General features: G+C 36.3%; 1 protein-coding gene across 2 annotated transcripts; it reads right to left on the bottom strand.

Annotated features, from left to right (window-relative positions):
* Positions 1–76,278: 76,278 nt before the first annotated feature.
* On the bottom strand, positions 76,279–219,952 carry SPOCK3 (SPARC (osteonectin), cwcv and kazal like domains proteoglycan 3). 2 transcript variants are annotated; one of them, XM_083862503.1, is made up of 10 exons: positions 219,880–219,952; positions 169,448–169,493; positions 157,478–157,592; positions 133,427–133,553; positions 117,296–117,410; positions 91,619–91,738; positions 85,589–85,810; positions 80,235–80,297; positions 78,961–79,098; positions 76,279–77,942 (listed from the first exon to the last, which is right to left on the bottom strand). In XM_083862503.1, the coding sequence occupies exons 3-10, from the start codon at positions 157,558–157,560 to the stop codon at positions 77,770–77,772; spliced, it is 1,041 nt and encodes a 346-aa protein (XP_083718629.1). In that variant the 5' UTR covers positions 157,561–157,592; positions 169,448–169,493; positions 219,880–219,952; the 3' UTR covers positions 76,279–77,769. The 2 variants fall into 2 exon arrangements, with proteins under 2 accessions (XP_083718629.1, XP_083718628.1); XM_083862502.1 differs by lacking the exon at positions 169,448–169,493 and having other exon boundaries at positions 219,880–219,926.
* Positions 219,953–288,358: the final 68,406 nt, after the last annotated feature.

The raw sequence follows: 288,358 nt of genomic DNA, 5'->3' as shown, positions 1-288,358 counted from the left end.
TGGAATTTTAGCAAGTACTTTGGCTTGGGAGCCTAAGAATGGATAGTGGAAATCACAATCAGTTTGTTTTTCAGGAAATAGCCAGTCTGATTCACAGGATGAAGCCACCAGCAGACCATGCTTGAATTCATGCAAGAATGCATAAAGATGCAGAGAATCTGTGAAACAAGGAAGTTTTAGGAATTGGGGGGAAATTTCTCCTGAGCTAAAGAAGCCTTACAAATTTGTTTCAGAAAAAAAAAAAAAAAAAAAAAAAAAAACAAAAACAAAAAAAAAAAAAAAAACACCTGCTGAGAGATACACTGAATAAGAATCTAAATTTACTAAACAAATCACCCAAAGGCACTTATGTGGCAACATCTGGTGCAGTTCTGAAGGAAGGGAAAGGCTCCTTAGCTATGTGTTCACTTTGTATTAAATACAGCTGGCATAGGGCAAGGTGGATTGTGATTCATAATAAGAGCCTTTAGTTCTAAAATAAGGATTCTGACCGCTGAAAAAATAATTTAATCCATAATCTTACTGTCTTCACAAACCTGATGCCTTTGAAGCTTGTAAAACCTTTGTCCTTGTAGTTTAAAAATATAGTCAACAAATAGAAATCACATGGAACTAACACAGTCAATAGAATAAATAACTTTTAAGAAGGAAGAAAGTATATCCAGCTGTTATGAAACCAGAAACTAACACAATTAAATAGTCAAAACTGAGGAAATAAAGCACCTTTGACTACCTCTGTAATTCCATTTGCCTTATCACCTTTCATTTATTATAACATATAAATACACACAGATCTTTTACATCATTGGTGTAAGTCACTATTATACTTCTTATATATAATTTTCACCAGAAGGCAGAAAATATTAGTTCATTATCTCAATAGTTATTCCACATTAATCCCATAATGAGTAACTCCAAATTTGAAGCCTATATTACTTTAAAGAGTTTCTTGTACATGCCTCACTGAGGAAAAATGTGTATATTTATCACTTCAAAATAAAAGTATTTGAGATATATTTCGCTAGAATTAGAAGAATATATAAAATTTGAAATGCTGGAAGCTTGCTGCAGATGTTGCAGCAATGCTGCTCCATTTCAATGTTGGCACAGCATGGGCTGCAGCCTGGCCAAGCTGCACGACAAAAAGCAACCATTTCTTTTCAGATGTTTAGAAGCCAGGCTCTTTTTCAAGCTCCTTTTCCTTTCTGAACATTAATTCACTGCCTTGTTTCTAAACAGGCATCCACCAGCTTATACATTCAGATACAGAGTCACAGATGGTTTGGAGACCAATATGCAATTTACCATAAGAAAGTTGAGCTGATTTAATAATGAGCATGATGAAATGTAAGTACAACCCACACTGAGTGGATTAAGGAATGGCCAACTGACAGTCCTCAAAAGCATCTGTCAGTGAGGAAACTCACAGAACAAGGATTTTTTTTTTTCTCATAGCAATACACAGGCTCTTCAATCCAACCCTTGCAAAAAATTGACTCCTTGAACTTTTTGTGAATATTTCAAAACTGAAACCTGCACCTGAAGAAGGTCTAAGGTATAATTTAAATGTGAAACCTAAATTATGATACAAACCCCTAATCTTGCTATGATTTAAGAAAATCTCATCCTAGAGCTTTCCAAGCCACATTTTAACTTCAAAGTTTCCAAGATATGAAAGATCTACCCTTTTTCAGAATGGACCTTTTCTAACCACTCTGATATCTATTTTTTACTTCAACTGCTCAAGCTCTAGAAGTCAGCACAGCTAAGACACATCACAGCAGCTACAAAAAGACACTCACAAAATGTAGTTTCTGTGACCCACCTATGCAGAACTGATGAAAAATTGTTTAATGTTCATGCTAGAGTCACTCAATATCACATGTAAATGGAAAATTTGAACTTTAGTAATTTGGTATAATAAATTCCTGAGAGGTTTTTCTGATATAAGTCTATCTCAATGATTAATTACAGCTTGGCTATTTTACAGGTTTACTTTAAGTAAAGTGACATGTTAGCAGAAGATAATGGGTTTTATTTTTGATATCTGTGCAATTCTATTTCACTTGCTATCCTAATTGGAATTAAACAAATATGACTTCTCATTTCTTTGGGGGATTTTTGGTTTGGTTTTAGTTTTTTTTTTAATTTTCAAAAGCTTTTCACACCTACATTGGAAAAAGCTTGCAAACCATGGAATTACTCCTTAATTCCATGGTAGCAAAGCCTCAGATGTATCTAATTTGTTTTCAGAGAAAGTTTGCTCTACTCCTCTCCTTCATAAAGGACAAATGGCACATCACACACAATCTAATTCTGGGCACATTTTGCTATTTATTATACCCATGACCTTCAGATATGGATATTTGATTTCAATAATTAATATAATTACTACAGAGAGTTTTTTTTCCTTCTGATTATACTGAAATTTTATCTGAAACATCTGAATGTAAGCCATTGCAGAATACATTCTTCATAATGATATATTCTTTTTCAATAAACCTATATCTTCCCATTTTTTTGTGTCTGTTATCTCTCTTAAATAAGTAAAGGCTGACCAGTTATTGATATATCTTTTTGTGTTTCATAGGAAAAAAAAACAAATGCATAAATAATTTTTATTTTTATCACTAAAGCTCTAGGTTCTTCATCCAGGATGCAATAGGGACTTCAAAAGTATGATTTACTGTCTTTCATTAATCTAAGGATGACAAGGACTTGTGATTTTCCTTAGATATTCTGAAAATGTAGTTAATAAATATTTTAAGAACAGTTTTGTCATGATGAATTAAAATTAAATAAAGCTTAGAAGCAGAAATTAGAGGCAGTATTACTACTTACACCATTCAGGGAGGAAAAAAAATGCCAACTATACAGTGAAGAAATCAGAGAAAAGAATTCATAGGATCTTAGAATGGTTAGGGCTGGAAGACAACCTGTTCCAGTGCCTCACACCACTCTGAGTAAAGAATGACTTGCTAATAGCAAATCTAATCTAAACCTGCCCTCTTTCAGTTTAAAACTATTGCCCCTTGTGCTGTGTAAAAACTGCTTGTGTAAAAACTCCCTCATACTCTGTTTGATAAATCCCCTTTAGATACTGGAAGGTTGCAATGAGGTCTCCTTGGAGCCTTCTCTTCTCCAGGCTGAACAACTCCAACCCTCTGTTGCAGGAGAGTTGGAGCTTCAGATAAAATTTATTACAGAAGCTGCCCCTTTGAATCAGGAGGTATAGAAAGGACCCCCTTGTAAACTTCTCAGAAATGGGGCAAATGAAGCCAGTCTTAGCCTCTGACTGTCAATGGCTTAAGTCTAAGAAATTATAGATGTTCGATTGAATCTTTGCACAACTTCTTCCTGCAGGATTACTGATAATGATAGCAAACCAGGAATATTTAATTAAAAATGAATCATTTGATATTTTAAATGACTAGACAAAAAATCTTAATCAGAATTATTTACTGACCTTTATAAAACCTAAAAATACTAGTATAGTATAGTATAGTATAGTATAGTATAGTATAGTATAGTATAGTGTAGTATAGTATAGTGTAGTATAGTATAGTATAGTATAAGACAATGCACTATAAAGCAATAATATTAAAGCAATGACATTAAAGCCAGTAAAAAGAAACAATAACTGAAATAGAGATTGATGTGACTCACCCCTACCACTGACCATGGGCAAAATCTCTTTCATCAGCCTGTCTTCATAGGAGAGAGACTTCCAGCTCTGATCATCTTTGCAGCCCTTCTCTGAACTTCTTTTAACAGGTCAATGTCTTGTATTGGGGACCCCAAATCTGGATGCAGTGCTCCAGGTAGGGTCACAAGAGGACAGAGTAGAGAAAAGAATCACTTCCCTCGACCTGGTGGCCACCTCTCTTTTGATGCAGCCCCAGATGCAATGGCCTTCTGGGCTGTGAATCCACACTGATGTCCAGCTTTTCATCCAGAACCCCAACTCCTTCTCTGTAGGGCTGTTGTTAGGACTTCTACTCCCAGTCACAGTACTCCCTGTACACCCTGGGTTGAATACCTCAGCCCCTTGCACTTGGTCTTGTTGAACTTCATGAGTCTCTCTTGGGCCCACTTTTCAAATTTTTCCAGGGCCTCCTGAGTGGAATCCCATCCTTGTGTTGTGTCACCTGCACCATCAGTTTCATGTCATCTGCAACCCTGTCAAGGGTGTACTTGGTCCCACTGTCTGTGTCATTGATAGAGATGTTGAAGAGCACTAGGCCAGAGACAGATCCTTGAGGGACATGTCTCATCACCAGCCTCTGCCTGGACATAGGTGAGGCTCACTGATTTTCCTGTCTCCTTCTTCTAAAAATAGAAGTGATATTTTCCTGAAGAATACAATGTTAACTGAGCATTTCATAAAAGTTTCCCTTACAGCTGTTCCATTCCTCCAATGAAAACAGCTGCATGCAGCTTTTACTGAATGGGTTAATGACTGTAATGTCTGTCTTCAGATTTCATGTAACTATAGAACAAAAATAACAGAACAAAAGTCCATAACAAAGACAAGTGAGAAATACTTCATAATTCACTCTATTGAAAGCAGCACAGACAGCAATACTTTGAGCAAGTTCTTACTGTGTCCAGGATCTTGCAAGTAGGTCACAGTTGGATACAACGAAAGTAATCTCTGTTCTGTGCCTGAGGCTGGACTCTGATTGTTGATTTAATGTCTTGTTCAAACTGGATGCTTAATATTTTGAAACTGGAAGCACAAGATAGGACCAGAGCTGAAAGACTTTTGGCATCTTCTACTAGTTTCTTCAGAATTCAGTGGAGAAATCTACTTTCTGATCAGATTGCTGCTAATTTGAAATGGTAAAGTTTGTAATCTGTAATTTGTAAATTTGTAGTCTCTAATTATTGCCAGGAATAACATTGATTAGGTTCAAAATTTTGACAGATATTTTTCAAGATTTCTTAACTTGTAGCAAATTGAAGAGGAGACAAAGAAAGCAATAAAATAGATGCTTTTTTTGCACCTGGTTCACTATGTGGTGAGATTGTTTCACAGTTCCCCCACTCTTATGAGCAGTGTTTTGTTTTGGTGGCTGATCAGTGGTATTTGTGCAAAAGAGCTCTACTGCTTATGATGTTACTGTTCTTGCTGGCAAGGTTTAGAAAGCAGTCTAATCCTGTAAACCACATTTGTCATTGTCCTGGGTTGAAGTGTAGGATGCACACAAAGTATTTATTCTATCACCACCTTCCTGAACTGTTGAAACCAGGTGGGGCAGTGTCTTCCCAGGCCCCTCCTTCGGGTTCTTCTGCTCATGGCCCATCAATGCCTTGCCCGTGACTCACAGGTAACTCCCTCCAGGAGTTATCTCTGTTTAATGGGCCATCAGGGACCCGCTTCACACTCATCATCCCATTGTGAGATGCTCTGCCCAGGGGGAGGAGCCAAGCATTCTCACCTGGATATAATCTGGGATTTGGGACAGCACAAGCAGCCCTGACCCACTGGATTCCCAGAGGAGCAGAGCTCCCAGACCTTTCTACAGGATCACTGCTTCAGGAAGAGCACCTCACCTGGACTGCTTCCACCATCCTGCTCAGGTTGTATTCTGACTCTGTCAGTGGTCCTTTGTGTTATTGCATTTATTTTATTTTACCTTTTTTCCTTTCTTCTTATTAAATTGTATTTCTGACTTGGAGCCTCTCACTTGTTTTGCTTTCAAACCAGGACAGTCATTTTAAGTGGTAGGATTATTCTGACCATAGGTCAGACTTGCAATTTTTCTCCAAATTCTAGTTCTCTTTTGGCCCTGTTTTTGGGAATAGGATGTCTCTAGCCACTAACAACAACGAACTACAGATGACTATAATTATTTCTAGCTCACAGGTATTTCAGTGATGCATTTGGAAACATTCGTCTATGACAGCCAGGGTAAGGCTAGAGATGAGAGGCTCAGCTTCAGAGCAGGGAGTCACAAAGCTCTGCAACACTCTCAATATTAAAACCTACCCTTTAATCACATAAGCTGTGATTATGGCTCTCCAAGCTCTACTTCAGGGAAGTACAGCCAAGTTCCAGTCAAGGAATGGTGCATACTTGTCACACTGAAATATTTTTGCCAAGCATTTTTGTTTGTTTGCTTCACAACAGCATCTAAGAAAAAGGGGTTAGAGTTCATTTCACAGAGAGTGATGAATAAACACAGATGACCCATGAGTCTAATGTCTAAACTCCAGTTGCAATGAAGACCTGCTCAGCACATCACTAGTGAATAAACCTCCACTATTTATTTCAGGGTTGATTGAGCTATTCTCTTGGCTCTCTTGCCTAGGTATCCTTCTCACACCAAGAGAGGGTAGACACTTGGAAACAGATAGCTAAACTCAGATGTTTTAATCCTCTCCCTCCCAGAGTGACCTCATGAAATGGAGGGGAAACAGCTATAAAGAAACATCCATGGCACAAAACTACCACAAAGCAGTTGGATGTATCTGAGACAAGCTGTGTCAACAGCAATAAAACTGCAGCCCCCACTGCTGCCCAGTCAGCAGGCATCATCCATAGCCTAACCTCAAAGGGACTGACTCTGAGGAAGCAGTTTTGTTTTCCTTCCTCTGTTCCATTGAGGCTGCCAAACCCAGCGCAACTGTGAAGATGCCTTTATGATTCAGACAATTTTCATCAAAAAAGAACCAGATTTATTATGCTCATTTGGTTATCGCAACCATAAAAAACGGGAGAAACAATGAATCACATCCAGGCATGGCATAAAAACAGACTGCCCCAAAATAACTACTTGGCTTCCCTCTGCAATTCAGTATGCATCCATTCATCAGTAAGCTTTGTCTGGTAGCCAGTTTGGAGTTCATGGGCTAAGCGTTACAGGCCAAACCAATTTTGATTATTTACTTTTTTTCAAATCAATTGCTGTGAGACAATACAAAGTAATTTACTAAAGTCAGAGTGTTCTACAAATACTCCAGATATACCCTGGTCACTGATCCTACAATGTTAGTAAAAGTTATAATAGAAAAGAAAAACAAACAAAATCAGATTGCCTAGAAAGCAGCTTTTTAAAATCAAACACTACTGCTAACTCAGTGTTCAAGTTTTATTTATAATACTTTTCTATTCTTTGAAACTGAGAAGAATGAAGACCTATAAAATATGAGATCCAGGAGCATTCTTTCTTGTCTATATAAGGAGAAATAACTTTCTTGCTTTTGTATGTGTGTGTGTGAATTTGCAGTGTTTTGTGAATTTCCAAAAAGAAGCTCCATTAGTTCAGTAATATCTCTCCTGTTAGTATAAAACCTGGAAATAAACATTCTGGAAATATTAGATGAATTAGAATGAGATCAAAGTAAGGTAAAAAGTGAAATGTTTGTTCTCTGACTTCACAGTGTTCATACATATCTATCCTTTATTTTTTTCAGAAACTACAGCTTTTTAGCCAAACCATCTTTTCAGCTTGAATCTAAAATTATTGTTTCTTCTCACTCAAAAACATTTGGCAGTAACCACTGCTGCTTGGTGTCCTTGATTTCCCTAAGATCTAGCACCCTTAGATGTATCTAAATATATATGTTTGGTCAGATATATCACTGTTTCAAGTTACAAACAGGTGCTAGAAACAAGACTAGAATTTTCATATCTTTCCCTTCATTATTGAATTGTCCCTTTCTGATTTACCTTCTATATTTACAAAACTTTTATGTGCACATTGCTCTCCTCTCTAAAACACACAGTTCATTGTTGGCATAAGCATGTATTCCCCCACAACTTCACACATTAAGTTGACGTACACACACTACCTTGGAGAGCAGCAAAACCAGCACAGATCTATGCCTTGATCCTCCTCTGGTCAAAGATAAACTGCACTCATCAATCAAACAGTTGACTTACAGGATGATTGGGTAGGTAAGACATTAGCAGCCTTTACACTTGTTCTGTTGACAGGCTGTTTCCAGGTACATCGTGAAGGTTAAGGGGTAGTAAGGAAAGTCTTCTCTGTGGTAGGAAAAACTTTCCAGGAAGACAGGATTTCCCACCATTCTATAGATTAAAGGACAGCAACTCTGGGCAGTAATAATGCTGTCAGTAATTACTGGCAAAAGACAGCTTGCTGTCTCCTTTTAACAGAAGAATGTTAAATTTATATTTTGGACAAGTACTGTTTCAGTAATTAATAAAATAAATAAATAAAAACAAAAAAAAAGGCAAACCATTAAATTCTCCCCAGTTTCAATTTGCATCTCTCTGTCCAGAAATGGTTCAAGAACAAATTCAGTAATGAAATCAGAGTTTTAAAAATGTTATAATGGTTTATGTGATAAATTTCATTTTCCTTTGCCTTCACAGAACCCATAGAGGTGTCTGAGAGATCCAGATTCAGAGAGTGGATTAAGAGCAATGATCTGGAGCTGGCTAGTAGCAAATTCTGAGGGTAGGGGAGGCCACATAAAAACTCCTGCCTTTTTTTTTTTTTTTTTTTTCTGTAGCTACATGGCTAAGGATCCATTAACTCTGTCTAAAAGCAGTTTTTCAAGTGTCCAAAGGGAAAAACAGTTTTACATATCTCGTTTGATTAGATGAATCTTATGCCCTGTACATATACTCAAATTGCACATATATCAAAACATAAATACAAAACCACAGCTATATGTTAAATACAGGTTCTAAATAGAGCTGATGTCTCCTGGAAAATAAAATAATTAGAACAGTGCACCACAATACTAGCCTTGGCAACGATTGGACTTTCAAGCATGTCTTTCCTTCAGATTATATGCTGAAGGATTCTAATAATTCTGTTTATCTTGGGTTTTTTTTAATGTCTCTGAAAATATAATCTGGAAAAATCAGGCTTTTAACAGTGTGGAATCCCAGAGACACATACAGAAGCCATTAACAGTGCACTTTTTTGTTACCACAGATCTCAATCACTCCTTTGTGGAACATGGATTGGGTCCACGTTATTTATTCCACACAAATAATTGCCACACCAAGGATCAATGTATTTCATGACTCAGTAATGATTAAATGCAGTCCCTGAATTCTGAAGATTAAAAATGCACATTTCATTAATTTTTTTTAATAAATTTATATTTTGGAAATGGTTTTGCTACACAGCATTGCATATAGGTGAATGAATGTCAAATATTAGGTGATATAAAAAAATCTATGTAATTTAAACTCTATTGATAACTGAGTAATGTTGAAAACAAATCTATGCACAATAATCATCTTGCATTCATCTATTAGTCTGTCCATGGATCTGTGTGGCACTCAGACTGCCTTTGATTTTGCTGCACAGAACATTTTTCATTCATGAAGTAGTACAATCTTATTAAAAATTAATTTAGAAGCATGTTTAAAAATTAAACATATTTATGAATTAGAGCTGCAGTGATACAGATCTTAGAGAATAAGTTTTGCTAAGTTGGAAAAAATGAATGTGAAGATCTCTGCTTCTACCTGTTCAGCTGTAAATATTTCTGGTGACACTGTCAGCAGACCAGCGGATCTCTTGAACCGAACAAATTACTACTTTGCTCTTTTTCCTGCTGTGTTTGCCACAAACCACCTGTGCAGCAACAAAATTACTTTTTGTCACTTTATCCTCAAGACTTTGGGATTAGCTGGTATTCTAAAAGTTATTTCTTTGGTAGTTGCATAAATAGGTAAGTTTAAAAAAGAAAAAACAAACAAATCAAAAAAACCCCTAACCTCGTTTCTTCTCCCAACGGGCCCTTACCTTTTTCTACCAGAAACCAGAAGGCTGAACAGAAGCCAGAACAACATCAAACTAACCTGAGAAACCTCCAGCTCTTTGTCATCCTGTAAATGGATGATTTTCAAGTTTAGTTTGAATTGGTAAGAACGGTCCACAACAACAGAAAGGGTTGCTTGTGCCAAGTTATGTAATTTACAATTAGCTTGAAATGAGCTGCCTAGACAAAACCAGGCTTTGTTTTTGATTTTGTATTACTCGATATGTAGGACTTTACTTAGGGTGACTTGCACAGAGTACCATGGGGAATAAAGAAGGTGCAGATTTTTATGACTTACAACAAAGGCCAAAATTTTAATTATCACTGAGGTATATAAATTTAACTGAGATATATACAGAACACAATAGCTTCAGGAATATGGGTCATATGTGAATTTTAGTATTGTTTACACCAGCAGCATAACACAGAGGAGTGAGGAGCAAGATATCTTCATGATGACTATACAAAATAAAGGGTTCTTTGTAAGGAAAGAACATAAAGGCCTTTTCAAACTGGAGATTTGGGGCTGGATTTTGTCATTCTGTGCATATTGAGAATTACAATAACTTTATACTATATTTACACTTTACATTACATTAATTATGTTAACTTACAAGATTAATTCCATGCATCTAACTGTTCTTAACAAGACATGTTCAAAAGTATTCAAGTAAAATTATTATATAAAATATGCATGACAATTGTGTAAATGCAGATTTGTGAGATTTTTGTTGCTTTCTGTCAGGCTAGAATACAGGCAGAATTATCTAATGGGGACTTTTTAAAAGTAATTTTAACACCAATCCCATCCAGAAGTTGTGAGGTTAAAGATGATTTGGGAAGGGTGGGAAAATGAGAACAAAACTGTCATAACATTCTTATACTGTAATATTCAATTTAGAACTATCTGAAAGAAGAAATAATATCTCATGAGATACAAGAATAAAATCCCAATTTTAATTCCTTACAAGAATGTTGAGAAAGAGACACTAGTGTCTTCCCTCTGGGCAACATATTCTAGTGACTAGAACAAAATCTTTTCTGGTTTAATAAAGATCTTTTCTCTAAAATGTGTAATGGTTCTTAATGCAGGGTGGACCTTACACCACTGTGGTACATACTGGCTTAATTTAACCATAACATGATTTGAAATGCCCTTGTGTTTCCAAAATGAGAAATACCAAAACCTGAGGTTTTTCTCCCCAGTGCCTTCCTAGGACTGTGTTTTTTTTTTTTTTTCTCCCCTAAGCTAGAGAGAGTAAGTCCTGACCATAATGATCTCAGGTGACACCATGCCAAATCCTTTCCCAAAGTATCTGAGGTGACATGACAGTACATTACACATGAAGTAGAAGTTACCACCATTGTGACCTGATGAAACCTAAAAAGAATGCTTTAGTTTTTATATTATAGATGATTCTGACTTTTAGCTAGATAAAAGTAGAATACTTTGATCCAGCATTTTAATTTGCTGTTATACAGAGAATGATAGGATGACAAAATTACTCCCTAGAATTTTTGCATAAGCCCAATAGACAAAGGGATAAAAATATACTCTGTGGGGATTTTGATATACAAGAAATCTATAAAAGGATTCAAATGCATTGTAAAATAGAAGCATTTATATTTCAAGTTTTGCATAAACTGATATTACGTAGGAAGAAAAGCAACTTTGTTTTAAATAAAAAAAAGCAGTATTTCAATCTAATGTGGTCCTTTTTCAAAACCAACTCATATTAGTTGAAGGTTGAGCCCTTCAGACATTATCCACTTCAGTAAAACTCACAGGCTTTAATGGGATTATTTGAATATAATGATTATTTCAAGGTGAACAGGGGTGAAAGGAACATGTTTCAGATACATGCAATAAAGTGGACACAAACAGAACAAATACTCTAGAATAATTTTGTTTTCCCAATATAAAACATTTTTATATTACCTGAAAATTTTGATTTAATCAATACAGTTGAACCAGGAAATATATTTAGAACCCTCTATTTCTGACCTTATCCACACTGATTTCACACAAACGTGATTTCATATACTTTAATTGTATTATTTTTATTTTTCCTTATTGCAGACAGTCAGATCTAAACCCTTATTATCCCTTCAAATAAATTACTCATTATTTTAACAGCTTCCTGCAGTCAGAGTTTCTCAGCATGTATCACAGTTCTATTTCTTAAGATAGAAATGTAAAGCAGCTGGGGGTCTGCCTGATTTAACGTCCAGATTTGCTTAGAGGAAGCAAAGATGATTTTATGTTTCTCTGTTCACTGATGATATGTGGTCTTTTAGCTTCTTCGACTATATTTAGAAAGACTTATCAGGCAGCATTGCTGAGAAGAGAAACACAAACTGAGGCCAAGGTAATCAAAGTTACTCATGTCCTGCTGGGGAACTTCAGCCACTGCAGAAATTTTTCTGTGGATGGCAGGGACAAGGAACTTTGCAGACCTGAGATGCTCTAGAAACACGTGGCTTTATTATTACAAGGGTCGTAGGTAAAGAGGCCCTGCTTCCAGCCACCAGCCTGGACTGGGGCAAAGCCCTAAAGAGAGAATGGGGAGAGAGAGATAGAAGAGAGCTGAGGGGTAAAAACGGGGCAGGAGCAGGGAAAAACGTGGGGAGAAAACAGGAGCAAGTGAGGTGAGAGAGAGGAGAGGGGATGGGCCAAGAGAGGTAAGGGAAGAAGGGTGAGAGGGCCAGAGGAGAGAGGTGAGGGCAAAAGGGAGGAGAGCCAGGACAAGAGAGGAGAAGAGAGGAGAAAAGCAGAGAAGAGCAGAGAGTGATCCTCTTGTTCCAATCCATTCTATCTCTTTTTGTGTTGAATATTCTAATTTACAGTGACCAAGCGGTGTGAGATACAAAACCTACAAACTTTGCATGCAGCCTATGAGAACTACTACATTACCATGTCATTTTATATTCTAAACTCTATAGATTTCTTTCTTATGCCCTTGTTCCCGGATGTCTTTGCCAAGGTGGAAAGGCAACATTCTTGTCTTTTGTTTTCCTGTCTTCAGCTCATCACTGTCTTCCTGCCTGCCAGGCTTACATCTCGAAACTGGCTTTCATTCCTATTTCGCTCAGGTTTTACACCTACAGTATTTCTTACCATGCAGTCATATTCATAAGTCCTTCCTGTCCCATCTTTCCCAACAAACCACCCCAAAATCTGCTGGAAAAGAAGCAGAGTGAACAGTAGGCAATTCAGGACTCTCCTGGAATGCATGGAGGATAACTCCTTGAGCCAGCCAACAGAGAGCTCTGCCAGAGGGAATTCAGTACTGGATCTGACCAACATAAAGCAGGTAAATGGGGACATCAAGACCAGAAGGCAGCCTGGGCTGTGACGATGGTGGAGTTTGCAGTCCTGAGGGATATGGCTCAGAAAGGTGTGAAGTTAGACCTCTGTACTTTTGGGAAGCAAACTTCCAGCTTTTTAAGGGTATAGTCAATAGGATCCACTGGGAGGCTTCCCTCAGGGGCAAGGGAGTGGAAACAGCAGATTTTTGAGGAAGCCTTCCACAGAGTGTACAAACTGGCAATTCCCACTAGCAAAAACATCGAGTGAGAGACCAGCATGGCTGAATAGGGAACTTCTGGTCAAAGTAAAAGGAAAGAAGCAAATGCACAGGCAGTGGATGCGAGGAAAGGTACCCTGGAAGAATATAGAGAAGTTTGGTTGTATAGGGGTGAGGAAGACCAAGGAGAAGCTGGAACTGAACTTGGCAAGGGATTCAAAGAATAACAAGAAGGGCCTCTATAGCTGTGTTAACCATGAAAGAAAGGTGAAAGAAGGTGCAACCGCCTGAAAAACAATAGTAACAAACTGGGAACAGTGGATTAGGAGAAGGCTGAGGTAATCAACAACTTTTTTGCCTCAGTCTTCAATGGCAACCTCTCTTCCCACATCCCTTGAGGAGATGAACAGCAGGATGGAGACTGGGAGAGCAAAGTGCTTCTCACTGTAAGTGAAGATCAGGTTCATGGCAACCTGAGGAACCTGAATGCACATAAATCTGTGTACACAGAGCTATGAGATCCAATCCAGAATCCTGAGGAAAATGGTCCATGTTGCCAAGCCACTCTTCGTGATATTCAAAAAGTCATGACAGTCAGGTGAAGTCCCAAGCAACTGAAAAAAGGGAAACATTGTACCCATCTTTAAAAAGGCTTGGATTTTAAAGGTGTGAGTTGTCAATCTAACCCCTGAAAAGAGATACGTGCATACTTAATTTCAGCACAAGTAATCCTGCGGAATAATTGGGTGTTTGAAAAGATGATGAAACATTTTAACATCTTAGAAGGTTGAAGGCTGGATGATGAACCACTCAAAAATTTAGTACTTTATCCCCTATTTACAAGATTGTAGCAGTATCTTATTTCAAGTCTGAATACTGAATTATAAATTAAAAAACACAGATGAAAAGGCAGGCCAGAACATTTGGGGGAAGTTGCAAAAACTGAAAATGTCTGTTTCTAACTATGTGACTTGGAAAACTAAAAATAAAAAGCAAATATCAGTCTATATTACTTGAAAATAAAAATTAAACTTTTGCATATTTTTGGCATAACACAACAATTTAACTTATTAAATATGGTACCTGACTTACACAAAATGCTGAGAAAGACAAGGCTGTATTTTTTGACTTGTAAGTTGCCTATTTCCTAATGCTACAGCTATGTCTAGAAAAAGAAGCAATACTTTTGAATTTCTTAATAAGTTTCCATGTGAACAATTTGTCTAAAATAACCTTCACCTAAACCAAATAATTTCTGGATTAAATGAAATTGAAACACATCCTTTCTACAATTAACATAGGACCTTCTCTTTTTTGTTCCCCATGCAGAATCTCTACTAGAAGAATCAGTACACACTATGGAACAGAATCTATTAAGTCCAACAAAGAAACAAGATTATTATGTCTTAACTGGTTTAAAGGGATTTTAAGGGCTCTTGCTGAGCACTTAATACTTTGGACTTAGTCTCCTACTGAGGTATTTTTGTCAGCCAAAGATAGAATGGGAAATGCATCAATGTTTAATTCTATTTTGGCCTCTTTGTTCCATCTCTGAGTGGGTTAAGTGCAGCATTTCTTGTACCAGATACTTTGGTGATACAGTGTATTAATACACTGATGCTATAGTGGATATGGCTATATGTGTCCCTGAGAGATACATCCAGAGCAAAGGAAGATCAGGGAATGATCCTGCCTGCAAGAACCAAAATCTACCCTATTGTTGGTTTGCTCTCTGGCTTCTGCTTGGACTCTGCACCTGGCTCTCTCCAGAGCAGTTCATTTAAAGACACGCTGCAAAAGGTTATAGGAATGTCAGAGCACGAGTTTTAGATCCCTCTATAGTGCACAACAATTATCACAGTTCTACCTCATATAGCAGAACACCTTGGAGTCTAAAAACCACCTTCAAAAAACAACATGGGCAAAGGTGTGATTCAAAGTCACTCAAATCAGTGTAAAATTTTAAGATTCTAATAAGCTTGGAAAACAGAAGCCAATCTGGTGTCATACCTAAATCTTCTCTGGCTTCTGAAATGGACCTGTGTGAGTAGTACACACTAAAGGATAAATCATACACTAGTGCAGACTAGGGGAGGGTACCATAATAAAGTGGGAAACTTGTGGCTTTCCCAGCAGTCCTGTCTATCTGCTCCAGTACCATTTCAGTGAGAAGTACATGATTCCAGCACTGGGTAGAAAGCCATTCTGAAGACAAAATGAACCAGGCAGATAGTCCCAGAGGCATGATTTTAAACAAAGATAGGTTTTGCCAGCCAAACCAAGTGAAGCAAACAAATGAACTCAAACTGACAGTCCCTCATGACAGTAACTTCTAAGTTTTGAGAGTTAATCATGCTGCATTTTGACAGATCACTGATGAAATCTTTCAGATTTGCCTTGTCAGTCATTTATTAGCAGACATCTAATGAATAGCATATAAAGTAGGCTTGTTAAGTATAGTGCCTGCTGACAGCTCAATTTAAAAGTGAAGGGTATAGAAAATTCACTCCAGAGCAATTGTCAGTGTTTCCACAGGAAAAGTCTACTTTGTATTAACAGTCTGTGCAGGTCTATGGATGTTCTCCATCTGCATGACCCTGGCTGCCACAGGGATACAACAATTTCTTTAGCAAATATTACTGGAATTATGACATTACCATATTCAATACTTTGCTTATGGAAGATAATTAGAAGATACACCCTGAGGTGTATCAGTTATATTTAAAACTGATTTTATTGCCATTTTTTATTTTACTTCCTTTACAATATGATTTATGAAAGGAATTATTAATGTCATTAATTTAAGTGATCTCTTTTCCCAGCATAATACAGCATGTATATAATAACATCTAGCATTAAACTTACAAAATAAAATGCATTTTTATGAGATGTCTCCTATTGACTTTGGAAACAAAGTAGAACAAAACAAAAAAATCCTTGCTGAATGTTCAAACTTTTAAGGAAAGAGATCAAAGCAGATGCAAAGAAGACTACATTGATACTTTTTATATTGAAATATATATCTTCTCACATACAAATACATAGGCCCATAAAAATACAGCTTTTCAAAAAAGCACAATAAGACAAAATGACTGAAATGCAAATAGAAGAGCTTATTATGAGAAATGGATAAAACACTTTTTCTTTTTTTTTTTAATATATTCTGAAGGACTATGTTTTTTGTGAAGGAACCTTACAGGTGGTTTTCATTTGCAGTCTCCCATTTTTTTGATCTATGTTGGTTTAAAAAATTGAAACTCAACTAGTTTTACAATTCTATCTCTCAAACAGGATAGGGACAAGTGATGCAAGAGCAGATCAAGTGTTTGCTGATGGGCAGGCCAGGCTAACACTAAAGAGCTTTCACCTCTTCACAAGATGCTTTTCAATTTATTTTTTTTTTAACCTGTTACTTGATAAACTTATTATGATTAAGAACTCAGATATATTGCTGCCCTTCATATCATGACCTATGAACATGGCATGGGACCAGACTGGTGATAGAAGACTGGAAGTAGAATAAAGGAACACAGGTGAAAGTGGGCAAATGAAAAATACAGAAGGCATTTCAGCACAACTTAAAATAGGCAGAAATATACCAGGGCATAAGGAGAAGTTATCATTGTAAAAGCACAATGATGGTTCCTCCATGTTGTGATTTTTAATAATCAGCTAAATGAAAATATAGTCTACAGTGGCTTTCTAAAAGGAAGAGCTGCATGGTTTTTAGACAGTGATAGGAAGATGTGAAGAATACTAATTTCCTGGAGAGCATGAATCTTCAAAAGGTATCTCTTTATATGAGACAGGAATGAAAAAGGGAGAAAATTTTAAAAGCCTGTAAGGATTTGAAACTACCATTTCTAGTGTCATGTTGAAAGGTTCAACACATGCAAAGAGTCCTTAATTCTAACAGCGATTCTAGTGGTGTTCAGAAATTGATTAAAGATTTTAATCATGTTAATATTAATCCTGATTAGTAAAATAAAAATATATAATAGACATAAAAGATTTCATGGGCTGATGCTGTTTATATATAGATGTACTCAGGAAATTCTAAATCCAAGACTTTATGTAACTTTAGACAGAAAGTTATATCTGAAGTTTTAATAGAGATTTTTTCCCTGCAGACACAGGGATATGTTGCATGAAAAACAGATGCTGAACAGTAAGGCGATAAATACTGTCATATAGAGAATCCAAAGAAGTTTCAAGTGTTTCAATGCCCATAGGAGACTAAAGAGGGGTCCTCTGAAAAATTACAGATATGAATACTCCATGTCTTTGCAACCTCTACAACCAATTTGGCAGTGTGTACACTGCTGCCAAATTAAACTTCCATGTTTAAATGAGGGGTGGCATTTTATATTCATTGGGAAGGATATGACTGAAATGTGGCAATTCAACATCATGGAAGCTACAATCTCTTTAGATTTAAATATCTCTCATATATTAAGCAGAATAAAACCCTTGGAGAAGAGGGCCTCCAGCTATTTATTTGTAACAGACTTACTATGCTTCTGAGAATTAGCATCTAGTAAATCAGATCCTGAAGCTAATTATTCTTCCCCCACCCAATCTTTACTCACATAGAGAGAAAAATGGTCTTTCTTCATTGCTCTACAAGAACTAAATATGGATGAAGTCATAGCTGTGTTAAGACTTCAATATGTGTACCAATGAAAGATGAATTATTTTTAAGAGGTCGCTTAGCACAGAAGCGCCTCAATTTGATAAGAAATCCTACAAAAAAATCCTCCTTCATAAGGAAGGAAGATGCTGGCTCTGACTCTACCTTCAATTAAAATTAAATCCATCAACACACAGCTGCTGCACCAAGAGTCAATGAATGCTGACCAGAGCAAGATTTCCTGAGAAAAAGTCAAAAAACTGTTCAGGAATATCTATCTGATGGCTGAACTCATCTGTTGTCTTCTGCAGGGCTACCTCTGCCTACTGTCAAAAAAGGAAACAAGTGAAGCCCTGTAACAATCAGTTATTCCCTTAGACTCAGAGCTGTTTGTTAAAATACTGCTTCTTAATCTAAGAAAAAATAAAGTAAATTCTCCACCATTTCAACAGCAACATCTGTGCTCTCTCCTATACATATTAGAAGTTCATAGAAGTAATTGCCTGTATCATTTGCAAACCTATAAGTTAAAAATGACAAGTTAAGAGAGATGTCTACTCAAGGGGAAAAAGCAACCTTTTAAAATGTTGTTTTAAAAGGAATACACATTTTTAAAATAAAGAAGGAATCATACAAATTTAATTGTACATGGAATTATTTTAAACACTTTGGAAGTTTTAATAATTATTCACTGATTTCAAACATTTCCAGAAAGTCATCTGCAGAGTTGCTGATCTTGGAGAGGACCAGAAAAGTAACTGTCTAAATTCCTCAAAAAAAATATGAAAACAACCCAGTAAAAATTACTGTGCTCACAGAAAGATGAAAAGCAAATTGAATGGACATCAGCAGCCAATCTTGTAAGTATCCAAACAGTAATTTAAAAATCTAACAACTTCACTGCCTGAGGAGGCTGCCAAAGCACAAAGTCATTTGTTAAAACAAATACTTTAGACAGTTGGATAGCCAGATCTGTGACAGCTGTGACAGTCCGATGGCTTTAAAAAAAGGAACAAGAGAGATATGGCACCTAATCAAACTTATCAAGAGTAAAACACACTTCCCCAACTATGCTACTTTAAAAGGCCTAAAGAGCCCCCCTTAGTTTTTAAAGCAAATGTATTTTTCATCCTGAATTTTGTCATTCTGAGGGACAGATTTTCAGTCTAGTCTTTCCTTCTACAAATAATTATTGCACCAGAAAGATCAAACTAAAATTATTGATTGCTGATGCATTTCAGAATATCAAATAAACTGATGCATTTGGGGTGGGGGTGGCTGTATCCCATCCCTTCTGAATCAATAACAGCAGGTCTGAAAATTCTCAAAAGCCCAGACTGGTGGGACAGATAAACTCTTTACTAGTCATTGAGAGACTTGCATGTTCTTAGACACTTGGCTACTGTGACTTGATCACAATATTGAGGATGAAAATAAATGACAGATTTGGGATCAGGGAGTTTATTATGGTTTTGACCCACTTCAGACAGGTAGACACCATGAAACTCACATAAGGATGAAAGAGATCTCCCTCTTGACCTGTCTTTCCAGGGATCTGGCACTGACAGCAGTGCAGTCTTCTGTGCTGAGCCTGCAGCACTGCACAGCTCAGCCTTCTGCAGACTGAAATGGTTTACATCAGCTTAAAACCTTCAGTTCTGTAGAGCAGCACAAGGCATATCCCACAGGTGGAGACTGAACAGAGTGATCCATATGAACACAGCCTGGGATGCCCCAGCCCAGGTCTTTGGGGTACCTGGAATTGCCAGGGTCGGCTGGTGAGGAAAAGGAGCATGGGACACACATATAAACTACTACAAACTTAAGAAACATTACTCAGAGCATTTCCATTATTACTTCTGGCTCTTTTATGCACATTTCAATTTCCAGTTATTGATGGCAAATAATTACTGACACTTATGAGAAATTTGTGCAGAGCAAAGCTCTTGAAAAAGACTCATTCAGGTCCTTTGGTTCATTGTGGAAGACTTTAATCATTGCTATCACCACTGTGTGGGCTATAAACAGTAAATCCAGTTAACAGTATCATAGAAAAGGTCAGAACATTGAAAAAATGTTTTCCTTTCGTACTTACCTTCAAACTCGGACCAAGCAGTAACTTCTGGTTCATCAACTTGCAATGGCTATCATAAAAAAAAGACCCATCATACTTCAAATCATTCAACCACACATCAAAATACAGATGTAGTGGACTAGCAGAGCAAATTACTTTTTTGTTATTCTCAGTCTGTGATCCCCTAGTTGTCAATAATGATAGTTACAGGATGTTTTTCTAGACTTTGTCCCAAACGTCTAAAATTCATATATGTATGGCACTAAAAACACCATGTCCCTTTCAGCCTTCATATTCTGCAAATCTTCATGTCTCCAATCTAGTCACATTATGGTCAAAACACCTCTGCCAGATAGCTCAATTAGTTTAAGGAAAGCCATGCCAGTGTGTCTACTTTTGTTCAGATTTGTAATCCAGATTTACTTATTTTTTTAGATAAAATATACAAGCACCTAATTTCCCATTCAGCAGCTTCACACATTTGCAGAAAACTGATTTACTTGTGGATTATACCAAACCACTCAAACAAACAGGACTTTATAGTTTAAATGACTTCATGTGGCTATTGCCAAGTGGATAAATACGACACATTGTTTGTTTCTGGTTTTAGACCTGTTCCTGTTGTTTTTCTAGTTATATGTTTTCCTTTCAACAATGAAGTTCAGCTACTTTCACCATGTTGGCTGTTATTTATATCTGGTTACCCACAATTACAAATACTCCTCAACTGTGGCTCCATAAAGTTCTCCATATGGGTTTTGTAACAAAAGCAAAAAAGGTTCAGAGATAAATGCTTTAGTGTCTACAGCTCTTGGAAGTTGGTTAGCCTTTGAGTGCTGCAAGATTAAAGGAAAAGCATCTTGCTCTGAGCAATGAGTGAGGAGGAAAGAATCTATTTCTTAAAAGTAAAATGTTACCTAAACTATGGATCAGCTCGAATAGGGGTTTCAAGATGCAGCTTTGTAGGAATTTGATAGATTTCACATCATTGGCTGACCAATTTATTTTCTGCCAGCCAAAACAATGTTTGTAAACTGCACTGCCTGGTGACTGATGATGCCGAGGGCAAACAATGAACAGAGAATAAGAGAAGAGATGAAAAGAAGCTCTTCTGGCATAATGAGAAGAAATGGTCCTTCATCATCCTATCAGGCCTATGGCTCTGCAAGTTATAAATCACTGTCCTCTGCCTCACAGCCTGGGATAAGCACAGCAAAATAAATTCATTAAACTAAAGTGTTCAGAGTACTGCATGTATTTTTATGTGGTAACAGGTTTGTTTTCCTGACAGCTTTATAGAAATGCCTCTTTTGTTGGACTTAATCCATGCAGATATAAACTGAGCTGAATTCATGATATGCATTAATATCTATGCAACAAGAAATGTGAAGCACACTTCATTTGATAGTGTAAATCAGTTTCAATACCAGTTTGAACTAAACAGTGCTTTTTCATTGCCTCCACGCCAGATTCAGAAGACAGAAGCACTCTACTAGGTCTCATTTCCTTTTGAATAATTCAAACCAAATGAAGATTGCTTTATGATTTGCTGCAGTTTGAAACTCTCAAAGTTTAATAGAGAGTTACTGACTTCAATTGTCTGTTTTGCAATCAGGACATTATTAAAAGTGACTGTATAGAGGGCTCTGGACCTTTGATTTTTTGTGTTAGGGAAGAATTGCTCTTTGATGTGATTCATACAACACCATTGTATATATATACACCCATTAATGAAAGAAATTCTTTAATTACTGATGATAATGAATGTCTCCTCACTAAATGGTGTGTATCAAACACTTACCCCTCTATGAACAGACCTTTTTTGTATTATTTCTCATCATTTCTATGCATTCAGAATTGCAGTCTGTAAGTGAAAAGCAGTTTCAAGGTAAATTGTTTTGACATTAACTCTTACTCATAATGCAATATGATTTGTATATACATCCATCAACTAAACATAAAAGTAACTGCTTGTGCAAAATTTCTCAAGAAACTACCCTCATTATGATATAATATATCTATCATACTTATCATTCCTCATTTCATATGTCAGGAAAGAATTAAACACTGCTGTAAGGACATTTAGTTTTCTTGTGAAATAGCTTTCTTGTGTAAAGATTTGATTTAATCTGAAACTAAAGACACAAGAAATTCAGTGTACAGTGTCATAAATTTTTAATACTGATTAATGAAACTCCTTTGTCATTAAACACTCATAGTAATATTTAAATAAATATTTATTTATTATTTAAATACTTATAGTAATATTTAAATAAATATTTAAATTCAAATAAAAAGGTCTGAAATTTCAGTTAGCATTTGCATAAGAAAATAGATAACTAAATTGCTTATAATACAGGAGTTGAGAGAAAGTTTAGAATAGGTTGTAAAAAATCTCCTAAAACCACAAAACAAATGGAAAAAACATTCTTATTTGTTGGTTTGGAATATATCGTACAAGCATTTTTTACTATGGGTATCCCTATAATCTCTGCTGACCCACACTGAAACTTACAGTAATGAGGCTTCAGGAGCACCCGTAAAAAATACTAATCTTTCAGAAAAACTGTGCCAAATCACCCAAAGTTTTAGGAGGATTAGACAGAAAAGATTCAATCTCTTACAAGCAATCAATTTTTCACTGCATTCATGTCCTTTGGGTAGCTACTTCTTTTTTTAGTTACTTCAATTTTGTTTTGCTCTAATTGTTTTAATTGAAATGAAAATAACGTTGCTAATAAACTACTAGTTCTGGGCTTCAAATTACCTGTTCCCATAGGACTTCTAAAGTTCAAATACGGGCACTTGTTCTGAAAATCTCTAAATATGGTGCACCAGAGGCTGCAAGGTCTGACACAGAGCTTTTTACACAAAGACTACATTACATTATACAATGCAAGTACCTGAGTAAAATGTTATTTCTTAAGGGAGGGTGTAAATCCAAAGTGTACTTACCTACTAAACAATTCTCCCCACTCTGATGAGCTCTCCTCTGAATAAATGGGGGTGACAAACACAAGATTTAGTCTGTAAGTGCAATTAGGTTAACTGAGTAAGATCATAAGCAGAGATTTGTTGTACACAGAGCATAGAAGTGTGCCCTGTAGTCTAGCACAACACTGAAGCATTAACTCAACCCCTTCCAAAGAATGAAGTAATTTCAGAAAACAAACTGGTTATATGACTTTGTAATGAGTCACTACCTTGAGCAGTACTAAAAATTCCCCTTGGTACAATGATGCCCCATGAAGTCCATAGGCCTAGCTAAAGTCATTATGGTGGCTAAAATCACTGGATGGAGAGTGGGAAAAAGGGGTGGACACCTCTGTGCTTCAGGGAAAAGGGAAGAGAGAGAAGGACATCAGTTGTCTGCAGGTTCTAAGAAATCAAAATTGCTTAATTGCAATCTCTTAACATACCTGACCAGAGTGATCAGCAGGAGGAAAACTGGCATGGCCGGGTCTCTTTGAATTAACAGATTCACACTAGAGAGAAACACTTAACTCAAAGGCACACAAAACCTGGGAAAAGTTTCAAATGTGGGGAGACTTATAAGACTTTAGTAGGCATCTCACAGAAGCCAAAGTAAAACACTGTTAGAGTTCCTATGAGATATAATGTCCAACAGCATGGGATATTTCTATACCACTCCCCTTCTAATTCGAGAGTAAATGTTTGTCAGGATACCAGCAATCTGGAATTAATTGTAATCCAGAGAAAATCAACACTTTCATATAGTTTTATAAAAACATTTTCTTCCTCAAGGCTAGGAAAGATTGGAAGCAACATGAATGGGAAAATGTAAATAGAAAAAAATATATGTGGATCTCAATACAAGTTACTTGCTTTTGGATATTTGGAGGCCTGATCTAATCAATCACAGTTCCCCCACCACAAAGGGATTAAGTGTAGCCTAAGCTCCTCTGGTTCAGTAAAATGTAGTGAACAGCTGTTAGAAATGAAATAAGCATTCATCATTAATTGAAAAGAAGAAAAATATTAAAATTAAGAGCAATTAAATATTCTAAAGCAAATTGAGAAGGGTGGAAAAAAATGAAAGGAAACCTTATAAAAGCACAGAGAACCAAAGAAATATTGGCAGTGAGTTAGGATCTTTAGCAGGTGGCAGCAAGATGTTAATAATGACAGTTCATGATGAATAGTACCAAGTGTTTAAAGTTCAAGTATGATAGCTGAAAAACCATATTAAATTTGTCAATCACGCAAGTCTTGTACAGCAAAATACTCAAGGATATCCCCGAGCTGGGAGTGGTGCACCTCCTCACTCCTCCCTGCAGTACAGGAGGTGCAAACCAGTGCCCAGGCAGAGCTCCTCCCATCACACAGAATCCATAGGGCATGCATAGGCTGTGAGCATAGCTGGGTGTAGTTTTCTCCCTCCATGACCCTCTTTCCATGACTGGAAACTAAGGAAGAGGTGGTATGATGGATAGGGAACTAGGGGTTGCTCTGTGGTAAATAATTTTGGGGGTTTTGTTGTGTTTCTGGTGTAAATTTGTAACAGGGAAAGACCTTTAGGAACTATTCCCATTTTATTAGGGTGTTTACATAAATATTGAAATATCTCACTAAAAACAAGGATTATAACTGCTGTGAGCAGGAAACCATATTAATAGCATGGAGGCATCTGCTTATAGAGGTGACATTAGGATATTATATATTCCTAAAACAATACATGAGATTAGAGAGCATAGTTGAAAAACCTTCAGATTAGATAGACTGTTTTCTGCCTATGTGAGTGGAATCTAAATTACTGAACAATCTAGATGGCCTTTAAGTTATTGTAAACATCAAGACAGAGCAATTCTCCTGCTCTTCAGTAAAAAAATAATAGCCTGGCAGTCTAGGACTTCATCACCTTTCCTGCACTGATTAAGAACTTACCTCTGAATGGTATTGTTACTCTTCTCAGCAGGGAAAAATGTAAAGGGAATAAAACATGATGTCTCATTATTCTGCCAAGTTTGATACTCTGGATCATCCAAGCATGTTTTCATAAATAATTATTCACATGCTTCTTTATTTTCTGAACAAAAATCTGTACAAAGGGTTGTTTTCTTATTCTTCTCACCATGGATGGGTTCATCCAGAAAAAAATTAGATGTAATTTCCTGTCTAATGGCTTGCTTCCCAATTATATTTCTGATCCTTCAGAGAAAAGAAGTTTCATTTTTCCAGAAAGAAAAAGAAGCTAGAAGGAAGCATGGAAGGAAGGACAGAAGGAAAATGTTTTGGAACTGAGGTGACCTCTCTATCATACAGGGAACACAGAATTACTGTAATGTAAATACCTTTGTGCCATACACACATCAGTCACCTCTCCCCACACTGTCAGCTGTCCCAGACCTAAATTCCACCTACTTACATGCTTTAGGTCTATTCCATGATCCATAGCTCTCATTTCATTATGAAATCAGAGGGAAAAAATGAAATTTGTAGTCCTAGTAGGAATCAGAAAGAATACATTCATGAGTGCAAGGAACACTCATTTAACACATTTGGAAGAAATACATCAAGAAATCTGGCTTTAGAGGACCCACAGCACATTCTTTCCTACATTTTATTCCAACTTCCACAATCTTTTAAATGTGTTTTATGAACATTTCTAACCGCACAAAGAAGGTAATCATCAAATAACACCATAAAAACATTTTCACTACCTTTCCTTGAGTAACAAACGAAATACTAAAACAATACAAATGTGTTTTTCCCCAGTGTTTTACCTATTTTAAAGTATTTCTTGTTGGGTTCTGTCTGTGTAAAAAGTGATATAAAAGCAGCATTTAGAGGGTTTCTAATTCCATCAGACAGAAAACACTAAGGGTCAGGTCAAAATCTGATATTTTCAGGTTTTTCTCATAATTTATGTATGTTTAGATATAGGAATGAAGTTAATGGCACAGCATTATGAATCAATAATAACTGATATGAAAATTAAACAACTATCAACTAACATTTGGCCAGCTGTATGACATAAATTGGAAGGTAAATTTTATGCAACATAAAAAGAAAGAAAATTACTTTTTAAAAGGACTTCAAATATATTTTTGAAATAAATTAATACAATTTTAAATCCCATCAAACTGTAGGGATTATTTTAAATTAATCTTTTAAAATCCACTTTTAAAAATCCATCTAGATGTAATCTATGGTTGAGATAAAAACCCAATTCCACTTTATTTTTTTTAGTTGTTTATTTTCCTGGCAAAACAGACTATTCTATTTTTAGATCACATGAGCTGCTATTAGAGTCAATGAATAATGATATTTTTTATGCAGCAGGGGCTTATTCAGTCCACATCATCTGTGGTTTATCCAAGGGGATTAACCATTTATAATCAAATCCAGGTGGATTAATCATGCCCTGGATAGGAAGACTCAGAGCTGAGCCTGTGCAGAGCCAGTCCAGGTCATCTGGTTTCTTAGGGCAGGTGCAGTGCAAAGGTACCACTCTGGTTCCAGGCCACATCACATACAGAAAAATGTTAACCTCTTCTTCATTGTGCAGAATTTATTAAGCCACACCCGAAGGCCCAAGCTAGTCATATTCACTGCAAATTTGTTATCTTGAGCCCATGAAAGTATTGAAAAATATGATACAGAGACATGGGTGGTTGCATGAGGTCAGCCTGAGTGTTGTAGGATTTACCAGTCCCCCCTCAGATGCTTCTGCAGCTCAGAGCAGCTGCACATAAGGGACAGAAACAAACCTGGGCTCCCTATAAATGGGACACTGGCTTTGTCGTGGATCACACAACTTGGAAATTCAGTGTTTGTTTTGGTACTGCCCTCTCTGATTAAGTGACATGTTCAAATCCATGAAGTACCACACTCAGGTATAACCCTGATGCTACAGGAGCAGAGCTCTGGGGGCTTTACAGGCCGGTGCCTCTGAGACAGCACCGTGTTCCAGCTGTAAACAGAGCAAACCTGAGCTCTGTGTGCTGGAGAGAAAGACACAAGTCTTCCTGAGTATATTCCTTTCCTCATATCCACAAGGCCTATCTACAAAATCAGTCATGATCTTTAACTCTGCTCTCATTTTCTGCACTGGCTTTTGTAGGATGATTTAGAAGGGAAGAAAAAAAGCCAAAAAACAGGTAAGAAATAAGAGTTAAGAGGAAAAGCTCATTTACCTAGTTGTTTCATGTAGAACAAGTCAATTTTCTTCTTGGCTTACAGCAAATATTTTTCATCATCTTCCTTATGTGCAAAACATTTCTTTTGGCTACAAAATCTAAGAAACAGCTGAAGGTGAAACATGAGTTCAAAGACTAATAGACACATAAAGCCATTTGAATACCACACAACAAAGACATGGTTTGCTAACAGATCACAGACACAGGAAATATTTTTGTTTTGCTTATCAAAAGCAAGTCAACTACATGGCTGCATGGAGCATGAGTAAATTGTTCTTATAATTTCAATATTGCTACCATATCACACATTGGGGAAAAAAGCCTATGTCATACATATGACAGAGAAAATTTTGTGGTTTTATTGCTTCTCAGAAATTACTAATTATTTTTAAAAGCCTAAAACAGAAACAAAATCACCACCTGTATTGTCCAGGTCTTTGTAATAAGAAAACCTTTATAGAATGTACTTGAAAACATTCTTGATTGTGAAAAAAATAAACACATAAACAGATTTTGGAGACCAGCTAATTCCATTACAAAGTTTCATCAATAATCCTGAAATCATTTATGTGTTCAGACATAAAAGGGATCTTAGTAGCTATAATTGCATATTTTACAACAGTCTAATTAAAGCCCACATTTATTATATGTGCTGTCTTGTTTACAGTAAACAGACATAAATCAACCTAGGGAAAAGCAGGCAGTCTATTTCCTCCCCCCACCTGCTGACTGTACCACCAACAGCTTGAGGAGGGGGCAGTTTGACAAGACAGGAGAATAATAAATTATCTGAATTTCTACTTCTGCACCTTTGGACTAGACTGGCTTTTCTCACACATCCGTGCAGTTCTACAAATAATAGCAGTACCTGTAGGAGTAAGGGTGGCACTGATGCCATGCATGGGTAGATGTGCCTGATCACTGTGACCCCCCAGACTGTGCCCAGCAGATTCTACTGGGAATGAATGGTTTAGTTCTATGGGAAAGACCAACTCTTGGTTACTCTCAGCTCTGGGAAGAGGGACACCCTACCTAAGGAGAGCAGACTCCTGCCTGTGCTTTGGAATTCCACACACCTGCTCTGCTGAGGGACAGTGGTGCTGTGGCTGCTCACAGACAGACAGACAGACAGACAGACAGACAGACAGACAGACAGCTGTGCTGTGCACACCAGTGGACCTGGGTAGCTGCAAGTCAGCTCTGGCTCTGAAACAGAGAGAGAATTTGGTGTACCCGTGGTTGTGTTAATGAGACCTGACAAATCATGGGGTGTATGAAGTGGGGCACTGACTTACTTCCAGAGTAGAGCAGGGCTGGCTCCAGACACCCAGGAGTCCAGGCAAAGACAGTTATTCTGCCTCTTTACACCATGTGGAAAGATGCATTCACCTCTACCTACTTTGCACTCAGTTACTGCAGAGTGAAAGGAAACAGAGTAGTCCTGCATATTAACAAAAAGCAATCTCAATGCTAGAAAATAAAATTTTTAGGGCAGCATGATTCTGCCCTGAAAATCACAGCCAGATACATTGCACAGAATGAAATAATTGTTTCTTATGGTACACATGGACCACTAGATGCTCCCAAGGAATTCTGTGGGGCTATCAGTTGCCAACAGGGGTTGGACTCAGGGTGGCATTTCTTGCATCAGCTTAGTTGCTCTGATTTGATAGATAGTGTGAGAAAATGAAGTATGTCTAGAAGGAATCTGCAGAAAACAACTGACTGAAAAGGAATTAAGTGCAGAAATGACCCAATTAACAGATGTTCCCAACAAAATTTCTGCTCTAGTTATTTAACTAATAATAACTTTGTTAATGTAGGGTCGAGAAATGAAGAAACTGACTTTAAGCACATTGTGGACTTTTCATTCCATCGATATGGAATCTCTCCTTTAACTTGGAAGGAACATTAACTTGAATTTGGATTCCCCATACTCTGGTTATGGGCTCTGAATGTTAGTGCAAGATTCATATAATAGTTTAGGTTGGTGGGGAAACCCTCAGGGTCATCTAGTCCAAGCTTCTGCTTAGTAAGGTTGTTCAGGACTTGAGGCAGTGAAAAGCTGTAGTGTGCAGATTGTACAATGTCTTTGAGTGTTTAACCACTCTCCTTGTGAAGTATTTTTTCTCATGTCCAATCTCAATTTTCTTTGTTAAAACACACAAAAATTGCATCTTTAAAACTATTGCATCTTTATTCTTTCAATGTTCACCTCCAAGATATATTAAAAACCCCACCCTTTCCATTCAGTTAACCATGAATCTGGGCTCCCCACATTCAAGATCAGCCCAACCATTAAACTAAAGCCAATCTCAACCTCTTTATTCCTCCCTGACTAATTTTTTTTAAAATTTCATTTTAAATGGCAAATTATTAATTTCAATGCAAATTACCTACTGCATATATATGATGAACTTTGTTATTTTTTAAAATACATTGCTTGTAATATTGCATGATTGGAAGATTTAGACACCAGGTCAGTGTCAGATCATTCCTCTATTCATCAGAAATTGTGCTTGTTACTGAATGAAAAACCTGCCTAAAAATTTAAAGTTTTTCTGTTGTATCATCATCCTGATACAGCTAAACTGTCACTGTATATGGAAAAAAGAAAATAAAAAGAATACCATACACCTCTGCTGAAAACAAGTCAAGGGCAATAAACCTTGCAGGTGATTACAAATTCTAAGTGCTCATACAAAGAGTATGCCAACACTTTATAAAAAGTACAAGTAAGGAAGTGAATTTTTAAGCTATGGACAACAAAATGCCATTCTCTTTTCTTCCATTTAAAAGCAAGATTATTCTTGACCTTTGGAGAAACCCGAAGTTCATTGTAAAGAAAACAGTAGCTGCAGGTTGTACAAAACTAAACAAGAACAAAGCCATTCTAGTACAACAAGTCCAATTTAATGTATATATTCCTCAAGGACTTTTGGTGTCACTTGCCACATATTTAGAGGTGTCTTACACTAGAAAAGCTATAAATAAGATATTATTTTCTTAATTTTAAAAAGTCCTTTTACAGTGCAAAGAAAAAATAAATTATCTCATTGCAATTCAAATTTAAAATTCATGGATAAGCTAAAAATTGCCTTTCTCTCCTTGAAAAATTACAAGATCAGGTTCTGATACAGACAATTCAAATGGTGGTGTTTTTCAGTGGTGACTCAGAAGTAATTGAGTAAGATAAGCAAAGGTGGGCATTATACAGTAAATTTTTCAAAGCATATTTTTACTTAACTGAATAAATGAGAAATTGGCTTATACCCCTATCTACCCTTGGTTCTATTTTCATGAATTTTGAAAGGCAAAATCACTAACATCCAGTGATACAATGATCTACAACTCTGCAGGTAGGAAATATCTTTCCAAACTCAAGCAGAAATGAATGGTGTTTTTGGAGGGTTTGGAGGGAAGCATGTCTGGTATTTTGTTTTCTTTTTGTAGTTAAGGTATAGACAAGCACCCCAAAAGCCCTGTGATGTTTATGTAATAATGCCTACTTTTGAAGGGCTTCTGGAAAAGGAAGAACTCCCACCTTTCTTCCTCTTTCCTTGTAGCCTTCGGTCCTTTCTGTAGATTGTTTTAGGGGAATACATAGTGATGACATCAATATTCTTTATTTATGATTGTGGAAGAATGTCTTTTCCTGACCATTTTCACTATGTTCCTGAATCTGAAAATAAATTGATAGCAGTAACATTAACTTGGACCTACACACAGAAAGGATTGGATAAAATCAAGACACTGATACTCCTAAGTTAAATGAATATTGAAATATCAGCACTCGCTCCTGAAATATCAATTCTTGTTGGAGAACTGCTCCCCTCCCCTCAAAAAAGTCATAGAATTTCACAAAATAGCTGAAGAAATCAGAAATGCATTCCTAGTACACAGTGCATGACTGACAGACAATTAAGATGTATTTGAGTGACAATGGCAAGATAGAAAATGAGATGAAGAGAACAAAAGATGTGTTAAATAAGTTAAAAAATAGAAAACAAAATAGAAATACATGAAAGCAATAAATAAAGACTGGAACAGTGAATTAAATTAAAGAGCAGGAAGAATTATGAAAAGCAGAGTAAAAAGATAAAGATTAAACAGCATGAAGAATATGAAGCAGTAATAAGATAAGATGTGTAATGGAATCTGCCACATAGAGTAATAGAGAAAAGAAAAAGAAGGATATAATTTGGAAAAAGATCAAGTGTTTAACTTTGTAAATATTACTTGCTTACAAGGAAAATGGTAATTTATGCCTCATATTAAGAGAAGATTTGACTATATCTACAGTTAAAATATAATGTTAGAATCTTAATTTTTCATGTAAGAAATTATTTAACTAAAAATATAATAAATAAATAAACAACTCCCCCCTCCCCAACAACCAAAACAGAAGATGGTGCTCTGAGGTGGTCCAAAAATGTTACTTGTGCTTTTGTGGTACTTCAGCACTGATGTTCCTAAATGTTGAGGCTTATCAAATTCAACAGGAACATTAACCAGTCAATAAGGGAAGGAAACAAAATACATTGAAGCTGCTCTTAACTTTTTGACCAAGCCTAATACAGTCCTAAACTTCCATGACGTGTTTTGCAATGTGGAAGGAACTGTAAAAGTGAGATGTTTACACCAAGGGCATTGATTCAGAAAGTGGAGTTAATTTGTACATGATAAATCTGAGATTAACAGAAAAATATTGCAGTTTTTGTGCCTTTGAAACCTACAGAAAAAACATCTGACAAAAAATCAGCACCCATGGCTTATTCAGTGAAATGGTGCAGGATCTGGAGCAGGATGGCATGAACTCAAGTTTAGAAGAGACCAGGCATGAAAGGCATCTCGGAAACAATGTATTTGCAAATAAAAAGTAATATTAAATCAATCAACAAAATTTGGATATTTCTTCTTAATTCTTATACTAGTGTAGGATTATCTAGGCTGAATAGGTTTTTTTAAAATTTTATATTCACCATTTAAATTAAATACATAAAGTGCCTATATGTGTACAGCTGTCTACAGCAATTCTTTTGGTGAGCTCACATAAAGGAACGCATGGACATATATTTATTTGGATTTTGAAAATTAATTTATATTAATTCATTCAGCTATACGTATTCTAATCCGGAGGTTTAACCTTGAAGTTACCTTGATTGCCCTCAGCTGTTAGACAAAAAATAAACTATTGCTAATTGTGTTGTGCAAAGAGAAGGAAGTCAGGCTGCTGCTGTATGCCTAACACAGAGCACAGAATAAAGGCAGAAGACCTAAGTCTGCTGGAGTGAAATGGAAATGTCTTGGACAGAGGTGAAAAACTGTCAGGGACAAAGAAACCTGGAGAAGAAAGGGAACTCAATGAACTGGCTAATTTGGTGTCCTTACAATCATCCTTGATCTGATCTTTGCATCTTAAAAATTATTTGGAGCAGTTGTCTGGCCCCATTTATTATCATTATTGTATGTTTTGTAATAGCAACAAACATGAATCAACCATATATAGTAGCTTATCCTGCATAAATGAGGAGAGGAAAATTTCTTCTGTTGTGAAATGTGAGTCAAAATAATCTGTGCAAACAGAGATCAGCAGGGAGAAAAAAATGCACAGCCTTAAAATAACCAACCTTGAAGCCATTACAGATTAGCAAAGGAGATCAGGTAGATACAGTTTTAAACTATTTCATCCTGGCTTTAAGAGCTTTTAATGCAATAAACACTATGTGATTGTTATTGACTCACCCATTTTATTTTTTAATTCCTGATGGTAAAATGGCTTCCAAATTCTAAATAGAAATTGTAGCCTCTTTTATAGCACCAATGTAATCAGTGCTATAGGTACCAGGGCAGCAGGCAAGCTAGGAAGGAAAGGACAGGAAGGCAAGGAGAAATAAAGGTAATAGCAAATGTCTTCTGTGAACAAAAACATGAAATACCACTGCAGCCACTATAGGCATATTGACCTTTGAAATAAAGAAACTGCAAGGTAATTATTTTTTTGTATTCCACCCCATCTATGGCAATATGAATGTCTATATTTATGGAGACAAATCTCACTGTATATTAATCTCTTTTTACCATTATCTGTATCCTGTAACCTCTGCCTATTTGTCCTTAGATTCTGAATATCTTCTTCCAGTTCCAATCATTTATTGAACTTTTAGCAGGTGTCATAGATAATGACAGAGGTTGTAATTGTTTATCCAGTTAATGATTGCTTAAATACTGGAGTTTATAAAACAGCAGCATTGTGCTGGTTCAGAATATTTGGCATTTAAGAGACATGATCTTCTAGTATTATAAGACCCTCATAAAGCTCAGGTGAACATTATGTTCAGTGGATATGATCTAGATCTATAAGTTTGAGGTGCAAGTGAAATACACAGTGCACAATATATAGTACACAGTGTACTGCAATATAATCCTTCAGTGTAGCCCATGAAAAGATCCTTAAAAGATGAAGAAAAGAGGCCAGTGTCCTATTTGTTACATAAGACAAGTGTAATTGAGAACTATTGCCATCTATAGTTTCATGACATCTACTGATGAAGTGTCAGAGATTAAACTATTGAAGAAGGAAAGAGAACTCTGAATAATGAAATTCTATTTATAAGCATGGTCTCTTTTTGTAAGGAAGATGTGTGGAAAAGACAAATAGTTTAGCTGTGACTCATAGTCAAAGAGATCATGACTGGAATTACAGGTAATTATCATTTCTGAGAAATTCACCCCTGAGTTTGGACAAAGTGTCAAGGACTCTTGATTAGCAATCTACCACCTTTATAATGCTGTAGAAGGCACAGGAAGCAAAGAGGGCAGTCAAATCAACCTTCATTAATCTTGTATGCTTAAGCTTACAGCTCTTGTATAAATAGAAAATTAGGATAAATTACCAGGAGCCAGTGTTCTGCCAGAAAAAAAAAACAGTCTCAACCACAGTTTTTGGCATAAAATGTTGACATTGTTTTAATCCATATTAACTATCTGTGCTATATTGTAAGTTTATGTCCCTCAAGCAGATGGCACTCCAATTACTCATAGTTGTAATAGACTTTTTCTCCACTTCAGAGAAAACTATGTGAGCTAAATTTTAAGCAACAGCAAAATTTTAAAATTGCCTTTAGTTGGTGAGCTAACTGTGGAGGACTTCTTAATCCTTCTACCTGTATTCTTGTGGAAATCCTTTAGGTCTCTTCTTATGGCATATTGTTTCCTCCTCATATCATCTAATGTGTTTTCATTAAGCTTGAGGCAGATACATCAAGCTGCACAAATTACAGCGTCCCTCAGATGCAATTAGATTTAGAATAAAAAAAGAAGGAAGATACTGTAATTCAAAATGTCTTTCTTAACTAGGATATGTGTCTTTGAATATATCCAGTCATCAGACTTGAAAGCTGTTTTAAACTTTTTTTCTTTAGCATCCTAAATGCTCATAGGTCTTAAGGAACAGTAGCAGGAAACATTTTAGAGCCACCAAATTAAAATATGAATTTGCACCTGCAAATCTTCAGGGAGGTGATATTCACTTCTGATGGCAATGTTCAGTCCATCCTGTTAATATTCTATGTGTTGGTTTCTTATGGGCACCAAAACCCAGGTTTTGAGAACTCTCATAGTTGTATTTTTGGGTTGCAAAATTAGTTTTGAGATATGATGATACGTGTAAATCTCATTGCTAAAGTAATAAGGCAGAAAACTTTAATGCAGGATTGGGGTTGAAACAGGTCAACTGAATCAAAATAAATAAGATCTGGTTCCAGTGACATTTTCCGTTAGAGCTTAGAAGTGATGATGAATAAAGAAATATTTAAACATTATGATTTTCACTGATGAAAGTTTCTATAAGGTATAAAGGACTGAGCAGTCTGAGCCATACTGGAATAACATTTAGTTATAAGTCATTCTCATGCAGAATCTCCTTTTTCTAGGAGCTGATTTATAAGGGATAGGAGATTCTTTAAGGACAGAGAATATTAATAAAAAGTCTTATTTTGGAATTCTTAAATCAATGCATTAAAAAGAAAACCTTAAAAAATGCATTTGAAAATGCCTTTGATTGAGAAGAAAATTATCCCAACTAATGTGTCAGCTTATGCAAGTGCACCACAGAGACATCCTACAGAGGAAAGGAGGTCTTTGAGTTGGTCTAAACTACTGTGATAACCTGTTCACAGAGCAAAACTCTGCCCATACAAACAAGCTTCTCAGTTTGCAAGTCTTGGTAAAAAATCCATGAAGCTGATTATGTAAAGCTTAACATTAACCCACAGCTACTGATCAGAGTAAATGCCATTAATTCACATCCTCTAATAACAGAGAGGAAGGATGTGTATGGCACATTGATCTCCCCCATGTTAACTTCTGCCACTTCTGTGCTAAACCACAAAGAACTTCCATAACCCTTTCTGATTTATGACACAGAAAGCTCTAATTCAGACTTATTCACTAGAAAATGGGCTAATTAACTTCCTCGTAGCCTTGAAGCACACAGCTATTCCATTTAGGAAAAAAATGTATGCTTCTGCCCTTAAAACTGTGTGACCATTTATACGATGTCACACTCTCCTATCAGACCATTGAAGTGTCTACAATTAATAATCTAGTTTCAGACAAGTCTGAATTGCTTTGCAAAAGTAACTAATCCCAAATTCAAAATGTATTTGATCAAATTTGAAGTCAAAGCATTACACTTAAAGGCCAGATTCTCAGCCAGCATAAATGAAGGCATAAAAACTTACATAAGATGACCACTGGGCTCCTAAGCACAGGCACCTGATACTAAAAATGCTTGATATGTTTTCACTTTTACCACACCACAATTATTTTAAGCAGGGTCAACTTATCATTGAATTTATTGCTGCAGTATTATACTTAATAAAAATACCAAGAACAATCACTCACCTTGTTAATCTCATTTCTTGCTAACATTGTAAGTAGATATATTTACAATATGTTTAAGCACAGAAAAAGTAATTGAATCAACTCTGAATTTTACTCACTGAATGGTAGTGGATCTGCCAGTCTTATCATGTGTGTTTTTAATTGTCTTTTCCCTATTTACTTTAATTTACCAGTTCTTCTAATCTGCGCACTAGAGAGATACCAAGTTTACCTGGTACTCTTAACACCAGTAGTCATGCCATGTGCTATCTGGAAGGTAATTTTTTCCCCAAGTCTTGCAAGAATATCCCGATTTTTTTTTCCTCTGGTGCGACCAAATTCTGGAAATCAATATTATAGCAAGTATAATCACTGTGCAATAACTGGGAATTCTTGCATGCTGCTTTTTCTCTAAGTCATTTACAGGACTTACATACTCCCAGCAGGTTAACATTTTACCTTTTTTGTAATTTTGAAGGCCACTTCAAGGAAGTTTGCCTTTTCCTTTCAAATTCACTTTGGTTGATCAAACATACCCTGGGAAAGGTAGAATTTTATTTTTTTTTAACTGTCCTATTTTTTACCGCAACTGTCAAAGTTTATACTTTTGAGATTTCAAACACTGTGAAATGATCACTCATGATAGACACTCTGAACATCATTAAAAGTAGGGACAGTGTATTTTCTTTAGTTGGGTAGATTTTTCTAAGCAGCAGGCATGCTGTGTTGTTTCAGATACAAAGCTCTCTTCTGCTACTCACACCAGTAAAATTACAGCTGTGTATTCCTATATGATTCCAGGAGGCTCAAATTCACTATATTTTTCAGAACATACTCTTCAGAAGCTTTTCTCATTCTGTTTGCCATTACAGTTTTCAAAATAAAATTCTCCAGCTTGACAGATAAGTTTTCATTGCACTTTGAGGTTTTGGTGTTTCTTTCCAAATTATGTACGCACTTGGTGGTCAGATTTATTGTAACTGCAGAGATTCAAAACATTTTGAAAGTATTTTCTCCAACCAGGGCATAGTACAGGATATAATTAAAATAAGTTATGGAACTATGTAATGGTGCATTTTATCTAATGGCAGAGAATAATTAAGCTATAAATACATGTTTAGATTATATTAAGTGGCATATTTTCCAGTTGATGCACAGGAAATTAGCCTTAAAAGTCCTATTAGTGTTAAGTGGAGACTGTATTGCTAAATCTGTTTGCATCATTTTAAAGGTTTATCATTTATGTTAGAAGTAGTCATGAAATTCAGTGAGAGGAAAACTGTACTTTTCTCACCATATAGATGTCAGAGTCGAAAAAAATCATTATCTGGTAATATTCATCACACTAAAGTATAATTTGTAACTTCTGCTACAATAATTCATATATATTTCTCTGTCAGGTGCAATGTAATTCATACTCTGAATTTGACATAGATGGTAGATTGGAACAACATACGATCAACCACAGAACAAAACACTAGAGCCAGCAGCTTCAGAATCAAATCTGCTTCTTATTCCCACTTCTTTTGTAAGATAGATGGATGATACAAGGGTGGAAAAGTCACTTTCTGTTTGCCTATTGGCCTGTCAAAAATGGCCACAATTTTTGCAAAAATACTACCTGTGTAAAAGAGAGATTGTCTGCCCAGAGCAGAGGCAAAGTCACAAGCCTCCGCCAGGGAGCTTGCACAAGTCTGAGAATGCAACTGCCCCTTTTGTTTTACCCCATGGTAAAAATCTTCATAGAGAATAATCTCAGGTCATCCAGTTATATGGAGTTTTTGTATGTACAGGCATGAGATACAAGCATGAGATTTCAAAATCAATGGAAAATGGGAAAAGAAGTAAATATATATTATACTAAAGCAGGTAAAAAATATGCAAGAAAATGCACATGTTTTATTATTCATGCCCTGAACAGTTCCTTTCTCTTGAAGAGGGTCATCAGGAGATACAGGTTCCAAATACGACAAGCCAAATGCAATTATCTCTTTCTTACCACAATAGTCATGCAAATGAAGTGCCTATGCCTATGATGAAAATAATTTAAATTAAAAGTCTGGTTTCAAAAACTAACTTTTACAAAATAGTATTTAAAATGCATAAATCAAAAACTTAAAATATACAACACTGAATTCATTAATAAACAGTCACAGCCCCCATTATCTATTGGAAAACAAATAAAACCACATAAACTCAAAACCAAATAAAATATATGTAGCAGTGTCTTTAAAGTTCAGATTTTTCTTTTTAAAAAGGCTGAACAGGAGGTCTATGATAAAATACCAGCCTATTTTTAGATCACATTGGGGCTTTCAATGGTATGGATGAAACTCAACAGAAACACTAGTTTTTATAATTATTGTCTTCAAAAAATACTGTAAGTTTTAAGGAAAAGATGTAAAAAGATTATTTCAAGAAATATTAATATTTCATTTTGGTCATTACAGTTTCTAGCTAGAAAAATGCAACTTGAAGTTTTTACCACTTCGCAATTCTATGGAGTCTGCACAAGTCATTAATCTGACTGTCCCTGTGCTAACTTCCTGCTGTGCCCAGGAATAATGATATCGAGTTTCCAACCACTACACCCTTCGCTATTCAAATACCTTGATATGTTTTTCTGCAATCTAAAAATTGCAGTAATGAAAAAAAACCCTGGAACTGACTCCCATTCACCAGCACAGACAGTTTAAAAAAAAAAAAAAAAAAAAAAAAAGAAAATATCACAATGCTCTGAAAGCCAGTTTGTGCAGATCTCATATTCTTTGTCCCTGGATGTATTCATTCAGCTCCAAAGGCAACCTCAAGCATCTCCCACACCTCCCATGACACAGCTACTACTCCAAGCTTCATACCAAAACCATTACCAAGGTCTCTCTGATATGCATTGTTAGTGGTGCTTGTCAGCACCTTTGGTGCAAATACCCTTGGAGAGAAAAGCAAACATATGGCAAAAGCAGAGACAGAGACAGGAAGCGTCTGCAACTCAGCACAGCCCAGCACTGCTTGGTTACCAACTGCTGCACTAGACCACTGAAAAACCTACCCTGACACAGAAACTCAAAACAGTGCACCCAGAGATGCTATTTTGCATTCCTTTCAAAATAAACAATCCTCATGTATATTAAAGTATCAATTAAAAAAAACAAAATATTGCGGACTATCTTCCAGCAAAGCAGGCAGGGCTAATTTTAGCCCTGTATAGACAAGAATATATCTTAGTACATAAATACAGTAGACTTAAACCAGCTGATAAATATTGATGTTAACTTATGAAAATTCATAGTTTACACAGTGCATAGATAAAATTCATGAACTTCTCTGCTTGTTATCTCACCATAAATTTCATCCTTTCCAAGCTGTGGAACACAGAGGAATTTCAAGCTTCAGGATCTGGTGTACATGTACCCCGTAGATATTCCATCTTCTGAATGGAATCTCCTTCTGGAAAAGTATGTCCTGTGATAAACTGCACACAGTAAGATTTCCATTTCTTAGGACAGCCTCTATAAATGTAGATAGAGTTTGTCTCCCTTTCAAGTAGAACGTTAGCACATAAAAAATATTTTGCCATTTCCATTGTAACATTCCCTGGCTTTTCTACAACCCAAGCTCTTAAAAGCAGAATTTAGTTCCACATTTCCATTAAAAAGTTGCTTAAGAGACTGAAAAAATACTTATTCTTGAATAAATATTCTACTTACAAACTTGCCATGCAATTTTTTTTGTGAAGAATTATTCAGACAAGCCAGGTATGCAAACTGCCAGATTAAAATATCATATATTTCTTTTAAAAACAAGTTGAACTGCACACACACTTCCTTCTTTTTAAAGCTAAGGGGAATCTTACATGTGACAAGTAAATATGAAGCTTATGAAGCTTCAGATTTGAAAAAATGATGAAGAATGTATATTTCTGGACCCTAATCTGGGAATTTAAAATTATGTACATTATCAAAAATGGTGCTGCATGCACTAATATGAATAATATTTTTATTTCCATAGCACACATATTGTGTGACCAATCCCATAAATAAAGTCACATTGCTGGTGATTTCTCATTCAAGAAAGCCTTCCCCATGTGAGATTTACTGAGAAAGATAGACTTTAAAATTGATGGCATGCTGTGAAAATGTTGGTTTGTATATCGTACATAGTACTATGCCAGCTGTGAATTTTGATTTTTTGTGTGATTTTGGCAGTTGAGAAATGTTCTAGCTCAACAACACTAAAGACACAAAAGCCTGCATTTATCTACATCATGAAGGAGGCAGTTCACAAACCTTTACATTCTGCTCTGCTTCATATATGCTTCATCCACCTTCAGTGAAATGAGTCTCAGTGGTGGGAGAACAACCCTCTAAGATGTGGCAGAAGATGACCTCATCTCCAGGATCTAATGCTAAAAAACAACAGAAAATATAGAAAAGGTAGGCAAAAATATTTGTATGTTGAAAGCAACCATTCAGAAAGGTTTGTGGACTGAAGGAAATCCTTCTGCTCACAGCAAAGGACCACTCTGCTGGAGGAGATATTGTCAGAATTCAGGCGTGACTTCATTACATGAGCAATAGTGCACTCAGCTTGAAGGATTTAAGCACTCAGATTTTCAGAAACTTTGAAATACCTACTATTTCTGAGTTCTCAATATGTTTTAAAATTTCCACTCTAGAAAAATTGGTTTGAGAATTGCTTCCAGCAAAAGAAAATCTTAAAAATGTAATAATCTTTAAAGTAAAATATATTTTGTTTAGTAAATTCAATATAAATAAATGTTTTTTTCATTTAAGAAACTAATGCTTTAAACTTGTATCTATTTTACCTTTAATGAAGGTTTACATCTGACACTTTCTCCATGAGTTTATTGGGATCTAGGACAGTACCATTTTCTTAAGAATCTCACCCTTCACATTTCCTGAACAGCCTACATCAAAGCTCTTTTAAATTTAATTTGAATTAAGTTCCTCTGTTTGCATGCTCTCAAAATATTCCAAAGAGCTCTTTATTCCATATATATTAATTTTATGCCAAATTAAAAGAGGAGCATATCAAACTTGCCTATATCTGATCTCATTTCCATCTCCACTGTGCATATCCCAGCTGTTTCTACATTTAATATTGGAGTGAAAAAATTAGCCATACAACCTGCCTCCCTAGATACTTCTTCCCATGATGAACAAGACCAATCTTGTATCCCTGAAAAAAGATATGATGTGCTCAACACAGTGTTGCATATGCAGGATTCCTATGTTATTTAAGCTGTAGCAGGGAACAGAACCTCAAAATACAAAGTCCCCTAACTGAGGGGACTTCCTCATTCAGTCCTCTCTTGTCATAGGCAGCTGTATTATGTAGACTTGCCATAACAGTTTCCTCTTAATTCTAAATGCTATAAAATGATGCAGTATCTAAACACACCCCTGTAAATGCCTTGCTGTTGGGAAACTGTGGGTAATCAAATAAAAACCCAAATCCCAGCAACAAAACAACAAACACAGGAAGACATTTGCTTTCTTAATGAGGTATAACATACTTATTTCTCATACTTCTTCTATTTAAATTACTATTTAAATGATCTGTCACACCGAGGAATTTTGTAAAGTACTTGTAAGATAATGAGGAAATCGAATATTCTGCATAGAAATACTGCAAGTATAAGTGCAATAGATATTTAATTAGGGGCAAAAACCAAAATGCATTGGGAAGCATTCTTTAATTAAATGCTTTGAGTAAAAAAAGAGGTTTAAAAAGAGGTTAAAGCAGCTGTATTCTCAAGATGTCACCTTTTACATGTGTTGGCTAACTTGTTTTTCCATATCAAAAATGTTGTGAGTATTTAAGAATAAACCTTTGGTTCTCTGATCTCTGTCACATTATTGTGCTGCTTACCAAAGCAAAACAAACCAAAAAATTAAAACTCCATCACTTGAAATATGGTGACTAACAAGCTTCCTTTGAAATAGTTACAGATGTTTTTACTAAACTGCAATGACATTCTCTGACAGAGAAAGACACACAACTTCCCTTGTATATGAACTTCCCACAGTATTGTCCATACGTATTCAGCACTTGGTCTTTGCCAATTACTAATTTGTGACAGAAAAAGTCAGAGTAAAAACCAAATCAAGCTATTTTCTACATTACCTAACCAATTTACTTTCCAGAATTTTCAGCCAAAATCACTTTTAATTGAAAACATGCAGGTATTTTAACCAGCTTTATACATGAAAAGGAAGTGTCAAAACTTTTTCTGACTTCCCCTTCTCCTCATTTTTTTTCCATCTTCAGTAACAAGAGACTATTTAATTGACATCAAAGACAGATTAATTCAGAGCAGCAGTTCAAAACCACATCAATACAATGGCCAGGGTGTAGGTCTGTGATTGCCATATTATGACTCACAGGCAATACCTTGCCCACAGGTTGATCATTTCTCCCACTTTCCATAATTATGTCTTCTCCTGGACTGGAAAAGCAACACATGATGTTGCTTGCAGCATCTTATTTCAGAAAAACTGAAGATCACTGTCTGAAGCATGAGATTTCATTCAAGTTACTGAAGCAGCAAAACCCAGATAATGTTAATTCAGTATTTTTTCATCACCCAGTAAATCTTGCAGCAGCCAATTAAAGGCTGTTAGTTAAATTATTTGTCTTAATGTGTCTTGGAGAACATATTGAAGTTTTGGCTTTGTTACTATTGCAGTTAAAAACTTTTTTGCTACCAAAAATAGAAACCAAATAATCAAATCTCAGCTGGTTCCTGTACACGTCTATTTGCAACAATTAGTACTGCATTAGTAATACATTAAAATTCTCCACAACCACAATCAATTCTGAAGTTAGCTAAATACTAAGCTTTTCCTCATTATAATGCCATTAAGGATGGAAGTGTCCCTTGATGTGATTAATGGACTCATGCAGAAATTTGTGCTAAGCACTAGTCCATTTCTGGTACTTGCTTTTTTAGTGGCATTTACCTTGTATCTTTTGGGGATCTTTTCCTAAACAGTCAGGATACCTTTACCTGGCTCCAGTAACCTCTGCAGCCAGGAGAACTCGGTACTCAACTGCCTGGCACTTTATTGAAAACACTTAATTATTATCAAGCAAAGTTATCCTACCTATCCTAAATATCCCACTTATTCCTGTGGAAAGAAACTGTTTAATTAGGGGGAAGAAAGTATTTCTTTGCCTTGATTAACTGAGATGAAAATGACTGTGCTGCTGCCAAAACCTAGGCAATGGCTGTGTTGATGTATCTCAGAGCTTTACATTGAAGGTCATAGTAACACTGATTCTCTTTCAATAATCTACTTTTATTTAAAAGCACCTCTGTATTGTTGCTTTACTCATTATGCAGTGGATCTTCTGTGTTGATTTTAAGCTTGCCACTATTTCAAGACTGACTTTTGTAGCCTTTCTTTTCTTGTGATTACTATTTTTTTTCTGCACTCTCAAGAGGTCTGTTATGGCAGGAAAATAGACTCCAAAATGTGCACTTGACAGTGACAGCAAGGTATGAGTGGGGCTTCCAAAAATACTTCTCTGGTCAAGTCTCACTGGCTCTGGTAGGAGCTGCATTGACACTTTGCCCTTTAGAAAATTCTGTGTCATTTGTGACTGCCATTGCAAACTTGATTCCCTTACTGCCACAACCACAGAGATATGTCTGCAATGTTTGGAATTCCACCAAGTCTATGGGTGCTGAAAGAGGCCACCATCAGAAGCAATCCTCTAATTATCAAGACACCTTTTCCTCAGGCAGCAGAGTTTATGCACTCACAGCCTGATGCTTCCCACTCAGATACAGCTGCTTTCATTTGTTTTGCTTATGCTTATGAAGAATTCTGAGTGTTTAAAATTTCAGTAGGATTTTGAAGTGGATTTGGGAAAGGAAAAGCAAAGAAAGAATTGTGGCAATACAAGTAAATACACACATGCTAGTTCTGGTTTTCAGGAAGGGTTTTCTTTTGTCACTACACTGAAGATACACGATTGATACTCATTCTCCTTCAAAGTAGCCTTAAAAGTATTCTCAGTATTAGCATTAAGAAATGCTCATATCAGTTAGAAAAGCTAAGAACTGATTGATAACAATGGTAATCAATACTGAGGTTATTCGTATTTTGCCTCGTTGTCAAACCTGCCAAAAAAAGTGGAAATAATACAGACTAGGAATATTTTTTCTTCAATTTGTGGTATATAAAGCTTGCTAGAAATGTGGCCTCATTTTAGAAGACACACCTGACATTTCCTAAAGGCAAAATTAAATGGGTCAGAGAAAAATCATCTTGAAATATTTGATGCCGCGAGGATTTAAAATTATTGCTAAAGTCTGTGTCCTATCTGTGACAAGAACAGGAACCTGGAAGTTGGTCATTTTGGCAATATTCAGGGCCTCAACTTGTCAGGGTACTGCCTGAACATCAAAAGCAAAGAAAATCTGAAAATAACAAACCTTTCATCTTTCCCTTCATGTACCTCAGCGACTTTCCTCCCTCTTACACTCCAGGAAGCCAAGTTATGAAAACTGCTGAAATACATTTCAGGCAGCTTTTACTGTGGAATCCCCTCTAAGATCTCTCACAATACTGTGCGATCATCCAAGTTTTTTGTTACACCTTTGAATTTGTCAAGCTGGTGATTTTCTAAGAAGAAAGAAAAAATCCCCATTCTCTTGAATGATTATTTATAACAAGATGACTTCCTTTCCCCCCACCCCCAGTTTTTCAAAGTCATCTTTTCTTTTAAACCATTCTGAAAATTATTCTTCAAAAACCTTTCACATGCCTTCACTCTGAAGCGTTCTACTTACTGGAGTGTGTATTTCAGGAGCTGGATAGCTCCAATCCTCTTCTGGACTGGGTATACATGCCAACAGTGAAGAACATGCCACCTATGCTAGCACTTCAAAAGTATTCAAATATATCTTTACTCAATTGGCTGACAAAAAGAGTGCATGTTTAACAGTTTGAATCATTCAGTAAGTAAATGTTTGAATGAAGATTAATGAATCTGTATAGAGTTGAAACAATAAGTGTAAATGTTAGCACTTTCCTTCGCTTCTAGTTAAACTGAGGGTTTAATAGAACTACACAAAGTCTCAAATTAATTTCTTAGCCAAATTAATGTTTAAAATGTTTACATCTTCCTCCTCTCCTCTTTAGAACAAGCAGGCTGGATGATAATATCAGATAGTGCATGATCATTGCTGATCCAATGGCATTTCCTTGAGCAGGAAATGTACCCACACTCAGAAATTTTTGCTTTTGGAAATGAATTATTTTCATATTGAGGTACTCAGGGGTCAGCTACCACAATGTAACCTGAAAAAGAGGGAGGGAGGGAGAAAGGAAGGCAGGCAGAAGGCAGGAAGGCAGTCAGGAAGGCCACTGCTTCTTACTGACCACTGAGGGAGAAAGAAAGAGAAAAAATGATAGAAAGGTGTCTGGGGAACAACAGAAAATGAGTGGAGATTTTGTTAAGGAACCAAGCATAGGTCTTGTGGTTTGAAAGCAAAACGAGTGAGAGGCTCCAAGTTAGAGATACAATTTAATAGGAAGAAAGGTAAAAAGGTAAAAATAAAATAAATGCAATAACACAAAGGACCACTGACAGAGTCAGAATACAACCTGAGCAGGATGGTGGAAGCAGTCCAGGTGAGGTGCTCTTCCTGAAGCAGTGATCCTGTAGAAAGGTCTGGGAGCTCTGCTCCTCTGGGAATCCAGTGGGTCAGGGCTGCTTGCACTGTCCCAAATCCCAGTTTATATCCAGGCGACAATACTTGGTTCCTCCCCCTGGGTGGAGCATCTCCCAATGGGATGATGAGTTGTGAAGTGGGTCCTTGATGGCCCATTAAACAGAGATAACTCCTGGAGGGAGTTACCTGTGAGTCACGGGCCAGGCGTTGATGGGCCATTAGCAGAAGAGCCCAACACTAGAGCACTGCCCCACTTGGTTTAACAGTTCATGAAGATGGTGATAGAATAAATACTTTGTGTACATCCTACACTACAACCCAGGACAATAGGATTACAGTTGAATTAAAGTTGATTTTCCACCCTATCCTCCAAGCAAAGAGAAAGCCCTAAACATGCGGAATACCTCAGACTTGTGACAGATGTAGTACATAAATTCGCGTATAAAAATATTGTATTAAAAGTTGAAACTATTAAAGGCTACTGGGGGCATCCCCGGGATTCCAGAGCGCACTGTGCAGCTGTGAAACCACAACATTTGCAACAAAAACGACAGGGCTGGACTGGAGATGGCCCACTCATCAAAGATAGACTTCTACTTCACGGCTACTCAAAACCTGATATCAATCTTAGTGGAAGATCCGGAGGATGATAAAACCAGCACCCCAAAGGAGGAGTCCAGGAAGACTCTTGAGACTTCTTTCAGACTTACGAGAAACCCTTTCAAAACCTAACTCAGGAATAAAAAAATACAAATTCTCAATAGACTTAGCCTCCGGACAGAAAAACTATAAAAGCTGCACCCAAGACCCAGCACTTGTGGGCAAGGTTGGATGGCACCATTGCTGCTGTCACCCTGCCCACCCAGCATTCCATCCATGTTGTCTGATTTTATTGTGGCCTTTTAAATTGATCATGGAAAATTGCTAAATAAATTATTTTATTTTGGATTGGCTTCAAACCATCTATAACAGACTGAAGGAATTTTTCTATCCATGGATTAGTACCTGTGGCACTCATCCCAGTAACACCAGTAGCATTGGTACCAATAATACCAATAATTTTGAGCTTTGGCCCAATGAGAAATCTTCAGACACATGGCTTGTACACATTGTGGTCCATCAAAAGCCTGGTGGAGCCTCTTAAAGTGGAGCATCCCTTGGTTCAGTGCAGCAGAGGGAAAAAAACTATGATAACTTCCTCTCTAGCTTTAAAAATCTGCTTTAGGAAACAGTGAGAAGTTTTCTTTATCTGATTTTTTTTTTAATTACCTAGTTGACATAGTAAAAAATCCTTTGAGGAAAAATAAATTAGAACTTTTAAGCTGTGCTTGGATTTACCATTTATTTTGCTTTCAAATAGTTTGAATAAAAGTATTTATTTATCTTATTTTGTTGTTTGTTTTTTAACATACTAAGTATTTAATTATTTTTTGAGGTCAGACTAAAAGCAAATTGAGAAATAAATCAAAATTTTCTGTCTCTCAGTCAGTTATTAGTGCTACCACTTAGAAAGGATAGTGTCTCTCAGAAGGAAAGTGAATGACCAAAATACTTTTAATTTATTATTTATTTGAAAAATTGGTTCACCCAACTTATTTGTGACTAATCATATTCTATACTAAATGGCTGTGAACATACACAATATATTATCATCATGAAAAAGAATTCTTGATGTTTTCCTGCTAATATTATGATCAGTGAAGATTTATCTCTGCTTTCTAACAATGAAGTCCTGTCACAAGGCAGTCTCTTCCTCATGGAGCAGAGGTAATAAAAGATAAGTAGAAGTAAAAAAGTCTAGTAATAAAACAGGAAAAAGCAGCTTATATTATTACTTTTATACATAAAATGGTTAGTGGTTTTCATAGCTACAATAATGGGACTGAGAAAAAGATCAGCAAATTAATTTTAATTAACAAGAATTAACCTCAAGGCATTCACAAAAAGAATAGATTGATTGCTTTCTTGCATCACCTATAGTATCTCACAGTCAAAGCACATATCACGTAGAAATCTAATTCAGGGCCAGAGGAAAGGAACTCAGTATGGGCTTGTCACAACATCTAGAGAATGCAAGGAGAACAGAGAAACAGAGGTAATTACCAGTGTAATAGGTATTAAGGGTTATTACTAGTAGGGAGAGAGTTTGAGGCTATCAGCTTTTAATTGGCTCAATCCTAAATTCACTGACATCAAGGAAAATCTTTCTAGTGGAATATTTCAGTGGGATTTAGAGCAGTTTTCAGTATCTTAAAACAAAGATGCAGTTGCCAAAACAATTATTTCTTCATTTCTCCTAGAAAGAGTTTTCTGAATAGCCTTTAGTGGCAGTTACTGCTTCTTAAGTTTCAAAGTTATTACTGAGGAAACAAATACTTTCTGAATGTATTTCCTCAGAATATGGTCACTGAACAAATAACAAGAACAGAAGGACTTCTTAAAAATAACCAAGAAAGCATCCCAGACACCGTTCCGTTCTAACTACTGCAGGAATTGTCATTTCAGTATTTATAATGCATTTTTATTTATAAAATGTGTGCAAGAATGCATAATTTTAAAAGACATTCTACAGAAGAATAGCACTAGATTAGTATTAAATCCTTGCTCATGAAAAACCTCTTTTTATTACATGCTTTGTGTAGGTATTGCACAGGGAAGCCATAAAGCAAGATGTAGCAAGCACCTTTCTAGTCTCCAAACAATCTCCACATTTCAAACTATTTGTATCTGAGCATCAGTTCTCCTTTGAGGGAGATTTTCTCCATCACTGTTCTGATGGCATGTGTTGCTTAAATGTTGCAAAAGGGAAACATATGGAGAAGCAAGATGAGGAAGTACTTAGAAAAGCCTCAGTAGTAAAGAAGAGAAAATAATAGCAAAGTCTTAGCAGTAGCACTGTTGTTCTTGTTTTCATGAGGTATTTGTTCAAAAAAAAAAAAAAAATATATATATATATGCATTTATTATATCATGGTGTCTCTACCATCTGTGATTTTACACATGTAAATCATGCTCAGTTCTTGAGAAAACAGTTACCTGTAAATCTCCTTCTGTGGGGAAAATAAAACCCACACCAGTATCTATTTCAAAATAACATCTGAGTGGAGAAAGGTGAATCCTCAATAATAAATGAAACCAATTAATTTCTTTGAGCATTTTAAAGGAATGTCCCAAATTCAGGTCTTCTTGCTACTACTTGCTGATTTTTGTCCTCATATTAGAACAAAAGGAATCCTTTGCCCTCCATTAGCTAACACCTTCTTTCAAATCTCCTCTGAGCAACAAGGTTTTCCTGACATTTATTTGTAAAGTTCTTTATTGTGCAAGAGAAAGCACAGAAACTTGAGTAGAGGCCAATGTAATTTTGGCTGATGGATCTGTTATTTCAGAGCTCTTGAGCACCCACATGGTGGCACAGCCATGCTGAAGACAATAATTTAAAATTGAAAAATTTTCACATACGAAAATGAATGAGGTCTGCACCTGAAACCTAATAAAAAAGTAGAATATTTATATTATAAAATACAATGTCCTTGGGCTGGACTGGCCTATGGTAGAAGTATAAATATTTAAAGGCACAGAAGTTCCCTGGACATAAAGCAGAGAAAAAGAATGTATACAGATACACATGATGACATGTCTGGCATAAAATCTAACTAAAGGACACTTTTTCTTAAATATTCAACTTTTCTTGTATCTGTTGAGACCCTCAAAGGAAAGCCTGGATAGAAGTTCTGAATGGGAAGCAAGAAACAGGATGGTCCAAACAACATGACATTTTATAGAGTGCTTTCAAAAAATACCTCTGGTAATTCCTAGCTCTTAAATCAGAATGGCAAAAATCATTTCCCTAACTTTGAAAAGAAGACACTCAAAGATGTGGAATCTTCTTTTTTTTTGTTTTTTGTTACATTTATATATGATTCAGTGGAAATTTTTGCATTATCCCTTGGTTATGACTCTGGTAATATCTCACTGTCTCACAATATATATTAATTAAAGATTTAATTTCATAAGCTTGTTCTTTATCTCCCTCTATTCTCTGTCCTATATATGGGTAAGGATTAAGACCAACAAGGGCACCATAAATTGCTGTGCTGTGCTCCAAGCATGGGAGAACAGGCTGAGGGTGTTGCTGTGTTTTCTGACCTGAGAACATTCTTACTCAACAGGTGGATAGCTAGTGAGTTTTATGGGATGAATTGAATCCCAGGAATTGTATATATGTGTGTGCATATATATACAGTGCCTGTTTATGTCTAAGACAAGCCTTCTACTGTAAGATGGGAATGTAGCACCTCAGCAGGAGCAAATGCAGAGAGGTTGCCTCCTTGCTTTGTCAAGTTGGAAAGGCAAGAGAGGAAAGGCAGAGTAAACAAATATTGACAGAGCTAGGAGCAAGAAAGACATATATAAATGAATAACTACACAGAAGTGTATGTCAGCACCTGACTGTCAACATACAGATTTAGAAATTATTTAATTCAGTTGTCTGGCAAACAGCTACTGTGCAGAAAAAAAAAAAAATGTTCAGAATATGAACAGAGAAGAGAATTCTGGCAGTGTCTTGTACAAAGAAAAGGTTATGTTCAAGGCCTAATTTTGCTGGTTGTCTAAACTAGTAACTACTTTTCCTACATAAGAAAACTCTTCCTTTAGGAAATTCATAAAGAATTATGTAACATGTTTGAAAAAACCTGACATTATTCTTTACTGTCACTGACTTGTCACCATTTGCCCAGATCCCCAAATGCTCTATCTACTGTTAACTGATATTTTTGATTTCCTTCTAAAGTATTTGAAATGGGTATTAGCCTGCTGAGAGCCCTAGAACAGCTTCACAGAAAAGTAAGCTTTCTTCAATAAAGACACATGTTATCCAGCATTAGTCACATCAACAGGAGTATCAGATACTGTCATTCAGGATGCTCAGTTCCTGAGATTTAAACCTACTTGATCTGAAATTTTTGTCAGTGTTAGGGCAGAAAATAGCTTCCTTTGAGAAAGGTTTTATTCTGCTACCTGCAGCAGCTTGAAAAGCTTTGAACTTAGCAAACATTTCTGGGGGCAAGACCAATCTTTTTTTTCCCTTTGTTTTGAACCCTGTAGGTGATACTTCAATGTATCAACTAAGATGCTGTTCCAAGAGCATTTATGTTGGTTTTGTCACACTGAGTAATCAGGTCTTGATTTTTGAAAGCTGTCTGCTGTCTCAGGAAAAAAAAAAAAAAAATAAATCTGCAGGTTTATCTTACAGATGGTTTGGTTAACAAATGTGGCAACAACTCTGATGGTGTCACAATCCTGGCAGCAGGTATTCCAGGGCACACTACACAGCAGTGGTGACTGAGTCCATGCACAGTTACACATCCATGTATCTATAATCACCTCCCCTTCATTCTTTCTGAGCTGTTAAGGGAACAACTTGCCACAGAGCATTTCAAATGTCTGTGCTTTGTGAAGACTCCCTTGTCATAGGAAAGTTTTCTCCTCTTCAGTAACACAGAAGCAGCAGTGACTTACTGAAAAACTTGGAGGAGGAGCAGCAGGCATAAACACCTAGCTCTTGCCCTCTCTACCCTAGTACAATTATAAAGACTCTTCAGGGTCTCTTTTCCCACTCCTTGCAAATGCCTTTGTCATTTCCTCAGACATACCACTTCCTTCTCGGACATGTCCACACAATTAAGAAAGCACAGGAAGAAGATAAAAAGAAAATGGCATGAAGTGATTCCCAGGCAGTGTAGGTTTAGCAGAAAATGTTACAGTAAAAGGCTAAAGAAGACTGAGTGTGTCAAAAGATGAGTTTAGGGATAAACAGATGGCTAATTACAATGAATTAATTACCAAACATGGAGTTGAAAGACACCACATAACATATTAGAGCTATCCTTCATAATTTTCAAAACGTTCCATTTAAAATAGACTTTTCTTAATAGAAGGAAAAAGTTTCTGCACTAGAGAAAAATAGGCTTTCCAGTTTAGTTTATTAAAAGTCAAACTGGATTTTTTTTTAGAAAAGCTTTGTTCCTTCTGTCTTTTTAAAGTAGTAATAAAGGGCTCTGTATCTTGAGTGCAGTATTTCATCTTTTAAGACTCATGACTTCATAACCTTGTATTTTTTACATATAAAAAATAGGTCACACTGTGCACACAGTTCCATAGCATGAACCAGTTTCCAGGACACCACATCAATGAACAAGTGTAGGCAGTAATTCTAAAGGGAGCCTTATAAATATTTTTCCAAATATTCTAGGGACACGGTCTCTGTTCCTGTCACATTGAAAGAAAAGAAGTAAGCAAATAGAATAGGAGCTGAGCTGTGTAGCAGTACAGTACCAGAGACTAGCAGGCTTTAAATATTTAAATAGCAGTCTCTCTAAACCAACAGACCAGTTTTAAAATTGAATGCTTATTTTCTCCTTTTTCCTTCCTCTTTCCCTTTTTCTTTTTTACTGACAACTTTAATTTTTTCTTTTTAAACCATAACCTCAGTGACCAATAGGCAAAAAGACTGCAAAAGCCCTATTAAGAATAGAAATTTAGTCACCATTGCATTTCTGTTCATCTTTCCAAAGACTGCCCCATGAGTCTGGATCCCTCACTTGATAACAAGATGGAACAAGATAACAAGACACTCGGATAATGCAAAAAAAAAAACCCAAACCAAATAAGTAGCACTGTCTAAAAGCAGCTGTTTCTCTTCTACCCATTACCACTTCCAACTAGCAATTCCATTTTTGTAATCCTGTGCATTAAGTGATTGAGGCAAGGGATTTTTATTCCCTTACCATTGCTTATGGAATATGAATAAAATTACTCTGAAAAACACAATGTGTTTCTCCAGGTGCCTTCTGCCTCCACTTCCAGTGACAGTTTTCTGTAAAGTGCCCCCTTTGAGGAGTTGGACAGGGTTTTACACAAGGTGTTTACTATCACTTCTAAACCAGATGTTTCACTCCATGTATAAAAAATGGCCTATTTTATGTAATGACACATTTCTTAAGCCTTGCACAAACTTCAGCTTAGTTATCTATCAGCACTAATGAAGTAATGAAAAGAATAATTGCCCTCATTAACATTTCACATTCTTGTTATATTCATTGACTCCATATTGAGAAACTATTGCCAGGCAGGATAAAAAGATAATCACATATGGAACAGGCTGCTGTTTTATGAACAGTCACTGTCTGAAGGAAAAGTGGTCACCAACAACCATTCCTGCAGCTGAAAGAGGCTAAAGTTTAAACTTTGCATACTGCAACAATACAAGGACAAATAGTTATGTCTGTTTATTGCCTTTTGACTATGCTCCAAAATGTAAAAATCTACTAATAGTATGAAGAAAAGTTTGATACACTAAGATTCACCTGAACCTTTTGCTAAGGTTCATGTGGAATTCAAATGTACCATTGTTCATGGAAAAATACAGGGAAATATCTCAGAAACTGAGTCCATACTTAAGATGTTCAAGTGACTTACCTTTTTTTTTTTTCAAATTAGAACATGTTTGTTGTATTTAAGCCAAGAAGAGATCAGTCTAATGCTCAACACTTTGTATTTCTCCTCTAGCAAATTCACAGGGACTAAACACGTAATGCACAGGTGCCTCATCCACCTTGAACAGGTGTTTTCACCTCTATTTTCCTTTTCCAAGACCTGCTGCAAGGTCAGCTGCTTTCTTTCCCCCCTGCAAACAAGTTTGTCTTCTCTTTTGCTCTTCAGGATACAAAAATCTCTGAGCTGAAACCTGAAATACCGTTTTAAATTACAGGAAAGCATTTACAACAGATGAAATGGAGAGAGATAAGAGTTCCATCTGAAAGGATACTGGTTAACCTCATATATTTCTCAACTCAAAGACCCTGCATATCTTGGAAAAAGAAATGCCAGTAACGCTGCAATCACTTTCACACAAACATCCAAAAGAAACAGGAAATATTTTAACATATTTACAATTCATTTCTACAGGTAGGAGATCACAAGGTAAAATATGCAGGGAGGTGGTCTATATTACTTGTTGGTAAACTGGACTCAAAATGTATTTGTTAGTTTAATTCCTAAAGCTAGCTGGCCAAACATGAAATGCCTTATGGGATGCTGGTTGCCATTTTTGTCAACAATTACTAAATGACATCATAGAATGGCCAAGCTTTAAGGTCCCCTAGGAAGGGACCATAAAGGCCATCTGGTTCCAACCCCTCCTCTGTGGGCAGGACCACCTTCCACCAGGCCAGGCTGCAACTGGGACAGTCCCAACACGGCCTTGACAACTTCCAGGGACTGGTAACCTTTGTCACTGCCTTACCACCCTCACAGTAAAGCATTTCTTCCCGATATCCAGTCTAAACCTACTGTCTTTCAGTTTTAAGCCATTCTCCCTTGTCCTGTCACTCCATGCTCTAGTATATAAAAATATGCTAAATTATGCTTTGAAGTCTGTCATAATATTTTGCTTCCAATTACAGTCACTGCTGTAGGAATTCACTTAATGGTGAACAACAGAGGGGCTGGCCCAGGACATTGTCTTTGTATCCTGTCTGGATGAAAAGGTCTGCTGCTCCTCACCCCTCCTACTCCCCACAGCACTGAGTTGTAAGTGCTGAGTTGAAGCATGGAGTTGTAAACCCTGAATTTACAATGCGTTAAGATTATATTTTTTGGAGAGATTTCTCAAAAAAATGACTATAAATACCCCAACCCCAAGTCTTTAAATGTTATTATTTAATCTAGGACTATCCCCCCTCCCCCACCCCAGATTGGCTAGCTTTAACAAACCATTCACATTGGAGAGATTGTAATTTTTTTTATTTTAAAAACAAAATAAATAAGGAAGAGACTTTTGCCATTCATTTGTCATTCCATGACAAAGGGTCATGAAGCACCTCTGAAATTCTGGACTATTTCTTGCCTCAAAAATAAGTGTTTCATCCCCACAGTCTCATGGGGGTTTTTTGTTGGTTTTTTTTCACTCAGAAAAGTGAGGAACATTCTGCTTCAGAGAAAAGCTACAGTTTAAATGCAAGCAATGGCAGGTGAAGTGTGTGGGCTTCTACTTACCTGTTTGTTAGTCTTGGCAAAGAAATGAAATTACTACCTGAAAAGGATCACAGCAGTGTATTGCACCTTTCACACTCAACAGAGCCATGAAAATAGCGAGAGAAGAGAGTTGCTTTTTTCTTCATAAAACATCTGACTTACTCTTCTGACAAAGATCATGACAGATTGGTGGCTGGAACAACACTGAGAAAAACAAACCACTGCTACACATGTTATTTTTTTGTTGTTTTTTAACATTCAGCTCTAAATAATGCCTTCTTTGTGCTGTGTACAGGTAACAAAGAGTTGCTCAGAGAGGTTTTATTTGACTAAATATCTGAAATAAATAGTAAATAATGTCATACCATTATGCAAAGTCATGCAAGGCTACAATATCACATTTTAAAAACCTCCTAGAGAGTTCACTTTCATCTATACTACATGAAAACAAAATCAATTCTCCTTAAAAATAACATAAGTGATCTAGTAATTGAAGCAATCTTTTCAATACAGCTTGTGTAGTGACAGGAGAAAATGCAAAATATTTTTTATTCTCTAGAAAATGGCTCAAAGGCAAAGTGAGCACAGCCCTTTGAGACCTGCAATAACCTACAATGAGGGCAATAGCCATCAAACAGAAAATATAACAGATGGCAGCATGGTTGCTTTACTCTCAGATACAGGTTACTGAACAGATGCCTTTAGGGCTTAATATTAGATTTTTTTCCCCTTTCTTCTAGACCATGGCATAGCTTTGTGCACATGCCATTTATAAAACAAATGCAAAGCACCACAGGGAAATGAATAAAGTTTCAAATGGCAAAATGTCAGCAGAAATACAAATTTACAGAGGATAATACGATTATCAATATTACTGTTATACACTGAAACATAACCTTACCCTTTACAGTACACTATATCTATCACACATTATTTTGAGCTATCTTACACAGTGCAAAAGTATACACATAAAATCTCTTATAAACCCTCCATTTCTTTGCCAGAAAGGTCAACCACCCAATAGGCTAAAAGTCAGCTCCCTCGCTTACCAGGTTTAAACACTCAAAAGCAGCAAGACTAGAACAGAGAAAAAAAATGTCATACACAGCAAGCAGGGAGATTTCTACAAATATCTGAAAAGATAAGGCACACTGAGAGCTAGATCATACATTGGTAAAACAGGTAAGAGCAAGAAAGATTATTTCCAACTCCTCAGGCACTAGAGAATTCACAACTTAACCAAGTCAAAAAATGTATCTTCAAAACATGTTACTTTGCTTACAAAGATCATCCTCCTAACATGGATTCAGTCATGATAAATTGCTGGGATACATTATGAGACTCCTAAGGGCATACTGGGTTTTCAAGATCCTTAGTCTTTTTCTCTATGTGACAAGACAAAATAACTTTTATCTTCAATAAGATACAAATTTCATCTTACAAATGCACACAAAAATACACTTGATTTGTGGATTTGGTTGTTTGTGGGTTTTTGTTGTTGTTTTGCTTTAGTTTTGTTGTTGTTGTCTGTCTTTTGTGGGGGGTGGTGTTAATAAAATTCTTTTAGGACAAATTATTACAGTGTCAAAAAATTAAAGAAATAAAATAATCTTCTAGAGATTAGGCCAGTCTCTCTTTCACAATGGGATATTTCAAAAAATAAAAATGGTGCATTCTTAAGGGTATTTTATTAAACATTTCTTAGAATAGTATTTGTTTTACTAAAACTGTATTCCTTAACCAAGAAGTATTTAACAAATAAATTAGGCTTCCTTGTTTGAAAGAAAGGGCACATTATTTGTATTAAAGAAAACATTCAGATGCAAAGTATAGTGACAAGTGGGCATCACTGTCACTTCCATGATTTTTTGGGAAGGAAAGGAAATTGTATTTTTAATAGCCTGGAGGAAAGTTGGAGGAAATACACATGGATAGTGAAATACCTGAAAACAGACATTGTGTGACAGAGTATTTGCTGCAGCTGATAGTGCTTTGCCAGAAATGTGGTGTCAGAAACACCGCAGGGAATCTTTCCCAAATTTCACAGAAATTTTGACATGTTATATTTTCCTAGGGAAAGTAGGATAACCTTAAGCTGAGGATGAATAGACATGGTTTGCTTTCATTTTATTATGAACTTGTTATGACCTTATATATCCTCTTTTCTCTGCCTCAATTCTCCTTCAGCATTCAGGCTACTTTCCAACACTTTATAAAATTGTTGGATAGTGTGGCATTGAAGGTCAGTGAAAATCCAGTAGTAAGGCAAATTTCAAAGCCTACCCCAAAAAACTTTAAGCACTGTCAGGGAAATAAAGTAATCTAAGGTTAGGGAAATTCTATAGCCCTCTAGACTGTTTTTCATCATGCTTGAGTCACTGATACATTAGCTACTAATCAGAAAACAACTTATTTTCATGATGCCAATTATGGACATCACCATCTTTGCCATCTTATTTGAATTATTAAAACAAAATATTAGGAAAATTAATCATAAAGAACCCTCATCCAACCTACCCTACAGAAAGCAGCTACAGAGTATGCTTTCTTCTTCCTTTTCTCTTTCAACATCTTGAAGCATTCTTTCCATAGTAAACACACTCACATTAGCAGACAACTTGGTAATAAAAGGATTTCACATCAAGAAAACCTGACTGAGATTCATCCACAGGAAAACTTATTCCATGATAGACACATAGATACCTAATGCAAATGATGATAAATAACTGATAGTTGTTTTAATTTTAGTCTGAAGATGCAGAAGACCCACTCAGATTAGCCAAAAGAAACAAGGTTATGTCACTTTTAAGAGTAGCAGGAACACTGTGCTTCATTTCCAGGCACGTAGATACTGAGTAAGTCAAAAAGAATTGTAAGCTACATCATCATTAATAAGGGTGAGGAGGACAAAACTGGAAAGAAATTGGTACCCAGGTTAGCAGGTTTGCCCTTGGTAATGCTTTCAAGAGTGTATAATATGACATTGTAAATATCTGAAAGATACAAATCCCAAGGTGAGGGAATTCACGAGAGTAGGACAGACTTAATTAGCATATCTAGTCTGGTGACTGGGATGCCATGGCGAGAATAAACAGAACTTTGAGCTTATGAGAAGATGGGATTAGAAACCTGCTTAAAGAAGAAAATTCAATCAACCCCCTACAATAAAAATGTTAAAAAATGAGTAAGTTGTTTGTATGATCTTTTAACCTAATTATTGTAGTAGAAATTATTAACCTTACTAAAATAGTATATAAGTTCTTAGAAAACCTGAGTAAAATCGAATTCTGATCATGGTCAGTCTTCTGGTCTCTCCATCAACCACCGATAATTGATTGCAGCAGACATAGTGATACGAACAAACCCTTGTAAAAGGAGCTGAATTGATCATACAGCTGGATTTACTTTGAGGTAATCCCTAACTAGACTGTTCAGATTTCAGAAACTTGAAAACACAGCTTTTTCTTGTCTCCTTTTCAGTACAAAGTACTCCAAGAGATGTGAACCCTCCCAAGTTCCCTTTATTTTTATGCCTATATACAAAAGGTTAAAAATACGAAACTAACGTAGGAAACTCCTTGATCTGACATTCAGACACCATCCAGCATTGAGCCAGCAATATGAATAAAATTCAGGGTCTATTTGCAAACAAGAAGTTCCATGGCTGGCAATACAACCCATCACCAATTACATGCCTCATCTAGTTGAAGAAAGGTAGGCTGACTTTGCAAGGGAAGTGCAGCAACTTGAGCCTGCAGGGACCATTGATTCTGCATGTAAAATATGACAGCAGGCATATTATAAACTGCAACGCAAATTTAAGATGTTAACAAATTATTCTTTTCCTTCTCTCACCATCACTTCTTAGTCAAAGCATGCACTACATTGCATATTGCAAATATTTTTGGGGGTGAGAGATGAGAACAGCTGGGTAAAAGGATTGCCCTATCTATGTTATCATTTACTCATTTGTGTGTTATCAGACTGTTTTGGTGCTCTGCTTCTAAGGAGAATAGTCTAGTTGTCTTCTGAATCCATTTCAGCTTTCCAGAGCTAACTGCCTTTCCCCTACATGTTCATTATTTTGTTCTTTACAGGTTTTACTTTACTTCATTTCTCTGGATTTAGGTTGTGTTGACTTAGTTTCTTCACTCATATTAGCACAGAGGGCTAATATTATTAGTAGTCAGCCCTTTTCAGAACCAAAGTACTTGGTATATTATTTTAAAAGCCATAGGGTGAATGAAAATATTTTAGAGAAGCCACATATTAGACAGATCTTTTAAGAAGAGTAATAAAGCAAGATTCTAAGCATACAAATTTTGTTTCTCTCCCTCCTTTCTTGTCTTCTCTCTTTTATATGAATGCTTTTCATATAGCGAGGTGTATGAAAAGAGCAAGTAAGCAAAGATGCCTCATTTTTCTGTAGCAAACCCACCTTCTATATTAATCAGTAAAAAAAGCCTACTAAAAAGAAACAACAACCCTTACCAACAGAGCATAAACTAGACTAATTTATGCATCAAGAATGCATTTAAGACTACCTTTCTGTTGCATACAAGTAAAACCTTACAAAAGAAAGGCGTTGTAAGTCACGGCTCAGGCCCACTACTTCGGCTGAATTAGAGATAGAAAAACAAGTTATATAACCATTGTGAGTTCACACTGTGGTGTATGGTGGTTGGTTGAATTATGTTTGTTATGATTTAAAACTATGTAACTGATAAAGGCCTAACTGCTTTAAAAGGCCTGGCTTTTGTGAAAAAGTGGTTCTCCTTTGCACCTGCCTGGGGACTCTGTGTTGCCTTGCTGCACACAACTTTCTCTAGTAAATCAAACAGGAAGAGTTAAAGTGTTTCCCACTGAATTGGTTTAAGTAGAAGTGACGATACAGACTCCAGGAAAGCACAGGAATGATTTCTACCCAAAAAAAGGCACAGTCCCAGCAAAGTCCCTCAGAGCTGTCAGGACAGAGCACCTGAACATCTCTGACGTAGACACAATTGTATCTGACAGTTTCCGCGGTACCTGGTGTTCCCTCTATGTGATGCTGTGGTGAGCACTGTGCAGAGGTCATAGAAATCTGCCATGGGGATTACCATAAAGGATATTGCTTGGAGGCCTCTTCTCCTCCCTTCTATTTCCCTTCCTTTTAAATTAGATAGAACAGCAACATCTCCAAGAAAGCCAACCCAAGAGCCACCTGTTAATCAATAACTTCAAAGGCAACAATACCAGGATTTGTGGCTTATATTTTGTAGGAAAAACATTAAATATTATAGCATATGTATGGTTAGCTGAAATGTCATTCTGCAACTGTGATACACTAATTATTCTTCACAAGTCCTTTTCAGAAAAACTGCCTAAAACAGAATAGTTCACACTGTACATGTGTTGTGGTTTGAAAGCAAAACGAATGAGAGGCTCCAAGTCAGAGATATAATTTAATAAGAAGAAAGGTAAAAAGGTAAAAATAAAATAAATGCAATAACACAAAGGACCATTGACAGGGTCAGAACACAACCTGAGCAGGATGGTGGAAGCAGTCCAGGTGAGGGGCTCTTCCTGAAGCAGTGATCCTGTAGAAAGGTCTGGGAGCTCTGCTCCTCTGGGAATCCAGTGGGTAAGGGCTGCTTGTCCTGTCCCAAATCCCAGCTTATATCCAGGTGAGAACGCTTGGCTCCTCCCCCTGGGCAGAGCATCTCACAATAGCATGAGAAGTGTGAAGTGGGTCCTTGATGGCCCATTAAACAGAGATAACCCTGGAGGGAGTTACCTGTGAGTCATGGGCCATTAGCAGAAGACACCCCAAAGGCGTTAATGGGCCATTAGCAGAAGACACTCCAAAGGCCATTAGCAGAAAAGGCAGGGGGCTTGGGAAAACACTAGCCCACCTGGTTTCAACAGTTCATGAAGATGGTGATAGAATAAATACTTTGTGTACATCCTACACTGCAATCCAGGACAACATGACAGCCTTATTTGTTCCCCAGATACATGGCTGAACCTTTGCCTATATAAAAATTACTTCAGTGAGTTTGGGTCTAATCAACAAGGGTTCTGTGGCCTGTCTTCTTCATTGTTTATGAATCTGCCAGTCTTTGTGTCATTTGCAGAATTTCAGTTCTCTTGGAAAAAAAACAACAAATAAGAGAAAAAAACTCTCAACCCCTAAATAGTTGATATGGGTCCCCTGTAGCAAAGAATTAACGGAAGGTAAAATAATAGATGTTCAGCAGTTTGAGTCTCTACCAAATATACTTCAATAATCCCTATCAATAATTTCTAATTTCATCAGAATTTATGAATGCTTTATTAAAAGATTCACACCATTATCAGTCAACACAATTCCTGATATTTCCCTCCACAGAAATGACTATTTGAATAATCCACCTATAATCCTTCTGAAATGTTTGTTCAAAACTTCTTTCTTTTAATAAGGTGTTATTAGTTGTCTAAAGTTAACAAATGTGTTTTCTTAAACTTCTGCAAACAATTTGTTATTAATTCATATAGATATTACTGCAGTTCTTTTTGAGCAGTGAATCTTTTTTAAAATGTGTACTTATTCTATCAGGGTTCAAGGAAAACAAAATATTTGGTATCTTGTATACAAATGTCCTTCTCTGTGACTTTGTCTGTTTCCATGTGAATATATTAATACTTTCGACTTTTATGCCTGTTACATTATTTAAGAAAGGTTGTGATGAGAAGCTGAGTTGTCTGAAAGTTAGTTCAAAGTGTTATGGAAACTTCAGTAAAAAAAACTATATGCTGAATTTACACCCTGAATAACCTCATGGGTCACTTTCACTGATTTTTCTAAAGATGTACCCATGCTGTTAAGAGAAAAAAAACCCCAACAAAATAGTAATACATTCTGTGGTTTTGTAAGTTCATCACTGAGGCACACTTCAGGGCAGCAGGAGTACTAACATGACAGAGGAGAGTTTTGCTCATTAACTTCAGTGGTTTAAGTTAGAATAAGCTCTGACCCTACAGCATTATCTTCTAATCTTTAGATGAAAGCAGGAAAAGCTACTTACGGGATACCAGGAAAGAGAAACAGATGTCAGCTGCTGACCACAAAACAAATCTTTGATATGCCAAAAAAAGAGAGTGCTGTCCAGAAATTCCTATTAACTCTCACTTTTGAGCACATCTCTACTTGCATGAGCCCAAATATATAATAAGTTTTTTTTGATTCTGGGTTAAATGCAAACTCTAACCTGTTTGAATTCAGCCTTCACACAGATAAATCATTTTCTACAGTGAAGGATTTTTCAAACTGATCCTATTTAAGGAGTGTTATTGAACTTGAGAAGAAGAATGTATCTTCAGCATTGATAACTTCAACAAACACCCTATTCTGCTGTCACATCTGTCGATTCTTTATAGCTTATGTGTTTGTGCTACCAAATATTAAAAAAAAAAAGGAAGGAAGAACATGTGCCTTGTTCAGACACTCTCACATATAAGCCCCTTTTTGTGTTTTTCCTTCAGCTGAGATCTCATTTCAGGAAGATAGATGGGGAATGAATACCACAGTCCAGCAACCATTATAAATATTTCACCTGTGTTTACAGAAAAAAATAAAAATTTCCTGTGCACACAGACACTTCAGAAGCTTCTTGAAGGCATTATGTCAGACAATAGAATAACGTAAACAGTAGGTGAAGTAGATCTATGTTCTGACCTGAAGTACAGAAGAGAACATCCTGTTTGTCCTCAGTTACTGACCTGTGTCCAAAGGCAACAACTGCCCTGAGGCGCACACACAGAAATTATTTTTTTGTGAATGCACATAAAAATATGTATTTGTTTAGAAATGCCCAGCTGCCATAGTTACCAAATTCAGAGAAACAGACATTCAGCCCAGTATAGGTTTTATTTCTTGGCTAAACTAAAAACTACATGTGAAAAATCACTGATGTTCTATACTCATCTCAAAAACAAACAAAAAAAAAATTGAAAGTGGTACCTGGGCTTCCATATGAAAGTGTTTTTTTGAATTCTCAGATAAAGTCAGAAGTCTTTACCATATTAAGATACTACCAAACTAGAAACAGCAGATGAAACTCCAGTGTGTACAGACTCAGCAGAGGTAGGACTGTTGTGATTTGGCACAAGAGTGCCAAGTGTCACTACTATCGGACTTTGCCATTGCTGTTGGAGAAGGAACACGTTTTTCCCCATCCTTGATGGGATGGCATGGTTACAAGGAGGCCCATCAAGGTTGCTGAGCAAGTGCTTGTTGAGAAGAGCACCTTCTTACGTAATCACCAGCCACAGACGTAGATACAGACTGGACATTAAGGGTTCAAGCATCTTTTATGTTGGGTCTATGGTTATTGTGCCTTCCTTTAATATGTCTAGATGAGAAAATAAAGAAAAAGGTAATATGCTGGTGACAAAAAAGACAGATACTGTCAATATTTTTCTGTACTTAGTCAATAAACTGGTGAAAAAATGTTTCTAGAGGTTCTGCTTTCATCATTCACTCTTCAGCTGGCTTCAATGATAGGTCACAATGTTAATGCCAGCCTGGCTGTAACTTTGGTGTTTCATTTCTCTACAATACAGTTTTGCAGAATTTGCACCAGCAATACAGTAACCTGTAATGACAGAGACCACAAAACACTAGGGTTTAGTCTGACATACCTGTGTATTCCTCTGTGTTTTCCTTTAGGCCTCCCAGGTACTGCTCACAAAAGGTAGAGTTAAAGGCAAGGCAGAGCCCTGGAGGATCAGAACCATCAATAGTGATACTTGTAAGTAACAAATCAATGATTAAAAATATGGATTCAGGGGAAACAGCTTTTGAATACTAGGATAGAACTCACTTCACAAATTCATTTTTATCCCCATAGCTCCATTCAGAATGATGCTATCTTTCCTGCTACTAAAGGGATCCACACATTCTTATGACCACTAGCTCCAACAGCTCTTCTGAGAACTAATCTCCCAGTACATCATCATAAGTTTGCCTTTAAAATGAGTTATATCTAAGCCTGAAATACACTCGACTGGCAGTTAAGGAAGTTCAGAGGAAGAGAAAAAGATGCTAAGCCTGTCAGGCTGAGACAGCGGAATATTATGAATGTAGTTACCTAGCAAATCTGTCACAGGAGAAAGTTAAGCAAAAAGTAGCAATCTTCTTGAATTCCACAGTAAATCTGAGTGTGGAGTATTTCCACTAGAAAAAAAGTTTAGAAGCTTTTTATTGAGACCAACTGAGAAATTGAGAAATTATTACATGGTAAGCTCAAAAATCTCATGGTCAGGTAAATATTTTGAAAAAAATTTCCAGTAAAATTGTCCATCCATGTTTATAAAGGTGCCAAAATAGCACAAAATGTAAGGCTGAACAGTGAAAACTACCTAAGAACCCAAGGACTGAGGTTCACGTAAATATTCAATACCAAAGTTTGAGTCTGAATAACTGAACAAGAATGCATAAAACATCCAGGATTTTTTCCTTCAGTGCATGTATATCTGACTAAACAATCTCTTTCAGATAATACACTTTGTCTGACTGGAAACGGTGTAGGTCAGGGTAACAAATGATCATTTTTTATTGTAGGTTTAGTACCTACTTGCCCTGCTTCCAGCCAGGAGAGGGCTAATCTTAATGCAGTCACTGGGAGGGAACATGGCTAGGACAGGGATACCACCTCACTTCAATGCCAGAGTCAGGGAAATTGAGTCTCTTCCAAGGAGAAGAGAGGTTCCTTCTGGTAAAGCAAACATGGCACGGGAAGATGTCTGGCACCGTTTATTGTCACAGTCTCTATGGTGAACATTCTTGCACATCACTGTCTCTTTCGGACACTTTTGTTATCAATATTTTTGCTGTTTGTTTTCTTATCTCACTGCTATTTCCAGTAAATTGTACTTATCTCAACCTGTGGTCTTTGCCTTTTGTTCCTCCAGTTGAAGGGGGAAGGGCAACTGGGGCATGTTTTTTCAGTGGGAGTACTAAATTGGAGAATCCCATTCCTAAATCACCACATTATTAAATGTTTCATGTTAAACCAGTGTAAATAGATGATCACAAAAATCTCATTTCAATGAATCTCTTTACTGATGGCCTCAGTAAACCTTTCAAAACCTAACAACCATAGAGAATACAAAATCCTTTTCCCCAGTGGTGTTTTTCCAGATAAACACATTTGTACATGACATATATTTGGGGAAAACAAGCCTCAGACAATAGATTTAATCCCTCAGTGTCTCTGGGCTTCAAACTTCATTCACTACAAAACAATTGGAAGAACGGTCAGTCAATCTGCTAAGGGGAAATGTCCAGCTCCCCAGCAACTGAAGGATTAGTAGCTGTGAAAGAAATGTGCACATTTGGAAAAGAGAGTGGCTAAGAAGGTTTTGATTTCCTAATGGTTTTTCATCTAGAGCTAGAAGTGCACAAGCAGGAAAGCATGTCTGGTGCACTACATAACAGCAAGATGCTGGCACTTCTTTGTGGTTCTCATTTCATACACCCAGACTGTAAAATCCTACATGGCAGTACATTGCTCTCCCACCTTTCTGTAGAATTAAATGTGGTAAAATTGAGATTAGACTCTTTCAAAATTTTCATATCAAAGTGCTTTAAATGAGAGATGAATTAGACCATCTGGCTTAGGGAATTCAAATGACTTCCCACTTGCATTTGGTATTTAACTATAATTAGACCAATCTATCTGAAACTTTTCACTAGGCAAACAAAAATGCCATTACACCCTTGTCCTGCATTCCTGTCCTTGCACATCATAACACAGTCTTTAACGTACAGAGCTTTTGTTCCCTTGTCATCCATAGAATATTTTCACTAGCAGAAGTTGGGTATCTGGAACAAAAAATATATTCTAAACCTGTTATTGGTTCCACAGAGGTGGAGGATGAAACTTCTCATTCAATGCAACTTCATCTCCCTGCAGCAGAACAGCCTGGGGGATGAAAGTCCACTGAACTGTGTTAGGTGTTGACAGCTGAGAATGACTGTAGTGCTGACCTACAGCTGAAGGGACATGGGCTGCCCAGGGACTCCAGATCCATGTGGTGACAAATGTGGATCCCACAATTTAATGTCCATCTTTAATTTGATTTTATAGCACAGCTACCTTGTCACACAAGAATGAATATAAATCTGCCTGTAATAGATATTCATTGCTATTCTGTATATACATTCTAGACAGCACATAGAGTCATTCACCAGTAACTTCATTACAGGGCATTTCCAAATTAACAGAGGAAGAGTGATTTTATTTTAAGCTCTTTTTAGGCCACTTAGGTGTTGGGTTTTTTTTTTTTTTTTCAGCAATTCAAAATTATGAGGTGTACAAATGTGAGAACTTGCTAATTATTATGTGTTTAGGGGATTAGCTAGACTTCTTTTTTCTTACATTTGACAGGCAAATCAGCTTTGCAAGGCTGTGAAGTTTTCAGTTATAAAATGTTCCTCTGCATGTTGTAATTCTTCTTTTCTTTTGACGGCAAAACAAATGGAAACTTCCTACATTCATTAAGGACTTTTTTTTTTCCAGATGGTAAAAGGATTTAGAAATTTGCTTTCCTCCCTGTCCACTGTTAACTCATCAAGATACTGTGAGGGAAACTGAGATTCAAGATTAGCACTAAAAAATATCTAAGGTGAAGGAACATGAACTTAGAGGAAACACAATCTGCATCACTTAGATTACAGGGAGTTTATTAAATGCATCCTACAATATTTAGACAATAAGGCAAGACTAACTTTTACTCAGGATATTTTTCTTTTCTTTTGCAGTCAAAAGTACTATTTACCAGACAACGAAGAATTATTTTCAAATTGTGTAAAGACTTCTGTTTTGCTTCTGAATCACAAAAACTTGCAGAGAATAGGTCAAAAAAATCTGGTATCCCATCAGTCATCCTTTTCCATGGAAATAATACAAAAAGAGTTTCTCTTATCCTTAAGCTGCCACATCACATTGTAGCCACTCACTTAATCAGAGACCTCACAGCATGCTGCCAGCCCCAGTCCCTGCTGTCACTAACAAATATGTCTTTTTCTGTCATATGTGTGGAGTTACTCAAATCTTGATTCTCTTTCTGGCTTAGTCACAATAGCCTTTCTTTCCAGACAGCTAACATGCAATAAATATTTAAGCTACCTAATACAGACAGCAGAAAAAAAAAAAATAAATCATTCTCTAGTGGTTTCATTTGTACTGGCTAAAAAACTGTTATTGAGAGTCCTTGTGTGAAAGAAACGGGGAAAGATTCCTTTCTTCTGTGACTGCACTTCCTAGTGACATTTGCTTCAATATTTCTGGTTGAAATCCAAATTACTTTTGCAAGTAGTCCAACGAAACTATGGCTATCTGTTCCTGAATGGTGAAACTAAATGAAGCTTTTAATCCCAGATTTATTTTAAGGTCAGATTGGAAGTGAAATAAATCAAGCAGCAGGAGAAAGAAACTGATTACTAAAGGCATTAGCAGGCAGGATGCACAGAAACAAAACAATGACATACAATGGAAAACTTTGCAGTAACTTTTACCAATATGGAAACAGTAAAAATTCACAACTTTTTTTACTAAAAGAAGAAAAAGCTAGATCAACAAAAAAGTATCAATCAAGTAAAAACCATGAATTAGAATAAAGTTTTGTTGAACAGTAGTGATCCATGGCCTGTAGTACGCCTTGACAAGGACAAGAGTTTGCTTATATTCTTGAGTTAAAAATAAAAAATGGCATGTGTTATAGAGTACAGTCCTATTTTTGGGAGAGGGAAGTCTTGTGAGCAAACTCATACCAACTTCTGGCCTATCCATTCAAGCTTTTTTCTATAAATCTCATCTTCCCCCTGTATCCTGTCTCCACCAGAACTCCCTTCTCCCCATTAAAGTAATAAAAGAATTATTTTCTGGAATTCACCAAGGGCCAGCAGAAACTCTCATCAAATAGGAATGTGTCTGCTTTACGTATGAAACAGTTGGTTACTCTGATCTGCATCACATCAACACATGGATGGCTCAGAAAGATCTTAGCTCTATTTCAGTAAGTGCTACTTAAAAAAATGAGGGCTGTAAATAATGCACACTCTTTTCCAACACACCTTAACAGGAAACAGGTGAGGAAGAAGGGTTGACATGTACTATCACTCTCTACAACTTCCTGAAAGGTGGCCATAGTCAGGTGGGGTTGGTCTCTTTCTCCAGGCAGCAACTGACAGAACAAGAGGACACAGTCTCAAGCTGTGCCAAGGGAAATATAGGTTGGATATTAGGAATAAGTTTTTTACAGAAAAGGTGATAAAGTACTGGAATGGTCTGCCTGGGGAGATGGTGGAGTCACTACCCCTGGATGTGTTTAAGAAAGACTGGATGTGGCACTCAGTGCCATTGTTTAGATGAGGTGTTGGGGCTGGGTTGGACATCATCACTACCATGTAAAACACCTTTGCCCACTACTCTTCAAGCCAACAAGTAAATGTACAAAGGAAAGCCACAAAATGGAAAAAAGCCCAAATAAGTTTAAAGGAAATTTAAAAATATTTCATGAATAGAGTCCTGTGTCAATAGAAACAGCTTCCGAAAAATGCATATAAAAGAGCACATCTGAAGGCAGTACTAATCCTTCTTCTCTTCCATGAATCCTTCTCTTCCACATTTGGTCTTAAAAATAATTCCCCAAAGAAAATAAGGAGCCTAAAAGGGCTAAATAAAAACAATTAACTCAGAAACTATGGGGAAATATCCGTCTCCTTTCCCTGAAATGTCCCTCTGGAGACATAAATGGGATTTGACCTTAGCTGAACTTGGCCTTGTCCCTAAATACACACCGTGCACAATTAGGAAATGCACTTAATCTGAAATAAGGAAGTGCCAAAAAAGAAAATTCTGAGGATTGACTCTGAGATGAAAGAATTTTGCAGCTCTTGAAAATTTTAGGTCTGAAAAATGTATGAGAAGGTTTCCAGGTGAGATTTGCAGCGTTTCCTAGTGTTAGCAACATTAACAATAAATTCAAGTTAGTTACAACACTGCTAGCATAGTCACTCTGGCATTATACTACTTTCATTATGGGATTTGGCAGGTGGTGGTAAATGCAGTTTTAAATTAAATTAAAGTAACTATGAGATACAGGTTTTGTGTGTATATATTTTGCCCTCTAGGAAAAAAAAAAAAAAAAAAGGAAAAAAAAAGAACAAGGAGAAAGAAGAAATAATAGCTTTTAAAACTGCCTTAGTTAAAAAGGCATGAATTACTTTCTACCCAGCCACAAAAAAAAAAAAAAAAAAAAAAAAAAAAAAAAAAAAAAAAATTAGTTTGAAATAATTTGAAACTAGCATTTAACTAGGATTGACATAAAAATTTAAATTCTAACAGGAATGTAGTATTAAATAATTTCTCAGGAAAAAAATTACATTTGAATTGCTATAAACGTCTTTTTCTTCAAAACCATGTTAGAGTAAATTATCAGTGACTCCTTTATGTCAGTCAAATGCTATTAATGTCAAAAACCTCGGTGAAAGAAAGCTCACTATTTTTACATCCATTTTTTAAAAATACTGCTGGATGAGGTCCTTAGGTAGGATAAACCAAGCAATGAGACAAGAGGCAACAGGCAGAAAATGAAGCACAGGAAGTTACATCTTAACATAATCAAGAACTTTTTTACTTGTGCAGGTGAGTGAGCACTGGAACAGACTGTCCAGAGAGTTTCCCTCCCAGGAGAACCATCTGGACACAAGCTGTGCCATGTGCTCTGGGTGACCCTGCCTGAGCAGGGAGGCTGGATCAGAGGATCCACTGTGTCCCCTCCAACCTGGCCTATTCTGGGATTCTATGTAACTCTTTTACACAGAATACCAATTCCAGCCAATAGGTCACGTAATATTTTTTTCCCCTGAGGATCCAGATGTGGGTTTCCCAGTCCTGTTTGACAAGTAAGGGTAATAAGCCCTTCAGAAGCTCTTGCCTATCATCAAGTTTCCCTTTGAAGAATTTGCAATGAAAGTCACAAGGGCAAGACATAAACACAATTATTTGGACTTTTGTAATGAATCTGACAAATTTCCACTAGATAAACCTCCTTTCAAGGAGCATTCCAAAGAAACAAGTGTGACAGCAAAGAGGTAGTATAAGAGGGAAAAGAACAGTGTAAACTGTTCTGAGTCAATTGGTAATTCTCAAGGAATATGAAGTAGGCCATCTCCTGCTGCACAAATCACATCTGAAGAGTCTTCTGCTTAAAGACATCTATTGAGCATATGAAACACTGAGACCAAGAACATTTCTGGAGCCTCCTGACTGCTCCTAGAAGAGTGGAACTTAGTGACAAAAAGGATAAAATGAAGGTGGAGGTCAGATGTAGATGCATGGAAAATTGATTTGTGCAGCAGATAGCTATTAGCTGTGATAAATTTCAGTAGATGGTAGCTTAATAGAGTAGAAGAACAATGATAAAGTTCCTCACAAATAAAAAGAAGTCACCACTAAAAACACATTTAAAAATGGAAAAAAGATATTACAGTTTAGCTAAATAAGAAGATATACAACTGAAAGTCATACCTGCTCTTTCTGTAGCCAAGGCCAATTCTTCAGGGCATGTGTTGGATGCTTTGTGATCCTGCTAAGAAGATCCCATTTGAAGGCCAACTTGGAGGTCAGGAGGAATGTCTTTAAGAATTCTGGCTTGGTTCAACTTCAAAAAGGAAACTCAGGATCTATTATATGTTTTGATAGTTTGAAAGAGGATTAGAAGCCACTTTCTGGAACAATGACCCAATAAACCTGAGCAATGCCTAGAAGTGTATTTATAGAAATTAATTGTTTTCTTCTCCTGTTTAGATTTTTTTTTTAACAAGAGCTGGACCAAGAATGCTTTAGAAGAAATAAACCTCACAAGCACAATATTTATTTCTTTTTGAGATAGATAAAAAGGTAGGGAAAAACAGCTAGCTATTTTGGGCTGGTACAACCAGCACAAATGGAAAGTTGACACACCTGACAGAGAAAATATATTTTGTGAAGACAAAGTACAGACCCCAGAGGGGCCACTGTAGTAGGACTATCCAGTCTGCATAACCTCATTATGCCAAAAAGAGAAAAATCTTTCCCTTTCTTCCACCACACTTGGGCAGGCATGAGCAGCAGCAGCACCACCACAAAGCCCTTCAACAGACACATGCAGTTCCCCTTCAGCAAACACAGGCTGTGTACACCCAAATACTCTGTGACCAGGTCACAGCACAGCTGAGCCATCAGGAAGGGCAGGACACACATGAGCTATGCCAGGCAGCAGAGGTTTCCAAAATCCTGTCCTGCTCAGGAGAGCACCATTCACTCAAAGGACATGGAGGCTACACAGCAAGATTCTTGTCTGCACACAGAAAGATAAAGACCTATCTCCATACAGCAGCAAATAATAGGAATTTTGTGCAATTTATTCCTGCTATTGAAGATTATTAGGCCTTCTTTTCCCCCCACTTTTATGTAATGGTATTCAAGAAGCAGTGGAGTGGGAAACAATTTAATAGAAACTGACCTCTAATTAACAGTAACAGACATATTACAGGTTTGAAAGGGGGAAAAAAAGAGCGCTTCTTTCACTTACTTTCTCATTATAATCAAAATCTAAGTATGGCCAGACAACAGCTAACCAGGCAGGTAGTGCCTATGGTGAAAGTCAGATCTATAAATCATAGGACTGAATTGTAAATTAGGGGATCTACTCATTACCTGTTTGGCCTTAAAACATCCCTTGTGCCAACACTGACGTTTTTTATCTTTACAAAACTGATATAAGAAATTTACTCAGAAGGCAATACTTTTCCTGCTGTTATTGCTGAAAATGAATGATGAAATTACTTTCAAATGAAAGTAACTATGCAGAGAGATAAAACAGTAACACCATTTTCACTACATGAAAATCAATCTTAGTGGACAAGAGATACAACTGTCAATGGTATTCTACATATATGTCAGAATCTGAGTAAACTACCATTTATAGAAACAAAAAACTTTGGGCACTTCTTGTACTGAGTCAAACAAGCATTTGTAATGGATACACTAAACTACATCTGGACAAACACCTGCTATAAAACTCCTTCTGAGGAACAACTTAATGTGTCAGTAACGTCCTCAACTTCTGGGCTGGTTAATGATGCAATTCCTACAGATGCCACTGTGGGAACTGAACTCACCTCAGCACTTTTGTTTAATTTCTGGTGTGGAGATACACTAGAAGGCTACACAGCCTAATAAAAACATTGTGTGGTGAAATTATGAGGGGAAAGAGCAACATAAGCAATGAAATTAAAATCCTCACACTTTATAATTAAATGACAGAATCAGTCAGCTACTCAGATACATAGAAGCCATCCAGTGCTGCCACATTTGAATGTTTGTCCTGTCTTCCTTTCCTTTGAACTTTCCTTACTGTCAGCATTACTACCTCGGGTTGTTTTTTGTTTTGTTTTGTTTTTTAAATTAGGAATTGTCTTCCCATGAGCACAGATTATATTCAGGTACATTTTCAAGACATAAAGAAGAAAACTATGGGTAGGTTTTCTTTACTAAATTATTAAGAGTAATCAGTCTTACCTACATCATGCATTTGAATCTGCTGTGTCTTCAAAAGAGCCTCCTTCCTATATTCTGGCAGGATTTCTAGGGACAGATCCTAGAGTTCTTACTGCTGAAGGCAGCAGTCCTGCTCAACATTTGATTTCCATCTTTCACTGGAAACTAGTCTATGTTTCCAAACACATGGGGAAATTGAGGGAAACAAGTTCACTTGCACATGAAGTAATGCAGACTGGTACCATCATCTTGTGCTGTTGCAGTGTCATTTCACATTGTGCATACTCTGAGTTACAAAAGTTACAAAATGGTGATATCCACTGGGTCACAAGTAATCACAAGGATGACACAGAGACACTAGCTTTGCACCAATCTTCATCGTACTAAGCAAATGTGAAACCCTTCCAACATGAAATAAATACATTGACATCCAACAGATACATTTGTTTTGTTCAGGTAGCTGCCACAGATGTTACAGCTGTAAGAATTCTTAAGCCAGTTTAAACAACTTCAAACTCAGTAAAATGTATGCCTCCTACAAACTGAGCATGGTTTTTACAATTATTTTTTTTTTACTTTGGGTGAATTGGCTTGGATTTTACTCGTGGCATACATAAAACCACCTCTAAGTTTTGTTTACTTCAACAATGAATGCTTACACTAAAAAAACAAATAATCTGTTCATCAACAGATTTTGGATTAAAGCATGTTTCAGTTCCTTAACTAATGCAGCACAATGGACTTAATGTGCATTAATAAAATTTACTGCAGAAGTAACAAATTCTGAAGACCTTTTGCATAATGCACACAACCAATCAAATGTGACTTAGAGTGTACTTTCAAAGAACTGCATTATTCTTAAAAAATAAGGAAAAAGAATCATACCACCATGGCTGCAAAACTCAGTTCTTCCTATACACTGCCATTACCAGGTGTTTTTTAAAATAAGGTGAAAGCTCAGTAATCTTTGCTAGCTTTCACACAAAATCAACATATTTTAATAGCCAACACACTCTTCTTATACCCCAGACTCGAGAAATCATCTTGTGGCCCTCCAGCCCCACCAGGTATATAGAATCCATCAGAAGCATTCAATTTACAGTACAAGAGATCCAATCTCCTCTTCTTCAGGGAGACCAAAGACCAGCAGACAATCTCACAGAAACCTGGCAGTATGTAAGTCTGTGAAGTAAATAAACTACAAAAAGGGGAAGAAATTGCAGTCTTCCCCAAAATGTGTATTTGACATCAATGAAAAGACCTCTAGAGCAGATCTTCAGTGCCTTGTGCTGGCTACAGCCAGCTCTTTTAAAACTATACTTGCCTGATGAACATAATAATGACCTGAGTTGGAAGGATGTGTATTAATTTTTTTTTTTTTTTTACAGTTCAGCAGACTGCTGGATGCTCCACAATGTTCCAAAAGAGCTGTGAATGTTATGGGCAAGGAGGGTGACCTCTCTGTTCATCTTGATTTCAACTGATAAATTTCAACCTTGGTAAAAATGGTTACAGGCACGACCACCAGTTTTGTGCAAACCTCTATGAAGCTTTAATCAAATTTTTCTATGGAATTGTGTGGAAAGCTGGTGAAAAAAATGTAAAATGTCTTGCATTATTACTAACATTACCACATGGAGATTCTTTTTTAAAATAGGCACAAATATTTCTCTCATAAAACTCTCCTTCAAGGAGACACATACTGTGCAAAAGTCACTTTTTCAGGATTTGATTCAATTACCATCTGAAACAACAAAAAATTCAAGTGGAAGTGTCATCTTTTAGCCTAGATACCTCTTTCCCATTCGTGCTCTGGTTCCTTCACTTCAGAGTAATTTCTACAGCCATCTGACTGGATGAATTAACAAATTAGCAAACTACATCTGTCCTGCTCAGCAAGGACAGAGACACTGTGTTAACAGAAATCCAGTAGAGACAAAAGGTTTAATTCATCACGTCCAGCACTGTATTTCCCTTCAGGAGGTGGCAGAGTTTTTTAAAACTTGGTGTTTTATTTACTCACCCAGTGGTACCTGGTTAAGTTGTACTCTTCTTCATGTTAATACCAATCTCTCTTCACACAGGAACTTGCTGACAAACTACTTTATTGTCCACTGCACTCGCTGAAATGAAATTGCAAATGATTTGTGACCAATACACTTAAATTAGCTTAAAAAACAGTAAAAAGGATTACAGTATTTCAAATAAATTTGTGCTGCCACGACTTTATTGAAATCCAGTTTTCAAATGCTTTTAGTAATTAGAAATATGTTCACTGCTTTCACAAAGAACCTGTAAATAAAATACTTTTTAATTTCCTATGAAGCATAAAGCTCATTCACATCCTGATAAACTTTTATTATTCTACCCAGGCAGTGGAATTTTTAAAGAATAAAGGAAATCCAGTTCTTGTCCATGTGCACAAAACGGGCAAAAATTTTCCTACTATCATTATGATCCAATAATGATCCAATATGATACATCATTATGGATGATAATATGTATCATTATGATACAATAATCTAATTTTCGTATGAGCAAACTAATGACACTAATTCATTTCCTTCTAAACTAAGCACATCTGTGCCTTGACCCAAAATACTCCTTTCAAAGACTACATAATATTTTATTGCATTGAGCTTGGTATTTCTTACTTTTCAATGAAACTGAGATTTATAATTCCACACATTCTCAGAAGAGCACAAGGATTAATCACTGTGTCTGAAAATCTCCAAATTTATATCATGATCTTTGCCTATCTATAAATACATGTGCAGAACTGTAAGATCAAGAAGAAGCAACAAACGACAGCAACACTGTAAAAATAGTCAAGAGCTCCCGACTGCTTTCTGCATGACTGTAGTCATGAGGACAGACATCTGTGCAAATTCTTCCACTTCGCAGAAAGCAGGAAAAAGCTTCTCAATGGTTTTGGTATTGAGTACATTTATATTAATCCATACACAGTTACCTACCTTTAACAACACTAAAGGATGTTTTCAAAGGAAGACTTACACTGTATGAGTCCCTTCTCTGGTTTTTCCTCAGGAATATGTAACAATTCAATTTTTTGTTGTTGCTGTTTTAGTTTTTGGACCACAAAAATATTTGTCACTGTTCTTTACTTAATTTACTTGATTTACTTCTGAATTTAAGTAGCTTTAATACTCAGGGACTAAGATGCATCTATACTTCTCCTCTCTCAGTTCAGTGGGGAATTTTCAGGGAAGAAAGAATATAAACTTCTTTCAGGCTCTTCTGCATGACAGTTGTTTTCAGAAAGGTCTTCATACTGTAATCCCTTCAGACAAAACACATTATGAATTCTCTTTAATTCTCCTAATATCACAAGTTTTAATGAAGTGCATTTTCAGTTTGTCATCTAATAACCACTTGTCACATACAAAAAAATCCCCACAACAGTACTTACTGTATCAGCCAATAATGACAACACTTTTTCTTTAGCTTCTTTATTTAAAATCAGTTTATGTATCAGTGAATTTCACTCATAAGAAATTGTTCTCTGATAAAATCCCACTATCTTAACTATCTTTATTTAAGAAAATAACACAACTATGCCCCACAAATTATGACAAAGCTTGAAAAGAAGTCTTTTTCTCTTTCTTTACTATGTAATGTATGACAATGTCATAAAAGTACATAACAAAGCTATAGAAAAATCAGGGAAATTACAGAAAACCAGAAGCTCCCTATGTGTTTTGCCCTATTCGAGTACTTTTTAATGGAAATAAAACATTAATGGCTTTATTCAAATAAATACATATTTTAATAGGTAAAATGCATCTGAAACATGAATTCTTCCCAAATCTACATTTCAGACTATGTAAAAAAAGTCAAAATGATGGGCTATACTGGCCAAAGGTTGGTTACAAGAGTTTTTATTTTGCAAACTATACAGAAACAGTAAAAAAGAAAATGCTTTATACTTTTCAATATTACATAAGATAAACAGTAGATTTAGTATTTACTGTGTAAAAATTAATTCAAATAAGAATCTGATTTTCCTTTTATTAATGATGGTAAATCAGTGATTCATTTTTAAATTATACAACCTGTAGTAATACATTAAGCAGGTCATGTCAATTTTATTGTGGGCAGAAAGAAAGATAGGATAAGAATGAAGATGGTGGTCCCAAAATGTCTACACAATTAATTAACATGCTAACATAAATACAGTGATTAAAGTAATTTTCTCTACAGTCAAATCTTAAGTGCTACTCTACACAATAAGTATAATCTAGACCACATGGTAATTACATAATAATAGGAAAAAAATTAAAATAATCCATTTTCTTCATTCCAGCAGCAGTACCTATACTGGTATTAATTTGGTAATTGGGTGTGCTTAGCTATTGCCTAACATCCTATACTGGTATGCATGCTAAAACCTCCCTAGTTCTATTTTGCAAGGCACCTTTACATTACGTTCTATAAGTTTCTGCACTAGTAACAGAAAACAACATGAATTAAGATAAAGAGCAAAACTATTTCCTGAAATAAGAAAATAAAAAGCATCATTATACACTTATTAAAAACTACCTTGGGGCAAGTGACAATACTCTGAAATATAGTAATGTATAAAGATAATACAATTTTAAGCAAATCTTTTTCCCAATGTAAATATTTTGTCCTAGTCTGATTAAAGAGAAATACAGAGAAACAACAAAGGGTAAAGCAATGTTTAAGTAAATAATGATAAAGCTTATATGACATTGACATGAAACCAAAAAGAGGAAGGACAACAAAATTTTACAATTACAGAACTGGTGCTTGTCCATGCTACTGCTTTTGAAAATTCCTTTCAATACTCTAGCCACTTCCTAATAAAAACATAACTACAAATGCAAACCCAAAGGAGGACTTTGCTACAGTTTTCCCTCCTGATTTTTCTCCATACCTTTGGTTAATTAAAGGCTGGTTGAGATGCTACTTGTGCACCAAACTTCTTCTACTGCAATACATTTCTGATTCATTAAATGGACAATTGCAGGGCCTAAAACACTAAGGGAACTGAAGTTAAGTCACAGTATGCATTCTGAAGAGGACATGCACAGTTCCAAGTAAGGGCAAATATCCTTTCAGCAGAATTTTGAAGAGACTCGTTGGCTTTCTAGTGTGTTTTGCACATATATATATTTTCAGTAGCACATAACATTTTTTTCTTCAGGCTAGAATTCCAATGTGTTTTCTTCAGCGCAACGGCATTTAAAAACTCAAAAGCACATGATATAATTATTCTTATTTAAACAAAAAAAGTCTATGACTCCAGCTGCAATGTTTGAAATAATCATACAAAATATACATATTTGTTAGAACCCTTTTGATCTTGGAGAGCAAAGGGATTTTATGAAATATCATCTTGTGAAATTTAGAAAGGTACAACATATGGACCTCTTAATATTATCAAATATATCCATCATGATCATCGTCGTCATCATCATCATCATCCCCTTCATCTTCATCATCATCTTCAATTTCATCTTCATCGTTCATTATTTCATCTTCATCACCTTCATCATCTGTCCATTCATGGAAATCACCAGAGGCAAAATCACCTGAAGTCTCTAAATCGATAGCTAAAAAAGTATGACAGTTATAGAAAAGACTCACGAGATACACTACATATTTACAGTATATTTTACATAAACATACAAAAGCACACCAGAATATTTACTTTCAGAACAACTATACAGGGTTACATAAAAATAAAATATAATTAATACAAAGATTCCTTTGTCATAAAAAAATTCACCTTACTATTTAATTAATTTCTCAATACGAACAAAGGGAGACAAATTTTATGGATTGGAACAACTGAAAAAAATTAAGTCCAACTCACAGATGACAATAAGGACTGCTGATAATATAATATAATATACTATTGTTTACTTCTTATATATTGTCTTGAACTATATCAAACTATTAATTTATCTAGAAACTATCTTGGATCAGATGGACAATAGGCCTGAGCTTGTCTCTCAAATACTATATACAAGTTACTCTCTGCTTCAGGCTATGCTCTTTTGTTGAAGAAGTGAAAAGAAGTCATAAATGACTTTTTTTTTTTTTTAAAAAAAAAAAAGGAGGAAAAGAATTTTTTTTTCATCTTTTATATCTGGGACATCAAATAAAGGTGACATGGGAATTCTTGGAAGAAGCTGCACAGTGCTGTAGGGAAGGGAAAAATAAGGGAAGATTTAGTGTACTAAAAACTTTTGGCAATTCCCTCAAATATAAACTGAAAAAACGTCAAATCGAATCCACTTGCATGCTGATTACCCAAAGGCATGTCATGAAACAATCTGGGACTTATCTAATGCTGCTCTAGAAAATTAATTTTTTCTGGGTTTATATACACTATGCCAAGGACACGTAAGGGGTCTATTGAGAGTTGACACAGTGACAGGAGTTCCAAAAAATAATGATGCAAACGACAATAACACATTATGTTTTGTTGGGTTTTGTATCAAAATCCATGTAGTTGGGTCCCACACTTCTTACTGAAGAAATTTAACCTGGTTGGCAATCAAAGGGAGTAACACCTCTAAACTAAACACCACACAAGGTCACCTAACTACATTAAGGTTAACTTACCACAATCTGCTGCACCGTTTGTTCTGGACCCTGACACCTCATTGCCGTATCTGTCCACACACCAGCACTGCCCTAGGCTTCCATGGCACTGACTTGGTTTGTAAAACCCATCCTCATCACAGAAGGGGATGTACTGCCCTGCAAGATAGATTCATAGAGACAGATATGCATTGAATAAGTACACTAAAGTTCATGTCTTGGCCAATATCACAGTTATAGCAGAAAGCAACTACCTTTTCCTGTTTCATCATTTCAGACTCTACACTGACTGCTTTAGTAGTACTAAATTCAGTTGACTCAAAGTGACTGAATGTATCAAATGTGGGAGGGAAAATAACACATTTCAGTCTTGGACTGGTTTCAAGAAATAAAGTGAGTGATCTTCCTTTAAATTTTTTGTCGGCACTGTGATACATATTTCTTACTCCCTGAATATATCAGTCCAGATTTTCACTGAATTGTGGTGAAAAGGCTCAAATGTAGGACCCACTCCTGCATTGGAAGTTCTATCATCTGTGGAGTACAAATAACTCTGAATAGTAAGGGCCAGACTTCCTGAAAAACAAACTATCTGCTGCAAGGAGTTGTGTATAATGTATATCTTACAAACCGCTTATTTACACACTAATATTTAATTATTCCACCACAGAATAAAAATGCAGTAGAACACAGCACAAAAAACTGTAAAAAATTAATACTAAATTTGCGTTCATATGTACAAGAGGTGCTTGTCTACAGCTGAATAATCCACTCTATCACTTGGACCAAAAGGAGACCACAATGAAAAAAATATTCATATGAAAGCATTTGAAGTGTATAGCTCTTGTTAGAAACCATCCTTATGGGAAATACAGTTTTGACTGCTTCGGGCCAAGCCTTTTATTGCAGCTTTTACACAGTGGCTAGTGGTAAATGAAGACTTTACACTTCAGAAATATTGATGCAGTATAAACCGATTCACAACAAAGATTTCAATTACTTACAGAATATTACAGTTAAAGGATCAACAGAAATACTACTTTAAGAGTACCTTATGCTGTCCCCTCTGTAGCTGTAAAAATGTACCTTCTATCAGGGTAATAAAACAGATGTAAGAGCTTTTGGTAAGTAATGTAATAAAACCAAGTTTAATAGCTTTCGAGAATTTCATAAATTTTGTTGCTGAGATTTACTGTGGTCTATCTTCATTGGATTAATATTGATTTTGTGTTGCTGTTTAACTAGGGTTATTTATGTAAGTAATAAAACCTTCAAAAGAATGATCTATGGCTCACCTAGGAGCTTCTTTCCTCCTTGCTGCTTCTGAATGTTGCTGAGTTCTGTCTGGCAAGGTGGGTCTGAAAGGACATAAAAAATGTTAAACAGGTTACGCAGTATCTAGGACAGAAAGCACACGTCTACGTTTTCACAGTTTGCTGTTGTAAGGTCACTCTAACTACTGATCTTATGAAACACACACATCTGAAATAAAAAAATTACCACACCTTGCTACAGCTTCAGAATTATGACTCTGCACAGCACCATGGATCTGTGCAGTACGCCACTCCCAGTTAACTCATCTCCAAGTGAGCATCTAGTCACTAATCTGGAGGATCAAGGAAAGCTAGACCAAAATAGTAACTCTATCACATCCTACTTTACTGGTCTATAAAAAATCAGTGCAGCTGTGAAACTTGCCTCATGAATTAGCTAAAAAACAGGATGGCTCTTTTAATTTTCTCCCTTTAGTCCTTTTTAGAAGTCATGCTCCAATTTTGCATTTCACATATTACACTAAGAAAATAAGACCTTTTTCTTCAGTGAAGTCTGAAAGATTGTGATCTCTGGCAACAATTTAAGACTGGAACCCACGGGTATGAAGCCTCATGTGCAGCAAACTAACTTAAAAATGGAGGCCAAACTTGAGATGGCTCTAAGAAGCAGAATATGTATTAAAATTCAGTTTTTCTATCTTTGGCTACAGCTTATTCTAGTTCTGAGCAATTTAATTTTTTGCTGTCCATAAAAGAAAGTCGCAGTATACCCCATGAATGCCAAGAAAATAAGACGTGAATGTGCTTACACCATTGTTCAATAAGTGAAAAAATCAAAGACAGTAAATCACTAATTAATCTCTGTACACTGGCACTGCACACCATATTAGACCATTATTAGCACCAGGGCATTTCTCATTCTGAACCAGCAATAGAATTACTGAGTTTACTCACAGGTGTTTTTAGCTTGCACCATTCCCAGACAAAATCTTACATGCCATGAATATTAAATCCATTTTCCAGTTTAGCAGACTCTGGTCATTTGTAATGCATCTTTGCCATGTACTTAACTCAAGGATCCCTTTTTCTCCATGCAAACAGAAAAAGGTGTTCTGAGCTGGTTTAAAGATGAGTAAGACTGGCCCAATCCACTGATGCAGAACACATGTTAGACCAGAACCCAGTCACTAGGTCACTTTGGTGACAAATGCCTAGATGAAGTGGGGATCAAAAATATACTTCTGGTGACCACAGAGCCTTTTAGCTGGCACAGCCTAGTTATTCCAACATGCCTTTGATATTATCCAAGAGAGAAAATAAAAACTAGTAAACACTAATAACCCCTTGAGGGGTGTTCATTTCTCTTGGTTTTACATTTTAAATAACATTTACATATGCAATACATTTAAAGAACCTCATAAATATTTCCAGTGGCCTCAAATCTGATGGGCCTGGCTTTTCACACTAAATCTACAATGATTCTTTTCAGAGTGAAGGCCTGAAGGGTAGGCTCCACTTTCAAAATACTGGAGTCTTAACACCAGAAGAAATTTTCAATTGTCATTTTTCCAGACAATGAACCAATTTCTCTGGGTGCTCTTGAAAAATCACTGAGATTTGACATCACTGGGTGGGTATTCAATTTTAATAATTCAGTCTTTGAGTATTGGTTGAGACTACATGAAGTTTTAGTTTTTTGTTGTAAGAAGTACTTTGAGGGTGATCATGCTTACTATTTCATTATCTTTCAAAACTAAGGTTTCTGTCTTTCTCAATATCTGATAATTTAAACACTTAATGCTACAACATTCTGAGGATCGAATATTAAACTAAAGGTATTTTCTACTACCATTAATCTAATAAATGACAGTAATTTATCATACAAATATCATATGTTATAAGGATCTAGAAATGGGGTGCATTTGGCAGGGTCAGGTTAATGGTTTGGTTATATCACAGAACATTGCTCTCCTCTCCTCCTCCTCCTCCTCTCCTCCAAAAGTGATGGGAAATATGTCGATGAAGAAAAACTAGTCAAAGAGGAAGAATATATTTTTTTTTCCATGAAAAATAATCCTAAATTAGAAACATACATATGCACACATGAGCACTAACATGTGGAAATGTAAAAATTATGGATGATGCCTAAAGGAAAAAAAAAATCTTCTTTTACAGCTATAAATCTTTGGTGGCATAACTACAAAAAGGAATACCACCAATCAAGAGGAAGGTGACATGAGGTAGTTACCCAAAACACTCTTCTTCTCAGAAGTTAGGTCTTCAAGATTAACATTTAAGCTTTGCTTCTCAGGATAAAAGCAGCAAGAACTCTTAACAATACTAAATCATTCTGGTGATTAAAAATGTCAAAGAGGCTAAAAGGCTAGAAGTTCAATTAACTCCTTTTGGCTCACAGCACATTCGTTTTCCTCTCTTCCTCAAATCATAATGCCTCCCTCTTTATTTGCAGGTTAGTTCCTAAGTTTGAAAAGCTTTTTTTTTTTTAGATTTCTGAAATTATTTCAATAAAAAAGCAGACACTGGACATCTTATGGTAGCCTTGAGCCAAGGAGAAGAAAAAAAAATCCATTACAAAAATCAGGGTGATTTCTCTTGAAATAGTGATGAATCTGACATCCATCTGTCTGAAAATCTGAATACAAATAAGGTATCTAATCTGCTTTCATTGATGTGGCAGGAATTGTCCTTCTGATAATATCCATGCATGGCTAGGAGTGAATCATGAACACCAGCCATTCACACTTCATCAGGCTCAAAGTACTGGTGCACACCAGAGTATCCAATGCTATTAACACTGCCTCTTGAGACATCAGTACCCAGTCACATCAAGGCTAGCGCAATTAAGCCTTGATTTACCCAAAGAACACATTAACAGATCAACTGGAATCAAAGAACGTCTTGACAAAGAACCTCTGTGATTTTTTTTAACAGATAGGTCTCAAGGAGCTGTTGCCCGCACAGTGAGTCTCCAACTTTCAGAGACTCTCCTTTCCAAAATGCAAATTTTGGAAATACAAAATACCAAATACAAAGCAGTGATTTTTTTTCACCTATCAAGTAGATAATATTTGGCAGAGCCTCTAAGTTCTGGAATATGGTCCACTGCAGACAAGGCTGTAGTGACATCTTGCCTGTACTTGGGGTCAAGCATTATAATTGTAAGACATCAAGGTTTGTATTTTAGGGATCTGAAGCATTGGTACCACACTTCAAGAAGTCTGCCAGGGAATCTCATTTATGATCATCATTTATCTTGATAAAAGCATGTTAAATCTTCCTTTGCAACTATCTATAAATATATTTGAAGTCCTTGCAATCTTAAGACTGGCAAATACAGACCACAATAATTATCATTCTTCTGTAAGCGGGACTGTTTTTAAAGTCATGAAGATGTCTTCCAAGGATGACAGATAGAAGAGCCTCTAAGAAAACACATCTAGAGAACTGCTGGACAAATAGATCCATGCACAGGCCTGTAGTGAAGAAATACTTTGATGCCAAGCATTAATACTCTCAGCACAATTGTCTATTCTCCTACTCTGAATCAGTGATGCAACAAAACAAGGCTGCAGTAATTACTGGCAGAAAAAATTCAGCCTATAAAAAGGCCAACATTGCAAAGGCCTCAGAATTTGGGTAAGCACTTAAGTGTCACGTTAGCATTGAACAACTAAGAAAGTAAGTTCTGAAGATGGGTGCTGAAATACTTGCATGGATTGTTGAAACTAGAGGGCCATAGTGACCAAAGTGTAAAGAAAGATTTGCAAAGAACACTGGCACAGTGCAGATTTTGATGTATTGCAGAAATGCATTTTAATGCCTTGGATATACCTCAGAAATACTAAACTACATTTAAAGCAGAGTAAGGACAAGAAAAAATGCAATAAGCATCAGTGGACTGCACTTAAGTGTTTAACTACTAGTCAGTGCCCTGGTTATGCCATGCATACATTATATGAAATTGGTGGAAAAACCTTGGACCATAGTAGGCCTACTGTGTAGGCCTACATGTCATTTGCTGTATTTCCTCTGGCAACAGGAAATAATTATACTGCCCTTTCAAAGACTAAGGGTATTTATATCTTAAGCTGAAATTATTGTTGTCTTTTATATTATAGACAAACAAACAAAACATGTTATGTTCTTTAAGAGCTAGATTACTTTTGGGTTACTTCTAATTTGCTACTGTCAGTAGTAGTACATACATGCTTATGAAAAAATCACATAGAAGTTCTTGTTCTACTATAAAACAAACAAGGCTTTTTGAAAGTTTGAATGTTAACTTTTTAACAAGAAAGTTAGCAAAGAAAAAATATCTGCTATTTAGTATTTATCCACAGAAGTACAGCTTTATTTTTACTTAGATTTACAACTGGCAGATGTGGCATGATAAAAACCTTTATTTCCACAGAAATCGGAATGAAACCATAAATGTTGAATGTTAATGGGAATTTATCATGAGAGTTTCAAGGGTACAAGTGAGATTTAAAAACTGATACTAAAACTTTCAAAAAGGCTGAATTAGCTTAGCAAACTTTCCACCAAATCAGTTTTATCTCCTCTAATGGCAGTAGAAATTTGAACCCTAGTTGCTATTTATCCTTTAGAAAAACACTCTCATGTCAGTAAGAAAAACAGCAGGGACTATCCTGACCACTTTAACACGACATTTAATGAGTGAATTCCTTGATATGTTACAACTAGCTGGATTATATAATTTATGTGACATCCCACCTATGTCTAAAATTGTTATATATTCCTCAGGAAAACAATGCTTATAGGTTATGCTTGTTTGTCTAACCAAAATCACATCAGAACATTAACAAGAGATTCAACTAGGCAATAAAACCCAACCGGTTTTAGGTTTTAATGACTGGAAATAACTTCATCTCTAATGTTCATTCAGCTATTTTATTAGGCTCACTGAACATTAAGATACCCTACATTAGGAATAAAAAAGTTCATTTTATAACGTAGGCAAAGTAGACTGGGAAAGAAATAACTTAAGTAATTTTGTTCTTTATTTTCATCTCTTTCCCTCTACATACATACTAAATTTTGGCATGAGGAACAATATAGATGTAAAAGCATTAGTGGCAGTGTTGCACTTAATTTAGAATCCTTTAATTTCTAGCAAGCCTTTCCATTTAGCTTGAGCTGTTTGGCTTTTTGCTTGTTTACAGGTTTTTTACTTCATTTTAGATATTCACCATATGTCACAAACCTTAACACAAATCATTGCACAGCATTTAGGAGCTTGTAGTTCACTGTAATCTTCTTAATATATTAATAAAAAGATAAAGCCCAACAAAAAGGTCAGTCATTTACATATGCAGGTTGATCTCATCTTTTACCTTGCTGTCTTTGAAAGCAGTAGCACCACTCATTGTTAGATATCAAACTGTCTTTGTATGTATCACAAGAATTGAAGAACGCCCTGGTGCATGGCTCGTTCTTGTCAAGGTAAATGCTTCCAAGTTCTGACTGGTCCAACAACAGGTCATAGTTCGTATCCAGCCTATTAAACATCCATCCGAGGGAGTCTTTGCAAATTGGCAAAATGCTGGTATCAAATCCTAAGAGGCAAAACAAAAATAATAAAAAATTATATAGGAGAAAAGCTAGAGCAGCTGCTGATCCCAGCCACCACAAAAGAATGCTGCATCATGGAAATAGCTCTGGTGGTACAGATACCATAAATAAACAGTGTATGCTATTGAAATGCACATAGAAATTATGTCAGATTCACTTTTAAAATCACTAAACTAACCTGCTAAAAACAGCCAGCCTCAAGACATTCAGAAATATGAGTTTTCATGTCAAATGTTATACGTGTAGCCAGTATCATACTTACCTAAACAGCTTTCATCTTCCTAAATCACTGCTTGAAAAAATGGCTAAATGGAACAGACTGAGTTAATTATTCCTGTAGCCAGACCTCACACCTCCTATTTATGTTTCCTGCATTAACTTTAAAGTACATGCAGACTTGCCTATGGACATGAAATGGAAATGCAGAAACCACCAGGTCAAAGCCATGAGCTGCAGATGATACAAACACAACTCCTTTTCTGGTTCATGTGCTCTGGGTCATGCCACAGGCCAATGTGGCCAGGTAGTTGAGCACACACCCTAATACAGAGCAAGATTTAGTGCTAATAAACATCATTCTTCTCAAAACTTTATATTAAAACTGAGCACTGGAAAAAATGAGATTGGTAGATATGGCTATAGAAAAGTTGACATGAGAGGATGCAAGAAATCCCAATTTTTATTGCTGTTGAAAGTCAAGCTGCCTGCCTTTGCTGTTGTTCTGAAAACAGTAAAGAAATCTGAAAAGTGCTTCTATATTGCTATAAAGGTTTAATCCAGTAATTGTATTAAGATGTCATTAGATGTCCTTTTAGATATATATCTATATATGGAAATGCCTTCTCTGGTAGAATGACCATTTCAGAAAGGAAAAGAAAGCTGACAGCATCAAAATTCCATGTGCAAGTCAGACCAACACATAAAATCCCTTTCCCCAGAAATTCTAAATTAACTATGACTTCCCATCAGGGTGATCTCACTTTTTCTAGTTCCTTGATGATCTGTTACATTAATTATTATTGTTGTTTGATATAAGGAAGACAAAAAGAGGAAAAAAATAACCCAGCCATTTCATATTTATAAAGTTTTCATGTATTTAACACAATTTAAAAACATACCCAAGCATTCAGCCAAAGATCTCTTTCCCTTCCTCTTCAGTCCTTGATAAATCATCAGGACAAAACTTATTTTCTGTGGATTATGAAAAGCAATGAGGATACAGGACTCAACTGAATGAATAAGGATATAGAGTAAATGTCTTCTGCAACCTTATCTGTAAAAGGTATCAGAATTATTCAACAGGTGCTTCTGATTAGAAAAAATCTGGAAGGTTCTTCCATCTATCCTGCCTTTTGTGTACCTGCATGACAGGAGAAATTATTCTTGTACTTGCAACTTTTTCTCAATTTAGCACTCCGGCCAGCTCACCCGACTCTAATAGATGGGGCAGAAATAGAGAAACCATGATTTTAATTAGTAAGAGGCCAACTAGAAGGGAATTTAAGATAAAAGCCATTTAAATGGTGTATTTAAGGATAGACCTTGTGGGCCAAAATAAGTGAAGGTAATACCTCTGCATGCGGAAATTCCAGCTTAAGTTTATTGAAAGAGGCATCACTTTCATAATATTTTAAAATTTGTATTTGTGGTTCATGCTGGCAAAGCTCACACCATGAAATATTTGTATTTTAGGATACTAGAAGACAGTTTTATGTTTTTAATAAACTATACTAAGGAAAAGCAGAAATCCCCCAAACATCTGCTTATTATTAACAGAATAAGCTGAGTTGGAAGGGATCATTGAGTCCAACTCTTCAGTCAGTTTCAAATTATACTCTAAAAAGAAATAAATTTATCTGAAGAAGAGTGAAAGAGAACATTTCAAAGGTGTACACACCAGTAAATTAAGGCTGGAAGAATATTATACAACTGCATTAGATTTTATCCCTATTTTTTTTCTTGATCTCCTTAACTAGCATTAGCCTGTGACTGGAGTTCACCCTTTGCTTCCATTCCATTCCTCAATTTTTTTCTCACTTCTTTCTATATAGATTTTAGATTGTTTAAAAAGTGATGTCCCACCAGCATCTTCTCTATTACATTTTTCATAATTAAGGACAAAGCTTGAAATTAAAAAATAAAAAAAATGCACTGGAGTCAGCAATATAATTAAAGGGCAGATCATTTTATTACAGATCACTGATAGCCAGGATTGAACCAGAAAAATGTTATTATGTTCTAATATTTTCAATAAATCCAGTCAAAGTTCAACACAACTATAGCTGAATATTTAAATACAGAGTATGAAGTCTGATATTCATGACATACTCTTCCCAGAAGATAGGAATATATTATTCTGGTATATCAGAACTAATAAACCTACTTCAAACAATAATATTTTATATAAGAAAAGCTTACATTTATTAAAACTGTCATAACCTATGTGTTAAATAGCATCAGATACTGGAAGAAAAAAGCACTGTGGATCATGGATTCTAATTTTCTAGTAAATAACTGATTTAATAATTTCTAAATCTGATCATGCTTTACCTTGAAAGTAATTTATGGTTCTTTTTTCAGTGTTCAACTCTGAAGAAGTTTGTATTTTCACTTATAGCCCAGGTATATTTGTTGTAGTTTTCACTATTTTTTTATTCATCCTTTTGTTTAGTAGATAGAATTTTAGTGTTTTAAATAGATAAAAATCACATTTCTTCTCTAGTTTTCACTGGTCCTGTTTCATCAAGCCAAAGTATTTCACAACCACCAGTAACTGCAATATAGAAATGTCTTAAATCTAGGTAAAATATTAGTTTTGCTCAAATAAATAAAAATTGCTCAAGTATTACAGAGGTGAAGCAGGCAGGGGTTGACAGAGATAGAAGCAGCTTTGTTTGATATAAAATGGAGCACTCCACCTCTTCCAGAACTGCTACAGCACAAAAACATCATCACTTCAAGTCTATACACACATTACCAACTCTTTTAGAGATAATGGTGGTAAAATTCTTGGTTGATTTTAAAAGAACCTTTACTGAACTGTCCAAACTTAAAATGATCAGAAGTACTTTCTCTCAACAGTGACTTGCTTCCTCTATTATAATATTGATAAAATAATACATCTTGAAGGTGATATATTTGGGTAAAAGAGAAAAGCCTTGAAGCACATATCTAGAGTTTTCTATCTGCCAACAGGGTTTGACACATGAAGGCATCAGGCGATGCAGAACTAAGAATCAAAAAATTACCAGGTGACCTATACCTAGGAAATTATTGCCCAAATAACATACTACATATATTATCACTTGGAATACCAACTAGAATGCTACTTTTACACATTTTTCACTGTTATAATACAAAGCAATAAGCAGAAACTAAGGAATAATTAGTATAATTGAACGATAGTAATTTATTCTTAATGATTAAGTACCAGGACATCATGCTGAGGAGAGCAAAAACTGCTGCTCAGATGACTAAATTATGAAAGATGTTTTTCTCTTTCATTTTAAGAACTTACTCAAAATCTATTTGCATATACCATAATGAAGTGAGCTTTTATGCAGCTATTTCTGAACACTATCTAAAAAATATGAAGTACCAGCTCATGCTCTTTTCCTGGTCAAAACAATCCCAAGGGAAAAATCATTAAGAAATATAGCCATCCTCCACATCATGGGCATTCAAAACATTTGCTCAAAAGGAAGCAACAGAAATGCTCCTCTTTCTGGTTATTTCTCTGGGGAGAATTTCAACTCTTATCTGCTTTCCAAGGTAAAACTACTGTTTGCCTGCTTATGAAGCACATAAGTAACGTGTACATTGAGGAAGACAGCTTTTCAAACCATGTGGAAATCAGAACAGCATACATACATAGAGATCACATACTGCATTGTATAGAAATTGTTTATCTAATATGCCAAGAAGTACACAATTTTTTCCAACACCAGCATGCTGTCTGAAGCAAAAAAAGTCACTGGCAAATCACACATGTGAATAAACACACATGCACTCTTTGCCAGACTCCTGGCTCACATCTAGACCGTGGATTTTGCCTGTTGAATGTGCAAGAAGTTCTTCCTTTGTAATGGATTTCTGTAATATTCTGGTTAGCAGAAAACCTTCAGTGAACAGCATCTCACAGCTGAAGGCTACTGTGCACAAGTTGGGAATATGTTTCACTTCCTAATGCAATCAGGACAGAGCAGAGCAGGAAAGACTAAAACAAGGAGGACTAAGAAGAGGTGAATACTTTTGTACTTGATCACAGAAGTGCTGATCTTGGTGAGCCTCATCTGCCTCCACAAGAGCCAGGAGACAGATTCAGGCATAGCACTCTCTGTCCCCTGTCTGAGGCTGAAATACATTCCTGCTCACTGTGATTACACAGACACGAGCAGAGCCCAGGTTAAGGCAAGACACAAAATCACTGAACATCCTGAGCTGGAAGAGACTCATAAGAATCATCAAAGACCAACTCCTGGCCCTGGCGAGCGTGGGGAAGGTACCAAAGTTATAGCTCTACAGTTGCTTCTTTTACCACTGCCCAAATGACAAAGGAAGAATTCAGCAAGAAACGGGACCCTACATGATATTTCAGTTTACCTTCAACTGAGCAATGCCCTAACCTTCATAATGAGATACTTTTTTTTAAGTATACAATAAATTCTTACTTAGGGGCATAAAATTTTGTATTTCTATTTTTTCACTACTGCATGAGAAGCAGACCACATGCCAATTATGGGCACCTACTAGAATGTAAACTGAAATATATGGGTTTCAATGTCATTTTTTTCAATATCAATACAAAGTGGTGTTACTGTATTACCACCTTACCTCAGAATCATTTTTTATCAATGTTAAGAAAAGTATTCCCAGATAAGAGAGAACCATTTTTAATTCTTTCTGGTTTATAGAATTATTCACATTTTCTTAGCACGAAATCACACGATGAAATGGCATTCCCAACTAAGTGAAATTAATGGATTTCTCAGAAAAAAGAGAAAAAGTAATGCTACAAATTGAAACAAACAAAAGCTAAAAAAAACCCCAACTCAAATACTTAAAAAGCTAAAAATAAAATAAGTAAGGTAGAAAGCCTGTAGTGGCCAAGTTCTGCGAAACATACTCTGGAAGAATTCATCATTTGCTCTTCATATTAATGAAAGGTAGAGTTTTCTGGCTTATGAAATCCAATTTGACTCCCCTCACAGTAGGACTTCACTTTTGGAACTATTAATGCACACTTCAACTGCTCTTCTAAACAAGCCCTTTCATAATTATATTTTAAAATGTAACTACTTTCCACAACAACAACAACAAAAAAAACCCTATTTAAATATTTGAGGGGGTTAAAAAAAAGTTATGTCCCCTACTGTTTCCACTTTATTAGTACTCCTGAGTCTTTTCCAATTTCAAGTATAACCTTAAATTTCTTTTTTACTTACAAGCTTCTTTTCCATCTGTTTTTCTGTACCAGTACCTACAGTGACATCTACTAGTTAAGATGGTCACACATAATTTAAGCTTATTTCTTTTAATTTGACAGCATTTACAAATTAAGGCATTGTGAATGGTAGCTGTCCTGCCAAATGATATTGAAAGTCTAAAGTGAACATCTTGTGTTAGTACTAAGCCATAAATAGGAAATTAACTTCAGAAAAGCCCAGAGTTATAGTTTTGTACACATGACTATTTAGGGCACATGAAAATAAGGCAGGTCTTAGCAATGGAAAAACAAAAGAACAGAAAAGGATGAAAGAAAACATCAAATAAGACAAGCAAAAATCACTTACTGCTTCTTTCAGGCCTTTGAACAATCCTGGTCTTCTTATTCTGAATTCCACTTTCATGAAGTGCCTTAAACCAGTCTCTCAATCTGTTTGCAACTTCTCTGAATTCCAGGTCACTGCACACTGAAAAACAAAATGCAGAATTGTTTAGTGGTTTTTTCTCCAGGGAGCTAAATCGAACTTCTCAAATTATGCTAAAAAAAAAAAAAATCTCTGAATCCCCCACAAAAACCAAAACCCATATAATAATACAAACATATATGTTCCACAGCTTTTAAAATAAATTTAATTCAGTTGCAATGTTAACATATGCCATCAAAACCCAATGAAGGTCTTGAGAAATAAATACCTGCTGTATAAAGAAATTATAAAATTACAGGTACTAAGAAATAGGAAACTTCCTTTGCAAACTACTATAAACAGTCACAGCACAGGTATTTTCACATCTTACTGTAGATGAATCTTTTGTCTTTTCATTTCCATGTTCATAAAGGCAATACTAATCCAAGCCCTACCAGAACAGGTCAGAGGTGTAATTTAGGATATCATGAATACCATGAATACCCAACCTGCTTTCCTATGCTGAGGCACGAAAAGAGGAAACAGGATTGACAGCAAAAGTGTTTCAACAGTGTGCGGGAAGTTTATACCATGGAATGGAGTTTCACAAGCCAAACCTGCAAACAGGCACTTTGTACTTGCATCACCAAGTACAACCACTTGGTGATGGAAAGGATGGACTCTTTGACCAGAAATAGCAAAAGCAGAAAAAGCACACCAGACCAAAGAAAGCATCTGTAGTACCAAGAGCAGCAGATCAGTAGCAGACTGGCTGGAGTGCTGTACAGTACTGGCAGTTCATACAGAAGCCAGCAGCAGAAGCAGATTATCAGATGTGCAGTCAAGAGGCCTATTCACTGAGAAGACAAAGAAAGGGCATGCTTGAACCAAGTAGATATCCCTCCCAGAACTCCATCTTCCCATTTGTTTGGGAAAAGCTAAGAGAAGACAAAAGAAATAACAGTATCTGGAAGATGACAAGAGCAGAAGAGACACCAGGTATGTCCCTGTTCTGTTAACAAAATACCTTTCACTGCCATTCTCAATAGCTATGATTTCCAAACTGAGATCAATTTTCGGGTCTATCAGTAACTGAATAAGCTACAACCTGAAGAGCTCCTACCTAAGTTGGCAGAGCTTGACACTCTTGAAAATAAATCTCCAGTTTGCTTACTTGTCCTTTATTGTGTAGCAATCCAACACATAGTGACATAGCTTTTTTAGCACTTCAATAAATTGAACAACACTGTGAAACACCTATTTGTATTTTGGAATAAGAAACATGTCATTATGTCAACTATCAATGCCTGCACAACTGCATGCATCTAAGCACGGGATTATGTATTCTTTACTTAAATCACTCTTGATACTTTGATTCTATCCATGAAAGACTGAAGTACAATTCATCTATACATACATTTGCATACGTTATGGACTGACATTTTAAAAAAAAGTAAGTATTTGTGCTTCTCTATTGTGTAACAGAACTATTTCTTTTCTGATAATTTATAGGGAACTGGGAAATAAATAATGATAGATAAGCATGTGTACTCAAAAATGTATTACAACAATCAGATGAAAATGGTCTCTTGACCCAAGACTACATACTGTAATTCAAACATTTGAGATTTCTATGTTTGCTAGAACAACACCTTCCTGTACCAACTCTTCCAATCAGCTGACAAGTAAGCACAAAGAATCAGCCATTAACTTGGGACACTCTGCTCCTCTTTCATTTCTCCTTCCATTACAGCTGTATATTGGGTTTGAACAGCCAGGTTTAGGTAGCAGGAGGCTACAGCTGTGGCTTCTGTGAGAAGCTGCCAGAAGCTTCCTCCATGTCCAGCAGAGCCAATGTCAGCTGGCTCCAGGACAGACCCACTGCTGGCCAAGGCTGAGCCTCAGTGAGGAATGAGATAACATATTCATGTTCAACTTCATGTTCTGCAACAGAGATGATCAACCTAACAATCCATTGACTAGAATGCTATTTGCCATTGAAACATGCTTGCTCAAGGTTATACTGCATGATGAAAAATTAAATGAATTAGTTGATACATACTAAAAAATGTTTAGGAACTTTTCATCCCAGTGATGAGCTTGTAAAGACACAGAGTAGGGAAATTATTGTGCAAATTTGTCTGATTTAAAATAGGTCAAGATGAGGTAATTCAAATCTATTCAGACTATTATTTCACCTGATAGACTGGGAAATGAATCTTTAATGCTGAAAGACAGACAGTAAAGGTTGTAGAAGGTTAGACAGTAATCAAAAAATGCATATTAAATCACATGAATCCACTCAAGAACCTGGCAAAATGTACTTCTGTTTTTGTATAATGCCAATGGAAGGCAGTCCTGCTATTACAATCAATTTTAGTAGCCATTAAGAGAATTAGTACAAGGTAATATGAAGTCACTACCTCAAAGGTTACTGGAGTCTACTGTCATTTCAAGCAATGTTTTCTAAAATTAACAGCTATGGCTATGAAAAATAATGAAGGTATCTGAAAATTTATAGGTACTTAATATGGGTATATCTTTATGATAAATATTATTTAAATGTTAGGTGGAAACAACTGTTCTATCTGTTTTCACATAAGGCAAATGTTATGATTTGTGTTGGCATTTGAATATGCTTTACAAATGGGAAGTAAAATATTTGAAAATGCTGTGTCAGCCTGAGTTCCTTTATTGCCTTTCAACTCAAGCTAATTAATGAAGTAAAAATAATCTTACTGAAAGCTGTAAAGACATGTAGAACATGTTTTAGCACTAGCATAATGTATTGAATTCCCTAACATATTTAAACCAGTCTTAGCTTCCTGACATAAGAAAAAGTAAGTTATTTAACAGTGCTTCCTTTTTATGTAAACACAGAGACACAAAAAGTTAGCTTAGTAAGTATTGAATGGACATGGACATAATGAGCATACTGCAATACTGTTATATCAAGGAGTGGCTTTTGCCAAGTGAAGGGTCAAAAAATGATTTAGAAAAAAAAAAAAAGAAGCAAGAAACACATTGCACACTATGCAGATAATGTTCCTCAGCACACACAATCTTATCCAATCAGGCAGAACTATACTCATAAACTCATGTATACAATAAAATAACCAGGAAGTAAATATAAAGAGAGTATATAGAAAACTTGAAGAACAGGGTACACATCAACCTTGTTTTAGAGTCAACTAGTAATTACTCCATGTGGGATGGGCAACTGATCAGTCAGTATGTGCTGAAGCAAGACTTCTTGCTATTCAAACTTTTTCAACATATTAGAATCAGTGCATATGACTTACAAAAACATTGCAATCAAAAACAAATATATTGTTTGATTCACAGAATCAAACAATAATATATGTTGAAGGAGACCTCCACAAGTAGTTCAGTCTTACTCTCTGCTAAAAGTAGGTCTAATTACATCAGATTGCTCAGGGCAGTGTCCAGTCATTCATGTGAGGGTTCCTCAGTGTTTGAGAGACAACTCTTCTCTGAAAGGAACTACTAACAACTGTTTTGTATCCCTCCACTGTTCTTCCTGAAAGGTACCAGAGTATTTCCTCATGCTGTAACTTGAGGATTGCACCCATCTGTCCAGGATTGCTAGACACTCAGAAACCTGGTTAGAGCAGCAATTCTGAATCAGCTGTGAGCAGGATTATTAGACGCTGTCCACAGCTGATGCTCATGTAGCCCAATGCCTTTTCAAAGCATTACCTACCAACCATGTACTATCATATGGCTGCACAGTGAATGCTGAACATCTATTCCAGCACAGGCATTTAAACATTCTTCTGAAAATACAGTAATCCTACATCTGCCATCAGAACTCAGTGCTGCCTTTAAAGACATTATCTACTTATATCATCTACTATAGTAACCTGGAACATTATAGCACACATAACGACTCAGGGACAGTACTCTGCAAGGCTGCCATTCTGCAGAGGTTTGTGAACTTAGCCCTGAGGAACTGATTACTTGGACTGAAAATTCCTGGCTCCAGAATAAGGGCTAATACCCATGTGGCTAACTCTGAATGTCTAAGAATTGTATGCAAGTGACTTACAATTCCTGCAATACAGAGCAGCACTTCTAGCTCTGCATCATCTGTCACATATGGGAAGAGAAACATACGGCAAAAAGAAATGTGCTACCAAACCAAATAAATTTGGCAGAAGGACAAAAATCCCTCCAAACCTGTAACTAAATGATGGAACAGTCATTTCAGTTATCTTTCTACCATCCTGGACGTACAGTTAGAGCTGTTTTGGGGTTGGTTTTTTTTTTGTTTTTTTTTTTTAAAGGCTTTAAATTGAAAAAATTAGTGCATATTTTTTTATTTCTATAAGCTGATATTTATCAGCCATCTGTTACCTCTAGGGCCAGTGATTTTAGGAAGATAATACCTTGAAATTAACAAATAAAAGTATTCTAATTTCCTTACTACTTAGCTAAACATAATGAATTTTCTACTTCAGTTAGTCTATGTTATGAGATAATTAATACAAATTCTGCAGATACCGTATCAGGAAACTGCAGCTGCTTATTCTTACTGCCCCAAATTAATGTTCCATACAGACATTCTGCACATGATTAATGCTTCATAAAATTCAAAATTATTTTAATAAATTACATTTTCATAAAATAAATCCGATCTTTTTGTGTCCTAACAGTTTTTAAACACTTCATATTTAAATATAGTAATAATTTCTGAGTGCAGGAAAAATAGCAGTAACCAAAACACACAGAATTTATGTGCCAAGTTACTGTCTTCAACTTAAAATATGTGGACTTAAAACACACGGACTTACAAAGAAATCACAATGAAGTAAGACAATACTGATTCTTTAGTCTCTCAAAAGCAGCCCAGACCTATTGTGGAATTTGCTGATTTATTTCTGAAGGACAGTCAGTGTTTATGGCTTCCTTTGCTAACTGCTGCTAACCTTTAGTGTTGGCTATCATTTCTCATCATGCTGTTATTCCTAACTATTAATTTCTGTGGATGAAAATTATGTTATTAATCTGTAAATTGCATAGTTGTGAACACAAACAGTAAAAGAAGATAGCAAAGAAATGTTCCACTGAATACACTATATTTCAAGATAATTTCCAAATATTTCTGTATATTCAATTGAATCCAATATTTCATTTAATAAAAGATACAGAAAGTATCAAATAGGGACAGACCAAAAATTGTGTTAGTGGTGAAAGCTTTTAAAGAAACCATAACCCAAAGGTATGGTAGTTTTCAAAATTCAGTTTTAAGGATTCCAGAAAGCACTACACAGCTCTGGGATGAAGTCTGGACATTTTCTTCCCTTCAAGACCGTGACTGACAGAGACCTGCAAAGACTTCTTGCATTTGACACACAACCCCTTGAAACATAGTAGACAAAGGTAAAAAGATCACTGAACAATGCCCTTTATAAAGAAAATTTTAAAATACGTATATATTATTTCACCATTTCAAATTAGGTATTTTATGAAATCAGAGATGTTCTTTCCTAATAAAACACTTTAAAAGTGTATTACATCAGGTAACCATGCACAGAACCTAGAAGGGTCTCTGATGGCCTTTCTTTTTGTTGTGAGAGAAAATTACTGCTCCTCATTATGACTACTTACTGGCTTGTACCTTTTCTCTGGCACAGAAGGGCAGGAGAATTGAACAGTGGCCTGACCCTTTAACAGAAATTAACTACAATCTACTCTGCAAGTGTCTGGCATAAAGGAACCTTACATACTGGATCTCACTGAAGCCTAACAGATCCAAGGCTGCATTCAGCAATTTGCTCTTTTCATATTTCGTGATCTGATGCTTTAAACCACTTTGTATTTACTCTAACCATTTGCTTGTATGTTTTTCTTGAATGTTTAATCACTAACATTGCTGCAAATCATGTAAAACTGTTCATTAAAGAGCACAGTTGCCTGTAGACCTTTCAGAGAGGACTGAGAGGGCAGAATTACTCCAATTTAGCTAAGTATTTGTGTCTTCCCTAAAGTAAGGCCAACAGAGGTAGACAAGCTCTTTCTCTCCTGTTGAAGAAACCTATGACAGTTAATCCATTACACAGTAATGTAACAGCCATCTCCCTGGCCCAGAAATAACAGGCAGTGAGATGCAAACTCTACTACACTACCATCACCTCAGAGAAATCAGAATGCTGGTTAAGTAAATGTAATCTGCAGCTGTGTCTCCACATAAATTCACTAATCAAAAGTGTAAGGAGAAATGCAAAACTAATGAGTTTAAAAAATATGATTAGGGCACAAATACCCAAAATGTTTACAAATGCATACATGAAATACGTTACCAAAGTGTAATTATGTTTTGCTAGTCTATGCACTGAGCACTAAATGGATTGTTCATGAATGTCTGATACAGATCAGGGCATTTTTATGAGCTGTAAATGCATATTCATAGAGATAGGAATTTATTTAGCCTTGGTAATTTCTAATGAGGTTATTCCTATATGTATTTTAAATCCAAAAATCTTGCATTACCAACAGCAATCCTCATAGGTGTTATAGAGAACCTTTAACATACTGAGCATACTGTGTGTGACACAAATCAACACCACATCCAAACCAGACACCATGAGGGGTCAGTCTTGGTATCATGACAGGTTTCAGAAGGTTCTTTTCCAGCCATAGTCTTTCTGCTGGCTACCCACATGCAGTGCTGTCTGCATATCAACTTAGCAAGTACAGAAGTTTTCAAGCACCATGTGTATGTAGAACACAACAAAGCTCTCCTAAAATCCTTACCCCATTGAAATCAGTAGTAAAATCCTTGCTGACTTCAGTACAGCCAGAATTTCACCCTCATTTTGCTGCTGTCTAGACCAACTACTTGGTTCTCTGAAGAGGAAAGGAATGCTGACACTGATCAACACAGTGATGATTCTTTAAACAATTCTGTTGACATTTTTCACAATGAAAAATCACATTTAATAAATTCTGCAATCTATTAAGAGAAAAGAAAAATAGAAGCTTTTTGTTTAAAGAAATGATATATTTTGAAAAAAAAACCTATACAAGAAAATTTTAGACAAAATCCATATAATTAGAATGTACATTTTTTTCCACATGGTGATTAAGAACCTTTCAAGGCAAAAAGAGTATGGGCAATTAGAGATGCCAGGTAGTAATCTATTCAGTTATAATTTTACTTGTTAATCATAAGCTATGAAAGGCATTTATACTAACTGGATGTGCTGATTATCAGCACCATTGCCTACAGCTGAAAACAAATGCCAAGTATCATCAACTGTGAGCCTCTTCACCACTGCATCTGAGACTTCCAAACTACTGTCCCTAATAATGGCACCACTGTTTGCACTGTTTACAAAATCTGTAGAAGTCTTTAAACTGTCAGTGACATCGGAGAGTCTGAAAATAAAGCATCAGTACCTGAGACTTAAAAGTAAAAAGCAAAATCAGTACTTTAATTGTTTTATGAAACAATGAAATACCTACTGATAATGGTTTTGAAGACATCCTAGTAAGAACAGTAAGAAATATTTATAAATTATTATGTCTATTTTTCAGATAGATTCTTCTATAGAGCCAGCTGCATCACTAGGCTATTTAGGTAGTTTTAAAAGATACAGGCCCTGACAGCCACATGTGAATTCACTGTGGTCAAACTCCATGTTTTTTTACCACTGCACTGAGCTCAGAAAGTTGTTGCCTTCCTGTCTGCATGGCTCATTGCCTTGCTTTCAAGATGTTGATATTGCTCCTTGATGACTTTCAAACAGCAAATTCACATTTAGCAAGGTGAAGCTGAGGCACAGCAAATGTGTGCAGAGATTACTGGACTCAGGTACCACCACCAAAAAAAATTAACTTACAGTATAACAGGTCCAAGTTTAAGAGTTTCTCCATGGCTCTTATTTCATTAAACAAATAGGAACCTTGGTTCCATTTAGTGGAGTTTTATCAGTGACTTCAATACCAGTTTTGCATTCAACAAAGATGAAAATCCCTTACTGCTATTGCATAGAACCTCAAAACTTCTTCCTGGTTTCACAGTTGTAATTTGAAGGCTGTTGCTTGAATACCTGAACAGACTTAGGATTTTATTTGCTGCTGTCTGCATATATTCATTGATTGAAACCATCAACACATTTCTACTTTAAGAGCCAACACTGCTATTATTTCTTAATACACAATGAATTTATAGAGAAAAAACCACTAGTTTAGTCTCATACTGAATTCCTGTTTTAGAAAAGAAAGTTTCTAAGTTTCTAGAGCTGCTCACAGATTAGTAAGAGTTGGTAACTATGACAAAAAATAAATATAATATAATCCTACAATATACTGTATATGGCAGAGAGTATCTTTCTTGTAATTTATAGCAACACCTGGAAGTCTAGTAGGGCTGGATGTACTGCGTAATTTTAAAAGGTCATTAAATGTAGAATAATTATACTGTGGGGCTGATACTGTTCAACATCTTTGTCAGTGACATGAACAGTGGAATCAAGTGCATCTTCATCAAGTTTGCTGACAACACCAGCCTGTGTGCTGCACTCAACATGCTGGAGGGAAGGGATGGCATCCAGAGGGACCTGACACACCTGATAGATGGGCCCACACAAATCTCATGAAGTTCTCAAGGCCAACTGCAAGGTTTTGTGTCGCGTCAGCCCCAGACACACCTACAAGCTGAGTGGAGAAGGGACATAGAGGAAGGTGCAGAGAAGGAATTCAGAGTGGTGGTTGATGAAAAACTCAGCATGAGCCATGAGCATGCAGTCCCAGCCCAGAAAGCCAAGGGAATCTTGGGCTGCACTAATAGGGGCATAGCCAGCAAATTGAAGATTATTCTCCTTCTCTACTCTGATCTTGTGAGATTCCACCTGAGTACTGCATCCAGCTCCACTGTCTCCAATGTGAGAAGGACACAGAGCTGTTGGAGCAAGTCTAGAGGAAGGTCATGAGGTTGAAAAGAGAACTGGAGAAACTCTCCTATGACGACAGCTGACAGAGTTTGGGCTGTTCAGCCCCTGCAGAAGAGACGGTTGTATGCAGACCTCATAGGAGCCTTCCAGTATCTCAAGAGAGGCTACAGGGAAGCTGAAGAGGGACTTTGCATCAGGAACTGTAGTAATGGGAGAAGCACTAATGGGCACAAACTGAAAGAGGGGAAATTTAGGTTAGACATTATGAAGAAATTATTTTCCGTGAGGGTGATGAGATTCTGGAACTGGTTGCCCAGGGAGGTTGTGAATGCTCCAACCCTGAAAGGTTCAAGGCCAAGCTGGATAAGGCCTTGGGCATCCTGCTCTCTTCTGGTCTCCTATAGATACTGGAAGACTGCTATGAGCTCTCCTCAGAGCCTTCTCTTCCCCTGGCTGAGATTATTAAAGATGCTCTCAGCATCTTTACGGCCCTCCTCTGGACTCACTAAGGCAGATCCATGTCCTTCTTATGCTGGGGGTTCCAGAGCTGATGGCCATTACTAAGTAAATTTTTTGCAGGACATAATGCAGTATGGTCAGCAGTTGTCACTATGGTAATGTAGTTTAACGTTCTGTATGAAAAAAACTTCAGTAAAACTTCAACTAGTATTTTGAAATCAGCCAGTAACTTGAGCTGTGAAAAAAATTCTCAAAAAAAAATTTACATTGAACCCTAATGTTTCCTTTCCAAGTTGATAAGGGAAATTACAGTAAGAACAGACTTCCCACCAAACCCGAAGGCATTGAATTTGCAATTTAAAATGGTATCAAAACTGTTGCTTAAGCCTCAGAACATAGAAATAAACCAAAACCTCATTAAAGCTTCAAACTTTACAAAAAACTGACTTTCTTGTACATGCTGAGAAGAATAAATATATTAAAAACATAGAAAAGATTTTGGTTTTATTCTCTTCCAGATACTAAAAATTAAATTTGTGAATTTTGCTGTTTGTGCCTCAAGATATGTTATACTGCATTTGGGGTAAACTTATTAAACAAGCAAGTGTGCAGACTCCTAAATATAATCATAACATAGTAATCCAATTAAAATAATGCCTACTCACCTAGAATAGTATTTCACTCAGAAGAGATGTGCAATAGTCCAGTTGCCTGACCAGTTCAGGGTTGACCATAACCCAATACATGTCATTAAAGGCATTGTCCAAATGCCTCAAACACTGACAGGATCATCAATCACCTCTCTAGGAAGGTTGTTTCAGTGTTTGACCACCTTCTCAGTAACAAAATGCTACCAAATCTAACCCTTCTGCAGCACAGCTCTGAAGCATTCCCATGTGTCCTATCACTGGATACCAGGGAGAAGAGCTCAGCACCTCCCTCTCCATCTTCTCAGCTGTAGAGACCAATGAAGCCACCCTTCAGCCTCCTTCTCTCCAAACCTGACCAGCCCAAAATTCTCATCCTCTCCTCACAGTACATTGTTTCTATCACCATCACTAGTATCGTTTACCTCTTCTGGATGCAACCAAGGACTTTGACATTCTTGACATGGGGGGCCCAGAACTGCACAGAACACTCAGGATGAGGCCCCCCAAGGCTGTCCCTCTGTTGGTTGTCTGCTTGTGCTGTGATACTCCCCAGGATGGGGTTTTGCTTTCTGGGTTCTGGGGCACACCCTGCTGACCCACACTGAGCTGCTACTGACCAGCACCCCCAGATCCTTCTTGGCAGGGCTGCTCTCCAGCCACTCCTCTCCCAATTTAGACTTGTGCCCAAAATTTCTCAGTAATACTGTTTATTTCAACAGGAGTCAGCATGAGGGAGCTGTGAGCAAATAGTATCAACATACAACACCTGGTCCACTGAACTCAAAACCATTCCTGCTACCATGACAAATAGCTGAGCAAAATAAATTAAATGAATACTTGAATGTCTAGTCACTGCCTAAAGTCCAAAAATGCCCAAGTTCTGGGTAAGTCTCTTAGAAGAAATTAATAAACAAGGAAACAGAAACCATGACATTTCCAACACACTGATATCGATCACCTGTGAAGAAAGATGCAGACAACAGCTCCTCTGATTATTCAGTCACTCAACAGTGATGATAATTAGAAGAAATAATGGCCCAGAGGGAAGCAATTCACACAAAGTCTATAAAATCTCCCTGACAGGGAGTCAACTAGGTATATTAGGTATCTAAAGTTTATTTGTTTCTCATTTACTACACACACACACAAATAAGTCAGCTATTCAGTAGAAGACAGGAACATACATAAATATATGGCTGAATATAGACATAAAATATAGTGAGTTTCTCTCCCCTCTTCTTCTCTAGACAAGTCAGCCAAGCACCTGTCTGGTAGGCACAAAACTATGCTCCCAAGCCAAAGATGTAATTAAAATTATGATCTCCTTGCTATTCATATTTTCTTTTTTCGCTTTTTTCCCCTTTCTAGGCCGTTTCTTTTATTAGTCCCTCATATTTTGAAGCATCAAGAGCTAATGAATCACATATTATTCGTATTTCATTGAACAACACATAATCAAGGTGTCTCATTTTTTTTTTTTCCTGGAGAAAATAATAGGTATTATTTTCTTGAAAAACATTACAATGCAAAACTTATTTCTTTTCAGAAAGGTAAGATGCTGAACATTTTAATCTAAATTAATTGATTGATATTTATCCAATCACTACAAAGAAATGCAGATATGTGTAATTTTTGAGTCTACATACAACCCTTTTCTCTTATAGCATTGAAAGAAGTAAGGAAATTGTGTTCAGGAAAATGTTCAATTTTTTTTATGGCCTGATATTGCACAGATAAAGTAAATTCAAACCTTTAAAAAAATAAAATAATGCAGGCTAACACTGAGACAATTATAGCAAAAATAGGACCTCAGTAAAGACTGCAACAGGCAGATGTACTTTGTTTTCACAGCTCCTGTTTGGCTTCCATTGCAAAAGAAATTTCTCATCACTCAAAATAACACTAATAAGCATTTATAATGCTTGATAAGGATTTTTTATTCCATTTTGATTTAGGTAACAGAATGACCCAATGTCCATGTGATACACTGGAAAAAGTTGCCCAATCACACAGGAAGAGAGTTCTCACATTTCAGCTTTTTAGAATGTTGTTCTTTATCTACCCCAACACTCTGGAAATCAAAAGGAAATCCAGATTGTAAGAGAACAAGAGCAGAAGGTCTGACCAGACCATTTCACGTTCAGCTCTCCCAGAAGAGTGCACCATAGGAATTTTGGGCCATTAAGCTGCAAGCCTCCAGGACACACCAGATTCACAGCATTGCAGTGTGGGCAGTCTGCACATGTGGACTGGTGGTTTGCCTGGCGCTTAAACACACGCCAACACCATCAATCTCTCTGAAAATGCCTTCTTAATGGATATATGCACTTCTATTTCCATTATGTAAGTACTTAAACCACAAAGGGGCTTTCTTCCAGTCTGAAGAAATCTTGCTTCAAGGTAGAGCAACAGAAAAAAAGGAACAGTAGATTGTGCAATTACCCCATGACCTCTGTGGTAATGAAATTCAGTACAATTTTATTTTTATGCTGTATATAGTTAACTTGCTTCTACATATAAATATATACAGCTAGGAATTTAAAAATTACTTCCCAGGCTCCTTGTGTCCTTTGTCCAAATGTCAAGAATAAATCATTACCCACTAAGATGCTTATTTCAGATTGAATTGAACATTACATCACTGTGCCTGAAGCAGATGGAAAACAAAGGCTGTTTTGCAGGCTTTATGATTTGCAAACACCTTTTATGAGTTGGTGTTACGAAAAATATGTTGGGTTTCTAGACTACTGCTACCACTCCTGGTCATAGTTTTCAGTGTGCCTTGTACAAAAGTATGTTACCCTACAAAAAAGTCCACTTGGCTCCACAGAATAGTTCAATGTTCTAAATACCTCATATAGATAAAAACTGTTTATCATATATATATATAAAGTATTACAACATGTGCACCGTGTGTGCATGTAGAAAAACAGTATTTTTTTCTAAGAGATTTCTCTTAACGTAAGTTAGCATATAAATCTAGAATCACTCTAAACTATACAAAGTTAGCTAGGAAATTTAGGGATTTACAGCACCACTAAAATGACAAAGGATTTTTTGTGATACATATATTTTGAGCTGGTCCACAACACCTGGTCCACTGAACTCAAAACCACTCCTGCTACCATGACAAATAGCTGAGCAAAATAAATTAAATGAATACTGAATGTCTAGTCACTGCCTAAAGTCCAAAAACGAACACTATAGAGGTGCTGGCTGTAACAGGTGCAGGCTGCTAATCCTTACAGTCAGTGAGAGCTCTCACTAATAATTAAAAGACCATCTGAATGAACTACGAACATGGTAAATCAATGCTCACATTACAAAATCTATATTTAACCCCAGTGAATGAAATTCAAGAAACATCAAGAAATAAACATGTGTACACAATAACCTTATGAATAACTGCATTGATCTCTAGCTTTCTTTTCCTAAGCAGCAAATTGTCACAGATGCTTGTCTCTGACAACTGTCTGCATCCTTTAGCCTTGACACATTATACACTGTTGGCTATTGCCAGCTTTTGACTCAGAAGAAACACTTTTAAGCCATCAATCAGTTATCTTTAAAGCTGGTGGACAACTCTTCTAAGTTATTCCTATCTGTAGTAATTTTCTTTTAAACTTGCTTTCCTAATGTTATGTATCTGTTTTCTATGAAGTCTAGTTATGATCCAATGCTCAATTAAACGGCCAGAAACATCCCGACTGACTTGGATATACTTGTACAAACTCTCATTTTTTCCTCTTTAATAGATTTAAATAGCGTGAAACACAAAACCAAGGAGTATTACTATTTTCTTTGTTTTTCTGAACCACAGCAGCATTTTGTTCATTTTGCTAAAACTATATCCCTCTTCCCGTATTCCTTTTCCAAAGCTAAACCCTTAGAAAGAAGGTAACTATACCAGTGATTTAGTGCTCTCTATCTTCGATGTATCTTTTAATCCTCTTAAACTGTACACATAGAAATACCACAGAGGTTGATCAGCTTCAAGTACTGATCCTAAGAGAAAACTAAACCAAAAAAATCAGATTCCTATGAGACAGAGTAAACTTTCTTAAAACCTTCAACCACGCCTGAATTCAAGACAACACTGCTGAAGAGACCAAAACTGTATTAATTACTTAGTTTTCATTTAAACTGGCTTCACAACTCTCTCTTTAAATGTTTTGTGCTCTACTACTGTTCTCAGCATTCTAACAAACCTCTACTAAAAAGAGGATAAATAATGCAAAAATTATTGACAGGAATTATGACTGAAGATGAATCAATCCAAGATTTCTTATGACTTGTACTCTTTGAAATGCTAAATACAAGATTTGTTTGCTGAGGTTTTTTTCCCTACAAAAACATACTTCAGTACTAGTAAATCACAATATAAAGCCATTTAATTTTAGGGGGTAGTTATGTTTTAAAGGTGCCACCATGCTAATGAGCCAAAGCTTAACAATTTGACAAAACTGAGCAAGTGCTGATGCCTGCATGTGAGGTGGCTGTAGCACTTGATGTTGCAATATCAGCAGAACAGTTTAAACAGATGCCACAGCTAATTTCATGGGTCATGGTGCCTTCAGGAAAGAAGCTGGGTTTTTCATTTTCCACGAAGACTTTAATGTTTTACTTAGAGAATTTCTGACATATAAAGTAATCTACATCTGTGATATAAAATAAAGATATCAAGAAAAAATAAAAGTAATATTGTATTTTGTGATGCAGATAAAAAGCAACCCAGTTGGGTAATTACTATTTTGAGGCACAAAGGATTGATCTAATGATTTTATTAATACATGTTTTCATAATGCTGATTCATCAATAATACAAAAGAAATCTGTATTTGCACATACAAAACCTGCTCTCTTGGCAGCAAAAATCTTCAAGATATGAAAATGTATCACCTGAAATAGATTGAGATCATACTGACACTAGTAGAATATTCTTACCAAGACTCTGAGTAAACCTGTAGTAACCTACATAAAGACTCAAAGCTAGCAGGACGATTTTGCATACAAAATAAGGATGGGGAGTTTTTGAAAATACATCTTTCTCTTGCTTAAACACACTCAGAAGCATGTAAAAATTGTCCTGGAGAGTTATTGTTAAATAACTTTCTTCTAACAGTGTAAAACTTATTTCCAACACTGCGTCATCATTTCAAACTTTTAGAAATTATCACAGCTAGAAATGAGTGATATTAACATGGCCTAAGTGTCATCACGCCTTCAACGCACAGACGGACATTTTCAGAGTATCAATGAATACACACAACCACGTTAAAATGTTCATTAGTGCCTCTAAACTTTATACCGACCAAGAGAACAATGGTTCTCCACTGTGAAAGTGTGCTCATTTATGCGAGAATAGCAAAAGTGAAACAACAAATCAATACCGCTCTTCTGTCTGTATGCCCAGGAGAAATGAGAAACATTGTTTTAGAAAAAACTTCTACTTCTATGTGCAAGAACTGATTATATATTTACTATTGAAAGAAAGAGGATATTGTGTAATCAAGTAAGGATATACTGATACCACGTAAACTTTTTTCCTGCCATAATAAGTTATTGGAATATTTGCTTAAAATTAGCTCAAGTAGAAACTAGTTACCATGACAGAGGTCATCTTCAAGTAAATGAGATACAACATATATATTTAAAAAAAAATAAATTGAAAGGGCCACCATATATATCATATCATACCACATCATATCAGCAGGATATTAACAAGTTTCTGACAATTTCAGTGTAGCAGCTGTAGAAACATCAGCAATAGCTGTGATGGACAGACATTTCAATCCCTGTCCTCTAAAGAACATTGATACTTTTAAAAAAATACTAAAATTCTGCAGCTATTAGAACAGTCACTTCGGAAAAGTGATACTGCAACTATATAAGAGGGAGCATAGACAGCACAGCTGAAGTACTAAAGTAAATAGGATATTGAAGTACTAAAGACTTAATATTGAGAAGTGGTTGCCAAAAGGTTATCACAGGTTCTTTAAATACCACTCAGCTTACATCTTACTCGAAGAGGACTCCATGAATCTCATTGATCCACCTTCAGAACACTAGTGAACCATCATCAGTCCATTCCTGAGCTTCCTAAGGATCTCAAATAGCTAAACTGTTCATTAATAAACTGACATACTTACAGAAAAAATAATTCCGAATTAGGTTATGCAATTAGCACCACATGTTTTATCTTCAATAAATAAGGAGGAGCAAATTAAGTAATTTAAAGTAATTACCTGATTTACAAAAAACCTCTGATTTTTTCTAGCAGTTATCTTCCAGTGTTGAGTAATGAAAGACTTTTAAATATTACTGCATATTGATGGTATAAAAATAGTATCAGTAAAAAAAAATATTACCATCACATCAGTAATTGAGACACAAACATAAAGGCATCCTTAGCTTATTTGTACATTGCATGAACAGAAAGATAATGCTGATCCAGATACTTAGCATATGATCTGCATCTCTTTGGTTATTTATTCTCAATACAACTACTGTGACACACTTGTAAAGTCTTTAATGTACCATAAGATTGGCAAGGCCCCTTCATTTACATAATTAAGGCAATTATAGCCATTATAATCAAATGCAGCACCATTATAATGGTTTGGACTATATTTAAGCTTCCGCTTTATAATCCATGGAAGCTGGTTGGCAAAGTGCAAAAGAAAATAATGAATATATCCTAAAAAAGCATACTCTCATGACTACCTAAAATAGTTTAATAGAGTTTATTGTGCTACACAGACTAAACCTTCCAAATAATTTACATGTTTTGGGGACTCTAGAACTGAATTTGTTCATTAATTGTTTCAAGATCTAAGTTAAAATTAATGATTACAAAACCTAAAATGAAAACAGCATTAATTATCTTCTTTCATCGTAACAGCTTGCGCCTAACTCTTTTAAAATTGCAGGAATACACACAAAACCACAGGCTGATACACTGCAGATAACTTTTTTTACCTCTAAAGACATATTCATGACTGGGTTCACTGGGGTTTCCTCTCCTACTAAAACACAAGGGGAAAGGACGTAAAGAAATCAATCAAGCTAATCAAAATTTTCATAATAAATCATTTTAAACCAACCTCCTATAGAACAATCTTTTCTCCTATGGAAAGTATATGAATACTTTGTAGTAGTAAGAATACAATTCCAAATGACTGATTACTCATCTTGTATAGATCAAATCTTTACCTAAAAAGAACCAGTGTTATAAACCCCGAGGATTGGAACAACCCCACAGAAATCAAGGATTACAAAAAAAGCAATGCATTCTAAGCATTCACCCCATGTGTATATAAGCACACTCCCACACACTTATACTGAACCAGCTAGCTTTGTTTGAGAAGGAATTTGCGAAGTTCACCCTGAATTGCTCCCTACACACAGGATGGACAAGGGGTCCCACGCTGTGCCCAGCTCCTCAAATATGCACATCTGTTTTCTAAGCCACAACTTGCACAGGACATACATGCATACATGCATCTTTATCACAGTGTCCTGTGATAAAAAGTACTTACACAATGAGCAGAGATGCAACACTGGCATTATTTTAGAAATCAAAAACTATTACACAACTATTTTTAACACAAGGCCACATCCGCCAGTTCAACACTCACTTGCTGGTAACAAGAAATATGAGAAGCAAATTCTCCAAGTGCAGTCGACCACAGTAGGATAGAACTGCCTTCCACAGCACTGAGACCTTAAGAATTTTCCATTTAAAAGTAAATTTGTGGATGTGACACACATACACCAGGATTTGACAGAACTGTATAGATTTGAATACCCAAAAGCAGCCATAAAAAGTGGAATGACTTGGAAATAAACAGGCCAAATGAAGAGCAAAGACAAGGTGGTTCTAGAGAAGATTGTTGTTGCAAAGGTGCTTGGAACTGTGAACAAAGAGCTGTTTCCTGTAACAGGTATGTAATATTCTCATCTTCCCTTTAGTGTCATAGCTCTTTGCAATATTGATGACAAGCACTCAGCTAACAATCCTTTCTCATTATTACAATTCATCCTGGAAACAGTAAAATGTTGTTCTTCAAAGCATTCTAAAGTATGTTCTGCAGTGTTACGGGGATTATTTTTCATAAACACAGCATATACACTCTAGGCTTCTTTACATAAATAGTATTATTATAGAACAGACAATCTTCTCTTAATCCTTCACTTCCTTGTAACAGTCAAGCTCAATCGAATTTTAATTCATTCTGCAATTATGACTTAATTGCAGAGAATATCAAAAATACAGATCACTGCTGTAGCATATCCTACCTTTTCACTTTTTTTTACACTATCAGCTGCACTCTCATCTGAATTAACAGTATTCTTTTTACTAAAGTGTCTCTGCCTCATTGCTCTACCTACATTTGTGGTATCACCTATTTTCTGCACAACACATATTTCTACTGTTTGTTCCCAAGTATTATAATCCATATAAGAACAGAAAGAAAAAGCAAAACTTTTTTAGCCAAAAAAGTTAGTCATCTACCTGTATACTACGCAATTTTATTTATCCTTTTTGAACTATGAAGGTGTTTTAACAAAGTGAACACACACTATTCCACGCAGGAGAAGTTTGGTATTATAGGAGAAACAGAAGCACAAGTGAGTCACTTCTAGAGCCTAAGAGCTTACACAGCTGCATCTCCATTTCTCCAGTCCTTCAAAGGCAGCCACAGGCCCTTCATCACTTCCACATCACACATGGACAATACCTGGCAAGCAGCCTGTAAGAGGCTCCTTTCCAATCTTTCCCACCTTCCAGAAGAAGGAAGGCCAGGTATATGGGTGTGCTCTGGTGAAGCCCAGGCTAGTTGACAAGGGAACCAGGGATCGTGGGCACGCAGGTCAGCTCTCTCTCATCCCAAACACATTCTCTGTTACTCTACATCACATTAGACTGCTACTAATCACACTACATTACATTACTACTAATTATGATGGAGAAGTCTCTTTTTAGAAAGTCTTAGCATGGAGTTTGATTAATGAAAAGAAGATTTTCAATTCAGTTTTACTTGGCTTAGCGTCACTTGAGAAAAAAAAGATAGTTTAAACATTTATAATTAAAAAAAATCTTATCATTGAAAAAACAACCAATAAAATTAGCTCCACTGAGTTTGTTATTACACAAACACAGCAATGAATCCTAAATAAATACAGTATTTCACAAATACAATAACATAATATTTTTGTGCTAGCAAATCCCATTTCCATCATAGAAATGGAAATAATTTACATATTCAAATGAACTGTTGCAAAGATTAGTCTACTATCTCAGAAATAACATACCCTTTATAAAATATCTAGTAAAGCTCTAAAATCTGGTAAAACAATAGTACTTCTTATTAAAGATGAAGTAAACAATGGTCTATCATTCACCTTATATATAACAAAGAAGAAAAGGACATTCCTAATGAACTAGGCTGACCAAATATCAAAGTACAAAAATGCATAATGCTTCAATTTTCACTTTATCTTCAAATCATAAATAATGCATACTTACATTTCACCATTATTGTAAATGTGTTAAACAAAGCAAAAGAGGTGAAAAACAGCAACTTGGATGCTCAGACAAGTACAATTCTAAGATTAATAGCATTACAATTAAAAAGTAAAAACTGCATATTCTAGTAAAAAAAGCAATAAAAGCAAAATGAACATTTACTTGTAAGTCAATACCCTCTGAAGAACTACAACGTATATACAACAATACATTTTAGTTTCACAGTAGCTTTAAAATCAAAAGGTTTCAGAAACAGTAATAAAATAGTGTTTAGAAACATCAGTAGAGTAAGAAGGCTTACCTATGGATAATGTCTTTTCCTCCAACAAGGAAACTGAGTCACAACGTTATAGCCTATTTACATTTAAATCAACAGCATGATTCACACTGATGCCAGCAGTAAAGGCAAGAGCAGAAATATTAGCCCAGATTAAATTTTTGTTGTGAGCTCACAATGACACCAGGCTCAAGCAGTACAGGTAAGACAAACTCCTGGATTTCAGTGTTTCCACTGATACCACTCATCATTATGCTCTTGTATTTCAGGCATCATCTAAAGAATATACTGAGAAAAATCAGCAAAATTTTCTAATGAAAATTAAGCAACTAAAAAAGCATAGAGAATTTTTTTTATTGTGGCATTATCTAGTACTGTAGTAGGAATTACACAAAAAAAATCTTACTGAATATAAATATATGGCTAAGAAGAAGAGTAAACTAGAAAGCAATTTCACAATTACCTAGTGCACACTTAACTCATATATATATGCTGCTACCACCTATACCCCCAGACTACCGAGACCACCTCCTTCCATTTACTGTGCATATTCCTCTGAGAGAGAAAGTTAACTGAGAGCAGTTTGCCCATGATGAGAACCAGAACGTTTCCCTTTGTGCTTCTTTTTATAGGCTGGTCACTTTATTTTCTGTAACAAGCATGACAGTGTGATGTTACAACGTTACAATTAGATATTTTTAAAAAAAATTTAGACCATACTACCATATTTGTAAACAAAGCCTAAACAGCACTATAACATAACAGTAATTTTATTTGGTGGGTTATTTTTGTCATATTTCAAGTTTGAATATTAAATTCTATCCTCAACCACACAGCATGAACCTCTTCAGCTTACAGATGAGAATTTTGCTCACTGTCTCATACAAATGGCCTCTTCTGGCAACCCCATAAGTGGTCACTGATAATATCAGGCCTAACTGGCCTAGTACATGTTGGTTGAAACATGGATTTTTATTCTATTGATGTCCTGTAATTACTTTTTCAAGAGAGAAAAAGGTAATTACAAAACAGTAGCATCTATCATTGAAAGGCAGAAATACAACATAGAGATTAAGGAGTTAACAAAGTGGTATTTTTGACCCTCAATCTCTTTATTTGTGAAGTCTGGAAACCAGTCAGTGTTCTCTCTGAATGTAAACAAAACAAAAGCTCTTTTTTGGCAACTACACCTGTACTATATGAAGAGTAGTAGAGGTCATGTATTGAAAAGATGATGCTATGCAAATTAAATCAGAGGATTTGTGAGAGTGCTGCTTGGTTGTTTGTCCCTCTATTTGTTTTTCAAACGCTGATGCACACAGAATGAACCAGTATCCACAGTCTTTAATCCCTGTGTTATTTATCTCCATCTCTACAAAACAATCAACAATTCAGCACTATTCAATATAAACCCGGATGCAGTTGAAAGAGCAGCCATGCTCTGTCATTAAAGTCTTTCAGATATGCTAACTGGAAATACTTTGAGCATGCAACATTGCCTTTTCACCTCCTTCTGGCAAAAGCTTAGAGTCAAAGAGTATGACATTTGTAAGAGCTTACTTGTTACCTACATAGTCCTCCTCAGATGCTGAAAGAAAGGGAAATTGTTTTTTTTTTGTTTGTTTGTTTGTTTCCATGAATGTAAGCCTAAATCTCTAATTTTAGTGAAAATATCAAGTGAGCTCTCAGCAGAGGATTTACTAGAGATTAACTCAAAAATTACTGAGACCGAAGTCTTCTATTTCAATAGCCAATAAAAATGTGTATTCAGTATTTTACCAACAATGATACAGCTTTTGCCATTTAAACTGCAGGACCTTCAATTGGCCCTGAGCTTTTGGGTGTGGTTACATATCCCAGCTGAATCTTGACCCCGTGTCAGGGCAGAAACACAGCCTTATTTCTATGATAGATACCCGGGACATAATCGAGAAGGATGCTGTAGTACACATCAGCCAAATCTTTTGGAGATCAGGAGCCTGGGCATATCACAGCTCACACTTGTCAGAATGTTAGTGCCACTTGACAGGGAAATAAAACAAAACACTGTGTCAAGATTTTTAGTTTTAGGAGTAATTAAACTTTCCCAATGTATGTACTCTGGAGTAGAGCAAATTTAAGATAACTGAAAATAGGTGTTTTTCTTAGATACCTTTGAAGGTCTTTAACCATAGCTAAGAGCTATCAGCCATACACTCATCTGCTGACAAAATTCCTGCAGAAATGCCTGTGGTCTTCATTTACCACACTTTGCACCATGTGTGTTTGTTCTTACCCATCAGACTGAAGAGCAGGACAAGCAAGGGACGGGCTCACTACATCTCAAAGCAAAAGGACTATGAGCACAATCTGAAAGAAAAAACTGTGCCCAGACACTGCCAAGAGGACAAAAGACTCCTCTGTTTTGTAAAAATGGGCAGTGCACAGAATCCTTCCTAACTTCTGGTTCCACATAAACACTCGGAAGTGCTTAGGAAAATAAAGATCTGCAGAGTCCAGCTCGATGAAATCCTTCCGTTCATAGCTGTGCAACTCAGTATGACCTGGACACCCCAAATCCTGGCACATACTTGAAAAGGAGACTGGGACAAAAGCAGGACGTGAGGCAATGGCTCACAAGATGCACCCACATGTGTCTCTTATCTAATACATGTGTCACAAATGGTGGTGTTTCCCCTTCATTCTGCTTTACCTTCTTTTTCCATTGTGCTTATACACAATTTCCTAAGCCCTCCCTCTCCTCTGTACTCCACATATTCATTTATTTCTAACTTTGTGTTCCTCTAATACTGCCTCTAATGCTCCACAGATGTCCCCCTCCCATTTGTCACTCTGAGTTTGTTTTTTCCGTCTCTTTTTTAAAGTTACTGGAATACCTATTTTAGTTTATGATAGCCATTGCTTTATCTAAATTACATTCAAAACAAAGATGGTAAAGATTTTTATTTTATTGTGGGCTTTTTTGTTGTGAGTTTTGGGAGGGGGGGCGGTTTGCTCATAACTTTTGTTTTTCTTAACAACTTAGACATCTAGATCCAGATCAAGTTCTTAGCCCTTTCATTTATGGATTTAACCTAAGAGACCCTGCACATCAACTGGGTTCAATGTTTCTAAATGTATCATTAAAATGAGACAGCCTTCACGAAAACCTGGATCCCCTCACCAGCCTCAAGCATTCATCAGAGCTAACGATTAGACAGACTTCATAGTTCATTTGCAACTAAAAGGACCCTATGATTTCATTATTAACTTCACATACATTTTAAGAAGAAAATCTGTTTTTCTGAATAGTGGTTTAATTTTGCTCTCCAAAGGAGTATAGGGAACCACACCAAGACTATTTTGGGAAAGTTCATAGACACAGTTTGCTCTCCAGGTACATCCCCAAAAAAATCATTAATTTCAATCTGAAAAGATGAACAACTGTCCTCAACAGCCTAGGTAGGGGATGTATTTTAGGAAACACTTAATCTATCCCTGAAAAAGGAGCAGTAACCTTGCTTTGCCTGATTGGCTTCATCAAATTTGTAAGCAACTGACATATATATATATATATATATATATATGCAGCTTAGAATTACAGAACCATAGAAACATTTAATTTGGAAAAGGTCTCCAAGATCATCAAGTCCAACTACTACAACACTTCAGAGAGCTCCATTTAAAGACAAAAATTGTATTTTTATAACTTCTGTTAGAAGAATTTCTGTTGTAAGAAGTTTTGTATTCTGTCACAATAAAAGCTGAAATTTCACTAATGATACTCAGCTCACTTGCATGTTTCTCAAGTTTCCTGGCTTTTGGCCTTGTAAATAAAAAAATAATTATGATTTTTTGTTACTATATTGCAACAAAATGTAGCATTTGGAAAAGCCGTTTATTTTGCTTGCTCTGACAATCTGTCAGGACAGGATTAGTGTTAATTCCTATATCCATTATATCTTTTTTCCTTCTCCTTTACATAACTAGGCACAAGTAATCTTGAATCCTTGGCAATTTAAATCATCAAGAAGAGTTCATTCTTAATTTTGAAAATTCCAATTTCTGAAGCAAAAAATCTCTCTAGATTTTTTTCAGTGTTTTAGCATAGGAGTATGAAAAAGTAAATATGCTTGAAAGAATACACACAAGTACAAAGATAATTGCATCAGGTGAAACAGTTTCCAGCAGAGAAAATGCTGGTATTTTTTGGTAAATCTAAGGACAATGATAGCATATTAAAAGGCTAACATACTGGAGAATGGTAAGCCTGCTACTCACATAAGAGATGCTTTTCACCTCATTATCTCAATTTCGCTTCATGCCCACTGTTAAGCAAATATTCCCATATCCATCCTGGAGACACAGAAACTATTGCTACAGGATGCTGCAACCACATTATGGTTACACTCACTATATATTTTAACGGGGGGCCACATTAGCCACACGATGCTGGGTCTTCCAGTACTTTTCATTTCATTCAACAATGCAAGATGATGACATATTTATCTATTTATTTTCAAGATACTACATGGAATTGTAAATCAATGCTTTAAAAAATGTTAAGACTATCATTTTGCAGAGAGGTTACAGCACAGGGAGTATTGAATTACATATATTCAATTAATATTTAATTAGACAATCAATTATATTGCCAAAGACGAGAAAAGGTACCTAAAGAAGTGTTTCAGAGCAGTTTTTAATTTACTTGTATGCCCACACACAGTTTAATCTTTATAGTGGTCATCTTCATTGACTGTTAAAAGAACATTAATTTATTTTTTAAACTAGGAAAAAAAATATCATTTTGGCAGTAGCTATAGCTTATAATGGAAAGTAAGACTATCCTGCACAATAAATCTGGAATAGTGCTTCAAACTATAATGAAATATCAATGTTAATGCAGGAGTGCAATATTTGTTTCTTTTATTGCTATAAGGTTGCTACACACACACACACAAAAAAATCATTGTTAAAACTAATTTTGCTGTATTTTCAATGCATTTTACTCATCAAAAGTGTTACTACACAGAAAGAACCAGAAGAGGCACCTAACAGAGATCAGTCTAAATAAATTGTAAAAATGCAGACCTCCAATCATGCTTTTCTTGACAGATTCAGGGCAATGGTAGCCTAGAACCTCAAGACAGCTCTCTATTCAGAAACACCAGAGACAGTATCATGTTTTAACAACCACCTGCCATAATCACCTGGGAGCCACTGAAATACAAATATGCTTAGCCACCCTTTTTTCTCTCCAGTTTGGTCCAGTTGCACCAATGGCTAAGAAGCACTGTAATGCAACTTCGTTTTCTAACAGTGTAATCTCATTTGTGATCCAAAAAGAAGCTGATTTACTCCTATCAAGCACTTTCCAAATGAACTTGCTTACATAATATAGTCATTACTGACAGTTCTACAGCTCAACTATCTGCTCCTATGACCAGCACCAAGGACACCCTTTTTAACACACTTGATTTTCCTGAATATTCAACTAAAAAACACTGAGGAGCAAATAATTAACTTCTTCTCTAAAATAAACCTCTAAGCATCTCAAGGAGTATTAAACAGTAAATGAAAAAAAGAACAGCAGTAACTCATAATACAATAGCTCAACTGAAAAATACCATGGTATTTTATTATAGGTACAATCTCAAAACCCTTGGCAAAGAAACAACCTTGAACAAAATAAAGCTGGTTTTATTCAAGAACAATGAGTGTTTCTGCTAACAGTAATATTCCATGTGCAAAATCTCCCTTCCTTCTGGAAATTAATATTAAAAATATCACACAAATTACCATCACTCACCTCTCCTGTCATTTCTGCCTGCGCTTGTGGATTTGTCAGAAGGGCAAGGGCAACGTCCTTCACATTTCACTGAAATCTGTTTTCCTGAGACACAGGCTTGATAGTCTAATTTGCACTGTAAGGAGACAGAATAGCTGTCATTAATATAAACATATCTTATTAAAAATAATTCTAGTTCTAAGATACTTGAAGCAATCTTTCATGAAATGCTTAAATCTTTGCAGACAGGTGTGAAGAAAAGTCTTCTGCAGTATATGCTACTTTCATAATAAAAATTAGATTAAAAAAAGGTACAAAGTTTTTGGTTTCTAGCCTGGCTACAGTTTCAGACTCAATTCAAGCATGAAGGCACTTGTGGTGTGAGACTTATTTGAATATCCATGCTAAATGGAAGTACACTGCACTGGTTTTATCTGTATTCTACGAGCAAATAAACACAGCAACAACATTCATTACTGAAAGGAGCAATAAACAGTCAATTTTTATAGAATTTATACCGAATTTCTATCTTTAAGATGACAGTATCCTGGTAAAAAGGATTAACAAATAAAATGAAAAGCTGTGCCTAATGTAATTCTGCATAGTGACTATCTTTTCTGATTCAGAAACAGATTCATTTGTGAGGTTCTGATCTGTGTACTTACAGCTCCAATCCAGAAACCACATAAAAGCTTACTATATCTGAGAAACAAAATTGTTGTTTCAAGTGTATAAAAATAACGTAGTTAAAAGCCACATACAGAGAAAAAATATCATTGTAAACCATTGCATTCTTGCTGAAAAGCTGAACTTTTCTTCCAGTAAAACAGTTCTTTGCATAGAGCTCTTTCTCTGGGATGTTTTGTCAATGTATTATCAGGAAAAGCATAAAGAAAAAACCAAGGGAGGGAAGCATCTACAAAGAGTTCTTTCAAAAAGTGAAAGAAGAAAGAATGTTATGGAGAACACTTCATCCTTGAACAAAAGATGCCAAATGTCTCTTTAAATAAGTAAAGGACACAGAAGCATATGAGTCAGAAGATCAAGCAACAAATAAAAATATGAAGTGTTTTCTATGCATCACAACACTTCAGAACAATCTCACCAGAATTTGTCTTTTATTCCCTGACTCGTATTTCACTGTAATGAAGTTCCATTATAGAATGCTAAAGTCAAAGTTTCTCTCTCTCTCTCCCAAAAATATGCAAGGGGTGGGAGCACTGCAGCTATGTAAGACTCAAGAAGCCTCCTGAAAAACTGCACTTGAGGTTCCCACTAGTATGCAGATGTAAGCACTGTAAATTTACAGAAATTTATCAAATTTTTAGGCAGGCTTCTAGTCTTGTCACACGCTCACACAGTTCTATATCCTGCATAGCCTGAAGTACATCACTATCAAAACAGTACATTTTTGTACCATTGGCAGTGCTAAAAAGACAGAAATTAATATCTCAAATTTTGTGTACTTAAATAAAGTCATTATTGTACTTTCAGTTTTGCATTTGTCACCTTTTGCCAAAAAAGCATGGTTAAAGGAAAATGACACTAATAGAATCTTTTAATTCTCCCAAAAAACCCCAACATAACCATTCCAACTGAAAGCTATATAGCAATAATATCTTATAAAGGACTAGAAAATGGAAGCAAAGCAAACACCTGCCAATGCCAATTTACTGAATACTTTTTTCTATCTCAGTTATCCTGCCTGTACAGAAGAGTGCTTGCATTGCTATGATGCCCACCAGCCCCCTCTCCAGAAAGTACATGACCTAATTCATATTTTAATGCTCAAACCAATATTTGGCAAGCAGTACCATGGAAAGGAAACTGAGGGTCCTGGTTGATGGCAAGTTGAATTTGAGTCGTTCTGCCCTGGCAGCCAGGAGGGCCAAGGGTGTCCTGGGGGGCATCAGGCACAACATTGCCAGCCAGGCAAAAGAGGGGACTGTCCCGCTCTGGTCTGCACTGGGGCAGCCTCATCTTGAGTGCTGGGGGCAGTTCTGGGTGCCACAAAATAAAAAAGGTATTAAGCTATTAGAGAGCCACTGAAAGAGAGCCACAAGGATGGTGAAGGGCCATGAAGGGAAGCCATACGAGGAGTGGCTGAGGTCACTTGGTCTGTTCAGCCTGGAGGAGACTGAGGGGAGACTTAACTGCAGCATACAGCTTCCAAATGAGGGAAAAAGGACAGGACTCAAGGGAATATCTTGATGCTGAGTCAGGGGAGGTTTAGGTCAGATATGAGGACAAGGTTCTTCACCCAGAGGGTGTTTGGGCAGTGGAAGAGGCTCCCCAGGGAAGTGGTCATAGCACCAAGCCTGGCAGAGTTCAAGGCTCTCAGGCACACGGTGTGACTCTTGGGGATGTCTTGTACAGGCCAGGAGCTGGACATGAGGATTCTTGTGGTCCCTTTCAACTCACGCTGTTCTATGATTCTAGAGGGTTGGGAGATGAGCTAAAAGATATCCTAATAAAGACAGAAGAGTTTTAGAAGACAGAAATATAATAAAAATAGCTGTAATTTAAAAATAGTCTAAAATAGAATGTAATTTGATACAGAAAACTGCTGCGGTCTACTGTTACTTAGGAAAAATAATCAAGATATTAACACCGAGCTGGAGCAACTGGCTGGACATCCATTCTAAAGGAAAAATAGAAGTCTAGTGATCATTAAGACCAATGGAGTGGTGTTTAAAAACATTATACCAGGATATAAAAATGCTAGTGCAACCCACAAAACATGCAAGATAATTTCACGTAGCTCTGGAAGCAATGTACAGCTTCTGACAAGGTTTCAAACAAGACAGGAATTAATTGAAAAAGGAGTAACAGGAATAATGAGAAACTTAGAAAATAGTCACCAAAAAGAGGCTGAAGGACTGTGTCTTAAGAAAAGATGATTCACAAAACAGCTGTCAAATAGGCAAAAGACATCTGAGAGGTACCTGAAAAAGTACCACGATGACTGCTACCAGAAATAATTGTCTTGAATTGCTGCAGAGAAGTAATAAATTAGACACTAGGCAGACTTTTTAAGAAGGGTAGTGACATCTTAAAACAAATCATTGGAGAAGCTTTTTGAACCTTAGTAATTGTCTTTACAACCAGGCTTAGATAAATCCATCAGGAATTACACCTGTGCAGCTTATCTTGCTTTGAGAACATGGGTGGATCAGATGGCATCAGGCTTATTCAGCTGGGAAGGACAGTGCAGACCCGCTACAAGAAAGAACCAGTGTCAAGAGATTACTGCTTGCATAAATCTTGTTCATTTACTGAAGAGGATGAAAGGTGTGCAATGAATGAACTAGGGAGATGGCACAAAAGAAAAGAAAAGTAATGTTTGCACTGGTCTATTGATCCTAGATCATTTCAGCAAAATTCTGTTTGGTACTGAGTGTATTTGTGCTCTCCTGAGCTCTTGAAAACCTGACATATGATTTGAGAACAGAGTAAATATTTTTAGACAAACTAAAACAAAAATTAGTTGAATATATAAATGCTTTGCAATGTGAAATATGAACAAAAAAATCCTTAAATTGGATATTCACATCTCACATGTAATTTATTTGCTTTCATCTGCAGAATATAATCTATCTGTAAAAAGATATATCACACAGAGTGTGTGAGACAGCTGTAAATTAGTTGCTATTTGCAGACTCCTCAAAATATACAGGGAATAAAGACACATTAAAGTATATGAGAAATTTAGTTTAACAGTCTGGCTACCATATAATAGAAGACGTAAGAGTGCACTGACAAGAATTTCCTGATGAGATAAAAGGGAGTAATGTCCATTCCATGTGTTATGTGAGTGAAGAGCCCTCTGGAAGAAAGCAACAGAATTAGGAGCGCACTATAAGTCTACCCAAAAAGAAAGATAAAGTCCTTGTGTAGCACTGACTCTGGCATTTCCTTTAATGTAATCAATCTGCTTCTTCTCACAGACTTAATTCTGTTCATTTTTGAGAATTCTACAACCTCAGTTCAAGTCTTTCCACAACCGTACTGTCTTGACAGGAATATCTAGTGACTTTTAAACAAAACTAACTAAAACTAAGTAATGAGGATACCTGTGACTTCTCTGGCAAGTAAAGAACAGAAGCTCATGAACAGAAGCCTTGAGGTACAATCGGCAGACAACCCCCTCCAATTCCTCTTTTCCATCTGTATAAACCCTGGGCAGCTGGAAGCAGATCTGGTACACCCTATAGCATACAAGTCAGCAGAAATTAGCTGCCAAGATATTCATCTAGATGTACAGTGAATACTGTGTCCATTATGTGCTTTTCACAAAGAAAGACTGAAGTTTGGCCAGATATATAACACACCATTTTCTAAACAGAAGGATGTCTGCAATATTGGACAAAATGTGAATTCACTGTTAAGAATCTTTCAGATATTTTCATCTGCTAAAATGCTGATACTTACAGAAATGCTTTCTAGAACAACATCATATTTAATACTGAGCACTCAGTAAATTACTTTTTCGACAAACAATAATGAATATTTATGCAACTGTAGAGTGTCTCATATTTGAAAAGTAACCACCACCTTTAAGTGTACCTTATCTCAAGGACAGCTCTGTAGAAGTCCCTGGTGTTTTTGTACATTTAAAAAGCAAACATGGCATGCTATCCAATTCTAGAAAAAAATACACACATAAATAATTAAATTCAGATTTCCCCTGATAATTATCAGTTCATATGCTACAAATAGAATTTCTGGGTTTATTTGGAATATCCTTTCAAATTTATATGTTCCCACCAACATTTGCTCACAGCTCTTTCCTTCCTGTGTATTTTCTAGATGATCAACAATTTATTGTCAGATTTCTGTATGATGCAGTCAACAGGATCTCTGAGAGCTCTTTGCTAGAATACCACAAAGATACATTTTTTTTCCGTATCATTATATGTTTCACAGGTAGAAATCTTTCCCATAGAGCCCCACATTCATGCATCAATACAGATGTCTTCTCTCTCTTGTTAGAAGCTGGTATCTCTGACAGCTGAACAGATAATTTCTGATTACTCAGTACTGTGTGCTTTCAACTTATCTTCATGCTGTTTTCTTATCCACATTCCCCATTTTCAAACTTTATTCCTATTTCAGAAAGCCTACACACATTCCCCAGCACAAAATTTGCCTCCGCTGTATTTGGTGCAAATTGTTATGTGAAGTTACGGCCTCAGAGTTGAGTCAAATACGTAAAGAAAGTATCTTTTTTAACTCAGTGGTAAAAAGATGGTGGGTGGGGTGAGGGTTGATCAGGCATGTTCCAGGTCCAGTTCAACACAGACCATTACCTGATACAGAACATGGAAGAGAAGTAAAGGACTGTTTCATGCAATCACTTTAGGCTGGCTTAAAATGAAGATGAAAATAGGGCCAAAGTTAGTGATGTGGTAAACCTAATTTTTAAAATTTTTATGCAATTTTGAATTTCTTTACAAAAAGCAGCCAAGAAGGTATAGAATTTCAAGCCAAATGCAGCTAGGCATAATGCCAGGAGACCACTAATTCAAGCATAAGAAAGGAAAAATTATTGTGCAAATCTATCCATGAAGCATCACCGGGATCTACAGATGCCTTTTTTAGCATGTGTATTACTCACCTCAAAAATAAGAGTTTGGATAAAAAAACTTTACAGCAAAAAAGTACTACTTAAAATGAAAACAACTGTTGAATATATTAACCATAGAGACATGCAACTAACACTTTGATCAGAGAAAAACAGGAAATATGTCCACTGAACCAAGACCCTGAACAAAGAAAATCTTTTATGGTTAAAAGACAACTGATGATAATTGTTTATGAAGCTATGAATTAGAAAATGCTATTTTCATGAAAAAATGAAACTTGTGTAAACCGTTTTCTTCCCATTTACCTTGTCTCTATTCTTCAGTGCTCTGCAGTGCAACAGCATAAAATTAAAAGCTTGAAATCACTGAAATCAGGTCAATTGGATATTCAGTCTTTTTCAGACTCCCTAGAACCCACATTAAGTCACAGAAACATGCCGATAGATGTCTACTGGGATTATTTAAATTAGGCACCTACTTATCTTTGCTTTCCTACTTAGAGGCTCTTAAAGACACATGATGCTGAAGAGCTTCTGCAAATCCTCAGAAGAACTTATCTGCTTTTAAAATCAGCTGTCTGAATTTTTAGACACCTACTCAGTTTGGAAAATATACACCTCACTATCTTATTCTATACATATTGCAAACAGGCTAACTAATATTTTATACCATCAACTAAGAACACAAAGCATAATTAATGGCAAATCCCTACTTTAAATACACTATTTCTAGTAAATTAAGAATAATTAATAATAATGCTTTTAGTATTTGGGTAAAAAATGTAATATATTTCCTCATATCCAAATTAATATTTCAATATTCCTTGAATACAATAAATTTTGCAAAAAGATATTTCAAACAAAAAAATAAAATTATTGTGTTTTAAAAAAACTTATTCACAAAAGGGCTAAAAACATATAACTGTGTTATATATTACATTGTGCTCTGACTCACTCCAAAAATATAAACATTGGTTCAGTCTGAAAATTTACTAAAAGCTTCTAGTAAGCATGCATAACACCAAAAAAACCCAAAAAACCAAACTGAAACAAACAAACAAATAAAAACTCTTTGTGACATACACAAGCATATACTTAAATCCATAAATTCTGGCTCTTATTCAGAGCTCTTCCCTGTATAGTCCAAACTTCACCGCTTCATCAGGCTCCTTGTTTCAAACTTCTCCATCATACTGATCCCACCCGAGCCAGAGATGCACAGAATGTGACTCAACACCGAGTGTATGTGAGATCCTTCGTGCACTCCATTGCTGTAGTTCAGTATTTTGCAATTTGGAGAAATTTTCTTGAGAGATGGAAAAACAGATACTGCTCCAATAAAACCAACTTTACATTTTCAAGTTCCCATTACAAAGTTGAAAATTAACATTCAAAGAAAAATTCTAAAGGTGAACAAAAACATTTAGATGTCCTACACAACCATCTTAAAAATAGGTGACTATATTGGTTCAAACATCAGTAAGTAAAGCTCTTCACTAATTTACATCTGGCATGCAAATTTCTGAATAATGGCAATAATAACATAGAAGCAAGGGCAAAGCTGTAAAACCCTGTAACAGGACACAAATGGCTTCTAAAAGTGTGGATTTTTTTGTTAAAACAATTTACTTATTCCTTATTAGCATGCATTATCGCTGTATTTTTAATGAGATATGACTTCCTAAGCCATGCTGGCTGACTGAATTGCTAATTAAACAAGTTCAATTTATCCAATTATATCTAAGTTGAAATATTTATAAAGTTGTATCTGAGCTAAAATAGCATCTAAAGGGCATGCTCATTAGTTTCAATTACATGAAAAATAATAAAAGTACTAACAGCAACATACACAGACGTAGACAGTCCATACTGAAGTATCCCATCAAAAATTTCAAAGACATTTAAACTATTCTTTGTCAACTGTGATGAAAAAGGAAAAGGAAAAAGCAAAAAAAAAAGGAAAAATAAATTCTATATAGTCCATTACAAGTAGGAGAAACACCTAGGCACTCTCAGTTTTCTTATCAGCATATTGCCTGTATAGCTCTCTGCTTTTTTGCCCACCTAAAAATACATGCTAATATTCATTTGGACTCCAAGTGCTAGATTTAATTTATAAAACAGTCCAAAATACAAGGCTCCATGTGCTATCAGTGATAAAAATATTCATAAAGTTCCACATTCATACTAGTTTTCACTCTGTCAGGAAAGAAACATGGTGTTGTACAAGTGGGAATTAACATTCCAAAGCACGACTGCTTTTCACTAGACCACATATCTTGTCTTAAACTTAAAGAGATTTATCTTGTAGAGGCACACAGAACCATGCCTAAGTCTTTTCCCCATGTGCTGTTAGTATTTGATTTCTAAAACATGCAAAAATTTTCCTTGTTCTGTGACAAACACATATGGATTACAACCAGAACAAAAAAAAGCCAAGTTTTCATATTTTATGTTTTGAATGAACAGCCAAAGTGGCAAATTTTGCTACTTTAATACTTATTTTTCTTTTCCAGTAAGTCCATGATGGCCTAAGATTTTTTTTTTTTTTTTTTTGCTGTTTTTGTTGACACATTACTAGGATGCAATGAGGACCTGCCTTTGATAGTCATATATCTGAATTTGTTTTCAATGAAATATCCATGTAGCAATTGGCTCAGGTTTATAGTATTTCATTGTGAGCTCGCCAGAATTACAAATTTGAAAAAAAACCCAACAAAACAACCCAAAATGTGAGACTTGGAAGATGATTCTTTAATGTTACAGACATTTTTCCTCATTGGAATCTGACAAAAAAAAAAAAAAAAAGACTGAAGTTTCTCTTTTTCTCCAGGCCAATATGACTAGTTTATAGCATTGCTGGTCTAAATCTGTTATGGTGCCTGAAACCTAAATTTCACAGTATTTCAGTTTCTTTCTAAATGCAAATGTGGTCTGTATGAACACTATGTAAGAGTATCTTTTAAAAGCTAAAAACTTTTTTTTCCTGTTTGATTACTAAATTTAATTACATGTATTAGAATTTTTAATTTGAACAATTACATTCTTTCTAGCAATTTTCACTTTATTTGCAGTTCTGTAGCTAATTGCTATGGAATGCTTTCAGTGGGCCAAGATCTGAGCCAGTTCTCGTTTGCCATTTGCTTGGTTCCATCTCGACTTTTAATCTCATTTTTATCATGGATTGTTACCATAAACTCTCAAAATCTGTTCCCTAGGTTGGCGTCATTTTCCTTCATGTCATTTTTAACCATTCTGTCGCTCTATTAAAAGCTTCTATTCCATTTCTTTTAGAAATAAATGCCTAAACAGTAGCCTTCCAAGATCATAAAAATTCTCTAAACCCACCTATCTCTTGAATTATTAGCATCCTTATCTTCTACTCCACTGAAACCATATGCTTTAATGAGCTTCCACTTGGTAAATTGGAGGCAATTGTGTCTCTTGATCTCCTTCTTGCAACTGACACAGCTCATCTCTAACTTCTACACTATCTTCTCAGTGCCTTAATGTTTTCAGCAACTATAAGAATGTTATTAATTGTCTTAACATCCCAGACCCTTCTCTCTGTTAGGTTTTTCTTTACAGAACTGCTTTCTGCTCCACAAGGCTAACCATGCAAGTTCCTGTGTTCAGCTCCTATGCATTTCTGCCTGCACACGATCTGGACACTTTTTTCTGGAAAAGAACTGCTGTGCCAAAATGATTTGGATTATTTTAGCTGTAATTCTAGTTACAACATTTTTAATACTATTTTCAAAAGATTAACGTCTGATGGTTAAGCCTCTTGGAGAAAGACTGTTTGCCACACATGTATGCATGTCTCTAATGCAATCCTGAAGTTTAAGAAATCTGAATCTTTAACTATAATCTCCACTTCCCTCTCAGAAGTGACTTGTCTTGTTTTCCTGGCTGTTCCATTTGACAGTTAATACACAAGTTTACGTTCAGAATTTTGTATCCGTATCCTACTGCTGTGACAGAAGAGTTCTTTAATAAACACTGATACTTCTTTCAGTTACTTGTTTGTCCTATTCTTTTATTGATTCTTCATTATAGCCTAGATGCTTTCTGTTCTAGAAAAAAAAAAAAATAAAACCATTTTAAAATAACACACACAGAATCATAGTATGACTCCATATTTGAGGGTTCGAAGAGACCTTACAAGATCATCTAGTTCAGACTCTCCTGCCATGGGCAAATAAATCTACTTTTCTCAAAGCCCATCCAAGTTAGCCTTAAACATTTGCAGGGATGGGGCATCCACATCATCTCTGGGCAACCTGCGCTAGTGACTCATCACCTATAAAGAATTTCCTCCTACTCTATAACCTAAATCCACGCATGGTTTGTTTAAAACTGTTCTGGCTTATCCTATCACTACATGCACTTGCAGAAGGTTTGTCTCCAGCTGTCCTGTAGGTCCCCTTTCTTGGCTCCTCTATCACCTAGAGAATGAATTTCTCATGAATACACTACAGGAAACCCCTGGAATGCTTATTCCCTGCTGTGCTGTCCCTCCAACAGGGCAGCTGAAGTCCTCCTGAAGACCAGGGCTTGTGAAAGTGAGGCTGCTCCTATCTGTCTATAGAAGCCTCATTCACTTGTTTTTCCTGGTGGAGCAGCCTGTAGCAGTCCCCTACTTAAATGTCACCTGTCCCTGTCTCCCTTTAATCCTGACCCTTAAGCTCCTGGTCAGCATCTCATCCATTCTGAGGTGCACCTCCATTTAAAGGAATTACATAGATGAAGCCTTTGGAAAATACTTTCCAGTCCATAAAATTGCATTTTCTTATTTTTATTGACATTTAGGTATCTCTTAATGCAAATTCAATATATAATTTTATATTAAATGAATATGATAGTCTAGAAATGAAAAAGAAAATCAAATTCAACTCTTGCTTGTATAAATACATCATCCTAGTCTAAGAAATCCTGAGTTGCTCAGAATTTCAAAGTATTGAAGTTTCGGTAAAGCATTTTGTTATCTAAGCTATTGCATTCTTTCTCTACAGCTTTAGCAACTGTTTTAAATGCAGTAGATAAAGAGGAGATCAGTTATGTATGATTTGGAATTTTTAGTACATCATCCCATTCAAAAATCTGGATTAAATAAAGTGAGTCATCCATATGATATTTCTCTGCCTTTTTTTTTTTTTTTTTTTTTTTTTTTTTTTTTTTTGAATACCACATCCTATCAATATAAAGGTTCCAGATAAATTTCAGGCCTTCCCGGCAAAACCCATCCATGTCTGATTTTCCAGCTTCAGCCAATCTCCTTTCCTTCTTTTTTCACTGTTTGCCTTTTTAAGCATTTAAACACTAAACAACTAGTTTCTACTATTTCTGTGAAGACTCAAAGTATACTCCAGGATCAATCAAGCATGATACATTTTATTTTTCTCACTGTCTATTGATCTCTCAGTCTCATCCAGAAAAAGGTTTTTACAAGGTTTTCATTGTTTGTGAAATTTCTTAAGGGGAGAGAACGGGGCAGAAGAAGGGCTGGCCATGGTTTGTCAGCTTTTTCTGGGGTTTTTTCCCCATCCTATTTACAAACAACTTTTTTTTATTTGTCAGTGTACCTCAGCCACAAGTTCATTGTAACAGTAGAACACAGATTTGGTCTGTAGAAAGTTTTAAATTTTTCTACTTAAAACATGGTGATTTTGGCTGGGTGTTGCTTGGGCTAGAGACACAAATCTTAATTTCGAGATGCCCCTTTTGACAAAATCTACTTTTATTAGAGAAACAAATCAGAGCTGGTAGAGCACTGGAAGAAGTTGTTTCTTCCAACTGCAGAAGTAAAATACCTGTATGCTGTCAAACAATTTATTTCAGAGAGATTACATTATTTTATTGCTAAAGGTGACAGGCAATGATTTAACCTTATTATTTTTGGCTACATTTCAACTGACAGTTAAGTCTACAGCATATTGCTTAGTAACAAGGCAGATAAAAATGGAAAGGCATAGTGGATTAGCCCAATTTAAGAAGTAAGACTGACATACATTGAATCAGGCTTGTGAAAAATACTTTCATTTACTCTGTTAATAGTAATTCTGTTTCAAGCAATTTCTCCTGAAGTGAAAAAGAACTTTCAGGCATGTGACCTGAAAGCTCACAATACACTAATTGATAGATTTAAATCAATTTAAGTTACATCAAATCACAAGCCTTAAAATAACAAGCAAAGATTAAAATTGCCAATACATATTTTTTTTCTTCCCAACAAGCTTACAACAAATACACTCCTAATAGATAAAGATTATTAAATTAAAATTTTAAAAATATCTGAAATGAATAATTGCTATCTTAGTAATGATTTTAAAAAGAAAAATGTTAAATATGGGATGGCTTAAAAATAAATATCTATTTCATATTCTTGCAAAATGATAAAAAAACCCTTGAATTAAGTCTTAAACACACTCCTTCACACAGTGCAATTTTATCCCCCACTCTTTCAAGCCTCCTCACAGAAAGGAACTGTAATTATGGAAATTGAGGAAAGTATTTGAATATTTAAAAAAAATCTAAATCCACATACCTGTCTATCTGTGGAGTCTTTCAAGATTTTTGTCCTTGTTACTGACTAATTTTCTATACAGGTTACATCTAAGTCTGAGAAGCTAGTTTAGACCCATTACTTTTGAAAAACACTAGTTTGATTGTTTATAGACACAGGGTTGTCATCAATAACACAAAGCTCATGGGTAGGAGAAAATATATTCCATAAAAAATTCACTATCAATATGAAGCCATCTTGAGCAAATTGCTGCTAACAGTAGAACTGCCAAACACATTCTGGAGTAAAACCATGGGGCAATGCACATAATTTAAAGATTAAGTTATTTCTGCTGTGTTTTCAAAATACTACAAGCACTGTTCATTGATCTTATTTAAGGTTAGATTTTGCTGAGGTGGGACTAACTGTCAACTGCATTCAGCTTGAGAGAAAACTTCAGCCTATTATACCCAATACCAGAGCTGAAATCCAAATACGCAAAATCCACTCAAAACAAGATTCGTCTGCATGACCATATTTTTGTTTTCCTCTTGGCCATTTTTCTGAAAGTCCACTTACAACATAGTGCAATATGGGAGAATTGTTCCAACAGAAGCATCCAAGCCTGAGCATCACCGTCTCATCCCAATTACACCAGCTTTACCACGTGAGTTGCCTCCCTGCATGAAAGAATGGCAGCCACTGGGTTGCTGCCTCAAAACAACTCATCTGAGCTGCACTTCATGTCCTTTTATTTTCCTATTAATCCCAGGAAAGATGAAGCTCCAAACAGGCTGTGTTTTCCATGGACACCGTCAAGTATATAGGGGTACTAAAGCCTTATGAGACAGCACTTACTGAGAATTCCTAGTGTAAAAAGGTACACGCTGCCCTTGCAAGTGCCAAAGTTTAGAGAAATGCAGAAGAACCGACCAGCTCTAGAAGACATGCAGTATTATTTAAAGGCCATTAAGTAAAAATTGTACCACCACCATGCCAACAAAATGGCAGGATCTCTTTATACTGAATTTCTTCTCGCACAATGATTAATGTTCAATTTGATTATTCAACATTTCAGTATGTAATATTTTTGTTTTAGCATTCTTGTAATGCTAGGAACAAATATCTTACACCTGCTACTTTTCTTTTACACTGACTTCATGAGACTAATTTTGAGCTGAGAAAACATTAAACCTAACCTGGACTGCAAAAATGAGAGCAAAACAAAATATCTTTACCTGACTCTGGAAAAGCTCAGTTTAGGAGATAACTTTTCTTTCTAGATATTCCCCCTATTATATCATCTTTTTTCGCTTGTTTGCTTTCCAAAGCAAAACAGATGCATTAAATAGCTACAGTTACATAACTTAATTCAAGCATTTCATGGGCTTGCCCTGAAAAGCAAGGATATACTCCCAAAAGAGCATCCATCTGACAAATGTCAACTGCCTGGCTGTGTTCTACAATATTATTACTATTTAATGACTTATTTTCAGAAAATGTATAATACAAATTTCAAGAGTCAGTGATGAATGCTTTCTAAATACAAGAAAAGTGCTGTATAAACTCCTACTGTAGCTTGATGACACAATGAAACAAACTTTGTCTGGAGTACGGGAACATAAATATTTGTCTTTAGTCAATTTTTAAAAACAGTGCTCTTGAAATAACCTGGCAAGGACCTCTGCTTTGATGCAATTGGCAGAACAGAATATGAAATCCTCACAATACTGAAAAGAAATAAAAATAAATATTTATAGGCTAATACAGATATTCTGTGGCAATAAATGCTTTTAGCATTTTTCTACAGTAAGCTGAGATTTGAAATCTACCATTACAAGGTAGTGGAAGACAAAAGTCCAGCCCTGCAGAATATCTCTGATGGAATGTTACTTCTGCACTGTTTGCAGGCAAGGGATATTGAGGTTGGCTGACACGTACTGCAGCACTGACAATGCACCAGAATGGGGGCACAGTGTGTCTTTAAGCCACTCATTTCTCATCATTGCCTTTGAACAGCTGCACCTTTAATGCATTAACTAATTTAAAAATATCTGCATCTTATCAATATTTATAGACTTTTGTACACCTACTCCAGACCAGATCATGAGAGGTTAGAAAGGTGACTTTTACCTATGGAGCTATTTAGAACACAGCATTCCTATATGGTAAAATAGGAAATAAGCAATGAGGTTAAAGTGGGGTGATCTTTGTGTTACATTAGGAAAAACATAGGGAGAGATTGCAATAAATGAACTATACAGTATATATATATATAAAAAGTTGCTCATCCAGTATTAACTATATTAACTTATCTACCTCATCTATTTAAACTGCAAAATTGTAGAGACTACCATCTGCATTATATCTGTGTGTAGCCTGGACTTGAGAATTGAAGACTCCCTGAACCTTTGAATGGGGCAAGGCAAAGTAAATACTAAATGACAGCACTATCTAATGTCTAGTAAGATGTCAGCACACTTTTAGCTCATAAAAAAACATAGGCAAGAAATAACAGTTCAGGAAAATCAGAATACTTTTCAAATTCCTAAATTAAAGCCATAATGTCAATGAAAGGAAGTATTTTTTAGCCATGCCAAAGAGCCTAGAATTCATTTGGAGGGCCTCAGATAACCTGGTGTAAACATTAGAAATTTTTTAATTGCTTTCATTAAAGGAAAAACTAGGATTCTAGAGCAAATCCCTATAATTAAATATGCAAGTTAGTAGGAAAAACATTTTCTAATGTAAGATTTAGGATAAAAGCCTGAGAATTGCCAGGGTTTAGTAACACTAGTTAAATCTGATGATTTATTTTATCAAGAATAAAATATCCTTGGGGAAGATACTTGGCATTCAAACCAGCACCCAGTCCCTCCTGGAAACTAATTCTTTTTTGTAAACATCGCATGTGACTACGGATGTGTAAACTTCTGATGTGGTTAATTTGTGATGATGTAAAAAAGTCCCAAAAAACTATGGAAACTAAAAATCTTTAGATACTAGGAAATATCCTTAGAGTATTTTGTTTAAAATGTGATACAGAATTTTTTCTTCATAAGTAACAACCACAGAGCTTTTTCATCTCCATCAATTTAATCTATTATTATACTTCTCTTGAAGCACTGGATATTATCTACTAATGAAACAATTTGTTAGTGTAAGGACAGTGCCAGTAAGACAGACCACAGCAGCTCCTTTCACACTGCTGAATTACATGCTGTTTCTGAGAAAAATGGGTTCACCAAGAGCCCACACTTTTTTCTATTAAAGACTCAGTTGTTAATGATAGCTGAGCATTCTTCTGCTCAAAGTTTTAATGAAGGATGCTAAACAAATTAATCTGTTTTCAGCATTATGAAGTTCCTCTGTCTCACAATTTCACCTCTGCACTGTACTAATGCAGTCGAGGATTTTTTTGCTTCAGCAGGAGCAGCACAAAATATTTCATCCAAACAAGACTGAGTAAACTGAAAATGACATTTTAAAATTATTATTTTATCTCCAGATATGTATGAGAGAAAAGACAGGAGGGTTAAGGACTAGAAAAGGAAGATTTGATTATGATCTTAAAACGCACAATACGCTGTTGCAAGGAAAGATATACGACAATCACTTACACTATTACATTTTTTTTCCGAGTATGTTACATCTGTGTCTAAGAGTCTGGAATTTGAAGCATACCTTCAATACTCAACTGGAAAATGTGACTTAACATATCTATTCTACCCCCAGCTGGAGACAACTGACACTTTTTTGCTTCCTCAAAACCCTACCATGATGTCTCATCACACTGTGGAGCACTCAGTGTGCTCTGTTACACTGTGGAGCACTCTTACACTGCTGCTCCAGGTATTATTGGTTTATGTTGCTTAGGGCTTGCTACCATTTTGCTTTTACATCATACGAAAGACTAGAATTGCTGTAGGTTGCATTCTGTAATACAGATTTTAGCCAAAAATAAATAAATACTGGTTTGTGTTACAATACATTATTTTATTTCCAAGAGCTGGAATTGAATGGAACAACAAAAGATTAACTTAGTGCTTTATGCAGTTCTTACCTGAGAAGAATATGTGTGACCATCTGATCCACAAACAGGATTGGTATAAACTACTGGACACTGCTTGCAGTTTGATGAAATGGGACCACCCCTCCACTGTTTATGGCCTAAACCAGCCTCTTTCATACTGTAAGTAAACAAAAAGTATGTAATTCTGATAAGCAGTAGTAAAAATAGAACATATTCAGGGTATTTTAATGAGCCTTTACAAATAGTAAGCCATACATAATTTGAAACATCAAGTTTTCTTCTACATAAAAGGCTGCTAACGTCTTTGGCATAAAGTTCTTCACCTTTGTACTTCACTCTCTATAATGATACTTGATGCCTACATATTATTTCACTTTCTAAGGCGTATGAGTAGAAAAAGATGATTAAGATGATGCTTTGTGGACCGTGACACTTTTTGATCAGTGAAAGATGCTGGAATTAAGTAGCACTTACTCTTTTCGTTATTAAACAGTATGAATAGAACTATTGTATCAATACTGGTGTTTTATGAGCAACATTTAGGTTGTAGAGAACTGTATCATAAATACTTCTACAGAAACAGGGAGATGTTCCTACTTTTTGCCACACTTGGAATAATGTCTTTCACTGTTTACAATTTGCAAAATTCAGTCAACACTCAATATAGAAGTTCAAAGAGAAAAAAACAAGTTAGTCCACAGGAGCACAGAATCAACCTACACAAGCATATATGTGTATCCTCATATAAACATATATAGAGCTAGATGGATTATTTAAACTTAGGAAAACGCTGTGCTTGGTCAAACTAAAAATCTAAAATAAGCTACTAATGCTTCTTCACAATACTTTTATAGCTTTCAGTTAGTGGTACACAGCCATCTTCAGACAGAAATGCTTTTTCTCTGTAGCTTTCAAGTAATTCTTATTCATTAATTTTTCCAATTTTTTTTCCAACTATGAAAGCATTTAGCAGCCACTGTATCCTGAAACAGCTTCTTTATGACCTAAAAATATATGAAAAAGTTACTTCTTGCATAGAAATAAAAACAAAAAAAAAAATAATGTATGATTTTTATACTGCATTTTTTCTTCTTGGAATCTTAATTCCAAGGAACCTAAAACTGATTACACTTAGAATACAGCAATGACTTACCAGGACACACACAAATATTTAAACTTATAAAATCGCAAATCAAATATTCTTTAATGGAGCAGAACTCTCAGAACTCTTTTACCTACAGATAATCAAAAACTATTTTGTTAGTAATGAATCACTGCTGGAGAAGAATTCGTATGGCTTAATAAAAATAAACATGAGAAAATAAACTTCTCATACTCTGGTTTTATATTGAGCAGAGTAAAAGGCTAAAAGAACACACTTCACAGTGATGACAAAAACTGGTGATGACAAAAAATGAAAGCCCAATTATTTCCAAGTGATGCTAATGTTTATATGCTGTGAATAATTTTGGGTAAATGTGGTCTTTTAGACGAAAAAATTAAAAAAAAAATCAGAGGAATCATAGAAGTTTACATTCAGGTTACACTGTGTAATGAAATTTTGAACTACATAGATTTTTTTATTGTAAACAGGAATCTGAGATGCTGTACACAGAAGCTGTCAGTTACTGGCTTAAAAAGGCCAGAAATAGCTTTATAGTTATATGTAGCATAATAAGTAATGAATCATCAATACAGGAGGATTTTATACCCACCAGGAAGTACTAAAAAAGAAACATTTCAAACATACCACCTTAATTAACAAGTAACAATCCCTTCTGATGAGTTGCATAATTTAAAGACAAAGTAAAACCCATGTCATTTCTATTATAGTAAAAAAGCAGAACTGTATCTTTGCTTATGTACATTATGTAGTAATAATCAGATTATTACTGCTCCTTTCACTTGACTGAGAGTTTTCCAATCATTCACATGAGTTCCAGCATCATTATATAGATAGATGCATCTTCCTCTAACTTCTTGTTACTTTTATAGCTCACAATTATCCAGAAGTGCCCCAGTAGCCTGAGGCTACTGACAGGACCAGCATCCCAACTATCAACCTGATGCAATTTCTGTTTATCAGAGATACAGTAACTTTAAAATGCTGTACAAATGAATTGTGAAAGACATCAACAGAGAGAAGCTCATTGGCATCAGCAAAAACAAGACTGGAAGTAGAATTTGTGAGACACACAGGGGGACTTGATATAGATGCTAAAATGCATCAAAAAAAGGACTAGTAGTGCTTAGTGTTTTAGTATATATACACTCTTGTGCATGCCCTTGATGAAGGGAAGGCAGAAAGGAAAAAAAACACCTCCTTTTAGATGAAGAGAAGTAAAATCGAATGAAGAAAAAGAGGTGTCTCAGAGAAAGGACTGCAAGGACAATTGAAGCTACAAGCTCAGAATGTAGAAATTGCAGTTCTGTGATTAGTGGAGAGGTATGAAGAAAACAGAAAATATTTGATATAGTCAGATAAATTACATTCCTCAACTAACCGCTGTTTTGTTAGGCTTTTAAATGCAAACTGTCCCAGGCCACTCATTTAAGCCGAAGAGTGTCAAATTTCCTCTTTTATACACAACTCCTCTGAGGCCTTCAACAGATCACTGTTACCAAGACTGGCTCCTATATAACAAACAATATTTTTGTAAAAAACCAGATAGATCTGTATTTTTTCAAAAATTGTAACAAAAGGCACAATAATAAAGAAATTATATATAAAAAAATGATACTTGGAAGGTATCAATCCAGAGACCTGGTCATGGGAATGGTTTCTATGGATATCTATTCAGAAGCTTTAGTACAATGATGCTGAAAGTGGGCTGTATCAAAGCTGCTAAACAGTTCTTTTTGACTGTCAGTCACTGACAGGCATATGAAAAGTCAGTTAAAAACACTTTTAATGCTAGTTATGGTAGATACAAGCATTTCATAAAATACCTGAATAATGCATTTTATTTATGTACTCAAACTGTTCCTTTAACCATTAACTGCAACAGATTTGTTTCTGTTGACTATTTCTTTGTAACCAGGTGTTGGAGTTACATTTTATACAGCTAGGCAATGATCACATATACAAACTATTGACATGGAAATAACTGAGAAACTACTGTGATAATAAAAATTATCTTGAGATATGATCACTTTTGTATGTCAACAATATCCTGAAATAGGCACAAAACTATAACACCTGTAATTAGTTATCACTTATGCGAGTTGTGTAGATAAAGCTATACATATTTACATTTTAAAATGTTATGACATGAAAAAAAACAGCAAACAAGGTAGTTATTTCACTTCAATAAATCACTTGCTTTTTCCTTGCATTTATTATAATTCAATACGCAAGAAGAGCCATATCACTGCAACTTGTAGCTAATAAAATTTTGTTATTTAATTTTATGATTCTACTGCAATCACTATAAATATTCTTGCACTTGTTAGTATGTTGTCACATTAAATATATGTCATGAGAAAGTCAACCTCTTCCACCAAACATTTCCTGCAAAGGCTTTGGTACCTGTCTTGTAATAAAATAACTATTACTGAATGTAAGCTCCGCCTTATCTGATACTATTGACAGCTAAAGGATAAAATTAAATATATGGGCTTAATTTACCAGCAGTGCTTCTGATTACATTAATTTGCATACACCAAACTGTGCATGCCTGCCTAGAAACATAATTAGCCAATCTGCCCAATTACTCTAGCCTATGTACCTGTTTGCATACATAAACTTACCTTCCTGTATACACAGTGATTGTGCCTGCAAATACTTTGAGAATACTTAATGTAACCCGTTGAAAATTTAGCTTCGAACAACTCTTTGGCAACATGACTTATTTAATGATATCTATAAAATACATGAGTGCCCAATTCAGTTGAAAAATGGTATTTTATAGCTAGATTTGATAATCTTCAAACACATTTTTTCAAATATACACTGGTTGAAAAAAGTCTGAGTTACTAAAAACTGATCTTTGAAAGAACTCTTGTAATTCTTCTCTGATAAATACATTCACATCTTTAGGAGATTTTAGAGAGTCTGCCTGATTATGTTTTGCCATGGCCTTTGGGGGACACAATCAGGCTGCGTCAGATTAACATAATCAGAAAAACCACTTGTATCATAAAATCTAAATTGCTTTCCTTAGAGTTGCCTTTTCATGTAGAAGCCTCCTAGAAGAAAGCTACAGTTGTCAATATACTACTGAGATGTTTCTTTCAAATGTCAAAACTTCTCAATTCATGACTGCCAGTCTTTTTGAGTATATTGTTTTCATTTGATTGTTTACTTTACATTATTTCTAACAAAGAGAAGAAAAATCCATCTGAATACACTAATAACAACTGAATTAAACTGAGATAAATAGAACAAAAATCAGTACAAAAATTATTAAGATTAACATGGGAATCAAAATAAAATATATGACTTCTGTGAATGATTCTCCTTTTATTCCAACCTACTCTACAAATCCCACTTTGAAGTCCTGAGCTACAGATGCTGTCAAAACTTGACACTCACTCACTAAGGTAAGATTTGAGCATAAACCATATTCTCACTGTCTTTAAGAAATCTAGGCATGCTGGTCAATGAAGCAGCAAAGCACACTCCATCACCCCACAAGTATCTGCAGTTCAGACCATAAGAATAGGAAAGAACAGCATTTATTTCCCAGTTAACTCACAGCTAAGTGCCTAGCCTTCCTCCTAAGGACTGAGGTTTTAATATGGCATAGATGAATAACCTTGGCACACACTACTGAGGAAACTACTAAATTGTGAGGAAGAACTATCAGAAATTAGGTAGTGTGGAACCATGTGATGTAAGAAAGGCAAAACTGCAGACAGAACAAGGATTGTTGAACAAGGTCAGTCATCAATGGAAGGAAAACGAGTCACAAATATAAAAAGTTATAAAACTATAAACGCAAAAACAGAGACAAGTTTAAACACTGAGGATCAGTCCATCTCAATGAGCCATGGAAGTCAACACACTACACTTGGAACTGTTCAGCCAGCAAAGACCCACTGAGTATCTGGAAAGAAGTGGAGCATATCATCAGTACGCTCTAACAGCAAATTAGTCCCAGCTAAATATTGTGTCCATTGGGCAATAATTTTATACCTTTAGGTAGCATATATTCTGCCTAGAGAGCCTTTGTGTTCTGTAAAACTACTTGAATGAAGTGGACCAGAGAGCAAAGATTACAACAACGGTTTCACAAGTTAAGCATAGGCTGGAAGGAAACCTTGGGTGAAGCAGGTGTTCACACATGGCAGAATGACCCACCTATTACAGGATGTCTAATTTGGCTCTTCAGCATAGCCATTTTGGCCTCCAACATAGGAGTTGGAGAATAGTAAAGTTACAGAGAAAGGTCTTTCAATTATTTTGAAACCGTATGAAAATGTAACATCATTTAAATATAAAGATGCTTCCTTTACTAGATATTGTTTTCAAATATTAGAGATTATACAAATTTACCATTGACTTCATAATATTTAAGCTTACCAACTCACCCACTGTTTTTTCCTAAGTTTTTAGAGGACTACCTATACTTCATGTAAGAACTGACCTAAACATGACTCCTTTCTTTCAGTGGATATACGCACTTTTATTCTTTCAACAGATGGTAAGAAACTAAGGATCTCCTAACTTACAACGTTACTTAACTGTTACTAAAATAAAAAAGAGAAGCTTTAAATCTAGCTTAATCTATAGCATCTTAAACATTCCATGACATCTCTCACTAATAATCAATAGTTAAATTTTTCACAATACAAACTGATAGAAATAAAGTTGCAAAGATTTGAATAGCTTCAGTGATTACATGGGATGCTCACAATTTTAAGTCATTCCAGAATTGAAGTCTCAAAATTTTAATACACATTTTAACTGATACAACATACACAATATTACAAAGCAAATTGACATTCATACATACACCCCCCACACTTTGGGAAAGCAAGTGTGTATTATTTTATAAAGATTTTTAATAGTGTATATTAACTTATGAACTTAGACTTCACCTTTTGATCACCAAGACACGCAAATGTGTTTCATAAGGGCTTTTTATGCTAATCTAAGTGCTTGACCTTGCCATAAGGCAGTGTTTTAATAATTCCTTAGAGATTTTTATTATCTTTTCTCAGAAATGTTTTCATTTCATAAAGCCAAAAGAATTACTAAAAAAAATATTTCAAATCTATCATTTTCTACTTTGCAAAGACAGAACATAATATAGATTTTGTGTGTGTACTCAGCCTTGCAGAGTTTACCTGTTTGAATATAAATATATTCACTATGTATTAGTTCTACTGGAAAAAGACATCAATTTGTGTTGCAAAGAAAAGTAGACACTTTTCAACATTTTCTAAAACAGATAACACAGAAGCAAAAGTAATCTCCTTTTTCTTTTACACATTATTCAATAAAGCAGAAAACTTTTCTTAAGGCAGCAAATAGTTCCATTCAGTCAACAGACATAATTTTAAAGGACTACATCTAATAACCAGAGTGTTGTGTCACAACTTAAATTCTTAGTAGTTTGTGACCAGGAATCCAAAATTCCCTAACAGTAAGAAAAGCACAATAATTTCATTTGATTATCATCACGTAAATGGAGGTCCTGTATCTCAGCATGTTTAGCAATTGCAAAACTGCAAGGCATTGGTTCAAATTTTTCAATGATTATATAGCTATTATTGAGAGAGAATTCAAAGTTATTAATTCAGAATCTGTTTTGCATAATACAATGCTTTCTGTTACCTGCATTTGATAATCCAATTAAAGTCACAGTTTTCATTAGAGAGCATCTTAATGCTTCTGATTTATAAGAAACTAGTGAATAAAAATAATTTAAACCTAAAAAAACAAATGAAAAGAAATTAAACAGTCAAATAACTAATAATCACTTCTACAACCCAAAGTTAACAAATCATAACAATATTTTGACTAATATTACTATGAGGATGTCTACTCCTGCAACACTCACTACTTTATGTTGAACATAATTACAGAATATTTTTCACTAGAAAATAGCTACTTCTCCTATTGGCTCACAATATTGTCTGCCACAAAAATGTTCTTTCATCACTATAAGAATGAATTGATATCCCACTCATCAGATTCAGAACCCTGCAGAGTGATTCTCATGCAATCTATCTATCTTTCTCATTGCCTGGCAATTGCAAGTTGCACCCCTGCTGCCCATGCTTGCAGCTCTTTCTTCCCTCATGCAGGATTGGTCACAGTGTCTGATTAAAAATAAAGACAGAAAAGTAGAAAGGAAAATTCATTTACAAGCATGGCAGTAATCAACGGCTGAAAGAAGGATTTCCATTTTCTTCCTTTAATATTATCAACATATCTCTGCTCTGACAACGACTTAAATTAATCTTCTCTGTACTCAACTCTTTCGGTAGGATTGCAGGTAGAAAATATCAGTTATTGATCAATTTCAAATGAACATGTTTAGGGTTTGTTGGGGTTTTTTTTCTGAATAGTAAGTATAGAAGGTAACTAAAGAAATGTACTTTGAACCAAAATTGAAAAACTTAAGGAGCAACATAAGGAACTATATGTCTCTTCAGATTGTATTTAACAGTTCTGAGTTCCTCATTACACCTGTGAGGAATAATAAGCCACTTGTACAAAGAATGCATTCAAAGCATTCATGTTCAGGGATCTGAATACCCCTTAATTTCGTAAGTTACTCAGAGTTGCCTCAGAGTCCCTTTATGGCACAAAACCTTGTAGCCATCCATTTTAACAGATGTCCTTTGCTCTTTAGTACAGCTTTAGAGTGAGTGATACTTCCCTGCTCCCCAGCCCCTGCTTCAGCTTTTATTGTACAGTACTTAACTCCATTCATCACTTTGTCCATCTGTGTGGTTGATGCTGCACCCACCACCTACTGCTCAGCTTCTTAAACCTGCCATGAATTTATTGTTCTCCTCTCCTCCAGAAGTACCACAACTCATTTGCTTGAACAGTAGAAGTGGGATTTTTTACTTTAAACTGCTATAGTACAGGCACTGCGTAATATAATTCTACCTACCCTGGACACCCATTTAGATTAAACAACTTCGAACTGGACTCACACTCTATCTAAATCAAGAATAATTCTGCTAAACAAGAACACCTAATAGGCATAACAGACCTCTTTATGTATCATCTACTGCCTGGTGTGCTGAGCAGCAATACAGGGGGCATGTATGAACAGGACAAAGGGTAATGTGTTTACACTGAAAGAAGTTAGGTTTAGATCAGATATAGGAAGAAATTCCTCACTATGAGGGTGGTGAGGCACTGGAACAGGCTGTCCAGAGAAGTTGTGGATGGCCTGTGCCTGGAAGTGTTCAAGGCCAGGCTGGATGGCGCATTAAGAAAGCCTGTCTAGTGGAAGGTGTTCTTGTCCATTAAAAGGGAGTTGTACTATATGATTTTAAAGTTCCTTCCAACCCAAACCTTTCTATGAATAAGGCTTGAAATTGGCCAGCTGTCCTGATAATTCTAGTGCTAGTATTATCTGCCCTTAATTCTACAGCCAAAATAATTTTAAAATATGAAGACAATAACATGTCTGTGGTTACAGATTAAGACACAGCACACACAGACATAAAATTGGGTTATTATTGTGCTCAGGATTACAAGTACAATCTATATGGTATTTAAATTAAAACTAAAGAACTATTATCTCAAACTAGTTTTGCTATTGTGGTTACTCTAGGTCACTTTTGACAAAGGCTGTGATGTTCTTAGATGTTAATCAGGTGCTAAAAGAGCACTGCTTTACAGTTCATGAGTTTTTAAGAGAATTATCAATGTCTGAGAATCAGTACCTCATAAAAATTCTGTATTCTGGCACTGGTTAATAGCTATGGCATGTCTGTGAAAGAGAGAATTCCTTTAGATCATGTAGACAATTGTCAGCTTACTGTAATCTTCCAAGTGCTCCTTAGATAGATGGAAGAGCACCTATCAGCACTGATGTTCTCACTCCTGCAGAGGGAGAGGAAAAGGAGAAAAAACAAACAAACAAGAGACAGAAAGGCTTTTCAGCTTGATACTATCTTTTCTGCCAGTATGATGTCTTCTGAGTTTACGAATTATGTCTGATAACATCAGAAAATGGGAAGATAGAGCTGACAAGCTTTTATCATGTAGAAGTCTGCTCAGAGAAAACATATAGCAACAAGTACATAGGAAGACGATAAATGAGCAAAAATGGGTTGTCAAACAATTAGCCATGAAGGATCATTTGCTGCAATACACTAACTTATTCTATTGATATTCTTTTCTATTGAAAGAACATAAAACTTTTCCCTTTTTGTTTTTTCTCCTTGCTTACTATTGAAAGTGAAATTTGTTATAGGTCAGAAGTGTTTCTCCTCAAATCTCCCACAGGCAGCTCAGGGCAGAGCCTGCCCAGGCAATGACATCCATACACACCATGGTAAGCCCAAACCATCAGCGAGTATCATTTCTATTAAACACTCACTGTGCAGCAACAGGTCTGTACACTGCAGTCACCCACATTGGCAAATATGCAGGAATTCACTGAAAAAGCTTAGAAAAGCTTCATGGGAGACGAGGGCAAAAATCTGATAAAATATAAAGCCCAGTTCACTAAAGCATTGCACCAGCTAAACGCACTAAAAGAAAGAGCAGCACCTGCACAGCCTCCATTTAGGCTGTGTACTGCTTGTGTTTGCCTTTGCTCTTCAAAACTTGACTGTATTTCACAACAATACTGATGTTCCCTAAATGCTAGTTTTAATTTGTAGTACTCTTTTTACCTCTAACCAAATCCAAAGATTGTCAACAGTGACTCTCACTGGGGAAAATGTTCCCTTAACAATCACGAAGAAATTTAGCTTTTATATATATATATTGCCAGTGATAAGATTTTAACAGCTTGAAAACATTCAAATTTTAAATAATATATAGTTTGTTTTACTTATTAATCTGCTTTTGTCGTAGACGTATTAAACCCACAGAGATAGTTATCACTGTATTGAAAATAAACCAAACAGTTTAAAACAAAACTTTGCTACTTTCATTGCCATCTATAAATGAAGGTATTTTTAAAACATAAAAGATTATCTGTGCTATTGCTCAAGGCAAGAAAATCAAAGGGATTTAAAGACTGAGGTTTTCTAGTCTGATAATTCACACATATAAATAGATCATTTAAAAGATGAAAATTTAATACAAAACAGACATATCAATGATGAAATATGTGTGCCAGAATATCAATGAAAAACAAATTGTCAGCAATACTGACAAAAGTAGTTTTACTAACTACTGTAATGTTATTTCACATTATTTAGCCTAGCATGACAGAAATTCTCTTTTATTATTTATGTTGGCATTATATTTGCCCTTATGTCTGTAAGAAAATAAAACAAGCTCAACTTGATTCCATAAAATAATCTGACAGGCAAATAAATGGACATTCTGCCATTAAGAAGTCAGTAATGTTCCAATTTTCATACCTTTTCCTTTTCTATTAATACTCATAAACACCAACAGTATAGACTCTTCCTTACTTTTGCCTTTCTTCCTTCCTCAATTACTCTAATGTGGGTCCCATAAAATAGTACCTACAGGATAATACATAATCTATTTCTTCTCCATTCAAGCCCCCCTAAAGCATCTCTTAGTAGATATGACTGCATAAATAATAAGCCATGCTGAGTGAAAACACTTAGTGTCAAGTAATATAGAAAAATAGAGAAGAGTTAGTTGAAGAGAGAGAAAAACAGTAAACCAAAATACAACAAAAATGCTAAAAGAGAATTCTTAAATAAATAAAAGCATGTTACAAAAGGTGAAACAGCAATAATCAATATTGCTGGGATAGTAACACAAAGGGAACTGCAGTTCAGCTTTCAGGGCTCTGTACTTTGATGTCTTCATTACGCAGCGCACAAAATTTGAAAATTCTATCATATTTCAAGAACTATTTCCAAGTGTTCAGAAAAACTGAAAAATCAGATACCTAAGGCTTCACCTTTTCCTCTGCTTAATGACTCCTAGAGGGTCTACATTTTCATACAAGCAGGGCCTTTGCTGGTGCCTCACAGCTGGACACCCCTGGTACTCTGCATACTGTAACACAATATTGATCCTGATTTAGCGGCCTAATTTCATCTTCAAAGTCATGACTCTGAAAAACAAAAAATTCACCACTCAGCCTCACGCCTGAACATGTTTCCAAACACTTTGCTTTAGAAGACCAACCACATATTCAGCTTTGAAGTCTCAAAATCGCAACGCAGTAAGAGTGATAAAAATGTTGCGGTTACATAGAAAAATGAAAAAATAATCTACTGAGAGATTTACTGGGTATTTCCTGCCAAACTATGACTGCAGGTATTGGTTTGCAGACTGACTGCAGGCTTTTACCTGCCTAGACTGTGACTGCAGGTTCCAACAACAGGTTCTAACTACAGACCCAGACTGACATCACAGCAGTGATCCTCTCTCCCCAGGATCCTGCTTCACGACCCTCTCATTCCCTCTTCCTCAAGGCTCCTCTTCATGCTCTCCCTCACCACCTAAAACACTCCCTTTTATCACATTTATTGTTATTGGATACAGCTGTGACTCATCAGGGGCAAGGCTGTATTGGGCAATTAACACAGCTGCTCCTTATCAGGGCAAGGTCACCCGTATTCCCTCCTCCTACATTTCCTCAGCCTTCCTTTTAACTGCAATGCAGACCAAAAGCTCTGTGGGAGTACTGTCTTTCAAAATGAAACAGGTTCTTAAAATTTGTTTGGAATCTGCTGCCCCATGTATTTTCCCTTTTCCTTTATTATGAGAGAAAATTAAAGTAACTGAGCAATGATTACAGAAATAAAATCCAGTCAATAGTCATTCTTACTAAGTTAGTGCTAACTTAAGTGCCCACTTTGCAGTGTCCTCATCCAGACACCTCTTTAGGTCTTTGATCCTATTTTCAACAGCTCAGAAGTGTTTGTTTCTGGTATGTGTCATTTATCAAGGTGGCCATAGATAGCAGGGCTATTAAATAAATTGTGAGACCTCACTCAAAACAATTTTTTTAACATTTACAGACTATTCTCTTTACCATTCTTTACAAATTTCCATTGTTTTGTTTGCTTTCAAAATTACTGCATCTGCCTAAGTTTTCCAAGTTCTTCATAACAACCCTTTGTGTTTGTTTCTCAGCCAAATATACAAGCAATTACTGTTCCTATGAGAAATTATCTTGTTTTATAACAATTTGAAGATAGGAGAGGTGAATTAGATCATGACAAAAATATTGCAGTGTAGATAAAAAAACCTCCAGCATTTGTACTTTGAAGTAAACAGTTATGATATCATATAACTTCTAGGTATCTGTACACATCTAAAATATGAAAGAAATTCAGTTTTCTGTCATCTCAAACGTGTGCAAAAAAAAGCTGAAGTTACCCTAGAAATGTTACTATTGTGAGTTTTCTGTGAGAGAACTGTATGGGTAGAAAGGTCAATAGCATAGAGGTCTCCAGTGTTCACTGCAATAATGAATAAGGGAACGGCAAGCCCTCACCTCCTACTTCTTACCATGTAGGTTTGTTTCATGATATCTAAGATCATCCAGAGGATCTTAGTGGTATCTTCATACCTTTTAGAGACTCTAGGAGCATACTCCAAATATGCAAAATCAATCACTGGTAACCTCAGGATATCTCTTTCCTGTTGTCTTGCTTATCACCCTACTCCCCCATTAAATCTCATCTCAGACAATCTTTTCTACTATTTGCTTCTACTTTGCCCCAGTGAGTTTGGGGTTGAAGAGGAGATGATGTCTAGGGTTATCTTTAAGAAGAAGGCCCAACAGACAAAGTTTAGAACATAATCTGTGCTGAATTTATGGATCAAAATTTCAAATCAGCTTTCCTAAGTATGCAAATCTTTGTACTACAAACATTCATTGGCAATTAATGTGCAAATGATGAAGGCAAAGTCAAGGGGAATGCATTCTTCAAGATGTGCAAATGTTTTCAGAAACATTTAGGTGCCCAGATCATCAGATGATCAAGAAATTAAGTAATCCCTAAATTACAATAATTATCTTAAATATTGACACATATGAAACTCTCTGACAAGAAAAAGCCCACATAGGTATATTTCTCTGTGAAACATCTTTCCCAGAGGCATTATTTCTAAGATTTAAAAGGTTGTATTTTACAACAGTTGTTTTAGACTCTGAACTAAAATCTACAGTTAAGGGAGAAAGAATAATAATTAGAAAGCAGAACAGAAAAATTATGTCCTATACACAGTCATGCTCAAAACCACAAAGAACTAAATAATTTTAAATCACAGGGAAAAAATTAAGCATTGATGAATACATATCCTCCAAAATTATAATTTTGGATGGCTTGATCCATAGGTGCTATGAACCAGTTTAGTGGTCTCTTAATCCTTCTACCCCATTAGTAAGTGGAGAAAAGTTGTTCTCAACACAGGAGAGAATTGATGCTTCTTTTTGTGTGTAATTTTGTTAGTTTGGTTTGGGGTGGTTTTATTTGTTTGCTTTTTATTGCTTTATGGAACAGTCCAGGAATTGCAAGTCTATGTCCATTAGGAAAGTGATACAGTGTTAAGCTGTTGTTATTGTTGCTATTGTTGTTATTGTTGCTATTACATCTGCAACTTCAGGTAACAGTCTATTAGTCTATCTTAAAATTAGGCTACATGCTGAATGTTTGCGCTTTTGAAATCTTGTAAAAAACCACACTCTACTATTATAAAATGCTTATATAAATTTTACCCCTCAAAGTGCACCCATGCTTGAATGTTCAAATGTATCACTGAAGGTCTGTATTTGAAAGAAGCATCCCTCAAAGAAATGGAATCAGAACACGCTGGAGTCACAGCTACTCTGAGTTCAGGTTTCCTCAGGCGTAATCTCTTCTTTGTCTCCCTCAGGAGTTCTGTTTAGACAGAATTTGAGTATTTCCTTGACATTTCTGGACACAGAATCTACAGTGCCACACATCATGTAGATAGCCTATGCATGTACAATAAGCCCAAAACAATTCTTGAAACCTCTGGACAAATAGTGACTGATTTAAGGCAGTGGATCTCACAGATTCTGGAAGCTTTAAATTCAGCCTTAACTGTACTGTGATAATAAGAAATTTTCATCATTATTATTATTACTACTAATACAGAAGATGCATAGGAGTTTTAAGGAAAGTATTTGTGCGGTGTAAACATTCCAGTATGTAGATTTTGCGATTTAAAAAAAAAAAACAAACAACTTTTTTTTAGGTAATAAGGATCAAATATAAAGGCTATAGTACCCCGTTGCAAAAGCCACATACCTAAATAAAACACTTCTGTTCAGTAGCAGAGTACAGAATTTTGTAAAGCAAACCTACTTTAGACAACCTGGATACATGAAAAGGGTTTGGGCATTTGATTCTAAACTAAAGATAAAAATACTGCCAGACATAAAACTCTCTTCTATTGACCATGTAACAAATATGAACACTTAGAGACTCCTGAATGCCTTTAGCATCCTGAGTACACGATTTGATTTCCAAAAGCAGTAATACATTTTATTGTAAAGTAGCAATATATGGACATACTTTACTCAATGATGAAAAACACCTCCACTTAATGTATTTCTCAACATTGGAAACCTTACATGTACTGTTTAACATAAATGGAAATTAGTACAATGCTTTCTATTCCCTTAACAGAACTCCTCCTCAATTTCACACACTATCCTTTTCCCACCACTGGTACATAAGCAAAACAACAGATGTATTCAGACACTATAAACTCAACTTAGGAACCACAACTTTCACATAAGAACTGATGCTAGGTAGCAATAAAAGTACCTTATTACAACCAAAATCTAATTTTAAAACCTGTGAAAGAACCCTTCATAGACAAGCATCCTGAAGTTCTATTGTGCTCTATTACCCAGTATTACAGCATTTCAGTAATACTGAAAGAAAACAAACAAACAAACAAAAAAAATCCAAACCCCTAAACAAACTCCAAATTAAACATTAACTGATTAAAAATTTTTGCATCATGTATTTTAGAATTGATAATATTTTCTAATAAAGTACCATGAAAACTGATTCTGACAGCTAATTTTTAAAGCACCATAAAACATATCACAAGCTTAATATGTATTTTCAGGAAGGGGCATTGAACTGTTCCTGAATTCACTTTGCCTATCTTTTCTAATGTGGGAATATTCAAAGATTTTATTCTTACAATTTTGAATTATTTCATTGTTTCAGTAGTGGTACACAGTGAGTTCTACTGCTGTGGACTGCAATCACAACTTCATAATTAAAGGCAGAGAAGTAATTTAAAAACACTGTCTTCATCATCCTTCCTGATCTTTTTTAACAAAAAAAGCCATCTTTTAAAATAAATTCTAAGGAACATTGTAAGAAAAAAGACCATTTTAAAACAACACAACAAAAGCTGACACATTTTTTACAAACAGGACAGTACATTGACATCTCCCAGGATTAGTCAAAATTGTACACTCCAGCAGCTAGACTTTCCTAGATAGTCACAGTTCCTAGTCACATTCTTTATTGTAATCTAGTTTATGAACATAAGTGTCCTAACTCACTGCTTCTTAGGAGATGGTACAACTGAATGTCCTTTCAGCCACTAACAGCAAGACAGAAACAATTACAGCAAGCTGAAATCCATTTTCCTGAAAAGAATTCCAATCCTAATTTATAATCTCATTGCAGAATTTCTAAGCAGAACTCTGATAATCACAAAAATATTCATTGTGTGCACTGATTATCCAGTGCCCCCTCTCGCTCCTACAGCCAACTGAGAATCGGAACAAACTTCCTGCTGGAGCAGTCAGAGAATAAGCAGGCCCAGGACTTACTAAGTTAACTGAAGTCCATATGACTTAGTCTGGCATAGAGCTCCACATTTTCCTTTAAAAAAGGCATATCACAGATTTTTAAATGGGGAAAGTATAGTGCACAACTCCTGTTCTGCTAACAAATAGATACAAAGGCCCTGATTAGGTCTCTTTTATTTAACATCTGCTTTACATACTACAAAAAACAAAAACAAAACCACAAAAAAAATCCCCCAAACATTAAGATATTAATATTTTTTATTTTTACAGACATAGTTTGACAAGTCCAGGGCTTGGATAAGTTCTTTTTCCATAAGGACAGCAATTTCAGAGTTTTGAAGCTGAACTTCAAGAAGCATAAATACTGTATGCATAGTAAAAACCTTAATAAATCATAAGGCTGATATAGACAGCACCGATACCGCAATATACAATGCAATCAACACGAGTGTCTTCTACTAGTGTCAGCAAAAGCTCCATATAGAGAGAGAAGAAATTCCGCGAGAGGATTCTCTAGCTACGTACCCATAATTCCTGCTAACATGAATGGAGCAAACACAAGCTCACCAAGGAATTAACAGGCCTTCACAAGACATGCAGAACGTATGATGTGCAGTTAGTCACCTTTTTTCCTCTCTCATGCAATGAAATGGAGAGTAAAAAAAGAAGCTTCATTTTCTCACTTTGATAAATTAAATTGCATAGCATATAAAAATCTCCAACATATTCAAATTTTCACCTCTCTTAAGCACATAAAAGTCCAAATTATTTTCTCAGCAAGTTCCATTAAGCTACAGCTAAGCAAATTTCCTTTTCAGTACTTTGTAGAGTGCAAGCATGATCACAATGGCATAGTTACACAATAATTGGTCTAATCAAAGCTATATAATGTTAGTATTGTGAATGAAGTAGTGTTGCTCATTAGCCTATTACAAAAGAATTACTGTAAATTCAGCCTACGTGCAGCATCACTTCCTGTGCAAACAAACACAGATAATGCAACAAACTTGAAACACTGCCAAGCTGGCAGACTGGCAGCACAAATTATGCAAAGAACCAGAAAGCCTCCAGTAGATTCAATAGAGCTTGGAGGATAAGAATGATTAAGTGTTTCTGTGTACAACTACAAATCACAGTAATGAATCAGACTACAATTTCCAATAAGGGACTTAACTGCACCAGCTGGCCTTCTTCAGCAGCATTATAATGTGAAATGATGACATCCTAAATAGTGCTGTTTGCAACTTTCACAAAATCTGCCCAAAGGAAGTCTTTTGTTTTCCTTCAGTTTTTCGAAAGCTTTTTATGTTAGTTTTTTTTAAAACAATAACACACTGCAGCACCTAAAATTACATGAGAGCTACAAAGCTATACTCTTCCTTCTTCTCTGCTTTTTTTCCTTTTTTTCTAACCAAATGAGAAAATCCTCCATATCAGCTCTAATAGATTAGCTTTCAAAACTGCTCAGACTATTTAATGCAACTACAGATTTGCAATTACATCCTTTTTCTGTTTTTAATCAGCAATTTAGTCTACATTAAAAGTCTAAATTAAAACCTCTCTTTCCTTTGTTGCAAAGGAGGGGAGATAGCAAAATACTTCAGGTTCAAAAGTATGTTTTGGAAATCTGGGATGCATGTATCCATACAATATGAACAAAAAGTATATATATGCATGTGTACATATTCATTCATACATATGTATGTGAACATATGTACGTACAAGTACACATTATATATGTATGTGCATTTTTCTCACATACAGACACAAATAAGCCTCTCACATATTTGAACTTCTTCACTCTTTCTGCTTGGGAGCATAATCTCATCCGTGCAATACCCACATGAATAGAAACAGAAAAAGTTTTGGCTTTCTTTCACAATGTTACTCTCAGCTTCTGTCACATCATCCAGGCTAATCCACATCATGCTCCAAGGACAAAACACCCATCACTTCCAAGCTAAGATGGAACATTTTCCTCATTTTAAAATACTAAGGTGACTAAACACAGGGAAGAACTTCTGATAATCTACCTAATTTAAAATGTATTTTGACTGATTTTATACATTCTTCAGAAAACTGGAAGAGAACAGAGTCCAGGGCAAGATAATGGTATAGATGACCAATGATTTAACAAATGACCACTTCAAAATATCATTTAAACTAAAACCCTGAAGGAAGTTGTAACAAGATTAAAGGCTACCACAAAAGATATGAAGCTATTCAACTCCTCTACCTTAATAAACTGGATAAGGTGATGCAACATCTTTACCACTATCAGCTTCTGTGAATCTGTAATAAAGTGACACTATTTAATAAGCTGAGATAGTGAAACTGTCATAACTTGAAAACTGCACCCATAGGCAGAAATATTATAGAATTTTTAATAATCCCTAAATTCGGGTCCTATTCCACACAGACTTGGGGCAGGGAACCATTGTCACTAAATCTAATTTCATTTCACAGAATTCTGAGGAGTCACTAATTCTTGGAGAGTGAATTCCGTACTTCTCACCGTCTATACTGCTCACCTCTGCCCAGCTGTGCACCTTACAGATGTCCAGCCTGCACAATTCTCTGGAACCTGCCTTGTGGAGCTCTAATAGAAAAAGAGCAGCTGTAATTTTTTATTTCTTACTTTTAACTTTGAGAAACGTTTTCTTACTGTGACTCTATGTTCATGACTGGTGAACTCTCATTATTTTCCAGGTGATCAACATCTGTAACTGAAATGTTCTTACTGTGAAAAAGTCGCCACTCCTACCTTAACCTTTACTTTAATAAAATGGGGTGAGGTTTATTTTAGAATTGCTAGTATCATCAGAACCTGTGGCTTAGTTAATATTTACTGAGAACCAGTTACTACTGCTCCCTACTCTGAAACCTAAGAATAAATTATTGGGAGAAGGCAAAAAAAATCCAAATAAATAGGGAGTTTGGTATCAGTACACAAGTAAGTGTGTCAGGTCTTTAAACATTGTTATTCCATCTTAACATGCTATGGCAGAGACAAATGCAATCTATTTCTGCCATAGCAGGGAACCGTTGTGTCGATCTGCACAACTGACATAAACAAACTCATAGGAGCATAGCAGGACTTTCACAGTGGGGGCAGGAGGTATTATGTCTTGTGGGGAATTCATAAAAGAGACACATCTACATCTGCCTAGAAAAACTGCACACACCTTCAAAGCACTGAATAATTTAATGCCTCCAAGCATTGATTGATTAAATGTATCCAATCAATTTTACACAGTACTTTTCTTCTACTTATGGAAGAAGAAAAAGAGACCAGTTTTTATCTGATTCCACTAGGATCAATGAGTAAGTACAAGATTAGTCACTAGGTTTTAATATATCAAAGACACTGGGATTTATTTTGAAACGTCATTTTTGGCCCAAAACTCTTCTGCAATTTCCTAATTTTCAGAACTTGTAGAGAAATCATGTTGAGAGAGTCTTCATCACTTTCCAGCTGTAAGCAGTCAAATCTCGGAATGGGCTGTACAATAAGTAGGTCTCAACTGAATTGATCTCCTTTACAAATTGTCTCTTGCAGTGGATTTGAGACAAAAGCAAAGAAAAGCATTTGAAGAAGACAGAGCCCACACCTCCTCTTCACTGTTTCACTTTTAAGTGTTAGACTTAAATATTTTTGACAAACATGGAGTACAAAAAGGATTCTAATAAAAGTAATTCACCTGAAACCACAGGCACTGCCCCAAGTTTACTGTTACACTTACATTAAAATTCTCTACTGGGTAGCAGCCCTTCCCTATTTTTTCAAGTTTTCTTGATCTTCATCTGCGGCTAACCTACTGGCTTAGAAATTCACCTATACACTGCTTAGTTTAGTAGTGCAGCCTCTTATTCACAGAATGTCAGTCTTAGTGAAAATTGCAGTATGTGTCAATATCATAATTGTCTGTTTCAAATCTAGAGGACAGTTAACACACTATTCATCAGGACCTGTAAACCTAGGATAGGTCACCACTGGACTAACTTTTGCAGTTTTCTGCGCCTAGTTAGTTATTGGCTTGCATGGACTTAAAAAGCTCCTGTGTGTCATGGTGTCTGCACACATCCTTTCTCTCCTTGCTCAAAGGGGCACAAGAAGTACATGGAGATTCAAGGCTTTATCTCTAGCACCTGTTGCACTAAATATACAAAAAGCACACATTCCATTGTGGGCATTATGAAATGTCCATTACCACCTACAGCCTTCTCCTCTGACTCATCCCTTTTTCTTCCTCTCCAACTGTCTCCTGGCAGAACACTCACGTAACTTCTTTCCTCTTCCCCAAGCTCACAGGGGTGAACTCATAGTTGCCAGAGATTTTAGTATTGTAGATGCAAGTAACTATATCTCCTGACACTGAAGAGATTGGAAACTAAATGGAGTAGATGATTCCTCTTAGTGTGATGAATATCCTGCCTGTCATGGTAACACTCACAATCAACACATCACAGTATAAGCAATATTGTATTCCATATTCTGCAAGTTGTATTTGCAACTTAATAAGTTATACTCCAAAGCATTTCATTACTTCATGTAAAGACCCTTTACAGGTTTTTTTTCCCACAAAGCCCTTTCACTTAACCAATAAGGATAAACTGGAAAGCACAATGGGATGGCAAAACACCATTCAGCCAAAAGGGAAAGTTAATGACAAATTCCCACATTTCAAAGAATCAATGAAAATTCTATTTTACACCATAGTTTGAATTACCCATTTATGATGCATTCAAGCGCCAGCAGATACTCCCTTCCCACAGCAATCCACAAGGGAATAATAGGAGCAACGTTTATACACATACCCTGCATGTTTTCCCCTCAAGTACGTTATCTTTTTTTCACAGCACAGAGCTAAGCATGTAGCACACAGAGCACAGCTTCCAACACTACAGAGAGCCAGCAGAGATGCAAATGCTGTTACCTGCTACCAACAAAAATCTTGCTCCTTTAAACATGTCCCTGTGTTTTTAAAGTCCTGGTACTTCCAACTATTCTCGTGACCAATGACCTACAACACCTATTTCATCTTTTTGTCAAATGCTATTCAGACTTTCCAGGACATCACATAAAGGAAGCCCTTGTGCTGTGGCCCTGCAGGAGTGCGCTAGAAGAGGACTTGCCATCTTGGCAGTCTACCAGAAAAGGAAATGAGCCTTGAGAGGAGACTGAGGGGAGAGCATGATCTCAGCTGCCATGGAAACTGAGGAAAGAGCAAAACTATAGGCTTGCCTGACCCACAACTCCATGAAAAGGACAGTGAGACACAGTAGCTGGTTTTAAAACCGTACAAATGCAAGCACACTGCAGCAAGATCACAATGCTGAGATCCCCAAGCTAATAGAAATTTTACTACTTCTGAAAGAACAGGTAGAATCATCACTAAAGTGTGCTGTCACATTAATTAATCCTGTTGGGACCTTGTCATGTCACTGCCACATCGTGCCACTACCAGCCTTGCAGGTGGCTGGGATATCTGCCCATGCTTCACTGTGTGCAGCTGAGGGGCCCTCAGAAATTCAAATGGGGCTATGATAGTTTGGAGATTGTACTGTACAGAGAAGAACACCTAGGACAGCACGGACTGAATAACAATGTCTATGCCTATCTGTTTTTTCTGCAAGTTAATTTCTTACAAACAACAAAAGAAATTACTAAATTGAGTCCTCCATTTGATACAATTATCAGTCTTCACTGATTAGCAACGTCTCTGTTTATGCTATTACCTAAAGAAAGCAACAGAATTTGTAAACAGAAATTTATGAACTAGGTAATAGGGTTGCCTGGGAATGCTGTTTCCAGTAATAGAGAATTCAACTATAAATCAGTGTATTTCAACTTGATGGCACTACAGAAAAATCTATTCAGCTGTAACTGTATTTAATGCCTCTTTCCCCAGGGGTAGCCCAAAGGTGCCCATAACATTTTATTTATCTTGGAAGTGTGCAAAGTCTCCTCTTCCTTGACATTCTCTAGGGGATCGTCTTTGCCACTGTATCAATTCATATACTTTAAACTACTTTTCCTGTGCAACGGTCTTGGGAAAAATCTCTGGAACATCTATGGATCTTTACAGCAAATATCCAAATTAAAATCTATGGGCAAGTTCTTTATGAAGAGTTCCCAGTAGTTCATGAACAAGGTCTCAACTATTTTTTCAGAAAACATCCCCAACTGCCTTTTCTTACTTATTTATGTTATCCGGTCCTAGAAGAGTATCACATGTGCACACAGACAAACTAAGGAAAAGGAAAGATTACTGGGATGAAATTTTGTAAATGTTTACTCACAACAGATTACATGCAAATGATATATTAGAAATGGATACTCGTAAATAGTTTATATTATCAACTGTTAAGTTATGCTTTCTCATCTAATTTTTACCAACACTCATAGAGTGGACTAGGCCTTTGGGAACTCTAGGAAACAGATGGCCCTACTGATAATCAGCATGCAAACTGTAGATACAAGTGAAGGAATAACATGTTGGGCAAAGAAAATCAGTAGTGGTAAAGAGACCCAGCAGACATGACTGTTTGTGTTTATGATATCCATACTTTAATCCCACCATGTTACAAAAAGGTCAGAAACTGCATGAAGAAAAACCTTTTTAGAAAGAAAGCACAAAGCAATTACTTCTCCTTGTATGTGGCAATCTGGGGGAATAGGGAGATCTAAGTGTGGGAAAATCCAGCCCTGCTCAGCACAAGTAGGTAGAAAATTGCTTCATCTACTTTAAAAGACTAGATTTACAGCTCTTTTTACAATCATCAAGTTGCTGCTATTCTAAATTTTCCCATTATTGACTGCATTATATTCAGGCAAGTTTGTCTTTTAAAATACTATCTTTAAGAAAGAGTACTAAGAACTGTGGGAGGAATAATACAGGGATGAAGACTGATGTCAAAAAGTTTCTTAATTCAACAAGAGCATGCATCACCATCTAATCTAAGAGTTTTCAGTCGTCACCTACTGCATGTATACTTAACAAGGAAATGTCATTATTGTCATTGTTTTCCATGACATATAATACCTCTTAGAAAATTTGAATTATTATGTTGTCTCTTCAAAGTTAACACTCATATATTCCTGACACTTCACATGCAGTTGAAATCGGGCTACCTACCTTTGTCTGATAATAATTCTTGCACCATATATAGTACCTTATCAAACTAAAATGTCTAGCACTACACTGAAATTGTTTAATGTAAACAGTGTAACTCCACAAATACTGTTGAGTTTTTTGTTAATTAAGTACAGCTGCAGATCGAGAACAGTTCAAACTTTTCCTTTCATTATGTACTGTCTTGCTTGTCTGAAAAGCTCCAGATAGATGTATTTAACATAACTAGACAGTCAAAGAACATTCCTTGTATCATTCATAAAACTGTACTTGAAATGATCCACTTCCAACACACAAGGAAGTCTCATTTTCCTCAGCTCTTTTTAGCCCCTACTGAGCAAAGCACTTTAACAGACACTTATTTAAATCAATTTATTGAAATTTAGCCATTCTACTGTGTCCTGCTTCCCACAATGAAGTGGGAAAAAAAAGAACAATCGCAAGTTGAAAATGCAATTTGACTCCATCTCCTTAGCACGCAACAGTCAACTCAACTAAGTGTATGGTTCAAGTTGTACATACTCATATTTCTGCCTCAGATAAAGCCACAGAAATACACAAATTTATTTTATATTTTCTCCTTACATTTAACCATTCCAGCATGCAAAGAAAATCAGAATGCACAGGAGAAAAAGAAGAGGGGAAAAAAACCACACTAATCTCAAAATATTTACAGTCTATCAGGCTGTTAGCTACACTTCAGCAGGCAGTTTTGAGTTCTCTGACTTCATATAAGAAGTGATGATGTCAAAGTAATGTACAGCAGTAGGATACTATCACAATATTTTATTCATTTGGTACTGGCACAGTGGGTATTTTCCTAAGTGTATTTGTACTAGCAGCATGCAATATTTAAATATGTATACCTTCTAGTTAAAAAAAAATAAAATCAAATAGTAAACATTATAGTCAAGCTATGTATACATAATGATTTCTAAAACCCACTTCTACGCTGCTCATATGATGTTAAGTAATTAAACTAATTACAATGGATTTATAGTCAGTCATGAACACTACAAAAATTGTACAGGATTAACTTTTAAAGTATTTACCTGTGCGTAAGCCTTCGGTGACTGATGCAAACTGCAGTTTGTTGATCCTGTGCAACACAGACTTTATGGCGACTACATTTCATCTTCAAACATGGATCTTTAGCTGGATCTAAAGCTGAAAATAGTTTTAGAAAGTTGTTAACAGTTATCTAGAACATGAAATTAAGGCAAGAAACCCCTCACATAAAACCCACCCACTATGTGGAGGGCGTTGGCCTGCTGCTTGTACAGTGCTGGACTGCAAGGAACCAGGAAAAAATACAGCTGTTGTGTAAGTAAGTAAGTAAGTACTCCCTGCTATATTGCTTTCACAATCACCACTTTCTGACTGCCCAATCCCCAAATAATGGTATTGCCACCTTGAAAGCAGTTTCCCTTAAGTGTTCCCTTACTAAGACACAAATGGGTTCTTTCTACTCAATGTTAAGTGGTGAAAAACGACACTGAATTTACTGAGAAATTATTACTCAGGTCAGATTTCAGTAAAAGAAAATGTAAACTAAAATATTCAGGTGAGTGACTTGTGTGACTCCATCTTTAAACATAAATTCTACCTCCTTCTAGTTGTCTACTTATGCTTTGTGGTTTGTTTTTTGTTTTGTTTTTTAGCTGGTCCTTCAGTCATTATCCATAATCATTTTTGAAGTACAACTCCAACTATGAACAGAGATTTCTGGCTATAATAATACTGGAAGGGCCAAATAACGGGGTTTGTTGCCTACTACTAAATTTGCACTTTTCTGAAGTAGCCATGCCTACATGGCTATAACATAGAAAAACATCTGCCAGTTTAAGCTCTCACAAGAGACAATCAACTTCTACCTTCTCCGATCTCCATGGTGTCCTTTCAAGTAATCTAAGTACTCCAAAACTGATTTTTTTTACCCCTATTGATATTCTTTTTTAAAATTAATAAAGCTATGAACAACTGGAATTCAGTTTTCCTATGTTCTTATTCACATTAGCATATTACTGTCCAGCATTCAATCATATTTCAGAAATGCTCTTTCCCCATTTCTTGCATCTGCTTATAAAATATCACAGAATCACAGAATATTCTGATTTGGAAGAGACCCACCACGACCATCAAGTCCAGCTCTCTGCCCAGCATAGAACATTCCAAAAAACAACATCATTTGCATATATATTTTCTGAAAGAAATTTCTTCTGTTCTTTACAATCAAAATAATCTTTTAACCACATCTCTATGTGACCCGACAGAGGACATTAACCCAGGCCTGCTAACCACGCATGGTAACCAGAAAACAAGAATGGAGCTGATCATTAGTTGCAGTTCTGACGCAAGATGTTGTAGTGCTAAGTGTGATTAAATATAGTCTGAGGAGTGACTTTTTCAGTTTTCTTTTATAATAATACATTCAGCTGTGCAAAAGAAATATATCGTATCATCAAAGAAAAAAGAGATGGAATCATTAGTATAATAATAATTCAATGCCAAAAGAAAAGAAGTATTTTGTTAACTGCAGCAAAAGACATATTAAAAGACGTAGTCTTCTTCCACATATTCTTATTTCTACAGCAAACAAGCCATAAAACCACCACAAGTAACCCAGAATGCATCTGATTACAACAATTCTATATGAATGGGAAGCGAATGCAGCAAAAAACTTTACTAAACTAGAGTTACAGAGTTGGAGTCAAAATTAAGGCAAGCATAACCTTCTCCAAATTACTTCAGATCTTAGATTCCATTCAAAATATTTTCTCTGCTTTAAGTCAGGCAGTACTAGTAATCATTTAAGGTACTGGTCCAAGTATCTATTCCCAAAATGCTCCCTAATGGAGACACTAAGGTAGCCATACTGGAATATGGTCTATCTTCAGATAACTCTTCTGTAAAATAGAATAGGTAATGAAATTTTTTAAAAAAACATGACTAACAGAAATATGGAATCATATAAGGATGCTGAGTTTAATACCAAGTAGGAAACAGGTCTCAGGAAAAAGGATGAACATGGGAGATCAGGTAACCATTCCCACAAAATGGTTAGGTCATTTCTAAAGTTCTTGGGATGCTGAAGGTATGTTTTGACAATTCCATCAAATATAGCTAGCCATAAAATATGGTTTTGGCAATATGTTATGTTTTGGCAAAATATTACAGGCAGAACCCAAATTTACAAGGAAGAAATGGTAATTTCCCACTGTGTCTTTATGACAACATAAAGATGGGTATCAAATGGAAACCAGGACTTTCAGTATTTACTGATAAAAGTAATATAATCTTTTACTATTTGCTGACTCAGTGGTTATCACGCCCTGTATGTAACCCTTTATCACCTCAGGTGAGCTATATACTCAGTGGGTAAGGTGAGTAAGCAAGCAGACCCATGGGTGCCAAAATCACAAGACCATTTTTATATTCAAAAGCATGCTCAGCACCCGGGGTCTTTCCACTGACACTAACTCACATTATCACTCCACGACCTACTGAACTTGTTCTCTGTCAGCTGTAAGCTCCCTGTAGAAGTGTTTTTTCCTCATCTTACGTGTGACACATGGCCCCCTTTTTCCCAGCACTTTTGCATGAAACTTTCTTACTTCTTGATGAAGAAGTCAAAGAAAAACGTATATCATTGGAAACATTTTTTTAAACAGCAAGGGAGAGATCAGATAAATAATTGATAAAAAACTGCAGATTTTTGGAACATGAAAAAATGAACTAATCGAAGGGTCGATGTTTGCTTGGATTAACAACATGCCAGAGGATAAAACAAGAAAGAAGACTGAAAGAAACATTGCTAGAAACCATGAAAACCACTCTGAGTCTTCCTCTTTTTTCTCTCTCTGAACATCAGATGCTCTAGTCAAGCCTACATTATAAAGTACACGGCATCCACATCAGATTGCATTAGCGATTTTGCCAGCTTTGAAATTAGGTATTTACAAAAGCATGGAAATGGGTTGCCTTTCTTTTGAGTCTGGTTTATTTGATATTTGGAACTGACAAATTAATAATTTTCATGAGAAATAAAGGCTAAACCACAAGAAAAAGAGTTTTCAAATCCAGGGTCTGAAGATCTTCTAATTCCCTTACAACACAGTGACACGTCTGACTATGTGTCTGGTCTCTACAAGGAGTCATCCTAGTTCTCTTAAACGACTATGAAAATGCATAAATTTATACCAGGAAAAGTATAATAGACTTCCGCTAAGCATGTAACTCATCTATATAATGAAATACATGAGACTAAGTCATTATTTCTTCTGTCCATCTCCTAGCTATCCCTAAAAAAAACATTCCTGGTATTCCCCCACCTCAGAGTATGCAGACTTGCACAGACAACACTGCATGTTTCTTTCCATTTCTGCCAAAATAAGCAGCTTTGAAAAAGTATTCACACCAAAATCATCACAAGCACAAGCATCAAAATTCCCCAATGGGACTGATGTATTCATCACAGATATTGTCATCAACATGAAACAGCTATCAATCCAAGTTTTTATCCAATTAACATTTCCTAAAATATCATCTTATTTATGAAAATTAGAGACTTCCCCCCCATAACTGAAGTGAAAACATCAATTGTACAGCAAAACTACACTGCTACTGAAAACCAGTAAAGGTTTGCACTACAGAGAGGACAGTCTAGATGTAAGAAATATATTTATGTAAGTCTTGTCAGAAATCATCTCTTTACTTCTGTATCAGCTGACTTCCTACAATGTCACATACAACCAGCTTCTGAAGACGCAGGTCTGATCTTAGCTTTAACAACTTGACAATGTTCAGCTTTACACAGCTTCTTATATGCAGAAAAGTGTACTTGGTATAGGTTATTTCTCTGCATGCCTACTTTACACTTGTCCATGTTACCTGGCTACAATACCATGAAATGTCATGTTAACTAAATTTCAACAAACGGAAAAATACCACTGTCACAAAAAGCATATCAAATATAATATGTTTTTAACATCTACTATTTCTCTAAGTACTTACATTGTAAATGACAAGTAAGTTGCTCTGCCATGAGGAACTTCTGCTGACTTTCATAGATTAGTATGGATTTGTTCTTCTCGCATGGTAAAGAAGCAATATTTAAAAAATTGATTCAATTATTACTAATGGATCTATTTATTTATAATTCAGAATTGGGAAAGCAATTAAGAAAAGCTTCCCGTCATCCCTTCTGTAAGCTAATTTACAGCTACCACTCCCAAAAACTGACATTAGTCAGAACATCACTTTTATAGGGAGTACAATAGGATATAAAAACTAGCAAGCCATAACATAGGAATATTCTTAATGGTAGCACTGGGGCAGAAACCAGACTAAATTATCATTATTCCACAATCTTCTGAGTGCATTTTAACATGTTTCTTATTTTCCACTCCAAGTAAAATCAAAGGTGAAAAAAGGTTAAGGACAAAGTTTTCAGACTTAAAGTCTATCTTCTTCTTTCAGTGTTCCGATTGGTTTCTGATGGGTGAAGTAAGAAGCAACTACATATTCTGTTTCCATTTACCAAAACTTCAGCTATGCTTTGTGCATCCCATGAGTCATTTAATTCCCCTACTTTAAAAAGCAAGCCTTGACTTTTTTGCCTACAAAGTTTTCTTGTATGACAGTGCAGGGAGAAAAAAAAAATTAAATTATCTGAAAGTTTTAACTAAAATATTAATAATCAGGTGAAATGCCTAGGTTATAACCCAAGGCACACAGAGCCGTAGAAGACAATGACTCATATTGCCTCCTTGATAAATCACACAATTCCTGAAGGCACCTAAAGACCATGAGTATCTTTACTTTTCCATTTTGAAAACTGACAATTTCTCACCTCCTATAGCAGGATTTCTCACTGACAAATGTTGTGGGTCTAGATAATTGCAGAATCCCAGCCCCACAATTTCCAGTAACAGTAGGGAGGAGAGCAAGGCAGAGCACGTAAACACTCAGTTGATATTGTCGGCTAACACCAAGCCCAGATAAATGTTTAATTAAAATTAATAGTGGTAATGGTTATCTTTGGCCTAAATTGTACGGCGATGAGCATTCAAAATTTGCATGTGCATCTTCAGACCCCCCTCAGTCACAGATGGTTTGAACCCACACTGCTGTAGATTCATAACAAGAAAAGCCCATCTTACTATGCAACACGTCTACCGAGAAAAAACACCTTTTAACTTCAACATGAAAATGAATCACTGTGCAGCTAGAAATCTGAAATTCAAAAATAAAACTGAGAGAACAAACAAGAAATAGCCTACATCTCAGTAACTTGATGGGGGCATTCTGAAAAAGAAGAATCTCGAATTTTTGTTTCTCTTTCCAGGGACTGTATTTGCCATGTAAGATTTACTATATTGCATACAAAGCAGAATGGGTAACTACAGCTGGATGTTCACAAGAGGAATCTTCCTGAACACTAATTCCATCTGGACACATGAATCTACAACTTCAATAAGAAGGCTAGAGTGGAGGTTTTTCTGCAGGTGGCAAAAGAAGTAATTAAGTTTAGATTCAAATCCCTAAACATCATTGGTTGTCTAGTCTGGTTTCTAACTTGTGAGCAAGTGCTTCAATAATTAAGGTGACCATGAGTATGGAGGTAGCTTCTATCCAAGAATCTCCTCTCACAAGTGCTCAGAACTCTTCATACTGATGACTCAAGGACAATCGTATAGTCTTCATCAGTCTTTTGTAAAAAAGCATCATTGTTCCTAATATTCTATATTACTAAGCTCTGAGACATCACCACTGAGTTTCTAGCTGCCCTGCAATGGTTATTGTTATGCCACACAAAAGTTCTGATAAACAAAGAATCTAATACCAATCTATATAAATAGAATAAATTATATATATATATATATATATAAATAATATATATAATAAATGTAAATATAATGAATAATATATATATAATAAATACAAATCTAATACCAATTTATAATCATCTGACACTGGTTATAACCACCTGACACAATGTACTGCATATTTCCATTTTGCTCACTGCTGCAAATAGTTTTCTCTAAAAAAGACACAAAAATGCTATTACACTGATCCATAACATGGTACCTGATATTCTAGGTACTGATAACATAAGTTTAAATTTTATATTTTTAGCACTTATTTTATCTCCCAGTCTCGTCTTCCTCTGGAACAAATCCACTAAAACTTAATCTTATTTTCAAATTTTCAAATACTTCACTCATTCTTTCTCCACTCCTTATGAAACAGTCATCTTCACTGAGTCACACTTTTTTAAGCCACTTGTGCAGTGACTAAATGATAAGAAATTCTCCCCCTCACAAATATCTATGATCTCTGCTTCAAAAACATCCCTCTGTCTCTGTGTTTTGTCTTTTGGGTATTACTTGAAAGTTTACAAGAGAATAGGTTACAGGTAACTCAAAAAGAGATGTAAATGAGAAATTCCATGTAGTCACAGTCAAATGCCCCCCTTATCATTATCTCTGACAATTCAGAAATGATCCTGTTTATTTAAATTGCTGAAAAACATAGTTATTTTGGGCTCAGACTGGTGAAAGTGACAACAAAATTAAGACAATTATACTGAGTTTCTTCTATATATAATAAGGAACTCACAAATATTCCTGCAAAGGAGAATATTCTGACAAGGAGAAATGCACACTTCCCTGGCATACTTTTTAAGTTTTCAACAGCTTTAGTAAAGCTCTTTTGTTTGTTTTTTGTTTTTTGTTTGTTTTTTTTTTAATATCAAAATGTTCAATTTCTTGATTTGGCAGAAAAGAAATAACACCTTAAGACTACTTGAACATTCACAATAGTGATATATCACCAGCAAACAGTTAAGCATTATATTATTCTTTCCTAAATACTTTAAATCATAATTTAGAGACATGCTGGCTGTGTTCTTCTGGGTTCTCCAAATTGGGCAACAAGGGCAAAGAAACATCTGCATACCTGTAAGAACAGAAATGCATCTTCCTGAAAATTCTCTCACCTATTGTCTCACTTGTCAGGATGATTATTCTTGCAAAACAACATGCTGTAAGATACAGTGCTGGTGAAGCCGTACCTCGAATCCTGTGTTTAGTTTTGGGGCCCTCTCTACATTGAGGTGCTGGAGCATGTCCTGAGAAGGGCAAGAGAGCTGGGGAAGGGTCTGGATCTGATCTGTATCTGATGAGGAACATCTGAGGGAGCTAGGGTTGTTTAGCCTGGAGAAAAAGAAACTCAAGGGAGATTTTATCACCCTTTACAACACCCTGAAAGGAAACCGCACTGAGGTGGGAGTTGGTCTTTTCTCCCAGCTAACAAGTGACAGGACAGAAAAGAAATGGCCTCAAGTTGCACCAGGGAAGTTTTACATTGGATAGTAGGATTTATTTTTTTTCCCCTGAAAGGGTTGCCAAGCACTGGAAGAGGCTGCCCAGGGGAAGCAGGTGAGCCATTGTCCCTGGAGGTAGTTAAAAGATGCGGCACTCAGCAACATAGTTTAGTGGTGGGCTTGGAAGTGCTGGGTTAAAGGTTGGACTTGATCTTAGAGGTCTTTTCCAACCCTAATGATTCTATTTTTCTCTCTTGGAGAACTCTAATTTCTGTATTTCATTATGTGTTCATAAGTTACATAGAGAATTTTAATCATAATTTCATTTTACTGTAATCAACTCCAGCTTCTGAATTTTTTTTAACTAGCTAAACCAGAATCCAGTAGGCTATTCACAGTAAGTATCTAATACATCAGAAATATAAATATATCTGCATTTTAAAGAAGCCTGGAATAACAAAAATGACCAGGAGATGTACTTGTGGCAAAACTGAATGATAACTTCCACATAAAATAAATTCTGCAAAGAATGTCTTAATGATTTTTGTATTTGTAATTTTAAAGATAAACAGGTCTTTAAATACACGAAGTTAAATAGGTCAAAAAGGCAACTTCTAATATTTCAGGTTTCATTCTTCTATTCAAGTAAAACTACGTACAGCTCTTTTTTCTTCCTTACCGTCTTTGCTTATTATTTGGTTCTTTTAAAGGGATTTAATTAACTATTTCTTTTTCCCTCACTATTAAACTGTAATGTTATTTCCAATTTCATATTCTTAATATATTCCTCTATTAGCTGCTTTACATGCCTTCAAATTGAATTTCTGTGGCAAATATAAGCAAATCTGGCCTTTAAGTGAGCCTGTAAAGAGGAAGCAGTCCTAGTACACACCAAAATATTTTCAAGTACACAGTACTGATGGACTTGACCATTGTCTGGGACATGCCAGCACAGTAAAGAGAAGCTGGACTTCTAAAGTGAGAGATTTTCAGGACTAAATTTTAGCAAGTTTGTAACTGCAAAGAAACAGTTCCCCACACCCTTTTCTCAGGATGGTGCCAGCTGGAGAAGCTTTGGTGCTGTCGCTGGACAGTCACCGTCACCCTGCAACACATTTCCACTTTTCTGACATAACTATCTGTGGGTCTGAACAGTCACCTGAATCCAGGATTTGGCCATGTTAAAAACCAACAAACAAACCAACCACTTCTTACTTTATCTTATAATAATCCTTGATATGACAACTCTAGACCTAACATCAGGGCATAAAGCAAACATGTCAGGACACTAGGAATAAAGGCTTAGACTGCTACTGAAGGCAAGTAAAATCTCTTACTATGGGTTCAGTGTAGCCTCAATAAGAATCCTTTCTACAGCCTCTTCTAAAATGAGCTATAAAATTTAGAATTCATCCAGTGATCCTACAAAAATAAACACTGAAACAATTTGCAAGCCGATGTATATTATCCAGTGAACCTGAGTCAGGAGCCAAGCCTGTGAATTGTACAGGACAAGGCACTTATCTGATGCTGCCAAAATAGATAAATTTATAAAAGAGAAATAATAAAAGAATAATTTAAATACAGAATCAGATAATTAAGAAAAAGCACCATGAAAGAGTTCCTCAGACATCTACAAGAGATCTTTCCAGGCAAGGGCCAGCTGAAAGTATCATAAAGCAGTAGGAATCTGTTTAACATAGGATTTAGTATACTTCATTAGTGAGGAGGATTCCAAATATACTTAAATAGCTGAAAATGGAAATTGGTCACCAGATTAAATAAAGTTTAGTCTTAATAGTAAATAAGCCTGAAATATTTTAAAAAGCTTTTCAGTTCTGCACTTTTTGAAATTCATAGTGTCCTCCTTTATCTGAGACAACATTTTAAAGTGCTACATGATACATTTTAATTGTAAAGCAGTGCAATTTATCTTGAAAGTGATGGATATATATTTTTAGTTTAAAACCATGAATAGTTCTATTATAAAAACTAGATCAGGACACATCAAATGCAGCAAAGTTAATTTTACATGACTGTTTTCAGTCTTCAACTAATGGATCTTCATTAAACTCCCTTATGACTTCCCAGGGCTTGCAAATGAGTGAATCAAATTATTTTATTGAATATGACTCTGAATTATTTCAGTTCAGTACAGAAATGTATTTGCAGAAATGTACAGAAATTATAGAGATGTGTTTGCACATATTTGGATATCCTTAGCTACCCAAATTATTACAGAACTAGGTAGATGAAATACACAGAGCTAAAAGGCAAACATTAAACTAAGTGAAATATTTCAAAATCTGGGTTTGTTGTACAACAATTTCTACAAAATTCCTGCTGTAAACAGACATCTAATATAAACTGATACTACAAAAGCCAAAACTATTTCAATGGAATGGTCTACAAGAAATTTTATAAATACATCTACAAACCAACTATACCTTCAGGGTGTTCAACCTCTACAGAAATGCCACACTGCAATTTTTTCAGTTACATGAATATACTCTACTTTTCCAGCAAGTTATTTCTATTGAGAGGAAAACATCCTTTCCATTTCACAAAATTACACCAGTGTCTTTGTGTATGCAATTTCATTCAATAGTTACACCCTCCAAGCTCTGCTACCATGTGTAGTCTAAAAATAAAATGCAACAGAAGTATTCTGTGTATTTCCATCTGACGTAAAAGTGGCGCATGAAGAAAATGTGTGAGAAAATATTGTGTGTGTATGATAAAGCATTGATAAAGCTACTAAAGTAGTCACCTTTGAATAGTCCTAAACACAAAACATTCTACTTGCTTATTTCTAAAACCACTGAAAGAGCAAAACCTGCCTTTTAGCAGTAACTGAATCTGCTAACAGAACACTCGGATTTATTCCAAGAGTAATACCTGCCCCACATAATTGTTCATTAATAAGTTACATTGTGCTATTTATAGAAAAACAAAAACATTCAGGAGTGTATACATATATATACACGCATACAAAATAGACATTCAAAACATTTAATTATGTTTTTTTGATTTTGTAAGGATATAAGCAAACAAGAGTTCAATGAGAACAAGTTGTCTTTTTCAAACAAATGTCAGATGTTGCTTAAAGAAATGGTGTTGGTAGATTGCAATGCAAATCGTAGTATTTTTCCATCTTTTAAAATAGATCTTGCAGCCCAGGAATAAATACCATTATACATTTTCATAGTACCAGCTGCCCTCCCAGTATGCTTGGACATGTATTTCCATATAGAAACTCTTATTAATACAAATAGAATTACACAGATCTGTCTACATAAGCAATTCTGATATATTTTAAACCATTAACATAAGAAGGCCTTTCAAAATGTGCTGAAGTATGGAAGAATGAATTAAAACACTACTCATAGAATCATGAAATAATTAAGGCTGCAAGAAATCCTAAATATCATCTAGTTCCAATGCCCCTGTTCACTGCTGGCAGTGAACTCTCCACTAGACCATGTTACTCAGAGCCCCATCCAGCCTGGTCTTGAACACCTTCAGGGATGGGAAGTTCACAGTCTCTGGGCAATTTGTTCCAGTGCCTCATCCCATCTTACAGTAAAGAATTTCTTCCTAATATGTAATTTAAACCTAGCCTCCTCCTGCTGCACGCTATTGCTTCTTCTCCTATCATATAGGAGAAGAAAAAATCCCTTCTCACCAGCTTTCATGCAGGCCCCTTTATGGACTGGAAGGCTTCAATTTAGTAACACTCACTGTTTTTATAATATGCACAACTACCAATTCCTTGAACCACAATTTTTTATAATATTACAACAAAAAAATATCTCCCACAAGTCAATAGCTATTGTGGAGAAAGCTCTTGAAGTTGCATAAACACTATCTTCACAACATTTTTATCTTGGTCTCTTGTTTACAAGCCCCCATATCGTTTCTTCACTGCATTTATGCCAATGGTGCTATCAGAAAAGACAGAATCCCTGAAGCATTTCTCAGAGCAATTAAAAGAAGTATCAAGACTTTCAGCAGTTTTAAAATCACAGCAATACACTTTGAAACAACATAGAGGAGGGAGATTATATTGACAGTAAATATTAAGTTACAATGCCTGGGGAGGGAATGTGTAATGGGAGTATTTGCTCCATTTGCTCATAGTATTCTCAGCCTAAAACTGTTGTGCTGCAGCATTCCCAAAGCTCCAGCTGCATTTTGCCTCAAGATAGACCACTTGAACATGACAGACTTCCAAATTTGGGTTTCTAGATCATATTTTATCCGATGGATATAAAGAGACATTCAAAATCTTAGTAATTTCTTTTCCTGACTGCGAAAGACATGTATTAGACTGCATGCCTGTTTTTTGTCAGATGTCCTATGAAAAGGTATGAGTTCTTAACTTAAATATACAAATATAATAAAATCTTCCAAACCTCATGTTTTTTCAAGGGAAATTTTAAGCTACTTTGGAAGTTTCTAATGCTCCCATCTTTTTCTCTCATCAGTAAATGTTTGAAAAAATCACAGACATAAACCGATGATTAGGCTGAATTTCTGGACCTCTTTAAGTCAAATATTTGAAGACAGAGAAAATTACACAAATGAACAAAATTCTGTTAGTATTCTAGAACAGGAGCACCAATATAATTACTTAAATTATTACTAAAATTACACAAATATAATCCCACACAATTACCTAGGAACAGAATCTTACCTTGATCAAAGGGTTTACCCGGACTCCACGTACGAAAATAATCATCCTGGAGGAGGAGAAACAACCTGAGTTTAGTAAAATATAAGGAATTCTTGAAAAGCTCACAGTATCATAAAAGACAAAAGAAGCATACCAACCTCTACTTCCTAGAAAAGGCAAGCAGGAAAATAAAATAAAAAAGGAGAGAAAAAGATTACAGTTATCATAATGGGACAAATTACTCATACAGAATAAAACAGTGTAATTCAGAGGCCATTTGCATCACTCATAATGAAAAAATGCTACTCAAAAGTGTTACTTACTAGCATTTAAAAGAGAAAATGTCTTGGTCACAGTGCTCACATAGGTAATGTTTCTAACATTGTTTTTAAAATGTTACTGTAGTTTTTTTTCCTGTACCTTAACTTCAAAGGTATTGAAAAACTTAATTATATTTTCAATGCATGATTTTTCAAAAGTAAAGCTTCAAAGTCATCATCAATAGAATACAACTATTTTAAACAATATATGATTTTTAGAAAAATAATTTGCTATGCAGTTTTAACTGCATCAGTAAGATCTTTCATTTAGTTAGCTCTATTTGTCACAAATCATCTTTTTAAGCATAAAATATCTCCTTAATTATGTCATCAGCAGTATTAGGCTTCAATTCCAAGAAGGAAAAACTTGAATTAAATAAATTGCTTTCAAGATTATGAGAAATTATATAACAATTTACAAATTTATAGCCAAGAAAACAGATTGATCTGCACGTCTCAGATAACGGGTGTCCCAGAAAAATGGCTGAAATTATTTATTATTATGTCTTAATGCAACTAACTATTCTCTAGAACAAAATATTTAAAAGATTGTACCAAACATTTTAAAGTCTGCATAAATTAAACTTAACAAAACGCAGTGGATGTACTGTTAAATCCAGCAGTTCCATCTCACTTGCTAAAAGATCACTGTTAAAAGCCATCAATTTATACAAATTTTAACTACTGAAAAATGTAAATCTATTTACTGTAAAGCCACACAGCCAGAAGTTAAAAATGACCAAACATCATGTGTCTTTGCAAGTACAGAACACTTGTTGGGTTTTTACACCAAAAGAAAAAGTGGTTGCAGCCTAAACCATATTTGACTGATTATGTTTTATTAGTAAAAATGCTGTTACAAAAATCTGTGCTTTGAAACAGAAATGAGCAGAATCTGGAAGCGCAAAATGGAACTGTATTTCTGTTCCAATACTTAACCATTCCTTTACTCTGGTGCTGCACAGATTAACACTCTACAAATCAGTGTATGTAATTTGGCTTTTTAATTACTGTATTTTTAAAGTTATAAAAGACATGCAGGCACATCACTTTTTTTAATCACACAAGAAGAAAGCAGAAACTACAATTATGATAGTATTTTTCAAATATTCCTCCTAACAGTCACTATCATGTCATTCCTTCCGTGGTGTTCTGAACAGGTTTGAACCATCTGGAAGGCAGCGCTGTTCCAGGAGACACACTGCAGTGGCAAAATTTAAAATTCTTGAAAAAAACATCAAAGTGGTAATTCTCTTTTTATGTCTACCAAAATCAAAAATGTTTGATTGAGGCCCTGCAGAAAATTGGGTTGTTATTATTAAAATGGTGAAAAATTAGAATATCTAGAACATAAAGTTGATAGAAAAAAAGAGAAGTCATCTTGAGTGTGACAAATAATCCCTCCAAGGCAAAGCATCCTGCATTTTGCTTAAGGAAGACTGTACAAGTGGGGCTTGTATAAATTACACGTTCTCAAGTTGGCATCAAACCATCCAGAAGATAAATCAATTCTTGCTCATCTCTATACTGCAGACAACTTCACAGATATCAAATATAATATCCCTCAGGCACTGCTAGAAGTCTTGCTGACTTACTTCTGTCTACAAAGCAACTCCATACCTTTCTTGTTACCCTTCTGTGAATCTTTTCCAAGTCTGTTTTCTTGCCAACTAGAACTGTGCAGAGCATTCAAGATGAAGCAGCATTATGGATCTATACACAACACAACACTATTTTGTTCTGTATTCTCCCCAAGATACCTGTCTCTCTATTGTGCCTCTGTAAGTTGTCTGTGGCTTTTTTTCTTTTGAATTGTATGATTTGAATGGTTTGCATGAAATTTTCTGTCTTAAATCCAAAATATAAATACTCATAAACCACATATACCTATACTGAATTAATTTTTCCAATCAGCTGCTACTTAAATAAAATCCACTACTGGATATGTTAAACAAAATCCCTATGTGCCTCTACAAACAATTAAAATTGTTAATCAATTGTCAGATTAAACAAAGAAATTGCTTCAATAGTTTAAAGCTTCACAATATTAGAAATATTCCTGAAGCTGTTAAACCTCCTGCATAAGAACCTGGCTTCGTTTAACATTCAGACCTTTCCTGATCTTCAGTCACTAAGTTTGATTATAATAATGTTCAATATCCTCTTCAAAATGTAATCGAGATCATTATATAACATACAAAGCCTCATTTTCATAATTTTAATATAAAACCAGAATGAAGGAATACACAGTTTACAGTGAAGGCATCACAGCACTCTAGGTAAAGTATCCTTTAACAATCCATAAATGCAAAAGTCAATGTCTCAGTACCTCAAGACAGAGACTGAGTCTTCTGAATTCCTTTAGGCGTTTCTTTGCCTTTGTCCTGAGCACGTTAAAGGACAAGTAGTAAAAGTAAGCAGAGTAAAGTCACAGATTTGTACCAGTAACCATACCACCTTTTCAACATTTCCCAGCTAAAAGTATTCATACATTTTAAACAGAAAATTCATCCTTACTGCTCTACTTGAAACTATGCGAAATGTCACGATTTCTTTCAAGTGTCTCTTTGAAAAACACAAAGCACTTCTAATAGCCATGGATAACAGTTTTCAATGAGTTTAATATCCATGCCTTAAAATTATGCATGTTTAACACTTACGCTCATTCAGGGTCATAGTGATGAAGTGTTTCTAAGAACTTAAGCTCATGCTATAATTATATATGCACTTTGAGACTAATAATTTTATTTTTTTTCCTGAAAAGGTCTTACTATAAAAAAAACTGTGTCATCTGAAAATATGACAACTGTAAAAAAAGAACCAAAATAGCAGCTAATCAGAAAAGATATTAAAAAATAGAAAAACAATATATATTCTGCCTTGAACATTTTTATTGCTTCTTTTTGGACTTCAACATTCTTCTATAAGTATTCTCTCCTTGTTAAAAAGGAGCTATTACAAAAGTTTTTTAAAAAATACACATTTAAGTAAGGTAAGAGAGAAAAAAGCTCCATGGGGAAAAAAATCAAACAACAAAATGCCTAACCCATACATGGCAACATAGTTATCTAGCAGAAGTTTTCATCTTTCAATAGACCCAGAACCTCGGATCCTATTACTTTTCTTTCCTCTGTAGCACATTTGTTACATTATTTAGCCAATCCTCCCTCTGCAACATTTTGTGTAGATGGTGCCATCACTTGAACAGAAATCTATATTCTAAAGAAAAACATAGTAACACATGGTTGGTAAGATGAATGACTCAGAGAACAGCAGGTGTCCACAGGCAAGAAGTTAAGTTTCCTCACAAATATTCTCAGACCAAGGTTGGCCTGAAAAATTGGATCAAGAAAACTCAGCCCTTGTTTTGTATTCAACATTTTAGCTCTAGTACGGCCTATACAATAAAAAGTAATATATTAAAATAAAAGCTGATTTGTAACAGAGAATCCACTAAAATTGAAGCAGTTTTCTGAACTTATAATTATCTTTATCTTTTATTGAAGTACAATTTCACTGCTGCAGCACAGGGATACTGTTGTGACTTACAAACTACCACTTTTAGAAGAAATCTAATAGGCAACTGCACAATGTCAGGCTTCATTTATAATAACTTTTCAAGAAACAATACTTCTAAAGGTTACCAAAGCAGGAAAGACAAGATTTCCTCAACAGTGCTCAACAGCAAACTTAATTCTGCCTATTCAAAATTCCACTCAGATTTTATATGGCTTACCATAATGCAAAAATTACATTTTACTGCTGACCTCCCTATACCTACAGAGGGATTGGTTTGTTTTTAAAAAAAGAAGACTTACATACTTCAATATGTAGAGGGACATGGAATTGCATCTGACAATTTTAGAAGCAAAAGTTTTTCTGGCTGCACATGCTCCCTAAAAACTTAAAACCTACAGTATTAGATTTTGATTTTTTTTTTTTTTTTCTCACTGTCATTAGCTGTTTTTCTATTGAGTATTTCACTCATTTTAATTTCAAGGAGTTCTTAATGGGCTTTCCATTCCAGTTCTTCAATCTGCATCTCAAGTACACACATCTGCTTCTCATCTGACAGGAAAGCTCTTTACCTCTTTTAGGCTAGGTCTTGGGTAGCTACGCTATTTTCAGACCCCACTTCAACAAGCCAACTCAGTACAGCCAACTGTCCCACATCGCAGCTCTCCCCCTGCCTCAAGCTCACCTCTGCAGCAAACCTGAGCTCACCAAGTATCTCCCCTCACATCTTTGCACCAGTCCAACAGCAGAGGATTTGGCTCCTAAACCTCCCCAGAGACTCTGTAACATGTTTTTGTATCCCAAGTCTCACTGGAAGAGCTGGGGCAGGGTTGTCATCTGATACCTCTGCACCAACCTCTTTTCAGTGCTGGAAAAAGCAAGCATGAAATGTATGCAGAAATGTTTTTCTGCTTGTATTTTGCTCCAGGACTTTTGGTCTAGTATCAGTGAGACTGTCATCCTACAAAGCCTTAAATTGCTGGTCACATGGAGAATTGTTACAGGAATAAAAGGATGAGACAACAACAAAGCTGCCATCATATGGGAAATCCACTTGTCCTAAATACTGTAATTTCCTTAAATAAATGGGGGCCACAGACAGCATACACAGAGGAACTGTGATACACACATCCAATGAGATGTGTGCATCTACTACCCTGAAACATATACCATAACTGAGGAATCATAAGTTGCACCAGGAAAATACATTATGCTTATGTACTGGAAAATTCCTCAACCTGAAACCTGAGCCAATCTGGAATTCTCATCCAGGATGCAGGCATGCTGTTCAGCAGAGTGTGGATACTCACTTGCCTATCAGATGCTGGTTTTCATCCCTGCTGATGTGCACAGACATATGATCTATCACAAGCCACATGAGAGCACTCTGCTGTACAAATGTGGAGTGTTTTTTTAGCCCATTAAATGCAGGATAGTGCACATATGAGAATAAAGCAGATACTACACTCCCCAGAAGCCTATTAACTATTACAGCATGTCACATATCTCAGAACACCTGTGAAGGCAAGAAGCCAGGCTAGACTATGTGCTCCTTAGCACACTTTTTACCAGTTGTCCCAGATGCATTCAAGAGGCTGTGCTTGATCTGTCAAACCTTACGTGATGTCATACAGCTACAGGCTTGCAGTAGAACTAGGAACAGAACTAGTTCCAGGAGGGGAGGGACTGCTGTATCTAGCACATTTTTTGGCTCAATACTTTCTTCCCAACAGGATCTCTCTTTTCTCACCTGCTGAAATACCTGTTATGCTCCCCATAAACTCACATTTAAGAACTGCACAGAGCAGGAACCCTTCTTCAGTGAATCAGTTAAAAAAAAAAATTTAAAAGAATTACATTTATTACACTTAGGAAACTAGAAAAATACAAGAAAGCAAGTCCAGAAGATTTTTACAGGCTAGCAAAATGGTCTGCCAGCTTTGACTGCAGATTAAGTCTCCTATTAGAAACATAACTAATTTAGCCAAAACCACCAGGAGTTCAGTGCTCAAAAGTACTCAGATACAGATAAAGGCAATGGCCCATCGCATCAATACGTCTGAGAATCAAGGAGTCAAGATATCAGTTTAGTAACTCATAGAACCAACATGAGAAAAACTCCAGAATAATGAACCACCCCAGAGGTAATATAATCATCCTTTCTCTGGCAGAGAAACAATCACCTGCAAACAAGACAGAGCCTTGCTGCAAAGCTCCTTTGCTGCCTGTCTGGCAGGCAGGCTCCACGAGCAGGGGGCAGCGCTGACAGGTGAAAGGACACGGCTCTGCTGTTCAGTGCCAGCCCCCAGGGAGGCTGATGGCAGCTTCCTCCAGGACTCCAGCTCCTGAGGCCTGTATTCATGGGGCTGGCAAAGCACAACCAGAATCAATAGCTGCCTCCCAGTGACTCTGGCACTCAGCTCCCCACATTTAATGTTTTCCTGCTCCCTTCCTTTGCCCCGTGTACCATTGATGAAGCTGGGCTAGGAGCCACCACGTTTCAGCCCTCTCTGTTGCACAGCTCTCACTCAGTAGGATTTCTGTGGATGCTGTTTATTTGGTACTAGCAGCATTACTAACAGCAAGTTTGAATAGCACAGTATTTGAAATCACTTGTCAAGAAATACCAAATGCTCACTAAAGCATACATTCAGAAATACAGAGAAAATAATGAAAAACATTTTGAAAAGGAAGGAATTAATATCAAAGCACAAACACTATAAACTTCTAAATCCCAGTAAAATTTAAAACATTGTTTCTTTTAAAGTGCATCTCATATTTCTCATCATGAATAAAAGAAATAATGAACCATCTTTTCACTACAAATACAAAAAGTTCTGGTCATGCTCCTCCTACTATGCCTTCAAGATTCAACTTGTGAAGAAGGCCTTCAAATACATTTGCTAAACAACATGAGGAAAAAAAAATGAAAATAGGTAAAAAACCTATCCATGGGACTTCCATATGCCCGCTGCTGTTCAGTTTCCTCAGGTACTACTTCACTAATGCACCAGCCCAAGGCAACAAGGGCAAAAATTACTCCCTGATCCTCTGCATACAGTTCCACAGAGAGCCAAGAGTGGCAAAACAGCACCAGACTATACAGGGAGCTCAGATCATGTATGTGGGGCACGAGGGAATTTACCTCGGTATGTTGAAAGAGAACGACAATATGATTGTGAGGCTATGGTTTGTGTCTATTTAAAAAAAAAAAAAAATAAAGTGAACTGTATGAAGGAGATCTCTGGAAACTGGAATAAACAGCTAACATGTTAAAAAGTAAAAGCTAAGAAAGAAAAGAAATACTCAGTGCAGAGACCCACCAAGGATGTTTGAGCAGTCAGAGAGCCTTGTACAATGAAGGAACAGCACAAGAACATAATGGGGGTGTGTTGCACCTTCTGTATCAAACGCTGCACTATTCCACAAATGACAGGAGCTCATGTTATTTGTCTTTTCAAACCCTTGTCTCTCCCTCCACCCGCCTTTTTTTTTAATAATGCAGCAATAAAAACTTGCATCATATTCAGGACAGAAGTCCTGTAAGATGTGAAGGACACACAGAGGGCACAAGGGCAGTAACAGTCTTGGATTTAAAGGTCAACTGAATTTCTAAGAAAGGATTTGAGAAGGCCTTGGGTCTTATGCACCTTTTGGAAAACATTTTTTTTAATCATATCTGACCACAGCAAGAGGAGGAAAAAAGTGCTACTCATCAATTTTCATTCAGGAAGGTGAAAACTTGTCTTTTTAGCATGTCAGGGATAAAAACCTGGAATCACTTACAAAACAGATACCATGATTTTGTTCACACTGCTTTTGTTTGCTTGTTTGTTTTTCAGCCTGGAGAAAATTAATTACAAAGATAATCATGAAATCAACCATATCATACCAGTTGTATGGACAGAATTTTGGTATGTTTCTCCCAGCAGAGGAGAAAAAGTCTCTCACGCTAATGCTCAGAACAATGTTCTAGTCTACCTCTCATTGCCATGGAGACAAAGAACACCCTAGTGTGAAAACAGTCCAAAATGGAAGAAATTAAGGAATACAAAATATTATGAGAGAGGAATTATGCTGTTTTTGTCATTACAAAGCAAATAAGAACAGATGTGTCAACAGAAAATGGGATGGAAGAAAAACCACATATATAGAAAATGTTTGCAGCTTAATAGAGAGATGCAGTTAAAATTACTGGTCTCAGTTCAAGAGTGTTTCACAGATATTAAGAAATTAACTGGTATTTTCAATTAAGGAATTTAAATAAGATGTCATGCAGTTTAACATTAATAAGAGAGTAAGTATATAGACAAGGGAAAAATAAGGTTGGTAAGAAAAAAAGAACTATATTCTGAGTAACTCCGTTATCCCTTTTGATTGGTAGGACAAAAAGAAATTCCCACACTTCCTGCCAACATTAGAAAATTACATATTTAGCACATTGAAGAAAAAGACAGAAGAAGCACATACAGATTTCAGAGTGATATGTGATTTAGTACAGTAATGGTACTATATCACGTGATTTGGGAAAATACGTATTTCAGCAAGCAATGTATTTCTGAATTGGGCCTAATTATTAGATATATTTGGAAAAGATCAGCTGTCTTACTGAAAAGAAATAGTTACTCTACAGATGAAAGGGATTTCACTGGCATATCTTAGTCTGTTTAAATAGAACCAAGTCAGGGTTTATTTCTTAGAAAAATATTTGCAAGTCAAATGTACCATGTGCTTAAGAAGAAATTTAGGCTTTAGTTTATCTCCTTAAGATATGTACTTCACAACTACAACATCTTTTGAAAAACATGCCAGTCTTTGCAGGAAGAAATAGGATTTTTGCCCATTCAACCTATATTTAAAGTGAAATTTAAGTCTAAAAATACAATATTGCTGTATTACTTACCTGTTCTGAACTTTGCGTAATCAGATACCTCCTTTCCAAGAAAAGCTCTGTTTATATTAGTGGAGATTAATATAACACTACAATATTTCTCAGCTAAAGAGAAGCTGCTGTCTCAAGAAGCTTTCTAACGTTCCAATTTCTCAAACACTAGTTCTAGCATGTCCGCAATTTAAGCATTTTTGCCTCATCCCTTAAGAAACACCTGTCTTGTGATATTTTTATTATTGTATCTGCAAATACTAAATCACAAAAATGCTGACAACACTGCACATTTCAATTATTTCCTCCCTTGACAAAAGCGATGCCAAGTTAAGGCACGAGAGTTGCAACAGTTTCAAGTAAAATGTATGATGCTGATACCAGGTGCATAAACAAGACAAGAAGTTTAGGCTGAATCCTACTGACAGTGAAGTTTAAGAGTCCCAAATAAAAGTAAATTACCTTTAAAGAAATCATAGATGTTTTGTTTCCTTTTGTTTCCAGACACTATGCCTGTGCTATGGAGAGTTAAGATTGTTTCAATATCTTAACCATGTGTGGTGAAAAAAACATGTTAAGAAACTCTCACATGAAGCAAATACTACCTAGGGATACTCTGAATCCTAATTCATTAACATGCATTAAAACTATTTTATTATACATTAACTTTTCTAAAATACGAAGAAAGTCAGGATATGTTACAGAGAAACGTGAGTCAAAACACCCTACTTATTGTACATCTACAGAAACCATAAACCAGCTGAGACACAATGGCCTTCCTCTGTTTTTCAAACTGCAGCTGTAGGCTTACTAACTGCAGGGGCAGCAGCAGCAAAAGGGGTTCAGACTGGTTCAGCTTCCCCTATTAATACTCCCAGATTTAGCAAGAAATCTGTGTATGTGGCACATTTGCTTTGCCCTACTGTTCCTTCATTTTTCAGAGAAGCTGATCTAACCCTAGTTTTTTAGTCCAAATGTTTGGGAATAGTTCTAAAGAAGTTTCTCTAAATCAGCTCCAACAGAGCTTTTCTCTTAGGCATGTAAATGTACCAGGCATCATCTGCTTATTTACACACATCTTAGCTCAGCAAGCAAGGAAAAGAAAATGAGGCTTTCTTTTTCTCCTAAATATATATAGAGATACTACCCTTACCATCTTTATTGAGCAGAGGTGACAATATGTACAAAATCACACTTTGGTACTATGTATTTTTTTTAAATGACTGTTTTTAATTGCTTAATGTTATCTGTCAAATCTGCTGCATCAGAATAGTCTTCCTCAGGGAAATTATTGAAGAATGATTCTCCTCCAAAATGGCTATCCTTCCATTGGTTCTAAAGAAAATAAAGCCATTAGTCATTTTTGTTAAGATCAAAGACTGGCTTCGTTCTCATTGTAAATAACAGCAGAAAAAAGAACAATTCAATAAGCAGGGCTCCATAAGACAATATTATTTCTCAGACCCTAAAGCAGTAACTTTTACTAATGAAGCATCAAGAATAAATAAAAGCATTCAAAAGATCAGTAAAGGAATCTACACGATTTTAAGCTCAAATGGAAGTTCATAAATACCAGCATTATTCTTTTAATAAATCCACACAGGATAATGAACAAGTGTATCACCAAGTGCTGAATTTCTTGAAGGAATTATTCTTAGATACAACCTAAATTTAACTCAAAGTAATTGACCCAGTTCTTGTAGATCTTAGTGATCTTCAGATGATTATTCTGAAACACATTTTTATATGCAGTATACTATGAAGCTCCTGTTTTATACAAAAACTTCCAATCAACTTCAGCATGTGCTGCTGTAAGATGCCCTGCAATGCATCCCTTAGAGAAGAGAAAAACAAGGATCAAGAAGCACCCCATTTCTAAATGGTTTCCAGAACATTGGTATAGATCCTCTGATAGCAGATATCCTGAATGTGAAACAGGACAGGACAAAGGTCTAAGCTAAGAAATGTCAGGAAAAACCAAACATGAGTAAAAAAAGTCTCATTACCTGTGTTGGGAACTGATGAAGGAAAAACTACCCTAAATTTAAGACTAGAAACTTTTGGGGAAAAAAAAGTCTGTTGGCCATATCCCTGCTGCAGCAGCATCTTACATTGCGTACTAAGGGACTCTGTCATAGTCTCTCTCATTTTTTTTTCTTAAAATTTTTCACTGTTTTTTCTTTAAAAGTTACATTTTTGCTTATTTCAGTCTTTAGGGCTTCTCCAGATCTCAAGGACATCAGCAGAAATATTTTCAGACAAGGTAAATGTTTGAATGCCAACTCCCTTTCATCGATTTGGCTAAAGGACTAGACTAGTTTGCACACACCAAAATTTTAAAAATTATGTTTATCACAATGTTTGAATCATAATTTCCAACCACTAATACTAAATATCTGTGAACTATTACAATAAAACACCACGACCAAGACAAATTATTATTTAAAAGTCAAAGAAATCACATCATGCTACTTTCACAACCTTACTGCACCTTTCCCATCTACAAGAGCATTCTGTTATCTCAGCCCCTCAGGTCTTGTGTCAGGTTATTATGGACTTAAATCTCACACCTAGCAGATTGGGACCTTGCCAGGATGAGTGACAAAGGATAATCCCACTGGCTGCAGGAAACCGCGCTGATGCTTCAGGACGTGACACGCCAAGTCCAGGCTGAAGTCACAGAGGAGCAGCGTGCTAGAAAGAACTGTGCTGTTAGAAGCTTTTTTATTTCTGAGGGACTTAATACTGAAGAGTTGATTATTTACTTGGGCTAAATTCTTCGCAGCTGCAATTCCAACTGACACAACTCCTCACATGTACGCACACCCCCTGGAAAGGAAGATAAGCCTTTTTGGTATCCAATTAGGAAATTGCATTCTGCGTTCTTGAGTTTTCCCTGTGCTTCAAAAACAGTGGATGTCTTCAATTTGCCTTAAAATAGAATTGTATCGCTGAGCACTAAAAATCTGCTGTATCCTGCTGCAGAATGAGATTAATTTCAATGTTGCCAAAATGTTAATCATTTGTAAAACACAGTGCAATTTGTTTTGGGATCTTTCCAAATAGAAAGCAATTTGTGAACTTCAGCCTCTTCCTAATCTTTCTTTCATTCTTGGTTTCTGAGTTAAGCCTCTATACTAAGGATGACAAAACACAGAATTCTCTACTACTCCTCACAAAAAGCTATTGTCTTTTCTCTTCAGAAATTTTCTGTAGTACTTTAATTAGACTTATCTTTGTTAAAAGGCTGAACTGAGCTAAAATGATAGAAGATCAAATTAAATGTTCTTTTTATAGTACCTCTAAACACCAGTCTAAATTCCTGTAAGAACCTCCATATCCTTATGCCGTCGAAACAAAAAAAAAAAAAAAAAAAAAAAAAAAAAAAAAAAAAAAAAAAAATCTGCTTAAAATCACCTCACCTCATTTTCCATTTTACTATATCAAGTTTCTAAGCCTGGATTTCAGAAACATTTCCCCACAGACTTGACCCAAAATCCACATACGCCCATTAAGGCTTTTCCAAATATTTTTCTCACCTTGGGACCAGGCTTCACCATTACTTTAGTCACTATAAGAAGAAAAAAAAAGTCACACAAAGTACACAGAAAAAGAGACTTTGATATACAACTAATTATAACAATTTGTTGAGTATATCCAGCCTGCCTGTTGTTGAATTTTTCATGCTATCCTGAACTCTAACACAAAAAATAATAACTGATCTTTTAGTAGCTGGAAGAGCATGGAATTACTTGCCACTACTTTTTGTTTAACACAGAGGATTTGTATTCAGAGCTTACTTCATGAGGAAATACCAAGTAGCATAACCTGCCTCATTAAAAGACCAACATTAAATAACACTTTTATCACAAACTAAACACATTCTCTTCTTTCCATATTACAGCAATGTCGCTATAGAAATGAAGTATTTTTTCAAACACAGCTTATTAAATATGGCATGTTAAATTCAGCATATGTGTCTGCCAGTAGAACCCTGGCCCAAGTAAAGCTTGGCACAGAGGAGACTGATCTAGTAAAAAACAGCTGAGACCTCCCATTTCCAAACAGGGAAACACAATTACAAAGAAAACATCATGGATAAAACTATTCTGTTAATTTAATTCCATGTTGATTCTGACAGAAGTACACTATGTAAGTGGAAGGAGAATCAGACTTTCTGTCTGCATGTCCTCTTTGCCTGACATTCCCTTGGAATGTTGACGTCAATATTTGATTCCAATTTGTTGTGTAAAGAGGAAAGGTTTTGCAGCTATCAAGTAGACTGAAAGAGTACAGCAACCAAAACCAGAAGCACACTGGAAGTAAAAACAGCTATACTTACAGAGAATGACAGCTCAATGCAGCAGATACAGTGCTAATGACAATTTAAAAAATCCTGATCTACCATAAAACTAATCTCTAAAACACTGCATGCATCATTACCTTTCTCTGTCATGTAGGTTTTGCAATAAAAAAGTCACACACCAAGACCAGGGATCAAATCCTCAGTGCCCTCACTGTGTGTTTACCTACAAACTCTGTATGTCAAGTTGTCTCAGTTACGGTGACAAACAAGCAGCAGCAGAATGTCATGGCTGTCAATGTGCTAGTTACAAAAAAATAAAGCAACATACCAAATCTTTGTAGTGAATTCAACAACAACAAGAACTACAGCTAACATTTAAGACTTTGATGCCAGCTTCCTTCTTCAGCCTATGGAAATGTTCAGTAATACCACACTTCATACATAAATTGCAATCATAGCTGAAGACTGTCTCTCATTCTTCCTAATGGCCTGTATGTGCCACCTTCCTTCTGCTGAGAAGAAGAACAACGGCCTGGAAGGGCACTTGAGTACATTAACATTTCAGTTCATTTCTTCTCAGTGATACTTTCAAGATAGATTGAGTTCCCATCCTCAACTAGTCATATTTTGTCAGGATCAGGCATAGCTCACTTTGGTGATAGACTTAAAAAAAGCAAAATGTTTTCCAGGTCAAGAGCTATGACCTACTGCATTGAAACAACAATCTTCCCTCTTAAATACTTGAAAGAACCTCTCTGCTTTGGATTGTGAGGTCAGTTGGGATCTGAATCCTTATGCCAAGCCTCTGCATCCAGAGTCCAGTTTTCTCTACGGACCTTGAAATACTGTAGGAAAATTGTGGTGCCTTTGAACAAGTTACATTTTGTCCTTAATCCTCTACTAGAGTATCTTTCTCAGATTTTAGGAGAGATGGTCCAACCACGCTGTTAGATCCAAAAGCGGGGAACACTGCACCAGCCTCACTGGCCGGAGATTGTGTTTACCTTCAGCCCCTCCTCTTGTCACTATGGAGTGAAATTCAAAACAATTAAAAAATAAAAAATGTTGCCTCAGCAGCATCAGTGCTAAAATACTTAGAAGGCTCAGACATGAAATATGTTTCTGAGCTGTCCTACTGAGCAATTCTAACAAAAACCTAGTGATAGAAGAAAGGAGGTAGAATTAGTCTACTCTTTGTTATTATGATCAACACAGAAAGAGATTTACTCTTACGAGACAGGGAAATTACTAGACCAAAACCACTGTGCACACAGATAAAGGGAGACAGTAAGACAACCGCAACAGAAGAGGATATCTACCTTTGTAGGATATAAAAAATTTCTCCATCCTCCATTATATATTCTTTTTAACTAGACTAGAAAGCAAGTTTTCTAGCCTCATAGTGGCACTTAGCAACGATTTCTAAATTTGTAAACAAGTGCACAGATCTATGTGTTTGTGGTAAGGTACACATAAATACACATAATTTTTCTCAAACATATTCTTCAATTTAACTGCTGTAATTATGTATCATTTGTGTTACATCTAGAAAGATGTATTTCCTGTACCCTGCTAAATAAATAAGCTAAAAAAATAATGGGTAGTTGCACATTCTGACTTAGGAAAGAAGTGAACATCTTCAGTATCAAATCTAACACTTAAAGCTTGCAATTTACATTCACAAATTACACAAAATACTATCACAAACTGTTTAGTGAAAAAGATTTTAGTTACTCTCTTGTATTTCTTAAGTATGGCAAAGTCTCTTATTTAATATTAATTTTCCATATAATCATAAATAAATCTAGGTTGTAAACAACCTCTGGAAGTTATCTAGTCTTTACCACTGCTTAAAGCATGTCCAATTACAAAAAGTTGCACAGTAATGCCCAGTCAAACTTTGAATATCTCTAGGAACAAAGATTCTAACTCCTGGTCTGGGCAACCCATTCCACTGTTTGTCTACTCTCACAAGAAAATGAAAGTGAAATAAGAATTTCACTTTATTAAGGTGTTCATGTTGTAACGTGTTCTTTACCTCTGATCTCACCTCTGCCCATCAGTAAGAACAGCCTGGCTCTACCTTCTCTTAACTACCACAAAAGGCAGTTGAAAACAGCAACAAAATCTGTCTTAGTTTTCACTATTTAAGATTGTTTTCTCATCCTCCTCTCATGTAAACACTTCTCAAGGACGTTCTAAACATTTCTTGAGAGACAACAGGCAAAACCAAGTAAGTCCATGCTTTCTTATGCTAACACACTAGATATTCAGTATTACAACAGATCTCCAAATCTGGGATTAAAAAAAAAAAAAAAAAAAACTATCTGTAGCACATAAACGAGGATCATAGCCTAAAAAACCCACCTTTTACCTTCTACATATAGCTAAAAACAAACTAACAAAAACAAAAAAACCTCAACCAAACAAAAAACCACACCACCACACACACACACACAAAAATCCACCCCAACGATCTATTTTCTGCTTGTCAGGCCCTAGAACATAGTCAAGTCAGCTCTTATTCTACAGAATAGATTGAATACTGGAGCTGAGCCTGTGAATATCCTGCCAATTTCCAAGTTGTTACCATGTATTAGCATCAACAAGCCTTATTTTCAGCCACACACAACATTTTCAAGAAGATTACAGCCCAACAATTTTTTTCTAATAAAGTACTTCATGTGTGATGTTTTGTATGATACCTGACATGCTTAGGTAATAATGACTTTTAAGAACAGAAGCACAACAAATATATCTCTAGTCATAAGCTAACGGTTAATGGTTTTAAACTGATAAAAACACAAATTAGACCAGATGTAAGGAAGAAAATTTTTTCAATGAAAGTAGTGAGACACTGGAGCAGGTGGCCCAGAGAGGTGACAGATGCCTTGTCTGAAAACATTCAAAGCCAGGTTGGATGGGACTCTGAGCAACCTGGTCTAGTGGAGGACATCCCTGCTTAGGGCAGGAGGTTTGGACTGAAGACCTTTAAAAGATCTCTGCCCCTAACTGTTCCTCCTGTGAAACTGAAATGCAATGGAATTGAAACAAATTCAATGAGAAATACCTCTTTTCTGCTTTCAAAATGCATGCTCACCCACAAGACGGAGAACCCACCAACCTTTCCATTACTTACAGTACACATGCTTTTCCATTTTCTTTATTAAAACTATTCCACTGTGTGGTGGTGCTTAAATTCAATTCCAATTGGGTTTTCACTGCTCCGGTTTGGTTTTATAATTTGTGTTTTATAATTTTGTATTTATTTCTATTGTTTAAGATGGCCTCTCCTTCCCTCTCCTTCTCTCCTTCCCTCAGACTTTCCTTCCCCCCCCCCTCAAACCTTCCCGCCAAAATCTTGGTTGTCCTGGTAACCCCATCCCATAATAGTTGTTTACCACTTTTCGGTTACCTGTCAATCTTTAAGTTATATAACTTCCCCACCCCCTCATCATGTATTCCTCCTCCCCAAGTTACTTGTTATTGGTTCAAAAGTTGTGCATTGCCTCATTTTACGATGGCAAAAGGTTGTAATTGGTCCCACGCAATCCCACCCCTGAACCCACTCAATAAAAAGCCGTGCCATCTCGAGGCCAGCGTCTCTCCTCGGAGCGCTGCCTTGGGGACCACGCACCCCTTGGTTGCACACCCTGAGAGTCCCGCCTTTCTGTTCTGCGCACTATCCGCGCCGTGGTCGAGTTTGCCCACGCCTCTGGCAAAGTGGCCCCTGGATGTAGTGGCGGCAGGGCTGGCCGGAGCTGCACCCATTGGAAAGCCGAACCACTGCACCACTGTTCTTTGGTTTTAAATTTCAAGTGAATTCATCTTGTATTCATTCCACTAGAGCTCCTGTGCATTTAAATACTTCCACTGCCATAAACGTTCCTGTTTTTAGAATGCAAGCCACTGTATGTAGGCAACTAATCCTGCTGCATGGAACCATCTACCCCAATTTCCATCCCCAGCTGGAGCCAAGAGCAGAGAGCTGCAGTCTGTTACTGAAGAGATACAGACTGATGGATAAACAGAGATAGAGGTCTCTAGAGAACAAAAGCAAACAACATCCTCTCAATACCATTCCTTCTTCCTATCACAGTTCTCAAATATTAAGTAATTTTTTAATCAAAATGTACTTTTTCATACCCTTTATCATTTATTTTCCTCTTTTTAATATTTATTCTAATTCTATACTATATCTTGAGGGGTAAGATGAGGGATAATGACAATGTGCCCTACAGAATTATACAGGAACTTGAAGACATCTTCTAATGTGTTTTCTATTTCTTTCTAATAGTTGATAACATACAATTTGACTTTCTTTTTGGTCAGCTGGTTCCTATTAGTAATGGCAATGTCCTGAAACTCATCACCTGAATTTTGAATGTATACTAACTGGACCACTTACAGAAGAAACTTTACTCAAAATTAATTAGAAGTTTCCATTGTTTTGTGCTCTCTCTTTTATTCTGTGGAATTATCTCACAAGGTTACAACCAAGTGGAAAGAGAGAGGAAATGCAAAAGAATGCTTAAATATAATTTAAACAGCATTGTATTGTAACAAACGTTCTAAAAAAAAATCTTAAGTCTCCAGTGCTTTCAGCTCACTGACAAGCAGCAATTAAAAACCAAATTAATCAATAGTGACACAAGAAACACAGCTAACAATTCAAAAGCATAAAGCCTTCAATATTGCAATTTTAACAGGATCCTTGGCAAAGAACCAGGGTACATAGCACCCTTAATACATAATACCTGGAAAATATCAATTCTTGAAGCTGTTCAGGCACACAACTCTGCAACATGGTATTTATTACAGCAAAATTTTTATAGTACAATTTCTGTAACATCAATGTTTATGTAAAGAAATAATCTGCCAAGTGCACCAAAAACCAAAACTTCCCTCCAATACTCCTGATGTGCCATAATAAGTGTGAACATCTGACAGTACCCATGCTGCATGCTGATATATATCTTACTTTAAATAAACCAAATTCATGACAACTTAAAGTCTTCATGTACACCATACCTAACACCACAATTTTTAAAACCCATGAAGAGTTAAGCCAACCATTCTCAAGTCAACAATTTTAAGTATTCAGCACATTTCCATTAAGAAATACCATATCTCATAGTGTTCCTTTGACAGTTGGTCTCATCAGGTTTCTAAAATTCTGAGTCATCCTTTGTTTTATCTGTTTGCCAAATCAAGTAATCATGTTGATTGAGGGAAAAGACAAAAATAATTTTAAAAGATTAAACTGGAATTAAGTCCATCAAAAAACAAGTTTTACACATTTATTTAAATACATATAGAATTAACAGGTTATCTGTCCTGACTACATCTGATATGATTAAAAAGACAGAAAACAGACTAAAAGAAAAAAGGAAAAAAAAAAGTAATGCAAACTGAGTGGGACAGAAGACTAAGTACTCAACTCAGTCTGCACTGACTAAGTGTGTAACTGTCCTGAAGAGAGGCATACATGTGGGGGAGTACTTCAGCACTAATTCATCATGTAATGCTTCTAAATTAGAAGCAAAATGGGAGTCTAGGAAAAGCAGCTACCTCTGACTTCCACAATTTATGAACAATGTACTATTACAGTAGCAAATCAAAGTTTGAAAAGTGCTCTTATAGACAGAATAAAGACAAATTTTGTGAATGTCTTGTCTCTCACAAGAGACAGGCTTCAGAGCAGAAGAGGAGTGAAAGCAAACATGGGAGAAGCAAGGAGGAGGCAGAACTCCAGCAAGACAGAATAAAAGCACTCAAAGATAGAAGCCATGCAAATAGGAACTGGCAGCAGGCTGTATTCAGCAGTCTGCCTGGCATGGAGTTCATTCTCATACAGCAACATGTACTGCCCCATTGCCCAAGCCTGTGTTTGAAAGCTGCAAGTCTAAGGTATCCATGTACTGCTATCAGAACACATCATCAGCCTGCCTGTTTAAAACACAGGGAATTATTGCATGGGCAAGCACAATATGCACCTTCTTCCAAACAATACGTATGAAGATGATTTATTTTGTTCAAACCTAAACCTAAATATGTTTCTTTAAAGTATACACTGCATCTAAATTAAAACATCTGTAATCCCAAATCTATCATACATCTTAAATAAAAAACGAATCAGATCACAAACCAGCTTCTTCCTGTTTTAAGTCTTTTTTGACGTTACAGTGATATCACACATAGGTCACTATTTGCATAGTCTGTATGGTACACAAGCTCAGTTAGCTGGGATGAAGAAAAAGATGACTCATGTATGAAAAAGTCTTTGTCCTACAGTCATTTATCTCCTGTACAAAGGTAGATAAAAGTAGGGAGGGGAAATTTTTTTTAAAAGACAGCACAGTCAAACAGGTTTTTTGAAGGTAAAGAATAATGACACTTAGAATTGAGAGAAAACCCAATGATGTCCAGTCTATAACCACATGGTAACTTCCAAATCAATAGACTGAAATTGCAAGTAGCTATTTGCAACATTCAGAGAAATTGGTTCTTCCTGAACTTTTAGCAGTGTAAGGTCCAAGTAAAGAATATTTGATGCTTCCTTTAAAGATTTAACACTGGCAAGAGACCCACATAAGCTCTGAAGTTGTCAAAGAAACTTCATAATGTTAAAGGTGACGCAATTGCCCGACTCTGCTATCGAAATAAACAAGTATCAGTTTACTTCAATGACTAAACTTTAGGATTGCCTCACTCCTTTCTGTGGGTGTAGCATTCTGGATTTAAATATACACCCAAAATGCAAACATTTTTTTCACTAGATGATAAAAATGTATCAGAATATGATTAACCTGAAAACATCCATATGCTCAGTGAAGAGTGGCAAAGCACGTGCACATTCCATTTTGCATCATCATCTGCCAAACTGTATCTACATTTTAGATCATTATCTATAAGGCAGTTCCATAACATCAGCTGCAGTTATGTCCACACAAAACCTAAACAAGATATAAATCCAGAATTATTGATCACATTCCATAAATACACTTCACATGCTCATCCTCTAAATTACATGGGAGTTACTGAAAGCTGTGTGTCATACTTTTGTTTCATTTATATAAATCCTCTTAAAGAGACAGAAATACTAAAGAGTGGAAGTGTAGAATATCAATTTTGCAACTCTGCACATGATCTGCACAACGTTAAAATTTTCTTGTCTCCTGTTTGAAGCCTGTGTATTCCAAAATATAAGGCACCATTAAGATTTCTATCCATAAGTTTTCCACATTTCACAAACTCACTATTGTACTATATGATTACTGGGGCCCTATAATATCTAAGTTTTTTTTCAATGGCCTCAGTATTTTAGATTCCTCTAAAATTAATGTAATAAGTCATTTAACAATAATTTTTGTAGCTTACTTTTTCTCCTTCCCCTCTGTATTGACTGTTGCCTAAATTTTCAGAAAATTGCATCCTCATTGATATTCATTTTTTGACGATCAGTGCTTTGTGAAGAAAACAAGCAATACTTAGCTGCTTAAAAATGTAGATCGCTGTATAAAACACTTCTATCTCAAATCCTTCTGATGAAAGTGTACAATTTGCCTTTGAATAAAATGGACCAACCCATGTCAGAACATGTTTCTGCAGATACTTGTCTTTCTAACCTGAATTGCTCTATGTCTCTCCAGTTTTTTGTAGCAGCAATACATCAGTTCATTCCAGTTAAATCTGATGCCAAGAGAAAGTACAGAAGAGCCTACCTTATAAAAAATGCCTAAATATAGTCCACCAACTCTAAATTCAGTCACGACTACCACAATTCAGTTTTCTGCTTAAGAAAAATTTCCACACAAAACAAGGTGGCAAGTAAAGTACCACGATAGTGCCTAATGAGAGCTAAATTCAGTGTGACTATCAAGTTCAAAGACTAGAGGACAGACTACACAAGAATTATATGAAAGTAGGATATGAAGAGCTAAGTATTCAGTCAACAAATTCCCTGGTAAATTGCTGTTTTATGCTTTATGGGGAAGAACTATAAAGCAGACTGCTAATAGCCAGCATCACAAAAAGCAACAGGTATCTGTCAATCTGTCTAACAAAGAGGGCATTGAGTTTTTTTCCTCTAAAAGACCTTAAGCTTTAAATCTCCACACTAGTTACAACGTCAAGTAGACCAAGTGGTTTATTTTTAGAACAATCCACTTAAAAGACCCTAGAGAAGAGACACAAAAAGCTGAATGAGTGTAAATACAAATTTGATTGCGCTACCCAGCAAAAGACAATTATACAGTGGATGCAGACTGTTCTTTCCTCAATAATTACTTCATTAAGGTGCAGTCTATAATTCACTAAGCACACATTACTAAAACAATAATAATAAGAAGAACCTTGAATATAAGACAGTTTGTCAAACAAACATGCAAAACTGCCTTCAAAAATGCAGGATCACATAGTTAAATATACAACACCTGTTCATCATGATAGAAGTACAAGATTAGTTGAAAATACCACGTTTGTTAAAGAAAACAAAGCAACCACGCATTCTACATCATTAAGGTTCAAGTTGTCAACAACTTATCTGAGCCAGTTTTGAAGCAGTCAGAAGGACCACAATTATTGAAAAGACATTTTTTCTTTCCCACGTCCCATCCTTGAACTGCCACCCATCTCATGCAGAGACAGCAAGAACTTCTATGTGGAGCAGAAAAGGCAGAGAAAGGAAAGCCATCTATGGCAGTTTTTCTGATGTATCTGGGAAAACCTCTGTTCACTGTGTGAACACAACATTTCTGGGGAATTCGTTTGTTTCAATAATTCAGTTGATGAGTCATGTATCACGTCTTTTAGAGCTGTTCACTACATCCCGTTCAAGAAAAGTAAGCAATACACTAATAAATACATCAAGTTTCTATTTTTACAGTCACTTTTAAAAAATCTTTTCCTCTCCAGGAGTCATCTGGAGTAGATATCTCTGCATTTATTCAAGGGTATGAGCAGGTAGGTCAAATCTGAGAGGGAAGATAGGGAAAAGAAATGTTTAATAATAAAACAGATAAGAGTTGGTCGAAATAACATAAAAACAATTTCTAAATTAATTTGAAAACATGTCTCAATATTCAGTCAGGGAAGAATCTCCTATAAGACCTAAGGTATGCCTCCTTCAGTTGTATATGCCAGAAACACCATTTGAGTTTTAAATATGAAATTGTACTACAATTGGACTTGATTTTTTTCTTTTTTGCTTGAAATAAACAAATGTGTATTAAGGTATTATAAAATTATCCCCCATACTATTATGATGATGTTATGAAAATCAATGCAGACTATTGTTCCAATTGTAATATCATCAATTCTTTTCTATAATGAAAGGCTGCCTGCTACAGGGGAACTTCAAAGCCTGTTCTTAAATATTCTGAAAGAGTACTCTCAAAAATTATTTTTTTAAACCTCAAACATCTTATTTTAATAAAAAGTATGTATCAATACAGAGTATTTTGAAAAAAAAGGAACAAAATATACATTATTAAACATACAGATTTACAAAAATAAGAGAGAGGATCTTGACTCTTTATGTGCTTTATATGCTTTGTTTGAATTGGAAATACAGCATTAAATGTATCAAATGAGTGTTTAAGCTGTTTGATCCACCATAGAGATGAAGCACAAGAAAGTATTTGAAGTATTTCCTGCTTTAAGAGAGTTTCTAGCCTTTTTTGTGTTTTCTTGGATTTTTTAATGACTCAGGAACACACCTCTATGCAATGACACATTCATCTTACCCACCCCATCTTTCAAGAGAAAACACTGTATTTGTGAAATACAATGGATATGGCCAAGACGTTGTGGAAAATACATCAAACTGCCAATAATGAAAATGGTCTTTTATTACAACTCATGTTAGTAGGTAGCTGTATACAGATGTAAAGGTACAAAATCTTCCTCTGCCAGGCATTACAGAAATACTATATTGTAAATATAATATATTTTAAATGATATTACAACATATCATCTACAAAGTAGACCCACTGAAAATGTGTCAAATATTTAATTTACTCTGTCAGGATCATTTTCCATCTTTTAAGTTCTCTAATTATAAAATTACCAATTCTACATGAATCGAATACAAAATTTCTACCAAGTCATACAAATCTCAAAGAAATATATTTATAAATGTTTACAAAGAATAACAGAAAAAATTATTTATAAACATACAGTCCATGTTAATTACCGTCTTGCACATGAGGGTCAATAAATCCACAATTTCTATAAATCAAAGTTACTCAATATAGAACCTGTCAAAGCATATCTTTCTATCCTGTAATATTTCATCTAGTTCACAGTGGTTTGACCTAGGCCATATTGAAACTTTTGAAAAATAAAACTAACCATGGCCAAGAAGTCCAAATTTAAACAGGAGCATACCACATCACAGCTTGGTATTGACAAATCCCAGGAAGAAAACTGAGATTTGCACTCCCCTGCATTCTAAAATCAGCAGGAAAACTAACACCAAATTAAGTCGTTGTACCACTCCATTCCAATGAGATATACATTTCATTACATATACCAGTTCATCTGACAGCCATAATTTTATGTCAAATAGGAAAGATTTTCTTTCACGAAAAACAAAATTCAAATGTACCTATCAGTACGCAATGTCAGAAGATAATATCCATTTAAGCTACTAAATTTGGTGACTAAAATCAATTACCTGCTTGTTAAGCAGTTGAAAGGTTTAGAATAAATGGTTTTATTTTTTCTTACTATATTTTAATTTTCTACATAGTTCTCCAAAGAAACGTACCGTCTCTATTTCTAGTGACCTCACAATGTATGAACATTGAGATGTGTTATCTTTCATACCTAAACTGAGAACAAATTCAGTACCTGCCTCAGCAAAACTGTTGTGCAATTGTGTCTAGTCAAGTGGTTTGCTTTAAAGGGAACGTAAATAACAAAGTTCTATGCAAGTGTAAAAGGAAAGTCCTGGAACTACTTTGAAATAAAAAACATAATTATATCTTGTTTCAAACATACAGGAAGAATCTGTCAGAGTCTGCAGCATCAGAATTTAGAATTTAGAATAGTTACTCCCAAACTTACATGACTAAAGGTTTCCTATTGTAAACAAAAGAGCCTGTTTGACAGCCTCATATTGATTAATGTTCTTTCAGATCATGAAAAGAAGCAAAAGACTCACAAACAATCTCCTGCTTGCACATGCCATCAAAACCCACCCAGCAGCAAGATGTAAAACTGGCATGGCGATGTTTTACATCATTCCCATGAAACGTGCTGTTTCAAAGTTGGTCTTTCAGGTAATTGTTGCTACACAATGAGCAAAAACAAGACAATCTCTTCAGTGAAAAAGAGTATTTTCTTTAAAAAGTATTAAAGAAAAAAAAATCTAATTACATTGACATGAAGAATTGCAGCTGATTTTCAAGAACATCTAGAAGTGGGGAGCGTGCACATTTAGTTTGCCCTCTGGTGGCCAATTCCAGTCTACAGTTAGACAGGGATGCACTTTGGGATCAGTGTCATTGAAAAGCACTGGGTATGTTACAATTACTTTTACAGTTCTTCATCTAATCCCTTATATATTTTTAGTACACAAGTGCAGCTGTTAACTTGGTATTCCTTCTACAGTTTCCAGCTACATACCTTTGAGTGTCTACCAAACCACTTATACAGATCCAGTCATTGGCCAGGTTTAAGATATTTTAAAAACTAACAGAATGTAACTTTTTAATCTCCTGGAAAGATAAAATGGTGCAAATAGAGGGAAGAGAGTTTTGAAGGACAGAATAACAAATTGATTTATGCCACTAGAATTCGGTAAATCAGAAGATAAAACAGAACTCCAGAGAAAATTACTGGAGTTTCTCAAAAGCACTTGTGAATTTATCTGTATAGATAAGTGACAGGTACCTCTCAAAAGAAAATTGTTATCACTATGCACTTCTAAGTGTAGAGAATTTGATTCTGTAGAATCCTTGAGAACATTTCTTGCAAGAGATTGATGAAAAAACTCACAGCGGAACAGACCAAACCTGAAATAATCTGTAGCTACTACATTGTCAAATGAGATAGGAAGCTGTTTCAGATTCTGTGGAAGATCAGGTCTGACTGCTGAATACAAATACGACATTAAAAATTTCACAATTTTTTCTTCTAGACAGACACTTAGTCTGATAAGCATTGTTTGAGACTATGTAATTCTCTGTGATTTTGAGCAGCAACAGATCAAGTTGACCAGTATGCAGCAGGACACCAAGTTACTTAAAAAAAAATTCCTTTACATTTTCTTCTCCCCAAATTGCAACGGTCTGAAACAACCATATGCCTCAACTACACACTTTTCATCAAATTCAAGAATAATATCATCCTTCTTTATAAGCAATTTGCCTGGTAGATTCTCAAGGGGGTTTTCTTTTGCACCAAGAGTTTCAAGTACATGAAAATTTAAAAGAACTCAAGAATTCAGGAGTTTGCTGAAAATACAGGCTTTATTTGCCAAGACTGTTGACATTAAGAGTTTACTCCAATGAAGATTTCAGGCAATCCTGCAGCCCCACTATTGCAGCATCCAACAAAAGTATTCTGATTGCAAACATTTAAAAAGCTGCCAATTCTGCCTCACAGGCTAAATAAATGCACAGAGGCAGCTGCCTGAGGATTTGCAAAGATCAAAAGTGAGATGAGAATATATTACCCTCTAGTGACTGCCTACAAGCTAAAGAAAAATTGCAAATATCTGCTTGTGTATTGTGTAATACAGCCAAGTAAAGGGGCAACTTCTATGTGCAACTAAGTAGGGGAAAAAAAACTAATCAACCCCCAAAAAATTCCAGTGACTTGAGTAGTAAAAGATATATTATTGCACCTGAGCCAACTACCTAAGTCTAAAACAGCCTACAATGAGCATATTCTTAAACTTGCAAAGCCTTTCTCAATAATTGATTTTCTGGAAGAATTGAAGAACTGCAGATGGAATGATGAAATAATTACCTTCTTTACTTGCAGTCATTTTAACTGTACTGGAGATTTGTCACATCTTTTCCCTTGTATCACTTTTGTCAAGTATCTGACTATTTGACTTGTATAGTGAAAGTTTTATAAAGGAAAGAACTGATGCAACTCTGATAAAGCCTGTAATATTGGCTGCTCTGAAGTGTCTTTGTATCATTTTGAAATGACAGCATTATGCCTTTGTGGCTTTTACTTTTTTATCTTAAGTAGTTTTGATACTTAAGTGCATGGTGGAGTAAATGAACAGTCTTTTTGTTATAAAAGAACAGATTTGAGGATATACAAGTTACACAAAGCCTTCCCTTCCCAGGTGTATCTTTCATACATGCAAAAAGGATTACAAGCTACACACTTGCCAGCAAAATAAGCTACTGTAAAAAAATCATGGGAGGGGAAGAGTGAAGAATGCCCCAGAACATCTGCCTGGCTTTTCCTCCCACAATTCCGTAATATGACAATCTAGCCAGTATCCAGGGGAAGAGTCATTTTAATAGTCCTGACCCAAGGTTTCTCCACCAGTCAGATCAACTGTAGCATCAAAATATCTTTCTTTTTTTAATAAGCAACCTTTTGAAATTTTCCATTTCTTTCCTTTCAGGAGAAATGTGGCATTGTTTCCCATCCATTCTGTAAGACTTTGTGATGTTTTTCAAAATATAAAGTAGAAAAAAAATACCGTTTTCTTTCTGAATGTATACACATTCAAAACATATCCACACACACAGTCAAAAACAATCCTTTGTTTAGAACTCAGATTAATCTAGATCTGTAATAACCTAGGATAAGAAACTGGCCACTGACAGAAGACACAAAAGTAAAAGTGGAGATTTGGACCTCATTGTAACAATACTGATTAAGTAAGCTTTCTTTCCAGGATACTGTTAGACAATAGGAGTATTTTATCCAGATAAAAAATATTGCCAGGCTCTTCAGAGCAGAGTTATTTACTCTCAATGGGACTAGAGAATATTTAGGTTCACTAGGGAAAAGTACACTTCCAGAAGGAAAAAATAAGACATCTACCACCAGATGGTCACCAGCTCTGTATGACAAAAACTCTGAAAAAAGAGCTTAGGACTTGCCAAGAACTAGAGAGCTCATCTTCAGGCTACCCTAATATTGGAGAAGTCACAAATCTAAAGCCTGAGGGTACATTCAATTTGAATTAAAAAAAGGAGTCAGACTTCAGAATAAAAGACTACTCTGCTGTAAAAATACTTTGCCATGTGGCATTAGTGGATAAACTGTTCTCTGTAAGGACAACTGTAAATCTATTAATTTTAAATTACTGCAATGAAATGGCACTGGCGATTTTAAACAAAACACAATTTCTGACTCCATACAAATACCACTTTTTTTCTAGTTTCACTGGAGAAAATAGGAAGATGAGAATAAACCTACTTGTAACCTCCTCCACACATATTCAAGAAAAGTGAAATTTCAAGAGCATCAGAAAGTAAATTGGAAGACTATCAAAGTTAAATGAACCACATATAGACTGAGGCATCAGGATCTATAGTTAACACTTCCTATCCCAGTCAGATTTTTGAAAAAGTTGCTGAAACACTCAAAAAATGGAAGATATCATAGAAGCACAGAAAGTTTTGGGATGCAAGGGATCTTAAACATTATCTGGGTCTAACTCTCCTGCCATGGATGGGGAACCTTTATGTAGACCAGGGTACACAAAGTACAGCATTCAACACTTCCAGGGATGAGGAACCCACAGCTGCTCTGGGCAGCATTTTCCAGTGTCTCACCACCCTCAGAGTAAAGGATTTATTCTTAACATCTCATCTAAACCTCCTCCCTTTCACATTGAAGCCATTCTCCCTTCTCCTATCACTACATGGCCCTTGTAATAACTCCCTCTCCAGCTCTTCTGCAGCCCCCTTTAGGGAATGGAAGGTTTCTCTAAGATCTCTCCAGAGCCTTCTGTTCCCCAAACTAAACAACTCCAACTCTCTCAGTCTGTCTTCACAGGAGAGGCACTTAGGCCCCTGACCATTTTCACAACCCTTCTCCAGACTTTTCCCCTCTCATCCATGTCCTTCTTATGCTGGGGGCCCCAGACCTGGATGCAGCATTCCAGGTGGGGTATCATGAGAGTAGAATAGAGCACAGTAGGACAATCACCTTCCTCAATGGCCATGCTTCTTGTGATGGGGTTGCCTAGGATGTGGTTGGCTTTCCAGGCAGAAAGTGCACACTGATGGATTATGTTGAGCTTCTCATCCAACACACTGAGTCCTCCCCAGGGTGCTCTCAGCCCATTCTCCACCCAGCCTGAATTTGTGTTTGGGGCTCCCCAGCCCAGGTGCAGGACCTTGCACTCGGCCTTGCTGAACTCCATGAGGTTCACACAAGCCTGTCTCTCAAGCCTGTCCAGGTCCCTCTGGATGCCATCCCTTCCCACCAGCACTATGATGATACCACACAGCTCAGAGTTGTTGCCAAACTTACTGAGGGTGCCCTCAATCCCACCATCCATGTCAACAATGACGTTAAACAGCACCAGCGCCAACACCAAGCCCCAAGGAATGCCAATCTCCATTTGGACATAAAGATGTTGACCACAGCCCTTTTAGTGCAGCCATCCAGCTAATTCCTGATTTCCTAAGTGATCCACTCACCAAACTCACTTCTCTCCAGTTTAGAGATTACAATGCTGTGCATTGTCATATGCTCTTCAGTTACCAGAAGTTAGTATCAGTTGCTCTGACAATGTGGATACCCACATTGTAATCCCATCACAGAAGGCCATTTGGGCTGTCATCTATCACTTAAGAGTTTCCAGGAGGAACTTCTCCATGATCTTGCTGGACACTTTGGTAGGACTGACTGACCTGCGGTTTCCAAAGTCCTCCTTATCTTGCTTTTTAGAAATGAGGGTTCAATACTTTATTCTTTACATGCTGAATTTACAGAAAAACAAAGAACTTTCCATCAACTTGTACAAAACACCTAAAATTGGAGACTAGTATAGTCCAGTACTATTTGTATCTTATTTTAACATTTAAAAATCAGCTGTTCCATCTGTACAAAGCATCCAGGACAACTAGACTTCCTGAAAGAAAAAGGTGACCACTTTGGAAAGATACGTCACACACAAAATCACAACAAAAAAAATCTGTCACCTGCCTCCATTTACCAATGTAAGTCTGTAGAGAACATGCTTATACTAAACTTCTAAACTTCTCTGAAAAAAAACTGAAAAATCTTCAATGTTGTTATTTTTCTAGGCAAAACAATTAATTATCTCAACTTGTAACCTAGTAATATCTAATTTACATTCTATTCCTAAGGAAAGACAAATAAACGTCTAGCCTCAGGTGCTGGTGAAAATAATATTCATAATTTATAAGACTTGAAAAAGAGAAATAGCTGAAATGCAAGGATAAAAATCAGGTAAGGAAAATAAGGAGAATGAAATTCCTGGTTGTTTAAGAAACCAGGAAAAGTGGCACTGAATAGTCTTCTTAGCTCAACAACTATGGAAGCCATGGAAGTTATATACTAATGTCATTTCTTGTCTAGTAATAATTTTAACAGAAAAACATATGTAAATTATACAAACAAGACTTCTCAAAATTCTTCCACTATTAGGGTGATATATGTATCTGTCCATGAGAAACTGCACAATGTCCCGATATCCTTAAGAAGTAGCACTCTTGTTATCAAAACTTTTGATAACAAAGTTATCCTCAGCTTCTAAGGATTTGTATCCCAATGGCAGAGACACAAAGTCATAATAGGTTATAGAAAAGAATAGGGTTTTTTCTTCACTTCTATTTCTTCTACCAAACTTTTCTGAATTAAAAATTAAAATCTTTTCTTGCCTTATCACAGCACTCTTTCTTCCACACTAGCACAAAGAAATGCATGAAGCTTTCATATAATTGACATTCAGATTAAAGCAAAACTCCTCCATGAAGACTACATTCATAAACATGAAGAAAGACAACAAATTATTGTGGAGTAATAATTATCTACAGTGGAAATTATCCAGAGCAATCCTACCAAGAATTATTCAGCACTGGAAAATTTGACACAAAATATTTCTGCCAATTGACCATTGCCATATGTGATCATGTAAACGACCAAAACAAAAAAAAAAATTAAAAAAATACAAGAGCAGGCAAGACAAAAACATTGGTCAAATCTTCATATCTTGGTATAGCAAAAGTAAGTCAAGTATTTAGTATTTGCAGCTGTACTGATGCGCACACTTTCAGACCAAGGTACCGGGTTAGAGACCCGCATGTACAGAGCACAGACCTTGCACACACCCCACGATCTGATTTAAGGCAGAGATGGTAACAGCCAGGCAGCAAAAATAACATGGTCATTGAGAGCTCCAAGTCTTTTCATTCCTCTGATGATAATGCTAGCAATTTACTCCTGCCTGGACTGTATTCCTAGTGATTCAGATAGAAGGAGAAAAAAAAACTTCGGTATAGTTTTAAAAGGCTCATTCAAGGAGGAAAAGTGAAGAAACACCATCTGAGAAAAACACAGGCACTTGGGAAGCAGAATTTTTACTCACAGCAGATTTGCCCTTTCAAACAAGTATCCATTAAGCTCATTCCCCTTTTACACAACTCTTCTTTTTAATTACAGCTCAAATTATGTAGAAGAGGGATGACCTTTCAGGAGATAAAAACTTCAGCAAAATTTCTCCCTCTCCAACTGTCACATTAATCAATGCTGAAAGGCTTAAAAGCCTTAAAAATGTCTCACTAATTCTTCCATTTCCAGATAGTTCACAATGAAAAACAGAAAATAGTCTAATGTACAGGAACACAGTTAAAGTAAAAAGGCTACTGTACTATTAACTAATACCTCCTATTTTAACAGAAATTATATCAAGACTATTATATACGCACTTTAGGAGTCTCAAGCTTGTCTTAAATACTTAAGTACATAAAATGTCATAGAACAGTGGTAACAATATCCAATCTCAATCATGTGCTTTGCCCTGACTGTGATCTTCCATTCTGGTACTTTGGGGTCCATCTATCCTTACAAGAAAAGGGGAGATGCAATAGCCTAAAGCAAATTAAAACACACCTCTGAAAGTATTTGAACACTTGTCCATTCCCCTTAGCCTGCTTTATCTTTGAGAACATTGAAGAAACACATCAATAGGAAGAGACTGTTCCCATTTTGATGCTCAACAGGCAAATTACTTAAATATTATGTGCATACATAGCAGAGGATATAAACATCTCAAACAATGCTTTCACTCAGTTTGAAGTTTTCCCCTCTCTAATCACTGTCAGAAACAGACAAGGAAAAAACCATCTCTCCCTTCTATTTTAATGTTTTTAGTGTACATACACTTATTTTCCTCTCTCAATTTAATCCTTCTCTTTGCTGTTCTTTCTTTACCTCAGAAGTAAGGTTAACCATAGCCAAAAAAGTGCCTAACTAAATTTCCCCCACAGATAAAGGGCTCTTTCCTCCTCTCATACCTACTTCAGTTGCTAGAATAAAAAGAGTCAAAGAAAAAGTGTACTCTGAAAATCAAAAAATAGTCACTTCTAACATTTAGGGGGTCCTGAATTAGGTCCCAGCTGAAATATCAAAATTTCTGTGGCTGATTTATGAATAGCATTAATAAACAGAGCCCCTGATCTGCATGGGCTCTTTGTCTGATACTCATAAGCATTTGGAGAGCTCTGAGGCATTGAAAGAAAAAAAAAATCTGAAATGTGTCAAATACATTCTTTAGAAAACTTTCTTTCCTTTTTCATTTGAATTTAAATTTAGTTATCAAGTAAAAAAAAATTAGGACACCAACAGCTGAAATATTTTTTTCAAGTTTCAGGTTTAACAATGAATAAGCTAAATATATTTGGAACCTTTTTGACAAGAGCAGTGATTTTCAGTTGCCTCCAAATAATTTCACACCAACAGCCTACTTTACAACATTGCCACTGAACGTTTTTTGGTTTCAGTAAGCAGCAGTAACACATGCTGCTAGCCACAATACATACAATTGTTTAGTGGCTATTGTTCAAGAACAAGCTCAATGGACAACTTCTGCCTACAAGTTGGCAAACTGTTCTGCATTAAGTTTTCACTTGGAGGTGGCAAAAATGTGGTTTATGTTAAGCTACTTCATACAAAGGCACTTAAGCACTTTTACACAAAATGTGTAAAATTACATATCTTGTTCAAAGTACCATTCAAATCACCTCTGCACATCAAATTCAAATATCAAAATCACTGAAAGTGTGAGCATATCCTTCTGCTTAAGGCATTGCTCAGAAACAGGATAAACTTGCTTATTGCCCTGCATCACCAGAGCTCTGCTATTTCTATATTACTGTTACTTCCATGGCTTCATTCATTACACCCATCCCTTGAGAGCATTTTGCCATGCAGTTCACGTTTAGTCTCTCCACAGGGAGAGACCAGAAGGAAGAGCTAAAGCATTTGCTCTCTATAACTATTTATTTTACATTAATCATCATATACATGTATCAGTTGTTGATAGCAATTCTGTAATCAGGACTCAATTCACAAGATTACTCTTACTTCAGAAAAATATTAGCAGTTCCTGTAACTCTTCAACATGAAACTCAAAGATGTATTTCCATCACTGATAGAAAAAGTGCTCAGTAAAAATTAATACCCGTGAGTGACACATGCCCTGATAACAAATACTTTTTTAAACAAATAATAAAGATTTATAGTAAGATCTTCCTTTTTCATTTGGTGAGAAAAGTTATTCCAAAGTTCTCTCTTTACTCACTATAATTGACATAGTAAGGATAATATGCTGTTGATTTATCACAAACTGATTTAAGTCTTCCTAACATTCCCAACTTAAATGAAGTATTTCTATATGAGACAAAAGGTTTAATTATACATTACAAACTTAACAATCAATATTTTTGCAAGAGTTCTTTCAAAGCAAAATAATGCAAACTTTTATTTTTTGACTGCAAGAGAAAAAAGAATCCCAACAAAACAAATAAAAAAGCTTTTAATTTTTCTACAAACTTAACTTTTGCCACATCATATATGGCAAGGTATACAATAAAAAGAACCTACATCACCCTTTCCATAAACTTAGCTCTGTAATTAGAATTACAGAAGATGTAAAATGAGCATCCGGCCTCATCTTTTTTTCTTGGACTCTAAAAAAAAAAAGAATATGAATGTCTCAGACCTACAGTTAACATTAAAAGGAATTTTATACCAAAAAAATCCACCATGTGCATATGTATGCACACACACAAAAAACCCAGCCTGCTCCTCCTGCAAACAGCCATATATTTGCCCTGCTGGTTTGGTTTAAATATAAATCTGAAACATCTCAATAAATCTGAAACATCTAACTTTGGCTTTTAAAATCCAGCTATGAAGAAATTGCCATACCGTTGCTATACACATCAGTGAGAATATCCTTCTAGTGCTTGTTGTATATATATCAACATTTTATTTTCCTGTTTCCCCTAGAGAAGCACTCAGCTTCTTTTGTTCCATTAGTTATCTAATAAAGCAACAAGAAAGTAAACACAAGAACACAAAGATATGAAACACACTGTAGTAGACCAATAAAAACAAACAGGAAAATATATGAGGATGGAAAGTATATGGAATTACTCCTTAAAACCAGAAAGAAAATATTAAGCATATCTAATTTGTCCCTTTAAATAGACTATGTATGTTAAAGAATTATTCACCAAGCCACCAAATCCAAATGCTAACTTAATAACAAGAAAACTTAATTATATGCAGCAAGTAGCTTCTTCTTTGGCTGCTCAGTCATTTGGGTTCATTTGGGTATTTTTAAAATACAAGCTAAGAATCACGTATATCTCTACATATAATCAACCACCAGAATCCATCAAGAAATAGGATGCCTGTTGTGAAACCACATTGCAGTATCACGTTTTCATTCCAAATCAGTGATATGGGGCAGCAAGGTACTGACAGAAACTACCAAGAAACACAGTAATCACAAATAAATTGTAATATTGTGAAATAACTGTAAGAACTGGAGGTGTTTAACAGCACTCATACATAGCAATACGCCACAGATTTAATTTTCATCAGGTATTTTAGAGGGAGTTTTTTCAGTTGCCTGATGGAGTACACAATTTTTGTTCTTAGGTCAGAGTCCTACCTTGACTTCACTACAACCCATGAGAACATTTCACATTTAAACAGTATTTCTGATTTTTTTTCCTCCCAGACAGCGCCATGTAACAGTTAATACCACAAGTCCATAAGCATGCAACTTTCCACACCACGTTTCTCTAACTTCACTTCCTACAAAAAAAGTCTTCATTAAGACAAATTGACTGTTTACAGTTTCAAACATTTTAGCAAAAATCATCAGATCTCCTGAAAATATTTAATTTTACATCAAAAAGACCATATTTTATAAGAAAAATATACAGAAATCCCACTGTATAAGGCTATTTTCCATCTAGAAACCGAGTACTTTCTACACATGTTCAATATAAAAGCTACTTTCATCTTCTGCTGAATTCAGCAATAACCCTACAGAACCTGAAACAATTTCTTATCAACACAAAATTTTCCCAAGGTATTCAAAAAACATACAAATCTGTTTTGGAATAGTATTTTCACAGTAGCAACTCTAGCTGAATGCAAGCACATAAACTACAGGAGTTGGCTGCTAAAAGACACCTAGCCCAGAGTTCATGACATTCAAGTTAGATTTCATATAGTAAGTTCTCCCCTAGGATGTAAAAAATTGAGGTCATGCTCTTCATTTCTGCTGTTCTTGATTAGTTATTGCTTCTTTTTCAGCAAGTTATCATGAAAGATCTCCAACAAAAACACATCTGCAGAGGAACAAGTTTACAAACAAGGCAAGTTTCTACACTGTAAGCCAGTGTTCAAAATAAACTATTGGTTTGTGTATTACGGAAATGTTTAACTTTAAAAGAGCTACGTCACAGGAAGGGGTGAGTGACTGGTGTCCAGAAATATAGGAAATACAGAATTTTTAGGCATAGAAGAATACACTAAAAAGATGGGATACGTAGATGAAGCTGCAGAAAATAAATATGATCTTAAATTCATACACAATCTTACTTTTAGCTTTAATGTTTAACATAAAATTTTTAAACATGTCCAAAGAAGATAAATTATATTAACTACTGAAAAGATTTCGGGTTTCTTGATGTATATTCCTCTTGAAGAAATTTTTCAATATTGAAAAGGATAGTGTTTTCTCAGCATAGTTATACCTGCAAATAACAATCTAGAAATTGAGCTACATGTTTTTACACACCTGATCTGATATTTATTGGCACTAACATTATTTCCTCCTGCACAGCAGATGCCCCCACAAATTCTATGCTTTGGATACTTATACTACATTAGCCATGAGAAATTTAATTTAAAAGAAGGTTGCAAGCTTCAGAGGTTTTAGCATTTTCTTAAAAAAGAATGAAATAATTTCAGACATTACAGTAGTTTGACAGTTTATCGTATTTCCTTTTTTTGTGTGCATATGAAATGTGAATTAGTCTCTCAAAGTAACTGGTGCTACAATTAATCTTTCCAAAGTAGCAGAGCTTAACTTTCTAAAACGTCCAAGCAATACTGTTGTATCAAACCCACCAGTAAGGCATTACCCATGCCAAAATTCAACCACTCCATCTATTAAAAAACAACCCCACACTATTGGAATCAACAGCAAAAAAGGAAACTGAGCAGATAGTAATGATCTTAATGAATAATCTTATTTAATAGAATCACAAGTGATTTCACAGGAAGCTTATTCACAGGTTTACATCAGCCACAGGCCTAAACTCTTCGCTGGACAGAACACAGAGCACCCAAAATGTGAGAAATTCAAATTCAGTCTGCAGAAATCAGTCCCCATAGTGATTAACTAGGATGACTACACTGTCAGTTTGATTCAGCTGAGAAATCCAGCATCAGATCCCCTCTAAGACTGACATCAACCTATCCAAGTATTGGTCAATAGTACGGGACTAAAGCTGAATCTTTATAGTTAAATGCTGTATTAACAAATCACTATAACTGACCATTTCATCAGTGATAAAGGATGCACTTAACATGTTCAAACATTAATGGCTGTTGTGAAAATTAAGACTTGGCACTCAGTCATTTTCATCATGTTATGAAGTGATTTAAGGAAATAAGCAAGCTATTTTTAGTGTAGTAAAATACAGACTCCTAGAAATTAATTAGGAATCTGATGTAGTAAAAGAATCAGATAAATTCCACTTCTCCAAACAAGCACCTACAATAGGCTGCCCATAGGGGACAACTAGACATCCATGAGGTAAAAACTCTGGGTACTTAAACGCCTTTGGATGAGTATTTGCTCACAAATTGTGCTGTTCCATTCTCAGAAGAAATCCTGAGACAATACTCATGTGATCATAAACCAGCAATTTTTCTTTTGAAACCCTCTAAACTGCTCTTAAGCTTACTCCCAGTAATGCTAATTTAATTGCTGTGTGCAAGAAACTAAATAGAGAGAAAACAACATAAATTGAGCAATGACAATGAACTAGGTGAGGAACAGTAAATCAAAGGACAATATGAAATAATTATTGCATATTTGTGTTATTTTTTAACTTCAAAGCAGAAGTTATTGGGGTAGTGCAATACTATTTCATATTTAAAAAACGTTTAAGTATTCTGCTGTTTCATAAGACTTCACATATTCTCCTCAAACTTTTCTCAGAAAGCTAATACATAGCGTTTAAAGATTTCAGGATTCTTCCCTGTCATACAAATCTACTTGGCAGCCAGTCATTACAAATACCTGCTCCTCACACCTCAAGCCAAAAGTCGCTCAGAACAGCAATATGCAGCTAAATAACAGTACCAAGTCCTTAACTAATTCTACACTGTTGGAGTGAAGCCCTTAACCTCCTTTTAATCCCCTATTTTTCTGTGCCAAACTGCCCTGGTTTATAACAAAAATTAGGTACATAATTCCTTCTAAATGAAAAATAAAACCAAAAAAAGTCCCACCAAATGACAAAAATATGAAAGTACCTGTATTTTGAAAAGCTGTAAGGCATTATCTAAGAGTCACAGTCAAATTTCACAGAATACACACAAATAAAACAGATTCTTGTTATAGACATTTAACTTCAGCAAACACACTATTCACTCAAATCCTTCTTTAAGAAACTTAAAGTTGCAGGGGGAAAGCAGGAAGACTTCCAGCCTCACACAGTCTACTTGTCAGAGAGGACAAAAGCAGAATGAGAAAAATTCTTCTAAATTCATTACTTAAGTGATAAGATCTGGAATTCTGATCTGAATTGATACTCAAATTTTTTAGATAAGATGTTCTATTTCTGACACAAGGCAACTGCACTGGCCAGCTGTCTACTAATCTAGGTTCAGGGAGGGTGGAAAGTTTATGTGCTCACTAACTCTAGCCCCCAAGGATGTCTGGTGCTGTTGGCCTTCAGTTTCAGAGTTTATAGTCTCATTTAAATGTTTAAAACAGGTGATCTTGATTTAGATCCAGTTGAAAAAGGAAGAAGTTCTTTCTTCACTCATTTGTCCAGTTCTGTCATATCAAATACATAAAAATAAACCAGTGTAAAAAAGGCATAAAATCCCTGGTTCTTGCCTGGTGACTCCAAGCAACACTTGAGATGTTTATGGGATTGACCAGGGACGTGAACCTGGTGTAAAGGTTGAGTACAAAGGGATATTTATCACCGTGACCAGTGTCAAAGAAATATCCACATGCAGAAGGTACTTGCAAATCTCTACAGCTGATATAACAGGAATAAAATTTTGACTTTCATTTCATCCTAGCCTCATTTCTAATTTTCTGGTGAACATCATAAAAGGAAAGTGACATAAAATATTTTGATTTTAGTGAAAATATTTAAACATGAACAACCCATCATGTTGTCTATTCAAGGAGAGAAATAACAAATACCTTAGCAGATTTCTGAATAAAGATGAGGAAAAATACAAATGTCAGAAACACCAAATTATTAAGTAACTTCTTAAGAAAATAAATCTGAGACAGGTATAACAGAACTCCACTTAAAATTACCAAAATAACAGGATATACCATAGAGATTAAACACAGACTTCAGAGATTAAATACAGACTTCAAAAAACGTAGTTATAATTATACAATGGTATATCTTATCTAAACCTGTTTTTGACTTGCTCTGCCTACAGATTTGTATCGTACTTGGGACACCTAAGAACTACCAATGCCAGATGATCAATCTACTCTAGCAACAGATGAAAGAAACAACTACTGTGTAAATCCATCCCAGTACTTTGTTTTGCCATCAGCTCTGTGATTTCCCACAGAATTAAGCTGTGCAACAGATTCTTTAATACCTCTGACAAAATAGGTTACTCAGCTTTAGTTTTTAACACTATTATTATCAATATAAATGGCTTTTCTGATACAGGATGAAAATCTTGCCTCAGAAATATTGTCATGCTATGCACTGTGCATGTTTTTTAATGCTTCTCTGACTTTATTTATTTCTACTTCGTAATTGTCACCCTCCAATTTCCTTGACTTTCTGCACTGTTTTGCACAGTTCAACATGTGAGTCAGCAAAAGGGGAAAGCAGAATGATCATACAATTTGCAATTCACTGTAGGAGCAGGGCACATAAAGGCAGCACAGATGCACCTACCTACAACTCCACCAAGCAATGCAGCAAATGAATCAGACACTGACTTTAAATACACAACAGGAAATCCTTGAAGATGAATTAGCCAAAATGAAATACTTTGATTCACGTCAGTGAAACTGAAAGATTGTTTTTTACCCACACCTCGAAAATGGTTGAAGAGGGGAAGCAGGGGGGAAGAGCTGCAGAATAACAACTTATTCAGGAAAATAATTTATTTGAAAGGAAAATAAAACCCCCACTCAAATATAATAAGTTAACAAAATAAAAAACCAATGCTGTCATTGTACTACATAAGCGGCAACAAACTTGTAATTCTCTTATACCTAATAAGGTGAAAAGAAAAATAAAATAAAATAAAAAAAAACACACAATAATTTTGGTATTTACACTACTTTAGATCACTAGAGAGGTTTTAATAACAAAAAGGAGCTATTGGATGGATGATTTAGTTTGTTCTCCAGTTCAAGTTTGCACTCTTTCAATTTTTCAAAGATGCAAAATATCTAGAAGTCTGTTTTGTAGACTTAATGGTCAAATAATGATTTAAGAGAAGCAGACTGGCATAATTCCACCTCTCACAAACATCAGTGAACATATCCCCGGTGACCTCGATTAGACAAGACTCCCTGCAGACCAGGTTCAGATCCAGACTAACGCAACATCATCCCAGAGAAGCCTGGAGAAAAGGAGGCTCAGAGGTGACCTTATCACTCTCTACAGCCTCCTGAAAGGTCAGCTGGGGGCTGGTCTCTCCAGACAGCACTGACAGAACGAGAGGACACAGCCTCAAGCTGTGCCAAGGGAAATATAGGTTAGATATCAGGAAAAAGTTTTTCATGGAAAGGGGGATGAAGTACTGGAATGGTCTGCCCAGGGAGGTGGGTGGTAGAGTCACCATCCCTGGATGTGTTTAAAACAAGATTAGATGTGGCACTTGGGGCCATGGTTTAGTTGAGGTAGGGTGTGGGACGCGACAATCCTGAAGGTCTCTTCCAACCTACACATTCTGGGATTCTGAGAAACCCACAGTGAAGATTTGATAAAATGGAGAAAAGAAAACAATCCAAAATCTTCAAGCAGGTATGTTTCACTTCCTGAAAAACTCATTAGAAATGCACTATTTGAACAACTTCCTTTAACAATTCAGACATTACAGGGTTGGCTGACTACACATCACTTTGAAATAATAATTAATTCTCAGCATTATGAAGACTATTTTCTTTTTTACCCTTATTTTTCCTTCAATTAACCACTTCTCTTGATCAACACAAGACATAAAATAATACATCACAATGTCTTTTGTTTCATCCCTACGCTTGATTACTCTTGGCAGGTTTTTTGGTCTAATGAGCAAGCTGTTTGGCTACAGCTACCCAAGTTAAAACAACTGAAAAATTCATTTGTCAAATCTGAAAATACACCTACTTCATTTTCAAACTTAAATTTGTTTTATTATAAATGAATGACGTACATTGACATATTTTAACTTAGTTGTATAAATACTGCGAAAAACTTTACAGCTATAGAAATTTTAGCTTCAGCTAGTACTTTTTTGGTAATTAAAAAGCATCTTTCTGCTATAACTTAGTAAGAGTAGGATCTGTGTATGTGGGAATTAAGCATGTACAAATTACTACCTTCATTTGCATTAGAATAAAAAGCATAGATACCTGTAGAAACAGCAGCACTAAATGTATATTACTAACCAGATTAACTTATTATTAATAACGTTTGACAGCAGTTTACAGTATTTCAGGGAAAAGATTTCCTAACATTCATGCTGTTGAATGGTCCAACTACACTCAAACTGGGCTGGAAAGCCATGGTCCAATCGTAAAAAAAAACCCCAAAGACCCCCTCACTTTCCAGCTAAAGGAGTATCTGTTTGACAAGAAATATCTTTTATATTACGAAACTATGTAAGATGCTATCACATTTTACAACCAGAAAAGCACTGTTAGAATCAAACATCAGCTTTGCTTCACAGAATAATTTCTCACATTTTCTTTAAGTATTATTTTTATAGCTTCTTCCACCTTTCTTGGAGAAGCTGGAGTCCAAACAAACATTTTCTTTACAGTCTCTACATGTTTGTAGCAATACTTGCTTTGATCTTACATGATATTTATAGGAATGTAAAAAAAGATGTAGCTTTTCCAGTCAGTGAGCTGAAACTATTGCAGATAACTGCCTCACAAATCTGAGATATGAATTCAGAATTATTATTTCAGTCTGCACACCACAAACATTGTTAAACCCGTGTCACCTTCGGTATATATCCAAAAATGATCTGCAATCAATGGGATATCAAATGGTAAGACAGAACTGCAGACACGGTGAGGCTGGACTTATAAAATACTTGTAAAATTCTGTGAAGCATTTTGCTACTCAGAATGAGGGGTAGAGGGTGTAAAATGAGGGGTAGACAGTGTAAAATCACTTTACATTTTTATTCACCTGAGGTACTACCAGCCAGCATAAGCATGTGCGTGGCCTCACATACACGTGGCCCCATCCACTAATTATTTAGAAAAAAAAATAAGCCAACACAGCTCAATTGTTCCATGTGCTGGATATCAAATACTCTCTAATACTAGTACTTTAGAACCTTGTGGGAGAAAAATGCTTTTGTGTCCCAATGAGTCATGTTACTCAAAAATGTCTTCAAATTACAGAAACTGTGCTACAATCCAAATCTAGAAAACTTGGAGGAAAAAACTAATAATTTCATATGCCCTAAGAAACTATTATTTTTACCTAAGAATGGAAAAAAAAAAGGTGGGGGGGAGGAATTGGAAACATTCAGCATACGTAAAAAGCATGCAAAGACAGAAGGGTATGGTAGCTTTTGTCTAAATCACAGTTCTACCACTGTGTAGAACCCAGTTTATAAATCCACATTCAGTTCTAGTGAAGAAGATTGAAATGTTTTGAGGTTTTATATGTCTGTATCATTCACTCTGCAGTAGAAATCTACATAGTTAATTCTACTTCTGCATATCCCTAACTCTTCATCTTTATGAGACCACAGCCGCAGATCTCAGGGAGAAATCTCATGATTCATAATCATGTTACACTTAACTTGGCTAAGATGTTACTTACAGTAACAGCAAGGCAGTTTTGGGCACATATCCCTGCATGCTTTGAGAGAATATTTTCTTTTGAGGAGCCCATGAATATCAGTGGACATCACAGGTGAAACCAACTACCTCTTTTTCTAACATAATTGAGTCTTTTTCTTAATAGTGTGAAGAAATTCTGTCCACTCATGCCCCAAGTACCAGAGTTCATCAAAACAGGATCTTGTAAGTGCCTACCAAGAAGTCCGGACTAAAATTAAATATATACACCTGCAAAAATATGTACAGGTATGAAAAATTCAACAGTTTAACAGTTTAGGAGAGAAATCCTACATTGAGTAAGAAAAATAGTTATGCACTTAGTGTGCTTTAATCCAGCTCACATATGAAATATTGTGCACTATTTGCAACACAGTCAGCAATCTGACAGCCCTTTGCTGCCTTTGTAAAGAAGGAGCTGTTCACAATCATGGGGTTTGTTCCTGGATGTTCCTTGGAAACAAGACTGCCTACCTATTTCTTAGTATGCTTAAAGACTTGAACACCAGATTAAAACAACAAGTATATATCTTGGTGGTTATCTTAATGAAACTTGGGAAACCTTTTCTCTATCTTCCTTAAGATTTGAATTAGCTTGCATTCTAACATCAATTGTGATTTTTCACATAAAAGCAACTGGCTTTTATTGACAACAAACACAAGAAAATTCTATGAAGATAGTAGAACAGAAATCCTTTTAAATAGAAAATTAGCATAAGAAAAATCAAGCACTATTCCAGTCATTTCATATTTGGGCCAAAGAAGGAAACACTTCCAGATCAGACCATTATGAATTTAAATGGTATTCTTCCTTATTCTTCTGCAAAACAGCATAAATCTGTTGCATAGATCATCTGGGATTATTTCTGATAATTAATTCCCTCAAAGTGCAGGCCTTAGAGAGCAAACCTTAATCTCTGCCAGTAGCACACAAAGGTTCCTGAAACCTGAAATGCTTTTGCCAAAGTAGAATTTTTGAGTGTAATATAATCTGTCAGGATAAAAGTAAACCAGCCACTATATACAGGCAAGCACATTGTCAAATCCAATGGTCTACTCTGGTCCTAAACTTTATGAATACAGAGTTCTCAGAGCTTGAAGTGGACTTTCTATATTGACAAAAGTGGTTAACCACTCTCTACAAGGGATTCCTGTCATTGCTCCTTTACCTACCAATCGTTTTCACTTCTAAGGATCAATGCTTGGGTTTTCTCCTAAAGTGATGTCCCAGTCACCAACACAAGCCCTGCCAAATCCTCAAACACATATGCATCATTAAATATAGATTCCCACACTCTTCATATTAATAACTTCCCTCTTTTAATGAATACCTGGTACAGCACAGATCATTTTTCACTTGCATTGTCATGTAAGAAGGAGTTAAGTTCTGTACATCTCACTGCTATGCTACCAAGATTTAACAACTGAAATGAATTTCATCATCAAGAGCAAGCTCAAAAATGTCAAAGGAGTTTGTTTTCAGCTGCACGTAGACCCCAGTGTAAGTGGACTACATAAAATTGTTTGATGACTTGCAGACTTTTAGAGAGATAATGAACAAGCTGCAAAGTGACAGTCTCTTCTGAGTCAATGATCATGTATCACATGAGAAAATAAAAAATTAGTTCATAAGAATTTTCTGCAGCAAAATGTCAAGCACTGTATAGTCCATAATAGCAATTTATTAAGATAATACTTTCTGGAAGGGGTAAAATACCAAAAAGTTTGAATGATTTCAATCTTTTAAACCTATTCTCTTATTGTGTTCTGTTAAAGTAGCCACTTGCAAAGATAGTAACAGATCAGTGAAATCACATCTTCATTGTAATGTGAAAGCTTTGTCTATAATATGGGTTATAATTTCATTCTATCTCTCCTGGTGTCCTGTGCAAGGTTGCTACCCTAACCTGCAACATCTTTTTAAAATACATCAACAATTCCTACATCATTTTCCCTACTGCCATTTATCAGTGTGAAATGGGAAAGTAGAAGTGAAAAACCATTAAAAAAAATCTCACAAATACCTAAAGATTGTTCAAATTAGGTTAGAATTCCCAGTGAAGCTCTGATCACTGATATAACTAGCCACTAACTTTTCTCTTTCAGAGATCAAATTTCAAGAAATATGAAAATCACAGAAGCTTTAAATACAATCTCCTATGATGGCATTTACTAACTCTGCCTACATAGTATTTGATTCCAAAGCAAACAGGCAAGATTTTTAGCATTAAGCAAAGTGGGACTTAGAGATGCAGAAAAAAGAAACACTCTGTGGTTACTAAGACATTAAATATGTCAAGTTTAGACAAACAGGATAACAGAAAAACAACAAGCAACAAACAACAATAGGAGAAACACCATTCCAAAATCAATATCAAAAATTCTAAAAAGGTCTACATTAGAAACATTGACACGAAACAAAACTACAGCTATTTTACTAAAGTAGTTTTTCCATACTGATAGAAAAGTGATAGAAATACCTTGGTTGGAATAAAAGCTGCCTTATGCTTGAATACATCGGAGTTGCTCTAAAGCTAGGTTCCCAAAAAAATAACCAGCTGGTGAAAGACTTTTTTATTTCTTTGGTCATATCTTGTGTGGAAGGGGGGGATGCAGAGACAACACAGACACACCAGGAGTCACAACGACACAGACATGACATGGAAACAATACACGACTGCTTCAACTCAGCCCAAGGAGTCACACTCAGAAACTGCCCAGAACTTGCAAACATACTGATCCAAGATAGTATTTCTCTTTTCTGCAGATAGTTACATCAAATACTTCAATTATTATGAATTAACAGAAAGAGGAGATAGGAAAAAAGAGGAAATGGCGTCAGTCTAAAAATATTCTAATTCTGCTCAATCCACTGTTTTCTACATTCTGCCACCCCTTACAAAACCTCTTAGGCATCTTTCCCTACTGATGGTAAAGCCAAGATAGCCTATGCAGTTTCTGTTACTGTTGCCATCTATTTGTGTATTACAAAGCTATTTATACTACACTATAATAAGCACAGATGGCTAGAGTCAATTCCAATAAGATTTAATGGAAAGACAAGAGAAGACTGGGTATCCATAGCCACTAAATAACCTACAGCATATAAAATAAAGATTATTCTTCAGAGAAAGGAGATAAAGATAAGATGAAACAATGTTATCAGCTTTACTTTAGATTATGAGGGCAATCTAAGGAAAAGCACATTACCATTTACTTAACTTTTAAAGGCTAGCTATATAAAGAGCTTTCAAGTTAATGCCTTCCAAGAGACATTTAAGAGTTCAGTGTTAACAATAGTTTGAGATTAGTAGACTCTGCCTTTTCAGACAAAAAAGCATTTGGCACTAGAAACAGGCAGCAAAAACAGACCATAGGAAATGTAATCATGAGAAAGACAAAAGGAATCCATAGTTAACAATGAATTAAAAGCACATATAAAAATTAGAAGCCTTTGTCTACAGTACAGAAGAAAGGAAAAATTAAGATTTCCATTACTCTTTCCCATTATAATTTGTTAATTCAATTTAGAATTTATGAACAATTCAACAGTTGCTTAAATTTCCTTAATTAATTAAAATTAATACAAATTCCTAACACTTCCCCATATTTTATAGTTTTAAAAAGAGTATTCAGGTCCTTATTAGTTCAGTTGCAAAGGCAGCAATTAGAGGTGAAGGTACTAAATACTTATGCTTTCTGTCAGACCTCCCAGACTTCAAAACTTTTCCTCCTTCACCATATTAACAAAACTCAGATCATACAAAGCAAGTAATGGAAAAAAGTGACTGATACTGCTTAAGAAGTTCCTGTAAGTTTCAGCTAACAGACTGACACATGGAAAAAATTCAAAGCCCTATTTACCAAAGTAACTTTATGTTATTACAAGATCCTGGTTTAATTTAGGCTTAAGGCAACATAATGAAGAAGCAGCTCATTTTTCATGTTTTGCAATTCCATTTTCTCCTGATGTCATGATCAGGACATATTTATGTCATAAATGAGCTGCTGTACCAAATAATAAGGTTTTTTTTACCCTGAACCATAAGAAGTACTGGAGAAATAAGGCCACTAAACCTTTTTTCACAGCTAAGGAGTTAATATGAGTTAGAGAAAAGACAATGACGAGTGCTGCACTATCCTATCCTAAATGCTGAGTTCCCCTAAACCACATTTAGGATCCTCCATAAATTAGGAGGGTTTCTTGCCCACTGCAAAAGTCATGTAGAACAGAAGTCCTCCTCCTCATGTAAAGGTACTGGCCCTCCACTCTGGAAGCATGAAAACCTTCTGAATCCTTACAAGGTAATCCCACAATGAAGTGCAAAGAACTTGTGATGAATTCCCCCTTCAAAAGGCCTTGGCTTGCTCAGTTGTACAAAGAAGTATTTGTGATCCTCAGGTGGACAGAGATGTCCTGCTCAGTAACGCACAGCTGGCATGGAGCTTAACTGAGGGGCACTGTTTGTTTTTGAGAAAACTTAAACCTCCAAAACAGACAAGGGAATAATTAATGCTGGCTATTACTGAATTGATATGGAGACCTAATATCCAATTTATCTCCTTTCCAAACACAGAGGTTTAATTTTCACTAATGTTGAAAAAACACACTCTTTAAATACTCCCCTGGAAAGCCAATGCAAGCCACCCAAGCCTGCCACATCTTGTAGAAGGCATTACATTTGATGGTCAGTGGGAGAACACCCCATAGCAAAGCAGAGTAAAAAGGAGTACTTCAGTGCAAACTTGGTTTTATGATCTGTTCAATTTTCTTCTACCTTCCTTATCCTTGGTAACTGTATTAACATGGTGGGATGACAGTTAACACTGCAGTATGATGCAGCTGGTTACAATGATAACCAACCCTACTATTTCACAGCAATACTATAACACAGTTTAGTTGTGGAGTCCATTTATCAACTTAAATTTCAATATATAGCAATCACTTAAATTATGATCTCTGAAAAAAAAAAGTATATATCACTAACAAGCAAGTTAGAACCCAAAAATCTTTCTTCCAGCAGCAATTAAAATTTACCATTTAAAATACAGTCTTTTTAAAGAACACAAATGCACAAGACACTTTACAAATATCAATTACTAAAATGAGTTACTCTATAGAATCTTCCTTCATTGTATTTTAAAGAAATTAAAATTTCTGAAAGTCTGAAAGTTTTTCAGATAGCAATAGGACAACTATGGTTGTATGCAATTTTGTCCCATTGACTGCAAAGATAATATAAAAAGACAAGATTATTTTAAATTATGAAGTCACTGTGTTTTGCTCTAGGATTAAAAAACCACCACTATTTGGAAAGTAATCAGAAAGAGAAAAGTAATTCCTATATTCCAATACTCTCTTTTTCTCCACAGACTTACAGCATTATGAGTAATGAAGGTTTGCTAGGTAAGATTTAGGATGTTCAAAGCAGGAGAGTATAAATGTAACACCATTTCTTGATCACATTTTTCAAAAAGAATAATCTTTATTTCAGACAAACTGCAGTGTATGTATGTATATTTATAAAATATCTAGTGCTATCATCATAGATAAAACCATAACCACAAAGCATTATCAACATCACAAAATATGAATGAAGAAGATACCCCTAACAGAAGCTACTGAAAAATCTCAGTTCCCAAGCCTGAAATAAAGAGAGGATACATTCCCATGGGCTGGAACGTCCTAGCATCATGACACCACTGGCTACTGAAGCAGCCTAACCAGGAAAGCTTGGAAAACCTTAATAAAGGTGGTTTTTTTTTTTTGTTGTTTTTGTTTTTTTACATCAACCCTGAGACTTATTTTAGTGGAAACTTGCAGCTACTCAGCAACTGGACTCCAGCAGCACTAAGACAGGGTCAAAAACTCTTCCTCCCTCACACTTCAGGCAAAAAATAAACATACCCTCATATAGAACCCAAAATGTTTGACTTGCCCATAGAACTTAAGGGAGTTGATATCTGGTATCTCTCCCATCCTTAAGATGGAAAATCCCCCATTTAAAAATAAGACCATTCGCAATTTTTGCACAGTAAGAAGTGGGAAGGCAGGTGGCCCCTAACACACATCTAGTTTCCCACTGTTACATGTTCTTGCCCAGACCTATTACATGTTACAGACTGTTACATGTTGTTCTTGCCCAGACCTATTGTACATTAGTATTTTCAACAGATTTGTCAGAATGATCAAGACCTTTCAAAAGAATTGAAGAGCCAGTTATAGTTCTGCCTATACAAAGTACTGAAAAGATTTTAGCTAATAATCTCACATTAATAACAAACTTACTGACAAAACTGACATTTTAGAGGATGCTAAGAGAGCTGGGTTTGGGTTTTGATTTTGTATAATGAAAATATCGTATCCTGGTTTATCAGGCTCGGTAAGGTCTCCCTTTCTGAAAGACTGCCCTCTTTCTCACTGTGATCTAAAACTCTTAAGAAACTGAGCCAATGAGCCAGAAGTCAGGGTCATTATCTTACACATTAATCAGTCCTGTCAGTTAAGTCTTAAGTTAAGCCTTTAAATACTTTTTTTCACACCAGAATTCCATCTAACCGTTACATCTGTAGGGTATTTAAAGCCTGCAAAAAATATCCTACTCTTACCAGAGAATAAAATTATAAACACAGGCCTTGCATACCTTGATTTTAACTCTGCAAGACAGTTAACCCTACATACGTTTGGAATGCTGCCGTCCTGTTCCTTAAGAGGAGGCCACATATGAATCACTAATCACATTGCTAATTACAATTTCAAAACCAACAAATTACAGTCACACAAGTAAATTTACTAATTATACAAAAACGCAGAATGGTAAGTCTTCTTCACCATGTTATATTTAAGTATAATAATTGATAAGTGTTCTTACAAGATATTTTTCTAATGAATTCTCGTACGGGTAGATTAACATAAATTGGGGGGGTTGTTTACAGTTATATGTTATGAATTACTGAAAACTACCCATGCTTTAAAGGGAGAGCCTTGTAAAATTAAATAAATATTTCAGATTGGGTACCAATCAATAGGACATAATCATTCTGGACAAGAAATGAAAGCATACTCCTCACTGAAGCACCAGCCTTATAAAACTTACACAGTGTAAAAATAAGGCAGCATATTTGCAAATTGCATCAGAAGAATCAGTATGCAGTACTTCCTCAAAGCAGTCACTCTTAAAACCCTTGGGGACACCTACTTGTCACAGAATAAATTATCTGGCTAATATCCAATATTACAGTACATGTCAGTGGGCACCCAGGAGACAAGCATTAGAGAGCACTTAGCTTCCTCAGCCTTGCAGGTTAGTCCTTACATAAATGACTTTGCCCAATTACAAAACATAACTGATGTGCGGATTTTGGAGTTTTCTAGCAGCAGCCTTTAATCCTCGAACATTTCTACAGCACCAAATTTTAGCTTGGGTTTTTTTTTTTTTTCCAAAATCACAGGTCCCAATGCACAGCATACTGAACAGGTATTTTTCACATGAACCTAAGCTTTTTTTTTTAAATATTCAATGCAAACAAAAGTATCACTATTGACTGGAAGCACTCTCCAACATCAAAATTATGCTGTTTAATAGAAACTACTGGGGAAAATAACTTCTCCCACAACTCTAGCAGTTCTTTCCTAGTTGTTTAAGATAAATAGCCAAGTCTGCATCCCACATGCAACACGGACATGAAGCTAGAAAATACATGCATCACACGACACTCCAGGTCTCAGAAAAATAAGAGACTTCTTGGAGACATTTACTTCAGTTTGCTACAGCAAACCGCAGTCACCAGCGGGTTACAGAACAAGAAGAAACCTGTTGCCTCTTAAGTTGCAAACCAAATCGATATTTTACACCAAATCAAAGAAACCCAATGGGTTAAACAGTAGAGAAAGCAGAAAATTATTTTGCACGGTTGGAATTCGGGTTTTTTAAAGGGACGCAGGACACTGGATGATGGAAGAAAATCTTTCCCAATGAAAGAAATGCGAACGGCTTTTAAAAGCAGGTTGCGTTTCACTCAAGTTGCAGCAAACGGAGCCCGAGCGAGGCGCGCAGGGGACAGAGACACCTCACAGCGGCAGGTTTCGTAACCGGGGAGATCCGGGTCAGCCTGGGGCTGCCGGGCACGGGCTCCGAGCACCCCTGACACCGCAGCCCTGGCCCTGACACCACAGCCCTGACAGACACCGCAGCCCGCTCTCCCCGCCCTCCTCCCGGCTCCTCTGACAGGGCTCGGCGATGCCGCCCGCTGCCCGGTGAGGGACGGGGCTCTGTCCCGGCTCTGTCCCGGCCCAGCCCCGGCCGCTCCGCACCCCTTCCCTCAGCGGGGCGGGAAAGGGGGCAGGCAGGGAGGGAGGGAGGCCACCCGCGGCTCCCTCAGGCCCCCAGGGCGGGAGGCGCTGGCGGGCCCGTTCCGCCGGGCGCCCCTCAGGGCCCGGGGCTCTGCCCGCCCCGCCCCGCCCCGGCTCCGCACCGGGACCTGCCCGCCGGACCCTCCTCCTGCCCAGGGGCCGCAGGCAGTTCATTCAGAATTACAATTCGGGGAGAAGGGGAAAGTTGAGGCTGTACCCCAGCCCCGCTCCCAGGGGATGCCCTGCACCCCGCAGGAACGGAACGGGCTGGGCGCGGCCGGCAGGGCTGAACTTACGTCTCGGAATTTGTTCCACTGCCCGACCTCCTTGTCGTACTGAGAGATGGTGGTGAGCCATTGTTTATCGTCCAGAAAATTGCCGCTGTCCGGTCTGCCCCCGGCCGCCGCCGCCGCCGGGCTGCACCAGGCTGCCGCGCACAGGCTCAGCAGGGCTGCCGCCGCCGCCGCCGGCATCTGGGCGAGAGGAGAACGGCACGGGTTACCCTCCGCGGGCCGGGCCGGGCCGGGCCGGGGGCTGCCGCCGGGGCGCGGGACGGGGGAAGGGGAAGGGGAGGCCGCCCGGCCCCGTCACCTTGTGCCGGCCCCGCGCCCGCGCTGCTCGCCGCGGCCGAAAAGGCGGCCCCGCGCCCGCTCCCTCCCGCGCGCGCCGCCGTCTGCGCCCGCCCGTCCTTCTGTCCGTCCGTCCGTCCGCCCCGCTCCCGCGCCGCGCGCGCCGCCCGCCCCTCGCCCCGCCCCGCCCCCGCCCCGCGCCGCGCCGCGCCGCGCGCCGCACCGGGAGAGCGCGTGCCCGCCCGGAGACCGGAGCCCCGCACCCGGGAACATCCCCCGGCACCGGCACATCCCCCGCGTACCGGCACATCCCGGGTACCGGCACATCCCGGGACACCGGCACATCCCCGGGCACCGGCACATCCCCCGCGTACCGGCACATCCCGGGACACCGGCACATCCCGGGACACCGGCACATCCCCGGGCACCGGCACATCCCCCCCGGGCACCGGCACATCCCCGGGTACCGGCACATCCCCCCCGGGCACCGGCACATCCCCGGGTACCGGCACATCCCCCTCGGGCACCGGCACATCCCCGGGTACCGGCACATCCCCCGGGTACCGGCACATCCCCGGGCACCGGCACATCCCCCTCGGGCACCGGCACATCCCCGGGTACCGGCACATCCCCCTCGGGCACCGGCACATCCCCGGGTACCGGCACATCCCCCGGGTACCGGCACATCCCCGGGCACCGGCACATCCCCCTCGGGCACCGGCACATCCCCGGGTACCGGCACATCCCCCTCGGGCACCGGCACATCCCCGGGTACCGGCACATCCCGGGACACCGGCACATCCCCGGGCACCGGCACATCCCCGGCACCGGCACATCCCCCCCGGGCACCGGCACATCCCCCCCGGGCACCGGCACATCCCGGGACACCGGCACATCCCCGGGCACCGGCACATCCCCCCCCGGGCACCGGCACATCCCCGGGTACCGGCACATCCCCGGGTACCGGCACATCCCCGGGTACTGGCACATCCCAGGTACCGGCACATCCCTGGGCACCGGCACATACCCAGCACCAGCACATCCCAGCACCAGCACATCCCCGCTGGGCCCCACTGCCTCCTCCAGGTTAGGGTGGATGCCGCTGGAACTTGGCTACAGCTGCGTTGGCACCTCACACCCCGAGTTAGATCGGCGAAAACCCTCAGGCGGACGCGATCCTTCAAAACTCACAGTTGTGTCAAGATAGAACTTTCCGCGCCTTTGGGGCGAGGAGAGACGCGAGCTGGCGGATCCCCCCGAGTGCTCATGGTGATACCACCTGCCCGTGTTACCCCTTTGTAAGGGTCGTGCACTCTTCCCTCTCTTTCTGCTTTTGTCTTTTCAACAGCAACATTGTCTTAACCCAAAGTCTTCAACGACATCTGGTTGCTTTCCCGAGTTAGTTCAATTTTATTTAGAATTGAGCGAGGTGCAGTAGTAGTTCCATTACCTCTCCAGCATAGCTGCCTCCATATTTAAGTTCTGCCATCCTGTTGACCTAATTAATCTAATTTTTAACGTTAGCTTTCTTCCTTAGACTTGAGTAACACGGGTTTTTATGTTTGTATGAGCTGTGTGCTGCAAGTTTGGGTAGAGGAAGCGGGGCAGAGGCTGCGGTGTGGCCTCTGTGGGAAGAGGACGGTGTGGTGAAGCATTGATTTAGAAGAATTAAAGGCTTTAGTCAAAATAGATAGTGCTGAGATAATGTAGCTAGGACTTCCCTTTTGTTAACAGAAGCCAGACTGAAGGAACTGATAAATCATGGAAGCTGTCAAACTAGGCTTTTGCATCCTGAATAATCAATAGACCCCATGAATACAATAAAAAGTCAAAGAGAGGAAGACCCATCTTACTTCATCATTTTGGGACCCCACCCCATAAAAAAGACCACTGACCCATTTCAAAGAACAAACTCCCCATGCCTAATGGCTTTTTGGGCTAATTACCATACACAGCGGGGAATGGGATGTACCAGAGTTATGAATGTGCATTTGTGTTTTGGGTATTCAATACTCCTGTACATAAAAGCCCCTGTGACCATCTGTGGATTGTGCTGTGTATTTGGGAGCGATCCTGGTGTTGTAATAAACATACACTTTATAACTTTAAACTGTCAGAGAGTCTTTGTCCATCATAGTTGGATATTGGTATTAGATCAATATCCATAGTTTTTTGATAATTCAGTGGGACTCTCGGGAAGGGCTGGCTCCACCAGCCCCACACAGAGACATGGCAGCTACAGCCAAGCCCTTCGGCAAAGCTGGCTGTGACAGCACAGCCAGGGAGGGCAGAGAATTTTGTGCGGAGAGAGGAGGTGGGAACAGAAAGGGTGAGAAACAACAGGAACGCCAGGCCAGAGAGAGGTGAGAAAGCGCTCTCCATGGCAGGGTACTGCAGGCCCTGCAAGAGTCATGCCAGAGTAAAGGGATAGGCCCAGGGAAATGTGGCAAGCCCAGAGCAGAGCTCACTTTCCTGAAGAACTGCAGCCGATGGGAAAGCCATGGCAGGGCAGAGGAAAAGTGTGAAAAGAAATGAGCAGCAAAGAGAAATTGTTACATGCTGACTGTACGTGCCCTCAATTCTCCCTGTGCTGGGCAGGGAGAGAGGAGTCTGGAATGAAGCTGAGCCTGGGAAAAGAAGGGAGAAAAGTTTTAAAGTGTGTCGTCTTCTTTACCGCTGCTCAAACTATCTACTACATTTTTATTTTAATTGGCAATTAATCTTCTCCCAGTCAAGACCGTTTTGTCTCCAACAGTAATCAGTAAGCAGTGTTCCTGATTCCTTTATATTAACCCATGAGCTCTCTGACTCCAGTTCTTGCTATCCTTTCCTGCTGTGGAGGGGGCTGTGAGCAGCTGGGTAAACCTTTGGCTCTTAGCCTGGATTGACCACCACCAGCTAGCCATGTCAAGTACACAGCATTCTCAGTGTAGTTGCTGAAAGTATTTTTTGTGGTAAAATATGAGTTACTTTCAGACTTGGAACTAGGGTCAAATCCATCAAGAGATTTTCTGATGGAAGAAAAATGCCACTTCATGCAAAAAGAGGAGTGATTATGAGATTGACACTGACTTTAGCAAGTTTTGATTTTGGTCATAAACTGTAACTACAGACAGATAGTAAAGTATTAATTAAATCAAATAACCTACATTATACAGTACATAATATATGCCATTTTGTTCCTAAACTTATATCACTAAAATCAATGAAAATCCTGTCACCCATGTGACAGACAGGATGATTGCCAGATTAGGATTTATGTCCCTGACTCTAAAAATGCTACCTATCCAGAATGATATTATATTCTGTAATAAATGAATCATAAAATTCAAACCAAAGGGATAGAGGGACTGCACAGAGGCTAAATAAGAATCAATAAAACAGTCATGTTATTCTCAGGGTGGGTTATAGAGTCAGTGCTTTATAGAATCATTCTCTGACAATCCAGTTTGTATTTGTCAGTCTTAATGTTAATGTCCTTCAAATTGGTTTGCCCTTTGGCAAAGAAGAAATTTCTCTATAAATCTAATGTGTTGGGGTTTTGTGGTTTTTTTTAAAAAATTACTTATTTAAAGTCTTTTAACAGCATCTCAGTTCCTTAATTTGTGTTTTCACTTACCCTGCAATGAAGGTGATTTATTTTCGTTTTGGTTTGCTTCATTTGTGTTTGACAACTTCATCCAGATAATATTAGTTAGTACTTTCAAGTTTTGTTCATCTTTCCACACTTAGAAAAGAGGAATAAAAGTGGCTAAGATTTGCATTCAGTAAAAATCCTTAGAAAGGGGAAATCTCTTATGATTTGAGTTTTAAAAGTTTCACTGCAATTTGTCTAAAAAGTGATCTTCAACACCTATGACTACAGTTTCTACTGAAAACACATACTAATGATCAATTATATGTAATTTTGCCTGAACCAAGCTATTTGAAGCCTTTAATAATTCTAAATGTATTCCTTATAATTTTAAGCACTCTGATCTCCACATAATTGGTTTAAGAGCCTCATTCTGATCAAGGACTTTACACAAGTTGGTAATTCCATTTATTCAAGCACACAATGATACTTGATTGAAATGGCATTTTGAAGATACAAAACTAAGAAGTTGTGGTTTTTTTCTCAATAAATTCACTTCTCTTCAAAGATTAAACTTATGTACCTTGAGAAATATTCTTTATTTTAAATGTACATACATTTCTTACAGAAAATGTAACTGTATTGTTACATACTGATGTGTTTAACAATAGCATCTTTAAGATGTGACAGGGAATCTGTTACTGCAGCAGTCATAAGAGAATAATACTAATGGTAACAGGAACATAATTTTGAACCGAGAGTTTAGAAACTGCCTCATAGCTCTTTACCATTATCCAGTCAAGAACATTGCTGTTATTAACAACAAAAAAAAAATTTCTTCTTGATTCCAAACTATTATCATTTTTGCAAATTTTCAGTAACAAGTATTTCAATATTAAGACTTACTAATTTAGAATAATAACTGTTCAGGTGTCTTCCCCTCTGAGTAGCTGATGCATCCTACAGGGAGGTAGCAATGAAGATGGTGTAGGTGGTAATATACTTGCAAGTTACAATACTGACATGAGTAATGTGGCTGTTGCACAAGGAAAAGGATGGAAAGAGAAAAAAAAAAAAAGAGGGAGTACACATTTAAATATATTTTGTGTACACATCTATGTGTGATATGAAAGAGCATTGGAATTATGCAACATATGTATGAAGATATATATTGGAAGAAAAGTTTGTATGCATAGGTTACTGATGGAACAGAAGGAACATGCTGAAAAATTATTAGGAAATGCAAGGAGATTTATGGCCTGAACACTGTGTCACAAAAGTGCTTTACTCACTTCCTGCAAATGAAGAATATGTTCACTTAAGGCAATTAAGTCTGGGGTTCATTTTTTAGAACTATTTTAACTGCAAGGGCTGTGTTAGTATGTTTGAATAAACTTACGTTGAAGGAAATCCCAAGGGAACCTCTAGTTATCCCATTGCCCACAGGCAAAGCCAGATAGACTTTGTTACTGCTGGCAGATGCCGGTCCAACATCAGTAGAGTCTGTTGGTGATAGAAACTCCACGCTGATCTGTGTCATGGGTATTACTAGACTAATTTTAGAAGAGACTTCCAATACCTGAAACAAGTTGATCTTGCTGTAATTTAAGCTTATAAGATATAGTGAATCCTATTCACCAAAAGCACAAAGAACAAATGACTCTTTGCTCAGCAGCCTTTCCCATATAGAAAACTATTGTAACCCCAGTCTGTATTTCATCCCAGCCATATGTTTATTAGCGTATTTTTACCTTGTTCTTTTAATCTTATACCATCATTTTGAGATCTCTGATCACTTTATTATCCCACTGAATTGGGCTATGGGGGTTTTCCATTGTCAATGTCTAGAACACTAGAACACCGTTGAACAGAGCAGAGAATTTACCTCAAAAACATAAATTATTTTGGCTTGATAGGATTTGCATCTTCTTTGCTGTCTTCCAGGCATGTAGACATAGTGTGCTGAATTATGTGTCCCTGTATCTTCCAGAAATTGAGGGTAGAACAGCAAGAATTTAATTTTCTGACCCTTCTTCACCTACTTTTTTGAAGATCCCTTTTTTTAAAAAAACCTTTAATTTTCTTTGGTTTTTTACAGTCATCTCGTACCTGCTTGTTCTCTACAATTTCTCAAAAGCAATGACTAACAATTCTGAGACCCTTTCAAACAGTTCTGTGAATATTCAGGGCAGAGTTCATAAGATGATTACAACAATCTCATTTTTACAAAAATTACAAAATTGATTCATTACAGACAAAGTCTTATCTAAGCTCTTTTTTTCTTGTCATTGCTGTGATGAGTGAGTTAACCAATTACATGCCATTAATGATTGATGCATATGTTTTATATTACCTTTTCTTACATTTCTCTCCTTACTGCATTCTTCCTCCACAATGGGACTCATACTTTCCTTTCATCTTCTTTACAATAATACTATGTTTGTAATTATTTCTTATTAACCTTGATGTCTTTTGCTAGCTGCATCTCAACTTCTCCTTGACTTTTGCTATTTGTGACTTGAACTGCTTTGAAGTATTCATCTTTCATTCTTCTTGGATTTTCATCTTCTACTTCAGGCCACTGCAGACTTCAAGATTTAATGTATTTGTCCTCTACGGCTTTCCCTATTCTTCTGCTATTACTGCAGTTTAATCCTTAATATTTTTACTGTAGGGTAAATCCTCCAAGGTACTCATATTTCTCATTCTTCATGATTTTTATTAGATTGATAAACACCTGTGGATCTCTGCTAACACAAGTATTGTCAAAAAGTCAGAAACTACAAAGATCCAGAGAGCATGATGGTCAGCATTAAGGACACATCCTCTATTTCACTATGGATTTTCAAGCCTGAAATGTTATAATTTTGCAAATTCACTTGTATAACTTACCTGGGCAAGTAGTTCTAGTGTAGACAAAACTAGAAGATGAAGTATGTAATGAAACTTTTAGCTCTTCATTCTTTTGAATAAGAATGAAAACACAATGAAAAAAAAATGCATATTATACAGCAGAAAAGTTTTGGGTTATTTTTTTTCTTTTCTCTCTGAAGCACATTCTCCTGTTTTCCTTTACTATGTGGATAACCAGCATCTTTTAAGAAATGTCTCTGCAACACAGTTTGAAAAAACATTAATTATTCTAATAATTGCGGTTGATTAAACAGGTAGGGGACCCTTTTTGATTCTTCATTTACCACTTTTTCCTCCTTCCTGAGAGTTCTGCACAGCTGGAGATTTTCAGCCCCATTGTAGCCTTCTCATCTTAGTAAAGTTCTTTTGGCATGCTAATTAATCTCCTTCCCAATATTTACTCTCCCTGACCACAAGCCATTGTCTGCTCTAACATCTTATTTTGAAGAGACAGGGTTTTTGAAATTCTTGAATGCTTCTCTTAACAATAGCCCTAGCCTATACATAATGTAGCAAGCAATAAAATTATTTGATAAATTTCTAACCTTGAGACTGTTTTCATGGGGTTTTTTTTACACATTACAAGACTGCTTTTCTTTGAGGTTTCTTGTGCAAAACCAGGGTTAGTTTTTTTCTGTTTTGCCAGAACACTAATCAAAATGGCAAGGTTTACTCAAATACTTGAACCAATTTAATCCAATTTATCCAATACAGAAACATTCTGCTTTATATTAGTTTATATTTCAGACTTTTTTGAATCTTATTTATTAAGAAACAGATGTTTTCCTGTAAAATGCTTTATCCATGCTGTTCAATGCAATTGGATACAGTATAACATATCTTGTTATTATATACTGGACATATACTAGACATATATTGGATATATATTGGTTATTACATATGGAATATCCTGTCAAGCTTTATCTTCTTAATAGAGCACAAAATATGAGACACTTCTAATGCATTCATTGCCATTGAGACTGTTACAGAGAATTTAATAAAATTAAATAATTCTAATAACGTCTAAAAATGTTGACAATAAGCTGTCATTTATGAAGAAAGTATCCTTTATCAAAATGTTTTATGTGAGAAACAAAAGAAACAAGGCTCATGTTTTTAGACATCAAAGACAGGTAGCTACAAATTCAGCCTAATGTCATGTCTCTGAAAGATGTAAGTCTTGACAACTTAAAAGGGAACCAAAGTCTTTCAAAAGTCTCCACAAAAGCAAAAGCTAAGCTGATCAGAATAGAACCATCTTGTCTCTTTCTTCTGTCAGTAACTGAGCAAAGGCCTTTCCCCACAAGTATGCTGTATTTTATAGTGATGACAGGTTTAAATGCAATACTTTATTGATTAACTGTAGGCTGATGAGTTAACTATGGAACATAATTAACTATGGAACTAGCTAGAGACAGTCATATTACTTAGAGTTTGGTTGAACTCACCATGCCACCTCCACCTAAAACATCTCATTACTGTAGCATCAGAGAATCATTTAGGATAGGAAAGACATTTAAGATCAAGTCCAACCATCAACCAGCACTGCCAAGCCCATTCCCAAACCATGGCTCTAAGTGCCACATCTACATGTCTTAAATACCTCCAGGAATGGAGACTCAACTGCTTCCCTGGGCAGCCTGTTCCAGTGCTTGACAACCCTTCCCACAAAGAAATTTCTCCTAATATCCAGTCTGCACCTCCTCTGGTGCAGCTTGAAGCTGTTTCTTCTTGTCACCTGGGAGAAGTGAGCAACCCACACCTGGCTACACCCTCCTCATAGGCAGCTGTGCACAGCAATAAAGTCTCCCCTGAGCCTCCTCTTCTGCAGACTCAACAACCGCAGCTGCTCCTCATTTGTTTTGTGCTCCAGACCCTGCACCAGCTCCATAGCCCTTCTCTGGACCTGCTGCAGCATCCCAATGTCCTTTCTGTGTGAGTGGCCCAGAACTGAACAGAGGATTCGAGGTGTGGCATCATCAGTGTCATGTACAGAGGGACAATCACTGCCCTGATCCTGCTGATAGGATCTGATGCCATTATTTCTGACACAAGCCAGCATGTCACTGGCCTTCTTGGCCACCTGGGCACACTGTTGTGTTGACCAGCAGTCCAGGTCCTTTTCCAACAGGCAGTTTTTCCAGCTGCTCTTTCCCAAGCCTGCAGTGCCACATGGGGTAGTGGCTGAAGTGCAGGACCCAATATTTGGCCTTGTTGAGCTTCAGACAATTGGCCCCAGCTCATTGATTCAGCCACTCCAGATCCCTCTGTACAGCTGGCAACCCTCCAGCACTCCCAACCAACTTGATTCAAATCTGGAGGACTGCATATATTCAAAACTGTGGGGGTGCTGGAATGGTATCATAAGTTTCTTAGTTGTAGGTTTGATGTGATTTGGACTTTAACCCTAGCCTGGTAAAGTTCCTGTCTTGGATTGTGCTTATCAAAGGTTGATAAGAGTTGCCAAGACAACTCTAATCCTCTGCCCTGGGTTTCGATCATCCTATTGTATTTTCCCCCATCCCATTGTACTTCTCCCCCACATGTCCACCATCCCCCAGGCCCCAGAACCTTCAGGAGAGGTGTCTGACAGGGATTGGTGGGTCTCCCAGGGCCACATCCCAAATTCACCTGATTTGTTAATGTTGTGTATTGCATTTTGACCTTACCCACCTGGCTTTGTGTGATTGGTCTTGTAACTTGTATCCACCCCTGAGATTTTGGGGGAACAAAAACCCCCTGTAACCGAGGCCCGGGGTCACTCCCCAGAGGCACAGGCCTGGAACCAGGGGCTGCCCCCTGAGTTACCCGAATAAAACCTTTTCTCCCTGAGCCTGGAGTGTCCCCTCTTTCAAACCACGGCCGAGACAGCTAAGGCAAAGGTGCTGCGGAGCCAAGACCCACGCAAAGGTACTGTTGGCGTATCACAGCTAGCAGGGTGGCCCAGCTGACGCTGAGCTGACCTGAGAGACAGATACGCGAAGCAACACAAAACAATCTTGCTATGAAAGTCAAGCTTTGCTTAGTCAACATGATAGATTTTGGAGCAATTAAGCATTAAAGGAATCTGTTTTACAGCAGAAGAGGAATCTCCGTTTTACAGTTTTACAGTTCAATCACAAACCATATCTATTCCTTGGCTCTATTTCTAGACCTGTGTAAGACATTTCAGAATTACATGGGTTAACTGGCTTATTTTTCTTCTGTAAAACTACATGTACAGTTGAAGCCAAGTCCATTCCTAATCAAATACATAATTTGACAGGAGTACACATTTGTGCCCATTACGTTAATTTGTTTTGGGCCTGTAGGCACTATCACACATGCTGTATGTCTTACCTTGTTACCAATTCAGTCAGAAGTGAGAGGAGGCTACATAATTAAGTACGACTTCTTTACAAATAACCTCCATATAAAGTCTAGGTCTCTGAAATTACATTTCTTTTTTTCTTATAAATGTGCTGTAATCATTAAACCTTCTGTATAATTTAAAAGTAAGTCAAATTGATCATAAATCTCATTAAAAAGAAGATAATTTTTAGGATATAACTCAGAAGAGCCTTTGCACATTTCTACACAACTTTTAAGTATGAAAATATCAAATTTACTGCAGGGGAAAAAATCTCACAATGACACAATTCTTCAGAGAAATTTCATTTATTAAAACCCCTAATACCTTTCTCGTCTTTCTGCCACTTCCTGTCTTTCAAAATCGCTTCTTTCCAATTCATTTCCTTTTCTGTGGTTTCAGAATATAGGTAGTTTCTCTTTTGCCTATTCCTTTTCATCTTTTTTTTTATCTCTCCCTTGTTCTCTCACTTTCTTCCGTTAACTGCTTTGGCTATATTTTATCTTGATAATCATGTATATGATCTATTTCAGAAGTGAAAAATTGATGTGGAACAAGAAGACCACAACAACAAAGACCACTGCTCTAGAGTAGAGTTAGCCTTCCAGATTACCAGGACTGATGGAGCTATTGGGAGTAGATTGGTACTAATTTATAGATTATTGCAGTTTCCAGCCTAATCTCTCTGTTTTGACCTGGACATTTTGAATTGGTAGCTTGTCTTAATCAGGACATCTAGGAACTAATTTTTTCCCATATGATCATTCTTGTAATTATTTTGATTTTTTCATCACCTTTAATACATTAAAAATCAAGGGGAAAAGTTGTAAAACAAACAAAAACCCACAACCAAACAAAATAAACTACAAATCAACAGAAAATAACCCAAGAAACACAGGAAAGGAACTCCAGTTCCATGGCACTCCAATTAACAAATAACCTAGGCAAACAGTTAAAATGTGTTAGTGCAAAATTAAATTATTCTTGCAGGAAGCTAATTCTGCTTATTTTGTGGGCATCTTGACACAGCAAAATTTAACACTTTATCCGAGCAAATTGAAAGATTTAGTTTTATCAAACTTTAGGTGAGCTACTAAAAAGTAGTTTCCATTATAATTAATTGGCTGCAATTTGTGGTTTCTGTATTTCAAAGACTAAGTTTCTGAGTCCTCGACTCTATGGGCCAGGTAGGACTAAACCTCAAAGGAGACCATAACAAGTTGTAGAAGATATAGTTTTGTCACAGACCCCAGTCAAAGATCTGGAAATTTCTAACTATCTGGCTTCTTTGGCAGACCGTAGGAGAGAATAGGAACATAGTGATTAGACAATAAGGAAGTAATTTAGAGATACCTGTAGATGCAATTTGACATTCAATTAAAATTATTTTTTTTATTCGAGGCAATTTAAAACACTGAAATTGAAGAAAAAATCCTTTTTAAAGTTAGAGTTCTACAAATAGTTTTAGGACATTGATGCTTCATCTCAATTTGACATGGAAGAAAATACGAAAGGAATGAAATACTGTACCCATTGCGAGGACTCTGGAAAGCAATTTATATATCTATTGGAAACTTGCATATCCCTTACTTAAAGATGAGTTTCCATTAGGATGATCTGTTTCAAAGGGCACAAGATACCATGGGGAGAATTACCATAATTCCAATCTCAAATCTAAATCCCTCTGAGATTGTGGGATCTGTGGCAAACATTTTCTCCCTTACACAGACACAGTATGCCAAATGGCTGTGCATATAGAGGAAAGTGGGAAGAAGACATTGCTCAACCTCCTCCACTTACCTTGACACATTAGATTTTCCCCTAAAATACCCCTGGAAGAGGGAGAAAATCAGGCACCAAGAGCGGTTTAAAAATCAGCAATGGGTGAATGACAGAGCTTTCTGATGTTTGACATCAGCCTGTAACTATCTCAGTAGTATAAAAATTAGCTCCAAGGTAGACCACAGTACTCAGACCAAAACAAAAGCTATGGGGAAAGGTAATGGTTTGACACATGGCACAGACATTTTTAGACAGTGTCATAAAACTTGTGCCTAGGAAATCATCTTGGTATCTCCTCTCAAAGATTGTTCTGAAAATGGTGTATAGAATTAGAACAACAGAAGCAAATTATTTTTTTCACATTAAATGAATAGGCTCATTGATCAATACACACCGAGTCACGTTATGGATGTTAGAAGTCTGTACTAATCACTAAAACTTGAAATTGTGTTTGAACCCGATTATTCCTGATCCTAGGCCATGTACACAGATAATATAAAAAGAGTGTTATAAAGCATGTAATGAATGCTTTTCTCTTAATAATAAACTGAGTATTTAAAAAATAATTGTCCTTTCTGTAACTTGTTCAAAGTGCTTTTACCAATCTGAAAAAGCCTGTGTGTACATATTGATTAAAATGCCCATTGTTCTAATCTCTTATTAGATTTTTGGAGTGAGGCTTTAAAGAGGTTACAGCAAAGAAAACTGAAAGGTAAATGACAAAATCTTTGGGCTTTTGATTTATAACAAATCTGTGGTTTATAGTGCCACTACTCCCTTTTTCCCCCCCCCCTTTTTTTTTTTTTTTTTTTTTTACTTTTTGAATGGCAGGTATTTCCCTTTTCTTTTCATTTCTTCATTTCTCTGATCCTATTCATATACTTACTAGCCAACTACTTTATGCAGCTGGAAATGAGATTGTTTTGTTCTGTATACAACGCCAATGCACTTGCAGGGAATGAAATACATGTTTGGATTAAAGGTCTGAAAAATAGCAGTGGTTAACAATATATATATACTCTGAACATTCGGAAAGATTTTATCTTTTGTTCCTTTAAGTCAAAGAGTAGTAAAATTAAAATTTCTTCAGAATTATATGGATAATAAATAGGGAATATTAACTAACGTTAGGTTATGGTTACAAACAGACAATGAAGATCAGGAATATGAGAGATTTATAAGAGTATCTTTGATCTCTAAGCAGGAATAAGATATTTAATAATAATCTTCATTAACTGAAATCAAGCAGAATACATTAAACATTCCAGTTCCTTAAGACACAGTAATTTCTAAATTAATTTTTAAATTTAACTTACTCGAAGATTCAAGAATTCTAGGAACGTAAAACTTCGCTGTCAAAATATTCTTACCTTTTAAAATTTACTTCTAGGCACCTCTTTAAATAGACCCATGTTCATGCAAACATCTCACCGGGATAATGTGAAATTTGTGCCTTTTTCCTGAAGTCCTTGGGAGAGGATCGCCCCCCGGTGGCGGCGGGGAACCGCATTTATTCCTCTGGACCTCAGGCTATGAAAGCTGAGTAATTACAACTCTGCTGCTTGCTCAATTATTGCTAGCAATAATTCTTTCCATTGCTTGTTTTAAAAATATAATATTTCATTTCCTTCCTAATTTTTTATTTATGGAAAATTGATATTTTTTTTCTGGATGTGTTTTCTGTTTATCCCTTACACCATAACTAGTTACACCTATAAAAATTCTTGATCCTAGAAGCCTTGCTTGCAGATTCCAGAACTCACACCTTTACAATTGGCCTCAGGTTTTCTGGCAGCCCAGTGTGATTGCAGACATGTCTCAGGACTGCTGTTCTTTGAAAAGCTAATGCAAGAGTGTCAGTGCGAGCCATGCAGCAGATTCTGGTAGTGACCAGCATTTTAATGCCCACAGAAATTCACTGTGTAGATCTGTCTTTAGGATCAGCTGTGTTTCCTCTCAGAATGACAATTTCCTGCTAAGCAGTGCAGCAAGCAGTGCTATCACCCTGCAGTGACATGATGACAGACCCAAGTCCCATGGTCTTCCCTGCAAATCTCTGCTTCCTTTGAAGACAATGGAAGCTGGAATTAAAGTACTGTTGTCGTCCCTGCATTTCTTGCTTTCAAGTGTTTGAGTCTTTGCAGCAGCTTCTCACGCTGCTTCATGTAAACAATATTGTATTCTTAGAATTTATCTGTATGCTTTGCATTCTTGTTCTCTGAGAGAGAACTTGACTGATGGCCATATTGACCAATGGAGTCAGGAGGTTGTAACCTCTTTGGGCCAATCTTGGCCCTCTGTACAAAATGTATATAAGCTATTTGAATCAGATAATAAAAGAGCATTCCATGTTTGACCCTGCTGCTGCTGTCCTCTGTGAAGGTCCGCTCCCACGTTGCAACATGTTGCCCCTCTAAGGGCAGGGGTAACATACTGTGACAGCAGCTTGTCTTCTTAAGGTGCTTGAAAACCATCTACAATTGTTCCATGGATACGAAGGAAATACAGCAAATTTTCAAAGTGTAAGCCCACCACAAATTGATAGATCTATGTAGGTGTGTGTAGTAAACCAGATTATGTGGCAAGAGGAAGGCTGCTTCTTGTTAATAAAGAAAATATACAGGTCATATAATTAGATGCTATATTAATGTTGTCAATTTCATGGAAAATGACTGAACCTTTTTAAATACTATTTCCTACAGATAATATTTTGTGGGAAAGAATAAAGAAAAGCAAATTCATTGTTGATAGTAAATCCATTTTCAGGAATACAAACGGAAAATTTATGCACAGGCCATAATTCTGACATAGCAAAGGAGGCAAGATCAAAAGAAATGCTTCCTGGAGAAAGTAGTCTAGTCTGGACATGTAATGAGAACTGCATATAAAAAGGATAGTTTGTCATTTTCAGGAAGCAAAGACAAATTCTGCAAAGACACCCACAAAACTTCCACATCTGTGGAAATGTTTACACTTGAGCTGCCTAGGAAATATATTTCAAAGCAGCAAAGCCATCCACTCAAACTGAGACAACAGTCAGATCACTAGCTCTGCCACTTACAAAACAGGGCTGAGATCAAATATAGTATAATGTTAAGTAAAAAGCTCAGAGTCAAATTTTTAAATATATGAAATTTATATAAGATTTCTTTTCACAAGCTTTGACTGTTATTGTTAATGTGTCTGGGCAATGTTCTTGCTTCTGTCTAATCATACACTGCATCAGAACTTTAATTTAAAATGGGCTTTTTCAAATCATTTACTCTGTATGCTTGAGCCAAATACAGCAAACAATTGCAATGATTACCCATTTTTGACTCTGCTAGAGCTGCATCACAATACATGAGGGATGCCTGGCACTCAAAGATATTCTTTTACGTCACCCTCAATAAAGCACACTAAATGAAAGGCTTCTGTAACTTCTGTCTAGCTGTTGAAGGAGCAGCTTGCTGTCTGCTTTATATTTATTCTTTCCACTTAACATTTTAATCTTTTTTCTTTATAATAATGTCATATTCCACATTTGTGGAACAGCAGAGAAGGTCCATAAAGACAGCATTACTATCAGCCACATCTCCCAGTGCTTCACTTGTACTCTCAAAAATATGTTGTACACACAAATAGCATTAGGGGTTGACTAGTTGGGTGTATTCATAAACACAGTTCTGATATCTTGGGATGTGGTAGCTCTTGTTTTCTGCATTGTTTAGAAATGCCTTTCTGTAGGACTCAGTACCTCCACCTGCACAACTATCATCCATTGAAACCACTCGGGCACTGACACATGGCAGCACAGAGTTTATCTTATACCTGTAAGTGTTTCCATCCTGAAGAGCCTCAGATGGAAAGCTCCGTACTTGAAAGATTTGCACATACACAATTAATTACATTGTTAATACTTCCTAATATTGCCAAGCTGTTTTTCAAAAATTTAGAAGCACCAGTTCACAGGGTGCAGAGCTAGTTGCCAAGTGTCTGATAGAAGCTGAAACAGTTGCATGTTTTCATCACCTTCAAGTTTCTCATTCCCAAGCTAATACATAGTGGTTTAGTAATGGAAATTCTAGAAACCACACATCTTGTTTCTAAAATGGAGATGGGAACACTTTGAGTTTCACAGGATCTACCTTTGAGAGGACAGTGATGGCAAAGGGCAGTCATAGGGGACCCTGGGAGGAAAGGCCTGGATGATATGGGATTAGATTGTAACAGGAAAAGGAACTATGACTCCTTGGATTAGAACACCCTGAATTCTTCAGGTAAAGTGTTTCTACCTGACAGTGAACTAGGTGAAAGTATGGGAGGCACAGAAATCTCCTGACAGAAGTTTTCTTGAGGAGGACATTCTTAACAAAGAGATAAATCAAATATAACATCTAGATCAGCACCTGCTGTTCTTACTTGTTTACAGGCAGAATTTCACAGTACAGAAGTGACTGTGACTGCGGGAGACTTTTTAACCTCGGGGATCTTTCCAGATTCCTGTTTGTCTTTCCCTGGCTGAAGAGCATAGGTTTTGACACAGGTAATAGCAATTTTATTGATACTATGTTCTGTTGTACTGTGCATGTACTTGTTTTGTTGGGGTTTGTTGTTGTTGTTGTTTTTGTGTTGTTTGGTTGGGTTTTTTTTAATTACGGACTTTTATCATAAAAGCAGTTAGTATAGAAATTTTGCTTAAATGTAAAGCAGAAGTCTAAAGCACTTTCCTTTTTCCTTGTATTAACATTTGTTTTGTCCTCCAGTCTGCCAGAAGAGTATGCAACTTTTGAGAATGTATCTTAGTGGCAGAAAGGATTTACCTGTCCATCAGTTTCCTTACATTAAAGTAATACCTCTTCCAACTATTCAGTGACTTTATTATCAGGACATGCTTTTCCCAAGTGCCACTGGACACTAACATGGTGCTAAAAGAGGCAACGTGTCCTTCCTCCCTCACCCCATTCTTTGGTACAAGAATAGCATGCTTCAGAGTCTCTAAGATTTTAATAGGGCATCTCAAAAATGAGGAATAGTCCTCATAGAACAGATGTTTCTTCAAAGCAATCACAAAATGCAAAACAGACTACAAGTGTGCAATTTATCTCTGCAGCATAAAATATTCTAAATATTGCCTTGAGAAATGAATATAACATTTTCAGAAATTCCATTAAATTGTTTATAAAATAGACTGATTCTACAAATGCAATACTATTTTTAAGGTATACATTTTTACCCCTGTATGTTTTTCTTTCTTGCCAGTAAAAAACACCAAACAAGCCAAACCCAAGAGTTCAAACTGGCATTGCTAAATTTAGCTCTGCATATTCTGGATGCCATATTAGGCACTTAAACAACAAGCTCCATCCTCCCAGAACACAATACAGGAAACAAGGCACAGCAGACTCAGCTTACCTTGTAGAAAGCCACTTGTAATGCAATCAGGTCGAATGGACCTTGGTTTTTCCACTGAGGCACAGCAAAATGTTGGCCTCTTGTTGAACTCCTGTCCACAGCTATTGGTCTCAAACAACTTCTGGAGAGTGGAAAAAGTACATCAGCACTACTAAGCTGCTTTTTGCCTCCCAGATAAGCTGTGCTATACATACTTCCCTCTGTTCCTCTAATCCCTTCAATGTCTCACCTAATGCAGTCTTCATTGATTGAGCTTTACAAACACTCCTTCAAATGAACATTAACAAAACTCTGAAGCACATCATCACTTGTGAACAATAAAACCTTCTCTCAGACAGTTTTCTTGATGTAAAATAGGTGAATTAAGGACTTTTGAAGAAATATTAAACAATGTTTGTGTCAAAGTACAAGATCATCAAAACTTTCCATTAATCAATTCTTATGATTTAACTTACGGTTCCAAATTTGACCCAGCAGAACCGAATAGCAGGACATTCTTGCAGTGCACCTCCACACCTGAGCAGGTGTTTCTGTATTAGGAAAAGAGTTTCATTTTCACCCTTGAACTTTTAAGGAAGAAGAACCAGAAATTTCCATGCTTCTCTCACCATAATTACCCCAGTGCCAGGACAAAGACACCTCTTGGACCCTTCAGCTGTTCCTCAAGAAATGTAGCTATTTTCTATTGGGCAGCAAACCAAAAATCCCTCCTAAATTGTTAAATACTTAAAAGAGAGCACAGAGATTTCTTGGGCTTTTTGGTGTGGCCTCACAGGTGCAAGGGACATCCCTGCACTGTGCATGGCTTTTATTATTTTGTTCTGTATAGTTCATTATTTTCGTTTTAATTATGACCTTTTTGTTGTTTCAAAACACCTCCAATCAGCCGTCTCACTAATTATTCTTAAGCCATTTCTGGGAGGTTGTTGGTCAACCCTCAGAGCCTGATACACCTTCATAGGGCTAAAAACATGCTGGCTTCATGCAGTCTGTATCAGTACATCATCAAAAGTATTCATCCACCACAGGATTTTTCAGATATCTTTCCATTAGGTCATTTCCATAAGGTTATTTTCAGAACCCACATACTTGGCCTCCAGGAGTTTCTTGCTTTTGACTGTCAACTATGGTGGGCCATATCAAGATTGTAAAAAAAGGAAAAAAGATACCATGCAATCTTAGAGAAAGTTACACTGTTTAATTTTTAAGGATTACTCATAATTTCATCTCTTGTCATTCTCTCTGTGTCTTCTTTGCCATTGGTTTGATTACTTTTTCTTTCCTCTGAAAAACTCTCATTTTAAGATGAATTCCAATTCCACCACTCCAATTAAAGAGGAGTGGTTTCTCCTTTCATAGATAGCCTCATGCACATCATTTCTTGAGACAACAAAGTCATCGGTAAGGCAAAGACTTTGCGAGTCTTCTTGAGAGACTGTGTGACAGAGATGGAAGAGAGGAAGTCTGAAAGCTGTCAGCAGAAATAACACATTTGATGCTTTTAGTTACTGTAACTGGAAAAATTAACTCAGCTGGTAAGAGAGAGTTAAACAGCATTACACTACAATAACTATCATTTAAATTTAATGACAAAGTTCATTTTTTCCTTAAACCATTTGGAAATGGCTTAAACCTAACAGAAACTGGTTAACCAGTTCTATTTCCTAATTCAGTCAATTTTCCTCCTTCAGTTTCAGTATTTCATATTTCAAAACTTATTATGGCATCTATATTAGCAATGTAAACTTACCCCACAGTCGGAGTCCAAAACAGATTTAGATGTTTCAAATTTGTAACTCAATCTGAAGTCAATAATGTACACACAAATCATGCATATTATTGAAAAGATGCTCAGGTTTTCCACACAACATTATTAAAATCCATGCTGTATGCTTTTCCCTGTCAAAATAGACCTTAAAAAATACAAGAATTTTGAGCATAAAATCAGTGGGATCTCACAATATAAAAATTATTCTTTTTCATAACACCATAACACTTCTTAATATTTTTTAATCTAGTATTTGTATATCTGTTTCACAGAGAAGTTTTATCGCATCAGGTAGAACTCAAAAAACGCAATATACAGTTGAGAACTAGGTAAACATTTCCTTATTCAGTTTGGTAAGCACAATATATGGTACAAGCTGGAAAATGTAATGATATGGTTTTTGCCCTCCATCCAGCCTGTTGTACATTAAAGAAGACTTGACATACACCGTGAGGTCAGTTACACTCTCTGGGGCTTTCTTGTTGTTCCATGTCTAGTGGGTTGTTTATGTGAGTAGCTACTTTCAGAGGCATAGTAGATGGAAAACTTGAGTTCATCTCCGTGGTAACAACCACATTTTTCACTGGAAATATCAGTTCCTTTGAAGACTTTCCACGTTTGTGTAATTAAGATGGAGGTGGAAAGCATAAAGCATTGTTTTGTTAGAATGTAGGGTGGTATTAAAGTGCTGTGGAATTAATATACAATGGTATTTTGAAAGAAAACTGGTAGGCAAGAATAGAAGTAATTTAAATCTAAGTCCTGGTACTAAGGCTATTTAATTTCTGATTAAATAAGATCATTATTACTAAAGGAGGTTTTCATGGCAACAGTCTGTGATTATTTATTCTAAAAAGCCTAGTTCATTACACTATTTAGTACTGGAAAAATGAATCAAATATTTCTACAATTTGTGGACATATTGATGGAAAATCAATGGAGAAACTATCATAACAGTGTATTTTATTTGCTCTTTTATTTAGTTTCTTTAGAATCTAGGTTTCAAAATTCAAAATACCTTATAAAATATTTTAAAGACTATTAATCTCCAAATGTGTATTAACCCTGGTGAAAGGGTCCTATTTCTAATAGAACATTCTAATTTTTTTCTTTAATACCATATTTTCAAATGAACCACAGTACTTCAGTTCCTTCTCTCTCCTTTTATTTGAAGTTTTACACAGGGAGGAGCTGATATGGGGCAACACTGTCCCTCCCTGGAGAGACAGACCTATTTAAGAGAAGATTTTTCATTGTGACTTCCTTTAGTGGGCATCATTTGTAAGCTGATTCACTGCCAAGGTGTATGATTTGTTCAGCGGTTTCTTTAAATCACATTCAATACTTTTATTTTGTATTCTGCTATTCAAGTCTTGCAGTTCTTCAGTAATAATAAAGCAGGTTAGAGGTGTCGACAGCCTCCTGCACATCATATACTCTGTAAATCCCCTACTTTTTAGACGTATACTTGTGAAAAGCAAAATTTAATTTTCAATATGTTTTTTACACTATAGTCTGGTAAAAGCTGTTTAATGTTCAATTTTTTTTTTCCTTTAAAACATTGTAGAATAAAATTACTAGTCCCTGAATGTCAGTATTTTCTACTGACTTCAGTCATCGCTGGCTATGACCTGGCATTCCTACAAAAGATACTTTTAAGACTACCTAGACTCAGTTTCAAAATGAAGTATATATTTAGCATTACTTTACCTGTACTTTTTCATAAGATACATGTCTTATTATACTCCATGTATTCATATACTTCACATGTACACATTTAAAAATGGCCTTATGAAAACTAATGAAATCCAAGATACAAATTATTCCAGGAACCTGTATCAATTCAGAAGAGACAGGAAATGAAGGAAAAAAAAGGAGGACATCATTCAGAATTAAAACTTATTTCAGTTATTAAAATGAAAGAATTAGAATGACAAAACCCCAGCCAACAGCACAAGACCCACTGAAAAGGCTCCAAGGATTCACAAGATCTACTAAGAGAATGAGCACTTTGTCAGTCTTAAAATATGATTTTCTAGCAAAAGTGAATCTGCAAAACAACACTGCAAGAGAATCATGAAGTAAGCAGAAAATGCATTATTCAGAATTCAAAAGGAAATAAACAGAAGTTTAATCAATATTTTTTTTCTTCAATACACTCCTTGAAAATGTCTATTGCATGTTGATTATTTGAAGTACCTAATGAAACATTCAGAATGTGCACAATGTCATAGGAAGAAGCCTTCCCTTCAGCTAAAACAAATCAGAGAGAGAAGTGAAAATATTTCTGGGTAAATGAATTCTTAAAATGAAAAATGGGACAGCTGAGTAGAGAAATAGCACCACTTTGAAAAGACTCAAAATATTCTGAGAAAATTATTTTTAAAAGTTTCAGTGTATAGTCTCACAGTGAGCTTGTACAGTCCCAGATTTTTTTTCTCCCAAGTTGTGGTGAATGTAGGTCAGATTTTAAGTCATGCTGCTTGTTGAACATTTTGGTTTATTGTTATGCAGGTTGTGATGATATCCCATGGCCCAATCAATTCTAGCATTACTCCATGCTGTATTTCTTTTCACAGCTGAATGGCCATTAGCTCAATTCAAAATGGATTTTTCAGAGAAGAGGCTGTGCATGGCAAAAAAAAAAAAAAAAATAATACTGTTATCTGACACACAACAGGAAAATTCATTTTGAGATAGTTCCTGGAATACCTGGTGAGTAGGTTACAGTCCCTGACAGTCTGAAGGAGAAAGCATGTGGAATTTTTCACCAAGGCAAGCAAACATTATGTTTAGCCAAAGAGAACAAACCAGCAGATAGATGAGTAAATCAGTCTGAACTGGCCCACTCAGGACACTGAGGCAGGCTAGGTGCAAAGCAATTTACTTTCCTTCCAGGAACTAGAAGACAGCTAGGGAAATGACCATGATTGGCAGAGTAAATACTCCCATCTTTCTTCATTCATAACAGAATTTAGGCTAACAAGTTGATTCTAAAGGTTTTGTTTAATAAATAGCTGTGGAATGATGTTCTGTACAGGGATGTAATCACGCAGTCTGGAAATACAATAACTGAAAAGAGATACTGTGTAGGACTTTCCAATGTGGACAATTACCTATCTGCACCAACTCTTTATAACCCACAATATTCTGACTTTATTTTTCTTTCTCCTTTTCAACAGCTTAGTTTTCTTTGCTTTAGTTCCTTTCTTACAACAGAAACAATACAAAGATAATAGTGTACACCATTTAATAAGATGTCCTGGTTTAGGGCAAATTTGGGAGGAAACCTCTGAATGGGGTTCCTCAGGAGGGCAAACCCAAATGGCCCCTCCCCCACCAGCCAGTCTGGGGAAAGAATTTCCTCGGAGAAAAGTGGAAAAAACTATTTATTTAACAAACAAACTGCCCACAAGCATAAGGAATGAATAATATGAAACAATAAAACTCTCGCTGCTCAGAAGGGAGATGGCAGAACTGAGAGAAGTCCTTGCCATGAGTTAACTCAGCTCTCTCAGCTCTACCAGTCCCAGTCCCTTTGGGGCTGGAAAATGCCGAGATCCAGCCCTGGTGGGCCACAGGTGCAGCTCCTGGGGCTCCTCTGGGTTTTTTCAGTCCAGAGCAGATTTAAACAGTCCCAAGAAAAAGGAAAAATCAGTCCTGGAAGCTTCTTTGCCTCAGCTAGCTAGACTAACTAAAAGAGGAAAAAAACTCTCTGGGCGCTGTCCGTGCATCCAATGAACACACAGTCCCAAGGATGAAGAAAAAAAAGATGCAGAGGAGTGAACAGTTTTCAAAACAAACTGCACATTTCTTCTTTCCCTGCTCACTCTCAGAACCAGTCTCAAAGGTACAGAACACACAGCACACACAGAACAGATGATTGGGGATACAGGCATCATAGCCCCCCTAGGACACAAGACTTTAATTTGTTCCTTCTCTTTTTGTCTTGCTCTACTTGTGACTTCTTTTACTTCCTTTTCTGAAAAATAAAAAAAGAAACTCTCCCAAGAGTGCAAAAGAAGTTTGACTTCTGATTCTAGTTCCATACATTACTGTACATCTAAGTGGAACTGAGTCAGTGAATCTACATGCACTTTAAACTGATCTATTTGAAAGAAAAATGACATCTCTTATTCCACCTCATTCTGGTCCTAACTCTCCATTTTAAGTGTCTGAAATTAGCAAATCCCTCTTTTAACCCATGATCTAACAGCATCTAACACACATCACTGATGATGACAGTTAATCATAATTTACTCATACACAATTAATATCCATTTTAAGCCATCGTTGTCTTAAAAACCTTCAAAGGAAGGCTACACTGAGACGGGAGTGAAGGGAAGAAGAAGGTTACTTTAAGAAAGCTAAAAAGAAAAATCTATATTCAAGACTGTGAAATGTGGCTTCTAAAGAACTATTCATAAACTCTAGCATAGCAAATTAAATAAACTTGAAAATTTAATGCATTTTTAATGTTTAAAAGTTCTTAAGACACTGTTATTTCTAAAATTTATTTCATATAGCTTTTATTCCAAGTCTCCAAATTCCTTCCCTAACTTGAGTAGACAGCTGTATAGAAATAAACTTCTATACACCAAGAGCTGTTCCTGTGAAGTGTGGATATTTCCTTGGTCTGGTGTCTGATCTGATTCCTTGGTGGCCTGGTTTCTACTCCCTCTTTCCATGGCAAAATTGACTTCTTCTGCTCCTGTGACTCACTAGTGCTAACTGAGCCTTTGCACGGAGAAGAGTGTGCAAAGAGCTCAAAGATACCAATAATTCCTATTTAGTTTTCTACTCCAAGTGAGTAGTTTCTTGCTGTTGTGCATGTTAGGAGGAGATAAGGGACCCTTAGATGATATGGAGACAAGATACAAAAGGTTTCACTGTTGTTAGATCTCGAGGTGGCAAGGGAATCCAAGAAAAGAGGAAGAGATTTAAAGTTATTTATACCTGAATGATTCCTGAGTAAATGCCATAAATTCAATTAAAAGATATCCCAAAGGAAAGAAAAATGGTTTACCCATTAGACCATTTCATGATTAGGGAAAGTATGCAATTTGAAACCTGAAGCCTGTGACTTAACTAGCATCAGTGATAATATGAAAGGAAACTTCTCCCTTTATTCTATGAATCTAGAATAAACTGAAAAGAACAAGAAGGATGCACATGAAGCTACACAAAATACCTGCTAGCTCACAGATGTTACAACGGTGTCTTCACCTGGGGCACTGGTCCTTAGCACTGACCACTATCACAGCAATGTCAAAATTATAGTCCTGACTTATGAAATCCGATATCTGAAATAAAAATATAAGGAGTTTGTGTGAAGCCAATAATTGGTGGCTTTTAAAGTGGAAGAGCTTATCCATTCCCATATAAATTCCCAGGCTGGAGTGTGATGCTGGGGATGCTGCATATGTATGTACACAGTGCTACAGGCACCAACCAGCACAGTGGTGCCATTGCAGAGACACATTTAATTCCCCATAAACACTAAACAACTGCTGAAAAGGCAAGTTGTTAGAGCTGAAAAAAAAAAAAAAAAAAAAAAAAAAAAAAAAAAAAAAAAAAAAAAAAAAAACACAACAACAACAACAACAACATGAACAGAAAGTTCACCCAGAAAATAAGAAAATATAATTCTAAATTTTAACATATGCCATTCTTAGACTGTCATGCTAGGGGGAGCATAGCTGAAAAGGATTTCTACTTGATGGCAACAAAAGTTTTAAAGCAGCACAGCCTGAGCATAGAAATACAATTTGCAGAGCAGAGCATACTTTACTGAATAGTTTGAGAAGTTTCAGAGATATTAAATCAGACCAACAGATTATCTGAAAATTGTATTCTAAGTGGAAATCGTTCACAATTCTTCCTTGTATTTGAGGAATTTAATCCTTTTTATTTCCTTTTCCAAGAACATAGTGCAGCAAAGGGTCTGTAGATGAGAGAGAGAATGCCATGCAATTATACTGTTTTTTTGACTGTGTAAAGACAAATTAATACATAAAACTACAAGTTTTCTATCTATTTTAGAGAATTTCTTAGAAAGGAAACTATGGCTTTGGTAGTGAAGCTTGAAAAACTAACATGTTCAAAGATGAGTTCAGAATAAACAGGTAACATATTCGTCTTCAAGTTCTTTGAAGATGTAAGCTGAGAGTTAATAAAGGTAAGGGAAACTAAGAAAAATAGCTCTGAAATAATCAGATAGTCTTTCACCACTTCCTTCCACATCAAAAGGAAAAATTGTTGAAGTAGAGAGTTACTGTGAATAATGTGTAAGAGAGATGAGACAAAGTTACAAAACTGAATTTCTGGTAGCTTCACACTTGAAGTTGAACCCTGAAATATTTCTATACTTATCCAAGCACCAAACAAACTCCATTTTTTTTTTTTCCTTTAAACATACATGTAAGTTAAGATCAAAATATGACATGAAGTTTTTAAACCAAAACATCTTTGTTTTCTCAAATTAGCTGAGCTGGGAGACGATCTTGCTTCTCCATGTCATGAAGAAAGGAGTATGCCATTAGATTATATCCCATTAGCAAATGGTCCATGAGGATGGAACAACCCACCATATTTGTCACCTGGACATCAGCCTTGCTTTTCCTGGGCCAGTGCAGATCTAAGAGCTCTGCTTTGCTTTTAAAATATGATCAACATTTCACATAGTTCTGATATCAAAATCTTCCACAGCTCTACACAGAAGATCCTGTGCAGAGTCAGTATCTGATATCACCAGCCACTTATCATCACAGCATGTTGGCATTGTAATTGCACTGCTTCTGTCACTCTGCTGAGGTAGGTGGCTCATCTCAGTATTAAACACTTAGAAGGCACTGATGCATTTGTTTAATTAAAATTGCGTATGTCTCTTTTTTATCTGGGTTTATCTGATTTGCAAAGAATTTATCCCAGTAGTTGCCATAAAATTTGCTTTATCTTCCTTGCAGATTTCCATCACTGAAAAGACATATTCTGAACTACAATCCTGAAAGATGAATTCTCTCATTTCTTTAGAGATTTCATTTGCTATTTAATTCTCCAATTATTTTAAATTTTATTTTAAAGTTCTTTAATAATTTACTCAATAAATGTTTATTCTAACAAAATGATTTTTACTTCTTTGATTAAGTTTTACATAGTTGGAAAGTGATTGGTCTTTACTACACAAATTAACAACATAAATTAAAAGATTCTTCTCTTTTATCAAAACTGATCAGGCAATCAAGGACAGGAGAAAGTCTTAATACTAAATTGGATTAGATTCAGCTCTGAATTTCTAAATTGAACAAGGATATTTTGACCTCTAGTTTTATTCTAAACATGTGTAATTTAAAGACATCAAAGGCTACAAAGTTTCTTTAAGTAACCTCCACCATCTCCCAATGCTGAAGGGAAAACTGAGAGCAGAGCCCTGTCTCCCTTACCTGCTTGCATACACACCCAGCTGACCTTATGTACATCTCTTGCTTGATTAAAATGCCCACCTTGCTTTTTTCCCCCACTTTCTTTATTTCATGGAAGGGAAAACATAGTGTATTTTTATTTGTCAAGTAAGTTAAATAAATTCCATTGACCTTGATACCAAAACCCAAACAGCTTCAAGTCTCCTTCCTCACTTCTCCAGGTTCCATATGCTAATTGTTCCTGCACTGCAGTTTTATCTACTTCAGTTCTCTGGGGAGAAGTTCATACTCCCATGTAGTATGTTATTCTCCAGAGAAAGATCCCTTTTCATTTATTCCAGTCAGCCAACGAATGAGGCTGGAAAACACTGTGTAAACCCCTATGGAGTTTGTACAGTGGAAAGACCTACTATTTAATGGAACACAGTATCCTGAAGTACTAAAGCAACTAAGAGGTAATAGGAGGAAGGAATACAAATAGATGGAAAACACATGAAGCCTCCCTTATCTACTCCCAGCAGGCATTAGAAATGGAAAAAAGATGGTCCTTCACTTTTTATTGCTGAATTTGGAATATGGGGGTCTAAATTAGATGCTCTTGCTCCCTGTTGCTTTATGTAATAGATAGAGAAATTTTAATGGAGTTACTGATGTCCCAAATTAATTTAGTTTCCTAGTGATCCAGTTAAATGTATTTCCAAACTGTCGAGATAGCTTAAAAATCAATTTTGATATCTCTCTAAGCTCTAGCAGTTCCTATTTGCTCTCCCAAACCAGCTGGGAAACAGGTGGAACAGCAAGCTTTCTCTCATCTCAGTACGGAAGGAGAAACTTCTAGTAAAAAGTCTTTCATTTGTGAATTTCTTTGTATTCTGTAGCAGCTGGCTAGAAATAAATGTCACTATTTAAAACTCACAGGGCACGGTTCAGGGTGAAAATGATGCATTTATAAATCACACACATTTCTCAACTTCCTTTCACTTACAAAACATTATTACACCCTTGGTGTCTACACCCAACCTGACAGAAAATGAACACTGCCAATGGTGTGATAACATCAGAGGCGTCATTGGCAGCTAATCCAGGAATCACCAACAGAAGCAAAAATTATGAAAGTAATAACCAAGTGACAACATAAAAGTTAGTGGTATCTTAAATGCTGGATATAATGATGAAAAATACATCACAGAGCACCATGGACACCTCTGAAAAATGAGGTCATAGCAATAAAGCTTAAGAACTTAAAGCATGATAATATGGAAAAAGCTTAATCTTTACACCCACTGTCTATGCACTTTTGCATGACTGAAGAAGGTTTCATTTTGCCTTCACTTAAAACTACATTGTAATTTAACTTCTGCAACAATGTGTCATTTATTGGTGATAAATCAGGTTGCCTATCTTTTACAGGAGATACTGTTCTCTAGTTAAATGCTCCTCAAATTCAATAGTAAATACAGAGGAAAATTATTTAATAATTTCCTCTTATCTCACATATTTATAGTCCTAAATCTCCAGCTGACTTGTTTTATGAATCACTTCACTAATATACCATGGGAACCCACAATGAGAAAATTGACACAGCCGTCACACTCCTCTGATGATTAGTACTTGTACAGAGCTCAAAACTCTTAGATTATATCTCCAGAGGTCTTGCTTCCTGAGATTGCAGTAAAAATAGCTGGTTTCTTCAGCATTATTTGCTGGATTCTTTAGGGATATATTAGCATATCAACTCCAAGTCACCGTATACTACTTGTGACCTTCTTTCTGAATCAGGAAACTTAGAAAAGTTCCCCCTGAAATATAAACTATGGTGGGTTACTATGGCCATACCAACACTCAAATTCAACAATTCATAGAACTTTTTTCATAATTCAGATCTAACAATAAAAATGAAAGTCTAAAAAAAAAATATCATTCTGAGTCTTCTCTGGTTTTTTAGTGTTGAACAAAACAAAAACTTTCAGCAGAGTCTGGCAAGACGTAGCTTACATGTTTTTTTCTTTACAGATTAGCAAGTATTGAGTAGAAAGAATATCCTGCCATGATTGTTGCATTGCACTGTTGATAATTTTCTTAGCTGGGCAAAGAAATCTCAATCAGTCTTGATGAAAATTATATAATCATTATTCTGAACTGCATTTATAATCATCTTCATTTTAAACTTCCTGCTTTTCTTTGCCATGGCTTGTTTTCATTAAAACCTCCTATTGCTGTTATTTCCACACTCTGCTCCAGAACTCCATTTCTAGGCAGGGAACATCACAACCATAAAAACTTCAAGCGACTGTTGAATTGCTAAGTTTCCCCTTTTGCAGGACAAATCAACATGTATAAAGCAAAGTAGGCAGAGTCTCTGTTCCAAGCCACATGGACTACTCTTATTTCTCATTTAACAAATTCAAGGAAATCATTCCAGGGCAAAACACCCTTTTTTTTTTTTTTTTTTTTTTTGGTACTTCTAAGAGGAGCACTACAATAAACAACTTAGTGATTCTTCTCCTATGTTTAATTTAGATTGTGCAACACGAGTATTGCCTTGCAGAACATTGACAAAAAAGAAACCAAACCAAACCCAGACACACACGAGTCCAAATGAGTACAAACCCCTCATCCTGATTGTATTTTTGCAAAGGCTGAATACATACCTGAGTAATGAATGTACTTTTACCCATTCTTTCCAAAGTTTTTAGACACACCTCAAGTGAATCACTCTTGCTAACCAAGATGCCTCCAGTAAACAGGCATACCACAAGTTATCAAAATACCACCAAAAGATGACAGATGACAAAGACATTCACTGGGAGGAGCTGGCATGCAAATCAAGGCTCAGAGCTAAGCCATTGTGCCTGACCCGAGCTGGAACTCTGCTAGGTTTCTGTAGGGTAACCAAGCACAGGAGCTCTCTGCTCTTCCCTCCAGCCACATCTAAAGTCTGTCTCTAACGATTTACCTTCATTCTGGTTATGAGGTTCTCCAATCAACATAGTAAGAACACACCTTGGTTGGTATGAAAACATAATTAAAAACATGAAAATGAAAAAATCTTTTGTTAATAACTTTTTTGATTAGTTGAATTTTACTGGTTGATTGGTTTCGTTGAGTTTGTAGTCTGGGGTTTTTTGTTCTTTGCTTTTAGAGCAAATGGCTGATACTGTTAAAAAGTAATTTGATTGTTGTTACTGTAAAGCAGAATTTAAAATTACAGTGGGTTTTAGTACACAAGATCTGGCCCAGGTTCAAACTTCAATATGGAACAAATGTGATGTAGCAAATTAGCCGAGTTACACTAATGACAGAACTAGATCACAGACTTCACAGCTGAAATGTTATAATATATGCTACATTATACTCCCTCCTAGAAGCACTGCCAACATTTTAAAAGAAAAACCTCAAATTTCAAAATTAAATCAAAGTAAGTATACTATACGACTATTAAATATAAATATTTTTTCCGACTTCTCATATGGTGTTTTTATTGTTGTAATCTCAGGTTTGTTTCTGTTGGTAGGAACCACCAATACATTTGAAAAGCTTTGCATTAAATTGCTTTTCTATGCCACTCTGCATGCTTGGCCTAAACAGAATTTTTTTTTTTTCTCCTTAACTACTCTAAACCACATGGAAAGAAAAATTGTAAAACATGATTTCCCATATGAATTATCACATTTCTTGTGATTTAATTTCAGGCAGTTATAATGTTATCTGTTTCTTTTGACAAGTACAATTATTGTTGGTGTGTGCACCCAAATTGTATTTCACTTTCTGAACAAAGAGCTCATTACAACCAGGAAAGTCTCTAGTAAAAAGAAGGCATAGGAAAAAGTACTTTATAACTATTGACTTACTCTTAGTACCTGTCAGCAAAAATGCAAATGGTCACAAATCACAGCTGTAAAGGATATACAATAAAACCCAGAAACAGATAGTACACTGGCAACGGTAAAGTGATTTCCAGATTCCCATTTGTCCAAACTGAAAACAGCCTAAACAAAACAAAGATGTTCTAGATGGATGTTTTGTTTCATAATTAACAACTCTCATACATACATGTATTCTGTATCATTATAGGGTAGAATATTTTATATCAATGTTGGTTTTGCAAAATAGTTCAAAACCAGCTTATGGTTCATAATTGTCCTACTCTGTTCCTTGCCTGGTATATTTGACCATAGACATTAGGCTTTCAAATCACCCATGACCTAAGGATGCAGCCTGATTTCTGATCAGGCTGTTCATGTTCCCTTTTGCTGTTCTCATTGTCAAGAAGTAAAAACTTTGCAGGAATGACACTGAGCAGTTATGAAGTGGATCCTTCCCTCTTGGAGAAATGGTGTTCCCCAACCTTCAGAGAACCTCCATACAAAATATCATGTCCCCTGACACCTGAGAAATGAACTTACTATTCCAGCAATAAGATTGGGAACATGGAATAACATTGCTGAGGCCACTAGGGAAACAGTTCTTTCTAAAATCAGAATTTAAGTTTATTTATTAGTACCCCTGTGGTGACTACAAAAGAAGAGAAGGGGTGTGGTGAAGGGTAGAGAGTGTAAGTTGCATTCACGGCTGCATTCCTTTCCCACACAGTAAATTAATTCCTTGAAAGTTTATTGGAATCATTGTGTGTCATTATCTGCAGTGGCTTAGTATAGTTTATATCAATTTTCCCCACTCAGCGCCAAACCTGCAACCAGGACAACGAGGGATGTCTCCCAACTCCTCAGGTGAAACCTGAAGTTTGACGAGATGTGTAAAGTTTAGCACTTCAACAGGATCAGAACTCTGTCCCCACTGAGCCTCTACCTAAAACATTTTGCACTCGTGTAGCTGATCAGCCAAAGCAAGCTAGAGGAAGATACATCCTGCACGATGGCTTTTCCAAGTATATACACTGGCAATTTCTGTGGAAATCCCTGAATTCATTTATGATTCAAGTCTCAAGTTGGCTCATTGTTTCGTTTTTGTTTTGTGGGTCTTTTTTTTTTTTTTTTTAATCCCACACAGATACAAAATTAAGTGGCTCACAGACATGTCATGTAGAAAAATAATTCAAATTACTACTTTACTCTTCTGCCTTCCAGTCTTTTTCTCTCCTTCTGCACACAGAAACCAGCTTCACATACATCGCTGACACAAAACAATTTTAAGTTTCTTTTTCTCAGAAATAGCTTTTGTTATAAGGCAGAAAAAGAAATGATTCAATTTTATATTTGTTTTATTCATAGCAGTTCCAGGCTTTTACTCACATTATAATTGCAGAAGCATAGCCTTTTAAAACAGACTTCAAAGATTTTATTTTGTGTAGTCATCTGTGCTGTAACTAAAGGTGTAAGCCTTGATATTCAAGTGTTACACAGATAGCAAGGCTTCCTTTTTACCTACATGAAGACATTTAGAAAATAGTGGTCACTTAAAAAAAAAAAAAAAAAAAAAAAAAGCAAAACAGCCACATGTGCCTTTTTTCCCATATATCCTACTCACTCTAATATATCAAAGGTTGACTGAAGAACAAACATTGCAGGGAACAAAAATACAAGAATGCACATTTAATCAAACATATAGAGAAAAGCAGGGCAGGAAGAAGGTCAGTTGTAAAGGTAAAGAATGACAGATCGTAAGAAATACAGGGAAGTTACTCTGTTCATTTTGCCTGTTAAATGAATGATGCATCCTGCTCAATGTCTGTAGAAAGGTTTCATGAGACCTGGGAAAAATGCAGGGGTATTGTTTGGGAGAAGAGCTGCTCGCTTGGAACTTGGGAGACATTTCCAGGGATATTTACAAGAAGCCTCAATCTCAGCCTTAGATAAATCAGAAGGATTTCTGCCACTTTAAAAGGGAGTGAGACTGATCCTTTTTGTTTCCTGACAAGGCAATGTGGAAAAAGGCTGTTCATGAACTCATATACCAAATGGGAAAAAGGAAAGCAGGTGAATTTAATATTAGATAATACTTCAATAAAGCACTGACATTCAATATAAACATCCAAGAATGAAAGCACTACAACAAAAATAAAGCTATTTTTTTAATAAAAGTATCTTTATAAAATGTAAAATAGTCTAAGAAAATAGGATCAAAATTTGAAAGAACAAGAATAGAAGATAACTGAAATTCACTCAAGGGGATAGTAAAAGCAAATAGGGCAACAAAGACCAATTTTATCAAGTATAATTGAATAATCAGGAACAATAGAAGCAATGACAATAGTTTTAAGTATCGAAAACTCTGAAAAATGGAAAGGAATTTAAAAGTCCTAGGTGAATCAGAAGCAGACTGAAAAACACGAGGTTTTCTCTCCATTATAGGAGAGAAGAAAAGAGATTCACACACAGAGAACAATCTCACTGCAGTAAGATCTTTGATTATAGCATGCATATGTAGTTCTCTAAAAGTCAGAAAATTAACTGGATGTGGCTGTTCTACCTTTAAGCAGAAATTCTATCATGAGTCTGGATTAAGTATTCTTTTAACTACTTTTTAAGATCTACAGACTTAGAATCTGCTCTATATAAAACAGTTCTGTCTCTTGCTGTGCTCATTTGTCATATTTTCTTTGAAAACCTGAGATAGTTTCCCTGTTTGTGCAGCTTGTGTTGGAGCACATGCCACACAAAGCCTGATTCATGTCTCATCCTTATTATTTGGTCCATTCAACGTCTGAAAAAAATTACACCAGAACATTCCATGAAGAAATATTTGTTCAGCTTAACTACAAAAGTTCCTCTTTTTATTTTTCCCATTATATTGAAAATGTAAACATTAAAGCAGTAATTCTTCCACTGTATACTCCCTTGTATACCTCTACTCCCCCCAAAAATAAAATCTCCTTGGTTGCCTGAGGCCTAAGGCTGGAGCTATGTGTCATATTATTGTACTTACTTATTTCAGAATTCTTATTCCTCTTGCTTTAGCACTAAATTCAAAAGAAATGAGGGATTTTATATTGCTCCTGAATGTTGATGTAGGTTGTAATAGTAGCAAGCAGCAATACATTTTGGCAGTTCTATGGAAATCCTCCAAATGTTGCATTTAATACTTCCTGGGTATTTATTTAGGCAAAATAACTAAATATCAGCCCTGTGTTTCCATTTATTAACAGTCCCTCAGAAGCACAGGCAACAAATGTCTTGACTTAGTGACTTCTCCAATTTGCTTTTAAAAGTGTTTGGTTTGGGATTGTTTTTTCTTCATTTCTGTCTATTGCTATGTATTTATCCTAGCAAGAGCATAGTTTAAAGAGAGAGGATGTGAAACTTGCATTTGTTGAAATTCCCCCTTTATTCCATAGTCTCAAGCAGAGCATTTAAGAGTTTCACTGTCATCAGAAATGAGATTGAATCCTAAATAAGACAGTGCATCATGCCAGTTTTCCAAAACAGGTTTTATGGTGTAATTTCTTAAGTTCTTTTAGATATCTGAAGACTTATCTGGAATTCTCTCAGGATGAAGACAGCCATTGGATTTGTTTTCACTTTCTGAGCTAAGCCTGAAGAATAGGAGGGATAGGATGGATCAAGGATGTTTACAAAAAGCTGCTTTGCTGATGAGATATGCTTTGTGAGTGTCCAGAGGTTCATGCTTCCTAAATGCTGAAGAATTTCACTATTAAATTAGGAGGTTTGGGCAACAAAAGCTCCTGTTCAGAAATGGCAAGAAATACATATATAAGTAAGAACAGTGACAAATGCCTCCTTGCACATTCTCCCTATCACATACCTCAAAGTTCAGAAGGCAAACAATTAATAGAAAGTTAAACTTTAGTTAGGGAATGGAATGCTCTTAAGCTTCAGTGCAGCACAGAATGAGCTATAAAACACAAGTGTGGTTAATACACAAACTGAAAGCCTTGGTGCCTTTACTTTTTCTTAGATGGAACTTTTTTATTTCTTCATGGAAAACAATTCTTGTCGATTCATAATAACTATACACTTTTAAAAATGAAATAATTAATAGTTCCAACTAACCTGATATCACTGATACTGTAGCAGAAAAATAAGATCACACCTGGTGAACTCGTCACTGCTTAGCAAAAAACAAAAAAGAATTCCTTATAAAAATAATGTGTTACTATTTTCATTAAAAATATGGTAGTCTTCCTGATAAGAATAGTTCCTAAGAACACATGAAAAGCTGACCTTGCCAGAATTAAGCCCTGAATTTGTTGCCAAATTATTTGTGCCAAAATGCAGAAAAATTCTTTGGGTTACAGGCCTGAGGCAAATGAAGAGAATATTATTCATCTCAGGTACCCAAGACAAGTTCTGCAGGGGTTGAAGCTATGCCTGACATTAACTATTCCATCAAGATTTAGTATCTGTTATTAATAAAAAAAATATTAATTCACCATAGAATCCTATTGCTTTCTGTACTATAAAAGTTAGCTATCATCCTGTCTTGGTTAGATGACCAGCCAGCCCTAAAGATAAAAGTACTAAAAATGCAAATGGGGAATTGGGAGACTGAGATAAAGGAATGGCAGATTTATTAAGCAATTACTATATATTTTCTTCCTTTAGACGAAGAAAGAGGATTGATGGACTGCTGCATGCCATATTGAATGGTATAATACAGTTAGCAATTGTAGTGCACAGATAGCAATGGAAATGGGTCTGAAAAGATTAGTCATATATTAAAATAGACAAAGTACTCTGTCTAGCGATACATTGTTAAGAGACTGGAAGGAAATGAAGATGGAAATGAAGAAAGTTTTATTGTTACACTAATCAAAAGCCTGAAAAATATTAGAAAATTACCAGTCCTCAGAAAATAGCCATAAAAGAGACTCTGTTTTCTGGGTAGAGTGACCAAACTATTGTGACACCCTCTCAACTCACAGCAAGAAAAAGAAAAACTTTCTGGAGAATGAGCCTTCTAGCACTACCTGAAGTACCAAACTAGATGTGCACTTGTAATCTCCCTGCCTGCAGAGTGCAAAAAGCAGAAGTCTCAGCAATGACCAGAAGTCATATTGTCAAGACAAAAGCTCACTTACCCTAGTACTCCAGAAGGTGCACCCACTGATCTGTACATTACGGCAACAAAAATGACTTCTGGAACTCCAATAACTGCAGATCATATATGTACAAACAATAGTCTGGCTTGAAGAAAAACCTGAGGGAGAAAAGCTCGGTAGCTAGATTTCCTTGTCTTGAACCTTCAGTATTGATTTTTCTATACTATTACTTTGGCAGAGAAGTAAATAGAGGTTTGAGGCATTTAATAGTGCAAGCTCACATCTCATATGTTAAGATTCTCTTTATTTAAAACATAATACCACCCTCCCATAAATGACAGAAGGTAAAGTTTTAAGAAAGTGTTCTTAGAAGGATAATGTTATATTTGCAGTACAAAGGTTCACTGTATTTATAAAGTAGCTGAGCAGTACTCAAGGAGGATGAACAGAGTTACAGATGTATTAATATCAGATTTAGTATAAAGGATGTATTTCACAGTGAATGAAAAACATGCTCTGACAGAGACCAAACATGAATTTAAGAGATAAATGTCGTGACTTGCAGGAATTTTTAAAGATCTTAGCATTACAGCAGGCATGTGGAAATATTGCATACATTAGTTCTTCAGATGCATACCCTGAATATCATCTAACAAAAAATGAGGCAAGAAAGAGGCATGACAAAAGATCCCATCACCATCTGTTGTTTGCCAGGACTGTGCACTGTCCTCCTAGTGTTTGATGAGTTATCCCAAACTGAGCTGCACCACAACTGCCAAAGGTGTGTTTATAGGCTCAAACGAATGTATTGGAATGAATACAAAATCAAAGAATAACAAATAAACCCAACCACCAAACCAAAACACAGCTTGCTGTTTGTGTTAATTATGGAATTTTTAATTAAAATTATTGTCAAAGTAGGGAAATTAGTATTTTAAAATGCATTGGAAAGGTCTACCATTTTGCATCCATTTAGAAAAATTGATTCTTTGTAGCCTGTTAGGAAGTGGGGGCAACTGCTTGGCAAGAGACAGGATGCCTAAGATGCAAGGAGAGAGAAAACAAGGCGAGCAAGATATGTAACAAATTATGTAAATAAAACAAATGAAACACAATTACCCTCTAGACATACAAAGGCCTGAAAAAATGTAAAAATGTGTCACAGAGCCAGGACAGTAGCAGATCTATGGCTGACAGGAAATAAAAATGAAGCTTATATCAGGTCAAAATAGATATCCAGATGGTCTTATTTCAGGGTCTGGGTCTCTTTTTTACCCTTGCCCCCGTCCAATCTCAATCCAAAACCAAATAAATCTATGACTGTTCATGGTGAAAACGTGTCCAAAGTCCACTGATCTCTGTTCCTCACACCACTGCTACTGGGCTCCCACTCGTAATCAAAAACACATCAAAAGAGGCTCTGCTGATATGTCAGACCGAGTTCTACATGGACGAGCCCTGAAATGGTTTTGCCACAATTGCCTGGAAATGTAGTCATGTTAGTATAACCAAAATTCATATCTGCTTGGCAGCACATTCAAAAGAAAAAACAGTTGCTATCAAACTTTAAGTTCAATAGGCTCTTACTGTGAACTGATAACACAACTACACACGACAAAGAGTTTGTGGCCATCACCCAATTACAGTGTCAAGCTATCCTTACCCACTAAGAGACACCACTACTGTTACAATCAGTTTAATTGCAAGAAAATTTTAATCTCGTCACCCATCAGTATCAGTTGTGCATGGTGTCAGATCGGTTTGAAGAAATAATTAGTTTCTGTACTGAAATTCCCCAGGTAAAATATATTAGCACACACATACATAGTTTTCATTTGAAAATAAGCTGTGTAAAACAATAAACATATGGGTGCAGAAGTACAGTGCCCAAAATCCAGAAATAATTGAGTATCTTTACATACTCAGATGTTTTCATTACCCTCCTGGAAGCCTATCACAAAACCCACTCATTTTATCCTCATTATTTCACAGGAAGTTTACCAAAGAGAAAAGCACAAGCATTATTTTAATTTTGCTTTGCAGGGGAAGTGTCTGTATTACCTACTAAACATTATTTCAGGATATCAAATCTTTGTAGGTTTGTGTGTGATCTCTGAGAGAACACAGGCAAAGCTGAAAGTTATGACTGCAGGAATGCATGGAAGCCATCTTCTAATGGTGCAGGATGTTGATAGTCTTTCTACTCCTCCATTTAAAAGCTCAAAATTATGTTGTAGCAAATAAATAGCTTTTCATGACCCCAAATATACTGGTTTGAGTCTTTACATATAGGATTTAGGTGTGCTGTTAGAGAGCCTTTATTTATCCCTAAATACTTTATATCTCACTGTAATGTTAAAGAGATGAGGCATTTGAGACCACCCAAAAATCTAAGTTCAGGATCAAGTTCATACAGCAATGAGATTGATGCAACTAAATTATTTTTCAGGTTTTTGGTTTTGTTTTTTTCTCTGCAGGAAAGGACCAAAGCATCATTTACCCTAATTTCTAGATCTTTGCAAAGCTTAGGTAAGAGTCAGATGGTCAGACTGGGACAGCTGCATGGCTACTTTAAGCAAATGCTAGATCAGATAAGGAGGAGGCACTGAGTTTTAGGGGAAGATGACTGCTGAATGCGACTTTTTAAACAGAAAGAAGGGCTTGAAGTCTGTTTAAAATCCATTTTAATGTTCAATGTCTTTCTGTATGACTCAGTAAGACTTGTAGACGCCTGTGTATTATTGAAAGTCAATGAGAAGGAAGTCCTGAGTCACCAAAGTACTTTTTTCTTTATTGTTATTTCCATTAGACAGTGTGATGTAATTATTAAAGTCAAATATTACAGCAATATTTCTACAGCAGAAAGATACAAGACTTTCATATTGACATTAGGTGAGTAAAAACATAATGTTAGATGAGTTTTATAATCCTAATAGAGATGTTAAGTAGTCTTTTGGAGTATTGCAGCTATCTAAGATAAATTAAAATATTAAATTCAATTATTAGTCTGCAATGTCTCTTACTTTTTTCTCTGTGTACATAATTACTTTTTGAAATCAATAGAAGCGATTTTTTAATTATTTTTTCCTACACATCTTTTTTTCATTATTATTTGTCTGTACTTGGGAAAAAAAGGATTTGTAAGCCACAATTATTCTTTGAAGTACACCCAAGCTAATTACACAAACAACAATATAAACCCAACATAATTCAAGCAATTTTTAGCACACACACAATCCATTTTTGCTTATAGAATTTCCCAATTTGTATTCTGAGACCATAATAGCAGTCCTTTTCTCATACAGACCTAATCTTAAAAGGTGTGCAAGTATTGGTAACACAGAGTTTGGAATGCAAACCAAGATATGCACTTAGCAACTGACACCTGACAGAGCAACTCCTGTTCTGTGATCTCCTCTGATTAGAGATTCCACTGCAGTGCTGTAAGCCTGGTACTGCTAACTGTACTGCAGGAGTGCAGACCATCACAGATAGACACACTACATTTCTTTTTTTTTTTTTTTCCCCTCTCTCTTTCTTACTGAAGTTTGCTACTGGAGAAGAATTTTGAATTGTGGTCTCAGAAACAAAGGGGGAAAGTAAAACACACCTTGCAGGAATTATCAAACACTTTGTAGTTTTGTAGCCAACAATATAACTTCTGGAACAAAAGGAGAACTTTCAGATCCTAATCCAGAAATTGAGCCTACAACAGAAGGCAAACTTTTCCCTGCAATCATCTGAGAGGCAGCAAGCAAGAGGTTCAGCTGCAGAATCAGGAAGCACATGGGATTCAGCATAGTGAGATTTTTAGCATGGTGCAGAAACAGAATTGATCTGCTCAAGAATACTGAGTAAATATAAGAGTGTATGGGCAAGGACAATAGGAAAGGGAGAAAGACAAAGAGGCCAAGTGACTTGCCCAATTCAAATATCTCAATCTCTCTCTCTCTCTGATATCAGCCAGTGCATATACAGTTTACCACTTATTTTCCATTCTGCATAGAAATCAAATATTCTGCTTTTCTACTACAAGTGCTTCACAACCATAAACTCAGTTGCATAAGAATACAATTCCCCCCTGGAGCAATGCCATGACCCTAATTTAGGACACCTGTGTGGAAGCAGCTTCCTCGGAAGTGCTTTTCCCTAGGAGCAACCTTCTACTGAAAATACACAAGCTTGCATAGGCTCATCAAGCACATCAACACATCTGCTACCTCGTTCTCAGGTCTTGAAACCTGGCCTGACATCAAAGGCTCCTTCCTCAGCATTAAAGTAAGCTGAGCAGTCTGGCAAGGACACACATCTTCTTTCTAGAGCAGTGTATCAGCTCTCCAATGTACAGCAAACAACTCAGTCTGACAACAGCAAAGCCAACAGATGAGTAGTGTGCTCTCATTTGCAATGTGATCAGCACTGCCTTAATCACTTACACAAGTTCTTTGCTGACTGTTGTAGCTTGTATCACCGGTACCAGTATCTCCCTTTGCCCTGTTCCCAATGAAAATAAGAACAAATCACAAATGACTATACTTGCAGGTAGAGGTAACAATATACAATGTATTTCAACAGCACCAAAAAGCAGGCTAGACAACAGGTAACACTGGTAAAGAGCTCTGCAGAGAATAGCTTTTAATAGGAAATCAAGATAGCTTGGGCATACAGAAAGATCAGGCAGACCCTTCACATATCACATATTTAAGTGGATCCCAGTCCTGCACTGCAAAAATGAAGCTGTTGCTATTCCACTGCAGCAGCAGGTGGTGAAGAGACAATCACCTCTGCCACCCTTCTGTTTGCTTTAGCCTGTGGCACAGCACTGGTTTCCCTTCCAGCACAGAGGCAGCTCTACAGCAAAATAGACACACCAAGCTGAGAGATGAAGAACTGTAAATCCTTGAGTAACCTCATCTCCTTTATGACAAAGTCACCCATCTGGTGGGTGTAGGAAAGGCCAGGTCATGCCCTTGGGCCCCAACAATCCTGTGCAGCACTACAGGCTGGGACAGAGTGACTGGGAAGCTGCCCAGTGGAAAAGAACCTGGAGGTGCTAGTTGACAGTGTCTGAACATGAGCCAGCTGTGCCCAGGTGGCCAAGAAGGCCAGTGGCATCCTGGCCTGTGTCAGCAATAGTGTGGCCAGCAGGAGCAGGGCAGGGATTCTCTCCATTTTTCTCACTCAGCATTGGGGAGGCTGCACCTCGAGTGCTGTGGCCAATTCTGAGCCCCCACTACAGGAACCACACTGAGCTGCTGCAGTGACAACGGAGCTTGTGAAAGGTCTGGAGTACAAATCCTGTGAGGAGCAGCTGAGGGAGCTGGGGGTGTTTAGGCTAGAACAAAAGGAGGCTCTGGAGAGACCTCATTGCTCTCTACAACTTCCTGAAAGAAAAGTGCAGCCAGGTGGGGCTTGTTTCTTCTCTCAGATAAGAAGTGACAGGAGAAGAGGAAAGGGCCTGAAGTTGTGCCAGAGGAGAGTTAGATCAGATATTAGGAGAGATTTTTTTTTCACTGTATTGGAACAGGCTGCCACATGGCAGAGTCACCATCTCTGTCAGTGTCTAAAAGATATTGTAGACAAGGGCACTTAGAGCCATGGTTTGGGGTGGGCATGGCAGTGTTGGGTTAATGGTTGGACTTGATATTCTTAGAGGTCTTTTCCAACCAAAGTGATTCTATGATTCTACCCTCCATTAATGCATGAAATGCATCCTAAGGCTTAATGCACTCAAATTAGAGACACCTGCCAGGTGATCACAGAAATTGCCTGGGAGTCCTTCAACCCCAAATGTGCTTGGTGTCAAGAGGAAAAGCTTCCATTTCTTCAGCTTCTACCATTTCTTCAAGAAAAGTCCACTTAAACTTGGAAATAAGGATGCAATTTCACTTTCCAATTGCAGGACACAATTTAAAGGCATGTCTATCACTGAGAATAAATTATCTCAAGTTCCAAGAGGTCATTATGTTTGTTCTGTTTGTAATTGCTTTGTTTTCATTTTAATTTTTCAGCTTTTGTTTTATTTATTCTGTGGAATATGCTTGCTTGTGTCTGGCTTTTTTTGCCCCATTGTCCTTGTTACACAATCTACGTTCTCCAGCAATACAAATAGCCTGACACCAGAAAACAAAGCCCTTTGAAACAGAACACCTTCAATCCTTACCTTTCAATACTGTATATCATAGTAACACTTTCAACGCCATAGACTAGAATGTCCAGTTAAGCCTCTAATTATGCTGATCAATGCCCTCATCCATTTAAATACCTGAATGAGATGAGTTTTTCTTTCTGCAGTCCCTTATTTAGGTACACACTCTTTTTTTAAAAAACTTTGATAAGCATGATCTCGATGAGAGTTTTTTTTTTTCTACTTTCCTATTTTCTTAAGTAACTCCATTATTATTATTACTGCTTTCTTGTTTCTCAAGTATCAGGTATTGATATACTTTAAATTCAGAATAACTGAGTGCTCAGTTAAGTGCTGAATAACCCAGACAAATATGCAGTTCCAGATATGCTCTAAAAATTGCATTTCTAAGTAACACGCAGTATGTTTATAAATTAACGGCCTGATAAAAATTACTTTGCTGATACACATTTAGTTCTGTTTTCAGTCATTTCTAGCAGGCTCTTGGGAAGAAGCAGATGACTAACACATAACAAATTTCAAAGTGCATAGATGTGTATAAATCAAGAAGAAAACAAAACCACCAATGTTGCATCTTAATTTTGCAAAAGGATAGAAAATTATGGCAAGGAACTTTTACTCTGATGAGATTTCAATTGCCTGTATTTATGGTGAAGGGTTTGGGATTTTTTTTCATCTGAATCTGTAGACACTGCTTCACAATGTGTTACCTGTTGAATATAAAGCTCAAAGCATCATTCTGTTTTATTTATTCATTTGAAATAATAAAAATCTGCTAATCATCATTATTTCTAAATATTTAGATGTCCTGAAGTGAGTTATCTTACACACAAGGGCTAACACTCTGTTACACAAATTTGCACACACCTCAATTGCCTTTACTGCAACTTCAACACTTTCAGAAGGCATCCATTCGGTTTTGCATGTAAAAATTAATCCTGAGGAAAAAAATCTATGTCATTAAATTCCAACAAAAAACATGTATACTTATAGTAGATGGAAGCCACATATGCATGCTGGATCCTGACCCTATAGAACACCATTTATCAAGTTGGACAACACGCAACAGGGCAATGGATGAGAAACAATACCAGTCATTCACTTTAAAAGAAATAGTTCAACACAGCCTTCTCTTGCAACACATTAAATATGATAGCCAGAAGTGGCAGGGTGCTAATTACTCTAGTGATGTGATCCATTTTCTAAATAGTGAGAACATCAATAATTCAGTGGAAGTGGCTGTTAAAAAATTTAATGTCTGACAATCCAAGCCTGGCAAATAGACAGATAATCTTTTGTGTCTACTAGTTGGCATTCAGAGGCTTTCTTTTCATTAGAAAATATAAATGTATTGCTTCTGCTGGAGGCAGTGTAGATTATGAAAGATGACAGATGTATAACATGTCTAGTTTTGATTGTTTCAGGTAGGAAGGCAGAACCCAGCAGACAAAAATGCAGATGTCATATATTTAATGAAAATTAGGTTTACAAATATGTTTAATAAAGTCTGAATGGTTTCTGCTAATAGCAGCAGCCCAATTACATGGAAGTGAGTATAGCTACATAAACAAAGATATGAAGTAATCAGGTGGCTCTGCCTGCTGAGTATTCCACTTCCAGTTAAGAAAAATCCCCTGCTTATTCACAAGAGCTTCATTTAGCTGCTGGCATCAACATTTCAGAGAGAGAGCATTAACAACTACAAAGTCAAAGCATATTGAAGAAATGGACTGGCAAGGCATTCTTTGCTTACAGAAATTTCTATCTATCTTTCACATTTCTGCAGCAAATGTAGACAAAAATAAGTGATAAAAGCTTTCCTGTTTAACTGTGTCAGACTGTAATTTGCAGGTACATGTTGTTTGAATAAAAAAGGTTAGAAAGGTTTGGTTTGACCAAAAATTAGAACATAGGTACCTGCATAAGCTACAGCTCTGAATAAAAGCGTTACTGATGAGCTATTCCAAGATATTTAGGCACTTAATTCCCATTCTGGCAAGTTCAGTCTCTCAAAATCAGTGACAATTAGGTGGTCAAATAAGAATTAGGTTCTCAAATAGCTTTGTGGATATGGGCCTATGTCCCAGATCTAAACAGGTTAAGTGTTTCAATTAGAATTTAAGTGGATCATAATATAATAGTCCTACTACAAGAAAAAGGGTTTAGCAATGCTATTTCTCTCCTTTTGCTGCTCAAATAGAATTTTAATGAAGGTCTTATAAAACAATCTCAGCATAGACAAACTGCTTAAACACCCAAATCCTTGAATCATCAATATTTCATCCCTCATGATTTTTCTCACCATAGACCAACAGACAGAGCTTTATATTGTGTTCAAAGTCCCAAATGTAATCCTTCATTAAAATTTAGATTGATCCCTAAAGAAGATACTTCACACATTCTTGCTTCTGATAACTGATAATTGAATTTTATTAGTTTTATGATTAAGGTAGAAGCTGAGAGCATGCTTCAATTACTTGCCACATAATGTGATGCACTTGAAATTTTTACTTTCTAAAATTCCTCTGACATTAGCTGCAACTCAATTTCTGGCAACTTAAAGTAACACATTTAATTGTAACCCTAAAGTCTTCTCAAAAGTACAAGCTACCCATAAGCAAAGACTGTCTCTAGTCCAGGATTAGCAAGAACCTACAGATACCAGTGATCTTAAATTATTTCACTTTAGGCTCTTGGAAGGAAATTTTTCTCTTATTTACCTACCCAGGCCACTTCTAAGGTAACTCAAGCTGAAATTCAAACATCATACAAGTAGCCACTTCTCAAAACTTTGGAAAAAGAGGAAGTTATTTCTTTTCTGAGAACAGGTCCATAAAAATCCAGAAAAAATCTCTCAAAAAACTAAAAACAGATTTTGTGAGAAGATGGGTGATCTTATAGCATGTATTCCTTGTAGAACCAAGATCTAAATGGGCTGCATGCATATCAGAAAAATGTATCCATTAATTCAGCTGAAAGAACAGTTCTCAAGGAACTGTAAACTGGCAAAAACTCATGCCAGGAAAACTGTAGATAAGATCATTTAAATTCAGCTTAAATGATGAAATAGGAAAAAAAAAATCTCAAAAAACACCTTATAAAAACTCCGTTAACATTAATCTACCTACAATGAGTCTAAGCAAGCCATTGTCAAAATCTTACAGCATACCTGAAATATTAAAAAAATGGATTTACACTATTTGTACAGAGATGATATTTTATATAAACTCCTACCAGAAATGCCTAGCCTCCATAATTAAAGGCTGACTTTAATGCTTTATCTTCTGTCTGGATCATTTAAGGTTTATTAAATGCTGCAGCCAACAGTTAACCAACTTTGATAATTGCTTTTCTCTGAAAAAAAAAAAAATCAATTTTACCTCTTCCCCAGTCACTAAATCAATGTTTGGGATAAATAAAGATATATTTTCATCCCTTTAGATTTATTATTTATTTTTATTCTTAATAATCACAGGTATTTCCCCACATATTATTGTGTTGAGAATATAGTCCCTTAAGTATTCAAGATTACTTTGTGAAAGTCAAGTCTATATGCTAATAGGGAAAAACCTAACCAAACAAGAAAACTTCACAGATATTTTAGAGATTGTTACATCTTTTCAGTAGGAATCAGTCCCATCTGAATGGGAAACAGAGGAGGAAAAACCCCATCACACATCACAAAAAAAAAAAAAAACCCCAACAAAAAACCCACAAAAAAAAAAAAAAAAAAAAAAAAATCCACAACCCAAAACAAACAAAAAACCAAGAAACAAAAATATTCATTGAGCTGTGTTCTGTGACTCAATCACTTCTGACCACATAAGCAAGGACATGAAGGGAGAAATTCCCAAAAATGCTAGTAGCTCGATATGTATTAACTTTTGAGGCTTTACTTATGGCTCAGCTTGTTTTCAAGGCCAAATTAATCAGCATCTCCAACTAATGCTGGAAGAAACACATGTCTGAGGATACAAACTTTTTCACTGAACAAAAAACTTACTGACTGGAGCTGGACTGCAGTACTGGACTTTTAGGCAGAAGTCAAAGATGAAAAACAATTATAAGTATATTTAGTGGCAAATTAGAATTAAATTTCACAATAAAGTAAATAATTTCTGAGTTTTTTTCCTGCATTTTTTGTAAATATATTTTTCAAGGCCAGGTTGGATAAGGCCTTGAGCAATCTGGTTTAGTGGGAGGTGTCCCTGCCCATTGGAGAGGAAGTTGGGACTAAGTGACCTTAAAGGTCCCTTCCAACTCCGTAGCATTCTATGAATATTATGTGATATTATATTGATATGTCAGCATAATGTTGCCTACATGCAAATATAACTAGATTTTGGTAAAAATATATACAAACTTAAAATTAAATATTTTAATATTTTCCCCTTGAAAAAACAATATTTTTATATACCCACAGCGCATTGATTCACTGTTCTGAGTATTAGGAATGTCAAACTCTATTCTGCACTCTGTTTTATGGAAGTCTTTTGTAAACTCTGCTTCCCATTTCAACTTAACCTAGGAAATTTTTCAGAAGGCATTTGCTAGTTTGCATCAGCCCATATCACCATCACTTAGTGCACTTCCAGCTGCTACCCTGGAGCTACTCTGGCACAGGTTCCTTTAGTCTGTACTCCAGCCATTACTTTGCACAGCTTACCAAAGTCCTGGTAACTTTAAATTTAATATTTAATATTTTTTTAATGTTTTCTCCCATTTGCAGATGAAATGGCTGTGTGTGCCTATTCAAAATCCTATGTGTTTTGTACTTTTTGAGTTATTCCTTTGCGTTGTTTTAACCCACTAAACATAAACACAAACTGTAACAATTAAACTTTGGAGAAATTCCTAGTGCCTAATTTCTAACTATTAGATCATTTGATGACTTACCTAAATAATTTTTGGAAATTTTTCCCTGAAGTAGTTAAAATATTTACCATGTAAATATCCACCTTTTATTCCCCTCCAGGTGCTTAAAGCATTGCTTTTGTGATAACTCTAAAGGTCACCTCCATCAGGCAGCATTAAAGGAAATCATCTTTCACAGATGTTTGTTTCCAAAGCAGACTACAGAGAAGTCATCAGAATGTTACTGTGATTTTGTTACCTTTGGGGAGTGTTTATTATTTAGCTGTCATCATTAAAAATTCAAAGCAGTGCATTGGCAAAGCAAGCTGAAATGAGATTCTCCCACCACCCACATTTATGGCTAAACAATTGAGGAAAGATGCATTTAAAAAAAAAGTGAAGAGAGAATAGGTTGCCCTTAGAAACAGTAGCTTAAGGCATTCTAAAAGCTGCAATATTTGACTTAAAAATCCACAGATTTAAAGTGATTTTGTTTCCAGAAACTTTACCCAACATAAACCTAAGTAATTATAAAAAATAGCAAGGTGGCATTTTTTTGAATAGGATATTGATTTGAAGAGCAGCACTGAAGATCTGGACATGACCAAGCCCTTTTGGGTGTGTTTTTTTTTTGTTTGTTTGTTTTTTTTTTTTTTTTTTTTTTTTTTACCTTAAAAGCAAGAACTCTGTGTTCAGCAACAAATTCTTTGCACTGGTGTTTCTCTTTGGTGTAGTATCAAACAACACATTTGGCATGACCAAACCCTTTAACTCCTGCAGGAAGGGAATAAGGACCTCAGATTACTTCATTGATTTGAAACTCAGATTGTGTTCTGGAGATACACAGGACCTGCCACGTCTGTTCTTTTGCCAATATCCACAGCTGCTCAAAGAAACTGAGAGGTGGGAGAGAAAGGCAGCTAGGCAGCTCAGAAGAACTGCTCTTCCATCACTGCCACATTGCCAAAACAGACACTGCAGCCCCGGGTAAGACTCTATGTTATTTCAATTTTTTTCCTTTTTACTCAAAATTGAAATTTATGGTTGACTTCCTACATTCTACAAAATTTTACTAGGAAGCTGCCTGAAAGGGCCAGTAAAGGAAGATAGAAAAAGGAATGTACCTGAAATGTTACCCTTTCCCAAGTTTAGACATTGATTGCAGGATGTAGAGAGAGCCCCTCTGTGAACAGGCTTGCCATCACACATCTTTTGGATTAGAGAAACAATTCAAGAAACAAGATAAAATAGAAAACAAGTTCTGTTCACCTACCTCACCATTCTGTCCTCAGTAGTTAAAGAATTCACAGAAAAATAATAAAAAAAACAAACATAAAATCCACAAACAAACAAAAAAAAATCCCAAATATGAATTGAGCCAGAAGGGCTGAAAGCTGCTGCTACAGTGTCCTGAGCACAAACTACCAGTTATCCTAGCCCAAGGACATTCCTCCTATTAAAATTCGTGATATGACACAGGAAGGAGTTTAAGGCCTGTAAATTTAAGTTAGTCATCCCCATCAATCAATTAGCATTTAGCTAATAATTTCCAGCCCACATCTAATTAAGTGCCTGGAGCTGAGTGTAGCTACCCAGGCTCTGTCATCAAAGGAGCATCAACATCACCTGTCTCTATGGGAGTCATTCCCTGAGGGCCCCTTGCTGCATCACCAAAGGGTACAGAAGGGGCAAAGAACATTTTCTTTCTCAACTTAAACATCTTGGTTAGAATCTTAAAGTTCATAGGGATGAAACTGAGCTATAGAATCAGTAGGCAGAAAAATCAGATTCTCAATAGAGAAACATAAAGGTTTTAATGGGTTTGTTAAGCCAAACTACAATTTGTCTCACATTATAGAGAAATGTGCCTGTATAGAAGACTGAATTAGGTCCCTTCCTGAGGAATGTGGTCTAAGGGGATTTCCATGACAGAAAATACATTTATTCAGCCATCTCATGAAAACTAGTGAATGATCTAATATCTATGTCTATGACGCAAATCTTTCATTGACTTATTTTTGTAAAGCACTTGCCCATAATGTACTGTATATTATAAAACCCAGACATCCTAAAAACAAATATCTGTTCTCCATGTGAACAGGAAAGGGCACCACCACAATCTACATCTGTTTCAGAGTTTATTAAAAAACATTAAACCTCATAAAAACTCATTGCCTAAATTTGAGGTTAGAATAAATTGCCTAGTTATTGATAAAGAAATTAAAGTATTCTATGTATTCCAAAGAGAAGTGTGATATTTGAAGGCTTGATGTTAAGCCACAGGTTAAATACTTCTAGTATTCATGTGTCTCCCATTTGAATAGAGGCTTTCTTTTCTCCTTCCTGCTTCTAGGCTTTTGCAAACTTCACCTCAATGTGGAGACCATTCGTGGCTCTTATCATCTGCTGGGAGAAAGGCTGCAAAGGAAGCAACAAAATTTGCCTAGGATCAAAAATATCCTCTGAAAATGATCTTTCCCTTTTCTCTCTAGACACAAAGGCTAGAGTGACTCTTAATTTAGGTAGCCCAGCCAAGTGCTTAACATTACCTCTGCAACAACCAGCCACATCAATTTTCCTTTTCAATTTTTGCTTTACAGGTTGATATGAACTATAACCATACACATCTGCTGAGAGAACAGTGCTCATGCCTGAGAGATTGCCCCCAAACTAAAATATGTCCAAAGGGATAGCTCTACAGAACACAGCTATTCGAGATAATTGTGTTGCTTAATTTTGGTAATGACATTTTAAAATAAATACTGAAGCCCTGATTGAAAAGTATCTGTATTTTTCTGTTCCTTCTGCTTGCCCATATTGTTGTAGCTATTGTCTGGTAATATCTTCAACAAACTACAGAACACTGGAAAAATTAACTATTATTGTCTGTCAAGTTCTGATGCAAGAAAAGTCATAGAAACCTATTTTAATAGAAAACTTTCTGATCTTGTGACTTTATATGCAAAATATGCAGAAGAGAATAACACAGATAAAATCTGCCTTGTTGAGTCCTCTTTTATAGCAAAAAATACTCCTGAGAAGTATTTCCACACACATGAAGCTCAAGAAACCAATTGGAATAGTCAGCTTGGATTCAGGAAGGAGAAATTCCACTGGACCAATCTGATAGCCTTCTACAATGGGGAGGCTACAGTGGTGCATTAGAGAGCTGTGGATGTGGCTTACTGCAGTTTTACTGGGGCCTTGGTCCAAATGAAAGCAAGTCCTGAGTGCTGCATCTCAGGGCTCACTGATGGGCCCAAGGCTGATGACCTGGACAATGAGACAGAGCAGCCTCAGCAAGTTCAGAGGATACAAAATGGGGAGGAGTAGCCAGTACCCCAGACAGTTGTGCCATCTTCCAGAGGGGCCAGAGAGTGGCTGAGAGGAATGCCATGCAGTTCAAGAAGAAATGCAGGGCCCTGCACACAGGGAGGAATATCCTCAAGCATCTGTATATCCTGGGGGCTCACCAGCTGGAAAGCAGTTTTCCTAAGTAGGGCCTCAGTGTCCTAGGGGACAAAAATAGAAGCCAGCAGTACACCCTTGAAGCAAAAAGTATCTCCAGCTGCATAACGATGCTTCCTGCCAGGTGAGCCTTCCTCTCTTCTTGGTGAAGATGAGTCCACATCTCAAGTGCTGAGTCCAGTTCCAGGCTTCTGAGTAGAAGCAAGACATGGACTTGTTTGTGTGAGTCCAATACAGGACTGCAAAGATGATTAAGAGACTAGAGCATCTCTCATATGGGCTGAGAGCTGGGAGCATTCAGCCTGGAAAAGAGAAGGCTCATGGGGGATCTCAGCAAGCACAAGCACCTGATGAGAAAAAGTTACAACAAGGAGCCAGACTCCCTGTGCAGGGAGATTGGACTGCAAGATATCCAGTGGTCCCTTCCAAACTTACAGTTTTGTGATTCTGTGATTCTATGAACTAAGTATTAACATTGCATGTATTTTTTTTTAACCTGAAGATTTTAAGTAAAGCATATATTTCCAGACAAAATTCAAAAGTAAAGACCTTAAAAACTCCCCAGGCAGATAGATGAGGTTGAGCAGGGAGAAGGAATCAGCAGGGCAAAAGTAATTCAGATTAGCAAAGGGTCTCCTGCCTTACCTGAAACCACTTAAAATTTGCTTTTGTGGATATGTACCAAAGAGCTAATACAATTCTTGTAGGTAAAGAGAAAAAGCATAAGGCAACAATGTAAGCCAAATTATATCACTAAATGGTGAGAAAACATTATGTTGAGCACCAAGCCTCCATGGAGCCAGTAAATGCAGGGTCACTACTAGGGCTTATCTTAGGGGAAAGATGGAAATAAGAGGAATTTACAGTTGATAAATGGGACACATTCCCATTAATCAGAATGCATTTTTAAGACACCTAGCCAAGTAATTTCTTTCTCAAAATCTTGCACTGAAGATATATAAGTCCTGTTGCCTTCAGACATTCTCAAAAAGAAATATTCCTTTACTTTATATTTCCTCCTTGTAAGAGTATACTTAATCCATTCTCTACCTTCAGCGTTGTACCTGTAACTGACAAAACTTTTGTCCTTCTGTAGGGCTCCCCCTCTCTCTGCCTCAGCTTCTCATTTGTTACATGGCAAAATCACACTTTGAAACTTGATAGGAATGTTAGTACTACAGTATATGAAAGACTGAGGAGTTTAGATATTACATTGACAAGGACTGTACAGATGATAGGTAGTTCTATCACCTGCACTTATAAACACATTAATGGAGATAATCATAGAATTATCATTGAATTCCACTTTTAGAAAACCATGGCATTGATCATTTTTTTACTTTATTTCCATAGAAAAAAAATGTTATTTGTAGAATAAACTACTAGAAAATAGACTAAAATATTACCTTTTCTGTAACGCTCTCATTTCTCCCCTCTCTGTTTCATATGCTGTATTTTCAAATTCCATTCATTCTATTTGCACTCTTTCAAAATCATCCTGTCAGGTTCTTCAGTTCCATTATTTTATGTTTAAATAAATAATGTGAAATGAAGTGTTTTGGGGTTGGGGGGAGTGGTTCTGCCTGCTGGCTGATATCATTGCTCTGTATTAGCATATGTCCTCAAAAACATGGAGGCACATCTGAAGAAGTCAAAAAATAACTCCTAAAAAATGTTACACACCTAAAGCTGTAGCCATCTGGAGCAAGAGCAATGCCTGCCATGAACTCACATACCTCAAACTCTGAAGGGTTTTCAAGCTGAGTGAATTCACATCTGTCAGAGAAACAGGCAGAATTTTATGCAATGGAATGCAGCATGGCACCTGGCTGCAATTAATAATTAGCGAGCCTTATCTATTGTGCTCATAGTAATTTGGGATCCTTTTTTTTTCTGGTAGAGACAGAAAGGAAGGCCTTGTCTAGAACTGAGAGTGATCTAGTGGCTGTGACCTGCTGTCTCTTCCTCAGGAATGGCTCCTCTTGCTTGGAACAACCCCAGGCACAGCCAGCTGCTGCTGTTCCCATAAAGCTATTTATGATCTTGAAGCCCAAGAGGAACTGTTTCAGGTTCTTAGCTACTAGGTTCTTACAAAATAAGGTTACCTGATTTCCAACATAAATTGCCTCCTAATACAGCTTATATAAGAAGTAAGATTCATGCTGTTTATTAACGCTGATACCCACTGGAAATCTGAGCCAGTCACGCACTCCCTGCCTGTTTTGTTTGATTCAGAGAGCCAAAACATCAGTCTGTGTGTCTGAGACATGAAGAGGGCAAAGCTGCCCACTCCATCCATATTCAGCATAGGGACAGATTAGTCATGGGAGACGCGTAGGGTGAAGTGGATTCTGGTCTCCCCCAGCTGAACACTCGGCAATAAGTTGGGGCCCTGTGTGGCCATCACTGTTATAGGGGCTGCCTCTACACTGGCTCCACATCCAAACAGCCTCAATGAACAATTACATTATTTTTAGAATACTTCATCATCTGTGATTATCTCTTCTGCAGAATTCTGATTAGTTGTGTTAAGTCTCTAGATCCAACATAAATATGAGAATAAATTTGGTATAAAAGTCCAAGACTAAAAAGCAGCTAAAAGGGCATATTTTACCTATTGTCATTTCACAGTATGGATAATTGAGATTTACTTACTATGCCATTCTAAAAGAAAGTAACAAGTAACATTAAACTCTGTTTTCTTTAGGAGCTCTTAGGAATTATAACGATTATGTTTCTAGAGTTTACGTACGTAATTAAGGAGTGATTTTAAATATTTCAAAGAACCTGATCAAATTCCTCTACCTGCAAGAGACTTTGTGAAACCTTTGGCTTTAAAAACATGAATGCCATTACAGAAGAGCAGGGCACAGCCTTATTCATCTTGACAAGCTCAAGGCAATGATGAATGATTTCTAAGTGAAAAATCTGTCATTATGGTTTGTAGTACTCAAGGGAAGGGACAGTAAATAAGCCACTGAGTAAGTATTCAGAAACACTGTGGTATTTTTTGCAGGTGCTGTATAAAATAATTTTTAATAACTGTCATCAAAGAACACTACTTCATCAGCTGTCAAAATGAAATGACAATATATTTTGAACAAAGTTGTAATCTTATAATTTTAAAACTGAGTCTTCATTCAGTATGTGAAAAATCAGGAAATGAAAAGCAAACATCTCTTCTGAACTCCCTTTTTGTTCCCAGGCAGGCCTGTGTGAGATAATTGCATGAAAATACAACCAGGATGCCACACAACACCTACAACAGCTTAGGAAGAAACCAATTCATTTCACTATGTTTAGGTTTTTTACGTGTAACAGGAAATTTCTGTGATCTACTGCTTTAGTTATTTTACTAGGAAGACTGGGGTTCTCTTGTGGAAGAATCCAAGGAAGTAGTTAGAACAAAAAGAGTATTTCCTGGCAATGTTCACAGCAGACTGCCAGAAAGGTCCACTATAATGAGAAACAGAGTGTCCCCAAGCTGAGTCTGTGTCCTCTGAGCTTCTCCCTGGCTGTCAAAGGGACTGCAAAGCTGAGACTTCCTTAACCTGAATTTCAGATAGCTTGCTTCACTCAGACAGGAGAAGAAGATTCATGCTGCCTGTTCCTGTAGCCCAAATGAGACAAACAATATCTTGTCAGGCAGCACTAACAGCCAAGATCTGCCATGGGTTTGAACCCTGCATCATGCACAGGTTTGCTTTTAGCTCAAGTGTCCTGTTACCTACAGTCAGGGTCCTTAAACTTCACCTGTGGCAAGTGTGAATTAGCAGGTGACAATTATGTCCTTTGTCTGGGGTCATAGACAGTTGCAACTTACTCTAAAACCCTTAATTTTTTCATTCAAGAATGTCTTGTACAATATAAAAGCAGTTTATTCTTTATTAATGAACACATGGCAAATTAAGGAGCTCAGAATGGTTATTTTTTAATGAAAAATATGCTTGAGTGCATTGCTGTTATACAACTGACACCATGAAGAAGAGCAGGACTTTCAAAAGCATCCTTGGAAATGACTGGTAAGAACACAAGATGCTTTTAATCCATTAGCTCCTGACTTCTGATGTGAATTCCTGACTGCTTGAAGCTGGTGGTAGAAACTCCAGGCATTGCAGACAAGCCACAGTTTCACTCCTGATAGAAGTTTTTCCAGTTACAATAAAAATACAAAGATTTAGTATTTACATGTCTTATTTTCCGGCATTTCTCTCCTTGTGTCATCACTAAATTCAAAGAAATTTTTACACGGTTGATGTGGATTTTACATCTCTCTCTATATTATAAGAATATCATCTTTCAGCTAAGCATGTTGCCCACAGCAAAGAACTTACTATCAATATGAATGACATACATTCAAGTGTAAAGAGAAGGATTGTCACTCTGATTTTCAGCCTTCTGACTGTTTCTCATATTACTGGAGCTTTCTCATGATTTAAACATAAACGAAGACTAATGTTTGATAAATAAAGCATTCCTTTCCAGGGGGAAGGACAAAGTGATGAACTTCTGAGTTGACCACTGAAGTCAGAGAGGTGGTCCTCTCATCCCCTAATCCTTGATCAAATTCCTATTCCTATTTAAACCCCAAATCATAATAAACTTCCTCTTTCCCTACTCACTTCACAACCTGACTGGTAAATGTCATTCTTTTCGTGTTGTGATGGTGACAAATGATCTCAGGACTGCAAAAGATATTGAAAAGCTGAAAATGAATTGAAAAATACATTGACTTAGTGATAAATATCATTCACCATAGATAATGCTTTTTCAAAAGTCAAAAATACCAGTGCCATGTTGTTTCACTAAATTATGCAAGGGGAGTGGATGAAGCACAGCCATTTCAGAACCTTGGAAGACAAGTTTGGGGATACACCTTCTGTATTGCTTTATTGAATATCACTGTGTGCTCTTCCAATCCATCATAATGGCAATGATATCTCCCACAAACATGATAGAAAAAAAATGAACTATTACTCTGCTATTAGGAAAAAACTCACTAAGAAGCATTTATTGGTTTTCGTATCTAGTTCATACAAATTTAAAGACCAAAGCTTGTCTTCAGTGTAAGCAAGGGGGTAATTTGGCCAAAAGGTATAAAACCTCATATACAAACAATGAAAGCATGACTATAAATATGATGTATTTGTTATGTTTCTGGAACATGGAGAATGTTCTGTCAGGTGAACAGAAAATAATAATCAGAGAGGGATCAGAAAATTGCATGGGAAAATAATATTGTGGAAAAAAGAACCTACATATTATACTTTAAATGTATAATATTTTTTAATATAATGATAATTTTTAAAATACAAGCATAATAAATAGTGCACACATATTAAAATCAGGTCAATAGGGTGTCTGCCTTTCACTGAACCCCTATCTCAGTAAACACCCTTGCTTCCACCAATTAGTCTACATGTTCATAGCAGCCACCAGATCCTTGCCTTTCTGGCCTGTGTGGCAAATCAGGAATGTAAGCTGAGAGTCTTAAGCCAAGATCAACAAGCCTTCCAAAACACAGAGTTTGAAGGTTGCAACAGTCAGTGAGACAAAGTGCTTTAAAGACAAGCTTATTTGTTAGAACCATTGTACATCATTGTTGACATACAAGAGTCTAAACCAAAATATTTCTGTATATTTTGAGTTGCATAAATTTAAAGTAACAAAGACTTACAGAAGCAGGTGCTTGACAGGAAAGAAGACCAGACTACATTTTTCAGATTCTGATCCCCAGATCTTCTACCTCCAGCTGACAAACTTCAGGAATTCAGATCTATAGGATAAGAGTTGGTTCCAAAACTTATCCAGTATTCCATGTGTGCATTTTATGAAGAATGTTAGGACTATGAGGCCCTTGAAGTCAACTCTTCTCATTTTTTGTCCTTTCTCAGTCCAAACATCATCAGATTGACCATTTTTTCAGAAAGCAAGTGTGCTGGTATTTGGCAAAGCACTGAGCAGATTCTTAGCCCATTTTGATGATGAGTAGAATTTTTTGCCTGCACAGTCTAGTACTCTGGTACTTGTTTTAGTACTGGGCCCAGATATGACATTAATCAAATAATTTGAGGTGATTATGAACTTGGAGATAATAATCTAAGGCTTTATCTTTGAAAGGTAGAATGATAGGCACATTTAGGAACAACTGTTTTCAGTTGTTGTAAAGATGATGCTTCCCTGGGGAAGTGCCCATACTGAAAAGTGAAAAAAACTAAGTTTGATTTTACTTAATTAAAATATAAGAGAAAAATATTAATTGGAGTGGAAGTTATATTGTAATTATTTGAAGGATTTTAATTAAAAAAGAGTACTCACTTCTTGGAGTCTAATTCTTATGTTTCTGTGTGCTCAATAAAGATGTCACATATTAAGCTAGAAATCCAGTGTGCAATTTACATTTTTATAGCTTGGAAGCAGGTTTCTGTGGAGTGTTGTAGAGGTACACATCTCTCTTTTGGATTATCCAGGTATTTATTATGTGCACTAGTCATCCAAAAATTTTCAGGATGTAATTTTTTTCAACATAGTTTAAACTTCAAAAGATCCACAAAATACGGCCATTCAAATAATTACAAAACCAGAACATATGACTAATTAGATAACACCCTGTCTAGAAGTACTTTTTTATCCATCTGAGCCAATTTTCACAATCCTTTTCCTTTAAAAAGAATTGTATTATTACCATTCTCCAGTGATTCTATTGATTTGTCTTTCAGACAAATTTCTCAAAAAAGAGAAATGTTTGAGAAATTACAAAAAATGCACCTTTTTTTTAGCAACTAACTTTCATCATAGTTTCAGTACATCCCTTAACCTTTTCTGTATGACCTTGAAAGAGGAAAACTATTGACTAGCTTCACAAAGCCCTATGGTTCAACACACCTCCAGAAAAGAGGTTTATGACTGTTGTGGTTTGAAAGCAAAATGAGTGAGAGGCTCCAAGTCAGAAATATAATTTAATAGGAAGAAAGGTAAAAAGGTAAAAATAAAATAAAATAAATGCAATAACACAAAGGACCACTGACAGAGTCAGAATACAACCTGAGTAGGATGGTGGAAGCAGTCCAGGTGAGGTGCTCTTCCTGAAGCAGTGATCCTGTAGAAAGGTCTGGGAGCTCTGCTCCTCTGGGAATCCAGTGGGTCAGGGCTCCTTGCACTGTCCCAAATCCCAGTTTATATCCAGGTGAGAATGCTTGGCTCCTCCCCCTGGGTGGAGCATCTCCCAATGGGATGATGAGTGTGAAGTGGGTCCTTGATGGCCCATTAAACAGAGATTAAACTCCTGGAGGGAGTTCCCTGTGAGTCATGGGCAAGGCGTTGATGGGCCATTAGCAGAAGACACCCCAAAGGCCATTAGCAGAAGACACCTTTGGGAAAACACTAGCCCACCTGGTTTCAACAGTTCAGAAGATGGTGATAGAATAAATACTTTGTGTACATCCTACACTGCAACCCAGGACATTGACCCATTCTCAGAGTTACCCACACATTGCAGTGTGATGAACATGCACAACAGGTCAAACCTGGACATTAAGAAGCTGTGCTGTAACCCCAGCTCCATGCTTTGCTCTGCCAGTGTTAGCAGTTAATACACCGTGATGGGAAGAGAAATGCAGTCAGTGACTGCTTCTGTACCCATTTAAGCTCTCCTTGTTAACAGGCACCACTCATTGGATACCAGACACTGATCACTGCTTGTTCCTTTTCTAATAAAGTTGTCCACAAGTGTCTGAAAAGTGGTGTCCCTGAGACTACAGCTTCCGTGGAAAAAAGTGAATCACACGGATTTTTCAACTGTCATTGAGTTTGTCTTTCAAGGAACGGTATAGAATTATTGCGCAATCTTTGTCAGTGCTTTATATATTAAATTTATCTATATGTTTGGCTGATATATTTCCCATTTTCTCAAACACTGGAAGCAATATTTTCTTTATGTTTTATACTCTGTGTGCCTTTCACAAGATCAGGGCTATTTTAGCTGTTCAACAGCATTATGAACAACATTTTTAATAGGCTTTCAAGAACCTTCTCAATATACCATCAAGGAAATTAAAAAGACTATTGTATTTCTTCAAGGAAAAAACCAAAAAACAAGAAACTAAAGTTCAAGTCCTGAAGAAAACAGGGTATGTTTCCATTCAATGATATTGTTATACAATAAAAATATTGTACAAGAGTATTTCAATGGTTATTTTACTTCCCATGTTCCTAAATTACAATTCCTTTTTATTACAAAGTTCTTATTGCCAGAAATCAATTGAATCAACTCATTCAGTGCAGGGAATTTGTAACCTTTTATGTTTTGAGGAAGACACTAATAGCTCCTGAAGCTAATAATAAATAATATTTGTATTATTGTAGATTATTGCTGGCATTTCTCAGTGGATAGATAGGTCTTACTGTGCCAACTGTTTTAGAAAAAAATACTAGTAGGAAGTACTTGCTTTGGTGGAAAGTTTATTCAAAATGGACAATGGTTTTGAAGAGAAAAATAATGGATTCCTATAATATCCTATATATACAAAGCATATTGTTGGTTACCATCAAAATTAAATGCAGCTGAAATGTGAGAAAAGCTGTATAAGTAAAAAAAGGTAACAAAATAATATCAGCATCAATAGAAAATTATATATGCACTAAGCAAGCTGAAGAGGTACTTCATATTTTGTGTCAGCACCACGAAATATTGCTGGACCAGCAGTTTTCTTTTTACAGATATTTTACTTTGACCTTTGTTTGGCTTTTGCAAAGACATAGCTGTCAAATTTACAGCAAAAATGGAAAAAATGTTTATCCTACTATTCAGTAGTACAGGGACATCCTTTCTTATTTTTCCCCATCAGCACTGTTTGATATCAAATTAATGACTTGGTATGATTTGCAGAACAACAAAACTACCACAGGAGGTAAAATTGACACATTTATGTAACTTAGCATGAACAATTTTACTGGAACTCATGCTTTAAATTCAATACTGAGCTAAAGAATACTATTTTCTTCATTCCAATTGTCTTACAAGATTTCCTACAAGACATGGGTTAATTTCACATTTTTTAAAAATTTTGGTTTTAATGCTATTACCAATAGCCTCATATCTTCAAATACTGTCTTTACCTGAACTTATCCAAATGAATGCTAACATTTGTTATTAATAGTAGTTATGAAGTGAATTATAATCCATAGATGGATAAAAGAAATGTCTAAATTTTGCACTTGAAAGGAGACTCAAAACTGACCCAAAGGAATGGAGGTGGGGGGGAGGGGAGAGGAGGAGGGGGAGCATGGGGGGGCAGGGCAGAGTTAATCTGCATTCCCACATTTAATGCTCTTTCCTTCTCCCAAGCCAATCTGACATCTCTGAATTAGCACACTTACTGAGACTTTACTGCTTGTCGTCAGCTATTGCTCTAAATAGATACTTCTGAATCATTGTCCTTAACACTATTTCAGGAGTAAATTTTAAATGTGTTGCTTCATGATCTAAATTCACTTGTCCATGTCTAGTGCAGACATTTTGATTATGATTTAGATATCTATTCTTTGATACATCCTTGGGGGACAATGATCCATACAGAGTAAGTAAATAGGGCAGGGGTGACCCACACTACTTTGCAGTGGTGACCAGAGGGCAGGAAGGATGTTCTAATATATCTAAACTGTCACTAGTTACCAAAGTCTATGGCAAACCAAATTTCACCTTTAGAAATGAAAGCAAAGATGGAAGAACTCGACCTGCTCACTCACCTTTTAAAATGATCTTTTCCAAATGAGGTTAAGGAAGACAGAGTACTGAGTCCCAACTAGGGCACCCTTGGCTGTGAATCTCTGGAAATAGCTGATGATTAGTAGGAAAGATCCTGTGAATATCTAGAGGAGGATGTGCATCAAGGGCATGTATAACACAGTATTAAAAAAAAAAAAATGTATGATGCACCAAATACTATTAAGAGAGGAGTGAACTAAAAGCCATATTATACAAACTTTCCTGACTCATAAAAATCAAGCTGCCAAATAGCCTTTCAAATGCTATTTCTCTTTGATTCCTTCTGCTTGAGACTCCTGACCAAACAAAACAAGAATGTATTTTTAAAATTTTTTTAATGAAAAACAACTCTGCACTAGAAGAACAGAGACTTCCTGACCCAGAAGATCTTTTCTTATCCCTACGCACTGTGTTACATATAAGAATATCCACAGTAAGACTTTTGGAAAAAGTGCCATTTATGCCATTTAAAAACATGATTCATTTTCACCCTCTGTTTTAAGCTGTCTCAAGTGTTGTTCAGTTATTAAGATCAATGGGGTGTGCATATGGAGGTGCTGCTTTTCAGGGGGTAAGAGCCAGGGGAGTAAAGCACACAAAACACACACCATACTGGTCACTTGTTAATGTGCTCCATCAGATGGTTTGGCTTCAAGCTCATTGGAGCAATGCTCAGGCAAGGTAACAAGGGCTCCCTCCTGGCAGAGCGGGCAAAGGCTTCTCATCTTGGAGGAAAAGCAGGTTACCCAAAAGGTGCAGGCAATTCTGTCCTACTTCCCCCCCAGCTACCCTTGTTGCTTAACACATGTAGCCAACACAATAAAGAGGAGCTGAAGAGACGCTGAAGTCATATCTCAGTCTTCTGGAGTTCAGTTGTGACATTTTGGAGCCTTCCACTTGAAATACTCCTCGAGGATGGCATGGTGTTCTGTCACTGCAGTGATTCACAGGGTTAAAGCATGAAGAGCCCACCCTCAGTAACAGTAAACCTTGGCTGGCAAGGTTAAGACATTCAATTAGTAATTTAGATATGCAAAAAGACTACAACTGAAAAGCAGAAGCTTATCTCTAACCCTGGTAATTTAGCTGTAATTTTTTCTGCTGTGACCCTTCTGTGAAATGCATCCAGTAGATATGGGGCCTCCACTAAGAGCATGACAATCACCTGATAGAAAATATCTTCTCCAGTGGAAATAATTAGCATAAAAATCAATACATGGATTCTGCTTAATTATCATAAATAACTCCAGTGAGTCATTAATGGCAAAGGACCTTTATTTGTTTCAGTACAGGTGAGTTTGTCTTGGTTTAACATACCTAAAAATGACTTTGGTTATTTGCTTTTGTATTGGTATAACATTCTATTTGGTATAAACTCAGAAACTTCACTGTACTAGTAAATAATAGAAAGTTTTAAAAAACATTACGGTGGAAAGAAAAATCTCACTGTAAAAAAATTGAAGAAAAATTAGCATAATGGGCTAAAGAAAAAGAAAACTACAGGAATAAATAACAGAATTTTATGAGTGAGGACAGACGAATGGAAATTCATGTAAACTGACAGTTCTACATGTATCTCTCATGGCTATTCACTCAACTCCTGCCCAGTTTTGCTCTAACACAATGCTCATGGTAAGGCTTCATGTTTGCTGAGAACAGTGCCAGATCAACTTCAATTCAATGAATGTATTGTCCTCTAAATTTAAGAGATCCAGTTAAATTAATAATTTTTCAAAGTGAGCAAGAAAAGTGTGTGAGCATGGTAGATATAGACAAAGGTGAACAAATATTTCCAAGATGCAGTTCTATCAGGTTTTGATAATTGTCTAAAGCAGATGTCAACTGGGATAGCGTATTACAACTGAATGCTTTTTATGCTTCTGGGAATTATACATTACATTTGAGATTTAAAATATACTCTGTGTGCGCTACCTACAAGAAAGGCAAATTACTCTGCCTACAAGAACAAGAAAAACTGTGAAAAACTAGAAAATGTGTATTTTTAAAAATATATCTACATGCTTAATCTTATGCATTTATTTCAGCCTTTTTAAGTACAAATTAAGTTGTGAATTAGAAAGTCTTCTCTGAATTTTTAGAATGGAACAAATTTACTGACTACATATTATTTTCTTCTCATATAAACTCTCATCATGATTAAAAGAAATATATGCACTGCTGAAAAATTCTACTTCTTTCAAACATATATTAAGAATGTTAGCAACATAAATAATGGCAGCCCATTACAGTAATTATGTTATGGATATAAATATAAATATGCGTGAGTCTTAGAAAAACATTTTTTTTAAATCTAAAAATCAATATTTTTGCTTAGAAAGACACTTCAGTCTTCTGGCATGAAGGAAGAGTAACATATTCAGCACTCCTTGATAGGAGTTGCTGAGTTATTAGAAATACTTCTCATCCAGTATTGCACACTTTATTGTAGAAGGAATTTGTATTATGAAGTTTCTTACCATAGCAATAATCTCCTCCACTAGGAAAAAAACAATGGCAGTGTGAATATGTTACAGATAGATAAACGTTCCTAGGAAAGCTCTGAGTCGTATCATGTAAACAAACACACTTCATTTTTGTAGTAGTAGTATCACAAATTTCTTTCTCCTACTAACACTAGTTTAGGGTGAAACACTCAGAATCTCAGCCCTGGGACACAAAAAAAAGAGAGACTGCCATTTTTAAAAATCTGAGTGAAGCATGAGAATAATACTGTTTTTATAAACCAATTTTTCTAAGTTTGCAGGTTTGTGTCTGAGGTTTAAACTTGATACCACCCTAGAGTGTACCTAAGCAATTGGAGCTGAGTGCAACTGAAAGAAAAACTGGCCTTGCACCATCTGAGTATTGTAACTTAATGGCTTCACAGTAATTTTTAGAGGACAATACACATTGCCAAGATTATTGCTGAACTTTGCAGAGCAGTACTGCATCTGCTGCTTTGCTTTTCCATAAAGCAAATATGGAAGGATAATTGGCTTTTTGTAGAAAGTCCTATTCCTTTCCTCTGAAGCCTTAGTGCTGGCCTGGACAACTGGTTGGTCATCTCTTTCCAGTTCAGGGATTTACTTTTCCAAAAGCACATTTTCCAAATTACAGCTCTTGATAAAGTTTCAACTGACATCCACAGTGCAGTTTAGCTATGATTTAAAACTGGGGTTAATCCAAATATATGATATGTCACTTGTGTAGCAGACAACCTTTAAATGACATAGTATAATAATAAAAACACTTGCTGTATAGTTAGCTAATTAACTGTATGAAAAAAAACTGAGCAATCTTTCTGCTATAGTTTAATTTTGGAAAAAAAAGCAAATCACCTACAAGTTGGTAGCCCATATGCAAATATTGTTTGTGTACCGTAAATTTTCAATTTCCCTGTCTTAATTTACATTCTTTTTATTTGTCTCCTCAAAATGAGCATTTTTTCATTAAAATGGTTTGAGTAATGATATAGGGATGATATTCTTCACGGCTTATTTATTTTCAATTCTAGTCACCTGTGAATTATATATTCTTTAATACTTGAGTGAAGACGTGCCATTAGTAAGATCATAATAAATATGACTTGTTATCAGAATACAAATGGAAAATAAAACTATACTCTAAAAATTATGAGCCCCCTGGGATGAGTTAGCCCTTGATTTATACCAGGCCCCTGAAGACTATAAGGCTATGACAAACCACTCTCATTACCTAAGCTCTGTCTGCATTTATCTATTGATACTTCAGGGCAGACAGTTACACATTTACAATATGCTCATTAGAAAAAAAGAAAGGCAGATAGAATTCCAATGGGAGTTTACACAGAATCATCCTAGAAAGGTAAAAAATAGAAAAGTAAAAAATACCATTGCAAACATCACACATGTCAAACGGGCTCTCTCCTAAACACCTCTGATTTGGGGTGAAGATGAGGGAAATGACTGGGTCTAAGAATTTTCCCTGTGTGGAAGGAACTGCAGAGCAGATCATCATTCACCCCAAAAGCTCACCCTTTTCTGAGGCCCTTTCCCAGTCTGTGAGGAAGCAGAGTGGCTTGCAAAGGTTTGAATGTACTACGCTGTTTTAGGCAGACAGTATTTTCCTCTCTGCATAAAAAGAGATTGTATCTTAGGGGAATTTTCCTGTGCTGTATAATAAACTCTCCTCATGTGGCTCTTTTTTCTTTTATTCCCTGCTATGTTTTCTAATATTTTACTATCCAATATAGAATAAGAAAAACAGAAAGGTAGAAATTAAGGGAAATTCTGCCCATTCTCAACCAATAAAGTGTCTAACAAAGTTAGCGACGCTGAGTATGTGACTTGAAAGCTGCTCTTTAATTCAACATAAGGTGCCAGTTGCTAATGTGAAATATTTTACAAAAGGAATATTGAATATGGAGGTGCTATTTTCAGGGGGTAATACCCCCCCAAAATATGGTATGGTCATGGTATACAGAATATATTTGCACAGAAAGAGCAAGAAAAGTTGCAGGGGTTTTGTATAAATAAGTGATGTACATTTTTATTTCTGAAAAATAATAACCGCAAGCAAGCATTTTGTTATCACTCTCCCTTCCATCTTTATCAGGATTCTGCATTACAGCCTGTCCAGAAAACACTTCCTAGTCTCATATCAGGTTTTCCAATTTTCAGAAGTTTGTTCTCATGGGACCATTTTCCTCTCACTGAGCTACATTTTAATCAGCTGACAATTCACTGAATAGACTCAGTTTGAACTCTTGTTTCACATAGTCACACTCAATTGAGCATAGATGCTGGTGATCATTAAAGGCCATGGCCTTCTTCTGGCAGTTCTGTGGAAAATGTCCAAAATCCACACAAGCGACCGAATTTTACATTCCCCTGAGATGAGCAGTGTGCACTGTGCAATGAGATGATCTTCTGTTGCTCCCGCCCCAGTACACTCGCAAGTGGATATTCTCACAGTTACAGAAGAAATAGTCAGGAAAACTGAGAGCTACAAACTTTAGGCTGATCCTACCAGATGTATCTGTTACCTCAGCTTGCTGGGAGTATAAGAGACACAGTTGAAATGCATGGACCCTCTAAGTCAAAGGCTGCAATCTCCACAATGGATGTGGGTAAATTTCATGTTTTCCACTCAGTGGGTTTTCACCAGGAGTTTTAAGGAAAATCCAATCCAGAATGAAAGGTCTTGTATGCTTGTATACCTGGGACTTATTAATATAAATGTCTCCTTTGTTTCTTGGTATATTCTCAAAAGGTTTCAACCATTTCTCTCATCCATAACTTTAAAAGAGTAAAGTTTATAATATTTGCATCAATGCAAAGAAAATTATTGTCTTGAATATATCAATGTTGTTATATAAGGCTCCAAGATCTCATCTTTAAAATGGATATTAAAAAAGGCAGAGGGGCTCAAAACTCATTTACATGTAAAAAAATATTCAGACACTGCCTTCTGATTTCACTTCAGCAAAAATGGTATTGATTGAATCACAGCAGAACAGAACAAGAAGTCCAAATATAGTGGAAATTAAGTAAAACAATTTCTATAAGAGAATGACAGAAAAATACTGGATTTTGGCTGGTTTTATGTTGACCTGAGAGAAGAAGAGCCTAGGTATGGTTTAACCAAAAAATATAGAAGCAAAGTAACAAAGAACTAAGATCTATTCTTCCTAGTGATTCCAACAAAAGTAGTTCCCAGTCATTAAGAATAGAGAATATGCACTAGGTCATATATTCCATTTCCTTCCCAGGCCAAGACATTTGGCTAATGTACAAGTCACTTGGAAAAAAAATCACATTTTTTGTGCACAATAGTATAACTTGTTTAAATAGTTTTGAAGTAAGAGCAATATTGGAACATAAGGTAATAAAGCTCATACTTTGATTATTCTACTGTTTGGCTCACAAAGATTTTCCAGAAAGGCAGTTTATTGAGAAAGTGGTACATCAGCTCACATTATGAATGCTGGTTTTGCAATGCAGGAAGCCTGTTTATTTATTTATAAGTGACAGCTTAGACTCTATCAGCTGGAGTATTGTCAGGCAGCAGCAACCAGCTGACTCACAGACACCGGGGCCAGATCATGTCCTGGCAGAAAATCCTGCCCACACAATGGGCAAGACAGAAACGAGATTAAATCCAACCTTTACGGTGTCAGACGAGATTGTAAAATGCACCTTTTTGGTAAAGGCTTCTCCCAGAATCACTAGTCTTAAAACACTTCTGTAGATAGTCACAGTTTTCTTCCTTTCAACATTTTGCTCCAGGTTTTTCTAATTTCTGAGACTTTTATTGAGAATTTTACCCTTCGGCAATGGTTACCAACATTTAATGTAAACAGCCAAGCCCAATTACAGGACTTATTCTAGAGTACAGTGAGATAATAAGGTGCCAGTTCACAGTGCATTACACAGGAAAAGAGCATGTCTCCATTTTGCTCCCTGTTTGCTGTTGGCTGTTAAAGGAGGTAAAATCAAAACATCAAAAACAAGCAATAAACAGAACTGAAGTCATTAGATGAAGCGTTCTGTGTACTTTCAGACTGCAGACACAACCATTATGGCAGACAGTGTATTTCCACAGTGGTGGATATTGGGCAGATATTTAAAATCACAAGAAATAGAACTAATAAGCAGGAATTTCAGGAAGTAAATAAGTAGATTATTAAATCTGCTTACGACAGAAGCTAATAATCCTCATACGTAAGGCATCCAAATATCGTCACTGCAACTGCTTATCATTTGCTCTTCCATTTTTTCTACGTGCACTTAATAACATTTTCTAGGCAAATAAAAAATGCATGAAGTCCTAAAATAACAGAATAAATGCTAATATGTCAGATTTGTTGTAGGATTATAGGACACGTGAAAAATATTTATAATCCTTCATATAATGTTCAAATGGGGTAATCTGTATAGATTCAGACTGTGGAATTGTACAGAATATGCCACCTCTAGCTATTCTATTCACAGATCAGGGTAATTTTTCCACAGATTATTTATACAGTACACAGAGAAAAATTTGAAGTGATTGAAGAGGTTGCCAAACACCATACTCTGCCTTCAGGATATAGATGATACCTTTAAAATGGGTGAAAGGCTAATGAATCTTGAACTCTTCATGGATGATATATAAGATAATATGCCTTAGCCTGACAGCATTTTGGAAAGGCAGACAATTAAAAACAGAGCCACAGTTTTCTTCACAAGACAGCACACATACAAAAAATCAGACAAGATTTAATATACAGATGCCTGAGAATTTGAATGCCACTTGAAATACAACTTGAAACTCAATCTTTCCTAGGAATATTATGGATAGCTACAGGGCAGACTGGTTGAGTTTGACAGAATCCACAGTTTCAGCCCCTGAACAGGTATTTTACTGGGGGAAAAGGCTGCTATATGCATTTTACTGTACTATCACTTTCTAGCAATAAATCATCTGCTTTCTAACAGATGCAGATTTCATGGCAAATTACAACTGCATTCTTCAATTTTCTCAAAGAGCGCCATCAAGATATATTCATCCCATAACAAAGCAATAGTCTTCTTTACTGTTTCATTTATACTTGTTCAATATGTGTACACACCTATCATTATTGTTCTTATTCCTTATCATGTCTAAAATGATGTGACATGCTTCCTAAACAATGACTACATCAACACAGAAGTCATGATTTTAACTTGAGTAAAAGAGAATTTAAAGATTTCATGTCAAATACATCCAAACTTAGAAATTGCCTTGCTTCCTACATGAATTTTGCAGCTTGTACTGTACTTAATGACTTTGTTCCTGTGCCTGAATTAAAAGGTTTGATTGACAATAATCAAGCTATTTTGTTCCACAGAAATTCCTGACACCTTTTGGAGTTATATGAGTAACAGATAGAACAGATGAGATTTTTTTGATCTTTTTGTGCTTAGTGCTAAGCTACCCTCTTTAGGCACTGAACTGTAAGAAATATATGGGACATAACATATTAATGACATACACATCTTTTTCCAATTGCCTTGATTGATAGACATAATATCTGAGTATATTAAAACTAATCTACATGAAATTTTACTATAACATCCTTCCTGGATGGAGGGAGAGGGCAAGGCAGAGATGATGTAGTTTTACCACCCAAGAGAACAGGCTTGCTTAATCTATAAATACAAAAAGTTCACCTCTTTCACATATTTTTTATCACATTCTCCTTGCTTACACTATTTCATGCTGTACATAACCCAACTTTAAGGGCAATAAAAAGCAAGACTGTATTTGCATAGACATTTAAAAGAAACACTTGCACTTCTGCAAATGGCATCAAGAATGGGGCCTACCTCTTATTTAACCCACTGGAAGTTTGATTACTTGCAACCATCCAGATGGGTCATTGCAGGTAGCAGATGCTCCCTGTGGCTCACACATTTTTAGCATGACTGTAATGTAAGTCTTCCCCCTTGCTTATGTTTTCCAAAGTACATTTTTCAATGGTTTGTTTAATTATGCCTTCATTTGGTATGGCCTAGCACAACATTTACTTGCACACTAGAAAAAGACCTACTTTCACAAGTCATGTTGTTCATCTCAAATTTCTGTGTTTTCTTTGGGCTTGGTTTGTTTTGTTTTCAATCCAAACTTATATTTCTATGACACCATATTCCCACTATCTCACTTTCAGCAACTGAGCGTGACACCTAACAGTAAGGGCACATGCCTCTACCAAACAAAAATAATTTATTTATCATTCACAGCTCTCCAGAGTTTCAGTACCACTTGGGTTAACATAATTCTCATACAACTTATTTAACACTTCACTGTTC

This window comes from Zosterops lateralis (assembly GCF_965231275.1).
Source record: "Zosterops lateralis genome assembly, chromosome: 5".
Lineage (NCBI taxonomy): Eukaryota > Metazoa > Chordata > Aves > Passeriformes > Zosteropidae > Zosterops > Zosterops lateralis.
The sequence above is the reverse complement of the archived record's forward strand: the minus strand, read 5'-3'. Positions and strand labels throughout refer to the sequence as shown.

Excerpts from the sequence above, each read along its gene's own strand:
- SPOCK3 (XM_083862503.1), bottom strand. The coding sequence starts at position 157,560 with ATGAAATGTAGTCGCCATAAAGTCTGTGTTGCACAGGATCAACAAACT. Across the intron at positions 133,554-157,477 it reads CACCGAAGGCTTACGCACAG|TATGAAAGAGGCTGGTTTAG; the intron begins GTAAATACTTTA and ends GTTTACTTACAG. Across the intron at positions 91,739-117,295 it reads AGGCAGAAATGACAGGAGAG|TGTGCAGTGACCTGGAATTC; the intron begins GTGAGTGATGGT and ends TTTGTTTTTCAG.